Source organism: Symphodus melops (assembly GCF_947650265.1).
Source record: "Symphodus melops genome assembly, chromosome: 22".
NCBI classification, from domain to species: Eukaryota; Metazoa; Chordata; class Actinopteri; order Labriformes; family Labridae; genus Symphodus; species Symphodus melops.
Genome location: NC_136712.1, coordinates 7,264,061 through 7,511,803, shown reverse-complemented (window position 1 = coordinate 7,511,803; position 247,743 = coordinate 7,264,061). Strand labels below are relative to the sequence as shown.

Here is a 247,743-nt window from a genome sequence, read left to right as displayed (position 1 = left end):
CGATTTAACCAAATGTCCTCTCTCCCTCTCCTTCTCTTTAAGCTCATTCTCCTCGTGTGTCCCCCCCCCCCCCCCCCCCCCCTTCCCCCCCGCCCTCTCTCCTGAGCCTCTGCACTGCGGAGGAAATTTGAACTGTGCCCAGCTCCTGTGAATATCACTCACACGCAGCGTCTTCACAGCCACAACACAGACCTACATGTATCCATAAAAGTGTAAAAGAAGCATCCTGTCAAACTTCATGTCTCCTTTCCAAATAGGATGATGCTCATTTGAAGGAACTACTTGTTTTTATATCTTTATTAACAATAAAGCATCACATCTACATTGTAATCGTATATTACATAGATTTTACTTCCCCCCTATACAAAAGATAAACACATTTACCACTTAACAGGCCCCCACCCCATCAACACATTCCTGCAGACTTGTATACAAGGCACAGCACAGTCACTGAGTTATTAACATGGCAAATCAGATACAAAGAAAACACATAGATAGATAGATAGATAGATAGATAGATAGATAGATAGATAGATAGATAGATACACACACACAGTGAGTAAATCAATAGAGCCACTCATTATCTTTCAACTATCATAACTAAAGAAGCACCATCCAAAATACATGACATATTTTTGGCCCGTTATTAAGGGTTTTTTATCACTGGTTTCTAACCACTTTCAGCAGGCTGTTCAATTGTTAAAACGTCATTAGCCGCCAAAAAGTGGTGTTATGGAAAATTTTACTCCATGTGTACTATATGGTGTTTCTATTTGACGGTTTCTCCTCCCGCTCTGACATTGGAGGATACGCTGTCTGCTCTAAAAACAGTGTGTTGACCTCTGGCTCACTGTCACCTTATCACTCTGCACAAACAGCAGAACGTTCGGCTTTAACTGAGGCTTGCAAATTAGCAGCTGGTAAAACAGTCATAATCTACACTAACTCCTACATCTACTGCTTTATTAAAACACAACATGTTGAAATATTACAAAAGTCTGTCACGGTCCCCTTTCTGTCTCCATCAGGCGGTGAAAGCTCCAGCAGCCTCTGGACCGCTCTACACCCTCTGGCCAGGACAGTGGGTTGCTGTAAAGGACCACAGGCACCGCCACTGAAAGTCCAAGTGCCGGTTACGTCCTGTTATGGAAAATCTTACTCCATGTGTACTATATGCGTTATGCAACGGTATCATAGAATCTGTCATATAAAATGTATCTGAAATGTCTTAGAATACTTCATGCACAGCCTATTTGGTGTTTTGTTTCCCATCATTTTGTTCCCTTTATTCTGTTTCTCACACTCTGTACATGTAGGAAGAGTCACCCAGGCTCTTTCTCACTGGACTCCATCTCCTTCTCAGCCTTGGGAGATGGTAAATAGTCATGTAGTCTCTTTTCTCATCGTGCCCTGCCAGGTGGGCAATGGCTCTATGTGGCGTGATGGGGAAGTGCTCTGGCTGTGTCCCATTCCAGAGGTTGCAGCCTTCGTGGGCTGCATTCTAAGACCGATTACGTCACACCGGCGCGACAAGTGCTGTCCCAATTCAGCGGCTCCTTCGAATGCAGCCGAGAAATGCAACCTTCCTTTCCCCGATTTTGGAGGCTTCAACGGTTGGATCCTTTGCAGCCTTCCCTTCCCAAGATGCATTGCGCGCACGGGACGTTCAACATTAATGTAAACAATGGCATGTGATGGAAATGTATACGTTTTCATGTTTGCCTTTTCTCTGGGCCTCTTTCTCTCCTCACCGTGTGAGAGAGGGGTCTTCGAACGCTTATTTTGCCTTCGAAAATATGTTCATTGAGACCAGATCGATCTTGGGGTTCTTTTTTGAATAGATCTTCTCACTCTTTATTTTCACTCTTTGGTAATGGAAAAAAAATCCACAACAGGGGTTAATGATAAATAGAAAGTATAAGTCTGCTTCTCCGTATGTCTAAATGTATTCAGTACTTATCATGTTGATGTGGCCTGTCTTGATTTGAATTTCTATTGAAGAAGTGAAACCTAGTTTTACTCCAAAGCTGTACCTCTAAGAGCATAGGAAACACAATTTAACAGATGAGAATTGATCAAAAATGTTTTAATATTTGATATTTCATGCATTTTAATATCTGCACAACTGGATGCAACACAATATCCAGTTTGGAATCAAATGTGACAGTGTAATATAGCAACAGGCGTCGTAAAGACTACAACCAAAAGCACAAATTCTTTTGACCTGAAGTGTTTCTCTGTGGTTGATGGACATATACATTTACAACTTTTTTCCATCACTTCTTCCATATCTTCTTCCAAGTTGATAAAACAGTTTTTTTTCCCTTACAAGGCTTGTTTCTGGTGCATCTATGCTGCCACAGGAAAAGCTGTTTTTGCAGCTTTCACTTTATATCTTTCAGACATAAATATTCTTAAACAAAGCCAGTGATTATCCAAATGCATTCAACTTAATCCATCAATCACTCTTTATTTGTATATTGCCAAGTCATAACAAATGTTTTCCCTAGACACTTTACAGAAAGCAGATAAAATACCTGACTTTTTGTTATATTGACTACAAGATAAAGCCCAACATTAATCTATTGTGAGCATGCGTCTGTGAAAACCATCTGTGGATTATGTTAGATTTATTTGGCAGGGGTCAGACAGAACAGCAACAGGGAACGGATGGCTGACAACCTCTTCATGTTAACAGTCTTATAATCTGCTCACCGTCACAGCCTACACATTCTATTTGTGTGGACTTCTAAAAGGCGAGAAAGATAACATTACGCTTACTTGTAAATGTCAGACATACATTTCAGTCTGAGCAAATCTTGTTTCCTTTCCAAGCCAACAACATACTTGGTTGCTATCCAAATATAGACCTGCTGCAACAGTCTTACACATGCTGGAAAATCTATTATAAAGACCTAAAAGAACAACGATCTTACATGGTAGATAGATTTAAAATAGTATAGCCACAAAATTACCCATTTAATGAATATATGAAAGCACATACTAACACTATCTCAGAGGAAAACTCAGAGGAAATAGCTGTAAGCGTTATTATTTTGACAAAAGACTTGAGGCTGTTTAATTAAACCGTCTGAGCTAGTGCAGTCCAGGATCACACAATGTGTAAAAAAGAGGAAGAAGAGAAGGAACTTGTCAGCAGCACTGTGAGAGTGATGTGTGAACAGCACAATGCCAATATTCAGACCAGAAATGGATGTAAGCGTTTGGCTGGCAGTGTGCTCAGAGAAATATACTCAACTGATCCTCTGTAAGCAGCAGATCTTCATCTTTTGGCGGTTTGCCTGACACTGAGCGCAGAACAACAGTGATAACATAGTATCCTGCTGAAGATAACATTGTTCATGTGCTACAGCCCTCCCACAAACAGTATGCAATAGTCAAATATTTTATAAAAGCAATGCCAATATTTCAGTATGGAGAATGGAGACAACCAGCAAAACTAGAAAACAAATCTGAAATGTGGGAAGTCAATCAAAGTTAGGATTTTTGTCTTTTACACAAGCTGCTCACATTACTAAAACTAAGGATGTTGAAATGAAAGAATATACCCGTATTATTTCATGGTAAAATAACATTTTGATAGCCGACCTCATTGGAAGCCCACATCAAGTTAACAGATGACAATGGCCATCTGTTGTCAATAACACATTTTTAGCGGACAACGTAACAGGATGTGTCCGGAATCACACACCCATTCGATTAAACCTTAGACAGTTCTCTGTCAGGGAGTACATAGTGAACTCATTCAGCAAAAGAAGAAAACCTTTTTGAGGAGAAATCCAGTTTTAAAATACAACTAAAACAGGCAGATTAAACACCAGTTGAGGATAAATGATAACATTAAATAATGGCACAAATATCAGTGATCATTTATTGTTTATTTGCCTTTCAGTCCAGAGGCAGATCAATTATTAATACTTGTTTTAGATTTTCTAGTTTATATTTCTTGGCTAGCATGGAATCAGCAGGCAAGAATTGATTATTGAAAGGACAGCTTGAAATGCCAACTAATGGGGGTGGGGCTTAGCAAGAAAGGGATGAGGAACAAAGTCACACATGTACATGTGCCAGATTTAGCCATGCATTCTAATGATTAAATGCATGCAAGGATACCTTTTACAATCCAAACACACACACACACACACACACACACACACACACACACACACGCCCACACACGCCCACACACACACACACACGCCCACACACACACACACACACACACACACACACACACACACACTATAGCTCTTGTTCAAAGACACTCACAGCCTTTCAGGGACCATGAGGGAAACAGATTTCTAGTGGGGAATTCCTCTGCTGACAGCACAATCAGCACTCTGTTATATATGCTGCCATCTGGTGTTACAAAAAAATAGTTGAACTGTGTGCTAGATGCATTTCTTGTTGCAGTCTGCCATCTAGTGGAGCATTTGCAAATACATTTTATGATACTCTTTCTGTGATCTTATTTTCAAGGTTTATGGAAATATTAATTGCAATTTATCTGGGAATCTCTAGAGACTTGACTCAATAGTTCTCTGATTTGGATTTCAATTTCATCATTTTAAAATTGACAATGATTATAAAGCAAAATATCCCAACATGTGGTGTGGAAAGGCATTATTATACAATGTACTTTATACATTTTTTTTGCCTAAATAACAGTTTCATATAGTCTGTTTTTTAATTTGGCTAAAATGTTTAAATGGCTGGTCAAGCAAACAAATGTTCTTCAATTAGTATGAGAGGTGCACATTTCAGTATGTGACTTTTTTAAGCAAAACTACTTTTCCAAAAATACTCTCGAACACTTGCTTTGCGCTTTCTGTCTCTTCTTTTGGTTGCTCTCCACACCAGCAGATGGCAGCACCGCTTTCCGTCAGTGATGGGAAGCAAAGGATTGTGGGTGTTTTCTCTAATAAATACATCGTTGGTGTTACGTGTTCACACACGTTTACTTGGACTTACTGATAGGGAGTTGTGCGGCGTTGTCTCCTCATTTTATGAGTTACTTTTTGTAGTTGTAAACGTTTCTGAAGCGGAGTTTTTTTGTGTACGGTCAGATGTTTGTTTGAGTCTTTTGTTTCTGACTGAGCACGACCTTTAGGTTTCCACGAAAGCTGCCGAGAAGCCCAAACTGACAAGAGTCGACCTTTTTTTCTGAAGTGTTTTTTAAGGTCTGAAATGTGTTTAGAATCAATGGATGTCGACACGAAACTCGCAAAAACTGGATTTGTGCACAGAAACATAAAACCTGGATCAAAGTTGCGGTGGAAACTTTTCCGTGTTTCTACACAGCAGCAGCAGGAGGAAGAAGAAAACAAGGCCGTCAAACTTTGTGGGCCCGCCGCCTTTCTTAAGACGATCCTCCCCAAAGAGCTTCACCGGGAGCAGACTCGGGTCCAGCTGGCCAAAATCTCCAAAGTATTTGGAGTTATGAAGAAGAAGAAGAAGCAGAAGAGAAGCGCCATGATTGCGGCCTATTTGCAAAGCCAGCCAGCGGGAGCAATGGCGCCGAGAAACACCACGCAGTACCTGATGGGTAAAGTTTACGAAGACCTGAACACAAACCAGACTGTTCCAGTTTTACACGAACCACACGGACATCTGTATGGTGACTGTCTGTCACCTGTGAGTGTGTACGCAGCGTTGGACGAAGGTTATGAAAATTGTCTTGCGTTTCAGGAGCGTGACTTTGACGAAGCGTTTGACCACCACTGGTGAGAACCGGATTGAACTGGTCTACGTGGCCCAGTTTGAAAATGGTCAGGCGACTTTCACCTCGATGTGACTTGTGAGATAAAGGTGTGAAAGTACAACGTAAACACTTAACTATGCATGTAAATATATATTTTAGGGCCCTTGTCATGTTGTGTGATATTTATGGCGCATGATTCATGAATGGGCTTTATTTGTCTCACAGCGGCGCACTAGATGGTGCCCGCCCCTCCCCCCACGGAGCGCTGAGTGGCGCCGCCCAGAGGAACGAATCGAACGCACCTTGGCCCTGGCAAAGGATTGTGAAAATCCAGGTATTCCCCCCCCCCCGGGCAGGTATTGTTTCTGCACTGCATTGTCATTGATGGCAATAGTAGTACACTGATGAGTTGTTGTGGGGGGTTTCTCCCACGGTCACTGTTGTCTGAGCGTTTTTCCAGGTCGATCGCTGCTGAGACAAAAGTCGATGCTGTGACAAGAGGAGAAGCACACCAGGAGGCAGCCTAAACAAGGTGACATTTATTGTCAACTGTTTATCTTGACATTATCGACGAGAAGTTGCAATGAAGTGTTAAATGGAATAAATAAGTGTGGAAGGTGTGATTTGTAAAGACTCGATTGCTATGTTTTGGGTTAAAACGGTTATTGTTCAATAAATGCTTTTTGTTAAATATGAACCATTGACTCTCGGTTTTTATTAATTTGTCAATCTTAAGTTTTGCTTTTACCATCATAGAAGCACTGACGGGTTTAAATGTTTAATTGTAAATCTTGACAGCAGGATCAACTCCCTGTCCTGAGGCTGAGCACTCCTCCCCCTCCACTCGACATTTCCTGTCTCGGGTTTGAAAAAAGTTGAGAAATTAAAACATTCTCTCACAAATGCATTCATGGAGGTTAGTGGACACATTTAGGCTGGTGTTTAAATTAAAAGTGGAAGGTGTGATCCGTTTAACTGCCTTGAGGCATTTCTCTTTACACAAATAAATTATCTTAAAAGTAAAAAGACTTGATGACCAGAGGACAAGTAAAAGATCAGAGACAAAAGAACCAGGAAATCATAGTACTAAATGTTTTGTAAGGTGTTTCTTATGTCACATGCCGAAGCTTTAAAGCAAAACTGTGAACGTTAGACAGACGTTTGAAAAGAGGGTGTGTCTGCAGCAGTATATCCTTAAAGGGATACTGACTACATTTACATGAAGCTGTGTATCATTAGTAACATGGTAGTAGTGTTGAATGGTCGTGAATCCAGCCCTCATTTTACCCTGAGACGAGAAAAATGTTTTTCTTTGCCTGAAAGTTTTCTTCATGTGATGCAAAAAGCGTCATATTGCATTTGCAGAAAACTTTCAAGCAAAGAAACATATTTTTCTCGTCTCAGGGTAAAATGAGGGCTGGATTCATGACCATTCAACACTACTACCATGTTACTAATGATACACAGCTTCATGTAAATGGGTGAAGTATCTCTTTTAACTTTAACTCTGTTAATGGCAGAATTTTCAGCTTCCACATGGTGGCAGTAGTGTCCAAACTTACAATGGCAGAGAGTTCACTCACGGTAAGGGAAGTTCTGTTAAGGCGTCTGCATGTTTGTTTATTCCCTTCATTTTTAAAGACAAATGGACTGACGAGACCACTGACGATGAAAAGCTTTTTTTAGAAAACAATCCCGGTTTGTATTTGTTTTACCAACAATAAGGTAGTTAATCTGCATCTCTCTTGTTTGGTAATAAGGAGATGACTGTGAGTTTGGCACCATGTGAAGTTTTATAAAGGGAGCAGATGGACTCTGTCTGATTCTGTGGCTGATAGTTGTGAGTAGTTGCTGAGACGCAACTCAGCCTACCTTTATTGCTGCTGGCTCCGTGTCCTGGATTTAGTATCCGTCAATCTGTGAGACTCGCCCTGTGGTCCACCTGTCAAGTGTGAGGGGCAGCAATTACACCTGGAGGAGCACAGTGTGCGTGTGTGGTGTTGGCAGGATATCAGACAGGACGGCTGCAGGTTGATGAATGAGTCCTCATGTTGATGAGTGTTAGATCGGTTCAGTGCTGTGTTCAGGTATTAGCTCGTTCATGCTGTGTCAATGAGGCCATTTAACACCAAAGTTCAGTTTCATGAAACTTCCCCAGCAGTCGACTTCACTTATATTTCATGCTGTGATAAATAACGTACAAGGTCAAGCTCACGCATCGCGACCAACAGAGATGAACAACAGGGCCATCAGACACTTTGAACACTGCTCACTCCACTTCCACAACGACAGAGGGGACAAAGTAAATAGATTATTAAACCAGTTATTAACCATGTCAAGCCAATAGCTGCTCTCATTTCTGATAGAGTAGGGTAAGTCCCCTCGAAAGCTAAAAGAGATGAAGTCACACAAAAGCAAAGAATAAGAAACAAGTTTTATAATGAGTGCAGTTTTTTTTTCCCCCACTTGTACAGGGTTGAATTTGTGGCATGAATTGGATGCAACCCTCCCAAACAGAAACTGTTTTAGTGTCGTAGAAGTGATCAATAAGTTACAGATGCAACAACAACATTCTGACCATGAACCTGAGATGTCCTGTTGTAAACTTGTGTCCCTCCCTTGTTTTCTTGTCTCATGAACAACTCGTGGGGGGAATGATCACATCAGAACCCTCCGCACTTAAAATATCCTTTTCTAGGTAGACCAACCGTTTTGACCACATTTGTATTTTCTGAAGTAGTCAAAGCAGATGATTAACATTTAATTCCTGTCAGTTCCAAGCACATGCTGACCTCAGAATTGCCCCTCAAGGAAATGTCTTCCCCCGGCATTGTGTGATTATTTTCTTTCTGGAAGCAGTCTACTGGGAGCACGTTTGAGCACTTACACTTCAAGTTCCACTTGAAGAGAGAGGGCATCCGGCCAAAAGTTTGGATTTGGCTCTGACGTGGCCTCTGTTTAACTGAAGCTGTTCAAAGAATCTTGGGTGTGAGCAAGCGGGGTTTTTGTCTTCATGCGCTGCTAAAAAAGTGTGAAAACGCATCAAGGATCAATGTCAGGTTGCAGTAAAGGTCAGGAGGGAACTCTTCATCCTCAAGTCCTCTTCTGTACGCCACATGAAGGCCAAAAAAAGTTGACAACCATTACTCTGTCCATGCTGACATTTTGTAGGGTGTTAACTTCATGACCCACACCGAGGAAATCAGATTACCGAAGTTGCTCGCATGAATCAAAACAGAGGAAGCTGCAGCAATTTGATGCCCTCCCACAAGAACGAATTCTGGCAGAGATCCTTTTGAGAGAAGTGACTAAAGCGTAAATATTTCCGCATTTTTCCACTCATGGGTGCAACTTCAAAGTGCTCTCTGGCTTGAATATGGGGAGGGGGGTGGGGGTGGGATGTTAGTGAGTAATCGGTATGCTGAATGATTAGCATTAAGAGCATGTCCCTGTTGTGTAAACACGTTGGTTCAATTGGGCGTCAAAAGGCTTAGCACCCAGGCTTAAGCACTCTGATTTTAATGGCTTTGCCTTTGGAAAACATACCGTCCACAACATCCTGGAAAATGTGAACAACTTGGCTTTGGAAAGATCTAAATACTTAAAAAAAAAAAAAAACAATAGCTTGGATTGACCTGAAGAGTGTGTAGTTATTTTCCTGCACAGTAGGTGGCAGCAGAATGATTGTCACTGCAGCCATCTTGTGGCTTCAGTGGAATCTTTCTCTTTCTTTACTGAAATGATACATGTAGGTTAAGTTCTCAACAACATACCCATAGGGATTTATTTTGCCACTAATGTGATCTTAAAAATGTATACTCCCTCTGGGAACCCAAAGCTTTAAGATGGGACCCTTTAGTCACACAAAAACTCATATAAAACCCTTTTTGTCTTCGCCTTGTATTTGGCAAACTATTAGCTTTAAATTCCCAGATTGCTGCAGCACTCTGCTCAGGGGTTCCAAATAAGCTGTATTGGTGGGGAATGACAAAGGGTCATGTCAGGTTAAGGTCAGGTGGTCATGTTCACCTCCTGCCACACGGTGATAACAGACATACAAACACGTTAGTTAAGGTAACTCATGACCGTGATGTGGGTACATAGTAATGATTGGTAGGATCCGGTGCTTTTATTTTAACACGTGTCAAACACACAGAGTTAGTTGCGCGTAAACGTTACCTTCCATATTGCTATAGGCGTCTTTTATTCACTTTCGGTGTATTCTCTACTGACTTGTTGGTGCACCTTTGATTGTCTTCATCTGCTGTTGGGTGAATTACAAAACGAAACGTTATTTTGTTACTCAGCTTGAATTTAGCTCAGAGTCGACAAAGGTTCCTGAAGACAATGCAGAACCCTCAAGTTGTTTGAATACACTCCAAAAACTTGATCATCCCTGCTAACAACTACAAGAAAAACAGTAGTCAAAGGAAATCATCAGCTTGTTTCTTAAAGATTTGTCACTGGTTTATTTTTAGGTAAAATAAGTCAACTTCATAAATTAATTGGGCTAATGTTTTTTTTGCCAGTGTGCCTTTTTCTCTCTCCCTGAAAATACGAGGATCATTAATATTAGACAGTGTGCTGGTCCACTTTAGTTATCCATGAGAGCATTGTGACCCAAATAGAGAAAACTAACCATGCCCAGCCCGAGGTAAGCATTTCATGTCCGCCACTCACATTAAGGCACACTCAGACAAGCACACACTAGCATGAAAAGAAAAAAAATAGGACAAGGAGAAGGGTGCACTGAAGTTATCCTATTTGCCCTCTGGGACTTAACCCCTCTGCTACACTGCCTCATTAGTCAAACCTGTGCAAGGCAAGGAACGAAGGGAGGTTTGTGCCACATCTATTTCCGTCCACATTCCCCCCCCCCATTTCATTTTTGCTCGTCTGCAGAGGCTGGGCAGAGAACATTAAGGGCCGTTGACCCAGCAGTTTCAGGGAACGGTCAGGTAGCGAAGAGAGTGACACTGATGCTGTGTCCAGAGCTGGAATGAGCAGCATGTGGTGACAGTCCTAACTATGTCAAGGACACAAACAGACAAACCTTCTATATACAGAGAGTGGGATTCATTCTGATACATAAGCATGCACATGAGAGTGAAGCCAAGATCAACAAAGCCTCTTTTAATTACCTTCCCTTTCCGTCCTTTTAAGCAGGGTAAGTAAACACCAGATTGCTTAACTCAGAAGTTTGTACACAAAAGCCCCCTTTCCACCCTTCCTCCCTTTTTCAGTAAAGTTTGGTACGGTAAACCCTGATCTTGCTTGCGTTTCCACAGCCAACCATACTCTTACCTGGTAAGCGGAGTGTAAGTCACATGGATAGCCGTGCCAGCTACAAAACAGTGTGACACTGTAGCAGTGTAGCCCGCCATGAATGAAGATCAACAAAGAAGAACAGGACACAGTAAACAAAAGGGGACCCTTAACCGTTGGATCGGTACCCTTGGCACCCCAACAGAAAGTTACCAAAAAAGTAGCATGGCCCATTTTGACTAATAAATAGGAACCGTACTAAACTGGACCGCTTGGTGGAAACGTGGCTTAAAGAAGTGATCTAAATGACACCAAGAAACAAAAAGCTTTACCGATACCACAGAGCTTGATGTTGATGTCCTTATATTTGTTGTCTTGTGTGTGCTCCTGATGAAAATTATAACGTTTCCTTTATCAGACAGTTGAAATACTGATGAGACACTGATAGGTTTTGCCTAATGTCTCAGCTCTTTCTTTATCATTAACTTTATTTCCCTTTTCTTTTTTTCTTTTTTTTTGTACTTTGTTATAGTTGTAACCAAATAACACACAGCTAGCATCTCATCCCTTCATCTTGTCATTGATTGCTTCTGGTAATTTGTGAGCACAGTGCAAATGACAAGTGTGACTCATCTATTCTATCTCTTTCCCTCTCTCTCTCTCTCTCACACACACACACACACACACACACACACACACACGGCTGTCAATCTAAACTGATACATCACTACATTGTAGTCTGACTGCTGGTTTCTAATGTCAGACTGTGTTTCATAAGAGGGTAGGAGGTCAGTAGTAGACTTTCAGTCATGACTGCTGATTGGTGGACGATGGATGGAGGATGATAAAAACTAAATAGTAAATAGTTATTTATTCTTATAGCTTTTCATGTGTTTAAGTATTTTATGTTCCATGTCTTAAGGAAAAATACAAATGTATTTTGGTTATATGTGTGACACAATATAATCTCTATAGTTTATGATTATAGTTGTGCACTGAGAAGACAAACATTCAAATCGTAAAACTTTGAGTTTGTCTTTTACTTTTCAGTAAGCCAGCATTGGATTTATCCACTTGTTTATTGCACCAAAGTGAACAGAATCAAACATACCCACAGCGTTGCATTCTGTGTTTGCTAACATGCTAAATGCTCCTGATTAGTTCCTCCAATGACGAATCATGTTTTCAAGAAAGTTGTTCCTTTCATGATGTGAGTCAGCTCTCTTTGTTTGGCTCTACAGCGATGACTGCACAGTGTGTTTCAGCTCAAAGTGTTTGTAGATTGGTGGAGCGCAGTAGATAAGAGGCTGATTGGACCGTCAAGAGCCTGCTGAGAAGACAATATCAACCCCAGAAGTTCAACCAAACTAAACCGAGGATGGCTTTGTATCGACAGAACTCACAGAATGCCTCACAGACAGGTGAGTACAATAACACACTCAATGATTGATGATAAGAACTACACAACCACTGTGTTGCCTAGCAACATTGCCCTGTGTGCACCACTGTTTTTGCTTTAAAGTGCGCTTGAAGGCTGAAGCTGTGCGCTCTGGTTTATATTGTTTCCAAATGTCTGTGATGTTTTCTTTAATCTATGAGACTGGATCTTTACTTTATTGGCTCAGTGAAGCTTGTTCCTCTCTTATGGTGTCATCTTTTCTTTCATTTCAGACCATGACCTATAGGTGGTATATTTATGAAGACAAGGTATATAACGTCATTTTATTTAGGTGAAATAATAACATACGTCTTACAGCACTGCTGTTCACTGCCCAACGATGTCTACTGCTGCAAAAAACATGTTTGTGTTCTGGGAACTTATCCCTAACATGACGTTGAATAACTGTGGATTTGCTCACAAGGTGTACAAGGAGTATTTGATTCTTTCATGCTTTTTAGATAACATGCTGTTCAGTCTCAAAGAAGTTTGTAACCCAGTTCCATCCTGTAAAGATGAATTTAGATAATTGACAGTTAAGTGTCTGTAATGACTTCCTCTCTTTAAGTTTTGCTGTGACTTTCATTAACCCTTGTTAGCACACCATAAAGCGCTTCAACCACAACAGGTGCCTCTCATGATTTATGTTCTGTCTCTAAAAGTCCCGATTAGTCGTGTTTTCAAAGACAGGATAGGATAGTTTGTTTTTTTTATGCTAAAATATAATGACTCACAGCTGTGCTCTTGTATTACACCCTGATCTGTCATTTAGATAAGAATTAATTTTCATCACCACTTTGTGCATCCACCAAAAACGTGCAAAATGAAAATATTTCAAAGTAAAGAAGAGATCAGAGACAGTGCTCATTGTTCCTGATGTCCACGTCACTGCGGAGTTAAGGGGCTGCTGTGTCATTGTCACATATTGTTGAGGGGGCAGCGCAGTGTAAACAACAGATGGTTGAGTTTGTACCTGCACAGCATGTCAACTCGCCTGTAGATACATAACTCACTCAGCAGCTGTGAACATTTATAAAGTCACCTCTGCCTCTCTGGACTCTATGGACTCACGATTTGAAGGTTCAAATCTTAAATTACACATCTGCGGAGCTTGGGTGAAACAATTTCGAAGCAAAGCTCCGAGAGCGAGAGTGGTATTCTTACCGAAGTGGAATTGCACTACGAAAAGGGCTTCTGATCTGATCAAGGTTGTAAGTCTTATTGTGTGTATTAATTGAAGTCTTTAACCAGCTAAAAAGTCCTAACAGGAAAAAAATAGTTTTGTTGGTTGTCTCGTAGTAACCTTCAGACTTTGGAGTCGGAATCAGAGTCATTGAAAACACTGAGGGCTCCTGCTTTACATAAAATAACCAAGAAAAAAAATTCATGTTTTTAGTTTCATTGAAAGGCTCCAATAACCAAAAGTTTTGGGACCCAACGCTCTGAATCATTGGCCTTCAAACTGTTATTCATGCTTTTAGCTTGAAGCATGTTGAGGCATAGGTTTTGCCTTTACGAGATCTAAATTCCAAACTGAACAAAAGACGTAGTAATTTTTTTCAATTCTAATTATTTCTGTTTCGAAGTGAATGAACTCTCTTGGTTGGATTAGGCCGAAAAGCCTCCCCAAAGACTGATCAGTATTCTGTCTAAATCACTCTATCTTTTGATTAAAAGCACTTGTTTTAGAGGCCTTTGAGTTGATTCTTCTTGCCAGCAGCTGCTTTGTTCAAACTTTGTTGTGCTGCTGGGATAAAATGAGGTATAATAAGCTCAAGTCAATACCGAGCTGTGAGTTTTGGCAGGAGCTAAATAAGATGGAGGGCGATCGATATGATGAGAGAGCCAAGGACAATACAAGCCGACTCCCCCTCCACCAATCACCCGCTGCTGGACATGCCGCCTGTCAGCCATTTGTCACTCAGCACAAACAAGCAGAGAGGCGCAATCATAGAGACAAACTGTCACCCACAGAAACACACACTAGTCTGTCATGGACGGATTACTTTTCTTTAACATGCTGCGTTGAATCGTGTACAAGCATACGGCACATATAAATGTCCCACATCAATACCTCCCGTCTCTGTGTGGACAGTAAACGCCTCAAAGGATCAATGCATGCACATACCACCGAGAGGCAACAATAAATGTCCAAACCTTCAAAACAACAACGGACGAGTTTCTCGAAGAACGATGTGAACCTCGGGGACAAAAGCTGTATGAATAGATCATGCTTACTCTGCGTCACTGCTGCCAGGGAAAAAAAAAAAAAGAGAGAAGAAAATTGATTTTTGCTAAATTCTCTGAAGGATGACTCACACGGACTCACTTTCCCAAGATGATGTGTGAGAATAAATGGAAAAGTGACAGAGCAGCAGCATACAAACAATCCTCCAGCCGCGTGTGGATGAAGACAAACCTTTACCACTTGAAGATTTCAAGCCATAATTCGCCTTCTGTCTATCTATCTTCTATCCAAAGACTTTGTCAGGTCTTTGACCTGCCCCCAAAGAAACATGTCAACTTGTTGATTTGAATCTGTATCAAAGTCAGTCATAAATGCCCGTGTTGCCCTGATAATCTGTCACAACAAATGACACCTTTCATCTTACAAATGGTTAGTCAGCGTAGACTGAAATACAATACTGAAGAATTGTTTATGTATAGAAGAAACAGTACATGTAGAAGCAGAAAAAGAAAACTACAATACAATCAATGAGGTGCATAAAAACATAGACATTTTGGGGCGCTGGATGGAAAAGAAGATTTGGTAAGCTTTTTATGGGCACAACCCACATACTCAGCTCTGCAGGCTTTCCAATGGTATACGACTTATTGCCAAGATGCATTTGTTACAACAAAGAAATAATCTACCAAACACAAATGTCCTTTCTTTTTGTGCGACGATTATGTGACTTATTACTTATTATATTTCATTTTCTTACTGTTTTTGCTGTATTTCCTCTTCTTGTACGTTTGAACCTGGCAATAAATACCGTTTCTGTTTCTGATAAAGAAGGTGAATATCAGAAGGTGATGATGGATGGATGTGCAGCAGGTTGGCTCAAGGAAAATATTAGATGGAGAGGAAAGAAATGGTGGTTGAAAGAAGCTGACGATGGTATAACCTTTGCACTGGTCATTAAAGGTGTCGTTGAGTCATGGCGCTAAGGAAATCGAAACGTACATTTACATCATGATTTCAATTCAAACCCTTTCTTCACCTGACTGAATGCACTGAGTGAGCTGACACTAGAATCATCTATGAGTCTGCTTAATGGGTTTGAACAGCATTTTGAATACTTAATCAAGTAAAGTAATTAAGGGATTAACTGAGAAAAGCTCTTAAGTGAGGTAATTATTTAACATCGATGGCCTATTTAATTCTGCCTGGCCTGTTAAGGAAATTGATCAAGTTTGACAAAAGGAGCACACTCTCTGGCACTTTTGTAGAAAAACTTGTTAATTCGATGTGCTTATTGACACAACGTATAGATAAGGTTGTTTGGAATTCATTTTAATGGTACTTTGTGCCACAGTAGACTTCTGTCTTTACATTTTATTTTGAATAATTAAGCAGATATTTCCCTAAACATCCCCCCGAAAACACCCCTTGAAGGTTTTAGAGAAAACTTAAGGGCCAGTAGGATTAATTAGCCAGTGAACGTATGTTTGGAATATTTTATGGCAAACCAGAAAAAATGGTTAAGTTATACTAATTTGTAGGAAATGGTCGTTTGCCAAAAAGACTTACTTAAATCACCATTGGCGTGGTTTAAAAATAACAAAACACTGGTTTATTTCAATGTCAGTTTTTGTTGGAATTTTAATAGACCTGACAAACACATAGTTCTGACACTTTATATGGACACCAATGATTCAAATGATCTATGCAGGATTTCAGACTACACTTTTGGAGAAACAACTAGGTTGAAGAACACTGGATTTTTTTGCGTGTGTTTTTGTATGCCGCCTCTGTGATCGTGTGCAATTATTTTGATTTGTCTATAATTATGTTCCATCGGCCAGGTGTTGAAGTAGAGTCACTGGAAAATCCTGTGTGTAATTAAAGCAAAAATGATGGGGCACCAGTGGCGTCGTGGTTAGTTTGCCTGACCTGGGTATATAGGCTATAGTCCTTCAAACGGACAGCCCAGGGTCAAATCCAACCATGTGGCTCCTTTCTCCCACGTGGTTCCCAACTCTCTCTTGTGAATAATAACATTTTAACTGCTTGTGCAATAAAGTTATAGATTTGAGTGGCAGGCTTCAGTTCTTACTGAAGTACTTTATGACTTGGTCTGCTGTCTGTTGTAATCAAGAACAGGTTTTTCCAGCTCCAGGGAAGCTTGAGTGGATTTAGACTGTTTACATTTTGCGTTTCCTTTTCCATTTGCTCAGATTAGGACCAGACAGTTTATATTGCTCATTGTTTAGTCGACATTGTGAACGCTGGAATGCCATGTCATGTGAAACATTGCTGATTCACTCACCTCAATTTATAAACCCCTGAGATTGGGCAAAGTGCAACGTGAATTAACTACACAGCTGCTGTTTATTGAGGAGTAAACATATTAAGAAAAGTGGATGACGTTTAAAAGATTCATGATGTTATGTTTGGATTTAATTTACAACTATTTGGATCATTTTATACAAGATAATGGGGTTTTTTCACTCCAGGGTAAAATCTCTCATTCTTTCCTAATATTATTTGCTGTCATATCCCAATTAGTCTGTTTCCTTCAACAAACATATTTACTAACCATCATTATGCAAATGATATGAATCTCTGGGCCAAAAAGACAATCATAAACAACCAGCCTCTCCAACCATCCTCGTGTTTGTCTATATAAAGTGGTAATGATTAGCGTTGGAGGTGGAGGCATGAGTTGAGTTGAATGTCACAACTCATTTATTTTTCCATATTTGTAAAAGGTCAGTTATTAAATGAACGAAACAGTAGACAAGGACATGTGGATGCACAGTCCGTTTTCAAAGTCTGTCCTACTCATCAAGAAATTGACAGAATTTGCAAAGGATTTACATTTTTTGCGTCCTGTTTTTCTTCCACACTTCGAAAGACTCTTACCTGGTCGATTTCTGTGAAATCATCTCCAATCCGTCAATGGTACTATACTATATTATATAACTATATTCTTCCCCACTCCTTCTCCTATTCCCAGGCAGAACAAACAGTCCTTTCTTTCCTTCAATTTTTCCCTCATTCGTCCATCAGCGTAATTGCTCTCTTTCCAGGAATAGAAAGGAGCTGCCACAATCTGTCAAGGAGCCGGTGGTTAAATCATCCATTAGGAAGCCATTCGACTTTTGGTTGATCCCGAAAAGTGTGTTGAGCTGTTTATGCCTCAGTTGTGTAACCTCAGCTACTTTTTCTTCAATTTCTTTATTTACACATTTACTTTTTAGTCTGGCTCTGGCAATGTAGCAATTCAATAGGCTGAAAAGAAACTTGAAAAAAACTGTGGTATGAAGAACTGTAACCTTATACATTTCTGTGAGGCAAAGAAGAGATTGATTTTTTTATATTCTGTCGTGACAGACGTGATTCACAAAAATTATGTGCAGTTATTACTTCTTTCATCTCATTCAGCTTAGCTGTTGAAATCGGTCAATAAAGTTTCGAGAGAATTTTGAAGTCCAAGCAAGTCTCACTCAGTGCAAACAGAAGAAGCAGCCTTCATAGAAGTGTTTGTCAATGCTCTCTCTGCTCGCTTTGTTGTCTTTCTTCAACTCTACCCACTTACACTATCATTCTTCACAAGCCATTTTCTTCCCCTTTCTTTTATATCTTTTTTCTTCTTCTTTTTTTTTATCGGAGGCTTTAGAGAAAACGTTCTAGATTCAAAACTTTAAACAGAAATCGAATATACTATTATAATATAATATATATATATGTATAATAATGTGTATAATAATTGAGTGTGATGCTCGTTATCAAAGTTATCTTTCTGATAAACAACCCAATGTTAGCATTGCCAAAGTGAGTCCATTAGCATGTGGTGGTTAACATTTAGCATGAAGATTAAGACAGCGGTAACAATAACTGTTGCTTCCGAACAAACAAGAGAAAGCTGCAACAGTGCAACTCCAATTTTAACAGCATGGGCCTCATGCTTGGGATTGTAGAATGTAGACGAGGTTTAAACTATTTACATGTTTGTGATTCTTAAATTTGTGTTGATCTTAATATCCAAGAGCAAAGGAGAGGTAAATTACATGTGACAAAGGTCTAGTCTGAAATCAAAACGATGGACGTCATAGCCACATAATGGCTTTGGCCAGCCAAGCCACCCACACAAGGATTATTGTTGAAAAAAAAAAACATTAGATGTGGACTCTAAAAAATGGCAACATGGCTGTGTTTCGTGGGTGATTTAATTTATACTGATTAATCTGCAAAGATCACCACAGACATTTCTCACTGTGCTCACAGAGTTTGCTCAACAACAGGATGACTCTTGTAAAAAGAACATATTTTGTTACAATTGAAGTTGTTTATTCATCAGTTTTTGTGTTTTGTATGCAAAGAGATTCAGGGTTTTGAGGCTGCCGTGCATTGTGTTTTGTGAGACAGAAAGGGAAAAGAATTGATGTTTGTATGCCGTTGCCAGGTAGAGCTCTGCAGGGATTTAGTTGAGTGTGTGACCATGTATGCATGTGTTTATTTTGGATAAATTACTATGGGAGGCTGTGTATTTACCCTGCATGAATTGCAAAGCGAAAAACTGTGTGGAAAATCAATGACACGTTTTTTTTCTCTTCCTCTGCAGATCCTGGAGGCAGTACATGGGCTCCACATGGTGGCGCTGTGACTCAACCACAAATGACACTTGTTCCTGCTCTCACCTGATAGCCTCCTCTTCCTCCGTGATTATGTCCTCTTGAGCCTTTGCCTGTTCTCTTGTGTTGACAGAGGCTTCCTGTGTGTTGCACCATCTGCCGCGGCATGTTGCTGTGTCTGAGGTGACCCAGCAGACACACAATCACAAAATTATTGAAGCACATAACTTCTTGCAAGGTTAATTTTCTGGTTTCAAACTCTCAGGGGAATGAATTCTATTCTGGATTTGGGAGAAATGAAGGAGGAAAAAAGAAAACGAAAGCAAGTTGGTTAATTCTGTCTGAGCTGGAAGCCTAACCCCCACCCAAGTCTGAACATGGGGTCTTGTCTCTTCTGGTTCCAAAGAGTGTGGTGAAATGCCCTGTGGAGGAGGACATGCATAGCATAGGCAGCAGCCACCCCAGGAGAGTCAGTGTGCTTAGCTCACATCCTCCTGTTTTTAGGGATGGGAGATATTTGTAGGGAATTCATTTTTTTTGTGTGTGTGTGTGTGTGTTCAGTTTGAAAGAAGGATTGACTCTAATAAGACCCAAACCCATTTTTTACACACACACACACACACACACACACACACACACACACACACACACAGCCTACACAAGCGGGTTATTTTTAGCCACTGTCGCTCTCTTTGCCCTGTGCTCTAACTCTCTCTGCCCTAGTCTTATTCTCTACAGGGAACGAGAGGTACAGCGATTCATCAGATTGTTCTCAGTATTTTTGTATCACTCTATTGAAATGACGTCAGAAACACACCTATTGATCAGTGACCATAAACGTCCCAGTATAATCAATCCCAGATGTGGTGTCCATCATCTTCTGTGAGCAGTTTTTATTTTCCTAATTTACACATAATGTATGCATATTTTCACCCTCTACAGTATTGATCACTGGTGTGTAAAGTAAATCAGATATCCGGCCCGTAAAGTAAATAAGGAAATTTCTATTTCAGTCGCCCCATCACGTTTCTCATGTAACATGTCGATTGTCGATAAGAATTGTATCCAGACATGACCCTGCAATCAATACACTCTTGTGCTCCAATTGATTTGTGCTTCAGTGCTGCTAAAATTATCTGCAGATTTATTGGCAACTTCATCTTACATTTTTCTTCTCACATGGTCAGACACGTGACTGCACATGGAGGTTAACTGCATAGTGCCAGTGACAGCTTCCCGAAGGCACAAAGAAACTGTCATAACCCACTGCAGTGTTAATGTACTGGACACTCTCATACATTCTTAAATCACATGCAAACTCTCTCGGATAGAAAAGAAACACTGAAACAGAACATTTAAGATGAGAAACAATCACATGTGTTAAAATAGCAAAAGTTAGTAAAAAAAAGAATTAAAGATCCACAATAAATAGGGTAAAAACATGTTTTTGGCATCAGTATACAAAATAAAGCATCACACATGATAAATATATTAAACTACAAAGCAAAGAGAGACAAAAAAAATAGTGTAATTATTATTAAGATGGATATTATAGATTTAAATTTTATTCAAAGAGCAGAGAATGCAATCAATCTCAATGTGAGAGCAATGAAATCATCGTTAAAATTAAGGATCATGAATAAGAAATAACTGAACAATCTTCGCAGCCAAATGAGTCCTCACACAACACTGAGCGAATATTAATGTGAAGGTAGCATCTTTGAATTGCCCCTAAGGGACAAATAAAGTTTTTTTAATTGAATTGAATTTGTCCATCAACTGGATGAGAAATGACAGGAGGCACTTTTCACATTTAGATCGAACACATTTCGTTATGAAAAACAGTTTATGTGTTATATTAGAGTTATGTGTTATATGGAGGCGTTCATGGTTTTGTCTTGTTTTTGTTATATTTCAGAGGTTTGATATATTATCTTGATTTAGTTCTCATTCTTTCCCAGTGACGCTTGTTTCCCCTCTGTTTCTTTAAATGCAGTTCAGCCTTAAGTGTTTCCTGTTTTATTTTGTAGTTCTGGTCCTCAGTGTGGTCTAGATTCCTGCCTTCTGCATTTCCCTCCTGTCTTGATGGCCCTGATTGTCCTCACCTGTGTCTTGTTGGTCTCACCTGTGTTTGATTACTCTGCCTATTAGTCTCAGTGTTTCTTGATGTTGTCGTTTGTCAGTGTGGTGTCCATTCATGTTGTCTGTGGTTTTTACTTTTGGTCTTTGCTTTTTTTTTGTTTGATACCTTTGCCTTTTTTTAGGTTTAGGTAAATAATTGTTTTAATTAATCTGCAATTGGGTCCAGTTCCCTGTTTTTAACCAGCCGTGACAGAGGCAGGTTAAGTTGTAGTCTCACAGGTAAAGTTGTGAACTGATATTTCCCCCTGAAATTATTATTTAGCTGTGTATGTTCAAATATTGAGGAAGTAATTATAAATATGCGTTTTGGCTAATTGATGGAAACTAGCATATAATTTCATCATGTTGTTTCTCTCCCTCCCTCTCTCTCTCTCTCTCTCTCTCTCTATCTATATATATATATATATATATATATATATATATATATATATATATATGTTTTAAATATTGTTATACTACTTTATAAGGTGCAGTAAAGCCGGTACTTGTCGAGGAGCACAGACAAGTGGACAGAGGCAGGGAGAGAGCAACGGGGTGTCAGGTGAGTGCAACGATGAAGTGAGCTATATTTAAACTGATATGTTTCTAACATCTTCTCATGGAATCCCACATGACTTTGAAAAGTAGCTTTTATCACATGAGTGCCACTTTACCTGCAGGGCTGCAGTGAGCTGTCAAATGTGTGTTGCAGCCTGTAATGTTTGAAAATTAAATTTAATATCATGCCAGCTGTAAGTAAAACGCTCTACCGTTTGTAAGCCTTTGTTTTTGTAAGATCTGCTTGATGTATTTCACATTAACATAAAGAAATGAAAAACATACTAACTTGGTTGAGAATCTCACAAAACTGCTTAAACTGACTGGCTGTTTTTCTTTATCTCTTAATACTTTAAATTCTCGCGGGTTTTTTGGGGGGTTTTTTTGGAGCTGCTTTAAGAACAAAATGTATCCCATTTGGGAGGGGGATCAATAAAATCTATCGTTATCCTACAAAGGTGTGTTGCTTCTTGGTGTGTGTGTGCTTTGAAAAGTATTTAAAAGTTATTCAATTGTAGCATCCACATGTTTTCAGTCTCTGCCAGTGAAATAGCGATTGGAAGCATTGTGTGGTTCTGTTTCAGTCCTTGATCACATTTGATCAACTTGAATTCTTGACTAGTTTGCCCATAAACATTGTTATGAGCTGTTCGTGTCGCCATGGTACAAAGGCCCAAGCTATGGTAGAAAGCAGAATAATTAATCCTCTCTCCTCTATTTTGAATCACAAGATGTTCTGCATTACAGGTAGATGTTATCAATAGAGCTGCTCTGTGGAAATGGTCATTTCTTTCTTCAGTGGGAAGAGATGGCATCACCTCTGTTTCCATTAACCAGATAAAACCAAGCCTGCTGGAATGAACTTTTTTTTGTCTTTCTTCCCAGGGTTTAAGTCGTAAGATGTTGGTGTCAGGCTTTTTAACCAGCTTTGTGATACTCATCTGTATGATTTAAAACATTTAGGTAATGAGTGTATTTTAGGAGGAAGGAAACTGTCAGTTAGCAGTCGAGCAAGATTGCCTGTGTTTTATGCTGCCTCAACCGTTTCAAATTAATGGAAAGCTTTGACAAAGTACTCCAATAATTCCCCCAAGTGGGCCATTATTGCCACCAGAACAATCAATGTTTTGACCTCAGAAAATCTTGGGTTTGGAAATATGGATCTGTGGTGACCAAAAACACCATGTTGGCACTTTACAGCAGTGAAGCCAGCCTTTCCTTTATTCACCACTGCACCTTGTGCCTTAGTTGGTGTTGCATGTTTCTCAGTTTAATAAATCTAAAATTAAAGTGTTTCATTCAAACAAATACTTTTGTAATTAACGTGAGCTTCAATTACTGACATGAGCTTTGTTTTTTTTGTGTTTGCCTAACGCAGGAAAAAGGCCAACGCTTTGTTTTCAACAGAAATCCAATTCAACTTATCCAAAAGGTATGCCAAGCTTTTTTTTCTTTGCATTTCGTTCTTTGGCCTTTGTATTCAGATTGAACAGTGCGGTGGTTGGAGGTTGAAAAAAAAAGAAGCTTAAAGCCAATCTAGGAATGTTCAGACATACCTTTTTATACCACACGGTGCAGAGTTGGACCCAGTAAATGTGCTGAAAATATGCCTTTTATACAGTGATGTTCGGGGAATTTGAAAATAATTTCATACTCTAAAGGTTGTTTATTTTGACTCGATATTAAACTTCAGAAGTATCATTTGTAGCTGTAAGAACTAGAAGAAAAAATAGCAATGGAAGCGCTGACAGCATTAAAAATACAATGGTCATAAAGTCATTGAAAAAATATTTTACACTCTACATGTGTAAGACTTCTGAAACGCACTGCAAGGATATAACTGAAGCGTACTGTCAAGAGACTGCTGGCAAGGAGCTAATTTTACTGTTCGGTGTATATCTCCCACCTATCAACACACACACACACACACACACATACCAACATCCTTAGGGAGTCAGATCTAAGTTTGGGTGCTGCTAAGTCTTGCCAGGAAACCTTATACCCCTCATTGTCCCCGGGATGCTGGCACTTCACTTATGACATTTGGAAAAAAAAAAAGATTGTGCTACAAGATTGTGTGCGCTCGTTTTGATGCATGTTCATGCATTTAGTGAGATGTATGGACTAATGCATGCATGTGGACTAATTGAAACTTGATATACATACCCACTGTGAAGCTAAACATGCAGACAGGTGTGAGGTGTTTAAAGGCTGTGCGGTTCAGGAAGTGAATCGGAGGGATGCAAGTACCTCACGCTGAACTCAGGTGGAGGTTGAGGGAGGAAGGGTGACACGATCTGGGAGGGTGACATTTGTCCAAAATAACCATTGTGCTACATCTCTGCTATTGGAGGTGGTGGTGGTTGGGGGGTGGGGGTGGGGTGCTAGTCAGGTGAAGCTGCTTCAGATCTGCCCTTGTCAGCCAAAAGCTCAAAGGTCACATCAGCAGTTGTTAGCCTGAATGTTTGAGGTCATCCAAAGGTCGTCTGAGTGTTTAAACAATGCATTCAAACAAAGCATTTCAGCTATGCAAACAAAGTTTCAAAGGCACTTCAAAAACGTAGATATAATTTCATGCTAATTGTAGCAAACAAGCTATTAGATCAAGAGTCCTCTGAGGGCTTGAACTTGGCTGCCTCCTTGTATTATGATAGTATCTGATGGCCCGCATAGCATTATGGGAATTGGGGAATTTGTGTAAACACACCTCTGCTGACCTCTCGGCCAGGATGCCAAAATGAATAAACATGAAAGCTGGGTAACAACAATGGGGTGTTTTTGCTCAACCTCTCTCTCTCTCTCTCTCTCTCTCTCTCTCTCTCTCTCTCTCTGTCTCTGTCTCTGTCTCTGTCTCTGTCTCTGTCTCTCTCTCTCTCTCTCTCTCTCTCTCTGCTCAACTTTTCCCACTTGTGTTATTCCACTCAGGACTCTTTCCCGCTGCGTCTGCTTTACTTTTCACATTTTCCACTGTAATGCTTCTCCTTTATCTCAGCACTGAGATAAACAACGGTACACTCTGTTGGCTCCACATAAGCTCCCCTCATAGTGTTTGATTAATGCTAATTAACAGAAATAGATGCATAATAAATAGCAGGCATTAGGCACCAGTAATTAAGCCTGGAGAGTGAAAGAAATATTAAAAAGAATACACCGCTCAGGCTTAAGCTCATCATGTAGGCTTACTTGTAATCAGTGTGTTTTATTTGTGTTAGAGTTCCCACAATGATCCATGACTTCACTGAAAATCTGCATACACAGGATTCTCTGGCATCATGTGTGCGACAAGAGATGTGTGAAACATCACATTGTGAACAAGGTCAACCTCGGGGAAATCAACAACAGTTTAATTGGTCACACTATACACAAGGTCATTTAATCCTGAGTCCCTGAGGAACAAGTAATGAACAAGGATTTTTTTTAAATATCCATAATGAGGCAAAAATATTGAATAGAGCTGCAACAATTGTTTGACTGACGGAGGATAAGGTAGCTGCATCACTAATTCGGCCGTTTTGTAATTTATACTCTGCAATGCAGAACTCTTGTAGTCTTTTAAAAACTGATTTACTGTGACCTTAATTAATCACCATTAACTGTTGACAGTCCTAGTTATAGTTACTGTATGTCTTTCTAAAGGTGTACGGAGATCACGAAAATGTCTCCACCTTGGTTACACTTGGTTGGCTGTCTTTTTGCATCCTTACAACCAAATTCAATCATTATCCCACCAAGCGGACAAGTTACTGCTTAGTTTAAATTATACATGTACAATTAATTCATTAAAGAACCAAACTAGAGTCAGCCGAATCTTTCATTTTAAAGGTTATTTCTTCATTATACAATCTACATTCAATGGTCTCAAGCTAACGGGTACATTTTTAGACTGTACTGTTATGTGATGAGTCACACATCTTTTGGCCTCTTCCATACATTTAGTATATTTATTTCAAGCAGTTGCTGAAGAGTTTCTTACTTCTTTATTGGTACCGTAAACAATTCCGTGGACAATTTGAAAAACCTTAATAAAACTAGCTAAAAACGGCCATAAGTGTGACATGCTTTTTTTATCGAAACAAAAAGCTTGTTTTGCCAAATAATGACAAGTTAAGTCTCACGGAGAGTTACTGCCATGATCCTCCATCAGCCTTGAGGCCATCTTCTGTTATTGTTTTGATTTAGAGCCCCCTGGTTGCAGAATTGACATGCTGTCTGTTTTCTAAAGGACAATTTATTTGGATTATAGATATGCTAATATTTTTTGTTGATAGCCTTTCTTTAGCATTTAGTAGCTTTGTGACCATCAATAGGGGGCTGGTGGTTCATCAAAGTGCTCTGTGTGAGGCAGAGGAGTCTCACTGAGAGTATAAATGATTGTTTAGAGGAAGAAGCATGGAGCACTTTGCTATTGATAGAACCACAAATACACTGAAATGCACAGGCCAGTGTTGCATACTCTGAAGTGTTTTTTCTTATTGTTTCCTTGATGACAGAAAACAATCAGTATGTAATCACAAATCAAGTTTTGTTTACTAGAAAGCTGTAAATAATACTTAGTCACACATGGGTGTGTGCAGCTGTCAGTTTAGAGTCGTGCTGCTTTTTTTTTTTTTTAAACCATGGAAACGAAGACATTTGAATTGCCCCCACCTGCAAGTTCTTGTGATGCAATATTTCTATTTATGTTGTTTGGCATGTGTGGTTTTCATTGGCATCTGAGTTTTAAGTACAAGTAGTGAATGGAACAGTGAAAAGAAATACTTTTCAAAAGAAGCCCTTGTTCCTGACCTTACTCCACTGGGGCAACTTGCATTCAACATAAGAATTGCTTCAGCCTGTTCTCCTTTAACGATATAGGCACGGCTTACCACGTCTTTATCAGAATGTTTTATTTATTTATTTATTTTTGTGATTGTTCGAACAAATGCTGATGTAGCAAACAGCATTCCCAAGAGACTTGTCCTCGCTTGTCCTCATCTAGGACGCCGCTACTTTTCTTCTCGGTCTTGTTTTGTTCGTAGACAAAGAGAACTCGAGAAGAAGAATTCATATGACAGCCAGTGAAAAAAAAAAACTGCAAGGAAATCTGCTAGATTCCTCTAAAAATACAATTTTCTTATTTGAATAACGATTGAGAGTTCAGAAAATGTAAAAATTGTGTTTATTTGAAAGTGCATTTTCCTGTTCTATAGCTACTTTATTCAAAGGAGAGTTCAGAGGATGATTCTAATTTTCCAGCAAACAAAGGATCATTTCTACCCTTGAACTATACCTCTGTTTTTATAACACTTTTGTAGCTATTCACTTAAAGACACTTGTGCTGTAGAATGGAAGATATAGCATGTGACTATGAAACTGATGTGGATTGTAAGAGCCTTAGAATAAATAAAGAATAATAAATGTGCATTTGCGCTGGCAGTCTTGTCTTGACTTTGTCTTGGTCTGATTTGATTTTTATTAAATTTGTACCACTCCTTAGAGTCTTGCTCTCAATATACTCCTCATATAGTTTGTGTGGTTTTCACTACAACACCAAGCATGTCAATTTTTATTTGAAGGTTTATGCTATAGTTATATCAACACACTGTTCATATTACCAGTCACATGCTGTTTGTCCGAGAGAATAGAAAAAATTGTCTTCATCATCAAGTCAACTAAACGGAGCATCAATGTAAAGTATCAATAAAAGTCGCAACTGCTGACTCTTTCTATAAATGTTGACTCAAAGATGTGGGACTTTCCCCCTCCCCAGAAACTGTCATGTTTGCATAGCGTTTCACATCCTTCACCATATCCACTTATGAATTTCCAATGTTGAGGACAACCACTCGAAAAAGTCCATCCCAGGGGAGATGTACGTATATGATACGCCCTTGAAAGAGGTGGAGAGAAGTCAACGCAGCTTTGTCTTCATATAAGAGACAATCACCTGAATCCACCATGATGGAGGATAAAAAAAATACTCGCACAGAAATGACTGCATTCCCTTCAAAGCAGAGCAGGATGAATCTGTTGCATTATGGCCGACGCTTTACAAAGACCTTCTTTGAAAAGCGAGTGCATAATCGAGTGACGGCAACAGAGTCTAAAAAAGAAGCTGACGTCGTCGTCTGCCAAGGTAGCATCTTTTCATCGGGGCAGTGAAGCAGCATGCCTTCCAGAGAGCCGGGAACAATGTTCTGTCTTTATGAGGGAGATGGCTTTTATTCACTGTCTGAATGCCAGGGTCAGGATAAAACGTTGTTTGAATGAGTGCAGCCAGGTTGGTTTGCTGTCCCATATTCGGGCATATGGTACTTTAAAATAAGGACAAAATGCCTTATGCTCATCCGTCCATGTTAGCTGCATTTGAACCTCAAGGAAGTTTTTGACCTTTTTCTGGAAGGTCATCTACACTTTCAATTTCTAATGTTAAGTTATAACCATACAATGTCTGGAAATGAAACGCACATAAATATCCTTTCAGGATGTAGTGGTCTGGAACGGAGTAATCGGAGATAATCAAACTGATAGAATGCCTAAAAAAATGAATGAAATTAGAATTTGATAAGAAAAAAATACCATGGGTTCCCAAACCTTACATTGCTGAGGATAACAGTGACGTAAAAATGGCCAAATCAATTGACTTTGTTCTTAATGTTATAAAACAAAACACGGCATTCTGTTCACCCACTGGCTCCTAAATCAATGTAATGCTGTCATTCAATTCAATTTTGTTTTCATTGAAAATTCCATGTTCCTCTTTGAGGAAACATCCCGCCTTTGTCTCCAAAGGCATTATCTTGTGTGCAGATACACACACACACACACACACACACACACACCCACACACTTACACAATTGCATTAATCTGTCGAGATTGCATGCTGTGTAGTCTGCTGGCTCGTCTCCCGCGGGAGATCCACACTTATTAAAGAACACAAAAGAGAGTTAGTGTTGAGCTCGGAGGGAGATGACGAAAAACTGACATAAGAAAAAGCACTTAGCCTTTCTCTCACTTGTCTCCCTCATTATAATATGCAAATGAATAGCATGTCTTAACATTTGGGGCCGGCTAGCGACTGGGCTATGTGTGAAGTTTGGATTTGCTTTTCAGTCAGTCAAGTCAAGAAAGGAACATTGCGGGGGGAAATATGGATTATGGTTCTGGATGAGCAAGATAGTTTTCTCGTCTGACTTTTGAGAGATCCAGCAGAGAAACCAGCTGTAGAGAATGACTTCATCATATTTCACTCATCCGCAGAGAAAGCCAGGCAGGATTGGATCAGCTTAAACAGATTTGGGTATCAGAATCAGTCTTTGGCGTTCAGCAGTATGTCTTATTTTTGAAGCACTATTGTATAAAGAGAAGACTGACAGAGAGCTGAAGACTGTCTGCATGCATGTAGTATTGTTTGTATCCTAATAGTGAAGATTTGATCAGTTGTTAGAGGCTGTTTTTTGTTGCATCTGCAATTGCTGATAATGCACAACTGTTTCTTATTTTGTGAGATGTAAGTCCAGACTGCTTTCAGTTTGAGTGGATGACTCATTGATTTCAAGCACATATTTTTCTCTTTCTCTAAAAACTGCACTCGCTCAAACAAAGCCAACTGCTTTGTTAGGCAATGTTTGGTACACAGCTCCTCATTGGTCAATAGACTCGACAGACGTCACAGAGGAGTGGCTAATTGGATGTCTAAAGGTTTACAAACAATAAAACACGGAGACAGAGTTGTGGACTAAGACGGAGAGTGAAGAGCGTGGTGATTGGAGAGGTTTTGGGGTAAGATGTGGTTGGTTAAACTGTGAGGTTGCACTCACAGGTTTATTTGAGTGTTTGGCCACACTGCTACTAGCAATCTAATCTACTAGTGCAAAGATCAACCGATTTGAATTGGTAACCGAAGACCTAAGATTTCTGTGTTAGTAACCAAATTTAGTTCCTGCTGCAACAACCTGTCAGACTGAGACACCGGGGCACGGGTGAGTGATAGACGCTTCACATAATGACAGAGTATTTATATGTAATGTTGGCCTATGTCTGTTGGATGGTAATAAAAATGAGGACGTTGTTTTGACACATTCTTCTTTTCTCATTTGCATAAAGATAAAAACCTTTGGATTCAGTCATGAATTTGTGTTGAAACAAACTGCCACAGATCGTTCTGTATTATAATAAATCAAAATCGTAGCTCTACAGAGGATGGATTCAGATCGTCTTGGAAATTCACATCCCTTATTGCTTCTCTCCTGATTATAACTTTTCTCTAATAAATTGGTTAAAGAGGCAACAACCCGAATAGTTTTAATAATTTACATCAGATTATTTTAGGCTTTATTTCAGCAGGCCACATAAATCAGGAGACAGTTACCCGGTGGTGTTGAGCGGCGGCGAACGTAACCCTGCCAAAGTCACACTCTGATGAATGTCACAGTCTGTGTTCATTTGCTCTATTTTCTACAAAGACCGTCCACCAAGGGAGATGCTCCACATTTTATTCTTAGCATTTCTTCTCTCTCGGCCCCAGCGATGATGTTCTTGATGTGAGAATACCAATGGTTCAAGGTTCATTTGTCACTTACATCGACCTTGGACTGCCCATCGTGTAACCTGCCCCCACACCCAACTCTCCTTTATTGTCAGAAAAATTCTAAATGTACAGAAATTCATGTCCCACAGGTACATTATAGACAGAAACTGAGCTTTGTTTGACTGAATTACACCTACACATGTTTGCACTTTGTCTTTCTGCAACACACACATACGCACACACTTGATGCTGCCACATGATGCGTGCAGCAGCTCTGTGAAGTGAGTCCATGCTAAGAAAAGCTCCAGCATCCATCGATTTCTGTGATCTATTTCCCTTTCTAGCTCATCCCTACCACTGAGTGCACCGCTATTTTCTTCGCAGTGTCATGGTGACATGTAAAGACACATGTGGCGGCGCTGACGTTGTTTTGTTCTGGACAGATTACCAGTCCTGAAATAGATCAACCTTTTTGTGTTTCTCTACCCCCATCACCCCTTCATTCCTGTTTATCCACTCTATCTACCGCTCTGTTTTACAGTCTCCCACACTGTGTTTTTTGCTATCAAATAAGATGGATTACACCAACGCTTGGTGAGATTGTGTGGAATTGTGGATTTGTATCAGAGGTCAAATGCGTCTTATGTCTTCTAAGGATTAAATGCAGTATTTCAAGTCTGTGGGTACAACAGTGAAGAGGATCAAAGGAACAGCTCAGTAGATCTGACCCAAAGTTGCCTGTTATAGCACATCCACTGATACTCCACACTCTTTGCCACCTCATAGTACGTAGTAAGGCTACATTAGATGTTCCCACATGACACTGCTTAAACGCTGCCTGTACTATAGACCAGGCAGTCAGAAACAAACCAAACCAAGAACTGTGACCAAAATATTGAGGAATGTCTTGACCCCTGGGCTCGTATCGTTGCCCTAAGAGTCACATGGACAGTAAAGCCATGCATTCTGCAAAGTGTGCCGGATGAATTTTAACACAGGGCATTGTGACAAAAATGATGGGACTCTGCTACCAATGGCACAATCAGAGTGTGGTGACACAGAAGGTCACACCATCATCATCAACCTTCATTACTAATGACAGACAAATAAGGCAGAGAAGTACAGATGCTCGAAGTGGTTAAGTGTCAATATTTTTAAAGTATCTCTGATGTTGTTTCAGCTGCTTTCTCGCAATCTTTGTATTGAGGGAATAAATGCCACCCCGTACTGCAGACTTTTTTTTTTTATTTTTTTTTTTTATAACTGGTGTTTCATTAAAACTAATAACTCATTGTGTTAATATGGATTGTTTGCCCAATACTTTTCTGTGCTTTGCTTTGTCCAGGTCGAATAACCTTCCTTGCCATTACAACAAATGTAGATGATAATTTGATGTTAATACAGCAGGGCATTTAATTAAACCTTTTGTGTAAGCCTTTTTGGATACAAAAAAAAAAAATTCAACAGTCGAGCTGAAGTAAAAATTTACCATATTCAATAGTTTCCATTTATTTCAAACTGCAATAATCACAAAAAAATATATGTTTTTATTAATTATGCCAACTAAGAAATATCAATACATGGTTGTCAATAAAGCAGGCACATTTCATGCAGTTGATTAACATATTTGAATAAAAAAACAAATTTAATTGCTTCTACAAACCAGTAAAAGCCTCAAAATCCCAGGAATGACTCATCCTCTGGACATCACATTGAGATGTTCCATTGGTGGAGTTCCCAGTCAGGACGCCTCGTTTTTTAACTCCACTTATTTATCCACCTATTGTACGGGAAGTAAAAGAATCTGAAGAGAATGGGAAAAGGTCTGAAAGCGTCTCAATGGAGAAGCAAAGGGACAGGGTTGATGCTGAAGTGCTTGGCACCCTGACAGCTGGTATTGTCATGTTGCCCACACTCCTCCACACCTGCCTCCACCGTGCCAAAGAAAACTAATTACCAGCACGTCAGATCTCGAGCTGCTGCCTCGGCTAATGTAACACCCTGCCTCGATTTGCAGAACAGTGCAGGAGACATGTCGCATCCTGGCAGAGCACGCGTGTGAAAGGAAACGCTCAGTGGGAAATTCAGCTTCATGGAGTGACACTTAATTGAGTCCAACTTCTGCTCTCATCCCCTTTTGTTCACCACCATTCATGACTGACAACCTGAAAGTAGAGTGAAGAGATTGTCTTACTGCTGAAATGGATGTGTGTGAAATAAGCAACAGTTGCTCGCTCGCTCGCTCGCTCGCTCGTTTCCTTAGATGGAATGCTGAGGTAAAAGGGGTCGCTGACTCACACTGCTGCTTTAATTAATTTTACTATCTCGCTGTGCATGATTATGAAACGCAATTTCATCAAATAAAACAGGGGACTCATAATGCTGCTTTGATTCTCTAAATGATTTAATCTACTGCAGAGGTCATTGCCTACACACACACACACACACACACACACACACACACACACATAAAACAAGATATCTCAACAAAATCTGGAAAAAAAGCACAGTTCTTCTTCAGTGAAGTTAACATTTTATGCTGCTTATTTTATTGATGTTTCCTTGACAGATACTTCAAATGTCCATTTTAAAGCCTTCATTAATCATGCTGTTGTAAATTTGATGCTGTTTTTTTGTTTGAATTATTTAATTGAATGAATTCGGCTTCATAAAACTGTACTTGATTATAATCTGTGAAACTATTCAAACAAACTGCTCAAAACTTGACGGCAATTATAACGGAGGATGGTGGACATACAATGCCTCAAATAAATCCATTCATACAGTAATTCAAAAGCACAGATATGAAACTCGATCTTAGGAATCAAACTTGTATCCCAGAGGCTGTACTTTGATGTTGGCATGCAAACATGTTTGGGATATTTTTAAACTCTTACAGACAGTAGTGACATGCTCCTCGTCTCGCTCATAACGACAAAAGTTGTTCATTTGTAGTTCTGTCACTTTATTTTGAAGCTTATTATTGTAGCTCCGCAGCATCATTTTACAAAGTTAGCCAAAAGCTTTTACCTTTACAAAGTATTCCTTTGAGCCTCTGCCTGCCATAAAGATGACTTTGAATTTAGACCTTACATGACGGATATTAAATCTACAAAGGACAGTATTAATGAGTCAAGTTTCAAGAGGCGTCCATCTTTTTGTTTCTGTTGACGCATCTACATGATAAGGAGAAGCATGATTTGTGTTTAAATGGCAAACGAGGATGTAATGACGTATTCATTGGCAGAGCTACATCACATGCTTCTTATCTATAACTGTGCTGTTGATAAATTACGTTTCAGACATGGAAAGAAATAGATTTCCATCACGGTTGCTGTACTGTGCGGCTGTGTGTGTGTGTGTGTGTGTGTGTGTGTGTGTGTGTGTGTGTGTGTGTGAAGAGGTGATCATGACAAATTGTTTTGTTCCCAATCTACTGTCTACCATCCAAGTTCATAAAGGTCCGGGCCCTGTGATGAAACCTGCTGTCACTGGGAGAGTGTGGGTGGTGTCAGTTTTAAGCACATCATCTGTCAACACACATGCTTTACACACTGTCAAACTGACAAATACACGCGCACGCACACACATACACCTACCACTTCCTTGTTCTCATTTTGGCATCCAAGGCCAGAGGATAATAGTGTCACTGTGTGTAAGGTTTCCATGCATGTGTGTAGGTTTGTGTGCCCTCCAAAACCTGCCTTTAGCCTGCATGAGTTTTTGTGTTTGTGCGCGTGTGTTTGTGTGTGCAAGCGTGTGCGTGTGTGTATTGTGTGCTGTTGGCAGGGAGACAGTCAGGCACACGGCACATGGCAAGTGTGCAAGCAAGTCCTGGAACACCTGAGCCCTGGTGTTTGCTTGTGTATGTGTTTGTGTGTGTGTGTGTGTCTAGATGGGTTCCCTTGTTGAAGGGTGAGTTCCTCTTCTCCACAGCAGCTGTCACTGGGTGTTGATGGTTCTACTGCTATTCTTACCAGCTTCTCTCTAATTGGTCATTAGTTTCCTGTCAGGTCATTCTCAAGACAATCCTCTGTACAGATCTGTTTGTTTGCTGGCTTTGTTGGTCATCACACCCCTTTTGTCCATCTGTTTCTTGTTCTGCTCCAATCGTGCTTTGTTCTCATTGGTGCTGCAGCATCCATTATATTAGATATAAGAAGAGGGAAGTTATGACCTTGTTTCCTGTTAAAACAGAGGATTGATAGCTGACTTCTGATTCATTCAGATAATAGAAGTTAAGAATTCTGAGCATCTAAAAAATCAGATATTTGTTTTTTTTCTGCCAAAAAATAAATAAGTTTTGAATTAAAATAAAGCAGGTAAAAGAACCTATGAGGACCCAACATCATTAGCACAGCAATAAGCAACATTAAGCAAAAAGAAAACCTCAGATTTATCATTTTTGTTCTACTTTGCCTTATCTGATATGCACGCCAATTCATATTTATCTAAAACTAATCAATATTGTCTGATAAGCAGTATCAGCCAGAGCGAGATATTAATCTTGCTTTTTTCAACGCGGCCTCAAACAACCTAAGATCTTGAAGCGACGGCTGCCATGATCTCACAAAATCACAAAATGATATCAGAAATCAGGAACGATAAGCCCAGAGCTACCAATCCCGGCTGACTTTTACAGCATTTAGCAGACACTGTTTTGATGTGTTACGCGAAATATGTAATGAATTGTACCATTACTGAGCATCAGATACTGTGAATGTACTCTACATGTACATCATTGCTAATGTAGGGTGCTTTTAGCATCCTATCGGAGAGAGAGAGAGATAGAGAGAAATTCTGAACATAAATAATTCTATTTTTTCCACCTCTAACTTAAGTCGTGTCACTGGGGCTTTTCTTTAATGTGACCTCATTTAGTCAAATTCATACCCACTTTATCAATATGGCATAAGGTCTTAAAATATGAAACAGTATCTGACTCAAAGTATAATGTGTCCAGCTCATGAAACTGTGATTACACAGCGACAGCCTCTGTCTAGCAGTCAAAAATAAATGAAAATGTGAACCGAAGTTGCAATATTTAATACCAATCCTCGTGCAGATGTCTTTCAAACCTCATTAGACGGTCAATCAGTAATTCTAGCTTCTCCCTCACAGTGACTGACATGCTGATTTCATATATTTAACAACCATTAGACTGTGGATTTTGAAACTGTCTCCTTAGATTGAGGTTTTCATTTTATAAAAACCAAACGGAAAACATCTATATTGTCTTTTTCCTGAAAAATTTGCTGCAGAGGGCGGCTTGATGCTGCTGTGTGTAAACCAGCTCTAAATGCTAAGAATAGACTATAAAACCCTCCTCTGCTAAACCGGAAGTCTCTATATTTAACTCATCTCAGTCTGGTTACCATGACAAATGAGGGACATTCATCCCATATTGCATTACTGCGGCACTGTTATGCACTCCTATCTGGCCTGAAATTAGTTTGAAGATGAGATCAATAGATTTTTGGCCCGGGAAGGTTATCAATATCATTACCATCAGAACAATGATGAGACTATGAAGCTCTGGTTCATAAGTCATTTTGGATGTTAGCTATAGCTCCAGTGTCCAACAGGATTAATCGCCCTCATGGTCTGCTGACGCAATTTCTGTCCTTTTTACAGGCCTCTGTAATTCAGTTCATTACAAAACGAAGGCGCCACAGTAAAAACATGAAAGTACAATTATAAATTGTTGTTCAAAAAAAGCTTTGATGTCATATTTAGGTCAGTTTATTCACAGCTATTGCAAGGAGATATGCCTGCAGCGACAAATAACACTGCAATCTCATTTTGTGTGTGTGTGTGTGTGTAGGTGTGTGTGTGTGTGCGTGTGTGGTAAGATATTATTTTAATGCCGGAAAAGCTATAAATATTCGGCTAATATTCCGATCCTCCCTCAGGCCAAAGAAGGCATCTCTGGACGAGTGGTTAGTTTTCTGACACTTTGCTCCTGACGTCCACACGCATACTAATATTTAAAGATAGCATTAAATAGATAACAGGGTTGGACAATGTTTCAAGATCTCTTTGTTACTTTATTTTTAGAGACCCAATTTTAAATCCAACAATGATCAACGTTTTGTAACAGTTATGAAACACTTCCTTTAACAGGCAGAAACCTTAAGCAGCACCAGACTCGTTGGTAGACGGCCACCTGCTGTGATTGGTCGAGAGTCAACTCATGAAATGGACTCAGTTTAATACTGGTAAAAGTCAGACCATCAGTAAGAGATTTATCATCACAAATGAAAGTCCCTCACCGTTAATTGTTTTTTTGTGAACCATAACTCTAGTTTAAAATGAATGTAACATTTTTGGAACAAAAGCATACAAGTTTGTCCTTATTGTCACTATAAACCTTTTCCATGCTTACACTTTCATCATAAAACTGAAAAAAAAAAAAACTTGATGATCATTGGATTTTTAAGAAATACCCTTTTTATAGGGATTTGAACAACACTGAAAATCCACAACAATTAGGCCTCCAATGTGAACTTAAATACTATTTGAATGGAGGGAAAAAGACATATAGTTGTTATCTTGATTGGTGTGTTGAATTAAAATGACTTCTTGATGCTGTAAATCTACATATGTCACATCATAGTCGGTAAAACACTCGGTTACTCAAACAGACGTAATGTTTTCTCAATGACATCTTGTATTAATGTAAGATGCATACTGTACCTTTGTGTATTGACATCTTTATACAGACCGGCTCTCAATAAACAATATTTTCAGATAGCACTGACTGATATTTATCTGGATAAAAAATCTTAAATGTCCTTGAGTTTTGCAAAGGTCTCTGAAGTTATCGTGATTGGTCTCAAACCTGGGGAGATAAAGAGCAACCATTCCGATCATCAGGCTGTCAGATAGGCGCCACAGTGGAGAACGAATTCCAAACGACTCCCGGTGTGCAGGAGGGGTGATAAAAACATCACTGCAGGGGAGGTGACTGTGGGCGGCGGTGGTGTGAGAGTGTGAAGATGAATAACACAAAGCCTGAACTGGGATTACAGAACTCTGAATGAGTCACTTGAGTGCGTAAATGTGGATGGGTGTGCAGAATGTATACGATCCAGATGAAAAATTAGAGTTTGAAATCATGCTCGATTGGTTGTGTGTCAGTGTACATACTGTAGTTTGCAAACACATTAGATAACAATGCCATTCAGGAGAGTGTGTAACGGGAGTGCATTGTTCATTTCGCGTCATATTCCATGTATTTTGGAGACAAAGTAATTGAGAGAAATCAGATTATGTTAGATCAACACAAAGGATTATATTGCTGGGTCAAATCTCGAGCGGGTGCTCAGTAATCCGTAACAGATTACATTTTAAAAGGAGCCTGTACCACGCACGGGTGGATGTGAGGTGGAGCTTTGAAGAAAAAAAGAAAACGTTTGGAAATGAGAGTCATGTCATTGGGCCTGCAGGAGACAATGATAAGAATCAGTTCTGACTGTGCTCAGCTCTCGCATCCACCTCCTGCTCTGCGTCTTCGTAGATTTGACCAGTGTGAGTGAGAGAGATAGTTTAAATGCTGCATCATGTTGGTGGTGCTATTTGTGTAGTTCCCTCTCTTCTTGCAATATTTATACAGTTTTTGTCTTGTTTATCTTCTCACCTCTTCCATTTTCTGTCCTGGGGAAGCCAAACGCCTCCGATTTTGAAGACGGTGGTGTGTCCTCAGTTTCAAACTCTTGCTCTGCAGCTGCTGATGCTCACCGAGTATTATTGCAGTTTATTTTTCAGAGTGCCGAGAATCATATGAATCTTGACAGCTTTGAATCGATTTATCACGATTTTACGATTAATCTTTACATCCATACAGCTAGCATTAGCACAAGCTAATAACCTTGGTTAGTCTCACCCACAGTTACCCATAATTCACCTTGACTGTAGCCCTTCTTGAAGGCAGATTCTGCACCAGGGCAGTAAAGAACGAAGAAGCAGTCGTATCTTTGGTCAGCGTGATATGAATAATGTTAGACTGGAAGGGATCGTTGTTTCACAGGTTTCTGTGATGGTGTGTCAGTGACAAGTTAACAGAATCTGCTTCATCATCAATTTTACTCTAAATGATTCTAATTCATAAAACAGACATCGTGCTGTATTTTAAGGACTTGAAAGACATTTTGCGAGTGTTTACAAATCAAGTGAAAAGATTCACTTACATTTTCTGTTAGACTGTTCAACAATTGGAATTATTTTGCGTCCCCATTAGCCCCCCTACTGGGAAGAACGCAGGCTTCAGGAGCCGTCACATTGTCTTCTTCTTCATGACTGCTCGTTAATGAAAGCAAATAATGAGGAAGGATCCCCTCAGGCAAGAAAAAGGGCATTTTTATTTAGCAAACGGCATCCTCTCATTCCGCCGTTTATTTCAGCGAACACACATGGTTCAAAAAATGGTCTAACTCAGAAATATTGCAGAGGAAGGCAGAGTGGGCTACATGTCTGAATGCATTTGTAACTTTGTTCAAGCCTTTGTGTTTGTATGTCTGTGTGTGTGTGTGTGTGTGTGTGTGTGTGTGTGTGTGTGTGTGTGTGTGTGTGTGTGTGTGTGTGTGTGTGTGTGTGTGTGTGTGTGTGTGTGTGTGTGTGTGTGTGTGTGTGTGTGTGTGTGTGTGTGTGTGTGTGTGTGTGTAGGTGTGTGTGTGTGTGTGTGTGTATGTGCGTGCGTGTTAGTTTTCATGGTGTCCTCTTCTGATGCTAATGCAAGTTTGCAAAGATTGTGGGCGGTTTGAGACTTAATGTGGTGCTCACATTGGATTTAAATCACATCATGGTGCTCACAATACCCCTTCAAGGACAACACTTGCTCTGCTTCTCTCACTTTCTCTCTTTCATACACAGACACGAATAGACAGTACAGAACATACATGTACTTGAATAAGTCAGCAGTGCAATTCACAATAAGTCAACATGGGAAATATAATGACCAAAAACATGAAAGGTAAATAAGAAATGAAACATAAGAAAGAAGAGACATTCCAAAACCCATTAAGGGACCAGTTGTCTTAGTTACAGCGATCAGATAACTGTCCCATTTAATATAGAGTAAGATGTCGAAGTCTGTCAGTTAAAGGGGATTAAAAGATGTGAGGAGTTTTTGACAGTCTCTAATTTGTGTGTAGATTTAATAAAGAAAAGACAACCTGTTTTTCTGTATTACTTGTAGTTGAAAATGGTTTCAGTGGTGTTTCTCTGCCTGCATCCTTTTTTTTGTTTCTGCAGGTTTCTTCAGTTCTAAGGCAGAAACACAGATTTAGTCAAAGTTGTTGTCTGTGTAATCGAGGCTGGTTAGCGCCGATGTACAGCTCACTCTCGTTTTTTTTTGTTTTTTTTTAACAATCTGAAATCAACCAAGCGGTACAGGTATTGTGAAGAAGACCAAACAAATCTGTGAAATATAAGACATCAAACACCCGCATGTAGCTGGAATGGAATCATCCTTGTGCTCAATGAGACTGAGGCTCGGCTATATGGGGGTCAGCCCTATGGAATGTTAAAACTGTTTGTTTTCCAATCTTCAATCACTTCGCAGACTCACGTCAGGACTCTCGTTGGTGTTGCTTTGTGGCAGAAGATCCTCTATTTTTTTTAATTCTCTAGCTTTGTCTCTCTATAGGAGTAATGCAACCTTCATTTTCTTATTCATTTGATAAATGCTAATGCTTACATTCACCCACTCATCTCATTTGATGTATCATTAGTTACATAGTTTGCCCTTCAGTGCGGTGCTTGAAAGGGAAAAACACTGGCTGGAAGAATATAGCGTTGGTGTTTAGTTAGTAGTGACTGATGGAGAAAAGCAAAGTTTTGTTTCTTGCAATGTGAGGAGTTGCTTGAACACAGTTTTTTTCTCTTTCTCTGTATTCCTCTGTGGCAACCATTTGACCTTTTCTGACAATCTGTTCACTGACAAAACATTGATACATTTTCATTCCCATCTCCTTAAATATTTCAGTTTGGTAAATGCCTGTAACATTCAAACTATGGCACCTCAACAGTGTTATACCGCAGCATGCTAGCAATGGTGCATCATATGCAGTTTGGTTACAGTTTGGTTATGTTTTGCCACATACAGCATCACTTGACTTCAATGGCACTTATATACAACAAGCTAGAGGACAGTGTGAAGAATTTATGCCAGAGGTGTCATATGTTGAATCTTAAAGCAGCTGACAAATCTACCATATTTGACAAGATGTGAGTTAGAGTTGTGGGGGGTGGGGGGGTGTTAGGATCTCTTCACACTTCACAGACCATCACATGGATAAATCCATTTCAAGGCTTGTGGGAGGAATAAATGTATGTCTTTTGTGTGTGTGTGTGTGGGGGTTATGCAAACAAAGCTGCATATTCACATGCCCCAGTTGCTGTGTGTAATAATGTGAATGTTACTGTGCATATATACCCCACTGCACACATAATTGATAAATGTGGCCAAATGTGATCTTGTACATGGGCAGCTTAATTTGCATATTGCATCCTCATATAGCTGCATGCATATGAACTGTAAGTTCATATAAACTGTAAGTTTATATGCATATAAACACCTTATCAGCTTTTAAGTGTAGGCCAAAAAATGTACCTCTCGGATGTCATGCTCTTCAGGGAGCAGTGCAGGTAGTCAAATCGTCTTTATGAAACAAAACCATCATTGTTGTCGTCGTCAATACCGTGCAGTGCATAAGTTTTGATGAAAGAGCTGGGACTTTATCTTCTTCGCAAATGTGCAAGGGGAATCTGCCGGTCGAATGGAGTTCGTTCCAGCACAGGGGTCCACGGAGGAGAAGAAAATAGTTGGGGACTCAGGAACCTGTTGAAGGTTGGATCAGACTTCTGTCATTGGTAGAGGAGTGGGCAGGAGGGTGTGTAGAGCTGGATGACAGAGGAGCAGAGTTTTAAATGTGATGTGAGTGACTGGTATCTGGGAGCCATAGGGAGAACTATAATAGGATTTAAACTTGAATAAATGTGCGTATTAGTTGCAAGCCAACTTGCAAGAATCCCTGACAATGCCATCATCCAAAATACTGCAGGTCTGTCCAGGGTTTGTGAGCTACAGTTAAGTATAGAGTGCTTCTGTCTGTCTGTTGTGGTTGTAAGATGATGCCATGTTAACACCATGATCCGAGTCATCCCGTCTCTTTCTCCTCCTCTGTAACATACAAAGTAATTACATCTCTTTCCACTACACACAGACGCCACACCCTCGTCTCCAGGCTCCAAATGTCAGCCTCATCAGCTCAATTATCCACTGACTTCAGCTACATCCTTACATAATCCATTTAGCTGTTTGCTGTCTGAGAGCTCAAATAGTCAAACTTCCTCCTCCAAATGATTGATTCTACCTTTAATCACCTGCAAGGAAAAACACATTTAACTAGACGTTATTACAGAAAATACTGAACTCCCTGTTTTGAGCCTTATAACATCCTCTTAAAGATTCTTTAACTTTATGCGGCCCGTTTTCTCTGCTGCCTTGTGTGTAAGCATTGTAAATCCAAAGGTCAATGAATAACTGAATCAATCCTGTGAATACATAGTTTCCTTATTCATGAACTTTCCTACATCGGTGCTGTCACTCGACCATTTTCATTCAGATTTCCCCCCTCGCTCTCTTTATTCTCGTTCCCCCACTGAGCAAAGCATTTTATTTATGGATCAGCATTTAAGTAGAATACATTTCCTTTGATGCCAGAGAACACTTAAGATCTATTTTTGTATAACAGCACATGGGACTCACGTGCCAAGTAAAAAAAAAGAAAAAAAGTGCCCTTGATGTGTCTCGCAGTGTTGCACATGCGCATATAATGATGGGTGAAAAAAGGATTTTGAGAAGACTTTTTATCTCTTTTTTTTGACTGTGCAATTCATTTGCCTTCTGGGGGACAAAAGAGATGTGAATCACTCACTGTGGCTGCTCTCCAACATCCATTCACTCTGAACTCTCTATTTTTCTGTCCTGATTAACACCGAATCTTGGTCTCCCCCTTTTGCTCCCTGTTTTCATCTCGTTTCTATCAGTATTCCAACAAGAACGAAAGAAGAACATGGCATTTTAAGTTGGGAAACATCTATATTCCTTGTGAGAAAGCCAGGTGAAGGGATTGTATAAGTTTAAAGTTGTATAATGATTCAACTTTAAAAAAAAAAAAAAAAAATCAAACTGCAAGAAAACATTTGGGAATCCATTTTTTGCTGTGCATTAATACATTTCTAATACAAGTCTTTTTTGTAATTGAGCAAATTAAATTAATCTTACATTTTACATATGAGTTGGTTTTAGCTTTACCCTTTAACCATGTGAAAGGTTTCAGTGGCTGAACATCGGTTGAGAGCACTGCAAGCTGAGCTTATGTGAGCAACAGCTCAGCTAGCAGCCCCTGAAGCCCTGCTAAAAGCATCAAAGGAACACAGACTTTTTGGTGTTAAATAGAGATGTTCTTACTTCGTAGGCGACACTTTCCCTTGAAGTTAAAAAGACGTTTACTACAATCTCTCTTAAACTCAAAAGGAAAGCAGTCTAATTAAAAACTGGCTTTGACATCATTCAGGATACCTCTCAAACTGGCAGCATCATCAAACTGTATTTGCCAATTACTATTGCTAACCCAGTGCTGCCTGGTGTTATTTCACTCAATTCACATGCTTCCACATATCAAACCTCTGTCCCTCACCCTCCTCTACTCTCTGAGGGCGCCCTGAGTAGCTTATGTGATGTAATTGTGTTTGAGAGTCCAGTCACCAGGGCTGAGCAGGAGATTATAGATAGAAGCAGAGAGCAGCTCTGACAGAGGAGAGAAGCACGGAGGAAGGGATCTCACCATTGCCTGTAATGTCTTTAGGTATTCATGTCATCTTTTTGTCACATTTAAAAAAACAAAAAAAAAAACATCTTTCTTATTTCACCTCTCAAAACAGCTCCTGCTCTGTCAGAAAACTCACTGCAGGACTGTCAAAAGGCATTTATATGAAGCATTGCCAAAAGCCAAAAGGCGCAGTTTGAATGCATGAAACACACCAGAAGTAAGCACTGTCTTACATGTTTACTTGTTTTGCCCAAGTTTTTGTACTAAAAAGACAGATATGTGACTAAAGTATTAGTTGGGGTCATTTGGTAAATTTGTGTAACTGTAAAGAGTGTTTGTGTTTTTTAGTCCTGTGCAAATCGACGATGTCTGTAATTTGTTGTAAAAAGTAAAGATTCCAGGGCAATATGGCGACCGTATTTCAGATCACACAGGTGTCCTCTGATAAAAGTATCCTGTCTATAAAAGAGGGGGGGGGGTTGAAGGAGGTGTCCTAAGCTTTTTCTGACCTTGAGAAGAAAAATGGTCTGTTCAATGGAGGTTGTGCTGGACATTGTTCAAGATGCATTAGGAAGTATTTTCTGTGCAAATTCAGTTGGCTCCATGCACTACACAGGATATACAGTATAAATACACAGTATGCCTCTTTTTCCACTGCTTGTCGTTGTCATGCAGTGCCTCATTGTTTTCAATCAGAAAACTGAATAGGAGTCAGTTACAGGCTTTGATTATCCCTTACCCCACCAAACACTGATGTTGGGGGGTCATTCCAGAGGTCTCCAAGTAATACTAATCCAGTGTGAATAGAGATAAAGAAGGTAGTCTGCTAAACACATCTAACACAAGCTGTAGCTTAATTTTCAGCATACTAAACCACAAATGACATCAGTCCATACCTCAAACTAGTATTCCAAAATATTATCTGAAATGAAGAACAATTCCTTTAAGATTAAAAAGCAATTTCACTCATTTATACAAGACCATCTCAGCAGCTGTGTTGATTCATTTGAAGGCTGATTTTCACAAGTTTTCCTTCATCAAGAAAGGGACGCTGTTTACATATTGAACTTGGTGCCAGCCCAGATTACAGATTGTTCTTGATTATGGAAAAATCCTTACCCCACGAAATGTAAGTGTTTTGTGATCAGTACTGAGAACTCAAACCCCGACAAAGTTGTAAGATATATTTAAAAGGGAGAAAAAAATGGTTTGCAAGCATGTGCATGCACCTTTCTGCATAACAAATGCATAGAACATATGAAATATACATTCACTGAGCAGAACAGAAAGTGTCCCTTCTAAAACAATCTGAAATTAAACCGCTGCTGTAAACAACACCTGTCTGACTCAATGATTTAAAGTTGCCTTTAGACTACATGAAACCTTCAGCATGAAGAGGACATTAAAGACGGGGCACATTAATGTTTCCAGTCACATCTCCCTCTCTGCTATCCAAACTGTTGCCTCTTGTCCGCTAGCTTCTGTAGCCTCTCATTTAGCCTGTGGGATGTCACCAGCCGTGACACCTCTCATCCTCTGTAGAGTCTTGCTAATGAAAGCAGTTAGTTTAAGGCGCTTAAAGCTAATCGCTGCATTTTAATGGTTGCATTTCTCTCTCCAAGCCTGCCCTTCTTCGCTCGCTGCCGCTCAGTATATTGCCCATTCCAGCTAAATCCACACAACCCTCTGCGCTATTGTAGATAACCCAGCCTTGGCTCGGAGTCTCTGGGATCTGTCACTGCGGTATTATAGAAAACATAATGTGCAGGCATGACACCAGCCTTGACACCTACTGTAGGCCTGTAAAGGAGGGGCGAGTGAGTTACATGTGGGGTAAACGTTAAACCGTTTGTTAGCTGAATCTGCCTACAGAGAGCTCATGTTCATTACTGTAGTCAGTATTGTGGTATTTTGAAGCCTGATTACACTCGTGTGTATCAACACTGTTCCCTCGCATCATCACTGTTTACTCTGCATAGATCACGTGAAATTAATTTTATTCAGAACACGAGAGACGCATCATGAGTCACAGATTTCTTTGCTGTCATAAATTATCACCTGAAGAAAACTCGTTTTGTCTTTGCTGGTGACAATACTTTTTCCCACCATCTTAATGCAATGATCAACCGACTGAGTGAAAACATGTTTTAAGGGATAATACTCAACCAGCAGGTTGTTAAAGCTGAAAGAAACTGAAGGATGTTCAGCATGTAAGCTGTATGTAACATGATCCTGCCTATTACACCACTACTATCAATGACTCAACGGAGAAGATTGATGCAGAAATTATTATTTCATAATCTTCTCCGCCCCCATAATAGCATGTACTATTCTATTATTCTTTTTGTAGCGGGTGCTGTCTTGTCACAACAACTGCTGGTGGAAGCTGCTACACTTTTGCTGTATGTACTGTTGTGATAAAAACATAATTCGACAATTCACTTCGCAGACGCTTTTATCCAAAGCCGAGTTCCTTAGTAATGAAACTTTGATATTCTCTTTCTAATGTCTGTTGTCGCCAGTTTTTGACTACGGTCAAAGTTTTCACAGAGTTGTGGGTGGAGTCGCAGAGAGAATGATTCCCGTGATTCTCGTCCAGCCTCAACGTAATCTTTTTTCATTGACTTTCTGTCAATTAAGCGTTAACTTTATGGATCTTCTTTTAATTTTCTTGTATTGCCATCTGGACTTTTCTTGTCTTGTCCTTTTTTCTTTTTTAACAGACCTCCCTCCTTAGATGGATATGTTTGGACTCAGTCCTCCAGGATCAGTTGTCAAAACTGTGTCTATTGCAGTGCCCATCATACATAACAGTAGTTGGTGATACAGAAACAACGGACGATAGATGATGTATATCTCAGAAATCTACTGTATGTTCTGCGTAGATGAGGTGCTGCCTGCTGAAAGCCTCTTTGCCCTTTGTCAGACTGCAGATAGCATCTGAGATCATGGAAGGGAGGGAAATGGCTTTGCAGGAGTAGAGAAGTAAGGAAAGACGGAAGTAAGGAGTATGTTAAGAAATTTTCTACAAAAAGTAAAAAAGGTTGTCCGTTCAAGGTCAATGATGTCTACTGACAAACAAAAAAGTCCTTCACAGGTTGTCTATCACGTTGAAATGTTTCCCTCAAACTCCTCCATCTTTATTTTTTCTCACTCTTGCCTTTTGAGTCAGGCTGTCAATCTTTCTGTCTGTCTGCCTCCGTCTCTGTCTCTCAGTCTCCGCCTCATCTGTCTCTGTGCCGTGCTGATAAGAAAGTGCCCGCCCTGTCTCGGAGGAGAAACCATGGAAACGCACCAGCCACGTGTTGACATCACAGCATGTTAAATATAACCGTCTCTCGTGCCACACAACTAGTTGTTCTGCCGTTGATCCTCGGCGGGCTATAAATACATGGTTTCCTTCCCATAATTGCAGCTATGACTGGCTTGTTTGGATGGAGGGAGGAATAGGAAATGCCAGAGAGAAGGAAACAGTGTGCTGACTTCTCTGTGTCTGTGCTGCACCATTCTCTGTGTGTGTGTGTGTGTGTGTGTGTGTGTGTGTGTGTGTGTGTGTGTGTGTGTGTGTGTGTGTGTGTGTGTGTGTGTGTGTGTGTGTGTGTGTGTGTGTGTGTGTGTGTGTGTGTGTGTGTGTGTGTGTGTGTGTGTGTGTGTGTGTGTGTGTGTGTGTGTGTGTGTGTGTGTGTGTGTGTGTGTGTGTGTGTGTGTGTGTGTGTGTGTGTGTGTGTGTGTGTGTGTGTGTGTGTGTGTGTGTGTGTGTGTGTGTGTGTGTGTGTGTGTGTGTGTGTGTGTGTGTGTGTGTGTGTGTGTGTGTGTGTGTGTGTGTGTGTGTGTGTGTGTGTGTGTGTGTGTGTGTGTATGCCCTCTTTTCTTTTTATAGCCCAATTAAGCCCAGATCAGTGGATATGGCAAAACTCTTCCTCTTATGCAGGACAAACAAAATATTAAGTGATGCAAAAAAAAGTCCTGATCTTTTTGTACATATTGTGTTGATATCTTCTCTTACAAGCGTCATCAAGATTACTTTCAACTTGGGAAAATCCTGAAAAAAAAGAGAGAGAGACCGTTTTTGTGTGCAATTAATTAAAGAACTAAATAAAATGTGTCGTGAGTAAGTGTTCACAGGTCATGCATAAACCTAAACCAACACCTTTAACAATCCCTTTTTCTGGTTATGCATTCACAGTCTTCAGGATAAAGGAAAGGGGACATCACACCCATAAATTGTATATAAGGATGGACGGATATCCCCTGGAAGTGAAGCCAAAAAAAAAAAGAAAAATGAAAATACGCTTCTAGTAAATGATGCAATTTGATGCCAATAAAAAGAGGGTGGATGTATCTTGATCGCTGCAACTCTGAGAACACCTACTGCTGCATTCTTCACCAGATTAGCAGAATAGAGGAGGAACAGCGAAAATGTAACAAACAAGAAGTCACGAGACTTGACATAACACTGATTGTCTGCTCAACAGACAGACATTGTCTGAATCTGTTCTGCTGTTGAACTGACCTGAGGGATCTTTGCCATCGGTAAATGAAATGTGTTCTTTGGTTAGGGGGAGGGTCGTGACATTAATTCCGCAGCTCCTCCAGCCTGCTCCCTTCTGTGCACCTCCTGGCTCTCGATGACATCACCAGCACTTTGTGTCAGCGCCAATGGGAGTATTGTCAGTGTGTGCAGTATACTTGGCAATAAAACCCAACTCTGATTCTGATTTTGGCTTCAGTTTTTACATTGGAAGGAGATGGAGACGCACTGTCCATATTCATGTTCTGCTAGTATTTAGTGTTAACTGTATCTGTTCTGTCCAGCAGAACACTTTGATTTGATTCACCAAATTCACATGAATCCATTTAAAGCCTTAAGCAATGGAGTGGTTTGCAGTGGATTTTTTTTAGATGTATTCTTGAGTCTTTTGCCTCCTATCTGATAGGACAGTGGGAAAATTAGGGTGAGACAGAGAGATTTGGGAATAACATGCAGTAAACGAGCCACAGGTCAGATTGAACTCAAGCCGTTCACTTGGAGACCCTTTGCTTCTATAAATGTGGTGCGACCCACCACTAGACCATCTGCAACCCAGAGTGGATTTTATTTGCCTTTTACAACAGACAGTGTTGCTGAATGTGAAAACATTCAGACAAAATTAGGAAACGTATATGAGAACCTTCAAATATTTTCAAAAATACCTTTTGCAGGATGTCATACTGCTGTACAGTCAGAGTAAGATATATGAAAAAAAAACCTAGACATTTCTGCTGATTTAATAGCAACATAACCTGTTGAAGTTGGTATCGAAAAAAAAAAATTAAAAATTGAAAATTCAACATTTATATAAAACATCTGCTGAGGACAGTACTGTAATCTATCTTTACGCTCCATAACGGAAACTAAAGAGCCCTTGAAATGAGATTGTTTCTAAGATCAGATCTGTTTGAGATAAGTGATTGAGAGCTAAAGCACCATAATCGATTCATAACTTGTTACAAATCGTCAGAATGCTCAGAATTATAGTTTTTCGTTATTGCAGTGTGCCGAGCAATTTATTTTCAAGGAAATCCATGTAAATCTCAGTCAGCTGAGGCACATATCCTACACAGATGTTTAAAAGCATGCAGCAGTCAGAGTGAAGTGTTTGTCTTGAGTGAACCTGTCTTTATGTAACTGTCAATGCTGTTCACGGGAGATGCTGAGAGCAGGGAGCATTGCATGTTGTGACTCAGTCTCTTAGCAGCCACCTCATCTTCACAACCCCGCGGGTCCCCAGTGGCCGGTGCAGGAGTGGACCAATCAGAGCAAAGCAATGCTACAATGACCGAAAGGATGGTGCTGAGCTGTCGGCAATCGAGAAATAGGTTTTGCTCCAGGAAGTGTTAGGTGTGTTATTATGTGTGTGTGTGTGTGTGTGTGGGTGCACTGTATGAGAATTTAATAGGGTCTGAGTGGGCTGCCTCAATAGCTGGTGAAGTGTGTGTGTGTGTGTGTGTGTGTGTGTGTGTGTGTGTGTGTGTGTGTGGTGTGTGTGCGTGCGTGCGTGTGTGGTCAACCCCATTGTCTCCTAATGCAGTTTAATCTCTTAAACCCAGATGATTTGTTATTTCCCCACGCTCTAACACACACACACACACACACACACACACACACACACACACCTCCACACACACACGTACATATACACACACAAACACTAACACATGTTAATATGTGTGGTTCATGTAATAATAGAGGTATATTTCTTGCAATATGTGTCACCATAGCTGAATTACAATTAAATGCACTTTGATATATTGCCATTGGGTTGAATGTTAACTTGATTTGCCCATAGCACTGGTGCTACAGAGGTCTTATAGCCCAACACAAAAACATTTCAATCAGGAGAGACTTAATTGAGAATGAACAAATATTTATTCACAATGAAATGTGTGACAATTTTAGAATGAAGATTAGGTTGAAGATGGGGAGAGTAAGGAATTAAGCTTTGAAATATTAAGCCCTTTGTTTTAGGAATGCTCAGACTCCTTTGACTTAACTCTAGACATGTTCTGATACCATTTTGTCCATCCTGATGCATTTTAAGATATCAGGACTGAAGTATTGGCTGATGCTGAGTGTCCTTGACTGTTGTGTGATTAAAAAAAAACTGCATGTTGTTCGGTAATCAAAGAAGGACTGGATCTTTGATTTATTGTCAATATCGACTATTATCTGCAATTATTCATGAAATGACTGCTATCACTGATGTTGGTCATATGACTAGATACCAGTATCTATACCAGAAGAAATCCACTTAACACAAGCCATTTAGTTGGGCATTCACAACTCGTTAAGCAAACAAACATTTGTGCAACCAAACGCACCTTATGTATTTTCACCTCCACTGCATTACAATCCCGCCGAGCAGCACCCATACAGGTTCCTGGGCACATCTTTTATTTGAAAGGCCTGTGCAATCATACCATACAGCTTGGGAGATAATTGCTTGGGGCGCTAACACCAGCAAGACATTACCCACTGCTTTTACTTGAGCTATTGTGGTCTGTAAATTGGATGGTGAAATTGCCTTTTTTTGATAAATCTCCTGTATCTAAGCTCTGTAGGTCCTTATCCATTTCATTTAGATAACGCGAGTCAGTGTAGTGTCTACATGATCACATGAATAAATATGAGGCATTCTTATAAGTAGAAGTGTGCATTCTGCACATTAAGTCATTGCTTTTTTGCGATCTTGTGTGCAACACAAATTTGCATATGCATTTGGTAAGACTATTATTAGTAGTGCAGCTTAGGAATTCATTTTTCTGCACACAATAGTGGTACAGAAAAACGGTGTCTGTGTGAGTGTATAGAAACTGATCAAGAGTGTTAAAGGACCTTTGAACTCTGGTACCATTCACACCTCCGGCCACTTACTCCTCAACGATCCTTTCACTCTATTCACAGCCGTCTTCTTTGAAGTATTAATATGAGAACTCTCGCCACCGCTGAAACATTTGTCAGTTTTTACCAAGGAGTAATTTTACACCCTCAATGACCCACTTTGAGCTTCTCTTCAGTGCCTGCATGACTTTGAAAATTCAGAACTGTGGTTGTTACCAGTTGAGGAGACGGCTTTAGTTTGCCAAATTTAAGTCACTTTCTTTGGACAGTAGTCTTATCCAACATAGTTAATGTGAACATAGATTCATGTTTCAATCAAGTAGAAATGGCAGCAGACTTCTGCCCTACTTTTTTTGGATGCCCTACATTCTACAAAGATTTGACGAATGAAACTTGACTACAGACACAGTCTTTATCTTCAGATTGTTTTCATTTTATTGTTTTCTTTTATTTCTTATTGATTTATTAAGCATTGCATTCAGGTATTGGGATGTGCACAACAAATAGATATGTCACCCTCGCCAGCTGGCAACAGAATTACAAGAAGGTTAAACATACTATAACTTATCGTATTATTAGTCGTTTGTTCAATTCAGGTCCACAGTGTTGGGCTGTAGATCTGGTTAATGGCTACTGACTTAAGGGTCGATAGTACCCAGATGTAAACCAGCTCAGTGGACGCATGGCACACTGCAGAGCTGTTTGGTTTAAAGTTGCATTAATGCTGTTTCAGGTTGAACTGGCTTATAACCACTTGATCGGAGCAATGTGTAACCAGCCAAGTCAACCACCAAGTACTGTAGACATTAACCTGCAAGGTGGACCAATGCCTGTACAGAGGATACAGTCCTTATGGACTGGTCACAGGTTTGATTGAGTGCATGTGTTCCCCCAATCTCTGTAGACTGTCCCATCCAATAAAGCCATAAAGAAAAAAATGCATTTATATTTATTGATTCAGGGAAAAGTATTCCCTCAATCCTCAAAGCAAATAATGTAGTTTTTTCCAATACTCTACACACGACTACTGTGTAAATGGTTTCATTCTCATTCAACTCAGTATTGCCAGCTTGCGCGACAAAGAATGAATTGTGTTATTTACCAGCTTCACCAAACATGTCCAGTTTCATGAAAAATTTTCTTGAGACAGATTTTATTTTAATTACTCAGTACAATAAGACAGTTTACTCATTTACTCAGACGCCAACAGAAACCCTCACTGCACCATCTTGGAAATTGAACAACTGGCTGAACAGTTATTGATCTCAGTCTGTGTACAAAACACACAAAAAAATATTTCAGCTATTTTTTTTCCAGCCCCTGAGGCACTCTGTTTTTCTCTTTTTTTCGTGTCTACTCTTTTCTGACTCGGTTTAAAAAATATACAAAAAACAAGCACACCAAAATTCCACCACAAATAACCACATATTTCCAGAAATCCATGGAAAAAGATCTATTCTGGTGACTTAGAAGTACAGTTGGGAAAAATATGGTCAACAAACAGAGCCAACAAAGTAGTGCAATTGATAGTTTGATGGTTTGGGTGTTTAGTGTGCTGTCACTTGTATTTATCAACATCCTTGTGGTGAAAAATGGAATAAGTCTGAATGTGTCATCTGGTTTTAAAACTGTGTGAATAAAAGTCTTTGGTTTTGGCTGTTCCGTAAAGGTGAAGTATTACACAACTCAGACATGTGAGTCCTTTCTTTTAACAACAGGCAGTTGGGTCACACTCACAAGCTCAAAATACCCTCGGTGGGTTGGGGGTTGAAGTTACGTGGGGATGTGTAAGGAGTAAGAGGGTGGGGGCTGTTCTGAAACTGACGGACTGACAGGGTTTCCCCTCAGCTCACTCTCACAACCTTTCTTACTGTAACTTGCTTCATCTTTTAGTTGTTTTTTTTTGCATCAAGGGGGACTCTGAGAAACGGATCTAAATTCCGAATGGAACTTCCAGATTTTTCCAATAAGGATCAATTTTATTAATCTCCCAATGGGGGAAATTTGGTAACAACAAAGAACATTAACATTCAAGCTGCTAATGTTTGAAATGTCAATCTCTTGTGACAAAACCTCACTCAACAGCTTGCCATTTGGTGTACTCCACTGTCAAGACTGGTAAGGTTAATACACTAGACAATACCCACAAACACAAAAAAAGTAAAAGATAAACAAGACAAGAAGATACTTTAAACCGCAAACTGCTAAAAATACCAAATATGATGAAAAAAAGACTCTTTAGCCATGTTAGCAGCCCCAGGAGGCTTATGTCCTTGTCAGTCATTAAAATAACACAATGACTTTGGGTAAACTAATCTCTTGTGAGTTCACTTTTGAAGAATAAAATAAGAAACTAAACAACAGATCCTTCCCCTTTTTTGGATAATGAAAGCATTCATTGACATTTCACAGAAGACATCGAAAAAGACATGAGCTGAGAAGTGACTTTTAAACTTCAGCTCTCTGTTGCTACGTTGATATGACAAAAAGATTGTGTGCTTCATCCTCTATCCTTTACATTATGGCTATTTCATACACTTTGAACCGATAATCTGTCATATGCTTCGATATGACATCATTTGCTTCTCTTTTGGATTTCAGGAACTATAATGTTCAGCTGCGAACCCCTGTGAGCTTAATTACATGATGACTTTAGCTCAGTTGCAAAGGGCATGTTTATATTTCCAAGTGAGTGATATTCTCTCTCTCTCTCTCTCTCTCTCTCTCTCTCTCTCTCTCTCTCTCTCTCTCTCTCTCTCTCTCTCTCTCTCTCTCAGGGGATTTTCCCCATGTCTATGTTGCATCTGCCTTTCTAAGTTCTCCCTCTCGTCTGTTCAGCCCTCAATTCCTTAACGCGCGTAAGTCTCTGAAGTCTCATGATTCTCCTAATATCCCACCTCTGACCTCCCCGGCCTTTCATCTTGGGTCTCCATGGAGATGCATGTCACCCAGTCCGGCATCTTGGCAGGTTATTTTTAACTACCAGTGCCAGCCTCAGTGCGATTGAAAGGGAGGGCTACGAGGGGAAAGTTTCTGGGGAAGTTTAGGGGCTTCCAGAGTAGAGTGGGGGCTTCCCGATACCATGCCAATGGTGTCCTAGCAGGAATGTGAATCATCTGTCCACATGATCTGTTAATGCAACATTATGTCAGCCAGTGTTGGATATACTCTGCAACCTGGAAAGTCCTTCAACATGTAGCCCCAAGTGTAGATTAAGGATTTTAGCTAGCTTAAAATGCTATCTGTGTCCTCTGGGTTTAGCTTGTGGCTATGTTTTAACTTCCTGATGTAAAGCAGGTGTAAGGGTTTGAAATGTCAAATGTATGGACTACTGGGGAAAAGTGAATTTTGTTTTAGAATTTTTTTGTGTATGTTTATGCTTGTGTTTACCCCCTGTTTGTACCAGTTTATTGTTGATTTTGTTCAAGGTGTTAACTAAATTGGCATGCACTTGTTTTTTGTCTTGTTCTGACATCGGGGATGAGTCGGTTGAGGACAGTTGTTAAGTAGATATATATGTATATATAACTATATATTATAGTTCCTATCTCCTGTGTTTAACAGTGAAAAGGGGAGTAAAAAACAGATAATGATTCAGCGCTGTGTTTGCATTCTTAGCAGATGTTGTGTATCCGAATGTAGGATGAACACCTGTGTTCATGGTGCTTATTTAACGTCATGTTTGTAATTTGTTTCTACAAGATGTTCAAGTTATATTCAAACATAGTCATAAACATAAACATTCTGTTTCACCTAATCAGTTGTCATGTTGACCAATGGGGTCGTCCATGCAGCATCTAATGAAAATTCACGAGTTGTCGTATTTTGGGGTGTGATTTTTGCCTTCATTTTAAAGGTAGAAGATGACCATTGAATTATATTTAGTTTTATAAAATGTATTCCTGGATTTATGTATTTGCACAGTTAAAGGAACAGTAAGTAAATTCCGCCACCAGGGGGCTCTCAAGCAAAACCATGAACTAATGGTGGTGATATCAGGGTTGGCGGTGAATCATGAGATTGATTTCCATCAAAATCATTTATTTGTTCACATGTTTTGGTTAACTTTTTATTTTCCTTAATTTTTGTGGTAAACAGATGTGCAATCAAAAGATCGATGCGGTTCCAGGAACTTTAAATGAGCATTTTTGTTTTTTTTATATTTTTCCTTTATTATATCACTGTGCGTATGCAGAGATGAAATGTAGAGAGAGAGATAAACAGGGATAACATGCAACAAAGGTCCCTGTCGGAGCATAACATTTGCACAAATCCCCGGGCTTAAAGTCTATTTTCTTTAGTCTAATTGTGTGTTGGCCTCTGAGTGCTGCCCAAATGCTACTGAACCGCACGCAACACTGAGCTTGAACTGGACTGAAGTGGCTGCTGCTGTAATGCTGCTTTCACTACCTGTACACTAACCTGTAGCGACACTGTGCTCACTCCATTTCAGCTGAGAACATGTACAGCTTACACCTCAGGTTGTTGTACTCATTGCTCTTCAAATAAAACAGTGAGCCACCTTTTTAAAATTGCTGCACTTTTAATGCTCTTTTATTTCATCACTTGTGTGTCTTTTTATCTCATGTCTCTGACCTTCCTCGTAACTGAACATATCCACAGGTCATGACCCTTTAATAACAGAACAAAGAAATGGAGGGCAAGCTAGAGGGAGAATGGCAGAATTATTCTGCTGATGCAGAGGTTTTTGGTGCATTCCTTTATCACCCAAGTGACATAAGATTACTTTTTATTTTTAATACAGTGGCTGTTTATAGATGTCATTTTAAACAAAGATCCCCAAGCTGTGAGTTACCAGTTTTCTGTCCTACGGTGGAATTCAAGGGTGTATTTTGTGTCAATGTTGGAGTGAAAGGCTCTGATTTGAGTGCAGCCCCACCCCCTGTTAGCCAACTGATGGTACAATCCATGCCCACTGATGATGACTATGGTGATGTCAGAGCAAAAGAGCTCAAAGCGGCTTTGGCGGGGTGCAGTGGTGGGGGAGGGGGCGGAAAGGCTAGAGGTTAAAAAGGTGACATATAAAACAATTGACAATGAGAGGAAAGATAAATATAGTCATATTTAAAAGATACACATTTTACTCTTTTGTAAAAAAGCACATACTTGAATTACCAGTTGCACACTTTGAAGTGTTCATCACACTTTCATTAAACAATAGGCTTCACGGAGGGATTAAGAAGCACACACAGCAGGGAGCCAGCAGGGAAATCGTCTCATCGCAAAAGTCATCAGATCAGCCAGGCGGTGCTCCTGAGATGTCGGCAGCGGGGTCACGTGATCATGGGCAGTCCGGTTTCAGAGACTAGCCATGATGTAATGGTCACACGCACGCCATGGCACAGCCTTATGCAGTACAACATCAGCACACATCCGCAAGCAGACATTCGTCCTTGTTCGCCACGGCAGCTGCCCTCGCATTGGCTGAGTAAACACTCACGGAGGGATTTTAGAGATTTGGGTAAACAACAGAGGTGCTCGACTATTGGACCAAGCAGTGTTTTACTCCCATCATATTAACTATTTTCCTATTGGTCAAAATAAAATTCATGTTTGAAGGGATTTAAAGAAGCTTTGGCTACTGGATGAAACGATTTGAGTGCTCCATTGCCCTGCAGTATTAGCAGAAGTCTTCTTCAGGGACATGGTGAATATTGACATTAAATTAAGTCTGCTTTCATGGAAAGAGCTAAAAACTATTTCCCCGTACAGATGCCAAATAAGTGGTGCGTCTGATAGGGCAGCACTCAGGCAACACAAAGGAGTTCTCAGAAAGGCCTAAAATTATCCCAGAGCTTGTTCAACAATGGGTTTGGAGACAAAAAAAAGAGCATCAGTATCTGGTTAAAATTGGTTTCTCTAAACAGGCATGTAAGCATCCAAAGAAATTGTCCCAGAGCAGTGGCATTGTTTTCATATTTATTCAGATTTCCAGCTTTGGAGCAGCTTCAATACACAAACGTCCTCCTCCATGCGATTGGTTGGAGTCGTGTTCATTAGGGTAAACAAGCTGTGCTCTAGAGATAGCACAGAGGCCATTCACCCCACCCTGGCACTGAGCGCTTAGTAATACCAGCCTGCACGCACACACTGGTACACAAGCATCCTTTGACTGCTCTGGACCATGTGTACCTAAATGCATCGCTGCAGCACCACGTTTCAGTAGAGGAACAATACAAACGCCTGACTGCCTCCCAGGAAAGGATCACCTGAGCTCTATAGTCACCCCTGGCCCTGCTTTCACACTCATTGGCTTTTTACTGACGTGTCCAGTCTGTGCTTGTATCCTGCCCCAAGTAATGACCTCATATAACAGCCCAGCTGCCAGTAGAGACAGACCGCTTATGAAACCAGGCCATTCCATCCTAAAATTCAAGGGTAGTGCAACTGGAGTGGGAGCTCACTCTGCCTGTGTGTAAGTGTAACTTTCTATGTGGTAGAATAAGAGACAGTGTATTAAAACTGCAAATATATATATATATATATATATTTTGCACCGTGTTGTACCATTAAAGGACAATTCATCTTGTGGCACACAAGGCCAGAGGGACAAGCGCACACCCTTGAAAGTCTCGGGCCACCTGTGAATAATTGATACAGAAGCGATGTGTCAAAGACCTTGGAGTGGCCTGGAAACACAGAGAAGATTAAATGTGCACCAACGCTGACCTCAACCAGACCATGTTACAAACCAACACATGCACCAACACACATGCGTGCATGCTCACAGTCTGCAGCCATGACCGCATTCTCCAACTGACCAATGGGATAAGCAGCATTTACCCAGCCCAGTGCAAAAGCTTCATAACTGAAAATACTGACGTTGATGGTTTAAGCCTAATGCGTTTAAGTTTCTTCCATTGTCTGATAAGTTGGCAGGATACGCACAACTTCAGCGAATTAAATGGGAGTTTCAGTGATAAACACTAACAGAGTCATTAGAAATGTTTTTTGTCATGGAGGAAAATATTCGATTAATGTTGGAAAACTACTATGTGACATGTTGCATCCAGAGGTAAGAACATTTGAAGATAGAAAAAGTACAAAGAGTAGCCCCAAAAAGAATCTCCCTTTTTGTTTTCTTTTTTTACAGAATATCAGGGGTTTTTGCTTGTTTCTAGTTAAAAGGAATAGGTATAACACAATAAAGATTGAAAGCTAAATTGGTCTGTCTGAAAGCAAGAAACGATTAGCTTCCCATTGAATCTCATAAATGCAATGATCGCCGAATTTTTTTTTTACTTGTGCATGTCTTCAACTAAAATACTGTTGTAGATCTCTCAATGTGTGTGTGTTAAGACAGTGTTAGTTAATACAAACATCTACTGCTTAGGGATACACTTAAAGATCTTGCCAAGCTGTGTGAATCTTTCTCGCCTTTTGCACCAGGAGGAGCTCGTGTTCATGTTCCTGCTGCTTGTCGACTTTTCAGCCGAGTGCAAACAAGATTTACTTGTTGATAATTGGACCCTTGTACACCCTCTGCTTTCCATTCCCTTCAAACTTCTCCGCCTCTTTTAGAAAAGTCATGAATAATGAATCAAGCTTTGCGTCATCATTTGTACAGGTAACAATGTTGGCATGTCAGGCCAAGGCATCTGATCCTGTCTTCCAATGGCATGATGGAATATGTTGGCCGGTGTTAGTTTTCACCAGGTAAGGATGAAATATTGATGAGGAGGGTGAGGCGGTTTTTCCACTGCCTCACCTTGCCGGCAGCTCCTCCACTTGTTTGGCGCGTCCCGATCATTTGATATGACGCCTAGCCGTTGCAGCGACTGGGCCGATGGTTGGGCGAACTAGGCGAAGTGGAGTGGAGAAGGGAAGGGAGGAGCGAAGCGCGGCGTGCTGCACATTTTCCATCTGTCATGAAAGTGGAGCAGCTCATTATCGCAGAGTGCTCTCTACTGAGCTGACCTGAAAATACAAGGAGAGCATGTGTGTGTGTTTAGGTGTCGGTTTGAGAGAATGAACATATAGTATTAATGTGTACCAATTAAACCTAATATTTCCACAGTGGGTTAGAAAGTCACAAGTCACAGTGCAAACGTGTACAACAAATTGAACAAGCACTTGAATCAATGCATCAAACTGACATGTTTTTACATAGTTTTTCTCCATGTCCCAGCTGTCCTTCTCTACTTGGATGAATCATCCCCCTCAAATGAATCATCTACCTCAAAAGCTTATAAATAAAAGATAAACGCTTTAAAGATAAAATACACAGATGCATCTTTGGTAATCTCTCCTTGGTTTGTAAGTGATCATTTGGACACTTTGGTTTGGCTTATTGTCTTTCATGTTGTAATATAAGCAATAGCACAAAGCATGGATGAAAAAGTGCTTTTGACATGAGCCATCTCTCTGTGCAGAAAATAAATCACAGTTGTCCTTGTTTACCTTTTTGTCTCATGAGGATTTTTTTGGGGGGGGGGCTTTACAGTGCTGTCGCAGTTTTGAATCTTTTGTGTGTAAATCCACCTAGTGCACCGTGTGATGAACATAAACAACCTCCAAGGGGAGAGGATATAAAGTAGCTTTCTTTGTCTGCTTGGTCCCTGGGGTTTAATGTCCCATTTGAGATTTCAGCATGTCAATTTGTGACTGTGCTTGGGGGCACAACAGGAGCAGTGGTTCTGACATATGAGGGCAGACAATGTAAAAGAAAAGGGTAAAGAATTTCCCTCGGGATCAATAAAGCATCCACCCACCCACCCACCCATCCACCCATCCATCCATCCATCCATCCATCCATCCATCCATCCATCCATCCATCATCCATCCATCCATCCACCCACCCACAGGGTAGTGACCTTGTGGATTGGTAATAAAGCCTCTGAGCCCTGATGTCCATCGGAATAAAAAGTTATTTCCAGTTGTTGTGTTCTCCTTTACTTTCTTTCGACCAACAGCTACACTAACAGGCATGTAGAAATTTGTCAGGATCTGGACTCCCAGCACAGACGTGACAGAATTTGCTGCTCAGCATAGCCTGAAAAAAATGCTCCTTATTTCAGCAGAATCCAAGGTCCAAAGCCACAAACCTGAGTGAACAATTTGTAATACACTGTGAAGCCTTCAGCAGGCTTTACCACTTCTGCCTCAACTAGAATTAACTTCCCTTCCTTGCTCAACCATGATGATTGATTTCAAGGTCTGCCTGCAAACCTGTCCAAACTGTAGTTGGCAAAAGAATCCGTCCTCAATTGCCATTTCATAATTTGTACTCTTCACTTTGACAGAAAGGATACCATGGAGAGCACAATTCAGTACCTGCCATGTACTTGTTATGTCTTCATCCTCGAAGCTACAGGGCTGTGAATATGGTACCACAGTAAAACCTATAGGGAATCACTACTGTGGTTAATCAGAAAAACAGGCCGTAACCTCTTTGCTTCAACCGTGATCTGAAAATAGAAACCTGTGGAGGGCAAGAATCTGCTTTGTGAAATAAATTGTCTCATAGCAGCAGCTTAAACATTGATTTTCAGCTCACTATAGCAAACATGCTGATGTTGTGCTTAATATCATTAACAGGGTTGGCTCTGTATTTTAGTTCTATGACTCCAAAAGACAGGAGGCTATGAAAAGAATTGCCTTGTCTCTCTGTTTTCTGATCAATACTACCTTTTTTTTTTTTTTTTTTTTTTTTTTTTTTTTTTTTCAGTGGCCAAGTAGTTTATTCTTGAACTCTGGCCAGCCAAGATATAGGTCTCCATTATCTCTTTCAGTCACTTTGACACAATTAGTTCCTTCCTTCGGTTGCAATAAACAGCCATTATCTTTTTAAATTGCACATAAACCCTTCATCAAGGGAGAAATTGTCAAAGAAACATGACACTGTTCCAACCTTGTATGGCCCATCTGACAGCGAGAGAGCAAAGGTTGCAGCACAGGGACTGTGGCTCAGGGCAAAGTATGTTCTCTTACAGATAAGGCACATGGTTCACTTTTTATTCTCGGTGGATATTTTCCTCTGCCTTCTGCGCCTCTAATCACACAGGATGTTGAGCAGGAATCATTTTACTTTCATATTCAGAGTTGGAGTGTATTATAGTTTGCTCTTTTTCTTCTTACTGCCAAATATGTTTGTAAAGGAATCTGGCATGTCTGCTCACGATATTTACTGCACACACTTGACCTTGTCCACTGCCTCTCCAACCAATGATTATGGATGATCCATTGTTTTTCTCTAGCCATCTGAAATGGTTTATTGAAGAGACTTTTTATGAACTTTGATGGATGTAATGGGGAATAGGATAAGAGTTCTGCCTTAGCTTAAGAGCCAAATAACCTTGTTGTGCTAATACAGTATCAAGATAAGCCTTTAAAAGCTTGAGCACTAATCTTCACAACTTATGAAGCATTAGAAAATGCAACAAGCAAAAGGTTTCTCTGCTGTGCTAGTTACAGTTGGTTAGAATTTAATCTGCAAGTCGAACGTTTGTGTCTGCGGAACCTTAACCCCGGTCACAATGGAAATCACTCTATGTTGAATTGACTGGACAGCCATGCTACTGTGTGTCCTCAGCTGACCAGAAGTATAATATTACTCTGCTCCTATAGCTGTTGACTCATAATAGGAGGATAATGCGTCTTGCATGAAAAGGAAGGGAGACGAAGCTTAATCTTTATCTGTGACTGAACACTGACTGATTTATATTTCTCCAAAGCACATTTAACTTTTCATCACTGATTTACATCAACCTGTACACATCAATAACTACACAGGGGATCCCAAAACGTACCCTGACCAGATGATATACAGTCCCTCCTGCAAGTTCTTGGTCTACACTGGGTCTCTTCCTAGTTTGATTTTCCAAGCAAACCTCCAAAGGAAGGCACTCATGCAATATCCAACCCCATTTGGGTATCTTAGCTTCTCAGACAGTCTCTGACTGTTTACTACACAATCCATTTTTTTTTTTTTTTAGCTGATACATGAAGGGACATTAACGTCTTAAAAATGTATCCCTTTGGCACCATGGATACCATCATTAGATCCATATTGGTTAAGTAATTCCTCTAAAACCGATTGTTTGGATTCGTTGTCTTTCAAATATCAATGTCAGTACCAAAGTCTGTTCCAATCCATTAACTACATGTCTAAGCCGAAATCTTTGGGCTCACCAAATGCAATGTGATACATTATTTATGTACCATAGATAAACCTATGCATGTCAGTCGATCCAATAGCTGTTAATAAATTTGACAAAAATAAAGTCTCACTCTCTTGTTTAACAGTTTGGGTTCCAGAAAATAAGTTATAAGGAATAATATTGTGCATTACTTGAATTAAATTTGGTGGTTCAGATCAAATATCAGGTCTTGCCCCTCTTTATGTAGAGGAGGAATTCTCCATAATTGTGAAAGGTTGGATATTTCTAACTTTACTTTCCCCTCTCCTTTTCTTGACTGCACATGACCTCTATTGCCCAGTGGTTACTTCAATGGCTGAAAATTAGATCTTGAACTCCTACTGAGTCTTCCAACTCACACTCCTAGTCCCTGTAAGAATTGTCACTTCCCTCCCTTATTGCCTCCAGGGGTTACTGGACCTTGGCATTCCAGTCACTCAGCACTGAGAGTTTAGCTACTCGCCTGTGTCAGGGCATGACAGGCTTGCCACCCCATATGTCCAGACGACGATACCACTTTGTAGCAACACGTTAACACTTGTGCCACCCCTATAAGCACAGCATGATGAGCCATGGCTCTCAGATAGGTAATGATGTAAGCTGCTCTGCAGTCTCTCAGACCAAGGGTCCTTGTTGTGATATCATTTTTCTCTCAGTATTTATACAAAGCTACAGAGTATGTGTAAGGGACCCAGTAGATGATTTGACGAGAATGAGAGATCTGGAGAAAACATAACTTCCCGTTTGTAAGAATTCATTGTTTAATTTCAAGAAAAATAACTATGAGCAACACTGAAACTACAGTTCTTATGTTGTTTTTTTCAAGTTTAGTAGCACTATTAAAGTGTGAGTTATATTGAAATAATGACATGTAAACTGATTCAAAGATTTTGCACTCGACCATGCTTTTCTGCCCTCATTACAGTATGTGTAATTATGAGTAGAGCAAGATGGCTGCATGGGATGCCGGTGGCTTCAGCATGCAGAAATTATATGGTGCTTATAACTGAGAAGAGCTTAAAAGTAACGAAAAGAAATGTAATGATTTTAAGGTTTCTTTTAATTAAGCCTGCTCAAACTGTCAAACAATAGGCCAAGCACAAGACTAACAGAACTAAAAGACAGTGATTCAACTTTGTCAAACAGCATACTGCAGGACCTGAAGGCACTGACATGAAAAATGAAGGGGATGAAACTCTTGTTCAAGAGGCAATTACACTTCTGCGTGACTCGCTGAAGAAACTGGTATCAGAAAACAGGCTGCTTGAAAGCTAAGCTTGATTCACAAATAAGGAAATCATACAGCAGATTATTAGAGTTAAACCATTTGATGATGAGAATTGAAAAAAATGTGTTGTTGATCTCTGCTGTTTATGTCTAATTAATCTAAAAGATAATATTGTGGCCAATTTGTAGAGAGGTTTCTTTATTAAATCTAAATCTAAAACTGTGAAGGGGAATACAGAGAGCATGAGAAGGACTGATATAAAGGAAAGCTACTAGAATTGTTCATTTGTCCTGTGAAATATTGAAAACTACCATGTTTATTTCCAGTTCTGCGTAATCTTTTATTTGTTTTTTAGTCTGGCCTCGTTCCCTCTGTCTGACACAAAGCTACAATAAAGCCAATCCCAGAGTCCCAGAACAGTGACCCTAGAGTCCATTTAAACTGAAGAGGAATAGCTCTCCTTAGTTTTGTTTGTTCTGTATATTTTCTCCAGTATTCTTCACGTGGGACTGTGATGTTATCTGGAAACATTTCGTTTATTGGCAGATGATGAGAATAGCTTTGGAAAAAAATAGAACTTGATTTGATCACATGTAGTCTTTATCCAAAATAGTGCAATTTAGAATACACGAAGAGAGAGCAACCTTTTTTTCTTTTATAGATTAAATATTTATTAGGCTTCAGTATAGCTTTTTAAAACCTATCCTGCTAAACAAAAAACCTACGCATATATAATATAATATGTCATTTAAGGAATAAATGAATCGTGGATTTTAAATGACATGTTCAGACAGAGGTTTTTGCAGGGATGGTATTATGACAACCCCTTAAATCCCATGCATAGATAAGCATACAAGTGTGCACTCTGTCTGTGTGTGTCTGGGAGTGTGTTTTTGTGTGTGTGTTTGTTGTATGTACTGTTGTGCTGAATCAGTGACATCATAATATGACAGTCATGATTCTCATGATGCCTCGAATACCATTAGAAACTAGTAGAGCTGCACTGTAATCTCTCTTGAGTGTGTGCATGTGTGTGTGTAATCCTGGTGTGTCTGATGGCGTAAGACATATTTGTGTGTTTGTGTGTATTACTGGATGGCTTGTGTGTTGTTAGTGTAGCATTCTATACCATGATTGTGTGCGAAACCATCAGCAGCATTGGCTCTCTCTTGAACACATGCACACAAAGACACACACTCACACACATGGATCAGTCCAGCCAAATGCCTCTATCAAACCCCCCTGCAGGCCACTATCATCCTATTCCCTGGCAGGGCTCACAGCTTAGCCAACAAGAGTATACTTGTGTGTGTTTGTGGTTGTACTTCTCCTCCATTTTCCCCCCTCATTCATTGCCTCTCTTTCCATTCCTCTGCTCTTTTCATCTTGCTTGATCTTCTCCTCCAGTGAGTGCATTCTTTAACGCCAGGGCACATGAAGTAGACAATGACCTTGGCAGCAAACTGAAGGCTCGTCAAGCTTAAGATCAAGAGAGACGGCATGATAGCTGGGTTAAATTGATTCAATCCTTTCAGAAAATTGGCTTAATCTTGTAGAAAATAGATGTGACTAGCAGGATGCTTTCTTACAGATGCGTGGACAACGCTGAAAGTGAAAGCAAGAGAAGTGTGAAAATAGAAAGGCGGATGTAATTGGATGGTGTTATGACCGCGATTCTGTGTATGGAGCACATACAGGTCAAAAAGAAGAAAACGTGTTTCTTTTCAGATCTCTACAGGAGGCAAGGTAAGGCTTGGTACCACTTTTTTAAAAGTATTTTTGGTGCCACTCTTGCCTTTATTACACTAGTTAGCTCTTGACAGACAGGAAATGTTTGAAGGAAACTTCGACTCACGGATGCTGCAATGAAGACCGCAGCCTCCACAAACAGAGGACACGCAACACTCAGACTTGGGTGATAGGAACTTGACTCTGATGTTTCTTTGGTGACTTCGACTTGTCTTGGACTCGAGCTCTGGTGACTCAAGACTCGACTCAAACTTGCATTTGGTGACTCAGCTACAACGCTGGGATTACTGGTGGTGGTTTAGATGACACAATTTCAAGAGGCTATTTCTAATGATTTATGTGAGATAAAAAAAAGATTTATTCATTCGTCATTTATTTTAGTCGGGTAAAAAAAATTGTACACACACATCTGTAGTTCAGCAAAACAGTATCTTGTAGAATCTAAAAGACAACAATTAGAGCTTGTCATGCACATCAAAGACATCCTTATAGACCAACCTTTTAGACTCATATTCAGGAATGTAATGTCCTTACTGTATAAACGCACTCATTGTGTAACCTGTAACCATATAGCTGAACATATTCTGCCATTAAAATAACTCAAACTGACAAACAGAAAAATAGAGCATGGCCTAAAGTACATAGTGGTTTATAACTCACACTAAAATAGTTTCAACCCTCTACTGCTCGACAAAAACAAGTTGTGGTTTGCTGCACAAGCTGCACAGTAAAACACACACACACACACACACACACACACACACACACACACACACACACACACACACACACACACACACACACACACACACACACAGTAGACTGAATAGTAAATGCAACCCTCAGTGTTGATGGATGGAAAAAAAACAAAGTTTTCTGTGTTTTATTTAGGAAAATTCCTAACGGCAAATGTGTTGCAGCCGTACGATACCTTAATGAAGAAAAGCTTTATTCTTTACCCTGACACAATGTAGCTACAATTTTTTATCCATTCCTTTTTCCTAAAACAAAGAATTAGGCTGTATTGTATGTAGGGTTTCATCCCCAGGATGTATTGTGGAACAAATATGTAAGGCAAATAAAAACAGCATGACATCTGGACAGTGGTTTAGCTATGCTGCTGCAAACCTTGATGCAAGCTGTGTGGGTTTGGGGAGATAGAAAGAGAGACAGTCACACAAACAAAACAGAAATCAGATCAAATAAAATGAGATGAGGGTAGATATGGTAAATATGCAGACTCTAACTGACAGGAGAAGGGTAAACATTTGTGTGCATGATGGAGAGACTGAGATAGGAAGGCAGATGGAGAGGAAAAGACAGAAACAAATTCAATGACATCACTGCAGTTGGTTTGTGTCAGCATGCATGTGTTGAAAGTAGATGTGAGTGTAGAGTGGGAGGGCTGAGAGCGAGTTGGTGACGTATTGTAATCTGGAATACTGAGAAGCCCAGCTGTGCTGAATCTAGGGTTTATGTTACGTCACAGCCACACACACCAGACGCACACACACATACATGCACACATAGCCTGCCGTTAGTCCTGAAGGAACAAGACTGTCACTGGCGAGAAAGGTCAGGAAAATAAACTCACGTGTGTCCGCCGTGTTTTCAGTTTTTAGCTTCTGTTTTGTCTCTTTAAATGCCAAATAACAGTCAGCAAACGAGGTAAACTCTCTGCCCAGCTTGTTTACTCCTTGCACTGTTCTCTGCTTTTGTTTGTCTAAAACCTTATATTGATATCAAATTCATTCCCTCAAGAAAGTAGCAAGTCCTCTTCCAGTACATTTGGGGAAATTGTAATAATATTTGTGGGAAAACATTAATCGCAACCTTTTTACTATCCACACCAACATAACTTTAATTCCAGCACCACCCTGCAGTTGTACAAGATCATGTACCTCAGGCTGGTTTATATTTTTTGGCTAATAATTGATGGTGTCTGATTGGTGATTTGACCGTCATATTGTGAATACCCTATACCTAATTTAAACCATACTATATTCATTAAATAAAATATTCTGATATAATTTTTACAACAAGATACAGTGGAATGTATCTCATTGTATAAAACAAATAAGTAATTAATGCCAGATACAGTTAAGTGTTATTCATGTCCTGAGATACACTAAATACAGTAATTGTTATTTCAATTATTTTGAGATTACGGTTAATGGACCATCTGCACTTCATATTGACGCTTGCAACCATCTTCCAACACTTTTTTATCAACCCTTGCTTCGTCTTTGCTGCCATGCACCATGGGAAGGAAATCAGGAATGCCAGATGGAGACGCTGTGAGCCTCTCGTTGGACCCTACTCTCTGGCAGCCATTTGACCACAGGGAAGAGAGAAGGAAAAAAAGCCTCTCTCTTGGACTGGAAATACTTTATGTTTCTAATGCACCTCTATGCAAATGGCTAATGTCAAAACCTCTGCAAAGAGCTGGAAAATACCTATTTTGGGCTCCGAGACCATATTTGGCACTGACCTCAGGAAAAGGAAATAACTCTACCCATGTCATTCTCCCTTCTTCGTTGGTTATTTTTGACCTTCCTCCTTTAGCTCTCTTCACCCCAAGCTCCACTGTACTCTTTTTGATAAACATCAACTGGCTTTTTTACTTATATGGTCTGAGGAGTCTGAGGCATCCTAGCTTCTCCGATGCAGTCATGTAGATTACTACGTCCCTAGTGGTTAACCCATTGGCACCCAGCAAGCTGAGGCCATAAAAATAAATGTTTATCCACAATTTGCATGAGGCATGTTTACCCTCGGGTTGCCTCTAAATAAGGTCATCAAGCATGGCTGCATAATTATTCGTATGCACCACACATTTGGCACAGGGGCTATTTATAGAGCACTCGTATGTTTCCTCGGTTGCATCATGTGTCAACCTGATTTATTCATCCCATCCCTATACACCGGAGGGTCATTTATAAGAGCTGTCAAAAAGGTGTGAGAATACCTCGATCATTTCAGTGTTGACTTTGCGATGGATGTCCATGAGCATATTGAGGCCACCAACAACCGCCATTTGATTTTTGTCTTTACCTGTTCATACAATAGTATGCACCGAGCTCTTTTTGATGTCATGGGAAAAAGAACATGTTTCACACACTAGCATCAGTACTTGTTTAGTTTGTCACACAGTTGTATATATTACTACAATGGGTTGCAACATTTTTTTTGCTTTTGATTGTCGTGTTCCTTAAGAATAACCTTTTGTGTCTTTGGTGTTGACATTACTTTTTGTTGTAGTGTCACAAAAGAGCCAATTACAACTTCCACTCAGTTCGGATGTGCACTGGGTTTGTGTAATCAAGGAACTTAAGATCATTTATATGGTAGACCTAAGATTATCTGTGTGTGTTATCCTGATTTGGTTCTTAATTTCTCTGGTTAATATTTCAATTAAACCAGACACACCCTACATACCGTATAACAGGCTGTAAAGTTCATATCCGGGTAGTAGAGCAGGGAAAGCAGGCCCATTGACTGAGCTATAGTCCATGGTTATAGCACCACATTTCACCAGCATCAAGGGATAATGTAAAAAATATATATACATTTTTTTAATGACAACTAATTCTGGTGCTGACTTGCAAGAGTTACAACATTAAACTGTTTAGTTCAGTGGTTCCCAAACTTTTTGTGACAGGTCCCTTTTTGGCAGATGAAAATATGTTCAGGCCCTCCCCTCAGCAAACAAACTCCTAATGTTGCAGAGAGCCTTCATCAATGAATGCTCTTTGATTGTATTTTTAATACTGGTTTCTGAAACAGCACATGTGCACCAATGGAGAGACATTTTGTGACGTTTACTGCTGGCTAATTTGAGTCTTACAATCCCTCAAAGATTTAGAATCTTCAAGTATGAAAGTAAACATACACCAATATATTCCAATTTTGGACTTCAATGATCAATGTGGGTTTGGATCAAAAGGTGATCTCTCATTTCAACAACTGTGATTAAACTTTTCAGGTTAAAACCTAATAAAAGTTCCTCTCAGGCTTGATTAATTCCCACGTTGGTTGTTTGTATGTGTATGTTAATTACTGACCACCCGTTAAAACATTTTCAACCCACTTCAGAGGACCAAAGTGGGCACTGAGTGGTTGGCATGGTGCCTGCCTCGTGTCACTGCTTCTCTGGCAGTGTATCCTGCATGTTTTCCACCACCACCACCTCCTCCCTGTGAGTGGGCACAGTGCTGGTAGAGGCCAGATGAGTAGGTTGGTGTTGGAGATAAAGGTTCTCTGTGCTGTCTTCACTTTGCACCTGATTGACATGACATGTTGCAGTGCCTTAATATTGTGCTTCAAGTTCTAATTCAAAGGACTCCTGTTGAAAATCAGATTTTGTTTATACTGTAAAGTAAGTTTTATTGAAATTAGAGTTTTAGTTGGGTGTACCAGATGCCATGGCAATTAAACCAACTTGGTATCTAAAATGTGTACTTGCTGGTTATCTTGGAGACTTGAATTCATTATTTGGAATCAGAAATTCCTGGTAAAACATTTTGTCATCTGAGGACCAAGACTATCTTTACAATAAGTTAATGTTAAAGAGTGGCCTTTCCATTTCTAAAGGAACAACTAAAGCGTATTTAGTTTTTGAAAATTAAACTTTCTTGCGACTCAATGACTGCTTCTTCACTGACGTAATCCGCACTGTCTCCTGGACATACATAAAGCAACAATCTGCTCCATAAAATCATTAAACAACACAGTACTCTGTGTTCCCTGGCCAGAGTCAAGAGATTCTGCCTGGAGATTCTTAAATTGTCCCTTTTTTTTTTCCAACTTTCTGTTTTTGTCACTGAACAAGAAGAGCGAGGGTTGAATAGCGGCGAGTAGGCGGGCTGATTCTCTGGTGAAGGACTGCATTAGTGGTCGCAGATTATAATAGAGGGTCCTCAAACACTCAATATCTCTCTTAAGAGAACCACTTTGCCCCTAGGAACTAACTGTTCTAGCAGGTTTTGTATGTCTTGTGTGTGTGTTCTGCTTGATTATTGTGTACAGTATACCAATCTTAATAAGTCGAGCTGTGGTTCTTTCCCGTGCATTATCAGCACTTCCGGTTATTTGCCGGAGGTCTGGATGTGATTGAAGTAGATGGACACACAGATGGAGTGCTATTGACATAGACAGAGACAGTAAGGTTATTACTGCTTTGCCCAGAGGAGAGAGAAATCTCCCAGGTCTCTTAAGTGCTTCTTCTTTTACTTCTCCAGCATCTGAATCCTCTTGTCACTGTAGACAGGCCATCAAAAAAGAGTGGTATTGAGATGTGTCAAAGTCACAGCAGGAAATGTGTGTCATGTTTAGAGAGTTCTGATGGGTCTGTGTCTTGGAGAATCATTTCACTGTCCTTGTCAAGCCTCATTGACCATATTCCCTTGCTACTGTCTTCCCTCTGTCTTCTTGTTAAGGGATGTAAGTACAAGTATACTGCTATGTTCTGGGCTTAAAGGCATATACTGTAAGTGTACAGAATTTGATTCCCCCACTTTCTGGTTGATCAGCCACTAAAAAGACAATATACAATGAAAGTCTTGTGAGACATCAAGCCATATTTCATATTGAAACGAACACTTTAATAGCCTGTTTTCTACTCAAAGACAACATTTATTGTAAGAATTTAACCACATCCTTAAACATCAGCCTTTTAACATTAGCTTGGTCTGCTAAATTTTACGCTAACCCTTAGATGGTCTGATATATGATTTGAAGGTCATACATTCTTAGCTGACTGTACCGTTAATAAGGAGTGGAATTGAATGCCGAGATTGGCTTTTGTCTAAGATATTAGTTGTTTGAATTTCACATTTAGCTCCTGATTTTCTTTGTCTATTTTACCTTCAGTGGCTAAACTATTTAATTTTACCCATTCATGTAACTTGCCCACAAGAATACAGCATTATGACATTTTATATCAAGTAAGGGCCTTCATGAAGCCAATGTAAAAGTACAACAAAAACAGCAGTTCTTGAGTATCCACTTGGGGCTGCCAAAACCAATAAATGCCCATTGGATCCCATATTTAAATGCCAAGGCTCTGCCAGGCTTCACTTGTTTAAAAGTCTTTGTGACTGCATGCCATTTGCTTTATTCATGTTGATTTCATTTTTTTAAATACTATCTCTATATGCTGGACAGATTATAAACAACTAAGCAGCCAATCTTAACCCCACCTCATTGTCTGTTTTCAAATAAGATGGAAGTTGGTTGGAGACATAGCTGGGATTTATAATGCATCTTCAGAAACCAATGTCACTGATACTGCATCCATGTTTTAGACAGTCTGTGATTTTAACTGCTCCAAGCTTCCCACCCTGAGTGTGACTTGAGGGGAAAATGGCCATAAATATTGTGCCTGGGATTTGAGTAATTTATCTTTGGTAATTCAAGTTGCCAGGTTTCCTTCATTAAAAACCAAAAGGAGGGCAGACGTTTACTTTCAAAAAGTTTCCAGGCACAAGTGAAAGCAGCTCCTCTCATCACTTAGTATTTACAGAAGAAAAAGTGCTTGCTGCTGATGTTGAAGTTCTGTAACTTGGACATACGGACAATGTTGTTGAACCCACAGTAGTCATGCTTGACTGTGTTTGCGCTTGCAGGCTCGATGTGTGCTCACATACCATAATTAGCGTAATGAGTTATTTATAGCCAGCTGTGGAATTAGCTGCGGAATTGCCAGGCAGCCTCAGGGCTGATTAAGCCACTTGCCAATCAATTATTTATGGCTTCCTGGAGAAGAGTAGCTTGTCCTCTTTTGTATGCAGCACCATGGCAACACAACAGGAAGCAGAAAAGCCTGTGGAGAGGAAGTAGAAAAGCCTGTGATAGAATCAGCTGTGCCATCCCTGTCTGCTGCACCGCCTGCCTCCCTCCCTCGCTTGCTCACTCACACTCTCACACAGTGCACTAATCTAAACCATACTTTTATTGGTAGTCCTCTATGAACTCCCTCAGCCCAATAAAAGGTGTTTATGTTCTGTATTTGAGAGAAAATAAATAAAATGGAAGAATGAAATTAGATTGTTCAAAGTTGGCGAGACTTGCGAAACAGGGTTTTTTTCCCAGTCGCTTTGAGATCTTATAAACCACCTCTGGGCGAAAATAAACACACTTAATAAGGTTCACTAGGTCGCAGGACTTCTATTTTACACCTTCTAATTGTTATAGTCCCAAAGGTAGCGTATTCCATGCACATGTGCCTGTGGAAGTTGAATTGTCTTATTTCGTAGAAATGTATTACTTTGAAAACGGAACATTTTCTATTGCAAAATTTTAATTCTGTGTGAAACTATTTCCTGACACGTTACGGTTGCCACATCTTTCCTTGGAGTCACAGTGATTCACTGGCTCGCCGTTCCAACAGCCAAATGCTACTGTGTATTTTTTGTATTTAAATCAGCCCTAAGTTGAGAAATTTCTGAAATGACAGTTTTTTTTATGTTGCAAAAAATCTTTAAAAAACTCTGATTCTGCCTGTTCTTACATTAGTTCTATGTGTATATCTCTTTACTTTATGTTCCAAACACAGAGCCCAAGTCAGCAAAATAACAAATGAAACTAACGCAGCCGGGAACTTTAACCTCATAAAGTCATCACACAAAGTTTACCCTCTGCATGTCAGTGAGGGCAGTGCGGCACTTTCAGGCAAATTTCAATCAGTCTGTCTCACTCCCACACAGCTCGTCATCTTCTGGCTGTGTGGGAGGCCCACAGGACATTGCCACAGGCTGTATCTTCACAGATCTGCCATCCAAATTGAATCTCAAATCTTCCTCATCCACTTGTCTCTGCTCAGATAGCTCTTGTCCCTGCAGAAATCGCTGAGCTGGAAAGTTTGCAAACTAAATCTGTAAAGTTCCCCCACACAGCGAACAGCCAAAGCTACAGTAGCTATATGCCCAAAATACAACTCAGGGGACTTGGTTATACAAGAGCACATTTCTTTTCCCAGCACACAAAATATTATACAGCAGATATAGAATATAAAGGTGTCAAGACTAAAACAGGATTATAATATTTCAAAGCTTTGTGTTTGAGATTGTGATCGATGGTTGACCATAAAATGCAACTGAGGACATTCCTTTTTAGGTGCTAAGAAGTTCAAATTTCTCATCAATTGCTGACTTAACAAAAGAGTGAAAGTAGATGAAAGACTATGAAAATATGTGTTTTACTTCAGTCCTTTAAAATTTCATGTAAGCTAAATGTCTTGTCAAAAAGTAAGGTAAGTAGATTTTTAGCAATCCAATGCCTGTCCGGTAAAGCTACTGGAGCTAAGCTCAGCTTGGCCAATAGCAAAAGGCAGAAAAAACAAAAAGTAGTTAGCCTGGATGTTAAAGATAACAATCAATCATTCAACATGATTCATGATTAACTTTCAAACAACAGATTTGAGCTTATTTTCTCAAAGGTTTATCTCTTTTATGTATAAAATATATATTGCACACAAAATAAAATGAACATGGAAAGACCACATCCCTTCTGGCATCAAGCACAAGTAAACTTTCAATGTGAAACACATTGTCAACACAAACTCCCATGTGTATTTTTTATCACTTCCTCCTTCCTCTTCTCACTCTCTTTCTCACATTTTCCCTCACTAAGCAGTATATTCTCTGCCACAGTTGCTCCTGAAGGACGTCTGTTTGCCCAGAGAGTCATCAATCCCAGCATGCCTGGCGGTTGCCCAACTCTGGCCTCTGTGTCTTTTCCTACCTGCTGTCATAGCCTACTCGTTTGCAGACCAGTCATCACGCTCTCATTACGGCCCAAAGAGTGAGGATGTACACTCAGACAAAGCTCACACACGGATGAATATGTACTTCCCATGTGATGACACAAACACTTTTTAATACACACTGAGTATATTGTTTTCATGTTTTCAATCATTCACAATGCTTACAGAAATATCTCTTCAAAAACGACACACACAAAACACAAGGCCATTGATAATGCTCAACTCATAATGAACAGTTTGTTGTGAAGTCATTGAAAGACCACTGTTTCTATAGCAGTATACATAAAAGAAGAGTTCATCTCCAAGGACAAACTAATGAATACTGTTTGCACTCATTGGTTGTTGAAGAAGCTACTCTTTGTTTCAGAAGGTTTGAAACTGCAGATTAAAACTTTCATAATTACTTGCAGTGAAAAACATTCTGAAAGAAAATAATAAACGGAATTAGAATTGGTTTTTGGATTGGTTGGGTTGTATTGGGGATAACATAATCATTTATGTAACCTTTTTTACTGGAGTTGTTGGAACTGGAGAGCTGCTGGTTCAATTCCCAAGTTCAAGTAAAGTATCGCTTCTTCATCTTCCTCTTCTAATGTCAGTGACACCAAGTTGGCAACTGCTAGTTAGCGGTAGTAATGTACCGTATTTCTTTCTTTAGATGCTCAGCCTTTCAGTGTAGCAAGAATTTAGTCACGTTTGTTTTTTGTGACTATGATATGGGTTGCGATTGTGTGTAGTTGTGTACTTTTTGCATACTTTAGATACTTTAAATCTACCAAACAAAGTGTGTTAAGGTGAAATGTCAGTCACACCTGCTATAAATAATTCAGTCCCCCCAAAATGTCACCCAAATAAACTCCCATATTGCAGCTGCTGCCCTCTGGCTATTTTCCATTGTTTCCAGTTACAGTTTTTTACATGCACTATGAAAAGTAGACTTAATAGACTTAGTAATAAAGAGAGTCACCATTCAATGTGTTTTGTTTAAAGCCTGACATTTGATTAATATATTCCTCATGTGTTCTCTCATGGGAGGCAACTGTTGCTCAAACACCTGCTTAATGCTCCCCTTGAGCCTACGTAGCCAACAAACAGGAGGCCTGCACCTGTTTGACTCGTCTGTATATGTGTCATGCTGCTTTCCAGCTCAGTGGAACACAGTTTCATTTTGAGCACAGTCATTTTTGATTCAATATTTGCTTTGGGGGGCCCCGCAAATGTTGCATGTTTCCACCATGCCTTCCAAGCCCCTTCATATGGTGGAAACACTGTTAAACAAAGGGATCGGTGGTAGCTGAGTTGTTGGGTTTACATTGCAACCCTGAAAATGCCTGAATCAATTTATTTTGACATCTACTCCACGCACTTTCACTCTTTTCCCTCTTTTAAACACTTGTTAAATTCTTCTTTTCCATTCACTATTATCTATGCTTGATGGGTTTAGATTTTTTAACGCTTCAATGTATTTACATGCTTTGTCTTCACATTTCCCGGTATACACACACAGTTTGAACACATGCACTGCTTGGCCTTCACCCCTTACATCATGTTTCCATTGCTCAATGAAAGCCGACCTGTATCATGTGCCGCCGAGAGACGGACAAATAAACTTCCTGTCTCGTCTTTTCCTTCTCTTTGCCTCTCCTCCACAATCTCATCATTTTGTGGAGGCGTGATTGACAGTGAGTTTTCAATAGATGGCCTTTTCCTTCAAGAGAGTATGTAAGAAGAGAATTGTTTCATGCACTTTTGTCATGAATAAGAAAAATCTCCTTATTTAAAATCTAAATATTGAGTTCACTATCAAAGATATAAAAAAATTAAAAAAGATCCTCACATTCATGGTGCAGAAAACCAAGAAATGTTATGTTTGCTTTAAAAATCCCTGAAATGATTGTATTACAAAAACACTTTTTAGATTAATCCTTGCAGCTCGAACACTCATGAACACACTGATCATGCACAGAAATTCTCCTGTTTATTCTTCACCTGCAGCCATGCAACACCGCTACTAATAAGGACACTAAACACTTTCACACTTTCCCTTATACACTGAAATTTTAATATTTGCATAATCTCACATCAGCAGTCTCAAAGCAGTATTAACTTCCATTTAACTCTAACGCTCTTGCTTATTAGATGGTTAATATATATGCATAAGCATCGCTTTTGTTGTCAAATTCACATCAGTGAAAGCCAGTTCTTGCAATTCAGCCTCAATTAACTCCTTCAATAACCTCAAACAGCTTATAAAATCAAAATTCAAGGACACACACTTGTGTATTTATAAACACATGGTTCTGTTGCTTGTTTTAACCAATGAAATGTTTCAGCATAAAGATTCCAAGGCAAGTATAGAACAGGAACACAGTATAGTTAGTAGTTATTACTCGAGTTGAGTTGGTCTGGTTTGCATTATCCGGAGTCCTCACACACACACTTGGCACACATACTAAAATAATTAAAGCTGGGTTCTCACTAATTTGGGAACTGGTTAAAACAAATTTAAAAAGTGCTTGTGTCATCAAAGTGGCTTGTAAAACATTCTCTGAATTCCTGTATCAGCAGCAGCCAGACGGGCACAAAGTTGCACAAATGTATTTCATAGTATCTCTGGGGTTGGGGGGGGGGGGGGGTGGTGGCTGACCTCAGGCTGTGTAATCTATTGGCTTCTGTTGATAGAGATTTCTTTTCATCCACTCACACAGATGCACGCACAAAAATATGTATTTACCCCTGGCTATTTGGTGGATTAAAAAAAAACAAGGTTAAACATAACGTTGACTTATTGACCATAATGCTTTGTTAAACATTAACAACTCATCCCCCTGTAGCCATGTGCTCATAGTAACAAAAGGCAGCCACTACAAATGGATACTACCACAAGCATGTACTGTATGTAAATGCTCAATGGTCAAGACAGAATGCAGGACACACACACACACCAAAACGAACACACATCTTGTAATGCATTTGAGGTGGAAAGTGAGCAGTCCTGTTCATCGCCTTGGAAACGGCAGCAGCACTGCAGAGTAATGATGTTATCACTGGACCAGGGTCAGTCCAGGACAGACCACTACACATCTACTGTACGCACACTGAACGAGAACAGATGGAAAAAGGTCGAAGACAGGAAATCAGAATTTTCCCCTAAAAGAATGTGACAGAGGAATGCACCCTTCAGTTCTCTGAAGGGTACGAGCAGTGAACTGTAACAGAGGCATGAAAATAAAATAGAGTATACCCCTTAAAAACACATTCTAACAAAACTCTCAAAAATTCCCCATAGATGCAAAGATAATGAATTATGAACCAATTAACGGACCAATTGACCTTTTCTCCCGTTCAGAAATAATGCCTTTAAAATTGTATCATATGTGTATGTTCATCTTCACCTAATATGTCAATATCATGCAGCATATTTTAGATAAGTGGAAGTAGAAGTGGAAATGTTTCAGCCATTTTTTTAGCAAATCTGAGCAATTGAAATTGTCAGAAGTTTCCCTCTCTATTATTGTTATGGACTAAACAAGTGACTAGAAGAAACTATTTATGAAGGAGTACAAATATCTGTTATTTGAACCATATCGGATGGCTTTTTATTAAGACATCTGTCTTGTTAAATATCAAAACTGATTTTTTTTAAATAGGTCTATAGAATCTGTAGTGTCCCTGATTCCCGCAGTGAGAAAATGTCTTTTAAAAGTGTTCAGCTGATGTGTAAAACACAAACAAACACACGCGCGCACACACCTGCACGCATGCACAAACTATTTTCACAACTGGGGTAAAAAAAAAAAAGATTGTTTCTCTCACATCTTTGGACATCTTTTCACAGTCTGTCACCCTGAGAAAAGACGTTAAGACGTCAGCTGAAATTGAAGCAACTTGTCTGTTTTCTTATATTAGCTGTGGTGCACCTCCACCTGCACGTCACACCTCAGACACACTCCCTTCCAAGCAGCTCTAGACCTTTTCACAACAGAGGAGAAGCACTTCAGACTTGTCGTGGTTGTGGTCATTTTCAATTGAATCCACTTAATTCACCATGTAAACAAAAACTGGTGTTTATGTGTTTCTTGCAGCAGCATTCAGTTTAACGTTTAACATGAAGTAAGCACATTTTGCAGAGAAACTATGATCGTAAACCCAAATGCACCATTGTGAGAGTGAGATAATAGTAACATAATAATTTTATTACCAGTTGGTATTTTTCAATGTATCTTTATTTAATAAATGCTAATTAGTATTAGTTACTATATGACACAGCACGAGGGTGCAGTTGTTAGCACTGTTGCCTCAAGGAGGTCCCTGGCTTGAATCCCTGTCGGGCAGGAGCCTCTCTGTGTGGAATTTGCATGTTCTCACTGTGCATGCGAAGGTTCTCTCCTGGTACTCCAGCTTCCTCCCACAGTCCAAAAACATGCTCGTTAGGTTAATTGATGACTCTTAATTTGCTCGCAGATGTGAACGTGAGTGTGGCTGGTCGTCTGTATCTTCAGTATATGTCAGCCCTTTGATTAACGAACAGTCCAGGGTGCAACCCTGCCTCTCCCCCCATGACAGCTGGGATTGACTGCAGCCCCCTGGGACCTGAATGGGAAAAGTGGGATAGATAATGGATGGATGGTACAAACTGGCATGTATGAAGCTGTTGCAGGAGGTCCAAAGTCTGTCACACAGTTGACCTTCTGCTGAGTGATGTGTGTAAGAGGGATTTGATTGTCTGCCGTTTTTGCTCGTTTGTGAGCCAAATCCACTTTTATCTTTTTTGCTCATAAATCAGATTTGCTGTTATTGCTATGTCTCTTGCTTGAGCCAATAATAATTGCCTTTTTGGTAAGGCGGACACTTCTTGTATTTATTGCTTGTCCACATTAATGGTTGGTTCTTATGTCGGATCCTCCATAGCTTGCTTATAGTCTAATCTGCTGCTATTGCTAATGACTTGATCCACTTTTTAATTAACTGAATTCAGATCTGAAACCACTCATTCATTGGCCGTTTCTTTTCAATGGCATCTCTCATGTCCTTTTACTGTCACCATTTATCATGAGTGACTACCAGGTCTGATTCAGGTCATTTAATGTTCATATTTGAGGCTTAAAATTGAGTATCAGCCAATCACAAAGCCTGCTTCTGAAATGTATACTGTATGTCAAACTCTTCAGATTGTATCTTAAATTACAATTTTAAACTTCAACCCTTGAAGGTTCATCTTGAGGTAACTTTAGTTACCATTGCGGTTTTCCTTGAATGTTTCTCTTTGTTGTTATAATACGGTTTATCTGATAGAGGATTTTTAGGGTCTAACTTGTTGCCACACACTGTGCAAACATTAATGTAGCTGTAGCTGCTCCTGCTTACTACACATTGATGGTTATTAATATCATGGATGTCCTCTGTGTGTTTGTGTGTGTGTAGGTGTGCGTGTGTACGTGTGTGATGGAATGATAATGTTAATGAGATGCGGGCATGTGTCTCTTAGTTATTTATAAAGTGTTTTGTGCTCAAGGGTACACACAGCTCCCCCCATATCCCGTTACGTTCATGTCCCAGTGAGGACACAACACACACACACACACACACACACACACACACACACACACACACACACACACACACACACACACACACACACACAGAGACAGACAGACACAGTTGCTTTCCAGGGTTGTTCTGCGTCCATCAAAACTTGCATTCAGACATATTGGTATGTGTAAAGTAATTCAGTATTCAGGATGTGAGAGTGTGATTACTCGAGCTGCGAGTGTGTATGGCTACCTTTGATTCTTCAACCAGGGTCACATCCTCTCACCGAGCTCTTTTCTTCCTGTTGTGTTGCCATGGCAATAGTACATACAATAAAAAGAACAGGCCAGCGTCCTCCTTGGTGCTATAAGCTGTGTTTGCCTTACACGTCAACACAGGGAAACAAACACATTGAGACAAGTGCTGCACACACACTCTAAAGAGGAGTTGAGAACACACACACACACACACACACACACACACACACACACACATTTGCTCCGCTTCTGTTCAGTTATAAATACTCCGAACAGCAGCACAAATTACATTATTGCAACACAAGAGAGCATCTAGTTACGGGTTTATATGATCAGTTAAGCCATGCTGGCTGTGTCAACCTACCAGAAAAATAGGTCACTATATTGAGATATTCACCAATCGTATCACATCACTGTGGATTACCAGACGCAGCCACAGACCATCAGGACATTAGATATTGGAAGTTAACCGGAGGATTCAGTAACAATAAAAATGTTTCCAATGATGTGACCAGATCACAAAACGCAGAGAACGTGTCATGCATGGGTGGTGTCACTGTGCTCGACACCAAAATGCTTCTGTGGGCTGTTTTTTTTTTCTCCCTCTGAATATTGTAAAGAGAGAAAAACTTGTGACTTTCAGAGCTAGATTTCACAGGCAATCTGTTTCGCTAATTTTGTCAAAACTTTCAGCTTTGTGGTCAATGTGAAACACTGCACAGAGCCTGTGTCTTTGTATAGACACAACCACAGTGGCAAGAGGAATATTTTATTCCACTAAAGTAATGGTAAAAAAAAAGGTGTTTAGAAGAAAGAATTTTTTACTAGCAGTGCTTATCAGTGTCAGTATTGTGGTTGTAATAGATAATTCATGATTTACCAAATATAAACCTATCCCTTAATGCATTTATTTCTGGTTTCAAGTGATCACATTGAAATGTTCAAATGTCTGCTGTATTCACATTGCCACGCAGGGAGCATATTAAACCCGGAGTTGTTACTACTGAGATGAAATGCCCTGTGGGGGTAAGCAGCAGTGTGTCTGTTCGTGTATTTGAGTGCACACGTGTTCAGCTGAGAGAAAATCTGCAGGGGATGCATTAGCATGCTCATTTTCGAAATGTGAGCTTTCTCCGTTTCCCATGAATACATTTAAATAAAGATTAAGATCTAAAGAAATGGCCCCGATACAATTTATTCCCACCACATACAGTACATGTCTACCCACAATTCAGCTGGTGTCCCATCTAATCTGAGGTGGAGTTGACCCAAGAGTGTTTCCAAGCCGCCGTTGGGTGATTCTTTGTCTGATGGCTCATCAATCACTGTCAGTAGTTAAACATCCAATCAGAGGGACCTTGGCGATGTCAAGTCCAATCCGATTGATGGGAGAATTTTTCATCTTTGTGTTCAATCAGAGTGGGAACGTCAAAGATCTCTAGTACCAAAGTATTTCATCTGTTCAGGGGCAAGTAAGCCATTTCACAAGCATGGAATAGTTGGTCTAAAATACATTCAATTAGGACTGCTAATGGATATTTTAAAACAATTTGGTCACTGGAGATTGAAATCATAACTCTTGCCCTTATTATCCCAATGTCTAATTATTCCATTTAGTGTTTGACAGTAAGTTAATGGGCAAATAATTTGATTATTAAAATATTTTATTTTTTAGTTCATTTTCAAGAAGGAATAGCACAAATATTCTGGTTAGAGTGCTGAAGTTTAGAATTGTGCTGCCTTTGTCAATATATGACGGTATGTTAAACATTTAAAACATCATTAGTGGGACTTAAATACAATTTTCTTTCAGTTACTTTGTAAAGACTTAGACAAAACAATTATTGGGTTAATCAAGAAAAAAATTGTCATAGAAGAACATGATGAAAACAAGGATGTTGGTGCTCTACATCGAGAAAGATAAACATCGTTTAAAATATACCACATGAGGGCTTCCTGTTTCATGATGCACAAGGTAGATAACCAGAGTGCACTCTTTGCTTCCTTCTTTCACTTCACATTGAAGAGTATGTTGCAGAACAAGAAATAAATACTATCACATTATTTAAGGGACCCACAAAATTGCTGCATGGATTTAAATGGTAAATAGTATGTTATGCGCATGTGACATTGAATACAATTTGGCATTGTCATTCCTTGACTGTACTTTGATTTGCTGATATTTGATACAATCAATGAGAATTAATAAACTGCTACGAAAGATTTGTTCAGCCACTCAATGTGTCATCCCTGACTTGGAAAATGGATTGGAAGAAATCATCTCGCTGACATGAGACTAAATGCGCTATCTGGGGGTGTCAAATGGAAGTGAGATTTCATGGCCTTGCACTATCGGTGCCACAGCGGAGATTGAACACAACTTTTTTCATTGCAGGGAAGATGAAATAGTTCATGGTGCAAACAAATGTGCAAAAGACATTGTGCATTCTTTTGAAAGTACAATGTTGCTGCTATTGCTACTACGAGCTTATAATATATATGTTGGCATTTGCTTCATTTTTGGAGCATCCTCTGTGTTGGAGAACCCCATATGGACGACAGAAGAAGACTTCGCTCTAACAGATTACAATTTAAGAATGATATCAACTTTGGTTTCCTGCAATGTTTTCTGCTTTGATTGCTATCACATAGAAGGTAATGCTGTGGTAGTTTCTTTTACAAACTTGCTTTCCAAATTTACCACCGCCCTGTTATTTTTACGTTTTAACCCATGAATTAGAATCAACAGTAGCTCCATTTAAAGGCACTTTTCGCTTCAGGTGACTGATATAAATTGTAGATTTATAGATGCAGGAATCAGCAGTCTATGTTCAAGTTTGGGCTAATGTACCAAAAACCCTTTCAACATTAGCGTTTACATGCAAATTTTAGGATTTCAGGTCTCCCTCATTCAACATTTTAACCAGGTGCATTATGCATTTCTACCCAAAAAATTTTGTTTTTTCAGAATCAGCCTTTAATAATGTTTAAATAACTCTTGAAGTTTTCAGGGTGAGCTGCCTGTGTGAACACAAACAGCCGGATGCCTCGTTCAAACGTTTCTTCTGCCACCCCCATACAGCAGTTTATTTTTGCATGAAGTCTTGTTGTACTATATATAGCATTTCTATAAAGGTACATATTCTTATTTTTTTGCATAGTTTAGTGTACTCTATTACTTGATCTGCCAATTGCACATTATTCTTTTACGCCATGTCTTGCCTCCAGAGACCTTATGCTGTGAGGTACAAGTGTGAACAAACCGATCAGGAGGCTCTCAGGGGCCGCCCTCCTAAAAATACTCTATTTAAATTTCAGGAGTGCAAAAAACCCCCCCATAATTATTTACTTGTTTTGTTGGTGAACAAAAGATGAAATGTGCTTAGTAAGTGTCTGTTCTTTACTTAAGATGTCACCGTCCTCCACAGCTTCCTCGGCTGAACATCACAGGGTTTTTGTGAATGACTGTGCCATTGTTACAGTTTGGTTTTTCATCTACCGAGCTGTGAATGTGTCCGCTTGTTCTCCCCATTGCTCCCTCATTATCCGTGACAGTCACACTCGCTTTGTACAAACACCTATTTCTCTCTGACTGACTCATGATTCATGCACTCACATGGTTTTATTCTGCTATAGTGCATGATCGATTTTTCTGGCAGATTTGTGCCTCCACACACTCACAGCCAAAAGCTTTGCCATGTAATCACACAAAGTATGTGGGAAATCCTTTTACTTTCACACCTAAAGGTTCATTGGCTCGCGGCCTGTTTGCCAAATGACATTGCCTCCGCATTTTATGTACCACTAGAAATCAATCAGCAGCCACTTAGAAGTGAGGGGGATCTAATTAAATAAATGAGCACATCATTGGGAAACAGTGAAAAAGAAAGAGTTTGGAGGGCAGTACAATCTGTCTTTTCGGGATCCCACCCTCGCTGCAGCAATGAGTCAGTCACCCTCTGCAGCTCCCTGACTCTTGACTGCGTGGGGATACAGACACGCACACTCTTTCTCACAGTCCATCAGGTGTGTGACTAAGCACGCCATTGTCAGTTTAATTCAACCCCCAGCCCACCATCCCTCCCACACAAAAACAGCGCCTCAGTGTTTCCCATCTGTCACCCTCGACTCAGCAGACAGCAGTGTCGCCTGTCAAAAGTGCTGGTCATTGATTGCTACTGTAAGGTGGGACGAGCCCTGCAGTATTGAATTTCAAATGACTGCATTAAACTGTGGGGCTGTTGTGGGCAGTGGCAGCTGTTTGGGTACAGTGCTCTCTTTGTGGGGGGCAGCTGACTCTAAAGATCTCATCATGGTCAGTTAATACTTAGCTGTGGGATCACTGGCTGACTCATCCCACCCAATTCAAGCTATGAACAGTGAATCGGATAAATTAAAGGATGCTTTCGAAGGGCTACTTTTAAAAAAATATGCCCCTGCACTTCCAAGCACAGGCACTCACGGGAGGCTGAAACACATTTTGTTGAATAAAAATAACAAGATCTTTTACAAACTTGTCACTACATGCTCTGGTGGTAGGCTCCTAAAATAAGAATATTCTTAACACTGTTGGTGGTTCCTTTTTGGCCACATGGGGTCAGTTTGACCAGTTTTGTTCAAAAACACTGACATATTATGAAGTGTTTAATTGTTATGACAACCTGGTGAGCAAGCAGTCGCTCATGCTAAACAGTTAAGGAGAAACATTTAGAATTCAGAAAAGCCTTGTTTCCGAAAAACATTTCTTTTAGTTCTGGTTTGGTCTCTTCCAAATCCTTGTACAAAGTCAGGCTTGTAAAGCAGTATTTAGGTCATTTATTTCCCAAAAGACACTAAGAGACTGTGCATGTAAACTAAAACTAAAAATATTGGTTGTATAGCCCAACAGAGGCTGTGGTTGACACCAAGCTCCTGCAGTCACATGTCAAAGAATTATTGGGCACTGGACCTAAATTCTCCTGAGTGGCATAGACAGGGAAGTGTGAATGCTTATGAATGGTATTAGTCAAGACATGGTGTACTTTAGGAAGCAGGCTCTGTCATCAGCGTTTGAATGTGATGTGAATGTGACCTGTAGTGTTAAAAAAAACATGTTTTAATATTCTAGAAGACTATAGAAGCGCTATATAAGTAGAAGTGCATTTACTATTTAAACAATAAGTCTGAAATCTCTTAAAGCTTCTTGACTTGAGGGTTTGTTGAATGTCGATTCTTTTAGTGTAGAAATAATAACAGATTTCAGAGCACTAGCCCTTGTATACTCCCTTTTTAAAATGGTAAATAAAAAAAACAACAACAACAACATAGGTCTGTCATTAATAAAGCCTTCCTTCAACATCTGACCATCTTCCTTGCCTGAGTGCTAGTATGGATTTAATCAATGGCCACCATGTTTGTTTGTGAATGTGGCTGTGTCCGGGTCAGCATCATGTTCCTTGTTTTCTGAAAAAGGTTTGTTGGCTGACTACAGGAGAAGAAGGAGAAGGAGGAAAAGAAGGCTAAGGCCCACATAAGTCTCCATGTCCCACCGCATCCTCAGGTTACTCACCAGCCTCATACATTATTGCTGACCCTCATCCATTATGGATGAGCAGGTACAATGCCACATGGCTTCAGAACCGACACTCCCAATGCTCTCCCGTTGCACCGCGTACACCACTGCCTTCACCAACGCCGCAGCCATGCCAGAAACCTCCACCATCCGGGAGTTTCTTTATCATCTCTCTTAACTGTGACCTACTTTAACAGGGAGCACGGACAGCCTCAAAGAGAGATAGAGAGAGATGGTGAGTGAAATGATGCAGAGCCGTGATTTAACAGGAGGAGGATAAGAAAAACAAAAAACGTGATAAAGATTTGAAACTAGAAAACGATCCTTCAAATGTATCTCCCTTGGTGTTCCTATTTGATCGTTTCCATTTCAAATAAGCAGACCACAGTTTGTACCTTCAGCAAACAGTCTATCCATAATGATAGCAATTAACATCTACTAAAACTGGCAGGGTGCTGGCTTGAAGCAACATTAGGTTCCAGATAATAACACAAATGATGACTTGCAGCCTTTAACCAGAGTCTCCTCTCTGTCCTTTTTCCCTTTTATAGCAAGGAGTTCCTCGATGCTTCTGCTCTGGGGAATGTATTTAGTCACAGCTTCCCCGCATTTGACAGTCGAGAGGCACTTGTTTGACATTGGGAAGTAAACTGGAAAGAACCTCTGTTTCGTTCCAGCCTGGAGCACATCAACGGTCTTGCTAATGTTTGCCAACTAGACCTTGAAAACAGCTGGACTTGCTGTTGGTTAAGAGGAAATACTATAGCACATTTTGAAGGATACTTTAAAAAAAAAAAAGACAGATATTTTAGTCACCAAACTTGCCATTGACTGTCTCCACAACTGCACTCAGTGCTCATTAGCAGCTATATGTCCTGCCAGCATGTCCTCAGGCAAAATCCTGGAAGTCACCAAGAACAAGCTTGTCAAATAGATGCCTGAAATACTCCCAAGTTCTGGCTCCCTGTGAGCACTCGGCCCAATCTTCACTCTTTTATTTTAGGGCAAGGGTAGCTTCAACGTTAGCTCAGAGTTGCCATTACTTATTTGGACTCTGTTCTCATGGAGAGACTGACTCTTTTGGGTGTTTCTGAAACTGGGCTATTGGAGCCGAAAGTAGGGTAGCCTCTAACTAGGCTACATGTTGAGTACTCCAGCTAGAGTTTGTGTGCTCTGGTCAGTCTAATGAGGCTATAGGCCTGTTTCCCAACAAAGTGAATCTTACTACCAGCTTGGTAACACATACAGAAAAGCAGAGGATTGTGGCTAAAATAGCTTAGCGTAAAAAAAAAGATGCAGCACGCATTCTCTTGTTTTAATACAAGCCACAAAACCCAATGTGTAAACATGAACATCTTCAGTTTATTTGGTGTGGGTTTTCTGTTTTTTTATGAGTAACTTCCTGGAGAGCCACGTCGCATTACAAAGCTACCAATGCATGCATATGCTAGCTAGCCCATTAGCCATTGGTTGATCAAGTTGTGGTGGTCGTTTTATAGACCGGTATAGTTTTGAGTCCTAAAACCAGGAAGTGAGTTAGCATTTTAGCGCCATGGGTTCCTAACTCTAAAAGTCAATGGGGATTTTGAATGGGTTTGTGTTTAGACGCCTGAAATAAGGTCTGTGGTAAACACAAGATGAAGAGATGTTGACGTTTTGTTAGACGAGAAAAACTACGTTAGCTAAGACCCCACTTGTGAATTTTAAAGTTTTTAAGCGAACTTTAAACGGCGGTTGCTAACGAGTAGCTAACTGAAACTACAGTGGTTGTCACAGACATTAAACGTCATCACGCCGGGAACTCTCTCCCTAATCCTCCTTACAGCCTCTAGTCTTGTTTTTCAGTGCTCTTGTAAATATTAGGTTAATAAACAACTTATTAAACTAACGTTTAGCTATCTTGTCAAATCCAATGATTAGATCTATGAAGCATAACGGTCGTGACGTCATTATAAACCGACCGCGGTGTAGTTCGCTAGCGCATAACATTAGCATTTTACTTCTCTCAGCTGCATTAACTCTTCAAACTTCATATAAATGATGTTCATCTGTAAAGATTATCCCGCTGAACAAAACAGCAACGCGTCAGAAACGCGTGTTTGACACAGAGCTTATTTTCTGCAATGATCCAAAATCCAATGCAAAAATCCCATAGGCGAATTTTCGTAGGAACCACCAGCGCCATTTTTTCGGGTTGGCCTATAAAAATACGTCATTACTATACCAGTCTATACTCTTTAAATTTCAGGCCCCAGTGGAAAGACACATTTTAATATATCCACAACAGGGTTTGTACTAATCTCCAGAATTTTAAAGCTCTTGATTTGGACCCCATTACATGACATTATTTTCTTGAAAAGTTCATCACAAAGAAGAATTACTGGAAAATCATCTTCAAAATGTTGCACCTTTTATTAATGAAATTTTCACCCATTTTTTTTTTCTCAACTGAATGTGTGAGTGGGCCTGTCATCTGCCACAGCAGTATTACTCAGTTCAGTCTGCAGGACACTTTTCCGAGCTTGAGAAACAAAGGCCAGTCTGTTTCTATGGTTTCTCGCATACTAGAGATCTGAGTGGAATTTGACATAGACAATACTAATGGATAGACTGCACCAGTCCACATTAAAGAAATACCAAGACGAGGTACGGTGATGGAGAGTGTGATTTATATTGTGTTACTATGTCACTCATTAGGTTACATCACTGTTACATCACAGGTGTCACTGGGGGGAGAAGACTTTCCAAGAACACACTCAGATGCTGGGTAGAGTCCAAACACTCCCTCCCATAACAGAATATATACTGTACACCCCTGCCGTCCTGTAGGTCAAAGAAGGAGTTTTGAGAAAACTTAGCCTCCTTCTTCATGCCTCTGATGCATCAAACATGGGAAGTGTATCTTTCAACTAACAGGGCTTTGGAAAACTCTTGCCTTGCCCTTCACATGACACACTGACAGGGAGGAAAGTTTCCATTAACTGTTGGATAGCAGCTGAGGGTTGTGACTTTGGGGGAGAGAGGGAGGGCTGAAGGACAAGAGAGGGGAGCTTCATGACAGGATTGCAGAGTAATATTACACAGACTGAACTGGTTTTATAGGGCTGAACCAAAACAATCAGAATTTTGTCAGGGGAATACTAATTTGACAGTTTTATTGTTAAGCACAAACTCAAGCTGCCATTTGATTATTTCTAGCAGACTACAGACTACTGTTTTGCTGGTTGAAGTAGGGATGTGTGCAATTAGCCCTCCTCACAATTGTAGTTGCTTTCCTTGCCGGCACCAGAATTATTAGTTGATAAAACTTATTATTCATTTTTAAATGTAAGCTTGCAATGCAAGTCTAAAGTGGGTCAGCTGTGAGTTGGTTGCCTGCTCAGTACCTTTTACATACATATTTTCAGCATATGATTCATTTTTGTTAGTTAGTTAGTGAACTGAAGTAAACGACAGCTCAGGGTAGCCCCTGGACTCTGACGGAGCTTCAGAGTAAGAGAGATTTTTTTTAAGTGAAACCTTTTTTTTAACCTCGTTAAGGAGAGGTTGACACCTTTTGAGAGTGGTTCAGCTCTCAGTAACAACATTGTGAACCATCAACACTGGAGGAATAATAATTAACAAAGCGGGACGTTGGTTTAGCTCAGTGGTTCACCCACAACCCTCAAAGCCGTGGACTGACTTTTGTATCCCACCCATAGTCGTTCACCACATGTCATCCCCAATTCTCTTATTTTGGCTCCCTAATCTGTTTTTGGCCCAAGATCCTAATTGGATTTTTAGTGGCGCAGCCCTTATTTAAAATTAATTATGCAGTCACTATTTCTTTTGTGGATTTATGAGGCAAAAACCTGAAGCAACCACTTCACCACACAGTTCATCGAAAGTGATTTTACATTATCACATGCAGCTTCACTCACACAAAGTGACGCTCTCATTTTGTTTAATTTTAAAGCAGAACTCATAGTATTTGTTTTGAACTGATGGAGCCCCGACTGACTTCAGGTCAGCCCCTGTGTGATTAATTTATACAACAACTCAATGAACAGAGACTCTTCTGGTTGTCTTGGCTTTTTAAAGAAAAGCAATCCTTTTCCAAAACCTCAAAACTGAAGCCATCAAGTTTTACACACGCTTAAATAGCATTCATGCAGATGATAATGCTCCGAGAGACTGAGACAATTCGAAAGAACCTTGATTTTCTTCTCATAAAGGCTATTTTTCAAAAAATCCCCCCATACAGTCTTGGCAACCATGGTAGCGGGTAACTTTTTATTTTAACCGACAAAGTAAACAGTTGTTTCATTCTGTCTGTTTCCAAGTGGAAAAAGTTTCCTCTGTATGAGTTAGAGAATCCAAGTTATAACTGGTTCTGTCATGCCTTTCTGTCACAGTGAAGTGACTGAATTTTCCCCGTACAAACCCAGGATAATTGGAACAGTGGGTTGAGGGTTGACACACACACACACACACACACACACACACACACACACACACACGCACACGCAAACATACACACACAGGTCATTACATTTACCACTAAGCATCTACATAAGCCCAAGCAGGCATATCTGACATATCCATCTGCTATGCTGGGATCATGCAGGATCTTCCTCTCTCTCACTCTCACTCTAAATCAGGGTGAGGGGTGTGCCATTGATGATGATGATGATAATGACGATGATGGGGACATGGCGTGTAATCACAGGGGTTGATAGCTAACCAAGCAGGGCTATGATTTTAACCACATTTGAATAATGTTATAGTGTTCTGGTTTTACATATTAAAATGAATATTCAGTTTAATTCTTAAAATCCTTTAATCCCTAAAGAACGAATCTTTCTGTATGGATTGTGTTTTATTATCACTTACATATTACAGATCCTTCTCTATATTTTGGTCTGCATCTATGCCATTTAGAACATTACTTGAATTAGATTTTTAGTATCAAAGCTTAAAATGCTTGTCTATAAAAGTATTCATATACGTCTGTTTAAATAAATTATATGAAACTTGAACTTTGTGTCTGTTTCAAATGGCTCTCTCATGTCATAAAGACCTTGATCTTTTATACACAGGCTTTTGTTGTCGAGCCGAGTTCGAGCAGAGTTCGAGCAAAAGCTTCATTTTGCTGGATACCAGTTTTCTTATGAGGATGTAAGACTTCTGAAGATTAATAACTGTAATTTGATCATAGTGAAACTGTCTTCACTCTTTCAATATTGTTGCTAACAGATTCAACAGCATGTTCAAAGTAATTTTGTCGACCAAAGATTCATATAGACTATTAATTCTTCGAGATATAACATCTTCAAAATAAGTATAAATCATGATAGCACTTGTTATCAAAGCTGACAAAAACAGAAATATCTTTCCCCTATGGTGATGATGCATTTAAAAGAACTTTTCTTACTTTTGTATTTCTCTTTTTCAACAGTTACCTGAACATGGTTACTACTTTCATATCCATCTATTAAGTATTCTATTGTATGAACTTTTAGCTAGTAGATGGCTAGTGCTTAGCTTAGCTAAGCACTTTCACTTAAAACCACAAAAATGTGCCTGGCTAGTTTTTGTTTTATTTTTAAAAAGGCTAGATAATGTGTAAACTGGACATTTTTGGAGTTGCTGGTAGACTAACTTCTTTACCTCCTCCATGCAGGGCACGGCAAGATATTTCCCATTGTTTACAGTGATTAGGCAACACTAACTCACTAACTTGTTTAAGCTCACATACTTAACAGATTTAACAAAAAAAAACAAAGAGCCATTTTCCCCCAAATGACTGCTGCTTTAATTGTATTTGTTTTCTATGTGTACACAATATTAACTGTATTTTATTTTGAGAGATAAGTTATGCTGTTTTCATGAAAAAAACATTTATGCATCCTGTTCCTTGGCTTATTTCTGTCTCCCTTCCCTCTCTCTCATTCAGCAGCACGTGGTAGGACGTTCAAGGACATCAATAAGGACTGCAAGGTGTGTTTCTGTGTGCCCTTGTTGTTCTTGTGTATGTGTATTCACATGTGCTTTACGGTTCTTTTGCCCCAAGAATCATAGGAACTAGTCTGTAGTCCTTTCTCTCATCCTCCCTGAGCCTTTCTTCCATCCCTGGGGAAAAGCCCCCATGCGAAAGGGAAGAAATGGGGTGTAAAGGGCACCGAGTTCCCATTGGATCTATGCCCCATCTGTGCCTAGACTGTGCCACTCTAGTTTGGAAACTGCAGCAGCTTTAAAGCAATGGTAATGTTTTCCTTCTTGCCTTGCTCTCTGAACGTTCTGTGGGTAAAACAAAAATCTGATATGGCCCTGTAATTAAGTCTCCATTAATTGTTTTGCCTGGTCCCGGGTGGCATTGCTCAGACTTTGGGGGAAGAGAACAGCTGATTTATAAGGCTGATGGGCTGCACGCCCAACTGAGCAACTAAACAGTGAAAGTGATTCTTAATTACTGCCTGTTGCCACAAATGTACCCAGTCACCTCTGCCAGAAGGCTAACTGGCCCCTGTCATGTAGTACAAAAGCTGGAAATCAAGTCTAAACACCTCAAAACAGTTACCTTTCTTCATCCTTTTTTTTTTTTTTTTTTGGTAACTTATTTTGGAACGTGAAACACAGATATAGTGTTTGATTCTGCAATATTTTCGTCTTGTTTGTTTTCATCCACTTTTTTCCATGAGCGTTGCACTGCGTCTAAATGTGGAATCTCAGGTGGTTTCTCTGCCTTGGCGGTAATTGAATCAAGACTATTTATATGCCCTACATTTTATGACATGTAAATGTTCACTGGCCTGAATGGAATACACTTTCCAGCTTCAACCGCCAGTCGAGTCCAATGTAAATACTGAAGATATCAACGGAAAACAGATCACGGAAAACACGTCCTTGTGTGCAGTGGCACCGGCCCCCCCCCCCATCAAGAGTACTGCTTACACCCTTCTATGGCTTCACACACACAAGTTTATATGGCAATGGCATACCATAGTCTTTCACTCCCACATCCTCATATTGGGCTGGGTGGGACCATGTCCTGACAAAGTGCAGCCTCAATGGGCACTTGAGGTGAATTATTGTTTGTGAGTGGAAACTTTGCCAGATAATCTCTGTGCTGCTGGCTCAGGCCTGAGTAAGACCACTGTCTCCTACCCTGTTACGCACACAAAAACATTCCCTTTGCGCACACACAGCTTTTACTCATCATCTCTATTTCCAGTTCACACTTATAAAAAAGTACTCCTTATTCCCTCTGTCTCTGCTTTTGCTCCTTCTCTCTCTTTCTTCTTTTTTTTTTAAACATCAAATTTTTTTCGGCTATTTTCTCCCCAACAACCGCGGCCTTTATCCTGGAGGCCGTTCACCTCTCCGTGGCTGCCCTCACCAGTGCCTGCAGTAAATTCCAGGGGTAGTTGGAAACACAAACATGCGCAAGCCCAGGACGAGAAGCTCAGTTGTGTTAGACCCCTCCTTAACCGCCACCACTTCGCTCTCACACAAGCGGCCTTTGTGTGTGTGGCTGCCTAACAGGGCCACTCCAGATCCTCTCTTACCTGCATCATAGGTGTAATTCATGCGTCTGTGTTGGCTTGTTTTGCCAGTCAGCAGGATTGTGGATGTTAATCATATAATTGTGGACTCCTCCAGCAGACATAAACTAATGTTGGGACTCTCATGGACTTCAGGATTACAGTAATTTTGGCCGACTAATGACGTGTTAGATGAAAAAGGTTTGTTGATGCCGCTGCTCTGCTTTAATAACAGGTTGAAACAGTCTGATGTTAATGCAGCCCTCTCTAAACTCAGGAACACAAGCAAAAGATTGTTTACAACATGACTTTTGATTGATTTGTAATCGGAACATTCTCACAAACCATCAACCCTGATCAGCATTTCTTTCTCTAAACTATGCAATTTTTCCTCTTCCTCTTCAAAAGAAGGAAGCCCCCCCCCCGCCCTCGTCCTCCAACCCTCCCCCTCCCTCAGTCCAACTCTTTGCCAATGTGCTGAGCCAGTGGAAAATTCGATGTCCGTTCAAGAAACAAAGTGGTGTAGAAAGATCGGTTGACCAAAAGGAAGCAATATTCATACAGCGTGTCCTCACTGATAGGGCCCCAGGTTGTGCAAGTTAACTAATGAGACATCTTCACGTTCTCATTTTTTCCACTTGAGAGGCACATGATCCTCAAGTGCACCATAGGCATTTCCACCGCGGTCATATGTTTGTTTAAAAAACTGTTTAGGAAATAACTGATAATCTCTCTGCTGCTTTCTGATTTATTTTTTCCATCCCTTCAGTCTTTCCCATAATGCTTTGTTATGTATGCAAAGGTCTTAATCAGCTTACAGCAGCTCGCTATCTAAAACTGATAAGATGCCGAGTTTGCAACTAAGTTCCTCTCTTAGTTAAAACAGCAGACACTTCACGCCTTATCTAGACACTCTTTCACTTACACCTGCAATTATTTGTCAAGCCATCTTGCTTAATGGAGATCTACCCCTGTAATTAAAGCTCTATGTTGGGATGAACACACAACAACAGCTATCTTTTTCATTCTCAAATGTGACAACACTTTTGCATAACTTCTTTCTTTTGCAGCAATCACTTCCTCATTGAAACTGTGTGTTTTCCCCTTAGATATAAGTTAATAAAGCTGTTCAGCTTTGACTGTCAGTCTAAGAAGTGCAAAAGTTACCCTGAAGGCAACATCCTCTTTTTTTTTTTTTTTTGCCATGTCTCATCATTAATGCTTACTCAGACAGCACGACCGACACATTAGCATGCACAAAGGCTAATGACACTTGGCATTTACTGTAGTTAACAAGATGCTCCAGAGCATATGGCAAGTTTCCACCCAACAAGAAACCGAGTCAACAACAAGACTCAGACAACAGAAGCAGGGGAAATGATTGGTGTTCTGCATAACAAAACAACCCTTTAAATAGTGTTTTTTTTTTCTACAGCTGGGTTCACCTTTTATTGTTGTCTTAATTTCCAAAAATTAATAATTAGTTGTTTGCATTAAAAGGGGAAAAGACAAGACAGCTCCCTGCTCCTGGATTGTAATGTGGATACTGCTAAACAGCCCGTCATGTGAGGCTTCACTGTCCTGCTCTCCTCTGCGGTCCTTAAGTGTTTAAATGGATTGAAGCAGAGATTAAGTGGTTTCAACTAAACAAACAGCGCTGTGGTGACACAAGGCGGAATTCCAATTAATTCACTGTCATATTTAGATACAGAAAAGACTCTACTATTATCAAGGACTGACTGGTAGGAACATGTTGGTTGTTTACAAAAAGTTATTAGTAATGCATGAAGATTTAACTTCTTCCACACACATTTTTAATGAACATTTTTATTGCTAATAGTATATTAGTGTATGTGTAGCATATGTTTGCTGCAGATTGAGTGCCTTGCTTTTGTTACTGTTATTCTGTGTCCTTCAAATTTCATTCATTTTAAAGGAATAGTCTAAAATCTTTAGGTGCAAGATACAAACCGCTAGCTGTACCCAACAGCTTATCTGTGTCGGTTAGCAAAAAGTCTGGAAACCGCTAGCCAGGTTCAGTCAAGAGGTCACAAAATCAGCCAACTAGCACTTTAAAATGTTAAAAAAGTAACCCATTGTAGTGTGTTTGGACAACTGAAGTGTAAAATCAGCATTTTTTGTATGTGCCAGACTAGTTTGCAAGTGCTTCAGTGCACAGCCATGCAAATAGTTTGTAAGAGTACATATTTAGGGTATTCAACATGCATATTAAAGTGTGTCCCCTGGCTTCTGCAGCCACTGAAAAGTCAAGATAAAGAGGGAGGGAAGATGCACAGACTGATGCATGTATAAAGATAGAGAGAAAGAGAGGTTGAGGGAGAACTGTTTGGTATGTTAGAGGGACATCTCCTCTGGGTTGGCCAAACACAAAGAACTTAGGCTGCCAACCAGGAAGCCACCAAAACCACTGACAGTGAACTGGAAAAATAGCATGCATAAAAATAACTCACTCTGTGCTTTGGCACAATTTTTTTTATTCTAAAGGCCATAGGTGGAAAGCCTGTTTGCTTGTGCCAGCTCGGCTGAGGCCTGTGTTTCTGTGAGATGTTGGAGAAACACATGTGCATTGAAGTGTCGTTTTGCACCAGTTCTAGTTTAAAGTTCCACAGCAGAAGTTTGACTGACAGCTTTGAAATATGTGAAGGGTGTGGGTACACATATTTGCGCCTCGACTTGACTGACTGCTGGATCTCACTGACAGCTGCTTTTGCAAACATTGGTCAAAAATATTTCTACGTTTCTCCTTAAATCAGCTTTTAATGCCATCATGTTGAGGAATATTGAGTTCAGTATCAAATATATAACTATCTGCTGTGCACTTTGTTAACATGATAGTACACACCAATAACATGACAACATTGTTTCTTTTTTTTTGATTGAAAAAACCCTGCAGAATTACAGAGACATGAGACCCACTTATTGCAAAAGGCAACTTACATGAATCACGTTTTTTTTCCAGCTCCTTCTCTTCCCCTTTCAGACCAAATGTTTTGTACCACTTGACGTAAATGTGACCAGCAATTTCTGAGTCAACATTTTCCATTTTTTAAATTGCACACAGGCATAAACATGTTGACCTTTCCCCTGTTTACAAATCTGAAGAGGTAAATGGTTCTGTGCTCTTAGGGCTGTTGTGTTAATGTTAAATCTCATTATGTCAAGAAAGCAAGTATATTAAGCTGTGGTTTGACCTCGGTCTGGGTTGTTTTCTGTTTATCATCAACCACAACTCATGTTCGTTAAATGTGGGACCCAGTTTTTCAGTCAAACAACTTCAGATGTAAATTGTATGTGAATTTACGGTCTCCTTAGTCTTGCCTCTAGCAAATTGTAAAGGGTTATGTATCATGCACATCGCCTTTTTAGATTTACTTAACCCCTCATACTGTATTACATAGGTCTATTTGTCTTGCATATACTGGGGAATTATTTTTTCAAAATGCCATATTTGTGATGCTTTTATTCTATGATCATAAACAATATGCTGCTTCATTTCCACTGTGAAGAAGTCATTGAGCTCAGCTTGTATTGAAATGCAATGCACTTCCCATCCGGTTGAACCCAAGTAATGTGAAGGCTGCAGTGTGTGACTCCCTCTCAACAGGACTAAAGAATCGAGAAGAATACAGGCATTGAATCCGCAGAAGTAAAAGAGAAAAAAAAGCGCTACGTCATGGAAAGAATGACGTCAGGTTTGATTAGGCGCCGAGGGAAGTGCCTTGTGTAGCCTAGGTGGAGTTCAGGCTGTCAAACACCAGAAACGATGCAACTCTGAGGTCTCTGTGCCTACTTTTTACAGGAGACATCATATGATGGGGAAACTGTTGAATAATCCTGTTATTATAAAGCTACACGGGAGCAAAAAGAGGAGTACGAGGGGATCATGACGTAACCGTTTCCATAGGCGACTGATATGCTGGCTCAGCCAATGGGAATCCACACCAGCGGTCCGTACCCATCCTCCGTTTGACGTGCATCACATGTCCCCGGCGGTATTGTGACAGAGAATATGTAGGCGAGGCAAGATGACTCCCTGTAGATCACTTCCGAGTTTGTCGCAGTCTGCATCGGATAAACTAAAATCCCTAATGTTAGCTTCTTGGTGGGTGGGCTAAAAATATTGTTTCGACATCCTTTATTTAGTTGCATAATGCTGATAAGCGTGATGTAGAATGCTGATTACATGACGATTATACCCTCGGAGTATTTTTTATTTTTTTCACTGGCCTGTTTCTGTCCTATGAAAAGGGACACATTCCTAATTTTAATTAATAAATCTACTGAGTCAACCCTCTGTTGTGGAGACAGAGTTGTAAATGACAGTTTTTTGTGTTATTTAAACAACTCTGCGCATGCGTTTACTTTTTTTTTTTTTTTTTCTGGTACACATACATCCAACAGGAAGTAAGGGAACTATCTTGTCAGCTGCGGAGGGAGACTTTGGTTGTGGTTGTGACCGCGCAGTGGGCGGGACTTTACCTCAGATCAGGGGAGAGAGTCTAGTCTTTGGTGAGACTGAGGGGGAGTTATCGGGAGAAAGGGATCTGGGGAGCTCTTCAGAGAACGGTGTAAGTATTTTTGGCTTATATATTTCTGTGCTTGTGCTGCCAATGCCGCAAGACAGAGCTGCTTCCACATGTTTTAGACATTGCATTAAAAAAAACATAATCCTCGACTCTTAATAATAATAGAAATGACAAGAGAGGGCCAGCCACTGCCTTGTGTAGTTAGCTTTACAGCAAGCTAACGTCGCTAACGTTATATCTGGGATACATACTGACATTGGGCGTCTCGTTTTCCAACCCAGGTAGCAAATCAGCGAGGATGCTGACAGATCCTCGCTGCCTATCCCTGGATTAGCAAGACTTGTGCATCGCTCCTGGCGAAGTTTTCTGCTCTTGACATAGTATTTTTTATTTTTTTTAAAAAAGAAGCTTTTGTGAATTTTTCTTTTTCTACAATTAACACAAGCTAACGCCTGGGAGCTAGTTTGCTAACATAGTACGCTAGCCTGTATCGATGTGTTTTCCAATGTTGGACCTTACACGCTTCTGTTTGTAGTGGACGGCAGGTTTTAAGTGCTTCACACATTACGACTCATTTTGAAAAAAAATGAAACTGTGAAATAAAAAACAAGGACCTCTATGTCGTTACAAGAAATAGGCATGTATTTCATTCTTTAATGGGGTGCGTTTAAAGAGCTGTCATTCAGTCTGTTTTATTTAATGCATTTATCATATTGATTGTAAGATAGCATCAGAGGCGATAACGTAATCGTTAACTTGCCTGGAACAATTTATTAGACGACCTCGCGCGGCGGCTGCTGCTCACGCGGACATAAAGCACGAGCGAATTGAAGTTATTCTGCTATCTGACTGTCACGATAGACTAAAAAAAAATCAAATGTATGAATTAATAAAAAAACACCCAGGAACTTCGTTAACATATCGTCATGCTGTCAAAGTTAAAACTGCCTTTGGTGTTATGTCATTTAATGGTGTTTTGTAGATTTCTGCTTCAGACTGGATTTACGTTATCCTTTACCTCACCTTTAATCCAGCAGTTTTCTGTCATTTTACATTATAATGTACCCTTCCACTCTCTTGAGCTATTTAAAAAGTGGTTCATTTTAAGCCGACCACGGCATCAGAAATGGACATAGCATGTCGCTTTGAAATACCATGTGTGTGACTTCATCTCGTGTTTCCTACGATTTTTCCAGCTCCTGCAAGTTTATTACGTGCAACCTCTTTTTACACTCTTGACCTTGATTTACAACTCCATGTAATTTTTTTGCACTGCTAATATTGCATGCAAGTTTCCTGGTGAGATGTAAAGTGCAGCCGCTGAGCACCTTTTGGTGTCTAGTTGAAAGGATCACTCCTTATCCAATTAAACAGCAACCGCTTTGCTGCAGCGCTGTGTGTGTGTGTGTGTGTGTGTGTGTGTGTGTGTGTGTGTGTGTGTGTGTGTGTGTGTGTGTGTGTGTGTGTGTGTGTGTGTGTGTGTGTGTGTGTGTGTGTGTGTGTGTGTGTGTGTGTGTGTGTGTGTGTGTGTGGCAAATAAGGTTGCAGTTTTAACCAAATGTATTTGAATACAGAATATAGTTTGGCCTTCAAGCGCATCGACTGCAATTCTATTCAAAAAGGAATGGCTGCGTAGTATTGTTTAGTTATAAGTGGACCCATTACATAATACAATGTAGGCTAAGCAATTCAATTGCCAAGCATTAGTCAGACAACCTTGTTATATACAGTATGCTACTGTATATGTAATGACAGTTGCTGGAATTCTGTTTCAAATTGAAATGCGCCTGAATTTCTGCATGGAACAAATATTTGTAAGGTTAAACATTGAGCGATGCCTCGTAATATCTGTCGTGTTCAGCGTATAGAGACTCTCAGTTTGTTTAATGATTCACTTAAACCCACAGTAACACAATCTGTTGCTGTGTCTGAGCCCTTTGAACTGAGACTGTCGCTGTCACTCAAGAATGACAAAAATATCTTTTCTTATTCCTTTGCTATACTGTGATTTTTTGGGGGGGGGGTTTTTCTTCATAACGGCTGGATGTAGGCAGCATTTCTGGCTCTAAATAAAGCCAATGATTCAGTAGTTGTTGCTATTGAATTTTGAATAGTTTTGGAAAAATATAATACAAGATCTATTGGCCTCCTTTGACAGTGTCGTTCATCGCGATAGTGTTTTCTCTTCTTGCTTTTAAAGACCAACAACCTCCAGGTATCATCCTTGATGCACTGCATGTGAAGTTAATTGACCGCGCTCAGGAGTGCGACCTGGAGTAGCATTCTGCTAATCTAACATTATATAGCTCGCTGTTAAACTAAGTGCTGCTTGTGTCTCATGGCAGAGGAGTTTTTAGTGGTCACACAGCAATAGTCAGAGCAAAGTAATGCAGTAAACTGAGTGCACTTTCTTCCAGCCAGTTATCACCTGTCAAGACTGTCTCTAAGTCATACCAGAAGATTCCCCACTACAGCTGCTTGATAGCTCCACTGATTTCATTGTCAAATTTATGCACAAGCAAAGTCCTGAAAATGACTGCTAGCATGTGTCCTGAGTTCCGAGTCTGTGTTCCTCAGATGCAAACTTTTGTTACTATTTGAGAGAACATGCCACTTGAGGTCATGAATGTAAGGTGACATTGACACTCATGTAAGCTGACATTTAAGGCTAAATATAGTCAGCCAGATATTTACCATGAACTACAATGTGTTTGTGTTAGTTTTATACAATCAGCAAACAGGGTACCCCATGTACAGCTAACCTACACACTCGGGTGCCTCTGGCTTGCAGGAATATACAATTAGAAAGATAAAACGCCAGACACTTAAAATGACAGTCACAGTGAAGCAGTTTACAATGTGCTTTGTGTGTTTTTAGTTATCGTCACTTCTATAGGATTTGCTTTGTTTTCACGACTGTGTTAAAAGGCAGGGCAAGGACTATTCCAGACGACTAGTTTAGAACGTTTGCTCGTTAAAAAAGTAAATAAATCTGAAGATGTGTTGTGACATTACTCAACTCATTGGGAGATGTTTAAATCTGAGAAATGTTTGTTTGATGACTGAAATGCCGACGCTATATCGCCAGGCCTCCTGTGATTCCCACCTCAAATACACAATCATTGAAAGAAAACTTACAGCACTGTTTGAAATTCAGGAATTAAAAGTTCTACATACCCAGAGTTCGACGAGGGCTTTTATTTTGAAATGTGGCTGTAACTAATTAATAAACCTGATCCATCCCTCTTATGCAACCTTAGATTACAAACGTTTGTTTTCACGCCATGTCACCTTACGTTGCATCACGGTAAGAACCGTGTGCCTCCCACCACCTATGCCCACTCCTCTGTTCAACTGTGGCCTATGAACACTCAACCATACCACCTGACCAATGAACCTAAATGATCACTTATCACCTCCTCATGTCCAAATTAAGTAAATATATTAACCAAAAACATTGCAATACAACACATGAATACGCACACAGTAAGTTGGCTCCTTCTCTAGCCCAAGCTCCATTGGTCTGGGTCATCCATTGGTTGGATAAAGATCCAATGAAGTGGATGAAAAGTCAAAACATTGATCTACATCGTCATCTTTAAGATTTGCACCTGCTAGAGATGTAAAGATGGATCGTGAGACAGTAAAAAAAAAAAAAAAAAAAGTTGAGGTTTCCGATTGCTACTCTGCTGTTTGAAGAAGCGTTGCGATTAGTTTTTACAGGGGGTGCTGTAGAGCCGTTTGTTGGTTGAAACAAGCAGGCGTTACCGCGGCAGCGGCGGAGCAAGATGTTGAAATTGAGGACGTACCGCCGTCTTTTAAGTCGAAGACCCCCCCCCCCCCCAACATGACGCAGTACGATCGCCTCCCCTTCTTATGAGAGAAAACACTCTAAAAGACCAAAGAGATCACGAGGTGCATTGGTGTTTTCATCCACGAAATTGAACAAATCTTTGTCAGTCGTAACTTGTCTTCAGTCTCGTTCTGTAAAATAAATTGTGAGAGAATCGTACCGTGATTAGAGTGAACTGGTACGCCGCTAGCACCCACACCACATGTTCTGTAGTTTCCCCCAGCTGCACGTCACCCTGAAATTTAAAACAACACTTAGCGCCAAGCTGGCGGGTTTATTTGCCGCCTGTGTTTGCATTTTTCCCTTTTTATCTGTACACCATGGCCTTCTAAGATCCAGATAAAAAAGGAATCTGACCTCTCTAGAGACGAGCTCCTTCGATGCATCGACGGCTGTGCGACATCCTGTGTTTCAGATAAACGTCCTAAAGCCGCCGTGAGATCGTGTTGTTACTCTGCACGCCTCGTTCCACTATCGCCTGCTCAACATTACTTGAAAGTTGAACTTTTTAAAAATGGAGGCGCACACAGAAGGACGGAAGGACCCGTGATAATGTCAGCGAGGTCTGGACCTCTGGGATTTAAAAATCTGAGTTATTTCACCGTATTCAGGGACGGCGTCTTTTTCCTGCGCATGCTGCTTTAAGTGAAGTCAAAAGGACCGCCGCTCTCTCGCCCTCTCATTTTGAGGTCTTCCCAACGCCTCCAGTCATCCAAATCAAGAGTCCGTTTCCTCCATTTGACACAGATTTAATCAGATTAAAATCCCATTAATCAAACAAAACTACATATAAACAATGTATATGATGCTTGTATATAGCTCGAAAATTGTGCAGAAACATAAAAACTATCCACGTTTTTTTTGTTGTTATTTTTATTTATTATTATTTTAAGAGAAAGAGGAAACGAGTGGATCCTGATTAAATAGCTGAAAAGGCACAGATTGTTGCAGAACAATTGATCAGAATGCAGGAAAAGAATTGTAACGTGGTTTGGTCTAGTTTAGTCCCTCATTGGTTTGTTCATAAAAGGTGATCAGGGACCCCTTGAAATGAAAGAAACCATATGTATTTAAACATGAATAAAGTCAAACGGGGATTAAAAAAAAAGAAAGAAAAGGTTTTTATTTCAAATTTAAAAAATGTTTCAGCGATAACTTGTCCAAAACGACATGAAAGTCGTGTTTAGAAAGGCTGAACGATGTGTAGTGTGAAAAAAAAAAAAAAAAACCCAGTTCCCACATGCGCGTGTGCGTTGGTCACATTGCAGGTCATGTGACTTGGGCTACTTGATCATGCCGGCAACCTTCTGTTGTTTGATGCACACAAAACCTGCCAGTCCGTCTGACTTCGCGCCTTCAGTGATCACGCTGGCCGTCGTGCGCACGGCTGCTGACGTCACAAACCGCAGCACGCCTCAATCACGCCAGGCGGATTTGAAGTGAGTGCGTCCCTCGCTCCTGATGATTGGTTCGTTAATGCCGCTCATAATGGAGCAGATGTGCCGCTGAGCTCTTCTTTTTTTTTTTTTTCGCACGTTGCGAATGCGTGTGTCAGAGCAGCTGGACCCAGCGTGTTAAAGAGTATAATCGGTTGATTGTGATTTGTATTAATGTACAGATGCATGTCCTTGTTTTCAGATTTAGATAGCTACAATATATCTATTGCACCGTCAGTTTTTCCCCCACATCGTTCAGCTCGACTTTTGAATTTAGATTTTTAACATTCATGCGTCATGAAACGGGAATGTTGAGAACAACAAGGTCAGACAAGTAGCAGCCAATGGCAGGGCTGCATGGACCTCGGGGTCACTGAGCTGCTATGTAGGATGACATAGCGTAACAAAGAACACAGAAACCTTCTCATCTTCAAAAGTGGCCTGATGAAAGATGCTCCATTTTGGAATCGTTTCCATCCTATGGACGCTGTAAGAGCAAAATGAAAGAACACTCCAGTCATTCCTTCCTCTCAAGGAAAAATATGGTAACATGATCTCAGTCGCAGTGTACAGCTCTGTAGAGTCTACAGCTGAGACAAAGTGTACTCCTATTTCCTTACTATTTCTTATTTTGTCTCCCAGGAACACAATTTTACGAAGCGTTAAAGGGCAGGATCCCCGTTGCACCGATGAGAAACACAAACTCTGTGACTTCTTCCACGATGCATTCATTGATGAGCTCCGCTGACTTATTGATGAATCACAGATTCTCATCCTGTTTTGGGTTACATTTAGAGCTCGGCAGCTTTTACGTCAACCGTGTCTGCTTGAACACACTGGACATAAAACAACCCAGTTAGCTTGAACTCATCGTGATGTTGTTCTGATGCCTTATTTTCAGGCTAGCATCCACCAATTTCTATTTTTTTTGACAAAATTTGAAAGAAATCAAAAATCTATAAAAGTGGTTTATTACACGCCCAAAGAAGTTCAGAAATAAAAGCACAGTGCTGGATTAAATTGCAGTAAACAGCGGCTGTTGCTTTGCATTGAGTTTATCATTCCAAATTACTCATCAATAAAGGAAGGTGTAAGAAGAAGATAAAAGCATTTACACACAGCTTCACTTGTGTACAGATAAAAGAGAGATGACTCAACCCTGATTAATTGCCACACCTTAGACCCTGGTCAAAGCGATAATGGCTTTATTCTTATTTTACACGCAATCCGACGCCCCTCTGTATGCGAAGTAATGAGAGCCAGGGAGGGAAAGAGCGTCGACGGCGACACCTCTGACTGTGACAACATATGAATTGGCAGCTTGACAGCGATGGAAAGCCGTGAAGAGGTTTCCAGTGTGCAGGGTGACTGAAGTAGCGCTTTTAACTGGGAAGCCATGCAGCACACGAGGAGGGCTGGGTGCCTCTGCTTTGTACCCTCCACATTTACATGGCCTGACCCAGTTCAGCAACGGCTAGCGGCGGGGGGGGGGGGAGGGGACAGTCTGGGGGAAGCTAAAAATACCAGCCCCTCGCATTAGGCAGCTCCGTTGCAGAGGGATCCCTAGAATTGCTATCCCTGACTTGCATTGAGTTGTTGGCACATTGCGGCGTTCAAACTGCCAGAGGATTTTCCTTCGCGTGGAAACAAAGATGAAGACGATGAGTGCATTTCTTCAATGTCCATCGCTGTCGTCCTCTCCTTGTTTCTGCTTTCCACAGCCCTTTGATGCAGCGGGTTCGGTGGGTGTGTAATGTGTGAAAGCGGCCTGAAATAGCTTGGGCTAAGATGAGACTTCCTTCAACTCTCGGGCAAACCGGGCCTCATGCGTTCACCGTGCTGAGCTGTGGGCTTTTCGCCACCGCAGCATGAAAAGGGTTAATCCCAGCCTCTGTCATTCAACCGTAGCACGCCAGCTGTTGGCTTCTGAGATCCAATCACAATGATGTTCCACTGTTGTGACATGTGACCTGCGCCGCAACCCGAAACTGTCGCAGCACAGCAAATGTTGGCACTTCCTTGGCCTCGGCGTCGTGTCCGCTTGGTGGGGTGAGGGGGTTGTGAATGTGGGGAGAGGGGCTCGTGAAGTCAGACGTGAAGACAGAAATGGAGAAGGCGCCGAATAACATGCTTTGGTATAGGCTGAACATGTGACCTGCCCATGTGGCCAGTGATGTATCCCTGCCCTTTTAAGATGAGTCATTCAGAGGCCATTTGCACAATTTAAGAGCCACATATTGACTCCTCAGATTCCCTCCATACACTTGTCTTCTTGTAAGAATTTATGAAGTGGGGTTAATTTAAGGACATTTAAAGTGATGGTAACAACTAACTTCTCTTTTAAATGTGAAGGGTTGATAATGTGAAATAAACGACCCTTAGCTTCACATCAGGAGACTCCCTGTTAAAGGGTTGGGGGTGTCCTAATTACTGCTTTTATATCCAAAAATATCAATTCCATGTGTAGTTTGACATATTCCTGTTATAAAAAAAAAAGAAGCAGAGCAGAATTAACTGGCAAACAGAAAGTTGCAGAGTCATTACAAGCATGGAGATCCTTCTGCAGTCTGTGGTCGTACGCCAGCTGCAGGATGTCAACATCATTGACCCCTCCCACCCACTCACTCACTCACTCACTCACTCCCGGCGAATTTTCCTCAATATTTACTGCTGCTTCATGATATCTGCTCTGCCCCCAATTTATTGCCCCAAAAATATTACTAGGGGGCTGGCGTGACTATTCGCAAGAATTTGCACTTAAAAATGCCTCCGTTTGTGTTCACACATGCGGCTCACCCCGAACATTTTAGGACATCGTGAGGGGGTTTTTCAAGCGACAATTGTATCAACTACATGAAAATATCAGGGGGTTTTTTTGTAATATATTTTCTTGGTGCCATTTTTGCCTTTTAATTGGATAGGACAGCTGACGAGGGAGGGGAAAGGATGCAAGAGATATTAAAGCTTTTCTTTTTATCCCCCCCCCCAATGGTTTTTCAGGCGATCAGCGATTCAGTACCTCAATGAATAGGAGGTGTGCTTGTGTTTAAATTCAACAGACACATAGTCAGACACTGATTTTAGGACACCATTTTTAGGACTGTTTTTAAACACAAACTCTCAGATTTGTTTTTTTGTTGTATGATTGTAAACAACAACAGACAGAGAATAAAGGAGAAGCATCTTAGACTGTTTCAAGGACGAGGGCCTCGTCTTATTCGTCTCTGTACCCACGTTCAGAAGGCTGGCAGGGCGGATGTGTTCAAGCCCCAAGAAAGTCATTTTCTGGGATGCTAAAAGTTCATAGATAGAAGCTTGCTGTCATAGAAAGATGATGCATTTTTTAGTTCGATCTACAAGAGATGCCTCACGGTGAAGCTGAGGGGGAGTAGAAGCTGAGCATGAGTATTCCCCTTTCAGCGAGGGGGATTTCTGCGATCTCTCCCACCTCAGCAACACGCCGGCCCTGCAATTATGCTGCGTAATAAATAATGAATCCTGTCCCTTTTTCCATGGCAGATGGCTCCAAATATACTCTCAACATGTGACACAATAGTTTCCAAGAATCTCAATGGAATAAGCTGCAAGCATTCATACGTGCAATTGTGCATTTTCTCTCCTCGTGCGTCTGTGCCCCAGTTTAAACTTGTGACATATTTTGACTATGAGATGTTTAAGTTTGCAGGCGCATGCTTTGTGTATTGTTCCGATTAAAAGGCAGGTTACGTCTTCCCCATCTGAGCGATAAATGCAGCATTTTTTTTCCTTTTTTTTTTTTTCAGGCGAGGCACAGCGTCGCTGTCTGTCTACACTGGTGCCTTTCATTATTGATCAGTACAGCTCCCCCCGGCTTCCCAGCAGAAAATACAGTTTATGTTTGAAAGAATTGGCCCAAGCTTTAAAAAAAAATAAATAAAAAAAAAATCCATCCCATCTTAGTCCCTCATGGGTTTTAAGAAATAAATCAAATCCTCCTTAAAAGAGATTAACACCTCTGGTGCTTTAGCCTTTGTAAGTGCACTGTGAAGTTGTACGCTTGTACTTAACTTAGATAAAGTCCTATCAACTTGGTCGTCATGAATGAATCGGCGTCATTGTGCTAGGCTGATTAAAGCTGAATGGACAGCAGCCTCCCATTAGAATGGACTTTCCCCATGTAGAGCACCATGGAGCTCCCTGATGCCACAGATAGTCTTAATTAGATTAAACAGAAGGCTTTTCCTGAGGTAATCAGTCAGCGGCTCCCTGCTCTCTGTACTGCTGGGGGTAGCATGGTGTCCACTGCGGGAAAGCCGCTGGCTTTTTTTTTTTTTTCTCTCCTCAGTGACAGATCTACTGTATGTCGTTTGAAGACTGCAGGGGGGCTCTGATACAGTGGTCATGGATCTGCAGATGAAAGGGTTTGACTCTGAAGCGGTATTTAACACCTGGTTGTTCTAAAAGAGGAAACGGCCTCTTTGGCATTCAGATCCGCCCTATAGTATTTAAAGAGATCTTTTCATTGTAGAATGAAAGTAGAAGTTAATTTCTACTTTCAAACAAAAATGTGTCGTATTCATTTCAAACACTGCTTTGATTTCAGTTTGAAATATTCAATAAATAACCACTAAACAGTTTATCAGATATGCACTCGCTCATTAGAAACAATAAGGCAGCTTTAATAGTTGAACATATTTACAGCAGAGACCATGTCAGTGAACATATTAATCGTGATCGAGGACAAATGTTTAATTATTCCTGATATTGATTTGAGTTCATATCGCCCAGCGCGCTCTTTAACTCAGCAGCAGCTTGTACCATTTTAAATCTGTGGCCAGACTTCTGTCGTATTCAGTCTCACAGTACATCCATACAGACGTATCAATACGGAGTGAAAAAGTCCATGCCTTCATCCATGAGAGGAGACACTTTTGCAGGCTGATAAACTGACTTGTCTTGTGACATAATGTGCTGTTGTCTTAAAGATCCATCCAACCGTGACGTCGTTCTGTTGTACACGAATGCACACACTTTGTGGTTATTCTACTGTTTTAATTCCAACCCTGGATATTTGTGCTCGTGACGCCAGGAGTTTTAAAACCGTTCATGTGAGAATGATGATCTGTTGTTAAAGTTTAAAAACAAACTGTGTGCTATATTCTACAAACACACTTTCTTTAATGTTTCCAGAACCATTACCAAATATTGTCCAGCAAAAGTTGACACACTTCACTTTATTATCTGTGATTTTGTGACTATTAGCACCACTATAATTATAGTTCGACATGAACTTAATGCAACATTTTTATTTCCCACTCAAAACAAATGAACCTTGCTCAGAGAGTCAGCTTCTACCAGGAGAATAAAGGCTGCTGCTGCAAACCCTTTACTGTAAAACAGCTGCCATAACTCTGTATTAATAGTCGATGAAGGTTGCAGACGGGAAAGGACTACATTTAAAAACTGTCCGTGCAGGAAGAACCCTTGAAGCAGCTCAGAGCAAAGTGATCACTGAACGCTAATGCTCGACCCCCCCCCCTCGCTCAGGGAAGCAGAGTGCACATTACTTGACAAGTGCTTTTGTCCACATGACCAACATTCTTCTTCTTTTATTACAACTCAAGTGCAGCTAATCAAACATCTCCTGGCAGGGACAGTAGGCAGTTCTACTAATCACTGAGCTGCTTGTCTTAGCAGCTAAGTGGTTTCCTTTTTAATGCGGCTGTAAAATGTCCTAACTTAAGTGTCGCTGCTCGTGTTTTGAAGCTCGATGACGGAATTCGGAGAGAAACGCAAACGGTCAAATGAGGGTTGTTTGAAAGGCTAAATTGAATAGGAGCAGTCACACGAGTGAAAGCAGGGAGACTCCCAAGGGAAACCAATCAATCAATGACAATGCTGAGTAAAGGGACCTATACTGTAGTATTGACTTGACTGTTTTCCTCATTCATTCACTATTTGATAAAGAGTTGTCCTGATACCTGAACTTTGATTCTACACATGACCCTAACGTGAGTGAGCGTCTGCACACGACTCTGTAAGAGACGTTTAGCATCCTTATGAGACGCCAAAAGCACTTGAGAAACATCGACGTTGTGAATCTGAATCAACTCTGTTTTGTATTATTTTTAAAACAGGTTCTGTAAAATCAGACATTCTGAAAGTATTGCACACATTGTGTTTTAAAAAGTAACTCTTTCTAATGTCACTAATGGCCGTTCTCTTCTCTTTCAGACCTGCACGCATGGTGACCTCCACCTCTGTGGGTGATCCTCAGTCACCATGAAAGACTAGGAACTGAGCTCTCCGAGGGAAATGGCCCGTTTTGTAATACCCCTGCCCTGCTACCCGACGCATGACTCCAGCTGCCTCTGAAGGGCCCGTCAGCTGTTTTATGGGAACTACCACTGTGTTCGCACCCTTGAGGATTTAAGCTTTTCCAGGAACACTTCCCCCCCCCCCCCCCCCCCCCCCCCATTGTTGAGCTGAAGCAGAGAGTGGGGAGGCGGGCGAGACAATGGCGAACAACTCGTACAGCGGGGTGAAGAACTCCATGGTGGAGGCCAACCACGATGGAGAGTTTGGCTGCACGCTCAAAGAACTGCGCGCCCTTATGGAACTGAGAGGCGCAGAAGCGCTAAGCAAAATCGGGGAATCTTTTGACGACAGTCAAGGACTCTGCCAGCGGTTAAAAACATCCCCTATAGATGGTAAATGCTCCCTTCATACTCAGCATGATTAATGGATCAAACTCAGGATGTAATCTAAACAGTGCTAGTAGCCGGCGCTGTTGGAATGCTAATGTGCTGCATAGTTTAGGAGGCTTGTCACTGCCGTGTCATCCACATTGTGGATACCTTGACATCACTTCCTTGGAAAACTCATATGCCAGACAGGTGGCCGGGCAGGCTGGCTCTGACCTGGCCGGTCCTGCTCTATTTCGAGGCCTATGGATATGTCCCTCTTACCCTCCCTCTCTCTCTCTCTCTCCCTTTTCACCTCTGTGTGTGTGTTTGTGTTTGCGTGCGTGTGGCTGCGTCTCTGTGTGCAGGCTTCAGACAGACCAGCTGTCTGCCTGGGCACAGCACCAGGCTGCAGGCAGGTCAGCGTTCCACATGTGGCGAACTAAACAGGAGGCTGTAAGGCTGGCTAGTAATGACTTGAACATGTAAGGGAAGGAGTGAGTTCATCTTTTGAATGTCTCCTCTGTTTGTTACTCTGAAATAACAAAGCTAGCACTGTGCCGAGTATTGTAAAAAAAAAAAAAAAAAAAAAAAGAAAGAAAGATTAATAGACTACAGCAGAAGCCCTGCAGAAAAGATTGACAGCACCTCTCTCGATCCTTTTTTTTTTTTTTTTTTGTGCCATTTTTCAACCACTCTTTTTTCCCCCCTCTGTCTCGGTTTGTCTCTCCATAGACAGTCTGCCTAATCGCCAGCATGACCTTGACTGAACTCTTATGGGAGAGGATTTTCAGTTTGATCCCAGATTAAAACGGCACCGCACATTCACTGTGGCAGCAGCAGTCCACTATTCGCTGTCTCGAAAAAAGCAAAAGGAAACGCATTTCCTGTGCCTCACCAGACCAAAAGGAATTGCAATAAATACCGCACGATATGACGACACAAAACAAATCTCATTCGAGAACAACCCCACCGTTTGATTTTTCACCTTTCATTTATCGACAACGCAGTGGACGTGCAGAGTCTCTGTGCTTGCACTGTGTGTTGTGGCAGATGAGACGACATTGTCTGAACTGAGGGGAAAATAGCTGAGTAGGAATTCCTCTGAAAGAGAGCCCGTTCTGTCCAAACATGCACGTCGCTGTGTCAAGCTGGTGAGCGTAGAGTCCTGTCATATTTGGAGCATGAGTGACAAAGGCACTTGCCTTCCACTAAGCTTATATTACCCAGCCTGTGTTACAAATGAATGTGGCTGGTTCAGTCTCACTGGCTTTTTCAGCATTTCACAATCTCGGTAGATAGTCAAGTTATCATCAGTGTTTGCTTTAGCTTTAGACACTTATAAATATTTACCATCCTCGGCTTATTAAACAGCTTTTTAAGGCTAAGGGGATATTTACCAGCGTCTACATTCGAAATAAAGACCAATCTTTTGCTAAACATGCTAAACACTTGACAAAATGAAAACCGCTCATACCAGATTGTCTAAATATTCCGTTTCATTTCTGCACTTATTTGCGACTGCTCTGCACTGATAAGCTTGAAAAGATCCTCATTTTGCCCCCCCCTCCCTCCCTGCAGCAGGTTATTGTTGCACTTGGTACCCGGCCACTCAATCTTTTTTATACTTCCACTTTCAATCAGCTCATTTCTCATTGGCTTGGGAAATTAAGCCATCATTTAAGATTACAGGCGCTTGACAATTGAAAAGGGATTTCTAATTAGTTGGTTGGCCATTTCTGGAACCTCTTAAGCCAATCCTCCGCTAATCCTCCACATTTCCACAGCCCCCCCCCCCTTCACCCAAAGAAGTTTGACTGAACTTTTCGGTTGCAGCTGTGCGCGGATGTACCACTCTACGCCGTCTACTTTTTAGCACGGCCTGTCAGCGTGGATTAGGCTTAATATCATTTATCGCGCTGCTGTTTCCCTTCTACAAATGTAGTCGAGGTAATTTTGAGATCACTTAGATTGAACTTCGTGTGGGATGTGATTTTTATGTTGATTCTGCTAATTAACATACTGGTAGTCTGAGTTTGGAAAATTGTGCCCATTTTACAACAGGCTCTCTAAACTGTGACAATGAGCGCTGCCAAACTCTTATTCAAATATGACTTTTGTCTGTTTGACAAAGGCAGACCATTAACCTGTCACAGAGCTCTATTGTAGTGGATGAAAAGGTGAAGCCTGAGGACTATAATCATAAAACACATCAAGTCCAATAGATTATATAATGGACATATTAAATCTCTGGTTCTACTGGCGTTATGTACGTCCTATACTATTAGGTTCCATAATGATGAGGACCCCTTTTGTGATGGGAAAAGATGGCTGACCATTACCTGAAGCTCATGCAGGTGTTCTGCCGTTAGTCCTGACTACGATGCCTTCTGCACATACTGTAACGTGTGCGCTCTAGTCAGTGAAGCTCTGAACACGATGATCAGTGAGGCTTCTGTTTTCACTCTGCTTTTCTTGGTAGTCGTGTGGTTATTTTCATAAATGACAGCAACCGTTGAAAGGGGGAACTCCCCGGACGTTACACGTGTCATAACCACTTTTACTCATTTCGGAAAGTAAGACTTGAATCACTTCATCACATATGTTTGTAACTGCTGCCTGGGACTCACAGGTGACACTTTGTGACTGTGCAAAAAATACTGCGGAAATCCATATATATATATTCTCTGCATGTTTCTGGACACATGTCAAAGGATTAATATTACTTTCACCTACTTGCTTGTGGCAAGTTTTCCTGAAAACGACCTCCTGTGGTCAAACATCAGCTCCTCCCCACTTCACAGTAAATTATCAGTTTTATTAACGGGCTTTCCGTTTGGTTTGTGCTCACTCACGCAGCTCACCCTGATGTTTTTTGAACATTTTCAGGAGTTTTGGGACGAGTGAAAATGGCTCAAGTCTTCTTCTATAGCTGTTGTTTGAACAAAAAAAAATATGGACACTTTGACCTTACGCAAACTTAAACCTCAAATGTGGGAAATTTCCCGGAATTCCCTGCAGTAGTCGTCTTGAAGAAAACCAATCAGTGAAATAACCTTTATTAAACTGCTCCATACTGTTTACCAGTCTGGAGGCTTCTGATTTAAAGACTTGAAAGACTGCAGTCATAGAAAGTGAAAGATTGTATGACGGCCTACAACAAACAAATGTAGCTCGTAAGAGCTTGTGGACTTGTCAGTGGCATGTCGCTAAGTCAAGGAGCAGTGTTGTTTTATTGGTAACTCGTTTTTTTTGCGGCATTGCAAGATGAGTCAGGGCATCTGAGCCTCTGCTGCACCAGTTGTGACCATCCTTGTTGTTTTTAATCCATCTCTCGTGAGTCCCACAGCTGTTTGTAAAAGCAATTCTAAATCACTGGAGGACTGTTTTGACAGAATTCTCAGCCCTTTAGCACATTTTCTCAGGACTATATATCACCGCCCTGGGCCCTACCATTGTACTCCAAAGTGTATCCAGATGTCTGCATCAAGGTTTGGGGAGTCTTTCTTCTGGGCACAACATTTGGTGCTTTAAGATCCAAAGACATGATGCTTTATTAGTGTGTTAACCCTTTATCGGGCAAGTGGCTATTTTTGGTCATTTCGGTACACATTACATATGGCCACCCTTCTGCACCTCAGTAAGGCCGAGAAGATTGTGATCCTCACTCAGCCAATCAGAAGAGATCACCCTACGTCACCGATGCTGCTATTGTGGCATTTGAACCAAATATGGTAACTTCGTCGATGTTTATTTTTCGAAATGAAATTTTAAATTTTTTTTTTTTTTTTAACAGAAATCTGTTATGTCCCCAATAACACTCTTTAAAGTATTTCAATGAGTGCCCTATAAAGGGTTTAAAAAAAAATCAGAGGGGGCAATAATTGACTTTTCAGCATTGATGAGAAAAAGTGAAATTGTTTCCTGTCAATATTTTTTACCAGCCTCACAAACGCATCAGCATTTATTTTTCTCCTCCTGGTAAGCTCTATTTCCTCTGCATAATAAGACCCCATCAAATTGGCTACTCTGCATCAATATTATTGACAGTGTTCACCTATTTTCGCTGCCATCTCCTGTTGATTGCTACTTCAGTGTAGTCAAATATTTGGGTTGCAGCCTATCGATCCAATCAGCTGAGGGCTGAGAGGCTTGCACAATTGGAACGCGAGTCACAGAAGCTGACGGGCTCTCTAGATGTGTACAGAGACATAGAGCCTCCCCCCTTCAGTGAAGAGGTTTAGACTATTAAATGATAGTTTACTCGTTTGCAGTTCAGAGGCAGAGGGCAGGCAAAGCTCTTCTTCTATGTCCTTAAAGGTCTCGTAAAGTGCCATTGTATTTGTCATTTAAAACCACATTTTGTCTTTTAGAAGGAACCGTCTCGTACAAACAATTCAGATATCTGGTGTTTATGTCGAGAGTCGTCTCAAATGTAACTTATAGCCCCGAGGTGTTGGTGAGCGTCGTCTCACTGAGCGTGCTGCATTACTGCTCCTTTTGTGGAACAAAGCTCTGCTCATTAGCACACAATCCGCTTATGTGCAAAAACCAAAATACCTTTTAATCACTTCAAATAGGGAAGAATTACATCTGGAACATGAGGTTACTGCTAACTGTTGTGAAAAAAAACCCCTCCAATAAGAAGTTTCGACCCAGTGGTTAGCCTGTGTGAAGTAAAATATAAACAACAACCAGATACCACCGTGTAAGATTTGGAGCACAATATCAGTATAAACATGCGGTCATTTATTCTTGACCTTGTTGCCATTTATATTCACATTAGTCCATTTTTCACAGTGTTTGCCTCTGTTACGAAGGTCACTGAGAGAGTTCATCCAAAAAGACTTCAAACACCTGAAGAAAAAAATCGCTTGTTTAACATCTGGTTGAGAACTGAACCATAAACCAATGCTGTGACAGTTTTCCTTTTGTTTTGTAATGCGTTTAAATCAAGGTAAATTAACATTTTGTCCCACTCGAGCAAGTTGTAAAAAGGATTTTATGAGGCAGACGTGCTCATTCCTGAAAACACTCTTCTTCATATTTGTATTTCTTTCCTGGATTTCCCACATGGGGTTTGGTTAAAGTCACATTATGCAGCCATCTATTGAAGTATAATATTATATACACTCTTGCACAAAGTTCCTGGCTGCTGCATGTGTGAGCAAACCTCGAGTTCTTTCTGCCAGCCCCCTTGTCAAATTTCCACGTGAAAAATTTATCCACGAATTCAGCAGGAAATGTTCAAGCGAAGATGGTTAAAACCTGCAACCGACATTCATCCGACTCCATCTCAATGCCATGACTTGAAACATCCTCCGTCAGATTTCCTGTTTTCCAGAATGCTTTTCCCTCGCATGCTCTGCTTTTTTTTCCCCCTCCTTGATATTGTGAAGAGGGCAAACTAGGAAGATTTCAGGGGCGCGCTACCCGAACATTTCTGGGAGTGACATGTCATATGTGAAAACGGCTTCACACAAGTACAAGTGGTGTTGGTCCAATACTTGACGCCTGTATTGTAAATCGTTGACACAGTAAAGATTTGTGGTACAGCTTTTAAGCCCAGAATAAAATGGATGTGCTTTGATAAAAAGTATTTTTCTGAGCTGCTCCAGTTCATCCTCCTTCTCCCAGGTCTCACATAAATCAGTGATATTATATCACATCTTCACCGGGGGATAAGTATACAGTTATTATCTCTTTAGAACGATCCACTGGGATTGGAAAGGTAGATTTACCAGTTTGCAAACGGAGGTATTGGCTTCTGTATGTGGAGGGAAACGGTCGTAACAGAACATCTGTATTGAGGAGGACGGTGAGCCGAATTCCCCTCCTCTCTTCTTTTCGTTTTGTGCACGAGTCTTCACATATTCCCCTTGAATTGAGACCGCTTTGATTCATCCACTGAAAGGTGTTTTTTAGAGCTGCGTAGCGTTCTGGACGTCTCGCCCGACACAGAGCTATTTAAAGGCACGAGAAGGGAAAAAAATTTGACCCTCCATCTTTTAATTATGACAGGCCTAGGGTGAAGTCTTACCTTGAGACCCCCCCCCCTCCCGTGGCGGCTAAAATGACAGTACTCAGGGTCAGCTGGGGACAAGCATCCAAATGAAATGGTTAATGATTAGCTACTTGACTTGAGACAGACTCTGGCTGCTGAAAGGATGTGAGGGGCCAAGGACGGCCTATTTTCTGTTTGCGCATCTCGCCCAGGGAGGGCGACTCGTTGATCGTCCCGCTGTCACTTGTATTTTGCTGCTCTAATGCAAGAAGGGAAAACCTGGTGTAAAAGTGAACGGGTTATTAGCTGTCAGCGTGTTTTCATTAGAGGCGTAGTGAATCAAAGCAGACGGCGAGAGACAGCCGGAGAGCAGCAACAGGCGGCTCTGCAAGATAAACCCCGTAGCCTTTTAATGTGATGAGTCATCAACATTTCTCTCACCTCCCTTTTAGAAAAGAATGTGTTAGTGCCAAGTTGTAATGTCAATTAGAAATGTACTTAGTGATTGTACAAGAGCGTTGAACAGAGAAGACCAGAACTGTGTTTAAAGTGACCACTTGGTTGGGAAAGTGAAAGATGAAACCCGGGCTGCTGTATGGACATCTTGAAGCTATTCTTCAGAATTAAAGGGTAGTCCTGTTGTCAGTAATGAGATGATGATGATGATGATGAGCTGGGTTAATGCCCTTCAGAGCTCAACACATGGATGGTCAATGGGTGATCAGTCTTGGTATCAACATTTTAAATGGTTTAAAGCTCCTGTGAGAGACTTTTGGTTTGTCTGTTTTTGGACACAGAGGTTCAACTTTTATCTCTCTGCTGATTTGTGTCCTGCAACATGCGTCACTCGTTTTTTTTTTTAAGGAGAAACAAAGTGTATAAAAATCTTTACCGCTGAAAATGTAAAGGAAAAACAAAAGTGCAGGTCATCCTTTAGTCTGACCCCACGGCAGTCGATTGCAGCATCAGCAAACAATAAAGAGTCGGTGTGGCCGCAGACAGTAGTGTTGATTTTTTACAGGAGTGGCCCTTCAAACATGTTTAAATACTTGTTTACCAGATGCATTTTAACTCACAAATGCAGTCCTGTGTTTTTTTTTTGTTTTTTTTACTTATACCTGGTAACCTTTAAAGCTTAGAACCTGATCTTGCAACTCCCTCTGATTATTTCGTTACATATTTGTGTTTCAGATTGCTGCACATTTAAAAAAAAAAAAAAAAGCAGCTAAATGGAATCTAGACAGTGAGCCAGCGTGTTCTTCTTTAATAGTCCCCAGAAATAGCGAAGGCTAACAGAACGTTTTATGCTCGTAATATTTTATCAGTCCCATCTCTCTGTTTTTGCCCTGATGGAGGGGAATGTGAAGATATTTTAGTCTTTATTATGTAGAGAGAAATGGCTGTGAAAGATTCCAACAGCATATTGAAATGTATCTCTAAGTGTAATATCGACAAGAAGCTGATGTTTGAAAAGATGAGAAGAAGAATGGCTCAAATGAATGATGAGTAATCAAAGCAGTTGTTACTATGAGAACTTGAGAAGAACGACCGTCTCTACTGCTGTCTGCACACACTCGTTATCCAAATGTGGCGTCAACATTTGCATTATACTTCCTGCGTGCGTGCGTGTCTTTTGTCTGTCCTTCTCTGTCTGTTCACACCTTGACCCCTCTGATCCTTTTCCCTATTGAGACTGCTATTCTGAGTGCCCGCCCCCCCGCCCTCCCTCAGTCCAGTCCACGCAGCCACCCACACAGAGTCCGACGGCATGAGTAGAGCTGAAAAAAACTGTCATGCATCATCAAACGTGCAAAGGTCCTTTTGAATATATGACTATGCCACCTTGAATGTGAAGGCATGTGAGTGTGTGTGTGTGTGTGGGGGGGGGGGGGGGGGGGTGCTTTCTGTGCACATGGATGAATAGGTCTCCAGCTGAGCAGACGTGTGATGCGTCAGAGGGATGACTCTATCAGAGGACGGTTTCACACCTGTGATTTCAAAGCTTCTGTCGGTCGGCCATTGTATTAAAAAAAAAAAAAAAAAAAAAAAGGCAGCTTACTCTATTAGATTTGCACTCGGTGCTCACATTTCATTGTGTGACTGAAAGAGGTGAAAACGTTTCACGTGGCCACAAAAAAAAAAAGTGTGTCATTGTTTCCCAGCATTGTCGGCTCCCTTTGTGTCCAGTCACAAATGCTAATCCCTTCAGGTGTGGTGTGTTTGGAGGGTCCGGTGACCTTTTGAGTTCTCCTCCCATGAACAAAATATCTACAGAAAGGCCTCCACTCAAACTCAAATTACACATCTAACTCTCTTCTGATTTATGTGGATGTTTGAGATGAATTTATAAATGGAAATGTTGTTAATATAATCCTTTCTCCTTCTTTTTTTTTTTTTGTCTTCGTCTCTCCAGGTTTAAGTGGACAGCCCGCAGACATCGAGAAGCGGAAAACAGTGTTTGGGCAGAATCTAATACCGCCCAAAAAACCAAAAACTTTCTTACAGTTAGTGTGGGAGGCGCTACAGGATGTCACACTGATTATTTTAGAAGTGGCAGCCATAGTTTCACTAGGCCTTTCTTTTTATAGACCCCCAGATGCCGAAAGAGAACGTAAGCAACAACACTTCTTGTTGATCCTTGTCACTGTTTGTGTTTCTTTCATTTGACTGTTGTTGGTCGTTCATAGTGTTTCTTTTATTTATTTTTATAAACAAATGTTTTGTTTATCTTTATAATCTCTCATTTCACGGTCATATCTGATAACAGAGCCGCTCTCTTAGAGTTGTACACTGTATCTATTTGTTTAAATGTGTGCCTGAGTGACATGATGATGCGATACGCCGTTTTATTTATCTGATGGTGACAAAGGAGCTCTTTGTGTTACTGTCCCCTCTGCAGACTGTGGAAGGGCAGCTGGAGGTGTGGAGGATGAAAATGAGTCGGAAGCAGGCTGGATCGAGGGCGCCGCCATTCTCCTGTCAGTAGTCTGTGTGGTGCTGGTGACGGCGTTCAACGACTGGAGCAAAGAGAAGCAGTTCAGGGGCCTCCAGAGCCGCATCGAGCAGGAGCAGAAATTTACTGTCGTCCGTGGAGGACAAGTCATCCAAATTCCTGTGGCTGAGATCGTGGTGGGCGACATTGCACAAATAAAATATGGTGAGAATATCTTACAGCTTTGTTTTTTTCTTTAGTGTCGCTTTGATGGTTTAAAGTGAAACTAATAAATGTAAAATAAATATCCAAGAGTCAATAGAAGTAATTGTGCCATCACTGTAAAATCCAGGATCTATTCTGCACCGCTAAACGGTAAATAATCTGGAGACAACTTCCACAATGTGCGGTTTTTGAGTATCAGTTTGAAATCCTGCTCGCTCTCAGCCTATTGTAACTCTTGTACTGTTGATGGTTGTGAATTACGGCCCGACAGCCACCAACCACTGCACACCGCTGCTGGTCTCTAATTTGTCTTTTCAATCAAACCAGTACTCTACAAGGTTTATTTTCTATTCCTCTGTTTCCTTTAAATGCATGATTTTGATCTTAGTAAAGCGATAATATCCCGGTCTGTATCCCAGTTTGCTTTGCAAAACAAAAGTGGGTGTTTAGCGTGAATTTTCAGTGCTGTCAGGTAACCTGCAGTGGGTGAGGGTGGGGGCTGCACTTATGGTCATGTCAGTGTATATCTCATCTTGTCATTCTACACTGGTATATAGTACACAGCCAACTTTTTCGATTGGGGGGGCGGGGGGGGGAAACGGGTCTTAAAAGTGCATCTTACACTCCCAAACTTGGGTACACTTCTGTTCCTTCAAATTAAAAGCCAGCCCTCCTTGTGTTTTTCAGGTGACCTTCTGCCCGCAGACGGAGTCCTCCTCCAAGGCAACGACCTGAAGATCGATGAGAGCTCGCTCACAGGAGAGTCAGACCATGTCAAGAAAACACATGAAAAAGATCCTATGCTGTTATCAGGTAACTCCTGACCTTTAATTTGATTAGATTCTTCATTTTGCTGGTTTCTTTTCTGAAGATGAATCAAAGTTAGGATTTTTATTACTTCTCCAGCCATTTTAAGCCACAGGGTTAGGGTTTCTAACACGCTGGTTAAGAACTCATGCATAATGCATGTGGTCGTCTGCGGAAGTATATTTAAATATTACAACACGTCGTTTTCAAAGTCTGTCTTCATGTCGGTCCAGTCTTTAAAATAGAGGTCAGAGGAAGCTGACCCTCTTACTTTAAAAATGAGTTCTGATAATTAAAAGGATGGATCGTCTATGCGGTACCTACATTTTTAAATAGACGTTTGATCGGCTGTCTTAAACCTTTTAGACTTCAGGATGTGACCTCTGACAGACTCGCCCCTCCTGTCGGGAGGAGAAGCATGAGCTAACAGACGGCTCCACTGCTGCTTTTCCAACGTTTCATCACACGTTTAATTCACATCGGTATACTTTAAAATATCACAACAGGTGAACCCCTTTTGGACTGACGATATTTGATCATTTTTAAAGAAGGAAACGGTAGCAGAAGTCAATGTAATGTTCATTTGTGTGGATTTAGTTACAAACTTAGAATTCAAAGTGAAATGTCCATATCTTGCAGCTCAGTGTAAACAATCATCATCAAACCATCCAACAACAGTCCCCAGATGAAATGCTGTGATAGCTTGTGTGTGTGTGTGTGTGTGTGTGTGTGTGTGTGTGTGTGTGTTATGACTCCTCTACTGCTGTCTGATTTCCCTCAGCACCAGCTGCGTCCCTTCTGCCATCACTCTCCTGAATGGAGAGAAAACATCCTCTAATTAACACAGACAACTTTTATGCACTTTCCACTTCTCTTTAAATTTCTGTTTTCTCTTCTGCTGTTTGTTTGTTCTTTTTTTTCTGTTCTTATCCACAAGATCTTTTCCCCCCCCATGTCCTCAGAGGGAAACAAACACTGAGATAATAAACTGTTGCAGCCTCTTGGATTTCCTTTAATTCACCCACACCGACAGTTGTCTTTTGATTAAATAAGCTGTTTGTTAAAGGTTAGGAGGGCCTATGAGAGAATGTGTGTTTTTACCCTTCACTTAAATAATGCATGCATTTGTGTGAGGTTGACAAAGGTGCTTTGTAAACCAGGTTGAACGGCATTACTTGTAAGCAAAATGAATCAAGCTGCGTGTTTAAACTAAATTTAAAAATATCAAAGCAGAAATGAAGGTTGTTAAAACGTCTGCCAAACCAAGTCGAACATGAATTCACAATCATGTAGTTGGAGACTGTAAACGTCCTTCGTCTAATGACTCACATTTTAATTTCTCCTCCCCTGACCAAAGGCACCCATGTAATGGAAGGCTCAGGGAAAATGGTGGTCACTGCTGTGGGTGTCAACTCTCAAACTGGAATTATCTTCACTTTACTTGGGAGCGCTGAGGAGGACGAAGAAGACGAGGAGGAAAAGAAAAAGGAGAAGGAGGAGAAGAAGAAACAGAGAAAAAGTAAGTATCCTTGCTGCTCACGCGTCGTCATTGATTGATCCACACCGTTTGGACGCGGCATTCTTTTCTTTCTTTAAGCAGCTTTTCATCTCACAGACAGGATCCCACTATCCTCCTCAAAACGTTTTCTTTAATAGCGAATAGTGAAGGAGCCGAGACAGACCAGAGAAGTGTTGTTGACCTGGTACCCATGCAGGTTACCTCAGCTGCAGATTCAACGATACATGAAGGAGCTTGCTTTTTTTTTTTTTTTTTTTGCTATTCTCCATTGAGTGTCTTTTTAAAATCTCTGAATCTTTAAAATGTCTGAAATTATGTGAAAGATTAAGAGAAAAACAAAATCCTTCTTTATTTATCCCCTAACTGTCTTTCCCATGTTGACGTCTTCATGTGTCTTTCTATCATCTTACCAACACTACCAAACACAATAAACCTCTTTAATATCAGAGGTGGTGAAAGAAACCTTTAACATTAGAAAAAAAAATGCCTAAATGCCTTTTTCATATTTAAGCACATTTTAAATATGAAAAAGGCATTTAGTTTAAGTCATGATTGTAGCCATGTTTATGGCCGAGGAGACAAAGCTAGATCTGAAATGGGTAACACTTATTGTTCTGTCTCCTCGATGAAGAAAACATTTTCATGTCATACAGTAACTTCTTGATTCTCTACCTTTTGTTAATCTAAGAAAAATTTCCCCTCTGATAAACATACTCTGTGTTCATGCTTTAAAAGTAGTGGTTACTGACTCCATGTGTATATATTTTCTACAGACAAGAAGCAGGATGGGTCTGTTGAAAATCGTAAGAAAGGTTAGTTTCTTGCCCACTCACACACCCGCTGAAACACACTTACAACCATAAATAGTTGTCTTCCGTCTTAGCGCCTACATCTGTGTATTAGCCCTCGGCTGTATCCCCGGCTCTCTCCCGGTGTAACAGCACCTCATCTAGGTTGAAGCCTCCATTTGTGGTTAATTAGCTGCAGAGATTTCATGTAGGAGGGTGAGGAGCTGCATATCTCTGCATGACCCCTATAGTCAGTGCATTTGTAGTACCTGCCGTTCTTACCTCATCCATTGTGCTGTCCGTCCCTCCCTTCTGTCTCGCTCTCGCTCGTCCTTCCCCTGCACATTGCGCTCTGAGCAGCAGGTGCTACTGAATCCAGTTATAGCGATTAGTGGCGAGGAGATTAAAGCCATGCAACAATTCTGGGGCCAGAACATCTGCTTTCCCACCCATCTTTCTCTCTGCGACTCTCCCTCAGGCCCCCACGATTTGATTTCTATTGATGTCCCGACCTGAACTCTTTCGCGGTCAAACTGTCAGACTCGCTCTGGTGCAATTTCAAACTGACGACAATCATAATGAGACTGTTTTTTTGGCAACTCAGTCAGCTCGCCGTGCTCGTAGCCCTGCCGGGGCGCTATGATCAGTAGTGCTTGGGTCTGTGACCACAACCCTGGCGCTAGTCCCTGGTGCACAGATTCCCTCTGCCTGCCAGGAATCAACGGTAATCCTTTAGACTGAGATTACACAGGCCATGTAAGTGCAGAACAAGCCACAGTCCACAGCAGCTGCAGTAGCCCAGTGCTCGTGCCCCTCCCCTTCCTGCTACATACATTCACACACAATGCCACGCTACAGGTCATGCCATAGTAAATAGAGCTTTTAGCATTGCCAAATTGAACAAGGAGCTTGCAGGAGCTTATAAAAAAAGACACACAATAAAAACAGCTCTAAGTGGGTGATAGCAGAAGATGCGTCAGTTGTCCTGCAGCAGCAAAAGCCGCAGCGACGGTTGCTTGAGTGCCCGTCAGAACTAATGATTTTATCAAAGTGAGCGTCACGACAGAGAGCAGCCCCCGCTGGCCCTGCCGGCTGTCTCTCCTCCCTCCTCTGCCATTAGAGGCTCCGCGTCTCCAAGGTTACCTGGCTAGATGGAGGTTTGGGATTCCCGTCAGTCCTGCTTGCACGGCAGGGGTCTCCTGAGGGATGTTGAGGAAGAGATGAAAGAGATTTATGGGAATTTAAATGGCAACAGCCAACCGCTGCGGTTTGCTGAGGAAGTAGGAGGTGATTCCTCGGATGCTGCTAGCTAGTTAACCTGTTCTTTAAATCTCTAGGTGGGCGTATGCTAATTACATTTCCAAATCTTCCTGCTAATTACCCAGCCGTCAGATCGCTGCAGATATAATTACATTGACATTTCCCATGTTCCACGTCGAGAAGAGGTGGCTAAAAAACAAGTTTGCTTACACTCTGAGTGACATCTTTGCTCCTCTGAAAGTCTGTTTTTATTAAATCTGTCATCCTAACATAAAGTTTTCTTGTAGTTTGATGCGATCAGAAGCAAGTTCCTGTGACTTTTTACTTCCAAATCAGCGGAAAGAGAGAGGGAAATACAACCTTGTGTTAACCCGTTTACTAAAACAAAAGAATATTTAGAAAATAAATAAGATAAAAGAGAAAATCCCACAGTTTATTTCAGCACTGTGGCGTTTCTTTATTTCAAGTTTTGCAAAAAGAGAAATCGCAATGAATGGCGTCCATGCAGCTCTCGAGTGTTCTCCTTCTTTTGTTGATTTCTTTACATCTGATCGTTCAGTTTGACCGCAAAGTCATCGAACACAGTGCTACTATTGTGTCAAAATAAAATGAGGTCATTGCCCCCTCAGCGACACGCTATTTCTCGTTCTGTGCCGCAGCTAAAGCACAGGATGGCGCTGCGATGGAAATGCAGCCGCTGAACAGCGACGAGGGAGCTGACGCGGAGGAGAAGAAGAAATCCAACCTGCCAAAGAAAGAGAAGTCTGTTCTCCAGGGCAAACTGACCAAACTAGCTGTTCAAATTGGCAAAGCAGGTGGGTCAAAGAATACCTTCGGATGATGTAAGCCTATAGATTTAAAAACAAAAAAAAAAGGTTATGTTGTTTTAGTCTTTTGACCAAATATTGACAAATGGTTTTGTCCATTCTCCTTCAGGATTGGTAATGTCAGCCATCACCGTTATCATCTTGGTGGTGCTGTTTGTAGTCGACACCTTCTGGATCCAGAACCTGCCCTGGGTCAAGGACTGCACGCCCATTTACATCCAGTTCTTTGTGAAATTCTTCATTATCGGGGTCACTGTTCTGGTGGTGGCTGTCCCTGAAGGCCTGCCTCTTGCTGTAACCATCTCCCTGGCGTATTCTGTGAAGGTAAAGTCTCCTCGCTAAGTGATCCTCGCCCAGTGCTGACCAGCTTAGTCCTTAGCCTATTAAAACTAGAAGGCAAGGCGTTTAAGTCAAGGAGACTTGGCTAACTGATACCTTCAAGCTAAGCTATAATCCCCTGTGCAGAAGTTGTCAGCCATCACAGGTTTTTTCCTTTTAATCGAGTCATGGATCCTCTAAACAAATGTCCGAGTGGAAGCTTGTTCACTGCTAGGTGTAGAAGTTCATATATAGTTTTTATCTTCTCACAGAAAATGATGAAAGACAACAACCTGGTGCGACACTTGGACGCCTGTGAGACCATGGGCAACGCTACGGCCATCTGCTCTGACAAAACCGGCACGCTCACCATGAACCGCATGACTGTGGTGCAGGCCTACCTCGCCGAGAAGCACTACAGGAAAGTCCCCGACCCAGAGAACATCCCCTCCTCCATTTTAGACATCCTGATTCTGGGCATCGCCGTCAACTGCGCCTACACTACAAAGATCATGGTAAGTCTGAGGGAAAGGAATGCGGCTTTATTAATAAACCCTGCATCGCCCTGAATGTGCCCTCACTCTTCTTCGTGTCTTTGACTCCAGTCTCCAGAGAAAGAAGGCGGCCTGCCTCGACAGGTGGGCAACAAGACCGAATGTGCCTTGCTTGGCTTTACTAAAGACCTGAAGCGGGACTACCAGGCTATTCGGAATGAAATCCCTGAAGAGAAACTATACAAAGTCTACACCTTCAACTCAGTGCGGAAGTCAATGAGCTCTGTGCTGAAAATGGCCGACGGCAGCTTCCGTATGTTCAGCAAAGGGGCGTCGGAAATTCTCCTAAAAAAGTAAGAACATTGTTCATCTCGGTGTGCATTCAAGACATCAGCTCTGTTGATTTGAAGGTTCGTCCTTTCTGTTAGCGTCAGTGATTGTTCTCAAAGAAAAGTTATGGAGCAGATCTGTTTTAGTCGCCCTCGCTGGCCAGCGAAGGATGTGTGTAAAGGCTTAAGCAGCTAAGAAGTTCAAGTGCATCCCACCCAAGCCCCTTACTTTGCGACTTAAAACAGGCGCTGAGAAAATGAGCTGGTAACAACCCTGTAAGCCTCTTATACGAGCGGGCTTCTTTTTAACCCACGGAGGGCTTAATGCAACTTCTTCTTCTACTGCAGCTCACCATTCAAACGCCTTGTCTTCTCCAACCTTTTATCACGTCCCAATCATTTTTCTACTGTGGATATTCTGTACCTCCTACAATCCTCCTTCTTCTCCTTTAACCCTCTTCTTAACAAAGTGTATACAATTTCTTTTCACCTCCAGATGCTATAAAATCCAGACGGCAAACGGCGAGTCGAAGGTGTTTCGCCCTCGCGACAGAGACGACATGGTGAAGAAAGTGATCGAGCCCATGGCCTCCGAGGGCCTGAGGACCATCTGCCTCGCGTACAGAGACTTCCCTGCCTCTGAGGGGGAGCCGGACTGGGACAATGAGAACGATATCCTCTCTGGACTGACCTGCATCTGTGTGGTGGGCATCGAAGACCCTGTGAGACCTGAGGTACGTGGCTACACAAGCGAGGACGCACATTGACACCTTTTACCTTTTGACCCTTGTTTTAATTTTTAAAAAAACTTTATTTTGAAATTTATTTTAATTGAAAACAAAAAACTTTATTCACAAACAAAAAATCTTGACAAACCATGTTACAGAGATTCGAATGCTGTTTGCGTTCTACTGTCTCCATGAACTCCCTTGATTGTACAAACCATTGAGTGAATCACGTGTTGTTAGCTCTATGCTAATCAGTTAAAGTTTTTACCACTGTCTTTATTAGCTATCTGTGTTCCACTGTGTGTCGTTTGTTATAATACCATAAAGTATGACTACTATGGTAGATGGACATGAATGGGAAATATATATAGAGTTTTTTTCCTTTTCTTTTCCAGGATAGGAAAAAATATTATGAGCAATGTCTGTATCTGAGCGAGCTTAATGCCACTCTTTGTAAATAATATATCTGAAAACGAAACCTCTTAATAATAATCGAGAGAACTAAAAAGTGAGTATTAAATCCAAGGAGCCAAACTTGGAGGCGATCATCAGAGTGTTATGTAAAGGGGGAAGAAGCAGTAACATTTCAATATTGGAAAAATGATGCACATTTTCCCCTCGTGAGGACATTCATGGGCTTGGCGACAGATAAAGTGTTGTCAGTTATGAAAAAAAGCTGATCACAGAGGGAACGTTAAACCCTTTTCCTGGTCCTGTGGGTCAGTCGCAGCATGTAGAGGTTGGAATGTCAGATTTGGGGATTCAGAAAAGACGCACGTTCAGGCAGTTCCTTTCTCCTTCCAACACATGGAAGGCCGCTCGACAAGCACTCCTCCAAGGAACGTTCTGGCAGCTTTAATGATTTCCACTGCACTGCCGAGCACTTTAGGTCTTTTCTGAGTAGAGCAGGAAAATAGGTTTGACCGGAGATGCAGCATCAGCCATTTTTGAACCTGAGAAGTAGCTCGGCTTTGGTGCAGATATTGAATAGCGTCACATGATTTATCATCAAAGTGCTTTTTAAAGGACTGGCTCCACAGTTCTGAATGGTCGACCATACTGTCTCCATTTGATCCTTAATCAGACATTATGCTCCTTCTCGTGATGTTAAGTACAGTGTTGAAATAGAAATCGAATTTGATATCTAAGTAAACAGCATTTCCTCCCTCATTGTTTTCCCCGCCTTCATCCAGGTGCCCGATGCCATCAAGAAGTGCCAGCGTGCCGGCATCACGGTGCGGATGGTGACCGGTGACAACATCAACACGGCTCGAGCCATCGCCACCAAGTGCGGCATCCTGCTGCCCGGAGATGACTTCATCTGTCTGGAAGGGAAAGAATTCAACCGCAGGATACGCAATGAGAAAGGAGAGGTGGGCCACAGCTACACAAAAAAAAAAAAAAAAAAATACTGTACCCCCGAGAGAGCTGTCAAATGTTATTTTGGGATTCTATCAGGGTTTGTCTCATGTTTCTAGATCGAACAAGAGCGCATCGACAAGATCTGGCCCAAACTACGAGTGCTGGCTCGCTCTTCCCCCACAGACAAACACACACTGGTGAAAGGTGAATCTGCCTTTTTCTAGTTTAGTCAACCCCTTTTGATTATTTGAATGTTTTATAATGCAACATTTCCCACAACACATCATCTCGTTTCTTTTTAGGTATCATTGACAGCACAGTCCTAGAACAGAGACAAGTAGTAGCAGTGACAGGAGACGGTACCAATGACGGCCCAGCCTTGAAGAAAGCGGATGTCGGCTTTGCCATGGTGAGATCTTCCTTTCTTTGATCATCCTTAATTAAAAGTTATCAAATGAATCAAAACATGTTATACATCATTTGACAAATAAAAGGGACGTAAATATGAAATGTTTTGTGATGCTGACAGATTCCTGATCTTTTTTTTTTTTTTTTTCTTTTTTTTTTTCCTTCAGGGTATCGCCGGCACGGATGTAGCCAAGGAGGCCTCGGACATCATCCTGACCGACGACAACTTTTCCAGCATCGTCAAAGCCGTCATGTGGGGACGAAACGTCTACGACAGCATCTCCAAGTTCCTCCAGTTTCAGCTGACTGTCAACGTGGTGGCCGTCATCGTAGCGTTTACAGGAGCCTGCATCACACAGGTTAGCACCGGGGGCGAACAGAGTCTGTTTCACTTTGACAGAGAATGCATCGGCCTCCGGAGTGAAGGCGGTTTGAGCTGTAAGAAGTTTAGTTCTCTAGTTCACACTTTGACTCTGCAGCCATGGAATTGGTACAGCTGGCAGCAGCACACTGAGATTACATAAGCTTTATCTCGCATGCGGGAAGTTTTCAGTTCGAGGTCTCTAAGTGAAGATCCAGCTGTCAGGTGAGAGGAAACGCTGGGTCAGGATTTATATAGATATACAGCAGCTGGCTCATTTTCAGCATTTTGCCCAAAGAGACTTGTTCATTTAATTAAAAATATTAACCCTCTGTGAAATGTCCCTAATACTATTTTATATTCCTGCCTTTTTTAGCCAACAAGAGCCGTGTTCTTGCAGCTTGATGCATCAATTTATGTCTGCTTTAATTCTCGAATGTCTATCTAAGATATTAAATATTGATTAGATTTTTAAAAAAATGACCATGTACAATATTAAACATAAAATTTCATTCCTTTTTTTTTTTTAACTGCCTGTTAAATTGTCGGCACAGCTTGCACAAGTGTTTGCAGGAACCAAATAGCTCATATCACACTCGTCCTCCTCAGTGCTCATACTTCTACGTGCCATCAGCGATGCTGCGGGGAACAAAATAAATTGTTTTCCGCAGGCAATTTGGTTCATGTCAGTCTAAATGATAGCTAATAAATGGGCTGAATTTCCATCATGTTTGAGACTTGTGTTGGTGACAGTGATGTGAAATCTTATTTTTCCTCCTCCTTAACCTAATTTTTTTCTCTCTCTCTCTCTGCTCTTTCTGCCTCCAGGACTCCCCGCTTAAAGCTGTACAGATGTTATGGGTCAACCTCATCATGGACACCTTCGCTTCACTCGCCCTGGCCACAGAGCCCCCCACAGAAGCTCTGCTGCTGAGGAAGCCATATGGCCGCAACAAGCCTCTCATCTCCCGCACCATGATGAAGAACATCCTGGGTCAGGGAGTGTACCAGCTGGTCATCATCTTTACTCTCCTCTTCGCCGGTAAGAACATACACTTGTTGGCATTCATCATCAGCACCAAGAAATCGATGCTCTGATTTTGATGAAATCTTTGTTCGTCCAGGGGAGAAGATTTTTGACATCGACAGCGGCAGGAATACGCCCCTCCATGCCCCGCCGTCCGAACACTACACCGTCGTCTTCAACACCTTTGTGTTAATGCAGCTTTTCAACGAGATCAACGCCCGCAAGATCCACGGAGAAAGGAACGTCTTTGAGGGCATCTTCAACAACCTCATCTTCTGCAGTATCGTCTTTGGTACCTTCGTCATCCAGGTAGAATAAACCTGAAAAAAAAAACATAACACCAACCTACCAATTCTAAACCAAAGAGTTGTGTGTCTGATCACTTCTTCCTCTCAACCTCCCCTCTAGATCGTCATCGTGCAGTTTGGAGGGAAGCCGTTCAGCTGTGTGGCTCTGACCGTCGACCAGTGGCTGTGGTGCACTTTCTTAGGCTTTGGCTCTTTAATATGGGGACAGGTACGACATGACGGTCAAGCTGAGTTTAAAAACACGGTGCAACACTGCCCCCTTGTGTTGAAGTCACTTAAGTGGGTGTCAAATAGAGGAAAAAAAGAGTACATCATGATCTGCTGCTGCAACTCAGAGTGCATATAGAATCTGTTTCTTACAAAACAAAGGAAATATAGTTTCCTAAATGAAGCCTCGTGAATGAGGTAGTCAGAAAATGTACTAATTGTTCTTATTTTTGCTTAACTTTGTCATGTTGGTTTGATTTTAATCACATTTTTAGAGTAAATATTGTTCAGCAAATTACATTTTATATATAGATCCTTGAATGAGTAACTTGACAGTGAGATCGAGGGTTAAGATCCCTCCTTGCTCTCTGCTGAGTGTTTGACGTCATTCTCGCTCCATCTTTCTGCTTCGATCATCCCACAGAGCAGCGCACTCACTCACACACTGTCATTATACTCTCACATCAGTTCAGAAAGAATGACATTGCAATCAATTTTCTGACTAGAAGTACATATTAGAGTGCCTGAGAGTTGAAGTAGCTGACGAATGAAAAGAGTTTCTGTCGTAGAAGGAAGATGATTCTTAATTACAGACCAACGATTGTCCGTTACCTCGGAGGGGAAGGTCTCTGAGAGCTGTTCTTGGTTTTTTAGAAGAATGTATTTTTAATCAGTTATGAATTACTTTTAGCAGCAATCATAGCCGGTAATTAAGAATTATGACCTGACGTGTAACATTAATTATTCATCAATCATGTGATCGTACGTTTTCCAAACTGGAGAATGGCAGTTTTGCCTATAAGATGTCAGAATTTCTGCTGAATTCTGATTGGCTGCTGCGTCGAATTTCTCCTCCGACCTTTTCTCTGAACGTATTTACGGAATTAATTTACAATGACTTATGGCAAAAAAAAGTGACTCTTGGTTTTGAGAAGCTGAATTAAACTAAATGTATTGCTGCATATCTTTAGTTACTGATGAATGTTTACTATTTAAACAGGTGGGGATTGTTGTCCATTTAACCGGCTCAGTGATAAATCGTCTTACTGTCTCTTCTATGATGCACGGCTGTTTTGTAAAATGTGTTGAGATCAGGAGTGTCTCAGCTGTCACAGCCGCTTATTTCAGGGTGACGCAGCCAGAGACATTTGTTCTGCCGCAATGATAATGTCACTCCACCATGCTGAGCGTTGCAACATCGCCACCAGTCGCTGCTGCTCATGGTAATCCCGGTGTTTTTTTTTTCCCCCAGGTAATCTCCTCGATACCCACCAGCCGCTTAAAATTCTTGAAAACGGCGGGTCACGGGACGCAGAAGGAGGAGATCCCAGACGAGGAGTTAGACGAGCTGGATGACATGGAAGAGATCGACCACGCCGAACGAGAGCTTCGCCGGGGACAGATCCTCTGGTTCAGGGGCCTCAATCGCATCCAGACTCAGGTAACGACTCACAGACCACCCTGTGCATCCCGGAACACCGCACCTGACACCAAGGGAATCAAAAGCCATAAACCTTTTAACTCTCTATTGCTCCTCCAGCTTCAAATCTGTTTGGTTCTTTCTCGGCACTCTTAAGAATGGCTTGTGCCCTAAAAACAAACGCCCTCGATTTTTATTTTTATTTTTATTTTTTTTTCCTCTTCTGCTTTTAAGCTAAAGCGGGGTTTTATGCCTACTTTTGTCTGTCTCGGTTTGGATCTATGTAGACAAGTTTGAAGGTACTGATGAGAAGCGATTTGAATTGGATGGGAAGCACGCTTTAATGAAAAACGGCCGAGTGTTCAGAAGAAGATTGGCACGGCTGTAGCTGGGAAGGATTCTGCAGAGAAAAGTGTGAAAGTGGAGGGAGACCCTTCGATCAGTGCCTTTAAACCCCAAACACCCCCACTCCCTTTTTCCTCTCTCTTTTAACTAAAATGCCTAAATCCAATCCAAAGTCACATTTTCCCTGTTGTTACTGGTGCCTTTTCTTTATTTTTTTCTCTCTTTTCTCTCTCTCTCTCCTCTGGCTGTGTTGTGTTTTTATTTTCCTCTGGGCTTTTTTGTTCTCCTGTCACGCTGTCTGATTCTTTGCAGATGGATGTAGTGAGTGCGTTCCAGAGTGGAACTTCCTTTCAGGGGGCTCTAAGGCGGCAGGCCTCCAACTCCAGCCAACAACAGCACGATGTAACCAATGTTTCTAGCCCTACACATGTAGCCTTTTCTACTACTACCACTACTGCCACTGCCGCCAACTCCGCTTCTGCCACTGTGGGGTGTGAGTGCGTGTTCTCCTCTAGTGCATGAGACTTTTAATTTTTATTTTGACTTCTTCTGTTCCTCTAACATCTTCCTCCTCCACTCTTCTTCTCACCTAACGTTGACACTTTTGAGTCTCTCATGCTCCTCTTAATGCCCCCCTCCACTTGTTCTTCAAAAAAAAAAAACACAAGACACCAAAAGTACCACATCTTCCATAAGGCTTCTATAACACAGCTGTATATATATATATATATCTGTATGTACTCTGTTACAAGGTGTTTATCTCTGTGTCATCATGTTTTCTGTTCTGCTTCTGCTTCGGTCTTAAAAACTGAAAAACAACAAAAAACTGTTTCACTGTTATCTCATTTGACCTAAAATGACATTCTGGATTCAGGTCTGACTGCAGCTGCCTCAGTCAGCTCTGTGCCTCCTATAGCACCCATGGGTCTGTGTCGCAGCTTTCTTAGTCCCTTTGCGGGTAAATGTTTTGAGTATAAGCCCATGATCACGGCCTAAAAACAGTAAAGACAAACCATGCCATGGAAACATACGGGAGAGTTAGCCGATTCCTCGTAAGCCTGCTGATATAATGACTCTTTCTTCTGCAGCTGTGGTGCATTCTGGGAGAATAAAGAGTAAAGGAGAGGGCGCGGTGGTGTGTTTGGATGCAGACAGTGTTTGGAAAAGGTCTTAGACATTGTGCACGTGATGAAGAGAACTCGATCCGGACAATTCCAGATCACTGACAGGAACTTCTTTGTGGCTCTTGACAATCATTGTTTCTCTTTCAGATCTTCCCGGGAAGAGCAGCTGTGAGTTTGAAATGTCTCGATGAATAAATGACTTTTGAATGTAAACATGTGGGAGAGTCCACAGATGTATTAACCACGGATTCAGTGTTGTTTGAATAATGTTTGTCTCAGAGGAAACAGGAGACGAGACTTTTCTAAACTTTCTTAAACTTTTCTTTCAGATGCCATTAAAAAGACTTTTTTTCCTCTCTGCAATGTGAATATTTGTTTGACAGATTGTGTCCACCTCCCCCTTCCCCCCCCCCAAAAAAAACAAAATGCTGAATACCACTGACCCCCCACGTATTCTTCTTTAGATTCTGTGAAATGTGTCATGGGCTATACTCAAAGGTTTACTACCATTGAACACAAGGTAGCGCCACGCTCTGCATGGGTTCAAAGTCTCTGGTCTCGTTTGTGAGTTTTCTCTCGTTGTGCTGTTCTCTGACATGTTAAACCAGCTTGTAGACATGCTTGGCTGCCGCAGCTTTTTTGTTGTTTTTGACTCCACGAACATGAGCTGTAACTGACCACCCTTCTTCTCTGTCTTTCTTTTCTGTCTCTTTTTCTCTGCTCCTCCTCTTCCCCATCCTCTGTCTTTTCTTCTCCTTCTCTCTGTCCTGTCTCTCTCTTCTTTAATCTGTACTAAGCATGTCAAACAACAGTGAAACTCTCGTGTCCAGCCTCTCTGTCCTTTTCTGCTCTTTGGATGCGTTCTGGTCTAAAGAACGACATCCCTCTCGGCTCTTGATTTTTGCATTTTGATTAATCCGACACAGAGAGATCTACCAAGTGTTAGTGTTTTTTTTAAATCCTACGACTGAACTCACAGCAAAATCAAACACAGCACAAACATTGCATCAGGTTTGAAACTGGTTTGTTCCCCTCCCCCGAGACATATTTTGAATTAACTACGTGAATTTGAATTAACACTTTTATTTTGACCTTCTTCTTGTTACCCAAAGTGTCAGAGCAGCTTTAGTTCAGACGTGTCTACCTTTTTTTAATTTCCAGTTTCCATTTGGAAACTTCTTACAAGTAGTGGATGAAGTCTCTCGTTTCAAACGCAAACCTAATGCCGAAGCACTTCAACCTGCACTCTCTCTCACGGCCAGCAGGTGTCGACTCCACTACTTTCATGGTTTCATGAAACCTTTCAGTCGGTCAATTGTGTTTAGTGAAAAACGGTCTTTATGATTGCAAATGCTTGTCCTTTTTAAAGTCAAATAGTTGACAAAGTAGGGTGTATTTTAAAGCTTGGCTCCCTGCAGGCGTGCCATTGCGAAATGATGACAATATTAACACTTTGCACTTACATAGCGCTTCTCTGAATACTCAAAGATGCTTAACAAAGTACAACAAAGCAAAAAAAAAAAAAAAATCCAAGACAGGGAGGATAAATATATGATAATCTGTTTTCTTTGTCTGGTGATCAGTTACACTTGATCTGTAGCACCAGGCTGCCAGTATCTTTCTTTGCAGTTCAACGTTTCTGTTGTTGGTACTTTTAGCAGTTGATCTTCTTTTTGAGACGATCCGCGATTGACAAGTTTCTACCAGTTGAACCAGAAAACTAGGAAAGAGACATGGCAGTATTTATTCAGCTTGAGGTTTTAAAATAATGGGACGTCTGGCTTCAAAACAACAAGATGAGGTCTGAAGTGCAGAACTTTCGAACAGTGGTCCAAAAACCAACGGGTGATGCTCTGATGTCAGGACACGGGACGAGTTCGAGACCGAAATAAAACAGACATGAACATAACCGCACACCTGCACGTCTCTCTGAGAGTTCCCCCCCCTCACCTTTGCCCCTAAGACTCACCGATTTATTGACCTTATAAAACCAGCGCCATCTTTTCTGATCCGTTGTATTGCCTAGGTGTTAGAATGCAACATGCACTTTTATCCTTACTGAATGAGACTTATTGTCCCCACTGCTCCCTCCCTCCAGATCCGGGTGGTGAATGCATTCCGCAGCTCCATCTCCCTCTATGAGGGGCTGGAGAAGCCCGAGTCGCGGTCATCCATCCACAACTTCATGACCCACCCTGAGTTCCGGATAGAGGACTCTGAACCCCATATTCCCCTCATAGACGACACCGACGCCGAGGATGACGCCCCCACCAAGCGCAACTCCGCCAGCCCCCGCAACACCACACCGACGCCACCCTCCCCCTCAACCACGCCCACTCCTACCGCCATCGCTAACCCCATCATGCCGGTCTCACCTTCCCCAAACCAGAACAATAATGCTGTGGAGAGCAGCAACCACCTCCTCCCAGAGGGCCCCAAATCAGGAACCCCGTCAGCCCCCGGGAGCCCCCTACACAGCCTGGAGACCTCCCTTTGATCTGACCCCACGACCTCCACACGACGACGTCACCACCACCTTTCTGCCCGTCACCAGGGAGCTCGACTCGGACGCAGCGAACGAAAGGAGTGAACACTCAGAGGAGAGAGGGAGGGGCCGGGAGGAGAGCAGGGTCCTGTGTGAGCTCAGCTCGGGCCGGACTATGAGAACAGCAAACATTCAGAGGAATGTGCGGCTTGGTGTGGATGCTTTGGTCTTCTTTTATTTTTGGTTCTTATGAAAACCCCGCTGCAACACGAGGACTCTGTCTCCACCCCTCCCTCCTTTTAGTTTTTCTCGCTAAACAAGGGGTGATTATAAACTGAGATTGAAAGTGACCTGTTTTTATTATTCTATTGTTATTATTATTATTATTATTTGAATTGAGAAGGGGAGGAGCTCCTCCTGGCTTGAAGATCGTCTGTAAGAATTCTGAAAGAACCTTTTAGCTTCTCTTTTATCTGAATGGTGTTGTATATTTATCTCTTTGGCCCTTCGCTCATTCAAAACTTATTTCTGCTCCATTGGCTGTTAATATTTTGAGTTATTTATGTTTTTGGAAAAAGCAGGTCTGTTTACAAAGTTTGTAGATACTTTTTTTCTGTTTGTAGGCAAATGAGCTTCCTGATGTATGATGCAGAAAACTGAGACAGAATAAAAAATGAATGAGGATTATTTCAGATACTGCTGTATTTTCAGGAAAAAGGGTGTTTCTATTGAAACTTAACTATTTTTGCCTGCAAGTTTTATTTGTTATATATTTGTAGATAAATGTAGAACCTTCTAGCTAAACCGATAAACACTAAGGCTTGTATAGAAAAGAGGTCCAGGGTCTGAGGCGCGGCATTTTCACAGGAACACAGGGACGGGAAAGACGATCGGGGCCTCTGTCCACTAACATTGCTATAAATAGATTTACTTCTTCCATTTCTTCGATAGTTTTCATGTGCACAAAAACCTTCTGGAGTTCTGGATTCTCTTTTCATTCATTATGTTGTGTTCAAGGTTTTCCACATGTTGAAAGGTTCACTCATTAAAAAGGGAGTTAAAAACACATCTGGCACCATATTTAGCAAGCATGTCAGGATGTGGACTCGTGCGCGCAGCTGGACCAGGAAACAAAGTTTTACCTCAGAGGTGGATGTGAGGTGTGAATGATGTCGCTTTTAGTAAAACATAGAAACCCCTTCTTTGGATTTCTGAGGTTTCAGCATTTTTGGCCTGGTCGTATTTAATATGAATTACATTAAGGACAGGCTAACTCAGATTAGCTGAAAAATGACTCGTAGCTACAAGCTCTTTTTTTTTTTTTTTAACTCATAGCTAAAATGTTTTTGCCAAAGTCACAAAATCAAAAACATTTGAGTTGATCACTTCTTTAATGGCTCAACCTTGCCTTGTGTTGTGAGCTGATCGACTATTACACAATAAGAAGTTTGTTTGGACTAGACGTGAACGTGCCTTGGCTACAATAACAATTTAGCTAACGCCACTGGCGGGTAAATGTTGCTCCTCCTGCTGAAAGCCTCATTCTAGTCACCCTAAAGCGCTTCTCTTTGAATGCTTGTTAAATATGGACCCTGGTTAACAGTTGGTGTTTTTTTAATTAGCGGCATTTTCATGCAACTTGAGTTTCTCCAGCAAAACTTTAGCCCCCTGCCAATGTACAATATTGACATTTGTTTACTCAGGCTTAGTAAAGTATTTAATTTCAAAGGAATCTATAGAGAGAGACTACAGACTTTGTGTGTTTAGATAGTAAACCAATGTCTTGGTTAAAAAAAACAAGTGAATTATTTTCGTATTTCATTCAATCTTTAAGATCACGCCTTAGGAAAAAAAAAAAAAAAAACGCATTTTACTCCTCTGATTTCTGGTTTGCTGACATTTCAGAATCAAGAACAGAAGGGGGAAAAACCCGTGTCCTGTTCTTCAACCCTGTCCGTCAGACTCCTTTCACCATGAATAAATGTTGCTGCATTTGATTTGTTTGTAAGATATTTTTGACACCTGATGTACTGGAAACGCTAAAGACATGGACATGTGCATTTTTCAAGAATAAAGACTAGGCATACACTGGTATCAATCTGCACAGGGTACTTTATTTCATAGCGTTCCTCGGGGGAAGAAGAATTTTGATACAAACCATGATAGAGAAAATGTACCTTTGTATTTTTATGACGATACTGATGATACCTTTCATCGTACTAAACAGATTTTGGATGATTTGACACCAACCACGTTCTATGGGGGAGGGTTTTGGCCACTAAATTGTGTGTTGTTCTGGAATCTTCATCTCAGGGTGCAAATGGTGTGAGAGAGAACAAGACCTCTTTTGAGTTTGTACATTTCCACTCTTAATTCAGCGTTTGGGACTGTGCTTGTCTATCACACACGATGACTGGGGCTGCAGATTCTTCCTGCAGTCTTCTGGCTGTGCACAGGGTGGGGTGGGGTGGGGGGGAGGGAAGTGAAGAGGTTGAATCATGACATTCTCTGAGGGAAAAAAAAAGTTCTGTTTGAATTGTTTTACAGAAGACAAAATAGCAGCTTAGGATCGCATACAAAGTGAGCAATTGAAAAGACGAGGAATCCACATGAGGAGTTTGTTCTGTAGCTTCTTCCTGTAATGGGAATGAATGTTTTTCCATCTGTTTTATGGATTATTATTTTTTTTATCTTTTAACATTTGGAAATAAAAGTACTTCATGTCTGTTTATCTTGAGCATTTTAAATGGATATCGTGATTGGATTTACATTTGAAACTTGTCGAGTAATGTGTATGGTTTTTAAAAATAAAAAATGTATTTAGCCTAACTACAGGGCCATGTTTTTATTTTCCTGTGCAGTCTGGAACAGAATTCCACATTGGGATGGGGTTGGACTCCTTCTTAAGGCATTCTGCAGGACTGTACTTGAATGCCTTTGAGGAAAAACAATGTATACTTAAAGCTTTACATTTACAAATTAGAGCATTGATAAACTCACGTCCAGTTTTTAAAATTTCACGTGATTGGAAAATTCTAAAGTTCAATCGTGATTTTCTCAGACTATGGCAAGTTAATGTTATAATAGAAGAAATAATCTTTGGTGGATTGATATAACTGATCCCTCGAATAAAAAGCGTCACAGTTACAGGAGATTTACATTGACTTGGCAAACGGAACTCAGGCAGAAATGGGGAAACGAATAATTGGCTGTATTTCACAAAGCTCTCTTACTGCCTGAAAGCAGTGTGAGGCCTTTATATGTTTCAGCATGAACAAACATATAGCAACATAATATTAGGAAAAGTTGAGGAGAATGATAACACTTTTTTTTTCATTTTTTTTTTAAACTTTTGTTCAAATAAAACAATTTTGTGCTTCATATTACGATTGAGTCATCACTTTAAATCAAATTGTACAATTTCATCGTTTATGTTTGAAAAAGAAAGCAAACTACTTAGTTTTTATTATAAATGTTCTACAACATTTTAAACATTATTACATTTGTACTTAAAAATTATAGCACTACACATAATCTACATTAAATAAATTAAAGTTGTAGGTTGCTACTACACATCCACACCAGCAGAGGGCAGGAGGCTTCACTACTGTAGCCCGCTTAAGCAAAGATTGTATATATTTACGATGACTCACTCGCCCTCGTCTTTCTTCCATGTTGACAACATCCAACCGAAAGAAGACGGTTTGGTCCACTATTTTTTCCTGATGGATTAGCGACATTTTTTAACACTTGGCAGTTTTAAATGATTCAATTCAGTACACATTTGAAAAACCCGAACTCATGTTCAGAGTGAGACGTCTTCGTTCTTCTTCTGTGCATAGCAACGCTGCTTTCCGCCCCGCAGTAACGTAATGAAACGTGCACACCGGGCGAAGGTCTGTTTAGTGACAGCTCGCTGCTTTTTTGTAAGTACTGTAGTCAGCAACCGTGTAAGGCCATTTAAGTAAACGCAACCAAGAGTATTATGTTTGTAGCTACTAATAGGCATCGCATTTGACTGTTTTAAATTGTAAGTAGTTGCAATTGTCTGCATTGTGTCCTACTAACTAACATTTGCTGCAACGCAATATCCGTGTTGATGTTAGTGTCCTCTTTAGTGGGTTTCATTAGCTGTTAGCTATCATTGTAGCAAAGACAAAAAATGTGTACAGAAGTTAATCATATTGTATAGGAATGTGACATTGTTTTCAATGTCTGCCTCTGAACTCACACCTCTATTCGTGATCTTACCTGTGCGGGCTCAACGTGAACCTGTCATTTATAAGAAGTGGTACTCTGTGTTTTCAGTCAGGAATGAGACATCCACACCGCTGAGCAGAAAATGAGAGAGTGGTGGATACATGTGGGTTTGATCTGCATCCCGCTATTGGCAGTCTACCTGAACATCCCGCCTCCTCAGCTGTCACCTGCCCTGCAGAAGTGGCACAGTGCCGGGGAGTTCTTCCTCTTCAGAGGCAGGGAGATCTTCTACAGAGGTCAGAGGTCTCCACCCACACATCTTCATATAGGCATAAACGTGACTTTTTAAAATAATAAACTACCTAATTCATTTTCATTTCCTCTCAAACCAGAGTCCTATGGTGCTTTAGGAACTTCTGATGTGGTCGTTTTGCTACACGGCTTCCCCACTTCAAGCTATGACTGGAATAAGGTACACAATAATAATAATACATTTTATTTATGGCCGCCTTTTATGACACTCAAGGTCACCTCACAGAAAAATAAAAACAGCACAATACAACACAAACACAAGTAGCTATATAAAAACACAGCAGCAGTGAGAAAAACATTCAAATGCTCAGTAGTAAATAAGCCCATAAAAAAAAAAAAGTCATGTTGGGTAAAGGTTGTATCTGAAGACGATTTTGTTTTTTCCCCCTTCTGTAAAGATCTGGGAGCCCCTCACTCAGCGCTTCCATCGAGTAATTGCACTCGACTTCCTGGGTTTTGGCTTCAGTGAAAAGCCAGTGAGTGAAATCTTATTGTTGATGTTGTGATGTGATTTAGCTCTGTTTGTATCTAACACTAATTTCCTCTTGTCCCCTGCTGTCCCAGCGAACCCACAGGTACTCCATCTTTGAGCAAGCTAGCGTGGTGGAGGCTCTGGTGGCTCACCTGGGTCTGATCAACCAGAGAGTGAATGTAATTTCTCATGATTATGGAGACACTGTGGCCCTGGAACTGCTCTACAGGTGGGTATGACAGTGTCTTTATATGGAAAATAAAGTAGTAAAATATGGAGTTTCTTACAATCTCTTTCTGTCTCTGTTTTCCCCCTTCTGTCCTCAGGAGCCATCAAAACCGCAGCGGTCACCTGACATTCAATAGCCTGTGTCTTTCCAATGGAGGTACAGTGCACTGTGCTTTTCTCTTGAGGGAAAAAAGGGAATTTAAAATGTCTTTTTTATAATTGTAAAGTGGTCTCTGATTTTTCTGACTGTGGAAGGGACAAAACAAGATTTGAGTGTTTTGAGGAGTAAACGTTACCCAAGTCTGATTGTTCTTGTTGTTCTGTGGTGAAAGTCACTGAAGTGTGCTGACAACGTCATCTCCAACAGGATTATTCCCAGAAACACATCACCCACGCCTGCTGCAGACAGTGAGTAACCCTTTGTGGCACTACCGTGTAACTGTAAACTAAAAGGTAACTGGACTTGGTTGAATTTCTCCAATATTTTTTACTCCTCATCTATAATTTTCTTTTGTTCTGAACAAAAGAAGCGCTTTAGATTAGGAGTAAGATTTCAACCAAATGATGCTGCCATTGCATTAGAACTTTAGTTTTGATGTAATACGTGGCGAGTGTTGTATTTCTTAAATCCCGAGAGGTTGGAATTTGGTGATCTGTTTGACTCCCAGTATTCTCCATCGCAGTTTTGTTTTGTCTCTAAAAGCTTCTGAAGGACTCCAGTTTTCTGGCTCCAGTTCTCACTCGTCTCACCAATTATATGATCTTCCAGAAGGGGTAAGACAAGCAGAGTTTGTTCTGAGATTAAACTAGCATGTTTCATTTGCACTGATATAGACAGGAAGTGTTTTTTCTCTTTTTGAATGGCAGGATTGGAGATGTTTTTGGTCCGTATACTCAGCCCACAGATGCTGAATTCTGGGACATGTGGACTGGTTTACGCTACAATGACGGCAACTTAGTCATGGACAGGTGTGTGTGCGTGGGTGTGTGTGTGTGTGTGTGTGTTTGAGTGTGTCTTTGATTGTCTTTGCTGCTGTTCATCTTTGGTCTTATTATGGTTTCTCTCTTTCTCAGTATTCTGCAGTACATCAACCAGCGGTTAAAACATAGAGACCGATGGGTGGGTGTGCTTACTTCAACCTTCGTCCCATGTGAGTACACAGAGGCTTCAGACTTTTTGGTGTGTGTGTGCATGCGCGTGTATGTATATGTACAGTGTATTTTTTTAAAAATGAGAATGAGTAGAATCTTTGTTCTTTTTTGTATAGACCTTAGACTTCCTTGCGGTGTATTTACTTGGATGCTAAGCTTCTTAGCCTGTGAAGAGATGCCTCACAGTCCATCTGTGATCCCGAGCTTTGGGGGAGTGGGGGTAGGGATCTGTGTGTACTGCTGACACACACGTCATGGGGAATGCGGTCAATTGGGCCTGAAAAGCTTAGAACCAAAAAATAATGATTCATCGATATCAAAATGAGCTTTGTTTTATTTTTATTCCTACACATACTTGTTCCCTGATTGGGAATCATGTGTCAACCTGCAAAATGTTAAATACCAGTTATGTCTCATTAAGAAACTTGCCAGTACACTTCATTAGAAATAACTGGCATGTTTTCAGAAAGATTCAAAGACTGTGCTTACCCATTCAAATCTTTCCTCAAGCCATGCAGTGGGTGTGATGACCAAAAGCATACATATGTCGAGAAAAAGAACATTCATTCCTATGTTGAAAAAAAAAAAACACCATACATACCTGTCAAAAAACGACATACATACCATGTCCAAAAAATACCCTGCATATGTAACCCAGGTTAATTAATTTGAATATGATTTAGCCTCTTGCTTTTTCTGTGCAAGGGAAGTGACCTCAGTTAACCTCTGTGTAAAAAAGGATATACTGTACATACTTATGTCGAAAAATGGACATGCATATCTATTTCTAAAAAACCGCCATACACACCTCAACAAAAAAGACCATACATTCCTATGTCGAAAAAAAGGACATACATACCTATGTCAAAATAAAAGACACACATACCTATGTCCAAAAAAAAGACCATACATATCTTTGTCGAAGAAAAGGACATACATACCTTTATTGAAAAAAAGAACAAACATTCCAATGTTGAAAAATACACCATACAATCCTGTCAAGAATATGCCATAGTTATCAATGACGACAAAAGAAATTACATTGCTATGTCAAAAAAAAGTCTGTTATTACCTGTGTATAGAAAACAACATTGGTATGGATGCCGTGTTTTTTTGTTTTTTTGTTTTTTTTACATAGGTATGTATGCCCTTCATTTTTGACATACATACTGTATGTACAGTATTTTTTTCGACACAGGCTTGTATGGTCTTTTTTTCGACATAGATATACATGATCTTTTTTTCGAAATAAGTATGTATGGCATTTTTTTTAGACAGAAATGTATGGAATTTATTCGACATAGGTATGTATGGGAATTTTTTCGACAAAGGTATGTATGGCGCAATTTTTTTCGACATGGGTATGTATGCCGTTTTTTTCGACATGGGTATGTATGCCGTTTTTTTTACATGGGTATGTATAGCCTTTGTTTTCGACATGGGTATGTATGATGTTTTTTTTCGAGATGGGTATGTACGGCGTTTTTTTCGACATAGATATGTATGTTATTTTTTTCGACATCGGGATGTATGGCGTTTTTTTTTCGACATGGGTATGTATGGCATTTTTTTCGACAGGGGTATTTATACCGTTTTTTACTATTTTTTGACATAGGTATGTATGTCGTTTTTTCATTTTTTCGATAGGGCTATGTATGGCGTAATTTTTTTCGACATGGGTATGTATGCCGTTTTTTTCGACATGGGAATGTATGGCGTTTTTTTCGACATTGGTATTTATGGCGTTTTTTTCGACATGGGTATTTATGGCGTTTTTTTCCGACATGGATATGTATGTTGTTTTTTTCGACATGGGTATGCATGGCGTATTTTTTTTTTTACGTGGGTATGTATGGCGTAATTTTTTTCGACATGGGTATGTACGGCGTTTTTTTCGACGTAGGTATGTATATTTTTTTCGACATGGGTTTGTATGTCGTTTTTTACTATTTTTCGATAGGGGTATGTATGTCGTTTTTTACTATTTTTCGACAGGGGTATGTATGTCGTTTTCTACTATTTTTCTACAGCGGTATGTATGTCGTTTTTTCATTTTTTCGACAGGGGTATGTATGTCCTTTTTTACTAATTTTCGAAAGGGGTATGTATGTCGTTTTTTACCATTTTTCGACAGGGGTATGTATGTCGTTTTCTACTATTTTTCTACAGCGGTATGTGTGTCGTTTTTTCATTTTTTCGACAGGGGTATGTATGTCCTTTTTTACTAATTTTCGAAAGGGGTATGTATGTAGTTTTTTACCATTTTTCGACAGGGGTATGTATGTCGTTTTTTACTATTTTCCGACAGGGGTATGTATGTCGTTTTTTACTATTTTTCGACATGGGTCTGTATGTCGTTTTTTACTATTTTTCGACATGGGTATGTATGTCGTTTTTCACTATTTTTCGAAAGGGGTATGTATGTCGTTTTTTACTATTTTTCGACAGGGGTATGTATGTCGTTTTTTACTATTTTTCGACAGGGGTATGTATGTCGTTTTTTACTATTTTTCGACAGGGGTATGTATGTCGTTTTTTACCTTTTTTCGACAGGGGTATGTATGTCGTTTTTTACTATTTTTCGACAGGGGTATGTATGTCGTTTTTAATTTTTTCGACAGGGGTATGTATGTAGTTTTTTACCATTTTTCGACAGGGGTATGTATGTCGTTTTTTACTATTTTCCGACAGGGGTATGTATGTCGTTTTCTACTATTTTTCTACAGCGGTATGTATGTCGTTTTTTCATTTTTTCGACAGGGGTATGCATGTCCTTTTTTACTAATTTTTGAAAGGGGTATGTATGTCGTTTTTTCATTTTTTCGACAGGGGTATGTATGTCGTTTTTTACTATTTTTCGACATAGGTATGTATGTCGTTTTTTTCATTTTTTCGCCATAGGTATGCATGTCGTTTTTTACCATTTTTCGACAGGGGTATGTATGTCGTTTTTTACAATTTTTCGAAAGGGGTATGTATGTCATTTTTTTACTATTTTTCGATAGGGGTATGTATGTCGTTTTTTACTATTTTCCGACAGAGGTATGTATGTCGTTTTCTACTATTTTTCTACAGCGGTATGTATGTCGTTTTTTCATTTTTTCGACAGGGGTATGCATGTCCTTTTTTACTAATTTTGGAAAGGGGTATGTATGTAGTTTTTTCATTTTTTCGACAGGGGTATGTATGTCGTTTTTTCATTTTTTCGACAGGGGTATGTATGTCGTTTTTTACAATTTTTCGACATAGGTATGTATGTCGTTTTAAATTTTTTCGACAGGGGTATGTATGTTTTTTTTTACAATTTTTCAACATAGGTATGTATGTCATTTTTCGACAGGGGTATGTATGTCGTTTTCTACTATTTTTCTACAGCGTTATGTATGTCGTTTTTTCATTTTTTCGACAGGGGTATGTATGTCCTTTTTTACTAATTTTCGAAAGGGGTATGTATGTAGTTTTTTACCATTTTTCGACAGGGGTATGTATGTCGTTTTTTACTATTTTTCGATAGGGGTATGTATGTCGTTTTTTACTATTTTTCGACAGGGGTATGTATGTCGTTTTTTACTATTTTCCGACAGGGGTATGTATGTCGTTTTCTACTATTTTTCTACAGCGGTATGTATGTAGTTTTTTCATTTTTTCGACAGCGGTATGTATGTCGTTTTTTCATTTTTTCAATAGGGGTATGTATGTCGTTTTTTTCCGATTTTTCGAAAGGGGTATGTATGTCGTTTTTTTACTATTTTTCGACATAGGTATGTATGTCGTTTTTTACCATTTTTCGACAGGGGTATGTATGTCGTTTTTTACCTTTTTTCGACAGGGGTATGTATGTTTTTTTTTACAATTTTTCAACATAGGTATGTATGTCATTTTTCGACAGGGGTATGTATGTCGTTTTCTACTATTTTTCTACAGCGTTATGTATGTCGTTTTTTCATTTTTTCGACAGGGGTATGTATGTCCTTTTTTACTAATTTTCGAAAGGGGTATGTATGTAGTTTTTTACCATTTTTCGACAGGGGTATGTATGTCGTTTTTTACTATTTTTCGACAGGGGTATGTATGTCGTTTTTTACTATTTTCCGACAGGGGTATGTATGTCGTTTTCTACTATTTTTCTACAGCGGTATGTATGTAGTTTTTTCATTTTTTCGACAGCGGTATGTATGTCGTTTTTTCATTTTTTCAATAGGGGTATGTATGTCGTTTTTTTCCGATTTTTCGAAAGGGGTATGTATGTCGTTTTTTACTATTTTTCGACATAGGTATGTATGTCGTTTTTTACCATTTTTCGACAGGGGTATGTATGTCGTTTTTTACCTTTTTTCGACAGGGGTATGTATGTCGTTTTTTACTATTTTTCGACAGGGGTATGTATGTCGTTTTTAATTTTTTCGACAGGGGTATGTATGTTTTTTTTTACTATTTTTCGACATAGGTATGTATGTCGTTTTTTACCATTTTTCGACAGGGGTATGTATGTCGTTTTTCACTATTTTTCGAAAGGGGTATGTATGTCGTTTTTTACTATTTTTCGACAGGGGTATGTATGTCGTTTTTTACTATTTTTCGATAGGGGTATGTATGTCGTTTTTTACTATTTTTCGACAGGGGTATGTATGTCGTTTTTTACTATTTTCCGACAGGGGTATGTATGTCGTTTTCTACTATTTTTCTACAGCGGTATGTATGTAGTTTTTTCATTTTTTCGACAGCGGTATGTATGTCGTTTTTTCATTTTTTCAATAGGGGTATGTATGTCGTTTTTTTCCGATTTTTCGAAAGGGGTATGTATGTCGTTTTTTTACTATTTTTCGACATAGGTATGTATGTCGTTTTTTACCATTTTTCGACAGGGGTATGTATGTCGTTTTTTACTATTTTTCGACAGGGGTATGTATGTCGTTTTTAATTTTTTCGACAGGGGTATGTATGTTTTTTTTTACTATTTTTCGACATAGGTATGTATGTCGTTTTTTACCATTTTTCGACAGGGGTATGTATGTCGTTTTTCACTATTTTTCGACATAGGTATGTATGTCGTTTTTTCATTTTTTCGACAGGGGTATGTATGTCCTTTTTTACTAATTTTCGAAAGGGGTATGTATGTAGTTTTTTACCATTTTTCGACAGGGGTATGTATGTCGTTTTTTACTATTTTTCGAAAAGGGTATGTATGTCGTTTTCTACTATTTTTCGACAGCGGTATGTATGTCGTTTTTTCATTTTTTCAACAGGGGTATGTATGTCGTTTTTTTCCGATTTTTCGAAAGGGGTATGTATGTCGTTTTTTTACCTTTTTTCGACAGGGGTATGTATGTCGTTTTTTACTATTTTTCGACAGGGGTATGTATGTCGTTTTAAATTTTTTCGACAGGGGTATGTATGGTTTTTTTTTACAATTTTTCGAAAGGGGTATGTATGTCGTTTTTTACTATTTTTCGACATAGGTATGTATGTCGTTTTTTCATTTTTTCGACAGGGGTATGTATGTCGTTTTTTACCATTTTTCGACATGGGTATGTATGTCGTTTTTTACCTTTTTTCGACAGGGGTATGTATGTCGTTTTTTACTATTTTTCGACAGGGGTATGTATGTCGTTTAAAATTTTTTCGACAGGGGTATGTATGTTTTTTTTTACAATTTTTCGAAAGGGGTATGTATGTCGTTTTTTCATTTTTTCGACAGGGGTATGTATGTCGTTTTTTACTATTTTTCGACATAGGTATGTATGTCGTTTTTTCATTTTTTCGACAGGGGTATGTATGTCGTTTTTTACCATTTTTCGACATGGGTATGTATGTCGTTTTTTACCTTTTTTCGACAGGGGTATGTATGTCGTTTTTTACTATTTTTCGACAGGGGTATGTATGTCGTTTAAAATTTTTTCGACAGGGGTATGTATGTTTTTTTTTACAATTTTTCGAAAGGGGTATGTATGTCGTTTTTTCATTTTTTCGACAGGGGTATGTATGTCGTTTTTTACTATTTTTCGACATAGGTATGTATGTCGTTTTTAATTTTTTCGACACGGGTATGTATGTCGTTTTTTACTATTTTTCGATAGGGGTATGTATGTCGTTTTTTACTATTTTTCGACAGGGGTATGTGTGTCGTTTTTTACTATTTTCCGACAGGGGTATGTATGTCGTTTTTTACTATTTTTCGACAGGGGTATGTATGTCGTTTTAAATTTTTTCGACAGGGGTATGTATGGTTTTTTTTTACAATTTTTCGAAAGGGGTATGTATGTCGTTTTTTACTATTTTTCGACATAGGTATGTATGTCGTTTTTTCATTTTTTCGACAGGGGTATGTATGTCGTTTTTTACCATTTTTCGACATGGGTATGTATGTCGTTTTTTACCTTTTTTCGACAGGGGTATGTATGTCGTTTTTTACTATTTTTCGACAGGGGTATGTATGTCGTTCAAAATTTTTTCGACAGGGGTATGTATGTTTTTTTTTACAATTTTTCGAAAGGGGTATGTATGTCGTTTTTTCATTTTTTCGAAAGGGGTATGTATGTCGTTTTTTACTATTTTTCGACAGGGGTATGTATGTCGTTTTTTACTATTTTTCGATAGGGGTATGTATGTCGTTTTTTACTATTTTTCGACAGGGGTATGTATGTCGTTTTTTACTATTTTCCGACAGGGGTATGTATGTCGTTTTCTACTATTTTTCTACAGCGGTATGTATGTAGTTTTTTCATTTTTTCGACAGCGGTATGTATGTCGTTTTTTCATTTTTTCAATAGGGGTATGTATGTCGTTTTTTTCCGATTTTTCGAAAGGGGTATGTATGTCGTTTTTTTACTATTTTTCGACATAGGTATGTATGTCGTTTTTTACCATTTTTCGACAGGGGTATGTATGTCGTTTTTTACTATTTTTCGACAGGGGTATGTATGTCGTTTTTAATTTTTTCGACAGGGGTATGTATGTTTTTTTTTACTATTTTTCGACATAGGTATGTATGTCGTTTTTTACCATTTTTCGACAGGGGTATGTATGTCGTTTTTCACTATTTTTCGAAAGGGGTATGTATGTCGTTTTTTACTATTTTTCGACAGGGGTATGTATGTCGTTTTTTACTATTTTTCGATAGGGGTATGTATGTCGTTTTTTACTATTTTTCGACAAGGGTATGTATGTCGTTTTCTACTATTTTTCTACAGCGGTATGTGTGTCGTTTTTTCATTTTTTCGACAGGGGTATGTATGTCCTCTTTTACTAATTTTTGAAAGGGGTATGTATGTAGTTTTTTCATTTTTTCGACAGCGGTATGTATGTCGTTTTTTCATTTTTTCAACAGGGGTATGTATGTCGTTTTTTTCCGATTTTTCGACAGGGGTATGTGTGTCGTTTTTTATTATTTTCCGACAGGGGTATGTATGTCGTTCTTTTCCGATTTTTCGAAAGGGGTATGTATGTCGTTTTTTACTATTTTTCGACAGGGGTATGTATGTCGTTTTTTTCCGATTTTTCGACAGGGGTATGTATGTCGTTTTTTACTATTTTTCGACACGGGTATGTATGTCGTTTTTTACTATTTTCCGACAGGGGTATGTATGTCGTTTTTTACTATTTTTCGATAGGGGTATGTATGTCGTTTTTTACTATTTTTCGACAGGGGTATGTGTGTCGTTTTTTACTATTTTCCGACAGGGGTATGTATGTCGTTTTCTACTATTTTTCTACAGCGGTATGTATGTCGTTTTTTCATTTTTTCGACAGGGGTATGTATGTCCTTTTTTACTAATTTTCGAAAGGGGTATGTATGTAGTTTTTTACCATTTTTCGACAGGGGTATGTATGTCGTTTTTTACTATTTTTCGAAAAGGGTATGTATGTCGTTTTCTACTATTTTTCGACAGCGGTATGTATGTCGTTTTTTCATTTTTTCAACAGGGGTATGTATGTCGTTTTTTTCCGATTTTTCGAAAGGGGTATGTATGTCGTTTTTTACCTTTTTTCGACAGGGGTATGTATGTCGTTTTTTACTATTTTTCGACAGGGGTATGTATGTCGTTTTAAATTTTTTCGACAGGGGTATGTATGGTTTTTTTTTACAATTTTTCGAAAGGGGTATGTATGTCGTTTTTTCATTTTTTCGACAGGGGTATGTATGTCGTTTTTTACTATTTTTCGACATAGGTATGTATGTCGTTTTTAATTTTTTCGACACGGGTATGTATGTCGTTTTTTACTATTTTCCGACAGGGGTATGTATGTCGTTTTTTACTATTTTTCGATAGGGGTATGTATGTCGTTTTTTACTATTTTTCGACAGGGGTATGTGTGTCGTTTTTTACTATTTTCCGACAGGGGTATGTATGTCGTTTTCTACTATTTTTCTACAGCGGTATGTATGTCGTTTTTTCATTTTTTCGACAGGGGTATGTATGTACCGTAAATTCCGTACTATTGAGCGCACCTGGATATAAGCCGCACCGGCTAAAAATAAGTAAATAAAAGTATTTGTACATATATAAGCCGCACTTGATTATAAGCCGCAGGTGTCCACGCTATAACAAGAGCTATTTACACAGACGTAGGCTACCGGTAACATCCGCAAATACTGTAGCGTCCGTACGGACGTTAAAGGACGGCGAGAGCGTTCAAATAATAACTTTTAATAACCCGATCACTGTCGGCCGTGACCACGCCGTTTACAGCAGAGAACAACACACATAACTTGCCGTAACAATCCAACTCTCTCCCCCAGCGTTCTCTCATACAGCCACTCAACACGTTCTCACTGGTGCATTCACTGACTCTCCACATAATCGGAATTATGAACACATTATCAACTACTGACTTTACAACATGAACCGTTACAATACGAAGCCTAGCCGACGGTGTCTGTAACACGGCTGATGAAAAAGATGACCGTAATATATTTCACAAGAAAAAGTCCATCCATTCACTGCCTCAGAATGACTTCATTACTCACTTCCTCAGTCTCTGTTGTCGCTGTCAGTGTCATCTTAACGTGCAGCAGCTCTGTTAGCTTATTTGACAGCCAGGTCGATCGCCTTTAACTTGAAAGCTGCATCATATGCATTTCTCTGTGTGTTTGCCATGATGAGGGTGCGTGCATGAAGCGCAAAATGACTGATATTAAGATCCGACGTGACGAAGTCAAATGTTTTTGCGGCAGAAGCTCATTGTCCCCCATAAAAAATCCATGCATTAGCCGCACCGGAGTAGAAGCCGCAGTCCTCGAAGTGTGAGAAAAAAGTAGCGGCTTATAGTCCGGAATTTACGGTAGTTTTTTACCATTTTTCGACAGGGGTATGTATGTCGTTTTTTACTATTTTTCGAAAAGGGTATGTATGTCGTTTTCTACTATTTTTCGACAGCGGTATGTATGTCGTTTTTTCATTTTTTCAACAGGGGTATGTATGTCGTTTTTTTCCGATTTTTCGAAAGGGGTATGTATGTCGTTTTTTACCTTTTTTCGACAGGGGTATGTATGTCGTTTTTTACTATTTTTCGACAGGGGTATGTATGTCGTTTTAAATTTTTTCGACAGGGGTATGTATGGTTTTTTTTTACAATTTTTCGAAAGGGGTATGTATGTCGTTTTTTACTATTTTTCGACATAGGTATGTATGTCGTTTTTTCATTTTTTCGACAGGGGTATGTATGTCGTTTTTTACCATTTTTCGACATGGGTATGTATGTCGTTTTTTACCTTTTTTCGACAGGGGTATGTATGTCGTTTTTTACTATTTTTCGACAGGGGTATGTATGTCGTTTAAAAATTTTTCGACAGGGGTATGTATGTTTTTTTTTACAATTTTTCGAAAGGGGTATGTATGTCGTTTTTTCATTTTTTCGACAGGGGTATGTATGTCGTTTTTTACTATTTTTCGACATAGGTATGTATGTCGTTTTTAATTTTTTCGACAGGGGTATGTATGTTTTTTTTTACTATTTTTCGATATAGGTATGTATGTCGTTTTTTACCATTTTTCGACAGTGGTATGTCTGTCGTTTTTTACAATTTTTCGAAAGGGGTATGTATGTCGTTTTTTACCATTTTTCGAAAGGGGTATGTATGTCGTTTTTTACCATTTTTCGACAGGGGTATGTATGTCGTTTTTTACTATTGTTCGACAGGGGTATGTGTGTCGTTTTTTACTATTTTCCGACAGGGGTATGTATGTCGTTTTCTACTATTTTTCTACAGCGGTATGTATGTCGTTTTTTCATTTTTTCGACAGGGGTATGTATGTCCTTTTTTACTAATTTTCGAAAGGGGTATGTATGTAGTGTTTTACCATTTTTCGACAGGGGTATGTATGTCGTTTTTTACTATTTTTTGAAAGGGGTATGTATGTCGTTTTTTACTATTTTCCGACAGGGGTATGTATGTCGTTTTCTACTATTTTTCTACAGCGGTATGTATGTCGTTTTTTCATTTTTTCGACAGGGGTATGTATGTCCTCTTTTACTAATTTTTGAAAGGGGTATGTATGTAGTTTTTTCATTTTTTCGACAGGGGTATGTATGTCCTTTTTTACTAATTTTCGAAAGGGGTATGTATGTCGTTTTTTACGATTTTTCGACAGGGGTATGTATGTCGTTCTTTTCCGATTTTTCGAAAGGGGTATGAATGTCGTTTTTTACTATTTTTCGAAAGGGGTATGTATGTCATTTTTTAATTTTTTCGACAGGGGTATGTATGTCTTTTTTTTCCGATTTTTCGAAAGGGGTATGTATGTCGTTTTTTACGATTTTTCGACAGGAGTATGTATGTCGTTCTTTTCCGATTTTTCGAAAGGGGTATGAATGTAGTTTTTTACCATTTTTCGACAGGGGTATGTATGTCGTTTTTTACTATTTTTCGACAGGGGTATGTATGTCGTTTTTTACCATTTTTCGACAGGGGTATGTATGTCGTTTTTTACTATTTTTTGACAGGGGTATGTATGTCTTTTTTTGCCATTTTTCAACAGGGGTATGTATGTCGTTTTTTTCCGATTTTTCGAAAGGGGTATGTATGTCGTTTTTTACTATTTTTCGACATAGGTATGTATGTCGTTTTTAATTTTTTCGACAGGGGTATGTATGTTTTTTTTTACAATTTTTCGACATAGGTATGTATGTTGTTTTTTACCATTTTTCGACAGGGGTATGTATGTCCTTTTTTACTAATTTTCGAAAGGGGTATGTATGTCGTTTTTTACCATTTTTCGACAGGGGTATGTATGTCGTTTTCTACTATTTTTCTACAGCGGTATGTATGTAGTTTTTTCATTTTTTCGACAGGGGTATGTATGTCGTTTTTTTACTATTTTCCGAAAGGGGTATGTATGTTGTTTTTTTACTATTTTCCGACAGGGGTATGTATGTCATTTTTACGACAGAAGTATGTATGTCGTTTTTTACGATTTTTCGACAGGGGTATGTATGTCGTTTTTTACTATTTTTCGACACGGGTATGTGTGTCGTTTTTTACTATTTTCCGACAGGGGTATGTATGTCGTTTTCTACTATTTTTCTACAGCGGTATGTATGTCGTTTATTCATTTTTTCGACAGGGGTATGTATGTCCTTTTTTACTAATTTTCGAAAGGGGTATGTATGAAGTGTTTTACCATTTTTCGACAGGGGTATGTACGTCGAAAATTAGTAAAAAACGACATACATACCCCTTTCGAAAAATCGTAAAAAACGACATGCATACCTCTGTCGAAAAATAGTAAAAAACGACATACATACCCCTGTCGAAAAAATGAAAAAACGACATACATACCTATGTCGACAAATAGGAATGTATGTGGTTTTTTACTATTTTTCGAAAGGGGTATGTATGTCATTTTTTCATTTTTTCGACAGGGGTATGTATGTCGTTTTTTTCCGATTTTTCGAAAGGGGTATGTATGTCGTTTTTTACTATTTCCCGAAAGGGGTATGTATGTCGTTTTTTACGATTTTTCGACAGGAGTATGTATGTCGTTCTTTTCCGATTTTTCGAAAGGGGTATGAATGTAGTTTTTTACCATTTTTTGACAGGGGTATGTATGTCTTTTTTTGCCATTTTTCAACAGGGGTATGTATGTCGTTTTTTTCCGATTTTTCGAAAGGGGTATGTATGTCGTTTTTTACTATTTTTCGACATAGGTATGTATGTCGTTTTTAATTTTTTCGACAGAGGTATGTATGTTTTTTTTTACAATTTTTCGACATAGGTATGTATGTCGTTTTTTCATTTTTTCGACAGGGGTATGTATGTCGAAAATTAGTAAAAAACGACATACATACCCCTTTCGAAAAATCGTAAAAAAACGACATGCATACCTCTGTCGAAAAATAGTAAAAAACGACATACATACCCTTGTCGAAAAATAGTAAAAAACAACATACATACCACTGTCGAAAAATAGTAAAAAACGACATGCATACCTATGTCGAAAAATCGTAAAAAACAACATACATACCCCTGTCGAAAAAATTAAAAACGACATACATACCCCTGTCCAAAAATATCAAAAAAACGACATACATACCCATGTCGAAAAGTAGTAAAATACTACATACATACCCCTGTCCAAAAATGGTAAAAAACGACATACATACCTATGTCGAAAAATAGTAAAAAACAACATACATACATCTGTCAAAAAATAGTAAAAAACGACATACATACCCCTGTCAAAAAATAGTAAAAAACCACAGACATACCCCTGTCGAAATATAGTAAAAAACGACATACATACCCCTGTCGAAAAATGGTAAAAAACGACATACATACCTATGTCGAAAAATAGTAAAAAACGACATACATACCTATGTCGAAAAATAGTAAAAAACAACATACATACCCCTGTCGAAAAATAGTAAAAAACGACATACATACCCCTGTCGAAAAAATGAAAAAACGACATACATACCTATGTCGACAAATAGAAAAAAACAACATACATACCCCTGTCGAAAAAATGAAAAACTACATACATACCCCTGTCCAAAAATATCAAAAAAACGACATACATACCCCTGTCCAAAAATAGTAAAAAACGACATACATTCCTATGTCGAAATACATACCCCTGTCCAAAAATGGTAAAAAACGACATACATACCTATGTCGAAAAATAGTAAAAAACAACATACATACCCCTGTAGATAAAATGAAAAACGACATACATAACCCTGTCAAAAAATGGTAAAAAACGACATACCCATGTCGAAAAATAGTAAAAATCGACATACATACCCCTGTCGAAAAAATGAAAAAACGACATACATACCTATGTCGACAAATAGAAAAAAACAACATACATACCCCTGTCCAAAAATATAAAAAAAACGACATACATACCCATGTCGAAAAATAGTAAAAAAACGACATGCATACCCCTGTAGATAAAATGAAAAACGACATACATACCCCTGTCCAAAAATAGCAAAAGAAAACGACATATATACCCCATGTCGTTTTTCACGATTTTTTTCGAAACTGGTATGTATGTCCTTTTTTACGATTTTTCGACATGGGTTTGTATGTCGTTTTTTTCATTTTTTCGCCATAGGTATGGATGTTGTTTTGTCATTTTTTTGACAGGGTCGTTTTTTACTATTTTTCGACAGGGGTATGTATGTTTTTTTTTCGAAATGGGTATGTATGGCATTTTTTGTAAGGTTGTTTTTTTTCTCCGACTTATGTGTGGTCTTTTTTTCTTGACATAGATATGTATGGCAATGGCATTTTTTTTTCACAGAGGTATGTATGGTCTTTTTTTATTTTACTTAATTATAATCTTTGCTTTTCTTTCAGTGCACATGATATACGGACCCATGGACCCTGTCAACCCTCATCCCCAATTCATCCGTCTTTACCAGTGAGTGTTCCAGTTCTGATTCCTCCACTCTGTTGAGATGATCTTCAGTACACTCACCTCGTTTGAGATCTCTGCTTAGCCTCCTAGATTGAGGAATGTTTTGGTTAGATGTGAAAAATAATAAAAAGTTGCAGGAAAATTACACTGATTCTTGTCCGTCTTCTCCCCAAAGAACATCTTGTTTAACAAGCACTTTAGTCTTACTTTTGAATCCCAGTTGTGTTGACCTGATATGGTTCCATTATTCTCTCAACAAGGCCTTTTTCCATTGTGGACTGAATAGTTTGTTGGTATTATTCCTCCTCAGAAACTCAGTCAACTTTTCTTGTCTGTTCAGCGCACTGATCATGTTTTTCTTGTTCTCCAACGTTATCAAACTAATCCCGTCTGTGTCATCTTGTCTTTCAGGCAGCTGGTCCATAGGTCGACTTTCACCGTTTTGGATGAACACATCAGCCACTACCCTCAACTCGAGGATCCCACAGGCTTTCTTAATGCGTATTTTAACTTCATCCACTCTTTCTGAAGGGAAAGCAAACAGCAACACCTGTGTTTAAGGCACACTTCCCGTCTGAGCTGTTTGAAACACTCGTGTTAAATGACCTTTCCTGATGATTGTACGCAGGAGAAGCTGCATCAGTTTGAGGTTTAATTGCCAGTGATGTACTCATTAACCAGCATTAAACGCTCAAATGTCAATGACTGACATTTGAAGGCATCAAATATGAGCTAGAAACCCGATAAAGTGTACTAAATGCAACAAACTAATTAATGGGATAGTGGCAGTGTTTATTCTAAACCCTCGGAGGAAGCATGATTCCTAACAGTCATGTGTGATTGTTGGTCTTAAATGTTTTTGTCGATTCTCTCCATGATCAGTCAAGTCCTGCAATCAGCTGCACTCTGAATGACTTTTGATATGATTTTCTACTTTTTTCTTGATGTCAATGAAAAAATAAATGTCAACTTTTCCTCAAATAAAATAGTTTTATAAAAAAAAGAAAACTGTAAATTAATATTCTTTAGCAGAATTTATTAGAGATGAGACAGAAGAATATTCTCACGGTGGAGAAAACATGAGGACCAGCACAGTATAAAGAAACAAGTTAGAGTTCATTTAGAAGAAATAATAAACTGATTTTAAGCTCATTATACATTTAAGAGCGGAGAAGAGAAGTGACGTCAGGACAGATATTGTGGCAGCGCTTTAGCCAACAGAGGCCAGAATGACATCAACCACTGTCTCCTCACTGCTGCGAACCGTCACCTGCATGGTGACCCCGTCGGCCAGCGCCAGGCGAGCACGAACCAGAACATCATGACATCCACGAAAAACACCTGAGGAGAGAATGATTGGAAAGTAGTTTTAAGGTTTTTTTTTTAAAGGCATCTAAAAATGGAAGAATATGTTCCTACATCTACTTTAACAGTCTTCATGTGATGTTTCACTGAACTCTATTTAACTTCTTTTTGGTTTTTATTTACTTAAACAGAACTTTTGTTAACATTCAGTGTGTGGTTTCAGTGTTATTTTGTCTTCGCCATTCTTAAATAACTTTTTCGTGCTTCAAAGCTAAATGTCATGTGATGAAAAAAAAAATGCTGTTAACTCCATCACGACCATTCTGACATCAAACACCCACCTGCGAGGAAAAGCACATGCGAGTTCTTGTTTTCTGGAACTTTGTCTGAGCGCTCACATGGCTGCATTCCCAGAAAGCTGATGATGTTACCCACCGCCTCTGCAGAAGAAAACCACTGATTAGTCCTGTGAGTTTGAAAATAAATTTTAAAAAATGCCATAAAAATAAGAGTAAGTGTATAATATTCTAGCTTACCGTCTAAGGTCCGTACAGACGCTAAGGCGAACGTCTCTTCCTTCTCAAATTCATCGCCCACCTCTTCCCACGCTGCGCTAAAGTTCGGTTTCAGAACCTTCTGAATGTGGTCAGCTACCGTCACCTCTAGGTCTTCCAGCTGAGGAAGAGCACAGGAGCAAAAGAGAGAAAAAAATGAAGGATGAGGAGTGACGAGGGAAAAATGTACAATGAATAAAATAAAGTTTACATGAATGAAAATACACCAAACAAGTTCTTGTTTTACTGGCTGTAACTATGTACCACATATTCGTCGTCGTATCCATCATCGTCAGGTTCTCCTGTGTTTGGGTCGCAGTCCTTGACCAGGTACTTCATTGTACAACTGAACGTGCAAGACACTGTGGAGAGAAGTGATGGGACATTCTTTAATTCTTAACAATCTTTCACAATTTACTGATTATCAAATATTTTGGACCTTTATGGCCACTTTCTGCTCCTTTGAAAGGTCAGGCCTAATTTTTCTTACCAGCGGTGGGATCATCATCAGGAAGGTGGACCAGGGTGTAGCAGGAACCAGGCTGGCTGTAGGGGAGGCTGGGGGCAGGGATGTAGTGTGCAACCTCATAGGACTCTGACGGCTCCATCTGTACTACAACCTACAAACAACAAGCAGCGAGATGCATTCAAACCTCAGAATCCAAAACGGAAAAAAAATAAGTCTCATTTCTGATTCCCTTTTCAGCTGGTACCTTCTGCAGAAGCTGGTCGTTCAGAGTGTTCGTGCAGTCGAACTGGAACACCATGTGCCTTGCAAAGGTGTGCTTGATGCAGCGAACCACATATTCCGTCTCAGCCTCCGTCAGCTGCACCTGGTCGGAGGACTTGAAGAGCGGGCCCAGATTCTGAAATTCTGGGATCGCCGCAAGTTGTTCTGCGAGGAGAAAAATTCAAGAGGAAAAGAGTGACTCTCTATTCCACCAGGTCTGATAAAGACTGATAATAACAGTCTCACTGCATCAAAGTCATCTTTAATTTGTTCACAGACAGACAACCATACCCTGATAAATGTCCTGGCGTGAGGGGGCCAACTTCTCCGGCAGTTTGCTTGTGGCAACAGGGGCGATTTCTGAGAAAGAGAAACATTGACAGATATTTCTTAAAGTACTGAGTCCTCCTGAAGCATAACATTACAGAGGAATCAGGGGTAGATGAATAAACAGCTCTAGGGTTGTTACCCGTTTTCTGTTCTGTTAGTGGAGTGGAGGCCAGAGGGACGCTCTTCATGTCGAAAGGTTTCTCTGTGGGCTCCAGAGTGTACTGGTGGAGGGACTTCTCCAGGCCGGGAATGGAAACCGAGAGACCTGAGAGAAACGCAACGAACTGTTGAACTGTTTGCCCGTCAAAACCCTTGACAGTGAAACTTGATTGTGTGTGCGTTTGTTTACCGTTGAAGATGTAGGCAGCATTCAGAGCCTTCTGCTTCTGCTGCAGGACGTTCATGTAGAAGGTAGCTCTGTCTCGCACTTCATCATCACTGTCCATCATGCACCTGTCAGAGCACGCACGTTAGAGACATGAATCATATTCAAAGCAAACATTAAGAGTGGCCTGTGAATCTCTTTAAAAGGAGTCTTTAGAGTTTAAAAATGAAGGATTGTACGAGTCCAAAGAGAGATCAAAACAGGGAGAGTAAACAACAATTCCAAGTAAATAATAACCTCTGCATGAGAACCAGGACGCTCGGCAGCAGATCGTCATTCTGAGCTCCAAATTTAGCTAAAGCGCTGACAGCAGCTGAAGGAGGAAATGCACACAAAAAAAGTGTAAACTTCAGTCAATCCACTGGACGAATCAGTTAGCCTCTCAGGTCGTCAAAGTTTGAATTGAAGAAATATGACTACGCGCCTCACCTGCACGGACGGCCTCACTCTCCAGCACCACTCGGTTGAAGATGAAGCGGATGTACTTGGAGGGTTGGGGGGTCCGTGGACCCTCTTTGCCCAACAGATGCAGGATCTTTGTGGCCAGCACTGTGTGCTCACAGTCCTCAATAAATTCACACAGGTGGGCCAAACCCGTCTCCTTACTCTCTGGGTTCTCCTCGATGATGCTTATGATGCAGTCCACAATAGCCCGCTTGTACTCGAAACCACCCTGAAGGAAGGAGAGAGGTGAGCCTGATGTTCAGTACAGAGCGTAAACACAACAGTGATAGAAACTATAGAAAGGCCTGTGACAAAAATGTCAGCATTTATCTTTGAAGCTTTTTTGGAACAGAAATCACTGATGAGTGAGCAAGGCAAAGTTTGTTTTTGTTAAACTTACATCATCTCTAAGCATGTTGGACAAGAAGTTCATCATGACGCTGTGCTTCCTGGGATACTTCTGGCACAGAGCACTGATGGCCTGGACCACCACCACCTGCAGTAATCACACATCCAGGAGAGAGGCACGTTTGAAAAGAAACATTTTCACACCACAGAAGCTAAAATCACAGAAAATAAACTGCAAATAAATCACATCTCAAACTTTTCATTGTATTATCACAAAAGGGGGGGAGGACTAAAAGAAAAGTGACCTTGAACTCGTCTGAGATCTCAGAAACAAACGAGGAGATCTGCTTCATGAGTCGGTCCACGCTGCTCTCGCTGCCGGTCTTCAGCAGCGTGGTGATGGCCAGTGTGGCGATGCTGCGGTTTGAGTCAGTGATGAGATTCTCCAGGTCCAAGTTGCAGGCAGTCACAGCTGACGGATGCTTCATGGCCACCTGACAGACACAAGGGGAAATATTATTACCACCAGATTTAACCAAACACTTCAGCATTTATTTGGGGGAAGAAAAAAAAAAAAGGCAGAAAGGAGGCGGGTGTCACCTTGTTGAGGGTCCTGACTGCGGCGTATCTCAGGGCTGCTTTAGGAGAGCTGCAGAAGAGCTGCAGCACTACAGGAGGAGAAACAAAACATGCCGCTCATAAATCAGTTCAATGTACAAGCTAACAGACACAACACATTAGTTGCTTTGCTTCAGTCAACTTTAAATGAAGGAGGCGGGTGTACTGACCGGACACAGCAGGGGCCAACTCTCTGGCAGTACAGTTGGGCATGTGGACGATGGCCGAGGCCGCCTCATACACCACCATCTCATTCTTGTTCCTCAGGCAGCTCTCGATGAAGTCAAACAAGGGGCTGTCGTGACTGGAAAAAAAAAAAGAACACCCTGATGTTAACAACACAATGTCAACCAGGCAGTGTGTCATTTTCAGTCCTATCCATAAAGGATGAACTCAGATAATTATATGGGGGGAATTGATCATTCTATCCAGACTTTATTGTGAAAGTATAGATTACTGCAGGTCTCCTCACCCTGCTTCAGTTTCATCCAGCAGTTTGCTTGCGATCCTGATCAGCATGCAGTAGGCGAACGGAGACTTGAGACCCGACTTGGTGAACTTGTTGAGCATCTTTGTGACGGCCAGACGGTCATTCTTTCTGAGGTGATACAACAGGCCCAGAGCGTGGTACTGGAAGACATGACTTACATGAACGCCAGCTTCAACACACAACAACAACTACACAGACAAAAGAAGCCCTCGAGTTCAATTCTATGCACGTCTCTTCTTCTCACCTGGACCATGATGTTGTCACTGGAAGCAGCCTCCTGAGCTTCATTCACCCAACGCTTCACCACGTCGTAGCTCATCTTCACCATGTGCTGAACACAGACACAGAAAGGACTACATTACCCACCAGAACTCATGTGGTATACGTGTAGACAACTTCATCACAATGATACAAAAAATACACTAAAACATGTTTTACCAGAGAGGAGACCAGGGCTGAACTGGACACACTGGGAACCTTGTCAACAATAGCCTGTTTCATGTATCTCTCAATGGCCTGCAGCATGGTGGTCTGTGGAAGACACACAGAAGATTAAACACACACAGTTATCAGTTTCTTAACAGTAAATACTAAATAATGTACACTTTGTTCTTTCTTGGATGAGATGACGAGGTCAAGGAAGAGCTGGAGAGGTGCAAATAAGAATATCAAAACAGACTACACGCACATCTGTGATCCTGCAGAGGGCTCTGATAGCAGGTCCTCGGTACACATCCTCCTTCCCCGTCATGTCTTTGGTCAAGCTGTAAAACACCACACAAACAATGAACTGTTAAAAACAGTGTCACCTTAAAAAACAAGCACAGTTATAATTCAAACCGTAAAACGGTTTAGGGAAATGTTTAGTGATCCTTATGGTCAGCAAAAACAACAACACACCTCCAGGGGTAAATATATAGGACATTTTAAGGGACAAACCTGCTCGTGACAATGATGACGTCCTCAGAGATGTTGGCCATCTCTTTGATGGTCAGGTAGCACATCCTTCTCAGGGTTTGCTAACAGAAAAAGTAAGCGTAAAATAACATTTCTATTGACAAAGATTGAGCGTATATAAGTTAGAATTATATATTTTTTTCCATTACATACTGTATCTTATCTGGTTAGAAAACACTAAAAGAGGGACTTTCACTTCATTCATGTCTTACATCATTTGACTGGAAGAGCCTGGTCATCGCAAAGAAAGCCTCTGTAGCCTCAGTGGTCCCAAAATGCTCCCCCTGAGTAAAGATATGTTATTAAGACAGAGGTCTGTGACGAGAGGATATTTAAAAACTGAAGACACACCAAAAACCAGCTCTTTTTTAAAAAACGTTGTCAAACCTGGTTGAGCAGGTAGATGATCTTGGTGAGAATGTGGAGGCATCTTCTTGGGTTGATGGGGGTCTCATTAAAGATACGTGCCTGCGAGAAAAATAAATGCTTTAAGAAGACTGTTGTTTTGAAATGAATAAGGCGAACCCAACAACACAGGCTGCACACTTTACCTCCTGCAGCACAGCACTCTTCTCCAGGTGCTGGAAAGGGTTTGATCCACTTCCTGTCAAAAACAAGATACATAAATCCATTTATTATGTTATTAGAGATAATAATAACAAGTACTGTGTGTGATCAGGCAAAGCTAACTCGACGATGTTACAGCCCACACTGCCAAGTTAGCAATGCTAAAGCTACACTTAGCGTAGCAACAGTAATGTGTTTATCATAAATGTGACACAAAACAACACATGTTAAATAATGTCTATTGCAAACGCAAACATACATCTTAATGATACTTAACGCTGATAGGTGAGGTTATCTTTTGCTAGTCCGCTAACTCTTCGAGGCTAGCACTGTGTTAGCTTACACTATCCGGTCAGTCCGGATAATTATTATTTTCTATTAAAGGTTAAAAAACAAAAAACAGTCTCACCAGACTCCTCGTCCTTCTTGTCGAACTTTTTTATCATGATGTCGGAATTACAATGTCGGACGAGGGCAAAAAGCTGCTCTCAGCCTCGGTAAAGACACAAGCTACTTCCACGTAGCCAAAATCAACCTGACTTCCGGTTAGACGTCCACGTCGTCAGCGGAATCCACGTCAGTGTCGGTTTGCGTCATTGCCCGCAGGGGGCGCTGATCTACGAAAATCACGGATTATTTTTACTTTAATTAATATTTTCCACGGCACTGGTCTAAACTTCTTTTTCACAAAGGTTCCTTTGTGTAATGTTGCACTTACACACAATACAAGCTATGCTACAAAGCACACACAAAAAAACAGACTTTCAGTACTTTATGTCTGCGTGTGTTCAGTGTAAAGCCTCTTTTATTTAAGTATTTCGAAGTCATTTTATGTTCAGCTGAAGACTGATAAGTAAACTGTTTGGTCTGGGGTCGGCACATCTTCCTGCCTTGCTTATTTGTAATTTAACCTTGTGAGGAGATATATGTAAATGTATATAATAATAATAATAAGAACAATAATAATTAATTATTGTTCATTAATAATAATAATAAGAAGAATTATTATTATTATTATTATTATCATTATTATTATTATTATTATTATAACACACCAGATGAGCAGGGTGGAGGAGACTATACTTTAAATTAAATAATAAGGTTGCCCAGAGGCGTGCAAAACTTCAGGGCTGATTTATAGCATAACGTGCAATTATATCAAATGGCCACAAGATGTCAATAGATGGCAATAAATCATACCCTCTCTGTTTATTATATAAACATGTACAGATAACAGGACATAGCTGGTACTACCTTTGATATTTGGTCGGCTTTTTTTGGCATATACAGCAAACTTAAGTCTATTATGTACTTATTACTTAAGTATATGATACAAGCTTAAACTGGACAAAAACACATTTGCCGATCTAGCAGTAGCCTCATGGTAAGCAAAGTAATTAAAGAGTTATAATTTAAATGCATGTTTCACAGGTCCTATTAAAATGATGTGAAATAAAAAGGACAGGGTTTTTTTTGTTACTTCTGCTTTATTTGAGGAAAAATAATCCTTTATTTGGAGTATAAAAATAACAGACATCTGATGAACAATTACTATCCCATGCATTATAGCCTTTTACTGTATGTTATGGTCTCCCTGTGTTTCTGCCACTCTGGATGTTTCCCAATCAAATCTGGAATCTCTCCCGATTGAACTTAAAAACAGAAAACTCATTTAATCAATAACTCAGTAAAGCACCAAAGAGGAAATAACTTCATGACAATGCAACAGAGAATAATAAAATAGTGTAGTTCATTGGTCTTTTGCTAAGGATGTGAGAATTAACAATCACAGCTGCTCTTTTCTTCTTGTTTGGTCCAAGATTTGAAATCTGAAGACTTTGGAGCAAACAAGGGACATTGCAAATAAATTTCACTTCAAAGAATATAGAAAAAGACTTTACTGAGTGCAGTCCATTTTAATGCAACTCATGTCTCATCTTGGAAGTAACATTTTCTAAATCCACTAGTCTTTTAATGTCACTTGCTTCCAGAGCTGGTTTTCTCATGTTTCCTTGCCTCAAATAAACAACTGTTCTCATAAAATATCTGCATCCTTAAAACATTTGACCCTCTTCTGTCTTGATTTAAGATGGTGCTCCAAAATTTTGAGTGCATAAAAAGAACAAATGGATTATTCTCACTACTCCTTATTAAACCTGAAACCATCATTTAAATAAAACTTTAATGGTGGATTTAAGCCTGAGTGACATACTAAATGTGACAGTCTTGTCTGCTTATAGTTTTACAAGGTTACATATTTACCTCATCATCATTGGTGAAAAACAGGTAATACAGTATTAGACTTTGATTATCATGACTTCCACATGAGAGCGAGTGAATTATACGAACTAATAACACTCTTACCCTGCGAAAACAAACCAAAAGCATTACTTTCAAGCGAATAAAAAGTAACGAGGCCAACACTGGTCATGGCTGTCTGTTAAATCTGAGTTGTCCTTTATCAGTTTGATCACTTTCTCCGTCCGATCTGAGCCAGAAGACGCGCGTTCTCCGCTGCTTTTGCGCGCAGGTTTTTGGCTTTGGCCACGTCAAAAAGCACGTTCATGATGTTGGTGGGGACGTCCAGGGACAGGGTCAGCCTGCTTCTCCGGTCACCCTTGCTGCTGTTTCGTAGCATCTGCCCTCTGAGTTTGGTCCTGCTCATGAAGCGGTAGTTTGCAGGGCTTGAAGTCCTTTTTTCCCGACTGGACTCCAAAGATGAAGAGGCGAGATAGTCCGCGGACTGCAACAGGGAACCCCAGTCGTCCATCGAGGAGAAACCGGGAGGTTCATCCTCGTCACCTCTGACACCGGGTGGCAGCTGGTCGTCGCACAGGAGGTCTGATCGGGTTTGGTAGAGGCGGAGGCACAGACTTGAGGTCGGTGTGCACAGGACCGAGAGCAGCAGGAGGGTCTTCAGGGAGGACAGCATGCTGTGTCCTCTGGGACTTAACGCAAGGGAAAAGGGAGAAGGATGACAAATCAGGCTACATCACTTTACAACCATTTAGTGCACCAGTAAGTGACAAAAATTGGGTCGTAATAAAGAAAGGAAAAAAAATCAAAATAATTTAAAGAAAGGTTTAATCAGTCTTAATCGAATGCCAACAGAGCTACATAAATTGCAGTGCATTTTATTTACGCTGACATCAAACAAATGGGAACATCTTACCAGAATGTTTCGGAGGTCTAAAGTGTAGCTTTAATATTGAAACTCTCGAGAAAGTTGTGGTAGTATGAAAGCTTTAGCACAATACCACTGAATGTGTATTTATGATACTGTTTCAGTGGTTTAGATTCAAACACAAAACATTAACAATAATTCGCTCACAACTTACCTCTCAACTCCTAAAACAAAATCAAATGGGTTCAACCGACACGTATCTCTGCAAAGAATAAAAAAACAAGCCGCAGAGATCCTCACTTAAAATTGTGATGAGAAATCCTGATAAAGTGTGCGAAGGTCAGCAGCGCGCGCTGTCCCACCAGCAGAGTGTCTCGTGCGTCCATTCACGACGCATTCATTTAGTAGGAGCCCTCGAACCGCAGCACTACGCAAGCAACCACGTCATCCCCTGGACATTTCAGTATTTCTGCGAAGTATTTCGTTGATTTGTTGCAGTGATAGAGAGGGTTTTTTTAAATGGAAAAACTTGGTGAAGGCGACCATCAGGATCAGAGGCTGTAAAGAAAAACTCGCCTTCACCCAGCAGCCAATGGCTGTTATGTACGTTTTGCATGCAGTTTGTATTTAAGCTTCATGGGACTTCGTTTTAACTGAAGCATTTGATTAAAACTTTGCCAGCCAGCAAAGACATTTCAGACACGTGTTTGATTGATATGTCTTTGGAATTGTGTTTTCAGCACCACCGAGTGTTCCAACGGTCAGGACCATGGATAGCTCCGTGATGCAAAAAAACCCCCTTAACATTCACGTCTATGAGAAAAACAAACACTAGATAAATGAACCAGAGAAGTTTGGCGTATTAGAGAATGGTGCGAGTAGTTTTGACCCTTTAAACTTATTCATTATGCTACAATGCAAATAAAGACAAGAGAGAATCTTACAAAACAACTGTAATACATTTGTGTAACCATAGTGTGGGTCCAGCGTCTTAAACGATGCATGACACAGACATTATGTGCATTTGTGGCATGGAAAAAGTGGCAAAGTTCAATCAAATGATCTCTCTACCAACAAATCAAATCAGTGAACCGTGTTTGATAAAATGTTGCCCAGTATGCATGATTTGCATGCTGCACATATGGCTGTTTCATGTCAAAAGAAGATATGATATCTGACATCAGGAGAACATTGTGTTTTAATTAAAACTCTGAGTGTACATGTGACACACTGGAGCCACCTGCAGAGATGTACATTACCATGTCAAAAAGTTGAAAGCGAGATTAAGGAGGAGTGGATCAAAGGGTGCTGGGTCAAGCTCTAATGAGCAGCTCCATTGTAGGATTATATGAGTCCTCACAGCAGGAGTAATCATTGTCTGTGACACGCTGGGACATGAGATGTCCTCCCACTCCCAATACCTCTCTGCAATTGATCCCTGAAATGGAATAAATAGCTCCTCTTCGAATGTAATGAAAAAAATCTCACTTCACTGGATTATGTTGTTGACAGTCCCTTGAATGTGTCCTTCCCCATTAAGGCCTTTTCTCATCTTAGGTGTGAAGATGCACTGACCACACACACACACACACACACACACACACACACACACACACACACACACACACACACACACACACACACACACACACACACACACACACACACACACACACACACACACACACACACACACACACAGAAGAGAATCTGGCTTTAAAGTTTGATTTAAAGTTGTCAAGTTTTCTTCAAGCTTTATTTCCTCTCCATTTTCATACCACACAAAGATAAAAATGATCTGCGAAAGTTGGAAAACTTATTTTATTTCCTATATTTTTGTCCATATCCTGGCTTTTCTTCCCAGTTTAAAATGGGCGGGGCATAATTGGGAAAAGGTGATGTCATGTATTTTCATATTTACCACACTCACATTTATAATAAAGCACACTGGCTTCTGTTTTGGCATTTTAATGTAAAGAATGAACTCAAATTTACCATTTTGTCCATATTGTCCTTGTGTCTTATAAAGCAGATAAACATGATAAGGAAATACTTACAGGAGACCTGTGAATATTTTGATCACTAGCAGTGCTAGAGAGCAGTGTTTGATAATCAGTAAATAAAAATGTGTGAGAACTTTTGTGTATACATCTAATCTTTTACTTTGCATTTTCCTGCAAATAAACAAGTAACAAGAAAGGCATTGTAATTCATTCTTTAAGATGAGACTTATCCCCCAGTCAGAATTTGAAGAATATCTGCTCATAATCCATTTTAAAAATGTCAATCTTATTTAAAGTGTAATATCAGTTTCTTGAGTAAAATCATTTAACAATAACTACCTCAATTTTAATCACAAATAAACAGAATGCAGCAATAATGATAAAGCATGATACCTTTTTGCAGTGCTGCACCAGTCTTGGGTTTTGTCTTCTTGTATAAGCAGGGGGTGTGGTTGAATGAGGACAGCCTGTCACAGTAGACTGTTACCACATCGTGCAGATCTATAAAGAATCTTAGCATGTGGGAGTACATTACAGCGCTGAATCGTGACTTATATGATGAAACACTCTGAAGGCATAATGAGTAAAAAAAAAAAAAAAAAAGAAGAACCGCCCACCCTTAGGTGCAAGGAATTTCTGCATTAAAACTAAATATTTCTATTTGGTGGTATTGATTACATTAAAGAGAGCTGCTGTTACTGGTGAAGAAAGTGAATTTTGATTGAAATAATTTATATTCACACTCTACTTATAAAACCTACACTGCAGTATTCTTTTCAAAATAACAACCAATGATAACCTGAGGGTCCAAGATGTGTCATGTATTTTCTTGTGTCAAACTGCCAGAAAAAAAAGAACCCTGACAGCACGCTGCCTCCACACCGACAGCCACGCAGGAATCCCCTCTACTGCTGTGTTCGTCTGATAGAAAGGCCTCTAAAACCGTTCATGCCTTATCACATTCTCTGGGCCCTGTTGGCCCTCATCTGGCTCCCAGCCTGACCAATAACACCCCCCACCAGAGGGACATATGTAGCAGTGGAGGTGGCAGCAGGCAATCAGCCACCAGCTTCTTATTTTTCACACAGGCTGCAGGGGAATTCACAAAAATAAAATAAAAGTGACTAAGGGTTACAAAACAAAAACGCAGAGACAAGCACGACAGATATATGTGAAAAAGAGAAGCCAGATTTAATATTTCAGCAATATGAGTATTGTTCACTTTTGATACTCAGAGTTGAAGACATTTTTTTTAAAATTACAAGTTTTTAACTTTCACATCTTGACTTCCAACAAACTTAATAAAGGTGTAAAAATATATAAATAAATCCAATATAAAACACTAAACATGAACATTTTAAACACTTATGTACACAATGGTCTTGTTTGGAGCTGTTTGATTGAATGATGAACAGATTCCATTCACACTGAGATTTTCTCATTCTTCATCAGCTGTTTCAGTGAATATCTCCTCTGTGATCTGATAGGATCCCCCTAACACTCAAATCTTTCCCACACCAGCTCAGACACTCTTGTCTTGAGCCAAACCGGTTTCTGTTTCCCCCACAGCCCCCGAACACAAACGGCCTGCATTCTCCTGAGCGAGGGTGGAAGTACCAGAGCAGGACGTACTCTGAACAAGAGCCCTCAGACATCGGCTCCAGACAGCGGTCTGCTGCAGAAACTGCAGAAAAAGAGTTAATATGAAAAAGCTTAAATATATTTTACTGAATGATATTTTGACCGTTGAAATTCATGAAGATAAAGGTTGATTTAGTATGTTTAGGGAGTATGTTTAAGGTTGCACACTTTAACGACTTTAACCTTAGGCCAATGGAGGCAAATCGCTTCATAAATCTTTGATTAAGAGAGTGTAAGGACTTCACAAGACTTCAAAGTTTGTCTGACAATATTAACAACACAGAAGAGAACCTGCTGCACTACTGAGACACATTTGTTTGTACATTTTCTCTTTCATAAAAAGAGCTTACAGGAATAACAAAGCTAGAGTATAGATCTAATGACATGTTGTATTCAGTTGTCATTCAGTCTGTGAGATATCTAAAAACACAAACAAGTACATCATGTAGCTTGCTTTTGGATTACATACACTATTTGATCATCTGCAGCACGGCAAAGTTCACTTTTAACACTTCTAAAATAAAGCCAGATCTTTTCATTTTGCGAGAAAGTAAGTATTTTTCTTCCTGACAAGAAACAGCATTTTCAGCAGTTTTTGTATTTCTAGAGGAAGACAACAGTCAAAGTTCCTATTACATTCTTCACTGTATAATTGTATTAAATTGTCTCTTGAAAACTAGCACAGGCTGTCAAACAATCATGGATTAACGTTTAGTCTTATCCTTCTCTCCTTCCTTGGGATTTTAACTGAGACATGACTCACATATTATAAAAGTACAACAAGAGATCATGAAAGAGGGGAGGCTGAAAGATAAGAAGAGTTTCACTTTTCTTGGCCACTCACCAGCAGTGTTTGTTCCAAATACCCGTCTTTTCCTCCTCTGTCCCCACTGGGCAGCATCTCCCCCTAAAGAATCTGAATAATTCAAACCATATCAACGAGAAGTTTACAGATATTATGAACACTGTGTGAGCTATATAAGACACTCTTATGTCTAACTGATTGTGACTTATGAATAAACATGCTGACATTGACTATGGGCAATGACAGTAGTGCTGATTATATTTCTGGTTATGTTGATCATAAGCTTGAAGAACAATAAAAAGGGTTGTAAAGAACGTTTCTCTCCTTGGGGTTAATTCACTAATGAGCTTCATTTAATACGTGTGATGTCTCTGCGCATGTTCAACCATTGTTAACAATGTTTGAGTCCTAATGCTGATGATGACCTCATCAACAGCAGTTTTGCATTAAACGATGGTTCTCTCATTTAGTTTACCAGCGTGCATCAATAATAATTATATACGAAGAGGGTTTTTTTTTTTTAGTATAAAGGAAATTCTAATGTCATGTTTGTTTTATCTGAACACCCCCCACAGTTTATAATTCCAAAGTCCCTTCAACCTCCACACACGAGAAACTTTCAAAACACTGTAGCAGCTGCTACACATGAGTATGACATATGTAACCATTTAGCAGTAACACACAATTGGTCACACACTGTGATTTCCAACATACAAATATCTAGGGCATCTGTGAGTTTGACCTTCAGGCTTGGACAACAGCCCAACAGTACCTTGTGTCGTGTTGTGTACCACTGAAGTAATCATAATTACCAGTGCGGTTGGTTTTGGTCTCTTCTTCATCGAGGGTCACTGGGGCAGGACTTGTCATTCCTTCCACATTGTCCCCATATTCTTCCATTTCATCAACATCTTCTTCCATCCCTTCTTCAAGCAGGTCACGGTTTAGGGATATCGCCTCATCATCTGCTGCGCTTTTCGTTTCTGTCACTGAGTTGGTTCCGTCTGGATCCACAGATTTGACCATGAACTTGTATTCCAAACCTGAAATCACACACAAATGAGCTCCCCAAATTATGTTCTATCTTATTTTCTTGTACTTACTTATTTATTCTTGTACTTGAAGTCATCATACTTTGAAAACAATAGAAGGCTTAATGATTGCTAAAAAGTTTTAAAAAAAAGAAGAAATTCATTTGTGTGATTTCCTGAATTTTCAACAGCAACAAGACTGAAAACAATGCAAAAAACAAATCCAGTGGGGAATAAATGATGATATAACTAAAGAATGAAAAGCTTCTAATGAGAGCCTTAATGTTCTCTTTAAAGTGCCCATATCTAAAAGACAACTGTGCTTTCTACTGTGACATCTCTCAATGTCCTCTGTGAAACAGGCATACTGCAGACAGGTCAACAGAATACAGGATTATCCTTTCAGAAACCTCTAAGTATTGAATTGAACTCCTCATGAGACGTCCCACCTATTGGTAGTTTCGTGTTTGTGAATGGTTGTACTGTTGAGGGCACCATGGTGTGTGTTCCTCTGAGAGAACATAACAGATGGCACACACACACGGGTGCCTTGCCACTGCCACAGGAGACCTCAAACACACACACACACACACACACACACACACACACACACACACACACACACACACACACACACACACACACGTAATTTCACATAATATGTAGAACTATCTATTTTAGAGGCTCACGTTTTATAGCATAAATGTACAGAAAAGTACAAGCACCCATGGAGGGTCCATCATGTACAAGTGATTGTCATGACAACCCTATCCCACACACAAATACACACACTCATACAGCCAACCTTACCACACTTTTGTACCACCTCCTTGGTGACCAGCTCCTTCACTTCTTCAGCCTTGACACAAAGAAGGACAATGTTCAACGTCATTTTCTCATTGTGTGTACTAATAATATGTGTGTACATACATAATGTGATAATGCTTGATGTTTGTGTGTTAAACTGAGTAACATACTGAGAGTCCAGGTTCCCCCTTCTCCCCTTTTCCTCCTTCAATGCCCACTGTACCCTACAGTCAAAACACATATTACATTGTAATTATACACAGAGTAGAGGGGCTCAGTCCCAGCTGTGATAGGTCAAGAGGCGCCAGTCAATCACAGGGCCGACTTAAAAAAGACGGACCAACAGCCACACTCACATTCACACTTTTAGAGTCAATTTAGAGTCACCAGTTAATCTAACAAGCATGTCTTTATGTTTGTTAGATTAACAACAAGCCAGAGAGAACCAAGGCATGCACGAGGACAACATGCAAACTCAAACCAGTAACCTTCTCTCTGTGAGGCAACAGCGCTAACCATAACACCAGCGTGCAACCTAAATAGAGTTACATACAATAGATAAAAAGAAAAACTATTTGGTAACAGATGCTTGCTCAAAGAGGGTTAAGAGACTCTGTAAAGTATGCATTAATGAGAGGTGTGTCATGTTTGTGTGACTCTAACACTCGATCCTCTTAGTCCTGGAGTCCCGGGTGCTCCAGTCTGACAAGGCTTTGATCTGCCCCGTCTACCCCGCTCCCCCTGTGTGACACAGAAATCACAAAGCAACTCATCATGTGTGAAATGTCATCGCATAAAATCCTCCAGGATAACAAGGATAAATCCATAGCAGTATATTTGATCATTTACTGAAAGGGAGTATGAAAAACAGTTATTAGGGTTCATCCTTGGAATATCCTCATTAGAAGTTTCCAGCCTCTCTGTCAACACTGCAAGTCTGGTAATTGTGTCTGAAAAGAGCTAATTGAGTGGGATATTATTTTAAAACAGTAGACAGAAACAGATCCCGGTGTATGTGTGTATTTGTGTGTGTGTGTTGTGTGTGTTCAAGGCGTGTTTCAGCTGTACAAAGAACTCAGCCTGCCAGTCACAGACATGGTGATGACTGTAATCAAGTCACAATTTTAGTCATCCAACATTAGCTGGACTATTTTTAAATGAAAGAATTTTTTAAGACTATTTGATATATTTTATCCTCAGGAGAAATAAACTGAACATTTATGTACATTCTAGCTAGTGATTTAGCGCCATGGATAATTAGTTTTTACTTGTTTATAATTAAAGAACTTTCTTTATAGTGAATGCACCATTCAGTTAAAGGCAGTGTTAATATGGCTCGCTCTTTAATAACTATATGATACTAATGCAGGTGATTCAGACCTTAAACAAAAGACACAGTGGATTCATTGTAAAGTTAGCAGTTTTGTATTATCTTGAAAAAGTGAGATGATTCATCTTAGCCAATGTTTTTCTTCCATTTTTCAGTTAGCTTTTTTAAAATAAAAGTAAAGAAGAGGTACCTTAGTCCCTGGTTCTCCACGGGGTCCTGGTACTCCTGGAGGTCCCTCATCTCCATCCCTTCCTGGAATCCCCGCAGACCCCTTAAACCCTGGGAAACCTGCAAAACCTGCTGCACCCTGAATGAGCAAAAAAAGTGAGAAAGCAGAAACACACACCAACACACAATCTTTCTCAATTACTAAATAAAAAAACACAACAATACATCAACAACATGTGGAGGACGAGTCATGATAATTACACTGTTTAGCTTACTTTTTCTCCTTTCTCTCCCAGTTCACAATCAGCACCGTTGACACCTCCTGTTCCCTTATCACCCTAAATGCAAAACATGTAAGAAGAAAAGTGAGTCTGGGAATATGTGGGGCAAAGAAAAAGACTAATATGTTTACTAATGAATTATCTGTTTGTTTGACCTTGCGGCCTGTGAGTCCATTCAGTCCAGGTACACCAGGGGTGCCAGGTATCCCCATCTCTCCCTATTGCAAAAAAACATTTATATTATAGTTATATTGATTCTTGAAATTGTTCAACAACATAATAAATCCATTTCCAAGATACCTACTTTTTCACCATTTAGACCTGGACTCCCAATGCGTCCAGGTAAACCTCTGAAACCCTGAAACAGTAGGCAACACTATGAAGCATGACTGTTAAAGCAAAACAGCAATATCATACAAATAGACGACCTGCAACTTGAAACACAACCCAAAAGGATCATGTTTAAATTTAAAAAAAAAAATTATAACGGAAAAACTGTGGTAGATAAAAACGGCCTCTACCTTCTCCCCCTTTTCCCCCGTGTCTCCTGGTAAGCCTGGTTCTCCTGGATCCCCCTGAGGAAAAAGCAAACACACACATGCACAAAAACAAAGTTACACTGATGCTAAGGAAGTCAAGATAATTATGTGAGTGGATATTGCTTTTTAGCTTACCTGATTGCCCTTCTGGCCTTGCAGTCCTAAATCTCCTTTGTCTCCCTTGGTTCCATCCACGCCATGGTCCCCATTGCGACCCTTAAATCACACCAAGGGTATTCACGTTTGTGTTTATTCCCAAAGTAATGCACATTCACTGGATGTTTATAGATGTGGCTTTACCACCACTCCATTGAGTCCTGGCTCTCCTGGATCTCCCTGTAGGAAAAGATAATAACAGGTCATAAAGTAATACAAAAAAATGATGGAATAGTGAAACAGACTGAATGGTCTAATGTGGCCATAGTGTCCTTACCTTCTGGCCTACTGGTCCTCGTGCTCCAAATCGTCCCAATGCACCCTTAGTACCTGCATCACCTTTTACTCCCTTTTAAAAACAGTATCAATTAAATAGTTTCTTTAAAGTCCAAATGTGTAAATGAAGCATCTTGTTGTCTATCAGACTAAATAATGACTCATTTCACATCAGTGTCTTACAAAAAGTGTTTTAGAATGTAAAAAGAAGGATTTATGACCTTGAATCCAGGAGGACCGTCCTCGCCCTTCTCTCCTTTATCTCCATCAAAGCCTGGTGCACCGCGCTCACCCTGAAACCAAACATCTCATTCATTAACAGCTCTTCTTTTGTTTTTACTAAACGTGTTTTAAGAATTTAAAAAGTACAAAACGGCACAGTGGATATATAATAATAATAATATAATAATAATAATATTTAGTAACAAGTACTGCATTCTTATCTTTGTCTATTGAATATAACGTAGTTAGTGTATTACATACTTAAATTCCTCATCATTTCAAAATCTCGTTAAATAAATGACGTTAAATAGCTTCAAAATCATCTCACCCAGTCTCCTTTAGAGCCCTTAAAACCACGAGGTCCCTGAATTTGAAGCACACTGCCCTGTAGGAGAATCATTACGGAGATATTGAGCCATGATTCATGAATACTTTACAGAGATGTGTTTTATCGTATTGCTGACACACAGACTGCCAGTGAATTATTCTACATGTGAAGCCATGTTGTGATTTTTTTACCCTTTCTCCTCTGACTCCAGCTAAGCCCCGGTTGCCCTGCAGAAAAACATGCAAATGTCAGGTGTCAAAGAAGTACACTTATAACATTATAGCTCTTCTTCTTTGCTGCCAAAACAGGATCCCGAGAGCTCACATTAACTTTGATAAAGAGTACTGGCTCACAAGGTTTTCCTGAAATAATTTGCTCGCTTCTGACACAAGAGCCTACTCCAGAAAACACACATCCTTCCTCCTAACATCCTGGACCTGCTAACACTTCTTACACTTAATATTAGCATGACATCGAACCACATATGAACCCAATACTGTGTGAAGATGTCCAACTTCACCAGCATGTCCTGTGAAGTATTTATCTGGACCTCGAATTCAAGGAGTTTGAGCAACTTACATGTATTGTCTGCTGAAATAAGACACAGCGAAGCTTTAACATATCGTGAAAAGATGTTGTAATAATTAAAGGAACCCTCCTAAAATAATGTTTTAAAGTTAAAAAAAAAACATTATCACCTTTTCACCTTTGCTGCCACGTAAGCCTTTTGTACCCTGTAAAAAAGGTAAAAGTGGAGAACTTTCTTACAATGTAAAAGTTACATGACCACAAATTATCAAGTAGGTTAAGTTTGAAGATTTGCTTACTATATTTCCCAGAATTCCTTTATTGCCTGGAGGCCCCTTTTCACCCTGAGGAAAATTCCCCAACACACGAGTATTAGGCTTCATAATGCATGTCAAAAGTCTTGACAGGTACACAAGATAGATCATTTACTTTCACACAAACAGATGAATATGATAAATGTGTTTGAAATCAGGATTTTTCCCCAAACCAAACCTGGACTAATTGTGTTTAAAATGGATGTTTAAGCTCAACTGAACTCACTTTTCTTCCTGGGAAGCCGAACAACCCCCTTGTACCAGGCTCTCCAGGAATACTGTCCCCCTGATGGACACAAACAGACAAATTACTACAAAAGATGAAAAAGAAGCATTGTCCTCAATATATGACATCATACATGCAGTAATACCTTTTCTCCTTTTATACCTGGCTCACCAGTAGGACCCTTGTTTACAATGTGCAGTGAGAAAAGAAAATATCATTAACCATCATATTAGAAGCAATCAATAATATATCAAGACAATTGTCTTCAGTAGTTTTACTTTAAATAAAGTGATACTGAGAAAGTTGATGCTTCTAAATAGACCGCTCAGAGAGAAGGTGATTCTCTTACAAGACTTCCTGCTGCTCCTCGAGATCCAGGAGCTCCAGGCGTTCCATTCTTCCCCCTTTTACCACGTTCACCCTGCAACAAACAAAACATTTTATGTCTCTAATAAATCTCAACATGTTTACCTTCTTTCTCAGTCCATGCATAAAGTGTGTGTTCAAACTCTTCGTCTGTCTAAACTTTCCCATTTAAAAAGTGAGAAAATTAGAAACACCAAGCTGATAAGCAACGTAGTACCTCCCTGCCTGGCGCTCCCGGGTCTCCTTGCAGGCCCCTCAGACCTGGAGAGCCTTGGATGCCCGGGTTACCAAGGATACCCTGGATTCCTTGAGCACCTGGAGGCCCTGACTCACCTGGTTCTCCCTACAGAAGGTGAAGACGGAAGAACCCAGAGAGAAAGATGGAGACAAAACTACATGTTAAGAAGACAAACACATGGTGAAAGGTCACTTGATAACTGTAATGTTATGCTAGCCTTCTATCATTGATGATTACCGGTAATAGCTTTTCAAATTAAAGTCCTTCTTCGCTTTATCACTTTATGAACTAAAACATAATTAATCAATTATTAATTGAGTGAGTCTCTGAGTCAATTACATCCCCTAAATTAAAAGCACTGTGGGAGACAAAGTCAATCAAAGCTAAATTGATTGAAAGACCCTGAAGAGTAATTGATTTCGGAATGAAGTTATAACCGAGACCTTTTCACTTTATTTGATCTTTGCTCAAATTGGGGAAGGAGGTACATCTTACCTTCTGTCCTGGAGGACCAGCCTGACCTTCTGGACCTCTGTGGCCAATTCCTGGTTCTCCCTGAAACACAAATTAACAAACATTTGTTAATTTAATTGTAGATATGCAGGTCTAGATGTCACTCTAACTCTAAAACGAGAGAAGTGAAAGCGCATGAATAATACTAGTATTTACCTTTTGTCCCCTTTCTCCAATTTCACCCTGAAAAGAGAGCACACAAGTTAGAAAGCACACCTCAGCACAGCAAAATAAACCTACACAGAGGAATTCTAAATCTAAAAAGAACTTGTCACCATGTTCAACAAGGGGAATTATTAATGCTTGCTTTAATCTGTTGTCTCACAGAAATAGAGACGCTGGGACATCAAAGGCCTGGAGTCGACCAGCTCCAGGCCTTTGACAGGCGAGACAGCGCAGAAGTTCTGATGTCACTGACTGATGCAATGTGGGTAGGATGGGAGAGCGACGATGATATTTCTATAAAGCGATGGCAAATTTTATATGACGACTGTCAGCTTTCCTCTGTGATCTCAGGATGATGATAATGACACTTTAAATCAGTGGAACGATTTGGGTGAGTCAGCAAATCCTGACAAAGACAAGATGTTTCACTTTGCAAATACATAAAATGTTTTTTTTTCTCTCTGAGTTTCAAAATGTAATTAAAACTTTATGTTACTGAACAGCAAACAAAGTGGTTTGTTCCTGTTGAATTTATCCTGTATGAGTGTAATTTGTTCTTTCTGATCATTAAAAAATTCATCCTTCTGTCTTTTAATCAACAGTCATCAGTCAAATATCTCACTCATCAAGAATTCTGTCCATGCAGTCTGTTCCAGTCAGTTCAGTTATGCACCCAATTATGCATAACTGATGAGTTCATTATAATTTCACTCCTTTCAGTTTGTGCTGATATTAGTAGACATTATTATTTACACCACAATTGTTTTTGGTACTAGGCTGCTGTCGAAATGGACATTTTAAAATTGTGTGTGTTTGACTTACAGGTCTTTTGTCACTTTCAAATTGGCTGCATTTTTCAACACTGGAGGTTGCCACTTCGCTTTAAGTGACATATTGTGTTTGTGCATTTTGGGTGAACTGACACTTTAAGTCAGCATTGCCATTATATAAACTCTCTACTTTATGTTTTTTCAAATGGATTTAAGAGATGCTCAATATAGGATGTGAATGATTCCACTTAAGTCCTGTTATATTGGAGAACCCCAAATTCATCCGAGGAAGTGTAATAGTTAATGTGTCCCTGCGATAAATTGAGCTTTACCGTTTCAAGTATCTTTGGTTACCTTTTTTCCAGGTTGTCCATTCTCTCCCTGTTGTCCCTATTAGATAAAATACAGCAGTGACAACATTATATCTCTAAAATGTTAAACTCACAACAAAAGCTGACCATTTTCTAAGGAGGAGTGAATGGAGTTTTTACATTCTGCTCTTACCTTCAGGAAAAAATACTCTGGAGAATAAGGGTACCGTCCTCTATCCTCACCATAACCACCTTCACTTCCCCTCTCCATCTCCAGCCTCCTCTTCTCCCACTCCTCCCTCTCCCTCTCCAAGTCTCTCTCCCCCTCCTGCTCCGTCCTCTCCCTCTCTCTCTCTAGCTCCTCTCTCTCCCTCTCCATCTCCAACCTTTCCCTCTCTCTCTCCCTCTCCAGGTTCTCCTCCTCTCTATCCCTCTCTCGGTCCACATCCTCATCTGTCTCCCAGTCGTAGTCTCCACTCCTCTCCTCCTCCCAGTAGTCTGGATCTTCTTCTTTTTCAAACCCCTCCAGTCCTTTAACTGTAGTTGGTTCTTGGTCTCCAACTTGAGTTTCTATGTCCATCTCTTTTTCTGCATCACTGTACCGCTGGCTCCCCCTGTGTTGTTGCGTTTGACTGCTTGTACGTATATGGAGGTCAGGGGGTTCTTGCTTTTTTCTCTAGAAAAACAAATGTATTGTTGCACAAATGTATTCATTGAACAGCCAAACCATCTTATTGGATTCAAATGTTCTCTTGCTAGCTGACTTACATTCCAGTTACTGTAACCTTGAGCTCCAGATGACTGATGCTGAAACTGAAATAAAGAAACAAATGGTAGATAAAGAAAGACTATAGCCTTTTGTTGACATGTTTGCTTATAATGGAGACAAATAAGTCTTTTTGTTTGAAAAAAAAAATATATACTTTTAAGGCCTCTTTGAAGCGATTTCTTCCACCCGAGGCACCTGGCATGAACACCTGCGGTATAAAAAAAGTAAATACCTCGGCCCTTTTGTTTAAACTATGTATTATCAAACTGTCCCCTACAAGGTGAAACTTACCATTGAATCCGGCCAGTCAGCACTTTTCCTAACCCTGATTTGGGGTTGAAGAACCTGTCAAGCCCCCGAAAACGGTGTAAATGTAATGTTCCTTGTCAAACAGCTGAAGCAATGCGATACATTTATAACGCACGAGGTGAACCATGTAAGAAAGGAAGACACAGACTTGCCTATAAAATTGTTGAAGCAGTTTTACTCAGAGATACATGCACCAAGAGATTAAAATTAGACAGACAGTGTAACAAAAAAGGATTATTTCACCAGTGTAAAGAATGTTTGAGATGGCAAGAAATGTGCTAAATGTACAATAACAATCTGAATAGTCTTGTGATTCAAAGGTTTGCTGAGAGAAGAAAACAATTTTTTTTCCCATGGTTCAATAAATAAAATACCAGTCAGAGATTGACTAAGAAATAATGTGCCAAAAGTGTTGCACATTTTAAAGAAGGGTTGTAACAGAAAATGTGTCTAAATAAATAAATTGGATTGTAGACAGACTAAAGTTAAGGTTACATTAAACATAATGTAGAATGAACTGAAGAGCTCCAGCTATAAAAAGCCCTCAAAAAACAAATGAAGATTTGGGTGGAAAACATCGTCCCTTTGTGAAAAGAAGTCCTTCCTCATGAAACGTTCAGGGTCAGGTTCAGGGCTCCTCACCAGCAAAACAGTTCACAGTGCTTTCCGTGTGTTGTGTGTTTTCTTATGAATTCTTTAACACTATACAGTCACAGTCTCTTGGGAATTAAGAAAGATCCTGTTTAAAAAAAAACAAACAAGCAGAGAGAGAAAGTATTAAAAGTAACTCTCTGGAATCATTTTCTTAGTAATAATAATAGTTTTCTCCTCAAGAGCGAGACTATAGGATGCTTTTTCAGCTCATTCCCATTCAGACAAGGCTTTCGAGAAAACAAAAAGCATGCTGTCCTGTCTCATGCTTTGGATTGTGAATCCAAACTCTTTGATGGCTTTTTACATTCCCCTTGTGTTCATGTTAGCCTCACACAAACATGTTTGCACTGGTGAAACTTTCACAGAAGACAGGAAGAAGAAACAAGTCCCAAAATACGATGCACAGTGCTTCTTTGTTATATAACTCAAAGCATGTTTTATTTCCAGAATACAGTATATAACGTCTCAAGCACTTGTGCATCAATTTCAAGACTTTCCTTTTAAGTGTCAATAAAGGAGAATGGCATTCCCAGGCATGCAAGGATACTCAGAAACATCCACTTAATTAAGATTCATGCTTGTAATATAAGTTGACGGTAAGATGCTACCTCGTCTGGTTCTTCTGTTGTGATGGGAGGTTTAGGTAGTGGCACTTTATCCTGCTCATCCAAATACAGGACAAATGAGATCAGAAGAAGGCAGTGGAAACACTTCACGAGTGAAGCAGTATCTTCAGTTCAAATCAATATACAACATTTACAGGGAGAGGCAGATGCTGCTCGCTACCTGTTCTATTTCATCGCTGGGTTGTGGATCTGCAGTTGTAAAAGTAACCTACAAGAGGAGAAAACAGGAAAATAAACCAATTCAATTTCTTCCAAAGCGTCATGTGTTTTTCTCAACCTCACACTGTCTTTTTGTTCAGCTCTGGGGTTTCTTTATTAATTATGAGTGTTTTAGGCAAGACTCTCTATGAAGTTATCAATTTTAATATAATTCTTCAAAATGTATGTATTTTGATCTCTTTGGCTATTTTCGTCAATATAATTGTCAAAAAATGATTGAACAAAATACTTTCCTTTAAATAAAATCAAACTGCTGAACAGAAAATTAATATTTTTTTAGTAATTTTATTTAGTAGCACATCCTACATTAGTTGCATCTGTTGCTCCGTTGGTTGAGGATGGCAGAGGGCGACTGGAGGTTACAGCCCGTGTTTCTAACTGGGCCGGACTGTTTGAGGGTAAAAGATCCTCCTACAAAGAGAAAAACACTTTGAATATGTGATTATTGTTCTGGTGCAGCACATTACTGAGCTCAGCTGTCCCTTCTCCCTTTCCATCAGAATGCAGTGTGATGAAATAAAAGAGATTTTATAAGAGACTGATTAATATTAACCTTCTTATCAGAAGGGGAAGTCCATCTGTTGGAACTTCAAGCTGCATACGGCAGAAACATGAAACATTTTGTTTTATAGAAACAATTTCAGCAGTTTCAAGCAAACTCACCTGTCTGCTGCCACTCCTCTCCTGAGAGACAGACAGGTCATCTAGATGAATTTCATCCTATTAAAGAAAAGAAAAAAAAATCCTTTGATAACATTTAAACGCTCACAACCTCCAGAAGTTCCAGTGAAAGATATGCAGAGAAGCTTGAGTGGGCATGTGATGACAAACTCATTTATTTCTAATAATTAATTCAGGTAGTGGGTGTGTCATTAATCAAACTCTCAGCAGAGTTTAGTGTGGGCACAGACAATTTACAATTGTGAATTTACAATCTCATTATGAGTTTGACGCGTCGGTTAACAAGAAGACACCAACAACGACAGCGCGCCAAATCCATAACAACCCCAATGCATCATCAACCATCACTTTAAATTGAAGTTTCCCACTGTTAGCGAATTTGTCATTTACTGCGACTGCTGCCCACCTCATATTCATAGCTGTATTCTTCTCCTTTTGAAAACTCCTCCTCCTCTTTGTCTTGCTTGTCCTCCTCATTTGTCTTTGAATTGAGAAGAAATGACAACAATTACAGGAGGACACTGGTACTGATCATTGTTAATCATTTGTGTCAATGGCTGGAAGACAGCAAAGCCAAGCGATGACAAGGCAACCCGTTAATCAAAAGTTCCAAACCTGTTATCATTATAATGAGAAGCACATGGAGACTAAGACGAATGCATGCTTTAAGTTGGACCAGCCACAACATGTATACAATAATTGGTTAATGATGTTTGTAATATCTAAAAAGGTTAGTTTATTAGGATCACTTCTGTTACACTTTAATACTACACCTCTTATTCCTGCACAGATATTGTCATGTTAGCTGAGGCCAGTGTTAGAGTGTGTTTTTTGGTTCTGCAGAGTGAGTTGGCTTGGTTAGTTGGTTTCTTTTGTTTTAGTTTAGGCAACATTGGTTTTAGTCGGACCCTCTTCAAGGACATTTACCAGGCGTTGTCTCTGCCTTTTATGTCGTCCTTTATTTCCTTTGCCCTGGTTAAGAAGTTCACAGTCGGAGAGAAAAAAAGATAAAGGTTTCTCATGCTTCAGATGTTCACGATCAAGTATGAAAACTACGAGTGGGTACTGTAAGTTAATGAGCAGATATTTAAGAGGGGAGTAAGTAGTTAAAGAATCTCAAAAAACAATGTAACACCTTCACATTAAGGGGTTTCAGATGACACTTAAGTGTTATAGTTATCAATCAGGTTTTCTTATTTGTTGTGGAGCACACAGGTAGGGTTGTATGTTTTTGCTCATTTATCTAAATCATAAATATTTGACATTATTGAAGACCATGGTTAGAGTCCATACAATGTTTTTAGATTCTCTCATTAGACTTTGTCATGTAATGTGCTGCTCTTTATGCACTTTAATGTCAGGTTATACATACAAGAAAGAGCTGTGTCTATAAATAACATTGTCTGGCCACAGTGACATCCTGCCCTCCAGAAAGCCACTGATTTTCCATCATGGTAAGTTTGTTTATTGAAGTTTTCAACAAAAAAGTAAACCTGTCGCCTAGTGATTATATCGCACGCCCCACGTACAGAGGCTGTAGTCCACATCAAATCAACTGTTGGTTCAACCAAGGCCCTTTGCTGCATGTCATCCCCCACTCTCTCCCCCAACATTTCCTGTCTCTCTTTAGCTATCTCTGCCCCGCGCCACATTTACGTTTGAAGCAGATCTTAAAGTGCTATAATTTAGAAATAAAATTTCTGCAATGCAGCATTGTCTTATGCTTTTAGATTTAAGCAAAAATAAATGCTTCATTTGATGAAGAAAAAGCTTAAATAAACTACTTGAGACTTAGTGAGCATTTCATGTTTTGCTTATTCTTCTAGAAAAGTACTCAACTGCATTAATCCCCTACAGGACCTCAGTTGTGAACACAAACATCCCTGGGAGTTGATTTCAAAATTGTAATTACATTAATTCAAAGCAGTGAATAACTGGAAGGCAGGAGGGCTGAGCAGATATATGCAATACCTGCATGCTCCTTCAACTCAAAAAAAAAAAGAAGATGATTACATTTGTTAAAAATGAACAGAGGAGTATTTTATGTTTGATGTTATGAATGTAGCCACAGTTTTGATTGGTCAGGGGCAAAACTCATTCAATGCTCTTCATGTTCACTGTGCAGCTTTCACCTTCCCACGCTCCCTGTTCTTCTTCTTTTGTCCTGAGTTCTTCTTCAGAGAGTCCTCCTGAGAGAGGACAACAGTCTCCAGCACACTTTCTGGTAACCCTGAGAGCGTCTGAAATGTACACAGTACATAGTCCCTGATAGTTTTTGCCTTCCAAATAATATTTTCCGAACAAATGTACCTATAGTCTTACTATAAACATCTGATGCATAATGAGTATATTAAATTATATATCACACTAACAATACCTATTCTGTAAAGTCTGACTAAGGACAATATTATATAATAAAAGGGATTATGCATCATTTAAACCCTAGATAATAAAAATTAATGTTATTCCTTCAATGTAATTGAAATTGTTAATATGTTCTGAGTTCTCAGCATGTTTCCAATGATTTCATAAAAAGATGTTTAATGTTGGCGTACCTAGTTGTAAAATGTTTTTACCTCCTGGGTTGTAGTAGAATTAAAAGTAGAATTGACTGCAGTCTGATTCATTCTGAGTGAAGATGCTCCATCCTCGTCTCCGTCTACTTTCTCCCGTTCTCTCGACTTCTTCTCAATCCTGTCGAGTTCCTGCTTGCCGTTCGGCGTGGTGTCCGTCCATAAAGTTGGACCATCTGCTGTTTCCCTTAAAGGGTCCTTTACATCAATAGAAATAATATGCATATTATGACAAGAAACATCTACTTAATGTAACAGACACTGGAGAAAACAAAGAGAACACTGTAGCTTTAAATCTGAGTGTAAGGCAAAAGAAAGAGCCAAAACAGATATCGAATACATCACTTTGAAGAAGATAATGGATAATGAAGAACTTCTTGTATCTAGAGCTCAAACTATACTCGAGCTGCATGTATGTGAGACCAACATATTCTAGTTAAGCTTAGACCACTGGATTAAGTTGATAAACATGGAGATATAAATCGATAAAAAATAAAAAGAGTTCATATATAGGATGTATTAAAATCATCATATACATATGGCATATCAGACAAATGGGTTTTTCCCCATAAGTAAGATTGCCTTATTCTTCTAGAATCTATTGATTACATAATTTCCTCCTCTCCTAATGAGGTGAAGAATTGGTCTGAAATGGATTTGGATGACTCTAAATATTTGTCACCTGTTCATTTATATTTCTGTTATTTATTTATTTTATTTTTTTGATGATGCCATCTAACAAAGATCATGTGAGCCCTGTAATGAAGTGTCAAATCAGTCAAAATATAAATCATTTATGAATATTTACAACAATACTGAGTCTCTGTAGTTTTCCTGAAGTATTTGTTCTGTTTTTGAGTGAAGGTGATAACTGAACTCATGATTGTTTCAGGAAATAACATTTTCAAAGACATAGGACAGACTTTTCTGAGGCTACGTACGACTGAAAAAGTGTCTGGAAGCTGTCGCACTAAGTCAGGGTCCTTAATAGAGTCCAAGTCTGATGGAGGCTGGCCAGTAAGCTCCAACTTCACTGAACTCTGTCGAAGAGATAAAATGAATAGAAGATGTCAGTTTTCACTTCCTGTTGGTTCAGGAATTGTGTGACTCTTTTGCTAAAATAAGTGATGTGATAGATACATTTGACTCATCAAAAAAGTCAATTAAATGTTATTCAGAAAATGTGTAAGACATCATTTGGACTGAGCTGGTGTTTTGGTGTTTTGTAACATATAATTTAAAATGATCTTTTCAAACTAATCAGACACACTCTTTTTTCTTTGTGGTTATGTACCGTGTACTCGGTGATGACGTTGGAGGTGTGAGTTCCTTCTTTTGTTTTTTTGGACGTGACGAGCACATGAAGCAGCTCCTCTATTCCATCCTGCAGTAGCCTGTCAATCAAGGCCTTCAACAGAGGCAGCTGAGGAAAGAAAGTTTTTATAGAGAAGATCAAACTCGGATACAATCACAGGTTCTTCTAACTTTTAAACGTAGTCAAATTTAGAGCTCACCCTGATGCCGTATGATTCAAACATCACTTCAATGTCCTTAAGAGGGAAACAAAAACAGATTGCTAAAAGTGCAAAATGAGAAACCATGTGTCAGGAGAGCTACTTCTACATTTGTATTCACCTTCATGCTGATAGATTTTCCAGGAGCTCCAACATTTCCCTGCAGAAACATTAACGTAATCACCGTGAAATCATGTCATTTCCACATACATATTTGTGAAGATCAATGCTAATACATACCATGTCTCCTTTCAGGCCTCTTTCTCCTTTATCACCCTGCAAACACAAAAACAAGACTGGCAAATGAGCAACAGAGCTAATATTTTGCGTTCCTATTATAACCTTAAATGAACCCCATCATCATCATCTTACCTTCATTCCTGGTGAACCCTGAACACACAGAAACACAGGAGCAAGATATTGTAACATGCATCTACAATGAGCTTATCTGTATTCAGATGAGGACAAAACTCATTGCAGCCAACAATAAAAGCAATACAGTCATCATCGCTGTACGATGACTCAGACGCCATACAGGCCAAATATGAATTATGCCATGCAACAGATGCAATAATGTGCTATTTTTCATGAGCTATAAATATCTACGAGCATGTCGAGTGCAAGCATCAAACTCACAGGAGCTCCCGGAGGACCCATCGGGATTGGGAATGCTTGTCGGATTTCGTCAATGGTGGCGCCCTGAAGGCAAGTAAAAAATTAGAAGACTTTCTTCTTTTCCTTCTTTTGACTCAACAATTAGCAGATATGGGAAAAGTGTATAATGACTATGTTAATATGTTGAATTTGATGCTTAAAATTCCCAGCCTTGCAGATGATTGTTCCTACCTCAGGAGTTACAAGAACCTGCCTACCAGGCAAACCTGGAGGTCCTGGTTCCCCCTGACGACCATCTTTACCCTGTAAAGGTAAGAGGAGGATGTACATTTGTAACCTCAGGTATCTTTTCAGAAAAATAGTCTTGATCTCAAAGCTGCTTACATTTTCTCCCGCATTTCCCTTCTCCCCCTGCAACAACAGGAACGTTAACACACATTCAAAATATAACTTTATACATTTTCAGTAGGTTGAACGACATTGTAAGGACCTTCTTGCCATCTTCTCCTTTTGGTCCTTTCTCTCCCTGTCAAAAGAAAATGTGTTTTTAATTCAACAAATAACAAATACTGAACATCTGGATTTTATTTTTGGTAAAACTTCTGTAGTAGCTCAGATGTCTAGCATAAAAGTAATCAGGGTGATATCACTCAGAGTATAGGTTTTTTTAAAAAGATCAAAAAATGCTGTTCACATCTTTTGCTGGCAGTCCTCTTTTCCCGTCGATGCCAGGTCTCCCCTGAAAATCAGTGGAAATAAAGAAGAAATGAGAAGGCTCATTCAGAAAACATACCAGACAACAATATGGATGTGATCGTTTAAATGTAGATTCTACAGCTGAGTGTCACCTTTAAAAACAGATGAAGAATGGGTATTTATAAGACACAAGCAATGTTATTATACACAGTACTCACTGGAGTTCCCGGCAAACCAGGCATTCCTGCAATCCCCACTCGGCCTTGGTCTCCTTTTTCTCCTTTCTGATAACATCAAAAAGTGTTTTTAATCACATTAATGGATTATTATTATTTTTTACTAAAGGTGGTTTACTAAACTAAAGTAAAGTACTAAAGTATTTTTAGTTATAATAATTAGATTATCAACTGCTTTCTCTGGGAGAATCTGGGAGAAAAAAAGATTTCAGTGTAAACAAAACGTTTTAAACACCTGTGTTTAAACATAGAAAGTGTATTTCTGATTGCAGCAAACATGTTTCTTCATTTAAAAAAAAGAAACCTTGCTGCACTCACCGGACCAAGCTCTCCTTTTTGTCCTGGGGGACCCTGTAAATATTATTAAACACCTTGTAAGTCATTCTGTACTCGATATGCCCAAATATGAACTCAAGTAAAACTGTGTGCAAAACTTTGTATAACCTTAAGTCCTGGTTTTCCTGGTACAATATCAGGTCCAGATCCACCCTGAAATACACAGTGTTTCACATTTCACATATTCTATGTCTTAAAGTTCAATTCTTTTGGCCAAGGGAGCAGCAGAGTAAGAATTTACCAGAGATGAACCGGGGAGTCCTGGTTTCCCTTCTGGACCCTGAGGAGAGAGACAATTATTTAATTGCAGCCCCCCTCAGTGTTTGATCTAGAACCAGACGTAAAGCCAGTAAATAGATTACAAAATACTGAATGTTATTGATCATCCAAAGAAGTCTAAACTCTGTCAACAAAACATAATTGATTAATCTGTAGTCTATAGTATTTCTCTAATAGACAACAAATCCTTTAAGGATTGCTCAAGCAAAGGCCAAAAACAACAAAGTAGTGTCTTCAAATTTATCATTTTATATCGATCACATTTAAAACCCCAAAAATAGTCAGAGAAAATAAGCAAATCACAGCATTTCAGACAATGTTTTTCTTTTTAACATGAAAAACTGCAGAAATGTTGTAGATTTAATTTTTGAAATCTTGATCTTGATGAAAATATTTGACAATTGATGGTAGACATGATCAGCATGCTTCTGCACATGATGTGTTTTTTTATAACTTTAATTAGATACTCACTGCGGAACCAGGTAGACCCGCTTCTCCTCTCAATCCAGGCTGACCTGGCTCTCCTGGTTCCCCCTGAAGGGAACGACACAGGAGAAATGTTAATTTACTCTTTAAAGAATCACAAATCAAATGTTGACTGTCATTCTTCAAGTTACCTTGATCACTCTGGTCAGGAAGTTATTGTCCCCTAAAATCTGCTTGGGCAAAGTAAAAGTTTAAAAAATTAACATCCTGATTGACAAAAGATTTCAGCTGATTGGGAAAACACATTTATTTTCTCTGTCTTGTGGGAGTGTTGTTGTCTTAGCGTCATTACAACAAATGGCCCTGTCAAACATGGCTGAACTGACGAGGAGCAGACAGAAATGATAACAGAGTTTTGTTTACTTGTGTTCCCGGAGGTCCAGGTTTTCCCTTTGTGACCATGGCAGCACGATTAAAAGAAGAGGACAAGAAGACACCAGTTAATATTATGATGTCGCCCTGCCAAACGCTATTCATATCTGCATAACAAAGAAAAACTAGCAGGTTCAATGAAGGATGGCAAACACAAAATGCCAAACGTAATTAGTGAAAATATTAAAATAGGAATAATGAAGTCGCAGAATGATAGCAGGTGAATGATGCAGAAGAATGATCAAATCGCGTCAACCATGGGGAACAAACAACATCAATGAGGAAGAGAGAGAAGTTGAATACAAACGTACTGTCTCCCCTTTGTCTCCTTTCTTTCCATCAGCACCCTTCAGACAAAGAAAATTACAAATTATCCAGAATAAATGCAGATCTAACTCACACTTTCCAGTTATTCACTTCAAAAAATAACTAAACAGATTGTGTTCAATAGAGACAAAACAACACTGATAACTGATCTAATCTAATACTTTATGTTTCCCTTGTTTGAAGGGCTAGTTCATGGTCTTGTATTACACTCTGAAGGTCTTACATGTAGGCCAGATTTTCCAGAGTCTCCTTTCTCTCCTGGGTCTCCTGGTCGTCCTGGTAGCCCTAATGGTCCCTGAACAACAACAAAGATGTTAACCAGAGCCTTGAATTATTGTGATGCCTATCAAGTCACGCTGCAAATTAAAAGAAATTTAAAGTGACACAGACGTTAAATAGGAATAAAATAAAAAAAATCAGTCTGACTTAATGTTCCAGCTGGCAACTATTAAAGCCAATATCTACTCTCCTGTTTATTCATTCATACAGACTCAGACTACAGACAGTCTTACTTTGTAAACATAAGGACCTGTGTTATTTAAACCACTGTATGTGATTTAAAACTTTTGGTTAAGGTCCATTTTGGGGACCCTCGTGATGAAACAGTTTTGTTTTTTTCTCATCCTGTTTCCTTCACCAGCCAAAGCTATCACTCACTACGGGAAACAATAAAGAAATACCCTTATTCCTATGTCACCAGGCTCTCCAGGAGGTCCTTGTTCTCCCTGTGAGGACACAATCATATGACTTTCTATAAATCCATTATAAAGTTAACTGTATTCACTGGCAAAACTAGTGAGCAAAAACATGAACCAACAAAACTATAAAACCTGCAGAACGTACCTTTATTCCAAGGTCTCCTTTAGTTCCAGGTGCACCCTACACACAAAGTTAATCGATAATTGTCATCAACATTACAAAGTAAACACATAGAAGGCATACGTGTGTATAAATATAACATATACATCTTTTTCTTTTTTTTTCAGTGAATATAGCATCCAGACAAGTCAAGACTGTCTTTATTCTAATTATGAGCTTTGTCCCAGCACAATTTCTGAAATTATCCAAATTAAGAGACAAACAACCTGTATTATTGCTGTAACAGCAGCTCAAGATTTACTTACATCTTTACCTCTTAATCCTGGTACTCCAGGATTGCCGGGTAATCCAATACTTCCTTTGTCACCTTTGAAGCCGTCCAGCCCCTGGACAAACACAAGGCCTCTGGTCAAGTAACACTGAAAAACTTCCTGTTTTTAAATTGTCACCAATCTTATAAAATATTTCAGTCATGGAGCCTCATTAGCATTCATTTAGACTCATGTGCTCTTGTCTTCTTCATTGTAATTACATTAAATGTGCTTGTAAAGGATTTTATATCATCTTTATTTACCAATCAAACATCACAGGACATATCAATTTGACTTCATAAAAAAACTTACTTTTGGTCCTGGCTTTCCGGACAAACCAACATTCCCCTGTGATTTAAAAAGAAAGATAAAGCCATGGTCAAACGATAAAGTAATGAACAGTTTATTTTTTGCACGGGTATTATCTGATGACAACAAATATCAAATGATGGCAAATCACTCACCCTCTCACCATTCTCCCCCTTTTCTCCCCGTTGTCCTGGAATCCCAAACCCAGGGCTGCCCTGTGCAAAGCAGGACAGATCATGATCAAATCTTTTGTTATTTGACACGGACATCTTCCAACTCTGGTCACAAAAAATTAAACTAACAAAAATGTGATGATGTGAAATGCTGGTCATTATTAACCTTTGCTCCTTTGTCTCCTTGTTCACCCTTTATCCCTTGGGGGCCTGTGGGGCCGACCGGACCAACGTCCCCCTGACAAACAAAAAATGTATATTAACTGCAGTAGGCCATCAACTGGATTATGGTTGCCAGTCTACGTGATCACACCAGTTCCAAAACAAAACTCTTCAGTTCAAACAGCTCCCTGTGGACTGAGATTAAAGAGGTCCTGTCCAATGGAGCGTTCAGTCCCCCAGCAGAAGCTAATGAGAGAAAGTCTTAATTGTGTTTGATAAGCAGACCCAGAGGACCGAGTCTGTGTGTGCAAGGATGCCCAGAACAATTAATTAACCAAGTCTCACCAGAATAAAAAATTAAGAAAATCCCTTTCCTGTAGCTCACTCTTCTAATTCTGGCTAGTTAAGATAAATATAAGCAAACAACTGAAACATACATGTGAGGTTTTGACAAAATGCAGCAGAGTGATCCAGCAGCCCATAGGTTACCATGGTTACATTATGCTTAAATCTTTGGACTAATTGATAAAAGACAACAAGGGAGTAATTTATTTTTTAATCTGAACAGCCTAAAACTGTAGACAGGAAGCTCAGGGTGAATATGAAAACAGAATAAGAGCTCGTGGATGACTTAAATTGAGGTCAGTTAAAGGGCACTTTCTCCAAATATTGTATATTTATTTATTTATATTTAAAAGAAGCCATGTTGCCCAGAGCCCTTAAATAAAAATAGTGGGGAAGCGTATTGCATACACTAGGGAAGAAAACATCTGCTCTGTGTGGGCAGCGGTTGGTCTAGTAGTTAGGTTTCAACCCATTTCTTCCTCCATCCACTGTCCTGTCCAATAAACGTAATAAAGCTACAAAATAAATCTAAAAGAACAACAAAGGACTCCAACATTTGCCTTTCTGTTTGTTGAAATTAAATCTACACAAATGTGGGCTCCTTAGTGGTACACAACTCTGAGATGTTTAAAATGAAGACGAATGTTTTCTTGACAAATCAACCTCGGAAAAAAACATTGGTTACTTACCCTAGCACCCTTCTTTCCAGTTGGGCCAATTATCTATTGTGAGGCAAAAAAAAGGCAGAGCAGGGATGAAGCATCCTGTTCCTGTATTGCTTTCATTAAAATGCGTTGAATTGTTTTCTTACACCCTTGGCAGGATCTCCAGGAACACCTCTTGGACCCTCATCTCCTTTTAACCCCAATGGCCCCGTCAGTCCCTGGAAAAATCAAGGGACATTAAATTATAGTTTTTGTTATGATTGATATTTGACTCGAGGCACTCTGCCAATGTTCCTGTAATTTTTCCTGTAATTTATTATCAGCTATAGATTTTTTAAAATCCTTGAACCTGACCAGCAGTCCATTATTTCAGATGTACAAATAGACACATGGGATTAAAAATGCAAACTGTGCTGTCACAAAGGTCTTCTTGTCTGCATTTATTGTTGGTATTTTCTTCCCGAAAAAGACTCCCAAAAATTATGTATTTAATCATAACCATCGTCATAATCTTGACAACCAGGGCAAAAAATGGCAATCTCATGTGTTCATTGACAACCCTAAGTGGTTTTTAGGAGACATTAGGAAACATGTTTTAAATCGTGTTTCATTAAACTGTTTTTAGATTGAGTAAATAAACTAGTGTTATCAGCCTCATGCTTTCTCCACCATCAAAGAAAAACTAGAAAGTAGATTGTAATGTGCTTTATTTGAATTTTAATTCAATTATAATTTAATTATGTAGGCTTAAGTTATTGTATGAGATGTATTCTTCACTTACTGTGGGTCCTTGCGGTCCGACAGGGCCCATCTCTCCTCGTTCTCCCTAAAAAGACAAAATGTTTTTACACACTCACAAACACTCATTTTAGTGTTGCAGCAAGTGAAGTTTAATAAGTAAGAAGTGAATATGTTCATCCTATTGAAGAGCGAAAGAGAGAGAGTGGATGACCTCACCTTGTCCCCCTGCTCCCCTTTGAATCCTTTCTTTCCCTGCAGGTAAAATAAATTGACTGGTCTTTGAATCTTTTCATCCTTGATTGTTGCACGAGGTTGGACAGTTTTGTTTTTTTTCTCAGCAAACTATGCAGGGAGTAATTAATATGCACTCAAGGCTAAATTACACAGAAAGTCATTGCTTGCTTTTTGAACAGGAGATAATGATTGATAACACACCCGAGGTCCGATGATTCCTTGGATGCCTTGATCTCCATGATCACCCTGTGGGAAAGGTCGAGAAAGAAAATATCTTTCTGCATTCTTTTTTTCTCTAATATATAAACAAAGCAATCAAACAAATCAACAACTTTATGTTCAGGTGTCATTTTAATGCCTGCTACCTTTGGGCCAACTGGTCCCATTAGGCCAATATTTCCCTGCAAAACAAAAAGTTTAGTCATATAAATTGTGATTTATTTATCCAGAAAGCACCTTCCATGGGAACTAAAGAGTTATATGCCATGTACCTTCTCTCCTGGCTCTCCACGAGGACCTTGAACACCTTGAATGCCAATTCCTTCTTGCCCCTGCAACAGAAGTAATATCCATGTTACCACTTACATACACTGGTCACATGAGTTGTAATCTTTTGTTATTCACAGCTTTACCTTCTGTCCTTTCTCTCCTGACAGTCCTGGAACCCCGTCAATACCAATGGGTCCAGGCAAACCTGCAATACCCTGGAGAAGTTTGCATGTGTGCGTGTGAGAAACAGCAAGAAAAAGTCAAAAGATGCAAGCTATTTTCTGGTAGGTGAAACATCTTTTATTTTCGTTATTCAATCTCTTGTTGCTCATTTTAACCATTGTATCAAGCATGGGCTTACATCTCTCCCCGACTCTCCTTTGTCTCCTTTCACGCCCAGCTTCCCACGTAGACCCTTTCAAAAAGAATCAAAGCCTTATCAGATCAAAATGAAGCAATGCCTATTTCACAGTAGATCATATCTGATTCTGAGGTATTAAAGAGGGCTTATTATGCAAGTAGAAAATAATTATAATGATAATAATATTCAGCACCTTTCTAGAACAGAGTCACAAAGTGCTTTAAAAGGACACAAACAGAAACATCAAGAATATTCTCGATGTTTCTGTTTGTATCTTTTTAGACAAAACAAATGAGGCTGTAAAAAAAAATGTTTCAGTGCATCCTTTTAAACAGACTGAAAAGACCTGGAAAGTAGCACCCACTTACTTTTTCTCCCGGCTCCCCCGGATCTCCCTGAGGTGCACGCAACAAAAAAAAGCCTCAAGTTTATGGCATTACTTTAAAAAGTCCACATTATCTAAAATAGTTTTCATAAAATACAGATACATCATCATTCCGTTTACAGTGTTTACAGCATCTCTTCACTTTGAACTTGACGTCTGATCCAATTCTACCTTAACAGATATTCCTGGTGACCCTGATGGCCCTTGCTGGCCAGGTAGACCTGGAGCTCCATTGACCCCTGGTACACCTGGAGGTCCCTGGGGTCCCTGTGATAGATTGTAATTTTTGAGTTATTTGGTTCACTATAGGCAAAACTCCAAGGCAATTTTGTTGAAGACTCACTGAAGATCCTGGTTCTCCTTTCCGTCCAGGGACATAATTGGCATCTGCTCCAGCTATGACATATCCAGGCTCTCCCTACAAGGACACACAAGAAGCATGAACCTGGATTCTTAACAGAGCAATCACAATGTTTTGTTGATCTTCTTATTGTAACACTTCAGTCCTTTTAATTAAAGTACATCAATCTTGTCGACAAACATGTCCTCAGCTCATATCTTGGCAAAAGCAATCGGAAATGAAATCTAAAGTAAATGCAGCGGTCTGACTTACTCTCTCTCCTCTCTGTCCTTTTGGACCAGTGAGTCCAGGAAGACCCTGTCGGGGAAGAAACAGAAATGGTGATTATTAGATGAAAACATAGGCTACAGTGAAAGTGATCATTATAATTCAGATAGACCTGTAACAAATATACAGGTTTAATTTAGAGGCATGCAGGTGGAAAGGAGAAATGACTAAAAAGTCATCAAAGTTAAAAGGGAAATGTAAACCTTCAAGTGCTGTCAAAGAAGTTGCCAATTCAAACATATTAAATAGCTATAATTCCTTTAGCTGTCTTATACAGTATTTAACTAATGCTTTGATACTATACAGTAGTTGTTGTTTGCCTCAAATGTAAGAAAGCAAAGGGAGAAGGGGAAACATGCAGCTTTGCTCCAGGACTACATTTAATGGTAGGACAGCACTTTTATATGATGTGAGTCATAGTCGGCTGACTCACTGTAATAACTCATAAAGACTTTATTCATTGTCATATTTCTTACCATATCACCTGGAACGCCTGGAGCACCCTGAGGAAAAAAGAAGGAAAAAAAAGAACAACAAACATAATTTCAGTCAGGCCTAAACAAAATAAACTATAACAAAGTCAGTATGCGGTTTTGTTTTTGTGAATCGAGTTACCCGTTGGCCGGCAGAACCTGGGGGTCCAGTTCTTCCTGGTCGTCCTGGCAACCCAGGTATTCCATCTGTTCCAGAAGGTCCCTGTCGAATAAAAAACATTATGGTCTGTGCAGAAAGATGAAAAAATGACCACACACAGTAGAGCCCGATGACACAGTGAGAGGGGAATAGGGGAAATTAAATAAAACTGAATCTTGATATAATGAAGATGAAGATGGAGTAGTAATATTTACAGTAAATGCTGAAGGGAGGGAAAACAGTCAACAGATCTTATGGAACCTCATATTTTAACCAATTTCCACTTTACTTAAAACTATTCTTGACCGACTTGACTGACTCCACAGCAACATGTTAATGATACACAACGTAAAAAATGCAATCCTCCTCCATTCTTACATCGAGTCTGCAAATGTGCTACAAAGGCAAATGGAAGTTGTTAGCTGTCAATTTATATTTGTGGTTTTAATTCAAATATTTATAGTTTTTCTTTTATATGTTGAAAGAAATGAAGTAAGAGTTAGAGTAAGACTTGATGTATGTGCAGAAAAAAAAATTCAATAAACAATCTAAAGATAGTTTATCTAGAATCACAAAACTAGTCAATGCTAAAGTTGGAAAGGATGTGATTCTAAAAAATGTGATTTATTATTTTGACATGACATGCAGAAGTGTTACCCATTTTGTATACATTTGAGTGTACATAAACATAGGAACAGTGCACATTAATGAACATAAACATGTTAAACATGTTGTAGCCTTAGGCCTATTTTCATGAGTAGTTCCTTGGCAGGTTGGTGTGTATACACATTTACATATAACCACAATGAGCAGCAAAAACAAAACAACAATATACACTGTACATTAGTACACAGAGACATATTCACAAGCATATAAAGTGGCTGTGCGGTGTAAATGCCCTCGAGTCTGTAACTTTAAATTGCTGGTGTGATTGCATACAGCCCTATTGCACAGAGTTTGCATACAGACAAACTACTGCACAGGATTAGATACATGGATGTGTTTATGTATGCAGTTGTCCACTGGGGTTAGTTACATAGATGTATGTATGTAGGCATAATTAAAAATTGATTTTTAGACATTGTCACAGATCCGGTTTATTCTGAGCCACAGCTTCAGATGACGCTTGAAAATGGCTAAGCTGGACCATTCCCTGACTGAGAGTGGTAAGTGACACCATAATGTGCTCCCTTTGAATGTATAAAACCAAACAGAAACTAGAAGATCAAGCAGTCTGAAATAAATGATCATCAGGGTTTACAGTAACCACAACAGTTTGGCGTTCATGTTGTTTCTTACCCTTTCTCCCCTCTCTCCTTTTGAGGAAGTGAAGGGGTCATACTGCCCGGGGCTTTGTCTGAATTTCTACATCAAAAACAGTGAACAGAAAAGAAGACAGTTTAATTGTAAGACTTAGATAATTAAATTGAGGTTATGAAATGTCATCAAAAGCATAAGAGTACTTGGCGACAGAGCAGAGAGAGCAAGCGGCCCTGAAGTATTGCCTTTTTAATAACACATCAAGTAACGTAAACATGTAAATATGAGAAATACATACCAGACCTCCAAGACCAAAACCATCTCCCTGTAATTAAGAGTCATTATTAAAATAAATAACACTGATATTACATGCTGTTTTATTTATTAATTGAATGTTTAATACACTTAAGTTAACTCACCTTTTCCCCTTTCTGGCCCTGAGATAACAAAAAAACATATAATGAAGCATTCGCAAATGTATGTATGGTCATTTACACACTTGGTTGCACTTTGTAAGACATGTAATTATCATAACAAGAATAATGACCAGAGTTAACAGGAAGAGGAGAGGGAGGATTTTTACCTTGGCACACTGGGAGTGGCAGGGACCCTGAGGCTTCAGCAGCTCCTCTGGGTCTTCAGTTGGTGTGTCTAACTGAGCAGACTGAAATAAACACATTTCAAAAAGCTTTTAATGAATAACTGGACTCTTCAAACATACTGCATAGCAGTAGCACAGAAAGCTGTGAAATGCGGTTAATTTTAACTTTCACAGGACTGTGACGTCAAAATGAAGTCAATGAGTGCTGGAATATTTCCACCCGCTGAGTCTAATTAAAAAGTGATTTCCTAATTATGTCCAGATGTGCTTTCATAGAACGCTTTGAAACATTTTCTATAGATGCATTCACATCACATTTTACATTTCTACCTTAAATATTGAGATCATGAGAGATATCTGGTTACATTTCAATCACCAGAAATGTACAATTTTGCAAATTTGGCTACAAGAAACACACAAATATAGAATGTAATTGGAAATTCTACTCAACTCGACATGTAAAGAAAAATCAGAGACATTTTGTACTGTTTCTTGCCTCATCATGCAGTTTAAACTCGGACAGGAGCTCCTCGCTACAGATGCTGTTGATAAATTCTCTCTCTACAGACGGGAAGTCGTCAAAGGTCGGAGAGAAGAAGATATTTTTGTAGCTTGTGGGTGCGGCGATTTTATTCAGTTCATCAATGTCCGCGTTAGAAACTCCAACTGCGAGCACACTGACACCTAAAGAGAAAAAAAGAATCAGCACACAATACTACCTTCATCAATAGACATGATATCGTTTCACTGAGTTGTAGGATACTTTTTTTTTTAGCTTTTATAATACATGTGACTGACCCAGAGCACGTGCTATTCTGGATGGTGGCACCACATTATCCTGGGCTCTGCCGTCAGTAATGAGAACCAGTATGTGGGCCACATCCTGCCTCATCCCCAGAGACTCCTGGAACAGCTCCTGTAGAACATAGCTGATGCCTTTTCCTGTGGGTATGAAGGTACAAAGACAAATTAATTAAAGTTTTGCCGATGACGCTGATAGACGAAATGTATGTCTTTTCGTGGCAATATTTCAGAAAGCAGAGTGTAAGCAATTTATGCTTTGATCAATAAATCAAACATTATCTTGATAGCATTTTGATGAAAGAATACAGATGACACACATGCTACTTATTCATAGTTAGTAATTAAATTTTTCTGTGGACCAGCCAGATAGTCACTTGTTAGTGGTGGTGACATGGACAGCAGGACTTGAATTACTGTTATAATCAATCCCATGACAGATGGAAAGAAGTGTGAACAAGTGTTACAAACCAGTTCTAGTGTTCCCCCCTACATAGCGCAGTGCTCTGATCGCCCTGAGAACGGAGTTTCTGTCTTTGAAGTCATTCAGACGGAACTCAATTCGAGGCTCATCACTGTAATGAACCACAGCTATCTGCAGAAAGAAAGTGATGGAGAAAATATAGATCATCATCATAACATCCCCATTTTTGCATCGACATTTAGATTTTAATCAATAATCTGGACATTTGCTTCAAATAAAGAGAAAACGTCTGATTCAATAGAGAGACTAACCTGTGTTGCCTGAGAACCCATGGCAGGAAAGTAAGTGGCCACCCGAAATATGAAGTCTTTCATCTTGTTAAAGTTGTCAACCCCGATGCTGGAGGACTCATCCACTAGAAAAACGATGTCTGCTTTTGTCTTACTACAAGCTTTGAAAAAAAATAGAAAATAAACAAATTTTAAATGTGTTTCACAATTTCTTTAAGTAAGGTAACACTGCAGAAACATCTGTGTATGACTGAGCAGAAGGTACCTGGTCTTTGTAGAATTGTAGTCTGTGCACTGACTGTGGTTAATTGAATGGAGGGGATTCCTGCCTGTTTGGCTTCTGTGACACTTGGTTGACCTGGAGGCTTCTTGGTACTTATGGATTTGGTCGGTGGCACTGCAATGGGGTGCCGGGTGGTTCTAATGGCTGACTGAGTGATAGTGGCATTTCTGATAGAGGCAGTAGTGATGCGAGGGGCAGCTGTGACTGACACAGACCGGACTGTTGCCACAAGAGGATCCTGTCCCACTGAGAGGCATAGAGCAACAATGATAAGTAACTTATAAGAGATGTAAAAAGTAACCTCAAACAAGCTAAAGATCTCATGATGGGATACAAGAAGGTGAAAAACAACTTGAGGCAGTGACTCAACAGGCTAAACATAATCTTCACTGCTCTCAGTGGTTTAAAACTTTGACTTTTTGCTTAATGCACATGTATCTTTTGCTCTTGTACATAATGTATGTGTCTATGTATTGTTACTCACAAAGCCAAGGATTTGGTTACCAGTCTAATGGATATGAATAAGCATACTTGCTAAATGCAGCATGTACTAAGGTACACCAAGCATTCACAAATCTGTTACCTGTTTCTGTCTCTCAAACTTTTGCAACATCATGCAGCAGGGTTACCAAGGTGAACTTAAAGAACCAGTATGTCACATATATACTGAATTTAATCATAAAATGACCTTACTATCTCATCAGGCATGAAGGAAACATGCTACATTGAAGTGATAGCTCAGTAGAGTTTCTTCATTTTTTTTATCGGTGCTTCAGTACTTTAATGCTTAGGTTGAAGCTGACAAGGTTTGAGCTTAAAAAAACACTGTACAACTCATGGGAAACAACCACTGTGTGATATCTCATCATTTGGATTATATTACTACTAATATTTGAGTTTCAACCGAAAGAAAGTGATCTGAAGAAGGAGCATTTAACAAAATACAGTTAGAATAAATTCATGAGCACACAAATGGAATAATCTCGACACAAATCAAGAACATGTATATCCTGTGTCTTACATATTCTTTGATACACAGTGCTGATAGGGCCCTCCACTTCTCCATACAAGGGCCTGATGGTAAATATGTAAGTTCTTCCATACAGCAGATCGTTGATCTTATAGGCACTGAAGCCAGGGCCCAGGACCTCTGTTTTTGTGTCCAGCACTGAAAAGACACACAAAGGAGAAGTTATGGTTGAAATTGATTGAGTTTTTATAAATGACATGGGTCTGTGTGGAATGAATTATAGTCTAAAATAATTATTGATTACACAAAGCGATCAATGTCATCACAAAGTGATGTGACAGGACTGATCTCATAAGAGGCCAGGCTGTGTGAAGTTATAGAGCAGTATGAATACATGTACAAATAACTACGCAATGACTGGATATTTTTCTTTTGAGAAATGTTCAAATCAAGATATAATGCTTGGGTCCTTTACCTAAGTGAACACAATGGCAACCACAGCAACACGATATTTAATGCAACACATTGCTGCAACGTACTCATCACAGATTGTTACCAAAATAATAACCACATCCTGACAACGCTTGTTTCATAAACATGATTATTTGTGTTCTGAACATTTTTCTTTCTTTCTAGTTCCACTTTCAAAACAGGGTGCTTATGACAAGACTTAATATGCAATGTAATAAAACACATCATGCTCCATTGTCCACCTCAAACTGTAAAGGACCAAGAGAAAGAGAGATGACTATTACATCATAATTCCCTGGAATATATAAGAGTAGAGATCAATTTTTAAAGACAATGCAAACGCTTTGGGCTCCTTTTGGCTGAAAAAGCACAATTGTTTAATGACGGAAGCCAAATTGAAGGCAAAGCTTCTGGCCAGTTCAACACTGACCTGAGATGTGCCTCCATGAGAGAAGGTATCCAGATACACCAGCAACACGCGTCCAGTTTAGGACAGTGCTGCTGCTTGTTGTGTTAAGAGCAGCAAAACCATCCACTTTTGGGAGATCCACTGCAAAAGGAAAAAAAAAGCCTGATTAAAGGAGAAAAAAGCTTTCGGGTAATATATACAGCAACAATTAATATTTATATTCAAACACTGATTCTACAGAGGAACCTTTCCAAAATATCTACTCCAATACTTACTTCAATACCTTAGCACACCACTTTACTGATGACAGATATTACAGCCGTTTTTATTGTAACTTGTCCGTTAGATGTCTGTTGGCATATTTGGCTGACATGATAGAGACAAAGAAGTCTGAAAATATGTCACTTAAGGATAATGATGATGAGAATTGTGTTTTTCTGGGTTCTAAAACTCAGCTCAGAAGTTCTGCTTTTCTTTTCTTTCCATGTGTTGGAGAACATTTGGATTAGCAGGATCAGGTTACTTTATCAGAGTGAAAACTTGAAGAGGCCAATGCTACATTCTCAAGATTTTTATCATGGTCCTCTAATTCTCATTTACACCATAGTGAGCTGTGATGAATGGAAACTATGAACACTTTTTCTTACTGAAAAGAAAGAGTCATCCCTTTGATTTAAAATACCTATTATGATCACTTTGTGTTAAAACACTACTATGAATGTTGCTTATCTGTTTCACACATGCAGGACTCACAGGTGCGTGCAGTGACCAGGACTGGGCTTCCCTCCCTATTGCCCACCATGGAGGAAACTTGGATCTTATAAGCTGAGCTCTCCCGCAGGTTCTTGATTGTGAAGGTGGTAGAAGCAGCTGATGCTACATAAGACTTCTCATCACCACCTAAAATAGAAAATATCTCATTTCAGCCCTTTCACAGTTATGTTTACTTGAATAATTAATCTGGTAAATAATGGGTATATGCAGTCTGCCTGTGTGCGTGCATTTATGTGAGCGTTTGGCAGAAAGCACAAATGGTTGATTGTATTTGTGGTGTCTTACCTAGGAAGGGGATCCAGGAGATTTTGTACCCGGATGCCCCTGGTGTTTTCCTCCAGGTCAGGGAAAAGGAGTTAACTCCAATGTCCATAACCTTCACCTCCCTCACTGCTTGGATCGGCCCTGTGTCTGAGTCAGCAGCTGTAAAATAACAAAATATAACCACATAAAGTGGTAGACACAGCTGAATGGAAATTGTAAACAATGTGAAAATCTCATGAAACCTAAATTACTGGATGACCTAGCGAGACTTTTAATCTACACTGTGTCATTGTGTTAAACTTCCCTCAAGGGCTTTTAACTTTGAAGGTGACAATGACAAAAAGATAGCAGCTCTGCTCACCCCGAGTGACAATGACTTTAGCTGTGGTTAAAATAAGAGAAGTCCATAACATGTCAGTCAAGTAAAAATAGCACACCATTGCTGTGGCACGTGTTAAAGAACTTCCCTGTCCCTACTCATTTAAATGACAATGAGGTCCAAGGCTGCACAAACCTATGTAGATCTAAAAATAAATTACGGATCATTTACAACAAACTTTCAGACTTTTCTGTAATTCTGTACCTGTGAGCTGGGATAAGGATATCTCTGGACCCTCTGAATTTCCGTACACTGCACAGATGGTGATTGTGTAGACGGACTGAGGGTTCAAGTCTTCGATTCGATGGAATAAGACACTGCGGTCGAGGTAATGGGACAGAGGGCTGCTGTCACCTGCATGCAAAAAAGTACAAAATGCACAGATAGACAAAGCAGTTTTACAGACAGTGTATAGTTATGTTGAACAACTTAACATTATTTCTAAAAGCTTTTCTTGACACATACTTCATATAAAGGTTCTCACAAGGTTTCTTAAACAGTAAGGTAGTTTAATCCCAATACTGTGGTCAAGCAGAAATGTTTTAATATATATCACCTGTGTTCCAAGTGAGTTTGTACTCAGTGGCTCCAACAATAGGACTCCACTCCACATCTATGGTGTTACTGGTGTAGGATGTCACCTTGAAGTTTGACACATAGCCCAAAGGAGCTAAAAGAAAGGGAGAGGCATCAGGAAAACAATTTTTTCTTGGTTATACATTGTGTGATTAGATACATTGTTTGTATCTAATCGCTAATATGCATCAGAAAGGGTTAGGGTTTGGTTCTCAGGAGGCAGGACATGATGTAAAAAAGGATGACAAAGTAATAGAGTCCAACAGGTTGATGACATTATGGTATCACCAACATCTCCCTTGGCAGCTTGTCATTTTACAAGGGGGCCTGCAGGAAGAATCCCAGTTAAAGTCGGGGTGAAATATGTGTCCGTCTATGTTCACACGTGCAGCTCACGTTGACAATTTCTGGGCAATTTCAGGAGTTTTGTGCATGTGTAAAAAAAACAAGAGGCACCTGAAATAAAGTTACTCTTCAGAGGTTCTCTCAATCCTATTAATCTCAATATATACTGTATATAAAGGTAAATAAAATCATTGTAAAGGAATGTCCTCTGTTGTGAAACTGCTAACTCTGGCTAACTGACCCTCGCTTCAAGACACTAGAGCTGAGATGGTGTATTGTTTAAACAAAGAAGGTGTTAAAACCATGACTTTGCTTGTTCTTTTGATTTTGTATGATTCTCTCACACATAAGGTGATTCAACACAAAAAGGTTATTTCAAAACAAAATCTAAAAAAAAGAAGATTTTCAGGCAGTACTGATACTTACACGTTTTGAATGTAGCACTGATACCAGGCCCCATCACAGGTCCAAACAGCACATACAGAGTCAGGACATACTCAGTATCATGTGCGACATTCTTCAGTTGGTACTCTGTGGTGCTGCCATTAAGAGCCAACTGCCTGGGCCGGTCTCGACCAACAAACTCTGAAAAGAAAATTAAATATATATATTCACAGTACAGTCACATAACTTTTTTTTCAGTGTGTAATTCCTCAGTGTCCTGGTATTCCTGCCAAATCTGGCACAGCATCAGAGCCTCCAACTCTAGAAACAAAATTTGTATTTCATCAAACTGAGTCACCATGCATCCTGTCACATCCTTGTTCATTGTAAAAGCCGAGGAATTTCAAAGGCTTCTGTCATTGTGAGTTTGTCAAGCCAAAATCAAAAAAAACATGGACAAACATGCATATAAAAGCAAATGCTCTGTACACAGAACTAGCTGTACAAGCTCATTATCAGTATGTTTGTTGATTATTGCAGTAGTTTTGACATTTATTTGCACAAGGGTGAGCAAAAATCCTCCATCCATTCATCAGTCCATTCTCTATACCGTTGAGGGGGACTGTAGTCGATCCCAGCTGCTATTGGACGAAAGGCGGGGTCCACCCTGGACTGTTCACCATTCAATTAAAAAGCTGATATATAGAGACAGACAACCAGCCACAGTCATTTTCACACCTACAGGCAATTTTAGATCCATCAATTAACCTAACGAGCATATCTTTGGACTGTGGGAGGAAGCCAGAGTACCCGGAGAGAACCTACGCATGCACAGGGAGAACATGCAAACTCCACACAGAGAGGCTCCTGTCAGGAATACAAAGCAGGAACACTGTGAGGCAACAGCGCTAACCAGAACCAGAGCTTTTCACTGACAGGACAGACTTAGAATACATGGGTCCAAAAAGAGAGACATGACAATAGATCACCTGGAGTGGGTCCCCAGGCCAATCTGTAACCTGTGGCTCCGGGGACACTGTTCCACGAGATGACAGCAGCACTTGTGCTCACAGCAGACACCTTCAAAGTTTGTACTGAACTGCTTTCCACTGACAGAAAGAGAGAGCGAGATAGAGAGAGAGAGCAAGAGAGAGAAAGACTTTAATATCTGGTCTCAGCCATTTATTCCTGTATTTTGAGCTTCCGAGCAAGCATTCTTGTTACATGTCTTGGCTGTGGTGCTGATGACCGGCCCCTCTGTGTCTCCAAAGATGGGGTTGATGGTGATGGTGTACTCAGAGCCCGGGTTCAGGCCCTGGATCATGTAAAAGTTAAAGGTGTCATCAAGGTTTATGTTCTCTATGTCGCCATCTGAAAGAAACATGGGAAGAAATATTTGGATGCCATTAAGTAGTATTTTTTTGATGACAGGGTATAATCTCACTGTAATATCAACATTTTGGCTTTTTTTGATAAAAAAGGTATGTCCTGTTTTTTTGGCTCAGTATTTGTTTATAATTAAACTCTAAAATCGGTACCTGGGGCTGCCCATGTCAGACGGTATCCTGTGGCACCTTTAACTGAAGCCCACCTCCCCTGGACGGTGTCTGTGGTGGCGTTTTGGACCAGGAACTTTGTAACTGGTACAAGTTTTACTGAGGAAAACACACATATCCACATAAATACGAGTGTAAAAATTCAATGTTTACTTTAATTGTATTTATCCACAAATTCCTGAGGTTGAGGTTATTTAATCCGATTTTTCAAAAGGAAAATCCTTGTATGAAGCTTATGTAATGAAAAACAACCAGCTCATGTAAATACATCTTAATCGAAAAATAAGCTTTGATGTGAGATACTGTGTCTCCAGCATAGCATGAAATGGAGATAAATGAGAGTATGCGACAGACCTAATGGTAGTATTTTTGGGACAATATCACCCCACTGTGGATATAGTGTGGTACTACACCTTAACATAGGCTTCCTAGTTTTATATCATATTTTTTACTTAGTTATTTGTGTTAAAAAATGTGACAGAATGTGTTTTCCACTAAGCTACATTCATGAAATGGATTAAAGCTAATTAACTTACAGGTCTTGCCCACTACAGAAACCGGTTCACTCGGTCCCTGGGGGTAAACAGCATAAATACTGATGATGTACTTCTTATCTTCTTCAAGGCTGTCAATCACATGAGAGGAGGTGTCTCCAGGCAGCACGTGCTCATAGGTAAATCCTGGTCTGTTGGCTGCAGATCAAAAATCCAGGAGAATTAATGACAAAGAATTTACTCACAAAATATGTAGCTGCTGTGATACATGAAGCCTTAAGTCTAAAATAATCAAAGTGTTTTAAAGAATATATGTAAAAGTCAAATCTTTTGGAAATTTAAATGAGAAATTAAATGCAGATGAATTGTTGAAATTTGCAAATGTGTTTGGTGTCAAGTGATCATAACTCTTTATTGTTATGTTTGCATACATCTTGGAATGAAGATCTTGAAGCCGTTGAGCTTCCCCAGAGGAGGCGTCCAGCCCAGTCGCAGAGAGAAGAGACCCTCCTCTATGACACGGAAATTTGACACCTGAGGCAAAGGGGCTGAAAGACAAAAGGGAAGTGAGCCAAAGTGAAACGTTAAAAATGCTGAAAAGTACTGTATCTGTTTGTTGTTGTTTTTTTATCAAATTAAAAAGGATGATGTGTGACACCCACTGGTCTGGGCAGTGATTGTTGCAGAGTCTCCAATGAGGCTTGGGTAGATGGCATAGACAGTCAGGGAATATTCCGTTTTGGGATTCAGCTCAGTCACCACCGTGGTGCTCACGTCTGCCTTCAAATCAATCTGTTTCAGACAAAGAGACGAGCAAAATGACAACAGTGACTGTGGGTGCAGCAAAGAGTGAGAGACATGAGTACAGAAAACAGCATTGACTGACACATGAGGTACACATGTGTGTACACATATTAACACACACAAAGAAGCACAGGTATTGTGGAAATAGGAAAATCTGCATCGTCATCACAGTTCAAGTTGGTCCAACTGATTCAATTTTATCAGTGGCTTTGGATAGAAACAAGGATGGGACTGCATAGATAGCTGAGGCTGCTATAAGAGATGAGTCATTGCATATTGTTTCAGTACTGAAGTGGCCCACTGCTTGTGTAATAAACTGACATGCCAAGGATGATCTTGAGCTCTCTTGAGAATTTAGAAATGATATGCAGTGGATGTTTATTTGTTTTTATTTGTTTTTGGGGGGAATAAATTAGTAAGTAATTATTCCTAATGTTTCTTCTCAGCCTGCTGACAGATCTTCAAATTATTCTACAAAATAACTTGTGACACAGCAACAAAAAATTATTCTGTTCACAACTCTCCATCTTGAAAAAGGACAACTGCAGTTAGATATAGAGTTTTTTTGAAGTAGCCCTCATCAGACAGCATGGTTTTATTCTTGAGTATTAGATCTGAGCTCTTAGGTCAGGATTTTTATTTAAACATTTGAATCAGAGTCTATAAACTTTAAGGGTGACTGAGCTAAGTTAGCTTCATTTGCATGAGACAGATTCTGAATTGTAAGACTCCTCTCAAATTCATCAACTGTCTATGTGAAAATAAGTTGTACGGTATGCGTATGTGAACAGTTCCAAAAGGACCAAACTTGTAATAATGCAGTCATTACATTCAAGTGAGGATGTTATCATTGTCTATCGCCCCTCACCTGTCTCTGCTGGAGGGAGAGGAGGTGTCCTTTGGAGTTGAGAGGGGTGACCAGGACACGATACCCGGTGACATCACTTGTGGCCTGGGTCCACGTCAACCTAAGAGAACTGTGAGCCAGCTCGCTGACCTGCAGGTCTCTAGGACCCACCACTCGCTCTTTAACTAGAATTTCAGAGAAATACAGGAACAATGAATGAGAATGAAATATGTGATATATAAACTGAAGTACATTTAGGGTTTTTATTTAATTATACTTCTAAAGCTCTAGCTTGATATTACATTGATTGAAATTATAGAAATGCAAACAGCTGTGCCAGTTTAAGGCCAACTTTTTATTTTCTGTGTGTGTGTGTGTGTGTGTGTGTGTGTGTGTGTGTGTGTGTGTGTGTGTGTATCAATATTAGACAGATAGATTCAATCCCGAGGGACATTAACTCACCTGGCTGTGATGTTTTTACAGGACGAGGCGGTTCAGAGGCAGTGAAACACACTCTGCGAGATAGTTTGGGAAGAATGGTGTTCAGGAGAGAGTAATCAGTACCCATTAACAGATGCTCCTCATGTGGATGAGAGACAATCCTCCTCAGCTCGGACTCATCAGCTCCTCTCACACCTGGTTTCAAACAAAGGGGAAATACATAAGGGAAACATGCCTTTATTGAAAATTGGCTAAAATAATTCTTCATAAAACCATTCCAACTCTGAATGACTTAATTTACATATATGAAAGGACTTTTGATACCTCAGGGACTAGATTTAATATTATCACCATGTAATAAAACGAGTGAGTGCCAACCACAAAGTAATCATAAAGTGTCTGTTTTTTGTGTCTGATGCCCAAGCATTCCCCAAAACATCATCTCCTTTAGAAACCACCAGGGGGAGCTGTGGCATCTTGAGTGATTCTATGTTGAATTATATAAACGTGTAAGCACCCATACACCAGCCATATGCACATTGTAGGCAAAACCAAGCACTTTGTGACACCTTCCTCAAGTTATGACATTATCTGTGTTTGACAGGCTCCGATTACTACAGCTGGGCAGCAAAAACACCTTTCATGTGTCATTATAAATGAAAAACTTTAAAGGAAGGAGAATTTTGTGGTTGAAGTTTTTTCCAGGAGAGTTGACTCAAATTGCACGAACCTTAAAAAGACAAAAGTTTATTTGCTTTCCTTCTCGTTATTTGTGTGTACATATGCTTTATTTATCCATACAGTTGTTTAATCCATAGTATACAGGCTCAACAGGCATTATTTGTTTCGCCCTTGAAGCATGTGGAGCTTCTCTGCAGGAGTGATAAACAAGAGGAGCAAACATCCGTGTCAGAGGTGCAAACGGGGGACACCGAATCACCTAATGAAAAATGGCTGCGATTAGCACACCATCGGCTAATGAGCAGTAATTATTGCATCGCTCCCAGCTGAGAGGAGTAAGTTGTGGGCTCGTGTGCTTGTGATTGTCTGGAGAAGAAAGAGAAGAGTAAGTAAACTGGTGGATAAACAGCAGTGTGTATGAGTGTGTACAAGGGAGGGGTTGAGCTGTGGATAAGGTAGCTTTGCTGAGGCACACACAATATCAGAAGGTGAACACATTCTGCATAGGAGCTGAGTTAAGCATAGAGCACATAAAACTGCATGAGGTCATCCAACACTGAAATAAACATACACACACACACACTCAAAAATACCCACTCTGAATTCGATGAATTCAAATGTACAGGGCATGAATTGCTGGCAGAGCCGGGATAAAAATCGGAGAGGACTCTGCAGTGAGGATTTTGACTGAATTCACAAGTTATTTACGCACCTACTGCAAAGAGAGAAATCCCACTGTCAGCTACAGCTCTGGCTGCAACATCGACCTGGTCCTCCGAGCGTCCGTTTGTGATCAGTACAGCAATCTGAACAAGAATGAGACAAAGAAAACATTAGGCGTTACTTAGGCGTTTTCATTGGATTACATAAACATACTGTAGTTTTACCGCAACTAACGAATGTTGTAAAAATTAAAATCTTTGTAACAATGTATTAACCTTTTTCTAAAAAAGATGGATTCCACTAGTAGAGATTAATTAATTAATTAATTCTCCCTCCAAACAATCTTTTGTTCAGATAAAGAGAACCTCCTTGCCAACAGTTTTATACAAAAAAAACCACAACCTCCATTGACATGGTTTAACTCATAATTAAACCCATGATGAATAAATCAAACAAGGTGGATTTTAAGGATGCTAGCCTGCAACTGAGATTGCTAATTTGCCCATCATGGAAAATTTACACAGTTCATTCTAAGTTCATCCCTCTGTCAATGAATCAGGGAGGCTGGAGAGCATCAATATGAGAATGTAGCTGCTTTTCTGCATGTGCATCGGCAGTACGATTCAATATATCAGCCTAATCCTCAATTCTCAGCCTTCCTACGTCAAGTGCACGGCTGCTGCTGCTGCTGCAAAATGATTCACACGTACACTCAGAGATAGAGGGATGATTGGAATGCTAACCAGCTGCTTTATACTGAGACTGCACTACAGTGTAGGACTATAAGTAAATTTAGCTGATGAAAACTGAGGGCTGCAGGGAGGGCATATGGTTATTTTATTAAGCATTTTAAATAAGATAAGTTCACTTAATATGTATTTTTATTGTATCTGGTTTAGGATCAAAATTTAAGACTAGGGTGAATGCATACTTAATTTTTTGATTATCCTTTGATTATGCAGACTGTGTCCATTTTTTAGGCACTATTGGAAGACCCTCAGTCGGACTTATTGTGTGTTTGAAACTGTTGACATGACTCGTCATTCCTTATGGACAACAATCCAGTCAATGACATGGATGGATCAGTAAGGGGGGATTTATTACCTCTCTCTTTTTCTTATTTCTTCCAGTAGCAAAAGACAAACCAATGTTAAACTCTGCCTGTTGCCACTTGTTACTTCTCACCAGACATTGTCTCATTTTGTATTCTGAGAATAAAGCCAGAGCGTTTAATCAGATCCACCGTGGAGAGAAAACGGTAGACCAGTTTGGTTTATTTGCATTTTCCACCATGTTTCTTTGGAGAACAAATAGAGACAATTTAATTCCTTTCACACGCAGCCAGAATATACAATTTATGCATTTCACCGGCCAGCTGGAAACAGTAGGCTTTGCGGTGTGGGCTGTAATCTTGAACCAATTACCTCACTGTTGCTTGTTTGTACAGACTATGTAATTCATTTGAAAAAGATTGAGGCACTTCAGTTTGACAGATGCGTGGGACAAGTTTAAGGATGTTAATCTAAAGCATTCGACTGCTTTACTGTGTCTTTGACCATATATTACCTACAATCAGCCAAATAAGTTTGTTGGGCTAATTGAAAGTACTTATTTTCTATTCTTTGCTCAATCATTCATATGTGCTTGAAACTTGCTGGAAGAATCTCAATATGGCAGGCAGGTTTTCATATGTCCCAGGGCGACGTGTTCTACCTTTGGGGAATGGTCCCGACTGATGGCCGGGCTGAACACAGTTTCAACTAGAAACTGGAGGGCATCACCAATCCTTCTGGATCCCCCCTCGTAAGGAAGGTCTCTGATGGTTCTGAGCACCTCCTCCGGGGAGCTGTAGTCTGTCAGGGCAATTCTCATCCTGCGAGGAGATGAATACAGGAGAAGCAAAACTGCATCATGTAGGAACTTTAATCGAAACGCTTCTTGTGGGTTTAAAAGGGGACAAGAGATTTGTTTTAGATGCTGTTGAATACTTTTGGATCTTACTAATAACATGCGGTAAAGTTAAATAAGTCTACCTTGATGAGAATTAGTGGAAAAGGTGTCTCCCCTGTGTTATTTTTAATTCGCATGACTGTGCTTTGCATTTGAGTTTTACCTCGGTACATCCCCAAAAACAGTTACTCCGAAGCGAACCCCCTCAGTTCCCATCACACTGTCCCTGAAGGAGGAGACGATCGCTGAGATGAAGTCTTTGACGCTGTAGAAGCTGGTCTGGCTCACACTCCATGATTGATCCACCAGAAACACGATGTCTGCCTGCACCACAGTCCTGCAGGCTGAGAGAAGAACACCTTGGGAATTAGTGCAAGAATACCTAAATTGCATTTGTGAAAACAATCCTGCCCTCTTCTTTATTCCAGCTCTGGCCACCAGATAGCACTCTTGTTCCATCATGTTGAACTTCTTTTTTTTTCTGTTCACTCGCTCCTGTCATGCAGCCAAAGCCCCACACACTTCCCCATGAATTTTTAATGAGACACAAGTGAGCCAAAGAGACTATCAATATTCTGAGCACTACAGCAATAAAACTTTAGTACAGCGATGAGGAACGCTTAGAATAATAAGGTAAACACACCCAAAAATCAGGGTCAGTCCCCTCGCTCGAGCAAACAATCACATTAAACATAAGGATCTGCTGCGTTTGGCACGATTCAGACACATTTTAAAGTGGAGTTAAAAGCCAGACACACAAAAAACTGCACTGATGCATAAAGGACATGCCCATCCACGCATACACTGACTCCGAAACATGCCTGTATATATTCCCACATAGATCCTCAGTACTGTACTGGGCTCATACAGAAACCTGCTGCGTGTGCAAAAGTCCCCATAGTCAATATTCTGGCATTACATATGCTGTAAACCACAGAGACGACAGCATTGATTAGGCTAGTGAATAACAGATAGGCACCACTGATTGTCCTGTAAGTGATAACTCAGCTACTCTGCTTTCCTCTATTTCATTACAGAGCCTTCTCGCCCCTATTATCTCGCCCTTCTTCCTTTGGCTGCAATCCCAGGATTCACTGGGGGTGACATATGTCTCCAGCCCACAGCGACCTGACATTATGTTCCCCCTCACACACCTATACATATCTGGCGAGACAACAAGGAAACATAATATCATCGGGAATACCATTTTGGATCTCTCACCTCTGGTGTTGAGTGATTATCTTTGCCTTAATTGAAGCTTTGGTGCACTATGTTTTATCACGAAAGAAAAATAAACAGGATCAAACAATGTCCTGAGCTAAATCTCACATAGGAAGCCAACCCTTACATACACGATTGGCTGTTTTCGACTGCACAGATTTCTGTAAAATCACATGAAACGTGGCCAAGAATTTGAGCGAGGAAGCATCGGAGGCTCATCTCTGTCAGACAGACACAATCTGAGGTGGAAAACCAGATCAATTATCCAGACGTTTGTCTGTCTGAGCGGGCAGGTAGGAGCCACAAGCCAAGGATAAGGAGAGAGCACATGCTGGGGGATTAGGAATGCGTTTCTTGAAGGTTATCTATGCTGATATCTCAAAGGTTGTGTACACCTCTGTGCTGGAACACCATTGATTTACGCATTAGATGTAGCTCAGTGGCTACAGCAAACGCTGCAGAAAATTCTGCCAGGAACGGCGTAGTCGGAGGAATAACGATGCACTACTGCAATCAGCAACCAACAAGATCAAGAGAAAAGATGTAAACCATCAGAGAGACCGAGGCTCAGAAAGTCAAGGGGCCATCAGATTTGATCAAGTCAAATAAATGTAAAAGTTACGCTTAAAAGTAGAGAAAAACTGCAGTAATTGGCAGAGGAGCTACGAAGCGAGGGGCAGGAATATTCAATGATACAGAGTCCAAATATTGAAAACATTTCTTGCAGTCAGTGTGACAAAAACACAATCATTCCCTCAGGGTATGTTTCAAGTGCAGCGTGCTCGCACCGTGTGGGGCACACAGTGGTTGTAAACAAGCAAGTCAGTCTACTACGACTCTCAATGTTTCGGTTCTAATTTGAATTTCATGTACTTCATTATGTAGCTGTAAATAAAAGAACACAGAGAACAATACAGCCTACTTTCATTCTGCAGGCTGACACTAAGTTGAGACCTGGTTGTCGTATCTTGACCCTGTTTGCACAAATGTTTGGGTCAGTGTCAGTATCTTGGGACTTTGTCACATGAGCTTGATTCTGAGTGTTAGTTTGTCTGTCATGTTTCAGTAAATATAGGCTTGTGCTGCCTTGTTGTCTTGCATTTCGACTCCATATAAGAACATAGAATAGCATTTTGATTGTGACAGGTTAAAGGACCGGGCTGTCTCGATATATTATAGATATACTGTGTTGTATCGTTGTCTGTTGACACCACTGCACGAGCCATATATAATAACACATATCAATCAAACTCAGACGTGAAGAGTGATTACTGTTAGCTATAAAAACTTAAAGGTGTTAGCAAAGGTGTTAGGTGTGTGCGTGAGTGCGTGTGTGTGTGTGTGTGTGTGTGTGTGAATCAAGACTTAACAGTTATAAAGATGATGCAGCAGCTTCACATATGGCCTTGGGCTATTTATATCCCTGCATAACTCTGCCCAACAACTTTAACATTCTGCCAACCACATCCCAGATGGAGGAAATCTAAACTTTTGATTGGCTGATTGACCTTTTGGTGAGATCCAATAGCACCTGAGTGTAAGGTTGCGTTTTGAGGGAGAGGCTTTTTGACAGGCTCGGCAGACAGAGTGCCATACTGTACAGGAGGCAAGCAGATGTTTGAATTCCCTGACTAGACACAGTCTGGAGAGAGAGAGAGAGAGAGAGAGAGGAGCCAGGTTACTGTCTTCACCGTGCACCATTCCATGCGTACAGACAATGAAGCACTCCAAACAGACTTTGTCCATTAAGCACCCACCCTCACTGAAGCCTGAGCATCTGAGTCATAGTTTGTGCTGACACACATGTATGGTTTTGATTCAGAATTTAGCAAAGATGGGAACCATAAAGGAGAATTCAACACTTGTTTAGAGTGAATAGTTAAACAGCACACAAGAGGAAGAAATGGACAAGAGATGGAGTCACTGACTGAAATTCTGAATCAATTAAAGACTAAGTGAAGAAAAAAGCAGGATGGTGGGTGCTATAGTGGTGGGTTAAAACAATACACAAATGGAACATGAGGGGGAAATTAATGGTGTCAGGGTGTCTTTTTTTGTGTCGGAGAGTGAGCTGTTACCTTCAGCCTGTGCTGTGACCCTTGGATGGGAGAGAGAAAGGGACAGGAGAAAGATCCACAAAGAGGAGCAGCCCATGCTCTTCCTTTCCTCCTCTACCTCCCGTCGATCACCTGCTCCTCCTCCCAGTTTCTGCTCTTCTCGAATCCCCTTCCTGAGTTCCACTCCACACTCATCAATTCGGACTCTTCTTTCCACTTATCTGAAAGTACACAGAGGAGTATAGAGACAGAGAAAAGTCATTCAAGGCTCTCAAAGACAAAACCTAATCAGTGGGTTTTAATTTGCAGAGGAGGCTTTTGCAGAGTCATGGAGTTCTTTTCTGTGTCTTACGTCATGTTTCTAAATATATCTGTGTATAGAAAATGTTCGGTGTTAGCAACTGTACTGAATATTGACAGCAGCTATATTTCTTGACAGCAGCTATCTTTCTTGAGGATTTATCGATATTTTTTATAATGAAGGTAAAAGTACAATAAATAAGTAGAGTGCAGACAGGGTGATCCCTTTACACTTTAAGCACGGAAATAAAAGCTTCAAAGGGGCTTTAAAACGGTCTCATATACAGCCAACTATTAAAAGCTGTTAATGAGAAATCCAAACATTATGGACATAAACAAACATCAAAAGTTATTACCTCTATAAATCATTATGGCTGTCTTGCATGTCAGAGTTTCTTCCAAATGCAGCTTTTTTAGTGCCAATGTTTATGCTTTGAAAACAATAATGTGGAATCTCTTAAATTAGTGTTTACCAGTGAAGGTACCTCACACTTGTAATGACAGAACCAGGCAAACTGCAACTCACTGTGACAGCTTAATGTTTTAAAACTTATAATCAAGCTGTAATTTTCATAAATATAAAAGTGCAGATAGCCCACATCCTCATAGGTTGTTCATACAGAATTAATTTAACACAATGTAAATCAGTGAAGTACGTCCATGTTCTGTTTGCGTTAAGGGACTTTTTTTTTACAATGACATAGGCTGCTGATTTAGGCATTTTATATTTAATCTATGATTGGAAGTCTTCTGTAAAGTGAGTTTGTTTTTACTGCTGGGCTTGCAGACACACACTGATACATATCAAAAAGCTAAAGTAGTGTCTATGGAAATGTATATTAAGCGCTCCAGAGAGTTCGATCAAGTTACTCATCATTCATCACACATTACTGAGAAGAAGTAGCCCTTCATGATTGGAAAATGACATTTCATAAAGGCTGCCAAGTTTTGATTAAGGATGAATCAAGCTTTGTTCCGCATGGTGAATATGCATTTTAAATATAAATGATCAATCTGTTCAATCTCTGTGACAGGACATGAAATTGAAATCAGAAGTTAACAGAACGCTTTCTGTTCAAGTAATGTGAAGAGGAGAGGTGCTCTGTACTGATCTGTAACTTAAGTAGAGCATGGAAGGAAGCTCTTTTTATAAAGTGCAAAGATCTTTTGGACTGTGCAAACCTGCAGACCATGTGCACCTGTCCTACACTAAGGATTAGCCATGCTCCCTAAGGACCTGCCATACTTAGTCATTCACACAGTGAGGATGATTATTTACAGGGCCGAGGCCAAGATAGCATGGCTAATCGCTTCCGATATGTGTGCGCAGACTATCTTGCCCATGGTATAAAAAAATAAAGCTTGCACCGTAGCAAATCTGCATGAACAGGCAACAAGTGTGTCTGAGTGCAGTCTCCACCTTGCAACAGCTTTTCTCCCACAATATTTCAAAATCATCCATTTAAAGAAAACAGTGGCAATACTGTTTTTGTAAACTGTTTTTATCGATGAAAAAAGTCTTATTAGTAAGCAGCATGGCTGGGTGGCACATCTTTTGATGATTTGAATTTGTGCAGTGACGACACCGTGAGATACAGAAATCAGGCTTCCATTTCTTACAGCACAGATGCAGGTTAGCATGTCTGAGCTTAGCCCTGAGGCTAAAGCTTTACTCTTGGCATAGCATACTGAGTTAATGCAATCTACTGCACAGTATCTCCCACTGAGAATCTTTCTTGAAAGGTAACATTGAGACGCAAGTTTGGAAGCATACTCCAATGGTAGTTACTCTTTGTATCCCATTGATCTGGGAAATGGTTCCTGCTGTTACATACAACTCCATACAGGTATGCATACAGTATGTGCCGACGTTTCTGTGCATCTGTGCTGTATGAGCATGTGCTTTTGCAAATTCACAAGGGTAACATCAAAGAGATACCAGTCTTCACTCAACTACTCATGAGTTGGAAACAGAAGAGATTCTCAATCATCCACGAATGCATCACATATAGGCCTAATGTTTCCTCATGTGAATTTATTTGAACTATAAATAAATGTAATAGTCTGATAAATAGTTTATCAGATCAATGGAAAACTATTTGAAATCGTGACAATCCTGCTTTTGATTTGACCACCTGGTCTGGTAAAGTCAGAATAGCTTGAGGCTGACGAGTTTACAACCTTTGCAGATGGAAGTGAGAGCTGGCAGGGTTTTTGAGCTCTAATGTAACACAGCCAAAAACCTACATTCTCCCCCTCACATACCTGTGCAGATCTAAGATCTGTCTCTGCATGTATTACTGAAGTGTAGAGCGGACAAATGTGTGGTTTTTGATGAACCACAGAGCGTGCAGATCTACACAGTTACTCTTGTATTCATCCTACAGCAGGATTTCTTTGCAAGATGTGCATGCAGTCTCTGAAACGCAGGAGGGAAGTAGAACATTTAGAGTTTTATAATACTTTCAATTTGACGATAAAACTTTAACTTTAATGTTTTGTCATTGCAGACCAAAGGATTCAGCTAAGAGTGTTTCCCAGTTTTCAGAAAAATGGGGGGGGAAAGCAGAAAACAAAGGAAGTGTGGTTTTAGCCTGACATAAATTTGTTACTGATTTAATCCAAATGCTTTTTAGAATATTAAGTAATGTGAAATACTGTCACACACCAAGAGAATTGGAATTACAACTTTATAGCTATGCACACAAGTAGTGTTGCAATGTTTGAAGGTGCACGCTAACATAAGCACGCTCACATGTGCAAAATGAATTTGCTAACACAGTGATGTTTAGCTCATAACATTGTTCAATACTGCAGTGATTTTAAGACCTACTAAAAATCACAGCTCATTCCAACAAATCCTTAAGACATTCCTGCAATGTGTGTGATCATAAGCCAGAGTCAGATAGTCCGACAACATGCTTGCAATTATCCCATATCAAATAGAACACTCATACAAGACTGTATCTGTCACTCACACCTTATGCTGGGATCACACACACTTTGCCCAGCCTCTCCTAGGAGACGCTGCATGCACATATTGTGTCTGAAGCCTTTAGTTTATCACTGTGAGGATTAAATAGTGTTACAAAATGAACTTTACTGTCTCTGGCCCTGATACTCTCTTCTCTGTTTCATATCTTCTTTCCCTCACACACATTGGATCACACATCATATGCCCTGCAAGCTGAACTGCACGTCAGCTTTTTCTACATAATGGCATTTTCCACCTCACCACTTCACAGGATGGATTATCCCTGTAGGTGGGAACCGCTAACGGTAAAAGGCACACACACACACACACACACACACACACACACAGTTACACACGTACACCCCAGAACTATAATGTATGATAGGAGCTGTCATAGCTGCAATTCAATCAGATCACACTCCAGCTCCAAAGCTGCATACTGTCTTTTTACCAAACTGCAGTTGCCGTCTATGAACGTAGACAAGTCTGTACATGGGAAGAAAAATGCCCATATTCATTCTACATAGTTTCACCACCTGACAACTCTTTAACAAAAAAACCTGGTATGCTCCTGTTGTTTATGAATGCTGCTGACATGACTGAAAATTGCACGAGATAATGTTTCTTTGCTCCTTTTGACTGCAGCACATATGCAGGTCACTTTTGCTGAAACATGCATACACACTGATGCAGGACCTCTGCACATTGCAAGTATTATAGGAAATATATGCAGGCAGGTTTCCAGCAATAACTGTACTTTATCACTTTAAACACAAAGGTAACAAGCACTAATATCAACAAGTAATACTATTAAAAGAGAAATTGTGATGTCAAGAGCAGCAGTAAATGCTCGGTGTAAAAACAGTTGGCCTAAGTCCAAACACTTATCCTGTATCAAAGGGTATATGGGCAGTTAAGACTCCAAAACTTCTCTATAAAGCACCACATTAAAGGGCAGTTAAAGTAATGGGTTTTGACTATAGCCCCAAAAATGGGCCCACACATTCTCACTTACCGCTACGCACAAGTGAATTACCATTATCTTCCCAATACAGGTGACCTCTTGGCAGTCAACAGGGGGAAAATATCCCCTGAAATACCAAAAATAATTTTCATCCAAGCAAGGCAAGAAAAAAGAAGTTCTGCGTTGATATTGTATTCCTGAAGAGGGTGTTATCAGAGATTATAGACTGAATGGCACATAACAGTCAATGAGTGTATCTGTGTGTCTGTATCTGAGTGAAAGAGTAGGTAGGTGTGTCTAAATGTGTGTAAGAGTGGATGAATGGCACAGACGTTCTTTCTTGGGCTCTGTTGAAGTGCAGAAAAGTTTGGGAAGAAGGGTGGGGGGTGAAGCTGCTGCAACCTGTTGGCTCAGAGAGAGAGAGAGAGCGAGAGAGAGAGAGAGAGAGAGAGAGAGAGAGACAAAGCAGTGAAAGACAGACAGAGAGAGGAGGAGGAGGAGGCTACTGATGAGCTTGACCCTTCTTGGAATGCATTGCTACTGTTTTACAGTGCATGTGTGTGGTACATGAAGGTGTAGACACAGACAGTCAAGCTTCCACCTCAGGGTAATAGAATGTGTAGTTATGTAAAACAATGTTGAGGACTCAGAAGTTTAGCCTGCCTTCCCCAAAAATCATACTGATCGGATTGTGAACCTCTACCCAAAAAGTCTAGGTTACAAATGCCCTTTCAGACAGAAGTCGCCCTCCGCAGAAAGAGATGCATAATATATTAGGCATTGAGCACTTACCAGCTGATGATCTACTGGGGACTATTTTTTTCTTTTTAAATACTACAATCTCATGATTTTAAGTTCAAAACATGTTTTTAAAGAGGTAACTGTTTAAAGACCTTGTATTTGTACTAATATTTACACAATGTAGACACTATGCAAATAGCTAGTTACACAAAGTACCGTAAATTCCGGACTATAAGCCGTTACTTTTTTCTCACACTTCGAGCACTGCGGCTTCTACTCCGGTGCGGCTAATGCATGGATTTTTTTATGGGGGACAATGAGCTTCTGCCGCAAAAACATTTGTCTTCGTCACGTCGGATCTTAATATCAGTTATTTTGCGCTTCATGCACGCACCCTCATGATGGAAAACACACAGAGAAATACATATGATGCAGCTTTCAAGTTAAAGGCGATCGACCTGGCTGTCAAAGAAGCTAACAGAGCTGCTGCACGTTAAGATGACACTGACAGCGACAACAGAGACTAAGGAAGTGAGTAATGAAGTCATTCTGAGGCAGTGAATGGATGGACTTTTTCTTGTGAAATATATTACGGTCATCTTTTTCATCAGCCGTGTTACAGACACCGTCGGCTAGGCTTCGTATTGTAACGGTTCATGTTGTAAAGTCAGTAGTTGATAATGTGTTCATAATTCCGATTATGTGGAGAGTCAGTGAATGCACCAGCGAGAACGTGTTGAGTGGCTGTATGAGAGAACGCTGGGGGAGAGAGTTGGATTGTTGGAGAGTTATGTGTTGCTCTCTGCTGTAAACGGCGTGGTCACGGCCGACAGTGATCGGGTTATTAAAAGTTATTATTTGAACGCTCTCGTCGTCCTTTAACGTCCGTACGGACGCTACAGTATTTGCGGATGTTACCGGTAGCCTACGTCTGTGTAAATAGCTCTTGTTATAGCGTGGACACCTGCGGCTTATAATCAAGTGCGGCTTATATATGTACAAATACATTTATTTACTTATTTTTAGCCGGTGCGGCTTATATCCAGGTGCGCTCAATAGTACGGAATTTACGGTAAGTGATGTGTTTTCCAGCACCTAGCAGTGGCTATAGTTCACCAGGAAGGGTATTAAAACTAAAGCAAAAGACATGCTTGTCAACTCACTTTACAATAAATCACATTGTCATCATCATGGCAATCAAAACACATGCAATAAAACACACTTTAAAAATGTCCCGAAAGCAATATTAGGGACGTGCCAGCTAACTCGCTCATGCTTTTTTGCTCACACAACTATCAGATGAAGCTATGGATAATCGATTAATAAAATAAAGCCCTATCAAGATCTTGAAGCATTGCATGCCTTATAACTGCATGAAGCACATTTTTTCCTCGCATTTTGTGTTGTAATGGCATATTGTTTAAACCCGTCTGCTAGTGTTGCAAATAAATGGCATTCATGGTGAAAGTCAACAACCATACCCAAAGATTTAGCTTTTAGCAAGAGGTATGACTAACTAGAAAATAGTTACTGTTACTTAAGAAGAGGACCACACAGCCAGGGTTTGTTGTTGCATGACTTCTTGTATTTCCCGCATTCCTCTATATTCACGGCTTGTATACTCACATAAAATTTAAAAAAAGTTTGTTGAGCAAACAGCTTCTCAAAACAGAAAAAAGAAGGAAAGAGGATAAATCTGTCATGTTTTACAAGCCTTTTTCAGTTGGTGTGTGTGCGTCTGTGTTTGGTGTATGTTGAGGGGCATTGGGTCAACTTTAATGGCAGACTCCGGAATGTGGTGACCAGTTTAATAGGGTTTAGCCAGCTGTCAGTCCTGACATGCTATAATTTATCACACAGCCACTCCGGGCTTTTTAGCTGGGACGTAGGAATAGGGATTGTGTATTGCTTTTTGTGAAAGTCCAATTATAAGCAATTTCTTTATAGTAGTATATATTCATGAGCATTCGTTGATAAAGAATAAAGAGAATGCACCTACATGCGTGGCAGGCATGCTGAAGTTTATATCTGAATAGACAAAGAAAATGGACACATGCAAGACATACAAGGCTTCAGCAGAGGTGCAGCTAAAAATCTGTTAGAATAAATGTCCGTTGATAAACAGGTCAATAAATAACATTGAACATCTGGTTTGACGGAGAATACATCTGCAAAAACCTCAAAAATTCTTGAACGAGAACATAAGAATTTTCATTGTGCTTTTGCAATGAGACTTCAAAGAAGAACCTCAGGTCTGAATAAATCCCAGATGCCATGAAGTACATAGCACACATAGACAATCTATATTAATTCCTCATGCAGCGCGTTGTTTTCTAATTGTTCACTCAGTGCAGTCTTATTGGAGCGTATTCTATTGCAAAGCTCCTTTTTTTTCCCCCATTCAGCACATATTTAACTTTTTCTTACCTCTCCACATTAATATTGTGGTGACTCAGTGTAACTGATACAATACAGTGAAGTGGTGCTTTTCAAATAGGTTAAATGCACAAGGCTATAGGTTTTAACTACGTGTAGCCATTTGTGGAAGAAAGAGAGTAAAGATAGTACACGAATGTAGTAACGGAGTAAAAGGTGGAATTTTTTTGTCTGGCTTCTGGGCCATCTGAGCTATGTGATGTCCTGCTGTTGACCTCTTAACACGTTTAGGAGGGCGCATCAATCAGGACCAATCTCACTGAACATAAGTTTGTGTTTATCTCTATGTTCCTCTGTGTATTCCAAATGAATGTAAAGAGAACTTGTAGCTATGATGTCTAAGCTGATTCATTTTAGAGTCTGAAGAGAGCGTCATCTTAACAAATCTTTACCACACTGACACCTTCTACTGTAAACATCCACATCATTACAGCCTTGATAGCTTTCCAGGCTCAATTACATCGTGGGTGAAAGCCTTTAACGTTTTTCTGCAGCAGGTGTGATTAGAAATAAAAGGTGCTGTGGACCTGTTGGGGGTATTCAGATGGGGAAGATTAACAAGCCTTGTCTCAGCTAATTGCACTCCTTCTCCAAGTGGGCCTAAACCCTCCCCAGTCACAAAGAGGTGCGAGCACGAAAAGTGAGCTTTGATTAAATTCATGCTGCAGGCTAACCAGAAAACAATCATGTGCATTGGGGAGTCAAGAGAAAGAAGAAAGAAAACGAAGCAGGCAAAACAAGCAAAAGCTCAGTGAATTAGCAAAACCAGAGGGATTTCAGAGGGAAAAGTGTGAGTCCTATGAAGGCTGCGAAGGTAAACTGGGAACAGTACAGAAGGCAAAAGAATCAAGTCAATAGGAACTTCATGCTTCAAACACAAAAAGGAAAAAGATCAAATAAAAATGTATCCAGACATCTTTTATTTAACAGCTCCCTTTCCTAAAAAGCCATATCAATTCCATAACTACAATGTTAAGTCTAAAGCCTCTCATAATGTTCAAGTACAAGTGAGCATAATAATCTATTAATATTCTGTTGGAACAGCCTTGGCCATTCACCGTTCATGCCTCCTGGCAGCTTTTCAAGGAGTTTCTACCTCTAATTTGATGAAATACAGATTTAATACATCTCTGAAATCTTCATTTCTCCACCCACCTTTTCCTCTTTTTGCTCCACTGCTTCCATCGCAGAGGTTATATGAATGAGACATTATACCGTATTCACTGGTTTTGAGGCACAATTTCTCACATGGTACTTGAGTGTTTGCGTTGAAATAAAATATTCCTATAAACTGTGTTTGGTACAGTTAGCAGGTATTTCACTGTAACATCATGAGTTTGAGCTAAAAAGGAGATGTGACACTGAAATTTGTGAACAACCACCACATGCACTTCAGAATTTTTTTTTTTTGACAATTGAACAACATGTCACCTGCTGCTGTAGCTTAAAGTCACCTTCTGAAGCTTGTTTTGCGGCGCTGGTATTTCATTTGTGCTCCTGCGTCCTTTTGTGAGGCATCAATGTAACTATTGATAGACTGGCAGCATGAGATGCGTGTCAGGCCGATCTGATCTTTGTATCAGTTCCTGTTTATTGCTGTCAGCGTTGGCACATTAGTTGGAGTTTCACACCAGGAAGATGGGCAGCCTCTCTCTGGCCAGAGGCTAATGCAACTCTGACTCAAATCCATAACCCATACAAGCTGGGCAGAGTGCCCACTGCAGCCTACTACAAAAGGTCTGCTCTGTGCCAAGCCTTTTAGCAGGAAAAACATACAAACACACGCACACACACAGCAGAGATGCACAGAGATAGGATAAGCCACACTGTGCTCAGACACAACCTGCATCCACACTTTTGGTGTAAACACGCTTTCCCCCTGACTCTTGCAGACATTTTTTGTCATGATAAATTAATTCCTTAAACCCTGCGACTTCCCATCTCCGACGGAGATACGAGCTGTCATGGCAACAGAAGGAAACAGCGGTTGCAGCATGAGGGCTGGTTTGTTTGGGACAAGCTGCACCAGAGCAGAGAATTGAGATGCAGCAGAAGTCTGGGCTGAGAGAATTAGTCATGAGTGTGTGTCCAATTACCAATGGGAAGCCGACAACGGATATCGAAATAATGAACAAAACCGGTTCTCTTCACTGTGCTTAGGAGGACATTGGGCCGCATTAAATCTGATGTTCAACAGGAAAACACAACTAGATAGTATATGTAGAAATGTGAGTCAATCACCTCAGAAACAGCAAATACTAAGACTGTGTTAATGTAACAACAACATCTGCTTTACATTTTGCAAATCGGCGACTAGGGATTTAAATAGTGGATTATTTTTTATAAATGGCTATATTGTTTTATAATATATAATGTACTGATTATATAGATTATCTGAGACACATGGCTGCAATTATGTTAATTATTACCACATAGTATTATGGATTAGACTGGATAATTAAAAGGAAATTAAGAATATTTCATGATTACACTCAGGCTGATCCAAGAGTTTGTGTTTGTCAATAGCAAAAGACAAGGCTTTGTACCTGTGTCTGACCTGCAGAGGTAATTTACATGCATGTGGGATTTTTAGGAACTACTCGACCCCTGAAAGCCAAAGGGCAGCAGCTGTCCACACTTGCCTTTTGAACCCTTCACCAACCGTAGAGACATAGATAGACGAACACAGGGAATGAGGTCAAAAGAGGAGACATGATGCTGAGTAACTTTTCTGAATTCATTGAGGCGGAGACATATGTTGCTATACCTGCATGGCTGTGTGTCAGTGGAAATGTAGCAATCACCTTCACAGCTCAGTGCAGAGGAAGAATCAAGTTGCATGGAGTCACGCCAGCTTTTCAAACATCCGTTTTGTCTGAATACTCACAGAAGATTTGACTGAACTTGTTGAAGCAGCGTCTGCAGAGAATTTGAACTGTGTATATATAATAATATGCTCAAGGGGGAAACAAAAAGCTTCGGTAGTTCAAGAAAATATTAACACTGTGGAGTGTGTGACTGTGTGTTCCTTCTCTCATTTCTCAACTATCAAGTCATTCCTATGATTTATCAACTTTGTCATCTGTTTGGCTGCATGCTGCACTCCATCCAGCAGACTTGCACAGACTCCTCTTCATGCCTGTCATGAAGTTTGGGCTGAAAAGCACAAACAACAGTGAGGTTAAGCTTCTGACATGGAAATCCAGATGTTTTAGTGAAAATATAATGTATTGTAAAAGCACTGAAATTTGGAGCAGAAACTGCCAATTAAACTTGACCTCCTCTCAAATTGTGGATGGGAAAACTAGACAGAATTGATAGTTTGTTGAGGGGAACAATAGCTTTTGTCCCAACTCTGTACAACACAGCTGGCACAAAATGATAGAAAAGTGATGTTTTTTATGGTTTGTTTTAACTGTTGAAAAATGAGTATACTTAAATGAAGCATTTATGTTGATGTAAATTAAAAGTAGATGTAGTTCGGTTAACAGATAATTCAGAAGTAAGCTTCAAGTTTTGGAGCCCTTGTAAAGCATGCAATATTTATCTGAACAACATTAAGTTCAGAAATGAAGGTTATCATGTTCAAGGAGTTTTCTGCAAGACTTATGATTTGTCTTTCTCCTGCAAAGCTTCACCTAATCCAGCTTTAGTGAGCAGAGCGGAACTGGATTTAGGTGAGATCACAGAGCAGGACTGTGAAGGGTAGTTCAGAGCATTCAGGTATGTATAGTCAGAGTCATCCTGGAATGAAACGGTTTTATTATAAAGAAATCCAAAATGTATTTTTTTTAAATGAGTTAACTCCGCATGGAAACATCTCTGTCTTTCTGTCAATACTTGAAAGTAGTAGACATTCAACCCTTTTGACTTGTTGTTTGGTCTTTTAAAAAGATTTGTTGACAATAAGAACGTTCAAATCTTCAGCAGATTTATCCTTTAATAGTAATGTACCTAATCTGATGTTGTTGCACATATGATAGTGCGTTGCACTTACAATGACAATATCCTGTTACTGCACAGGTAACCATACATTTACTCGCTCTTGACGCCGGCCTAACCAGGATGAGAGCTCATATTTGAGGACTTTATGTGTATACATATACACAGGAACACCCCTCCATCAGTCAGGAGGTGAACTCAATGGAATGTGTATTCTTGTGTTGTACAATATTACATGTTGGCCACGGCTGAAAGATGACACATACACAGCCACAAGCAGAGACAAGTCGGCTGTGTATCTGCTGAGAGCAGGTCACTGGAGCTCTGCAGCAGAACTCAATGGAATGGAAAATGGCTGAGAGGGGCGGACTGCTGCTGTGAAAGCTGCTGCCACATGTGCATTATACAAAAGTAAGTGTTTGCATTAAAATTCAGGGAAGCATTTTTTTTTTTTGCGCATAAACATGACAGGAAACAGAGATGTGGAGGTGTAAATGTGGTTCAACAACACTGGAAAAAAAGATGGTGGCATAATTCCTAGTATTATCTATGAACTGGTGTTTTTTTTTTTTCCTGCAGGTAGGGATGCTGTTGACTGACCTTTACAATGTTCCAATTCTTTTGGAAGCAAAAACCAAATTAAGGTGGACACAAAAACAGAAAGATTCCACATGAAAACCCTGACGAATAAGAAGAAAGACTGAGGGAAATCAATGCTAAATTCATTAGTGCAGCGACACCAGGGGTTTTTCACAACTGTCAGATGATCTATGCCCTCATAATCCACCTTGTCCTCTCTTCCCTCTGTTGTATTAGTCTCTCTTGACTCTTCTCCCCCATTATGTGCCCTTTGAAATGCCTTCTTAGGTCTAATTTAATATGGACGGCACAGTTGGGGGGGGACCAGGATGGCATTTATTGCATAGTCAGTCGCTATTCCTCCTTTCGGAGACGCTTTGAAAAGGAAATATTTGCTTGATTTGATGTGAAGTGGACTGTGGGCGTACAAGGCAACAACTTTAGGGAAATGAGAGGCTGGGAAAGGAGGCTGTAAAAGCAGGAGATCCAGTGAGCGAGGAAGAGGAGAGGGTAATGAGGATAGCAGAGAAAGGCTGGAGTGACACTGAAATGGAGTAGGCCTTTGGAAAAATAGTTGAAAAGTAATGGTTTCTGAATGACAACATGAAATTCAAAGATCTCAACAGACAGAAAAGGGAACATGAAAGAGAAGAAATAAAAAATGAGCAGAAAGGAGGGTTATTGTTAACACATGGTGTGTCTGTGACTTTCTGGCTGTTACTGTAGCCTACTGTCCAAAATATCTTGAGACAAGGGGGGATAAGAGTAAGGTGATGGAGACAACGTGTAGAGGGGCGGCAGACATCTGCAGAAAGAGAGAAACATATGGAGTAGGATGAGGAGAGTGGGGCGAGAAAGCTTTAGACATGATAGGGCAGAATAAATGGGGAATGGATAAAAGGGTCTATAAAAACTGCTGTCATCACCTTATAGAGGGTCAACAACAAAGCAAAGGTCAAAACCTTTCAAATGAAAGGAAAGATAAAATCGGTGATCAAATTCACACTTTCGCTCAATGGACGGGCTGTGGAATCCAACCTTACAGAGAAACTTTCACACACAGTCAAACAATCCCCGTTTCCCACTAAGATCTGTAGCTCTGCTCCCCTGAGGCGGCCATTCCCCATCTCCCAGGTAACCTCAGCCCATCCTGGAGGGGGTCAGTATTGCTCCAATGAGGGAACACGTCTGGGCATGTCCACCTTGTCAATGTCCCTTCAGCTGACCCAGCCTGAGGGGGCACACCAAGCCAGATGTGGGATTTGATGGAGAAAGATGGATGCATACAAGCCCTTTATTTTTTTTTTAATAAATACAGAAACAAGCCATAGAGACCAAACCCTTTCATTCATCCTATAAACATGTATTATTATTACTATTTATTTGACTTAGTAAACAACAAAACATAGAAGCTCACATATTTTCCTACTTGCACTTAGTTCGCTTACAATACTGTTGCATTATGTGTCTGAGGATTTGGCAAAACCTTTGTGATGTAGCAATTCATACTTATAAAGCTTCTCTTTTCACATCCTGGAAACACTTCTTAGCGAATTACCCAATCTGAGGAAAAGTTCCTCAATAAAAGCAACAACTTGAACTCCTTAGAATATAATATGCTGAAGCAATTACATATTGATCAAGTTAAAGTTAGTTTGCCGCTTTAAGAACAACACAGTATGACCATTCAGCATAAAGCTATGTAAATTAATGAGGGTTAAGTATGTGTTAGCTTTGTGAGAAATCCTGCCTCTTCTCTGTACATTGATAAATGGCCAAATGCTTAGTTCGCACTGTGTATTGATTATTGCAATTACGCACAATTATGGTTCTATTATATGCACTGACTGTCTTTAATTACACTAGAGAGCAAGAGAATGAGTGAGGGAGGGGCAAGAGAGAGAGAGAGTGAAAGTGAAAGCGAGAGAGAGGCGGTGCAGATAGATAGATGAAGCGAGACACTGCACCCAACTAATTAAAACAGAAACTTTTTGTTTCAGCAAGTTGACAAGGAATGAATCTGGCAGGGAATTAATCTGTCCGCAGGGGACACAGTGAGGAGCTATTCACACACACATATTCACACATATATATACACAGGGAGGTGCAGTGCAGAGTGCTGTTGCCATAGTTACGGAGTGTGGCGCCACATCATGCGGCAGAGTTAATGCAGAGGTGTGTGTTCTGCGTGTGTGTTTTCTCTCCTATTTAAGCATTCATTACATCTCCGTCCTGACCTCTTCGTACATCCTCTACAAAAACAGAGAGAGAGAGAGAGAGAGAGAGAGAGAGAAAAGGTTGCAGAGATAAATCCACCTTGTTCCTGTTGAAATGTCTCAGTCGTCTTTACGATGGGAAACAGCTTCCAATCTGTAGCTCCTTTTCCCTGGTATAACAACATTAATGCTTAATGTGGATGATGACATACTGAGGGAACATTTTGGTAGAAAAGAGAAGCAAGTAAGTAAAGGCATAAGGAAAGAGCACTGTTGACATAAGGACAAACGTACAAAATCTAATTATAGTAAAACAATGTATAATAAGCGAAGGTCACCAATGGATCAAATTATAATGTTCCACAGAATAGAAGATATGGAAAGACATATTAGAGTGTATATGCATTTTTTTTTTTTATAACTGATGATTAACCATGTACTGTATTTAGCATTTACATGTTGAAGCAGAAATGACTTTAACTACAAGTCATTCTCCTTTAAAGAGCTTTTAAGGGTGAACGTTTAATTATAAAACACCAGGTAATCACAGGTTTAACATAAATGTGTTCCTCGTTGATGTGAATATGTCACCCTGAAATGGAGTCATGGGAGCAAAAATAGAAAAAGCACTGAAGTATAAAGTTGAGCACGTGAAGGTCAGTGCTACAATTCAGCCACGCAGCGCAAACAAAAACTACCTCCAACAAAGGTCTACTACTCAAAACAGCAAATTCAGCAACAATCCAACACACGTGGGAGCTGTCTGTTCTCACCGTCCTTTACCTTAAAAAACCTCTCTGTTCAAGACACCGGCAAATCAAAAGCTGCACACAAAAATCACTGATGTACAGTATAATCCAAGTTGTCAATTTCAAGCCTTTTAGATTAAGACAATAAAGGTAGTCTAATATCTTCAAGAATGGTGTGCATGTGATGAGGTTAAAATGAGTAGGTGTCTCCCTGCTCCTCCCTCACACTCTCATCCCACATGTCACTGAGTTTACAGCAGTGCCTCTAACATATTATTGTGCTTTCACAGACTGTTTTCCAACTCCATTCTCAGCCTCATAACCATCCCTCTTCCTCCCCCTCTTTTCACAGGGACTCTTAAAAGGAAAACCCACAATAAGTGAAACTAGCTACGACTGCTGGCCCCGTATCGTGTAACAAATCACTGTGCTTGTAAAGCATTGGTTTAATTGAAAGCTGTTTAAATTACTCGGACAGCTCATGAGGCTCAATAGTAGCTTTCCTTGGACAGAAGGCAAGTACAGGAACAGACAAGAAAGATGCTTGCCAAATCGAGTGCATGCATTTCTGACCTGCTCAGACTACAGACAGACCCAGCTCCTCGGGTCTTTTAGCCATCCTAATTAATTTTACCACGCTCATTTCTCTTCTCTACTAGTCCAACTCAAATGAGACCTTGAACGTTGATGCTCACTGCCTCACTTAGTGGAAGTGTCATCAATATCATAATGAACATGCGGTAAGTTTTTATACCTGTTTCAATGTATCCCTGTAGTTCTGTATATGTTTTTCTTTTTGTCCTCAGATAAAAAACATCTAGATTTATTTGGGACAATTAAAATACTGAAATAAAAAACTAAAAAAAAAAGTACTACAGCGGCACCACAAACATGGAGGGTTCTCCCTCTCAAACTTTCGAAGCTTTTTACCGTGTAGCCAACATAAGATGTTTGTTGTACTGGAAAGAACTCAACTCACATGATATTGCTCGTAATCAGCAGCCTGTCCTGCGTCCTTCATCTTTACATGCCTTACACTTGCTGAAACCTCCTCCTACCAGAACCTATATCTAAGTACGCTTGGAATCCTTTTAAATGTTGTCACAGTTGAAATGGAAGCTGAAACTTCCTCCATTCAATAAACTCTGGATCAAAGATCTTATACACTGTTTGACAATAGAAAAAAAATCGATAGAGGCTGTCCTCTAAAGTGTTATGCGACATGGCAGCCTTTCCTTTCATCTGCAGAAAATGGATCCTGCAAATATTACATCTCTACATTCGTAACCCAATTAAGCTTGATTGATGTTTATATGCATTTATTGTTTTCTCTTTCTTCCCTTCCGTCTTATTTTTTTCATTTGTGTTCATTGTCAACTGCAATCAATTCCAATTGTTTCATAATGCCAAACCTCACCTTGCTTATTTGATTTATTTATTTTCTACCTTCTGTTTTGCTCAACCAATATTCAAAAGCTGACCTTATTTATATGTTCATAAATACACAATCATTATGTTTCTTTATTTGTGTGTATTTGGTGAGGGTGGGAGATGGGTGCTGTTATTGAACAGGGTAGAGGACGAAGGTAATGTATTTTGATATATTTAAAATTCTGTCTTGTAACTGTATTTTCTTTATTTCAAAACATCAATAAAAAGGGGATGCATACATTTCTGTGATTGATTCCTACCACTGAGGCTTGCAATGTCATTTTATTCTCTGTTGATCCAAACAACATAACTCTTTAAGACCATATGGTTCAGTATAAAAACTACAGGTGGTATCCAGTCAGTCAGTCAAACTGATGTAGTGCACATACAGATTTGTTATGCTTCTTGTCATTTTTGTTTTCTCCTCCATCCTCTCTGGAATAAAAATAATGAGAAGTGTTTTTACTTTAATGGCCTAAGTCTCACAAATATCATGAAAAGTCTATTAAGAACATTGGCCACTTGAGCATTGTTAAAATTGATCACGTGCTTTTGCGTATGTCCCATAGCGACACATAAATCTTAGACGCGAGGAAGTTTCCCAGAAAATGCGATCTGCTTCTCTCTCCGGTGAAAAGTGTTGCTGTCTTGTGGAGTTACGTCGAGATGAAAGCGTGTGACATGTTTATTTTGTAGCTGCTGCTCAACTGAGGGAAGTGGATGTGATGAGACTTGGAGTGCGATGTGTTGTAGACACATGCTGTATGCTGTTTAAACTTTGTTATGGACCTGGTTTATGATGCATAGAAGACAGCAGAGAGAGGAATACAGCTGTTTGTTGTTTTCTTCAGTAAAATGTTTGTGAACTATGCAGGGTTGGCACAAAGACAGATGCCAACAAATTAAGTTTCAATTGACTCGAGGACATATATCGAGTGCAAATCATCAGAGAGCAAGTATGGTTGCACATGTACGTTCTCAAAAGGATTTTTGGAACACTTCATCATGCACATATCTGTATCTAGTGATAAATAAATACACAGGAAGACAACATGGAAGCCCATGATAAACTATGAGATTCAGACTGCTGTGTAAGTAGGTTAGACCCCAGGGGCCCCCAAGACACTGTCTGGTTTCAAACTGCCAAAGAATTATGACAGCGTTGCAACATCTGCTGCCTGAGAGGAAGACAGACAGTGATGGATGGCCAGGTGTGTGTGTGTGTGTGTCTGTGTGAGAGAGAGTGTGTATAGAAGCCCAGCATTCACATATGCACTTCAGGAAACAAAACATGCACACTGTATGTGCACATTAACATGCACCTACAAGCAGACGGACTGTTAAATAAGCAATGCGTGCATCCATGACAGATGACAATATCAATTTAGCAATGAATCAAAAATGAGCGCTGTTAAAAGTTCACAGATATTCAGGTGAAACACACACACACACACACACACAAACTGTCAGAAGCACACTAACTTGTTTGTGATGGCTCATTGTTTAATACCTGTCAACAACTTCCATATGAGCACATTTCCAGTTGGATGAATAAGCCCATCAGAAGAGATAAAGATTAATGATGTATTTATCATCCAATGACAAGAGTTCCATGCTGTGCATAACAGATCAGCTGCTCGATGTCAAAGGCAAATCCTGTTTGATGAGATTACTGAACAGTAGGAAATACAATAACACTTCACTGCCAAGGAAATCAATGCTATAATCATGGACCATGTCGTTTGCATTCTTCAGCAGACATTAAGAGAAACAGACACCACTTCGAGAGACAAGTTTAAAAAAAAAAGAGCTATTTTGTTCAAGACCCTTTTATTCATCATAACATAAAGACATCCTCGTCAATCAGTCTGTGAATGAAAATCTTAAGTCACCTTATATATGACTATTACAGCCACCACTTGTCAGCTCGATAGAGTAAAAGAACCAGACATGTTGATACAAAACAGACAGATCACAGGAAAGGTAAGAGCTGACAGTGAACTCTGACCTAGAAAGTGTAAGGCTGATTGTTTGGCTACTTCTCACTTTAACATAATGTGGATTACATTTATTCTACAAGCAGGAACTTTCAATATGTACATATTTTTAGATTTCAGATTTAGTGCTTGCTATCTTTATCTAAGCGCTTCCCTCTCCCACTGCTGGCTTTGGGCTGGGTCTGGGTGAAGGAGCTGGGCTGGATGCTGCAGGGGTCTTACGCCCAGTAGGGATTGGTGGCAGAATGGGCAAAGCGTTGGATCCAGGTCGTCTATCAGAGGACGGAGACGAGACCAAATCCATCTGATCTGTGCCAGGAGGGAGGTCTTCAGTCGTTTGACCTAATGCAAAATGGGAAATGTTTACTGGGTATGGTCACAACTATGAAAACACATAGACCAACAATTATTTGAAACTGTACACAGGCTGCTTAATTATCTTCAGATAGTTATGAATGTAAACATAAAACATGAATGACAGAAGAACCAACCAAAAATATATTAGAATTGTGTCTAAATCGGGAAAACAGTCTATTTTATACTGGCCTTAAGTATATGAAACATCAAGTGTCCCTTTCTTTCTAACAACATTAATAATAATAATAATAATAATAATAATAATAATAATAATAATTATAAATTATAATAACCTTTGGGTGTTTCCAAGGCTTGACCCAGGACAGAGCTATCTAGAGGCTCCACTTGGTTGGACAAGGCCCCCGCTGAACTGGGTACAGAACTAGCACGAGACTCGTCCGAGCTGCTTATGGAAGGAGGGAAAGAAAGGATGGAAGAACAGAGAAACGGGAGAGGGTGCGGAAAAGAAGACAAACACATATAGGTAAAAGGCAGGAAAAAGCTTTGATGCCGTAAGAGATGCTATGTGTGCAGAGTAAATGAATAATGTTGTGAAGGGACATACAGACAGATCACGGTTAGAAATTGAAAGCGTAAGAAGCTTTCGCAGAACGTAAATGTGTCCGTTTTACAATCACACTGGGAGCTTGGGAGCCGACGACATAGATGAGTCTTTATTTCAACGGTATTGAAGAAGCAACTTTAGTTTGATACTGGATTTTGATGCTGAATAAACTAACAGATGAAGATAGCTGTCACTGCATTTACTCATGAAAACCTGCACACACATGGTGAAGCACTTATATTCATTCAGCACATTTCAGCACCAAGACAATTCAAAGTACTTCACACCAACAAACACACAGTGGAATATGCATCTGTCTCACTGGAGTGATACAAAAGAATCCTCTGTTACACTATATGACATAGACACACACAAGTATAGGCACATCCCTATTAAGATAACTGAAGACAGATGTCTGGAAGTAGAAATAGTGAAAGGCTGAGTAATGCAAACATTACACACTGGGGGCGTTTATGGCTCACACTGAGCTGACAGAACTTGTAGTGTTGGTGACACTTGCATTCTGAGAACATGAACCCAAAGGCAACCATTTCAACTTGACTGAACATGCACCGTATCTCTGCATGTATCCGAAGGATCATGTTCTGTTTAAGTCATTAAATGAATGTGATGCTAATTTCTACAGGAGAGATAAAGCTGCCTGCTAGCTAGCTATCTATCTATCTACAAGTTGGACAAGCTCTCTAGATTCAATATACGTTTTGAAAATAAACCTAAACCAGAAGATAAATCCTCCAAAAGCTGTTTCCTAGCCCCTAAATCTTCAGTAAATCCTCACAGTAATTGCTATAAAAGCAAGAGACCCCTTCTGTATAATGTAAACTCATCTTTAATTAGAATCCAGTTAAATCATCCTTTTACCTGCTGTCTTCACTCAAACGGGTACTGGGATCCTGATTCTGGGATTGTGTTGGTGCAGTTTGAGCAGAGCTGTAAAATAAAAAAAATAATTATAATAATGTGAAGTAAATGTTTGAATGATGACTTGAGTATGGTTCTTTAAGGAGAGAGACACTGCACAAGCACATCTTATTAGCAAACAGTTAGAGTCAAATTATTTGGGCACCTGCCACTTCACCCTCAAGGTCAACAACAACCCAAAATAAACCCTCAACAGGCAGTTAGGACAAAAGCACCAATTAAGCCAATTTGGCCTAGCAGAGAGTGTCTACTTGAAATCAAGCCTCGGAGTGCAGTGGAGTGTGTGCTACTTATAACAAACCTTTTGAAGAGCTGGCTATAGACCCCTGGACTCTTCCCCACGATAGCCTCTCTCACCAGCTGCTCTCGCCTTGCGATGGAGGCCAGCTCCTGGAGGGGGGGGGGGGGGAGTGAATGAAAGGAGAAGTAAACAGGAATAAAAGGTAAAAACAAGAGAGGGAAGTTTATGTGGCGAGTCATTGAGGAGATGTGTGTGTGTGTGTGTGTGTGGGTGGGTGGGTGGGGGGGGGGAAGAAGAGAAGGGAAGCAAGGACATTGTTAGAAGATTATTTCCCCCAACATTTTTATAGTCTGGATGTGTATTTATATTCCCTTACAGACTTCAATAACAATACGTTTTCAATAGACATCCTGTAACTCACTGATGGGCTCTTCTGTGGGCTGAGCTCTGCCTGGATCTTGGTGAAATAGTTCCTGTTAGACAAATGTGATGGTTCAAGAGCCATGGCTGAGCGTGGCGTAGATCTTGACCGGGGTGAAAGTAACTTTGCCTCTGACTCGTGAGCTGAGAGGAAAATGTTTGCAGCATTAAAAAAAACCCAAAAAAACAAACATGTTTAAAGTAGAAAGAGTATTCAAATGTCCATATTGTATCAATTAAGATGCTAAAAAAAATCTAATCTATGCCTTCTTTTAAAGGAGCAATCAAGCTAATCAGTGCTAAACCTCAAAGTAGTTTATAAAAAAGACTGGTAGAAATTCTTCAGTGCTGTCCCAGAAGTTAGTTTGTCAGACTTAAACTCTTATTGTGTGGTTTCTTTTCACTAAGTCTATCAATCAGAGCTAAACAATAAAAGAGAGTGCAGGGTGTACAAGGTGTATTGCACTGCATTTTACACCCTGTCTGTGTTCACAAAACGTGAGTCCACTCATGATGATCAAGCACACAAATCAATACACACCCACTGAGGTGTTGTCAGGAGATGCTCTGTTGTCTTCCCCTTCTTCCTCCAGCAACAGGTACTCCTTCACAATCTGCTTCAGTGACTGAAAGGCTTCTTCACAGTCATCTTCTCATATCCAAGTGCACACATACACAGACACACAGCCCCCGAACAAAAGAGAAACTGGATGTGAACAGAGCCAATGCGTCTCCCATCAAACAGTAATGAATCAAAGATATGGGTATGATGACCTTAGTGTAATGATGTGCGAGCTAGCAGTGCATAAACGTGATGAGGTTCTGCACTCCCTGTATGTTCATCTCATTAAAGAAACAGCCAACATGTCTGAGGGCTTTCATGAGGGAATGATAAACAGAGCTATTCTGTGGCTACGTGCCCTTAATACATGTGGTAATTGGATTGAAAGTGTAGTGTATGGATTTTAGAGAAGTGTGTTAATCTATCTGAGGCTATACCAATGACACTCGCGCTGAGAGAGGATGTGGAAGGGTATTTCTCATTCAGTGAGGCGCTACAATTACAAACTGCCTTTGAACACAGCAAAAGAACACGTGCTTTGGTCTTAGCATCATATTTAAAGGTTGAATAAGTACCAAGTAACAAATTCCCCCATGGGAGCAATTGAAGTGTTTTATTTGCTTATGATATATTTGTGTTCAAAATTAATTGTTAATATTTATAATTACACTTTGTAACACAATTAAATCTTACTGGCTAATAGTAGGATTGATCTGATTAGCTACAAGATGACACAAAATTATTATTATTATTATGAACACTTAAATGAACAAGTCCGACATCAAAAACATGAATGAAAACTTTCCCCTTCATAAAAACAAACACAACATGCTTCCTGGCCTTACCACTAGGGATAACAGTGTCAAAGAATCCCGGTCTTTGCCTGTTGGTGTCGGCATAGAGCTTTATGCGTGACACCGCTGTATCAATCTGTGCGTTGGTATAAAGATCACGGCATTTCAGCTGGTCCATGTATTTCTCCACCTCCGTGGGGATGAACAGGATGAATCGAGGCTCAAAGCAGCTTTTCTTCAGGCTGAACACGCCCTATAATAACAAACAAACAGTTTACAAATGTGTGACAATGAGAGTTGTATGTTTGTCTATCTTAAATTGGAATTCTTTCTGAAATGATCCACACTGTGTGGCAGTGACTTTGAGATGACAATGATTATCCAAAACCTCAAATCTACCAGTAGTGGATCCCTAACACAGACAAGCACAGGCAATACAGTCATTTATATTGTGTGATATGGATAGTGACTATCCTGACATACAGAGACATTTCTTTGTGGCTTTCATTCCAATAAAACACTAGGTTAGTGCAGAGAAAGAAACTTCAATCTCAGCCCCATGGGTTTGATGGAAATTGTTTGCTATACCTCAATGGCAAACTAATCGAAACAAATACAGTCTTCAGCTGCTGCATGTGACGGTTTGAAAACAACAAAATACTATTTCCTGGGTTGTCAAAAAATTACCAGAAAAGCAAAAAAAATTCTTCTTCACAGGAGACACATATCAAGAATATGAAAGCTATTTGGGACTAAGAAGATGGGTGTTAGAATAGAGCTCATATGAGTAGGACTTATGATACTAGATGATCTGATCAGATCATCCAGTCACTTTACTCTGATGGTGCTTTAGAAACTGCTGTTGCTGTTAACCTCTTTACATCTTTACTCTTTTTGTCAGTCAAACAATGTTAATCGTCACAAACGGTATTGGCCTGAAACATTTTTCATTCTCACCTCTAGCTCCATATGAACACAGCAGGCGAGTCCTTCTCTGGCGACATCCTCTATGGCGTCTCTGGTCAGACCATACATGTGACCCCCGTGCTGCATGGTCTGGATAAACTTACCCTAAAAAGGAATTTTCAGTTGCGAGGGAAAGAATGATAGAACTTTTTTGTGTCTTGTTTTATTGCCTCCTACTTATCATGTTACTTCCGTTACGAGCAGCAGTTATCTTCAGAAGTGGACATACGACTTAACGCATCAATAAAGGCCGAGCATGTTCTGACAGGATTAAAGGGCTCAGCTACATGCCCACCTGTGAGCTCAACTTTTGACCTCGTGGTTAGTACAAATAAATAGTCTCTGTCTGTAACTTGTCACACATGACCCCTGACCTTTTGTCGACTGCCTTAGGGACTGTTTCACTGGTAAAACATAATTTACAATCCTGAAAGGGCTCATGGCAAAAAAAAATGTTTTTGACTATGTCACTGATGTTTTCTACATTTAAAGTCATTTCCTGGCATGCCAAGTAAACTGCCATAATTGGAGTCAAATGGCTTAAAGTGTGTGCAAATAAAAGTCTTTACTCGGCTTTATGTTACAGCAGAAAAATAGTCTCAACTCTTTCCTCTCTACCTTTCACAACTACATGTCGTGAAAAAAGACAGAACTACAAAATAATAATTGAAAAGAGAGAACTCATAATGTCAAAAGGGAATTGAGTCTCCCTTGAACGTGTTTGTGATATCCCTGATTAAAAAGGTGAAATAGGTTGCTGGCAGCATTCAAACACTCAGTTATGAGCACAATACTTGCGAGACATTACTATTAAAGCTAGATGCTAGTTAGACAAAATTGCACAGCAGGTGTTCCTTATGTTTACAACACACTAAGGAGTATAATAAGTACCAAGGACTGCTGATTGGGGTTAATTTTGAATAGCAACCACAAGTGGGTTTGAGAGATTATGATTGCATAGTTACTGACAATCACATCTGAGGAACACGGGAGTGAAGAAGAAGAAGAAGAAGAAGAAGAAGAAGAAGAAGAAGAAGAAGAAGAAGAAGAAGAAGAAGAAGAAGAAGAAGAAGAAGAAGAAGAAGAAGAAGAAGAAGAAGAAGAAGAAGAAGAAGAAGAAGAAGAAGAAGAAGAAGAAGAAGAAGAAGAAGAAGAAGAAGAAGAAGAAGAAGAAGAAGAAGAAGAAGAAGAAGAAGAAGAAGAAGAAGAAGAAGAAGAAGAAGAAGAAGAAGAAGAAGAAGAAGAAGAAGAAGAAGAAGAAGAAGAAGAAGAAGAAGAAGAAGAAGAAGAAGAAGAAGAAGAAGAAGAAGAAGAAGAAGAAGAAGAAGAAGAAGAAGAAGAAGAAGAAGAAAAGGTGGAACTAAAAATCTAATAACTATGAACAGAAGAAAAAAAGGTTAAGAAAAGGAAAAATCAAGACAAAAGAGGGATCGTCTGAACTGTAAACCTGCCCACTTCCTCTGCAGGAGAAGACGAAAGGCATAAATTCTAGCATCAAAGCGTCGCTCTGTATAAATCACGACATGACCCGGACCTCAATCTATCATCCCTCCCCATTCTTTCATAACAGGCGGTTTGACAGGAGAGACAAGATGGAAAACAAATGTGTCCAAGGCCTCCGACTTCAGCACCCATTTTTCTGACTCCAGGGAAACTGTAGGTCCAAGTTTGCTACCTTCAAATCACGTGAGCACCACACTTTAGTTATGAATGAATTTACACATAATGAACACAAATAAAAAGTGATGAACTCTCTATGAAAAGAACTATTTCATGAAATACGACCAAAGAATGCTTATTGATAATGTCAAAGCCCATCTGCTCTGGACTGCTTGTCAGTTGTCATCATTAAACATATTTTAATGAATGCAGCCGTTACACGTGATCAAAACAACGCTCCATTCCTACTGTGAGAAATCACAGCGGAGAATGAATCCATCTTAATAATACGTATTATCTCTACTACGGAAAGCATTGCTGCCAGTGTGTCAATACTTCTGTGAATTAAGGAGGACTCTAAAAGTATCTAAACCCAGTCTAGATGTAATTAACTTGTGGCCAGTATTAACGTCTTTGCATGTCTTATGACACTGACTGCATATAATCATTGAGAAGAAGAATGTACAGGCATAAGCTAGCATACCATGTGTATCATGTTCTGAAAATCTTCCTCACTGACAAAATGGTAATCAATTCCATTCTCCTCTCCAAAATAGGGACCCCTTGTGGTGTGACAGGTTCTGTGGAAACACACACACACACACACACACCAAAAAAACACAGACACAGGGTCATGAAATAGTCAGGCTGAAGAGTTCAACTTACATACAAAGCCTTTAAAGTTATGAGCTCTATGTATGTGGATAATCTCAAGCCACTAAAATGGACCAGTAGGGAAGTTATGAGCTGGGACAAAATCCCTCAATTTCTGGAAAATGTCAGACATTAAAACCATCCAGCAGATGGGAGCCAGTGATATGTTATTACAAATAGTTGACGATTTTACTGCTGCAAGATGTAGCCCACATATCTTCTTTTTTTTTCTTCTAGTACTTCCTTAAACTATACTCAAATGCCTCGTGCACTGTATGTGGGAAGAATAATTGGTCAGTAAAACTGCTCCTCCTCTTCATGAAGAGATCCTCTTGAGCCTGGTCTACATTAAGGAACAAAGGCCATATCTGAAATCCTCATTCCATTTATGAATATTTCCTGAAGCTAAGCCAAAGCTGACATGAAGCTTCAGCTGTCTGAGTTTGATAAACTGAATGGGTACCTTCCAAAGTTTCCTTCCCGACGAGCAGCGGAGTGATACAGTAACTCCCGTTGGCAGGGACAAACAGGACAAACACCAGCAATAATTCCACACATGACAACCAAGACAAGGACTACAACAACTTGCTTTGGCAAACTCAGACTGCTGAAGCCCCATATGCGTTTTGGCTGCACTGAAGAATTGGTATTGGCAAGGAAAATGTAGTGTTAATTTTCTCCATCATTTATTACAGAAGGGACAGCTTGTAAAACAATGTGGACAAGAGGAATGATTACAACAACCAATAACCATAATGAGCAATAAGGTATAAGACAGACTTATATTTATTCTTGATTATAATCAGGCACAGATTGTTTCTTTTTTCCACAGTTTGAATAGTTTTAAGGTTCCTCGAGCAATCAACACCTAAATTCAGTTGAGAGGGATAAACGTAATGTTGAAAGCATTGACCTCCATGGTAGGAAGTAAAGATATTAACGGGAGAACTGATACAAGAGCTATTTCACTTGTCCTGTTATTTCAAACAGTGTTTTGACAGTGTATGTATTTTGGAGGGTTTTTTTTTTCATTTCTTTCTGGATAACCATAACTTGTTTGACATCTTGTTAACACAGTTATACATTATATCCTCATTCAGCATTTTTTAATAATATTTGTTTAAAGTTTCATTGGACTAAGTTTATTCCGCTTTTCTAAGGATTGTGAAAGTTGTCGCAGATGAAACGCTGAGCTTATGAACATGAAGTGCGGCAGCGTGTGTGAACAGAGAACATTTGAGACTCACCCGTAGGCAAAGTAGTCACTGTACTCCTGGCACAGTCTGTGTGCCAGCTCTCTCTTCCCGCAGCCTTGAGGACCAGTCAGAACCAGCATGGGGTACGGGGAGTCTGCACTGGGCAAAGTGCTGCTTGGAGATACACACACAAACATAAATAGGCTTCTGACACACTTTGACTTTACAGCCTAACTCTGACCGAACATAAACTGGACTTATGAAACATGAAGCCAGTGCAGAACGTAGGATCCCCAGTACTGTAAGGCAATCCTACAGTCAATATGAAGAAGGCTGTGCAGAGAAGATCCACAAGGCGCAGTGGAAACAGAACACTGAATGGAGCTGCAGTATTTCATTTGCTGATGATTTATGTTTCCAATCAAAGGCTGACGCATGAACTGATTTTTATCTTTCAGGGCTAGATAATACAAGTGTACAGTGAGGGATGAAAGGCTGTTGATCTTTAAAATACAACAGTCTTGATGGCTGATTTTACATGATTTGTATGATATGATCTGTGATTGTAAAGCTTCCAGATGAATGGGGAACTTCCTACACCATGCTTACATTCATCTTTGCTTGTGCTTACATAACGTACAGAATTCAGGACTTGCAATGGAGTATTTCTACCCTGTGTTGCTAATACTGTTATGTAAAGGAAACGTAACATGATTGGCTCTCAATTTCATGTTCTGCATTGACTACGTTTTTTTCTAGTATTGTCTTCTTAGAGCGAAAGTGAACTGTAGAGCTGTGTCCAGCAGGATTGTACTTATAGTATTCCTTACGTTGATATTTAAAGGGATAATTATTGTATTTAGAGCACACGTACCAACCTGTCATAGAGCACCTGAGGCTGCATCAGTTGATACACCAGCTGGATCACGTGGTCTCTGGCTGCCACCACATCCAAAGGAGGGTCATACTTGTTTACAGATGAAACCTGGCATGTAAAATAAGTGATTATGTGTCATACAGTGTTAGCAATCCAACGTCCAGGGGAAATATTATTTCAGAATTCGGTCATTTTATGGCCGATGGATGGCTTAGCAGTAATGTTGTGCAACCAAGAGGCTACAGTCCTCGTTGCAGCGGCCGTGGGTTCGAAATCGACCCTTTGCTCTCTTCAGCAGTCCGATCTAATAAAGGAGAAATATCTCTCTCTTTTTTTTTTAAATAGGTAATTCTAGCTTTCTATGGAGTCTACTGATAAATCAATATGTGGTGTTTAGAAATGTCTATGTGGTATTATTGAAACATTCCTCTCGTCACCATACCAAAAGTAATAATTATCATGTTAATCGTTACCTTTTCTTCAACTGTGACTTTCATTCGGTCCAGCACAGTCAGATGTTGAAGGAGGAAAACGACTGCTAGTCTATAACCTGGTTGCTCCTGTACAAAAAAAATTGAATGTTTTTTATTACATAAGCATAATGATGAGTAATCACAAACAATATCCTGAGCGTTAAACGTATTTGTCTCTGTAAATGTAATAAATGTTACCATAGTAGACCATGAGCAGTAAATAGTATGTTCACCTGAACAGGGTTTCCCAGCAGGTTGAGTTCCCTCAGGAGGAAAAGGTCATGAATGTGTTTGCACTCCTGGATTTCTCGAATCTGAAACAAAAATTGAATCACACATTAATAAGCTAAAACACGTGAAAACGTAGGATGACACATTTCTGTGGTTGACTAGTTCTTTCTGAGGGTTGTTTCAGATCAATACCAGATTTTTCTCCAGATTGATTGAGCCCAGCAGGTGGAGATTCTGGAGGCCAGACAGACTGGTGATACAGTTCATCGACAGGTCAAGAACCTGCAGACTCTTCAGACTCTCCAACCCTTCTATCCTCTCCAGCTGGTTTCCCCTCTGGACACAGACAAGATGGAAGGCACTTTTGATGAGACAAGTATGCGATTTCATGAATATGCATGCATACATAGGGGGCTTTAAAACCCACACTTCCACTTAACATACAGTCAATGATTCCCACTAATAAATATTGAGGAGACGCCATGGCCGCTCGGCAGGGTGCCTGATCCTTTTTTTCCCTTTAGTGCTGGGATGAGTGGCAGCTCTGCCTTTCTCTGCTTAATCCTGACAGTTGAGGACTGACAGCCAAACAGCTGGTGAGGTACTAGCACAGCACGCTAACCAACTAAAGAACCAGACCTTGGTACTCCTCTCTTGTCAGGGTCCCCAGCCTGCATCTCAGTCAATTCCTCTGACTAAAGTTGTTGTTATCTGTCTGTCTGTCCACACCTTAGCCTGCTCTTGCCAAGCATGCTGCCTGGCAGAGGGCTGCTGTCAGCAGGGGTGGGTGACTGAGCTGGTCCCCTGAAGCTCCAGGTCGATGCTGTGATGGGCTGTGAAACAGTCTGGCTGACAGGGCTGTGCTGTTTAGGGAGGTAGCATGTGTGGAAGAGGGGTCAGGGACGGAATGAGATGGATGTTGGATGGATAAGGTATGTGTTAGTGTGTGTGTATGGGTGTGTGCACGAGCTGAAATTGGTCCAGGCTCACTCAAACACCAGCAGCTGGTCCCAAAGCAAAGCTACAGACAGGGGCAGACACGGCCAGACCGATGGCTGCTGACAATGAGAAAACATTAATAAAGGACAGAATACGCATGTGTGCGCGCGCACACACACACACACACACACACACCAAGAGAGAGATAAAGCCTGCTGTTGGACCATATGGCGATTCTCGAACTGGGGGCCAAGGTTTTTACTGATTGTAAAAATGCAGCCAAAAAACAGAGACATAAAGAGAAAGACAGAAGGGAGAGAACAGTTCGACAAACTGAAATAGGTGACGTATTATTCAAGAGGTATAAAGCATGGACAGTGCAAAGGTTGAGCTGAAGTGAAGCCAAAATATTAAGAGCTCCCCCTTCTGACTGGCTGCACTATAGCTCCTAAATCCAGCCTCTTCCATGTAAACATATAGGACATGGTCGAAGACTAAAATCAAAATGCACTTCTAACTACTTTTTCTACAACTTCAATAGATCTTAAATAATCTTAGCAGTTTGTTGTGCTGAAATCATCTTTTAGTCTGTGCACAAACACAAAGCAGTGCCATCAAAGTAAAAGCGAGTACACACAACGTCAAAGTACAACAAAAGACATTTTTGTCTCCTCGAGTGAACTTTGTTTAGAGTTGGACTTACCAAGCACAAGTGTGTGAGAGGCGGAGCTTCCAGTCCACTGATCTTTGAGATCTTGTTGTGCGCCACACTAAGATGGGTCAGCTGGCAGCATTGTTCAAGACCAAATATCTCACAAAGGCAGTTGTCTGATTTCGGGCACGTTAGGAATAAAAAACTGCAATAGAACATGATGTGTTTTCGAAGAAAGAGACTTTAGAGTTTTGGTAGTGAAAAAAGAACATCTGTTTAGTAGCATACAGAGAGAGACAGACAAAGACATTGACAGGTGTGTATTTGTAGGTTTAGATGTCTATAAGTAAGGATACAGTCCAGATCCAGTTTAATAAGAGATGAATAGGCTGACAAATCTTTCAGTTTTGTCAGACGGTTGTGGGAAAAATTTACTTCCTAGAAACAGAAGCACATGACTTATGAAAAGTTGTCAACATCTGAAGAAAAACTTTGACGACAGGAGTACAGGGAAGAAAAAAAATCCAATTTGCTAAAGTTCACTGTCATTCAAGGGCAGTTAATGCTGTGTAAGCATATTGGAAGTACTACAGATGGGCTATGGAAATCCAGGACATTTCTTGAGAGAATAGCGAGAGATTGGGGCCCAAGCCAATCAAATGTGGTCTTGTTCTGTCAGCTCAAGGTCCTGTTTTACCTTAAGATTCTTGGGTGGCTGGAATCCAAAGCAGTCGGAGATTTCATTATGAGAAATATCCACGATGACAAGATAGGGCATGTGGCTCACACAGGATAAATCTAGTCATGGAGAAAGGTTACAGGAATTAATTCAGAAAAACCGCAACAGAAGTAGTGCGATATTCATTTGTGACTAATTGTGTCTGATTACCTTTTACTATATTCATTACTACATGTGCCAAAGGCTCAAAGAAAAAACAGGTCTATAATAGATGTGAAGATGCTTATAACAAGCCAGAAGTCACCTTTGATTTTGTTGTGTGGCAGTTCCAGCTTTTGGAGATAGGTGTAGTTGCATAAAATGGAGACGTCACTCAGATTTTGACTCTAAAGTACAGAAAAATACAAACTTTGCCTGAGAAATTGACTGCAAAGTTATCTGGTTATAACATAAACAGGAGGACATTAAGTGAACATATTTCTTAGGCAACTGCTTTGTCTTCTAATCAGACAGATAACATTCTAAAACAACATATAATAGAAATGAAGGGACATATCTTACAGGCAGAGAGAGGTGTTGGTATGAGTGCTGCAGCCCAGTGCTAAAGCGGCCAAGGTTGGAGACACAGCTGGAGACCATCTCAGCAGTTAAAACACCATCCTTCTGCAAAATAAAAAAAAAAAAATATATATATATTTATTCTAACGTCAGTATACAATTTTGTGATATTCCAGCACTAATTCAATTCATAGAAATTAAGCTTAAACATCCCTGCAGCCCCTAAAAGCATGAAACTAGTGATCATAGCTCCAGTCCTCAAAGCACACATGCAGAATCATGCAACACACAATGAGACCACAATAACAATGCATGCACATCGCTCTAGTTGCTCTCAATGCCGAGATCAACAAATATATCAAATAGCAACAAATCAACTATTAGACCTTGCTGTGTTGTTTTATTTCCCAAGACCTCTGGTGCAAAGTTATCTGCTTTACCTGTTGCATAACAAAACAAACATGGAGTATTATCCAAACGTGACGTCAATATGCCCCCTTTGAGTCAACTGGTGTCAATATCATATACATTTATAGAGACCTTTTTTTTCTTTCTACAAAAGTTCTATAATGAAACAACATTGACATTAAGAGGAACGGTTAGTTTAAAAGTAATTGTAGGTTAAACAGTTCGTGTAGCTAGTGTGCTACTCCTCCTTACCTCCATCCCGCTGTTTCCTTCTTCACAAATTGGAGCTTCAGCAGAGACAGAGTCATTGAGGAACCCTGGGGGGCTGCAACTAGGCGACCGTGAGAAAAGCTGTTCACTCGTTGTTTCTTTCATTATTTCATGGCAGAAAACTTGGCAACGCGAGACCACAGACCGACAAAATTGTGTCACGAATAAAGAAGTTGTGTTTTTTAAGTCAGCATATCCGAGTTCAAGCTACCGGGCAAAGTTATCTTGCCAGAAGAGGGAAACACAGTCGTCGCTAAGCAACGCCGTGACAAGTAAGGGGCGAAAAGGATTATGGGACATGGAGTGTACCAGAAGATTGTATCCAAATTGTAGTACAGCTACGAAAAGCCTTTATTTAGGAGTGAGGCAATTAAATGGCAACCAAAATCCAATGTGAAGACACATTTAATGGACTTAGCTAAATTGTATTTTGAAATCAGGTGTCCATAAGTAAACAAAAATCACACATTGCCTCAAGGAGTGGAAATAGACGGAATTATGCCAACAACAGCAGGGCTTTAAGGCGTTATTTGTAATGCGTTTGCTATTCAGAGTTAACACTCCATGCTTCAAACCCCATCACACCTGTCAGGTGAAGTTAATCCTCGTGTTGATGTTGGATCCCATAAGGTTCTCGGGTGCATCAAAATAGTGACAGACTGAGCTGTCATTTGCAATAGAGGTGTCACTCCATGCAGCTTCTCCTGATGGAAAAAACTGACTTGTTATGCAACAACACAAGGAAAGACACTGTATACAAAACACAAAAAGGAATATTTGAAGGATTTATTATTTCATTGTATAAGTATGCATTGACAAATCACATGTGTGTAACTTAGAGTAGACATCTCAGAAGTAGCACTCAACAGCCAGAAGACAAAGGGGATGTTTTAACTTGCTAATGACCAACCCCCTCTGATGGCTTAAATACATTCTTACTTTAAACATGACAATTACTGGAAATGAAGAGTGTAAAATAAAGTTCCACTGCACAAAAATAAAAAAGAAAAGTTTTCTTTGTTTTGCTGCAAAATAAAAACAATTACATTTTATACATCTCATTCTTGAATAAGAAGCAAGGACAGGATTGGGTTGTGTTTAAATACACTGGCGTGTGTCTGACACTTGAGTTTTCTTCACACAGGGGTTTCTGTGAGCAGCCTCATGATGAAGCAAGACATTAAACGGACGGTTAACATTGTATTAAAGTTTCCCATGTATAACATTACAAGAGGCTCTGAAGTGAACAGCTGAAAGAGCAGATTTGAGATTTTACACCAAGTGTTCGTTTCAGAGTGTTAGGCAAAACCCTTCAGCCGCTCCTTGGTTGTTTTCTCATCGATCCCAGCAGATGTGTCATTATGATGGATTGCTCTGTGGGCTTCAGGGAGACCAGCGGCGAGCCCGCTATATTGACAAGGCTCCCATTCCCCCTCTCCTCCTCTTGTTAAGTACTTCTCTTCCAACTTAATGAACTAAAAAAAAAGGGAAGGGTAATGATTTGTGATCGTCTCTTGAGTTATATTTAGTTTACTTTCAAAGAATTGAGCCTGTGTAATTGGGACGACAGAATAAAGATTTCAAATTAAATCATTTTAGTTTATAGGGCTAGAATGATGGATGTTATATATTCCTGTAGACATTCAACATTTTAGGGTGGAGTTGAAATATAGCAGCTAAAACTATGACAAGGGTTGAAATCAGTGAAAATATTTAACTGAGGCCTATTTGTCAAATCTGTATAAAACAACTTCCAACTTTCCACACTCTCTGCGCAACTTTACAGCAGCAGCTAAAAGAGAGAAAAAGACAGATAAACAGATCCTTAACAGGCATAGATATGATACAATTCTCGGTGAGGGAAATCTTTAGGGACCAACCCAAATTGGCAGCAGGCGGGAGATGTGGCCTCATTCAGACAGTCTAATCTGGCATCTGTTATTGCAGACAGAATCAGTGGGCCCATGGGGCTGCCAGGAGAGGGGAGATAGAGGTGTAATTGAGAGCAGCAGTTTAGATTTAATAAGAAAATGAGATGAGATGGGGCCTAAGTTTGGTTGAGTGTCCACAACAATTGTCTTTTATCTGTAAGCTGGAGTCGTGGGGAGTGAGGGGATGTTGGAGTCGTTTGAATGCTGCAGTGAAAATTGGTATTATAGGTGACGTTATGACATGGATTGATAGGGGACTAGACGAGTAGAGATCGCTATTGTGCAAGTTGTCACCTTGCTTCCCAATTAGGGGGAGTCAGGGCAGCTTGTATACATATTTATGTGATCTACAAGCCCAGAGTTGGAATAAAGTACATCTATATCAACCCTTAACTGCAACGTGATTCAGAAGACACATTTCACATCACACACACACATTATGATCTATGTCTTACAAGCCACTATTCCAGAATCTTCTAACCCAATTCTTGAACGTCTCTTTCATTTTCTCCATGATTTCTTACTTTTGCATACATGACCTGTTTTCTTTTTTTGCTTTATATGTTCCCACTGGAGAGATCTGAAGAACATTTGTAATGGATCAAAGACGCCCTTATTTGGAAATGCACCTTTATTATCATGTTCTAATAACTTTTTCCTGATTTCCTTGCCTTGTTTTAGCATTAGACTGTAGTGATCTTCTTGTCCTTGGTGGCCTGTTTGATGGCCGCCTGCTCACAGATGATCTCCTTCAGCCTTTGGAGCCGAATGTTTTGGGTGCTCAGGTCCCCCACGCCTGTCTGGCTGCGGTGGAGCAAAGACAGGGCGTTGATGTACTCCAGCTCTGTGTAGCGGACACCCTGGTCCACCACCAGATT

General features: G+C 40.0%; 7 protein-coding genes and 2 long non-coding RNA genes across 18 annotated transcripts in view; 4 read left to right on the top strand and 5 right to left on the bottom strand.

The window, feature by feature from the left end:
- Positions 1 to 4,917: 4,917 nt before the first annotated feature.
- LOC306817716 lies at positions 4,918 to 6,419 on the top strand. The gene is made up of 2 exons (XR_013778058.1): positions 4,918 to 5,829; positions 5,948 to 6,419. It is a non-coding gene; the product is annotated as an uncharacterized lncRNA (long non-coding RNA).
- A 13,139-nt stretch (positions 6,420 to 19,558) lies between these two features.
- Positions 19,559 to 90,852, top strand: LOC306817758. Its single transcript, XR_013778064.1, has 4 exons — positions 19,559 to 21,587; positions 21,836 to 21,909; positions 23,284 to 23,337; positions 90,808 to 90,852. It is a non-coding gene; the product is annotated as an uncharacterized lncRNA (long non-coding RNA).
- A 17,815-nt stretch (positions 90,853 to 108,667) lies between these two features.
- On the top strand, positions 108,668 to 137,000 carry atp2b1a (ATPase plasma membrane Ca2+ transporting 1a). Of its 5 annotated transcripts, none has more exons than XM_079335724.1 (21): positions 108,668 to 108,920; positions 117,311 to 117,508; positions 117,797 to 118,054; positions 118,742 to 118,867; positions 120,219 to 120,380; positions 121,154 to 121,192; positions 123,088 to 123,243; positions 123,365 to 123,579; positions 123,846 to 124,088; positions 124,179 to 124,420; positions 124,893 to 125,130; positions 126,318 to 126,497; positions 126,603 to 126,690; positions 126,789 to 126,895; positions 127,062 to 127,253; positions 128,084 to 128,297; positions 128,380 to 128,591; positions 128,691 to 128,798; positions 130,050 to 130,238; positions 130,875 to 130,964; positions 133,785 to 137,000. In XM_079335724.1, the coding sequence occupies exons 1-21, from the start codon at positions 108,728 to 108,730 to the stop codon at positions 134,181 to 134,183; spliced, it is 3,849 nt and encodes a 1,282-aa protein (XP_079191850.1). In that variant the 5' UTR covers positions 108,668 to 108,727; the 3' UTR covers positions 134,184 to 137,000. The 5 variants fall into 5 exon arrangements, with proteins under 5 accessions (XP_079191850.1, XP_079191848.1, XP_079191846.1 ...); XM_079335722.1 differs by having other exon boundaries at positions 130,875 to 131,055; positions 133,785 to 133,958; XM_079335720.1 differs by lacking the exon at positions 130,875 to 130,964.
- Positions 137,001 to 137,988: 988 nt separating this feature from the next.
- On the top strand, positions 137,989 to 155,391 carry mest (mesoderm specific transcript). Of its 3 annotated transcripts, none has more exons than XM_079335726.1 (12): positions 137,989 to 138,097; positions 138,480 to 138,667; positions 138,764 to 138,843; positions 139,082 to 139,159; positions 139,248 to 139,384; positions 139,482 to 139,540; positions 139,751 to 139,791; positions 140,087 to 140,157; positions 140,251 to 140,352; positions 140,458 to 140,534; positions 154,340 to 154,403; positions 154,812 to 155,391. In XM_079335726.1, exons 2-12 carry the CDS (start codon positions 138,514 to 138,516, stop codon positions 154,927 to 154,929), a joined length of 981 nt encoding a protein of 326 aa, XP_079191852.1. In that variant the 5' UTR covers positions 137,989 to 138,097; positions 138,480 to 138,513; the 3' UTR covers positions 154,930 to 155,391. The 3 variants fall into 3 exon arrangements, with proteins under 3 accessions (XP_079191852.1, XP_079191854.1, XP_079191853.1); XM_079335728.1 differs by having other exon boundaries at positions 138,034 to 138,097; positions 138,484 to 138,667; positions 154,812 to 155,295; XM_079335727.1 differs by lacking the exon at positions 137,989 to 138,097 and adding an exon at positions 138,104 to 138,201 and having other exon boundaries at positions 154,812 to 155,295.
- Positions 155,392 to 155,415: 24 nt separating this feature from the next.
- Positions 155,416 to 161,700, bottom strand: copg2 (COPI coat complex subunit gamma 2). The gene is made up of 24 exons (XM_079335725.1): positions 161,538 to 161,700; positions 161,113 to 161,165; positions 160,949 to 161,029; positions 160,774 to 160,845; positions 160,544 to 160,623; positions 160,293 to 160,368; positions 160,043 to 160,135; positions 159,849 to 159,935; positions 159,587 to 159,744; positions 159,285 to 159,418; positions 159,097 to 159,164; positions 158,802 to 158,990; positions 158,549 to 158,644; positions 158,134 to 158,377; positions 157,942 to 158,017; positions 157,669 to 157,772; positions 157,459 to 157,584; positions 157,281 to 157,349; positions 156,973 to 157,154; positions 156,750 to 156,879; positions 156,524 to 156,621; positions 156,242 to 156,380; positions 156,047 to 156,145; positions 155,416 to 155,741 (listed from the first exon to the last, which is right to left on the bottom strand). Exons 1-24 carry the CDS (start codon positions 161,572 to 161,574, stop codon positions 155,611 to 155,613), a joined length of 2,622 nt encoding a protein of 873 aa, XP_079191851.1. The 5' UTR covers positions 161,575 to 161,700; the 3' UTR covers positions 155,416 to 155,610.
- Positions 161,701 to 162,603: 903 nt separating this feature from the next.
- On the bottom strand, positions 162,604 to 164,947 carry ucn3l (urocortin 3, like). Its single transcript, XM_079334889.1, has 2 exons — positions 164,467 to 164,947; positions 162,604 to 164,076 (listed from the first exon to the last, which is right to left on the bottom strand). The coding sequence occupies exon 2, from the start codon at positions 164,058 to 164,060 to the stop codon at positions 163,599 to 163,601; it is 462 nt and encodes a 153-aa protein (XP_079191015.1). The 5' UTR covers positions 164,061 to 164,076; positions 164,467 to 164,947; the 3' UTR covers positions 162,604 to 163,598.
- Positions 164,948 to 167,517: 2,570 nt separating this feature from the next.
- On the bottom strand, positions 167,518 to 217,594 carry col7a1l (collagen type VII alpha 1-like). Its single transcript, XM_079334890.1, has 108 exons — positions 217,452 to 217,594; positions 213,184 to 213,383; positions 210,048 to 210,228; positions 209,648 to 209,807; positions 207,984 to 208,077; positions 206,612 to 206,785; positions 206,171 to 206,334; positions 205,161 to 205,290; positions 204,930 to 205,046; positions 204,541 to 204,696; positions 203,987 to 204,103; positions 203,673 to 203,819; positions 203,438 to 203,557; positions 202,491 to 202,649; positions 201,700 to 201,813; positions 201,348 to 201,497; positions 200,786 to 200,923; positions 200,480 to 200,626; positions 199,748 to 199,867; positions 198,898 to 199,044; positions 197,859 to 198,122; positions 197,615 to 197,754; positions 197,351 to 197,474; positions 196,877 to 197,020; positions 196,575 to 196,762; positions 196,061 to 196,141; positions 195,897 to 195,914; positions 195,776 to 195,802; positions 195,517 to 195,582; positions 194,200 to 194,280; positions 194,061 to 194,087; positions 193,570 to 193,614; positions 193,300 to 193,374; positions 193,128 to 193,223; positions 192,940 to 192,966; positions 192,572 to 192,625; positions 192,354 to 192,425; positions 192,213 to 192,272; positions 192,087 to 192,122; positions 191,923 to 191,967; positions 191,704 to 191,739; positions 191,528 to 191,572; positions 190,893 to 190,964; positions 190,771 to 190,803; positions 189,741 to 189,812; positions 189,557 to 189,616; positions 189,405 to 189,440; positions 189,087 to 189,167; positions 188,806 to 188,841; positions 188,643 to 188,687; positions 188,186 to 188,257; positions 187,947 to 187,982; positions 187,627 to 187,653; positions 187,395 to 187,433; positions 187,249 to 187,311; positions 186,740 to 186,778; positions 186,607 to 186,651; positions 186,481 to 186,513; positions 186,145 to 186,210; positions 185,925 to 185,969; positions 185,721 to 185,756; positions 185,615 to 185,641; positions 185,462 to 185,533; positions 185,252 to 185,314; positions 184,988 to 185,005; positions 184,856 to 184,891; positions 184,737 to 184,775; positions 184,616 to 184,651; positions 184,396 to 184,524; positions 184,043 to 184,141; positions 183,105 to 183,299; positions 182,661 to 182,768; positions 181,456 to 181,500; positions 180,935 to 181,009; positions 180,511 to 180,567; positions 180,154 to 180,258; positions 179,789 to 179,836; positions 179,611 to 179,661; positions 178,331 to 178,384; positions 178,194 to 178,247; positions 178,039 to 178,083; positions 177,464 to 177,946; positions 177,314 to 177,349; positions 176,181 to 176,207; positions 176,007 to 176,066; positions 175,491 to 175,616; positions 175,257 to 175,328; positions 175,053 to 175,088; positions 174,908 to 174,967; positions 174,667 to 174,711; positions 174,538 to 174,573; positions 174,031 to 174,066; positions 173,840 to 173,896; positions 173,511 to 173,582; positions 173,291 to 173,362; positions 173,158 to 173,193; positions 172,993 to 173,073; positions 172,840 to 172,893; positions 172,623 to 172,676; positions 172,474 to 172,536; positions 172,313 to 172,375; positions 172,060 to 172,176; positions 171,203 to 171,280; positions 170,710 to 170,763; positions 170,543 to 170,591; positions 169,514 to 169,744; positions 168,741 to 168,812; positions 167,518 to 167,939 (listed from the first exon to the last, which is right to left on the bottom strand). The coding sequence occupies exons 2-108, from the start codon at positions 213,257 to 213,259 to the stop codon at positions 167,713 to 167,715; spliced, it is 9,051 nt and encodes a 3,016-aa protein (XP_079191016.1). The 5' UTR covers positions 213,260 to 213,383; positions 217,452 to 217,594; the 3' UTR covers positions 167,518 to 167,712.
- Positions 217,595 to 223,619: 6,025 nt separating this feature from the next.
- On the bottom strand, positions 223,620 to 245,205 carry lrguk (leucine-rich repeats and guanylate kinase domain containing). Of its 4 annotated transcripts, none has more exons than XM_079334880.1 (20): positions 244,917 to 245,205; positions 244,260 to 244,361; positions 244,003 to 244,084; positions 243,717 to 243,817; positions 243,376 to 243,457; positions 243,071 to 243,195; positions 241,621 to 241,764; positions 241,431 to 241,511; positions 241,198 to 241,284; positions 240,726 to 240,832; positions 239,899 to 240,021; positions 238,482 to 238,578; positions 236,330 to 236,443; positions 235,424 to 235,625; positions 234,558 to 234,665; positions 234,018 to 234,160; positions 233,657 to 233,745; positions 233,296 to 233,364; positions 232,142 to 232,254; positions 231,308 to 231,833 (listed from the first exon to the last, which is right to left on the bottom strand). In XM_079334880.1, the coding sequence occupies exons 1-20, from the start codon at positions 245,037 to 245,039 to the stop codon at positions 231,634 to 231,636; spliced, it is 2,292 nt and encodes a 763-aa protein (XP_079191006.1). In that variant the 5' UTR covers positions 245,040 to 245,205; the 3' UTR covers positions 231,308 to 231,633. The 4 variants fall into 4 exon arrangements, with proteins under 4 accessions (XP_079191009.1, XP_079191006.1, XP_079191008.1 ...); XM_079334882.1 differs by having other exon boundaries at positions 232,142 to 232,251; XM_079334881.1 differs by having other exon boundaries at positions 239,899 to 240,018.
- Positions 245,206 to 245,705: 500 nt separating this feature from the next.
- The window catches only part of exoc4 (exocyst complex component 4), a 93,247-nt gene continuing 91,209 nt past the window's right edge, over positions 245,706 to 247,743 (bottom strand). The window contains exon 20 of the mRNA XM_079335176.1: positions 245,706 to 247,743. This exon is cut by the window's right edge and continues 43 nt beyond it. Within this exon, the coding sequence (XP_079191302.1) occupies positions 247,549 to 247,743 (195 nt within the window). The 3' untranslated portion in view covers positions 245,706 to 247,548.

What these genes read in the sequence shown, in the direction of transcription:
- copg2 (XM_079335725.1), bottom strand. Translation starts at nt 161,574, where the DNA reads ATGATAAAAAAGTTCGACAAGAAGGACGAGGAGTCTG. An exon ending in CCCTCTGCAGGATCACAGAT is followed by an intron (nt 160,136 to 160,292) that starts GTGCGTGTAGTC and finishes TGTCTTCCACAG; the next exon opens with ACCACCATGCTGCAGGCCAT. An exon ending in GCATGTGCTTTTCCTCGCAG is followed by an intron (nt 155,742 to 156,046) that starts GTGGGTGTTTGA and finishes TTCTCTCCTCAG; the next exon opens with GTGTTTTTCGTGGATGTCAT.
- col7a1l (XM_079334890.1), bottom strand. Translation starts at nt 213,259, where the DNA reads ATGGGCTGCTCCTCTTTGTGGATCTTTCTCCTGTCCCTTTCTCTCTCC. An exon ending in CTGGAAAGAAGGGTGCTAGG is followed by an intron (nt 189,813 to 190,770) that starts GTAAGTAACCAA and finishes TTTGTTTGTCAG; the next exon opens with GGGGACGTTGGTCCGGTCGG. An exon ending in CTGGAGTCAGAGGAGAAAGG is followed by an intron (nt 173,897 to 174,030) that starts GTAAAAAAATCA and finishes ATTCTCCTACAG; the next exon opens with GGCAGTGTGCTTCAAATTCA.
- ucn3l (XM_079334889.1), bottom strand. Translation starts at nt 164,060, where the DNA reads ATGCTGTCCTCCCTGAAGACCCTCCTGCTGCTCTCGGTCCTGTGCACA.
- mest (XM_079335726.1), top strand. Translation starts at nt 138,514, where the DNA reads ATGAGAGAGTGGTGGATACATGTGGGTTTGATCTGCATCCCGCTATTG. An exon ending in CAAGCTATGACTGGAATAAG is followed by an intron (nt 138,844 to 139,081) that starts GTACACAATAAT and finishes CCTTCTGTAAAG; the next exon opens with ATCTGGGAGCCCCTCACTCA. An exon ending in CCTGTGTCTTTCCAATGGAG is followed by an intron (nt 139,541 to 139,750) that starts GTACAGTGCACT and finishes CATCTCCAACAG; the next exon opens with GATTATTCCCAGAAACACAT.
- atp2b1a (XM_079335724.1), top strand. Translation starts at nt 108,728, where the DNA reads ATGGCGAACAACTCGTACAGCGGGGTGAAGAACTCCATGGTGGAGGCC. An exon ending in CCCAGATGCCGAAAGAGAAC is followed by an intron (nt 117,509 to 117,796) that starts GTAAGCAACAAC and finishes TCCCCTCTGCAG; the next exon opens with ACTGTGGAAGGGCAGCTGGA. An exon ending in GAAGAAGAAACAGAGAAAAA is followed by an intron (nt 120,381 to 121,153) that starts GTAAGTATCCTT and finishes TATTTTCTACAG; the next exon opens with ACAAGAAGCAGGATGGGTCT.
- lrguk (XM_079334880.1), bottom strand. Translation starts at nt 245,039, where the DNA reads ATGAAAGAAACAACGAGTGAACAGCTTTTCTCACGGTCGCCTAGTTGC. An exon ending in AAGTCACAGTTGAAGAAAAG is followed by an intron (nt 240,833 to 241,197) that starts GTAACGATTAAC and finishes TTTACATGCCAG; the next exon opens with GTTTCATCTGTAAACAAGTA. An exon ending in GCCCACAGAAGAGCCCATCA is followed by an intron (nt 233,746 to 234,017) that starts GTGAGTTACAGG and finishes CCCCCCCTCCAG; the next exon opens with GAGCTGGCCTCCATCGCAAG.